This window comes from Indicator indicator, chromosome 24, assembly GCF_027791375.1.
Source record: "Indicator indicator isolate 239-I01 chromosome 24, UM_Iind_1.1, whole genome shotgun sequence".
In the NCBI taxonomy this organism is placed as follows: domain Eukaryota; kingdom Metazoa; phylum Chordata; class Aves; order Piciformes; family Indicatoridae; genus Indicator; species Indicator indicator.
The window spans coordinates 10,784,085-11,072,442 of NC_072033.1; the positions used below are offsets into that span (position 1 = coordinate 10,784,085).

Consider the following 288,358-nt stretch of genomic DNA (forward strand, 5'->3'; position numbering starts at 1 on the left):
ATTTCTGAGGGACTGATGGGAGGAAGAGATGTTTATTGAAGTGTCATAGGATGACCTATCCATATAGCACTACTGAAATTCAATCAAAAGAACAGCTCAGTGTTGAGTGTTATTTTATAAAAAGGAACAGTGTTGCAGATCATTGATATTTTAAACAAGTCAAAAGCTGTGACACTGGAATTGAAAAACTTCTTAGACAAGAATCGGTATTTCCATTTATTTTGTGCTTAACAGGCACTCTCGTGGCGGGGGGATCATTCCCAAAGTCCCAGGGGCCCCGAGGTGAACTTTTTGCAGTTATTTATGCAGGAGCTTTCACAAAGTCACACCTACCTAATACCATTGTTCCTCCTACCTATTACATATTCATGGCGTATGACTCATCGAAGTGTTTGGACATCTTTGCTTGAGCAGATAATCTAGGGACCCTCTCACAAGGCCACTCACACACACTTAAGACCACAACTTACTGTCTTATCAATGTTTAACTTACTGAAGAAAAAGCTCAAAAACCAGCATGTGCAATAAACAATCTTATTCTACAGCTTGTGAGAATCTTTCTAGATATCCCAAACCAGGTAGTGAGCTCATTGGAAACAAAGCTTTGTTTTTGAAACACAAGGCTGAAGCCTTTGGGAAAGAGAGGTTGAGGAACAAGCTTAAGACCTGATTTTTAAGATGATAGCAACAGCTGGAAAACAACATAAGTAATAAAATAGGTAAAAGTACACTCTGTTCTTGTGAAGAATTGGTAATCACAACAAATAGAATATGAGGTTACTACCATAACAAACCAAAGCAAGTTCTACTAGGTTATGTTCAGCAATATTTTCACAGTTGTCCTTACATTGTTACAGAATATTGATGTTTAGTCTCTTTTGTCTAAAGAATAAAAAGCACTAGAAGGCAGCATTGGTTAGGTGGCGCCTCAAGGAAATCCTATTTGCTTTTGATACACAATTCTATCTCAGCAGTCAGGAATGCTTATTAAGTTTGTAACTTCCACTACGAAGAAAATCTGAATTAGCAGAATAATCTGCTTCAGAGACAGAACAAGACACCTCATACATTTTCAAGTCAAAAAATCCAGCATGAGAAATACAGTTTCAAAATAATCCAGATATTTTAAATAGTCGTTCATTTTTCTCCACCTAAAACTAAGACAGCCAAATGCCCTAATACAAATCAACTGCCTGTGCCAGTCCCAATCCTGAGAATACCCTCATCTTATTCTACAGAGTCCTCTTAAAGTTAAGGCAAGCACTATCATGGAGCAGAAAACACCAGCATCCCTACTTCAACCCAAAGGTGCCAGGCCTATCAAACTTATCAGTTCTTGAAACGCGTGGCAGGGAACCAGCAGGTCCCATGAGCATTCCCTTAAGATAGAGTTATTTGCACTTCCATTCCAACTCTGAGAATATACAAGTATGGAATATTTACTGTATTCTGGCCAAGAAGACACAAGTACTGAAAATTCACGATTTCTAGCACCCAGAAAGATAACCAGGCAAGATTCTGATAGATACATGACTGAGCTTTAGTGGAAGTGTGTTGAAATTAGTACATTTTTGCTTTGACAAGGCAGTATTTCTCAAATACAGCCACACCTATTTGATTAAAAAAATTCCAAGCTACCTACTCAGAATACCACAATCACAATTTTGCTGTATCACGAGCATCTTCATTGTCAACTCTTGTGTAGAAATAAATTTTGCAGTTTCATGCCAACTCTCACTTAACACGATTTCCAGTGAGAATTCAACTGGCCCAGGTATTTTCCTAACAGCACTGACACATTCAGACACTACAAATCTAAATCCCAAAGTTACTTACATGCAGGAAGCATTTTCTCCTAGCATCACAAAAGAGATGATAGCATCTGTTGATGATGGCAATTCTGCAGAGGCTTGGAGGAGTTCCCCAGTGGTCACCTTGAACCTGTTTTCCAATTTTGCTCGTTCAGAGTGTCATGCTCTGCTAGATGTTTGCTACCTCTTTCATCAGTGAGTCTTCACTTACATTTTAGAAAAAAAACCACCTTCCACCTAGAACAGAAATCATCTGAAATTCTCAGATGCCTTGCTCTCCATATTTCAGTCTGTCCTAAGAGCTCTCTCACCTTCTACTCTGCTAATCTTAACTCATCTCATGAGAGAAGATACAAATACCTGGCAAAACATATAAATTCCCTTGCCAATTCAGAAGTAATAATTTTTCAGTTTATCATGCTCTACCCAGCAGGCACTTAATTTTGAGATTTTTTTTTTCTTTGTGGATGTGTGTTTGTTTTTATTTTCCCACTCTTATGTAAATAATAATTAAAACCTTGCTTTAAAGGGTCATTCTGGAAGACTCTGTACAATGAGAATAAAATTAAATATTTGAAGAGTAGAGCTCAGTCCTTCAAATTTAGGATGACTGAGAAATTCTTAATGCGATCTCTGATATCCAATACAAATCTAAATCTTCAGGTTTCCAATATTACCTTTGCCTGTCTCCTGTATCAAAAGTTCATGCTCATAACCCAGACTTCACACACAATGTCACCATACAGATTTGTGTTGCCACAGATTGCTAGGCTTTGCTCTCTTTGGATTTTTAATCTTTTGAGTTGGTTGCCTGGCTTTCCAGGATAACTCTTTGCACGCTCACCACAAGAGGAGAATGTGTATCAAACTATTTTCATAAGACCCCTTCTTGCACAAGGGGTCCATACTATTCCTCCTCTGCAACTTCTGTGGTCTAGCTACTGCTATATAAATAAACAGTCTCTAAACGCACGAGGAAGACACCTCCCAGATTGCGGCTGAAGTATGGTGGTCATGATTCACATTTTTATCACCTTTATACACACTTGGTTGTCAAAAGGAAACATATCAGGTGATGACTAGTTATTAAAGCACAAGAAGGAGCACGTTTGGCACATAAGACTTTTCTCAGCCAGTTAAGATGCTGCTGACATTGGTCTTTTATCCCCAGTTGCCTACGGGCTCCCTAATCAGCCTCTTCCTCATCATTCACAGCACTAACTAGTCACACCAGTAACAGCATGTCTAAACTACTCTGCTGAGGTTTAATTATTGCATTTGATGACACCTGCATGATACAATTTCATGCTGTTATGAAATACTGTGTTCTGTATTACAGAATATAACATAGTGAAGCATGGAAAAAGTAAAGCTGTTACTATCCTTATAATGGCTTTTTTTTTTTTTTTTAACCAAAAGATTTTTAGATTCTTTTCCAAGCTACCATTAATCTAGTCAAAGAAAGAGCATCAGCTATTTGCCACATTTTCTACATTTTGGGGCTGAAATTTGCTATCATAACTTCTCTTTTAGGACTGAAGCTTATTTTTCTTTATTCCATGTGCCAGTTACTCTCTCTACAGTGATTACAATCTTAGGTCACTTCCTTTGAGAGCTGATACTGAAATAACAGATAATTGTAAGAGAATGTGCAATAGTTTCCATTTTATGAAAAAATGAAATAAAAAAAGAAAAAGTAAGTTCATGGCCTTACGAGAAGAATATATTCTTTATACTATTTCAGACAGCACCATTCTTGGCAAATATGTAGATGTTTAAGTATTACAAGAGATTGATTATATGTCTACAGTCCACACCTGCAAGGCTACACCTTTTAAGCTCAGCTGCCTAAATTTCCCAGCTTGCTTTAATTAGGGACAGTCAACACATCCAGGCTCAGCTACAAAGAACGAACACTGCAGAACATGTACCAGTATGTAACTTTCAAGGCATTCCCTTAAGACATGGAGAAATCCTTGCCATACTGAAATGAGGAAGAACTTCAGGTATTGAATACAGCAGGGTCAAGATTTCACTGCTCTACTTCCAGCATTTCAGTCTCTACTTCCTTCTCATTTGTGTAGAGGAGACCATGGAAGTTTGATAGATTCCAGCATCACACCAAATTATGGGAATCCCTAAATAGTTAAAAGGGAAGAAGCCTCAAGAACTTGAATATGAAATAGTCTCTCTCCCCAGTGAAAACCACTCAATACTGTCAATAAAGAGATATCTATCTCTACTTAAAGGTGAAGAGGGAACGTTCTTTTGAATTAAGTACTGACATTATGACAAAGAATACTTGTCAGTTTACTGACACATATGTGCATTTAAAGATGGATATGCATCAGTTTCCCCACAATAACGTGAGTTTATTATTCCAAGATTGAAGGAGAAACAGCAGATGCATGCAACACGTTGGGAAGCAGGTCATTAGTCAACATGAGTTACTGTGGTTACACAAGAATTATTCTGATGCATTTTTTATCTTTCAAGGCATTTATTTCTATGATAAAGCAGAGGAACTAGTGACAGCAATATCTGGGAGGAAGTATCTTGAATATTTTCCTTCAAGATTAAGATCCAAAGTATGAGGGCTTCATGGCCAGAAAAACAAACCCAAAATCAAACAAAAAAGTCTAGAAATTTTAGTTATACTGGAACACACCTAAAAAATTTTATGCTTTGAAAAACAACACAATAAAGTAGGCTTAGAACAAGCTGGAAGCAAGCGAAATAACACTGAAAGTATATAACTGGATAATAAACAGAAAAAAGGGTTAGGTAATCAGACCAAGGTTAAATAACCCCTGTGGATTAATTCTTCAGTACTTGCTGACATTTTTCTAAATTTAAAGTACTATATAAAAATATAACTGACTTTTCTCACTTCCAAGTGTAAGGAAAAAAGAATCCTACTACTTATATCAATACCAAGCAAACCCCCCCCAAACAAAACAAAAGTAACAACATAATTCTTCAATTAAAAAATACTTAAGAACATCACTGTTAATCTTGACATTGATTTTTATTTGTAGTGTTTTCCTGTAAAACTGAAAACCAACAATCTTTTCTTTCTTTCAAGACAATAATTTATATTTGGAAAGGGTGGACTCATTTTGGAACAAAATCTGTTTAAAAGACTTAAAACCTTTGTAAACCAAAATTTCTATTCTTTTCCAAACTGGATTAGTAATACCCTTGGAGACATGTAAGAACTCAGGCCAGAGGCAAGCCATGTTGGGACAGAATGAACAGACATTAAAAAGGAATGTTGCCATCCCACTTCAAATATGAAAATCTTCATAGTGATAATTTTGTTCCTAGAAGAGCAGATACAGATGAGAACTGTGAACTAGACTACCAGTCAAGTAAGGAAATCTTATGGAAAAAGCCAGAATTCATGACTGAAAGAAAATGGTAAAGAGAAGGGAAAATTCCACATGTATCAGAAGACAGAATACAATGGTTGTGGATGCCAAGGGAAGGAAGAACATTGAAAACTACTACTTCTTCAGCTTTAGATAAGGGTGGCAACCAAGTTCGTAACCTTGCCAACAACAATTTACAAAACACAATCTGACATTCCACCTTTGTTTTATCGTAAGATCAAACCAAAAAATAAAAGGATGTTCAGAAGTCTTTTTCAGACAATAAGCTAAAGAGTGCATAAAACAAACTGAAATACTGTGGCTATGTAGATCTGAACAATAATCTCTTGCTATCCTGTATCTTAATTATATTTGAGACATTTTCCAACACTTAAGAAATTAGAGTATTCTTTCAAACCTAATAATTATTTTTGATGCCTATGAACAGCATAGGCTGCAATTTAATTATCTTACAGCATACCAAAAAAGTGCTTTCTTTCCCATTCCCTTAAACAGGAAAGTTGTCCAGAAGAAAACACAAGAAATTATGTAACTGTCTCAGGATTTCTCTGAACAGTACTGAGTGAAACCTTTCCTTTGGGGAAAAAATAGATTCTGCCAAATTGTGTTTCTGCACAGGTAGTTTGTCTTCTGAGCCATCAATTTTACCATATTAACACTTCCAAATTACAAAAAAGTGCTGAGAACTTATAATACAAGAATGAGATTTCTTGAAGAAGCTGGATATATAGAAGCAAAAAGAAAACACCTCCTTTGTTGGTTTTAATCTTAACCAAGTTATTTACAAACATATTATTAATTTTCATTTGGTCTGAATAGAAAACAAAAACATAAACTGGAACAAAAAACCAACAAAGAGAGCAAACATTTAGGTGTTTAATCATACACATGATCTAAAGAGAAGAGCAGAAACATCAAACATAATGAAGTCAAAACATGTTAAAAAAAATTGCCACACCTCAAATTCTTTTCCAGGCTTTGTGTGCATTTTACTTGGTCCTTGCATAAACTCACCCCGAAGCTGAGCTGTAAGAAAGAATACTGGATGGCATGTATGGGGCCATTCCAGGAAAGCCTTACTCTATGCAGGCTCTTCTGCCAGCAGAGCCATTGCACTTCCTCAGTTAACATGCTCATCTGATGCTTCTCACAAACTCCAACATTATGTTCAAGTTCACTTTGCAGGACACTTTTCAGTTTGCTCCTCTTTTTCTCTCTTCACATGTATCACATGCCCAGGGGCACCAAATGACGACTTAATTACTGGATCCAGGTTCCATTTGAACCAAATCAGAGAGATGATCACAGGAAGAAATACAGCTGGCCACATTCACAATGGAATTAAAAAACAGTGGGATCCTCATTTAAAAGCATAACTATCAAATAATCCCAACCCTGCCTTAAATTTAAGATTCCAAAATGTTTAGCATTTGGTGAAGCGTTTAGAAAAAAGGACATTATTCACACTTCCATATTCACAAAAATCACACCAAACCCTTTATATTGTGAGAAGAGTTTCCAGTGTGGTATGGAATTAGAAATTCTTCTCTTCCTCCCCTCCTTGAGAACCAGAAGCAGCCTTGCCACGGCAGGCTCATGCAAAACCTCTCCCTGCCAACTTGTTTTTCCGCCACAGGTTTGTCAGCTGCTCACCATTCACAAGGTACACATAATCCTTGTGCCAGGAATGTCGGTCAGTATAGGAACAATGTATCCTGCCTAAAACAGGAGATTGCTGACCAAAAAAAAAAAAAAGAGATCTTGGAAGGAACTGTGTCCCACTTCACTTGTACTAGATTCCTGCAGAACCAGGACAGAACTTTTGGTCACTGAGGAAGAGGTGAGATCCTACTGGGTTTCTTTCAGCAGCACAATTTACTGGTGCTACCCAAGCAAGCCCCACCCCCCAGGGGTAATTAGTTATGCTCTTGGGCTTTGGATTGCAAAATTCACTTTTGCCTGCACAGCTGGAATTGTTTTCTTGCTACTACACTAGAATAAGCACAAACAACAACGTTGTTTGTCCATAATGATCTTGAAGGATATTACTAAATCTACATTCTACATAGGATGTGGATGAGAAAACTGGGGAATAAAAGAAAATTCAGGAACTAGGTTTTCTGTAAGATCCCTGGGTAGGCTGCATCAGTCTACACCAGTGAAAATTTACATTTCTTTAAAAGCAAGCCAGGCAGTCAAGGAAGATTTATGCTTTTAGCACTCTCCCACAGGTTTCCACTGACTGATTTTCTGCTTTGTGGCTTTTCTCTCTTGCAAAAAAAAAAAAAAACAACCAAAACCAACAACCCAAAAAACCCAAGTAAGATCAGTGAACATACTGACTAGGCTCTTCCACTGCTCTCTTCAGGAACATAAGAGTCTTCTCCCTGGAAAACATGGCGGAAAAAGGGAGAAAGCTGAAAAGGCCCAGCAGGCCAAGACACATTCTGTTCCTTTTGCTGAGCGACCAGTGGTGAGGTGTAACATGTTCCATTCAACAGGTGAACCAGGAAAAAAAGTTATTCCCACAGCTTTAGTTATAAAAAAAAAAAAAACAAACCCAAGACTAGAAAAAAGTTAGCATAGTATGCTGCTCTGATTCCCAATCCCTTGGCATATCATTTATATTTTATATGTAAAAAAGGAATTATTACACCTATTCCACTTTTATCTGGAGATCTTATACTACTCTAAGAGAACTATTATAGACATTAATTATTCTTTCTGCATAGAAATAAAGATGCAGAGGATAAGAATACACACAGAAATTTCTGCAGGGCAAGCAAGGGTATAAACCTGAAGAGCTCTGGTTATTCCATGAGAAATAGATAAATGCATATCTTTATCCTAAAAAGTAATTATTTCAAAATGGGTAAATTCATGTCTCACCTCAAGAGGTGAATGTGAAGTGGAAGGAATTGAAGAGCATTTTCCAGGAAGTGTTTAAAGGGCTTTGTGCTTGATGTACTACAGTGAGCTGTCAGAGGATATGACGGTGTCTGTAGAAACCAGATGGACAGATACAAAAGAGAGGTTATAGTGATAACTGAGAAAATAAAGCTTAAATGCAAAACTGAGCAAAAACTTTATCTATTTTCTAATATGATGTGGTTGCTGCAGTAAAAGGTGACAGACGTCATGACTAGGTCTCTTCCTCTCTGGAGTAAGATGTAAAACATGGAGGTTTAAGCAGCTTGTGAAAAAAAATTTCCAAGCAGGTAGCAGTGACTTCGGTGTTGAGTTTTGTTTCCAGTTTAGTAGTCAGGGCCTGAATTATAAGTTTTTGCCCTGTGAGGCAAAATTAAGTTCACAATTTTCTCGTGTCCTAAGACAACTTCTGGCCAAAACAGTCTGCAGTACTTAGCTGTATGAGAAGTGTTAGTATAGTCAAATACTTACTTTAAAGATTTTATTTTAAGATTTGATGATAAAGCAAGTTCATTTAAACCTACTTTTCAGAAAGCTAAATTGTTTACTTTAATAAAACTCATCACCCTTATTTTCCATATATCCTTGATCTTTTCTTCATCCAGCTGTTGAAGCTATTGGAAAAGAGATCAAATACCTCAAGAGAAGAAGGTTTTATATCTAATGTTATTTCCTCTTTTATAAGAACTCTACTTAAATATCTTTTTTCTGCCTGGAAGAAAATAATAGTGATGGGAAGCAACTGAACTGAAAGCCTACAAAAATGTTATATTCATAACAAATGTTTAAACAAAGCAGAGGCTACATTAACTACACATCTGTGCTGTGGGTCTGTTCCACAGAGGATCTTTGGCAGTTTTGGCTGCTTGACAGCATACAGTAGCCCAACTCATAGCACAAGACCCCCTTATGTTAATTTAGTCATTAGTCTCTTATTAATAAACTCTGTATGAAAGGGTATTTTCCCAAGTGCATTATGAAAATCACCTATGTTAGCTTTGAAGATGAAAAGTATTCAACACATGGATGTTACAACAGATACTAGAGCTGGGCATAGCAGCTGGACTGATCAGCAACGTTAATTGCAACATGAAATTCCCAACACCCATTAGTGTTTGGTTAAAAATTCCACATCAAAAAGAGCAGATGACTACACAGTTTTAATATTTCCCTCCTCTTTATAATATGCAGGCAGACACCTTCCTGTATCCTTTCTTATAGAGGCTTTGCTTGGCCTCTTAAATTGTTTATTTCAGAACATGTCCGAACACCTCATATCAAGTGATGAATGAGAGTTCTAGAGTCTTAATTTCCAGTCTGCTGCTATATATTGCCTGATAGCAGCAAATAAAAGAGAAATCACTAGGTGCTAAAATGGCGGGGGCGGGGGGGGGATCTAGTTTTTGTTATACTGTAACTTTCAGATCTTAGCCTACTCAAATAAGTTGCAAATGTTCAGTGACATGAAGCACCTGTTTAAAACACCTACTTCAGCAAAAATGTGCTTTCCTGGGGGGGGGGGGGGGGGGGGGGGGAAGTACTAAAAATAAGACATGGGAGTTAAGGGAAATGGATCACTTTCATGTGTCTTGTCTTAAGGTTAACACTATTTTAAGGTAATTGGACCTGGCTGGAGAAGCTGTAATTTGACCAAATGAACTACAGTTTTTATAAAAGCCAGCCAGTTTGAGTAGTATCATTGAGAAGCATTATAAAGCCAATATCATTCTTAATTTTAAATCCTTCACTTTTCTAATTGTCATAATTTCCTTAACACAACACCCATTTAATGTACCATTACAACAGGAGGCACTGAAGAGTGGATTTCTCTAACCTGGCATTCTGCTTTTGCTATTTAAGCTCTTCTCAAATGCTGCTTGCTAGCTACTAATATTATGCAATGATGGTGAAAGAAGTATTTTGTAGTTTCTAAAAGGTATGCTACACAGGCAGTTGATTCCCATAGTGCCTCAGTGATTACTTCTCATCCTACAGGGCTTCTAATATGTAACTTTATTATTGGAATTAATCAAGAATGCCTCATGCTTAATGGGGTGTATGGTAAGGCAGTTCAACACAACACTGTGAACCAAACATGCATGAGTCTTGAACTCACCACATTATGAAGCTTTAACAAGTGGCTCAGGGAGACTGTTCCCTGCACCACTTTCAAATGACAGTTCTGTTCCAAGAGTCACAAAACAACAAATGGTTCCACACCTGTTTATCTTGAGTGACAAGGCAAAGGGAGCTTTGGCTAGTCTTCTTATGTAAAACATATGTGAAAAGGAAGGAAGGAAATCGAGAAAATATAACCCTCCGATTTTCATAGAATCATAGAATTGTTAAGGGTTGGAAGGGACCTGGAAGGGACCTGGAAGGGACCTCAAGGAACATCTAGTGGGCAGGGACACCTCACACGAGATCAGGTTGCTCAGAGCCACATCCAGCCTGGCCTTAAAAACCTCCAGGGATGAGGTTTTCATCACCTCCCTGGACAACCTGTTCCAATGTCTCACCACCCTCATGGTGAAGAATTTCTTCCTAACCTGAATCTACCCATTTCTAGTTTTGTTCCATTCCCCCTAGTTCTATAATTACCTGACACCCTAAAAAGTCCCTCCCCAGCTTTCTTGTAGGCCCCCTTAAGATACCACATCTTGTAGGCCCCCTTAAGATACCACAATAAGGTCTCCTTGGAGTCTTCTCTTCTCCAGACTGAATAGTCCCAACTCTCTCAGTCTGTCCTCATAAGAGAGGTGCTCCAGCCCTCTGATTGTCCTCGTGCCCCTTCTCTGCTCCAAATGAAGAAATGAAGTGACAAAAAAATGAGTGAAAGGTGCTTTGTATTTCTAGACATCCTTATGCAGGAATCGCTAGTTCGGCAATGGAGAGGGTGACTCTGATGGAAGAGTGTGTTGCAGAAGGTTTAGTTGGGTAAATTGACAGCTTTTCCCCATCTAGTCACTCTTTTTTGAGGTTCAAAGAAGCAAAGAAGGTCTCAGAAGAATGAAATACTTTTCAGAGTACAGACTGATGTGCTGTTTATGGAGGAGAGGCAAATGCTAACAGTATGAAGGTTTAAAGGGGGAGTTCCTAGAAGGCACTTGGGGGCATTTCTAAAACATATTGGATAAATTCCCAGAAAGTTGCCCAGAAAATTCCTATAAGGTGTTTTTGCTAAACCCTAGAAAGCTAGTGGGGAAATTCATAGGAAGCCATTTAGCCATACAAACGGAATAAAAAAGTATTTCAGCCAACCATAATTTCTGCCCCTAGCCCCCTCTCCATAAACAAGGCTGAGCAAGGAAACCTGCAGAGTCCTCAGAAAATTTCGAGGGTGGGAAACTGCTTCTTTCCTGGCCTTGTGAGTGATAGAGCACCACCTACAACATCCATCAGACATCACCTGGATAGCTACTTCTTGGGAAATTAAGGTCAGATTTTATCCTTTTAAGCTTTTATATATTAATGATTTTTCACATATTTGTCTATACACTTTGAAACATTAAAATCTTCATTAATTTAATCTATGTATTTTGAAGGTCATAAAGACTCATTAATTGTAAAGTCTGAAAGATAATTTCACAATTTCAGTATTTTCACCTATTTCTGAACATAAAAATGGTTCAAAGGGCAATAATGTGAAGTGTGAAGGCACTGGCTTTTTCCTATTGATGCTAAGGCAGAAGAATGAAAAGTTAAATACAAACTTGGGATACCTTGCAAGCAGGTCAATGCAAATGTACCAAAGTATATTCTTTAATCCTCAGTGAGTACATAAAAGGTCTCTTCTGAAGATGTAACCCTCAAATCTTTGCAGATTTATTACCTTCTGTGAGAGGTCATGGATTTTAAAAAACTGTTCACACTTCTTCAGTGATTTAGACTGCAGCCTGTATGCTGTTTATTCTAAGCTGCTTAAACAAATTGAGTAATTTTGACATTTCATCACTTGATTTCCAACCAGTAACACTTTCCATATGGCCAAATGTCTTCCCAGCTAAGCAATCTATTACCATAGAAGTAAATAGAAAGGGAATCTCTCTTATAAAGTTTCTTTATACCTGATGAAGAACAACTACAAAACAGTAAACAAATATACAGGAATACCTGTGATTTTTTTTCCCCAACAGCTTGGTTCAACTCCTACAGAAGCAAAGTGGGCTTTGTCACCAAGGACCTCAAACCAAACCTGCTAGTTAAGTTTTGTCATAATCAGGCTGGCAAACTAAGTTGGGGATCTGCAACTCAAGGTAGGGTTTTTTTTTTCAGTCTGGTCTATTTAAATTCTTATGTGATGCAGATCATTGTCAGGGGTAGGGTCTTTTGCATCACCACGTGTTCCATTTACACAGCTGGTCCTAATTTTTAATCTCTTCAGAATCCAGTTCACTCTCCTACAGCTGCTCTCACTCAAGAATGCTCACAGAAGCAGTACAATTTCATTTCAGTATAATAAATGGCTCTGCCTCTCCGCACCAATTTATTAAGCGAGGAACCCTAATTCTGCAATAATCCCCTTGCTGACCACAGCTGCACTGGCCACTTGCTGTACACAGAACTGCAGACCTGATGATGAAAACTCTGGACTTCTGGGCTTCTCCTTTTTCTTCTGAGAATATGCTTTCTTCCACAATCACTGCCAAGTTTTAAGCTACAGCCTTTTCACCTCCTGCTGAAGGATACCAGTGACTTCAGTGAGAAAGTCCTCCCAAAAAAGCAGAGAAGAGCTTTAAAAAGACAATGTATAAACATATGAAGGCCTCTGAGAGCTGATTTCAGAAGGCAGTATGAAAAGAGAAGGAAAACAAAATAAAACAAACCACCACAAGACACTGGTACTTCAAAAGAAAAGAGTAATTCAATTTTCTTTTCTGGGAGAATATGGGAGATGGGCCATATGAGATCTACAAAAATATGTCATTCAGATAAGGAAAGATCAAATACTAAGATCACGAAGAGAGGAGCAGTTTTATTCATGCAGCATTTTCCCCTTAAATTACCACTTCTAAGAGCTTGTTTTTGTATCTTACATAGATCCACTCCATTCACCATCTGCTGAATCAGAATGATTTGAGGTAAAAGTTTTTCTAAGAACTAAATTAAACTGGAATTAGATTCACCAAAGGTTTTCTTACAGCATGCATCAAAGGCTCATCAGTCTTATTGTAAAAATAGCCTATACATTAACAGTAGAGTGGACCTCTCCTGTCTACATTACAGATCCCTGTAAAAATCCAGTGAACAAAATTAAATGTTGACAAAAGAAGTCCTCACCGAGAGTAATAATCATGAAACCCAAAATGCCGTAGGTGCTAAAATCTTGGCTTAATATACTGTATTTTGTGCAAAACACAAGAGGATTTTTTAGAAATGTAAAAAATCCTTTCATATTAAACTCCACAATGTAGTTCTCTTTGGCTACCACACCCTACTGTGGAAAAGCCACAATCACATAGTGCTCTCTAGTGGCTGCAAGTCAAAAAAAAAAATCTCTGCAGGCTGCAATTCCAGGTTTAAAAATATACAGTAAAAAAAACCTCAACTTGCCCCTGTAGTCAGCCACAATTCACTGAAAGAACAGCACTTCTGACGAAGGGGATCAAAGTTAGTACACAGGTAGACCTGCCTGTTTGCCACAGCTGGTAGAAATGGGATTGAAACCCCTTTAGTTTGAATTAATTAAAACTGGCATTTTGAATGTGAATCAGAAAGTTTAAAAGAAAAAAAATGTAAGTGAGAATATATTTAGTATTTTAATGTCTCCAGACTTCCTGACCTTACAACTTTCAGAACACACTGAGGAGTAGACAGTAAGGGACAGATTCAGAAAAACACATGATGCAGAGAAGGAGGTAACAATTACATTCCTTCCCTTGCAGATTATGCTCAATTTCCTGCATTTTTAACAAATTGTTTTGAAGCTGTTTCAACAACAAACTGCAGCATTTTATCCAGCTAGTCAGTGGATATGGACAGAGTTCCTAAAATTATCTGGTAAGAAATTGGGAGGGTACTTGAGTTTGCTTCTGCCTTCTGCACTGACCCAAGTCTTGATCTTTCTTAAGGACCAAAATCCATAACTCAAGTGCAAATATTTATGAGTCTGGAATTTTACAGAAAAAAAGCATAACACATGCTTTAGTGTTCTAGGGGACCTTCTGGTTCTTTAACTAACTCCATTTGTTTCAGCTTCATTCCTCATCCTACAAATGTTAGGATGAGTGGAAAGTCATTCCCTTCTGCTCCATTTAGACTGCATTGTAAAATAGGTGCCTATTTTGGTCTATTAAATTTGTTCTATCTCACAGTGCTTAAAACGTAATTTATGAAACAGGTCTAGGACCATCAGTCTTCTCCAATTTCCTGAATTCTCTACATAGGAACTTCATGTGGAGAGAGTGAAGACCTGAGGGAAAAACCTGAGTTTCATGAGGCTGAAGACAGAGATGATGCATATGGAATGTTCTACTTCATTGGGCTGACCCTCTGTAGGAAATTCAGGTCAGAATGCAGCCAGCAAATGCAGCTGTCTGGAACCCACACATACCACACCCCAGCTGAAAACAAGACAAAAACTAACTGTTAAATCTGCTTACTTAAACATGTAACTCTTTTTTTTTTTCCTTAAGTAGGGATTCCTTTAAATAATACTTTTAGGTATATTTGCAAAATTTAATGGCCAGATATTTGTCTCTAAGACTTTCCAGTATATTTCTTGAGTGCAAAAAGTACAACAGGTCAGAATACTGTAAGTGAAAGGCAAACTGTGGGGGCATCCAAGTCAACCATACTTAGTATTGAAATCTGAAGCACCCCAGACAACTAAACCACATTCCACTTCAGTGCCAAGCCAGAGAGTTCAGGGAAATGCGCTAAAAAAAAATACCTTGGATTATTTTTAGAATGGTGCAACACTAAAAACATAAACCCACAGAACTTCTGATGCTACCACTGCTGAAATTAACCTTGCAACCAAGCAGAAAATAAGATCAAGGGGGACTCCAGTGTGATTCCCTTCTAATGTAGAGAGCTTTATTTTCTTAACCTTTCAGGAAGCTTTTCTCTACATCTGTTTTTAATGAGGCTTTATTTCTACTTTTCTACCACACTGCAAGATTCTTAACATAATTTAAAGATGTGGAAAATCCCATATGAGTAGTTGTTAGATATCAGTCTTTAGAATCCTACAGAAAGTAAAAACTTGGTTAGGTCTGTCAGTGCTTCTCAGCCTCCATCATTATAATAATATAACCCCATAATTCTACCATTGATGAGCTTCTCAAGACCTCTGAAGTCCAGTCTGGCATCAGAGTATTATCCTCTGGCAACAGTAACTGACACATTTCCATAAAAACTGCAGCCTGCTAACACTGCTGTTGTAAAAATCTTACTAAAGATATATTCTGCTCTGATGTTTGTTACATCAGATGCATAAATAAAAGCTAGATGGTAAAATTACCCTCTAAAATAATTACATAATTCCTGTGGCTCACTGGTAGGCACACCAATAATTTCCTCCATACAATAATATTTCATCAGTGTATTCTCTCAGCTTCATCAGATATTTATTCAGCCAAATGAAGCACAAATCACTGAGCATAAAACCACTGTCAAGTGTTTGCAGTATCATCCATTAGCTTCATGATTTCCTTGACAGCACAAAGGATTGCAGACTGCCAATTATAATTAAACGGAGCTCCCTATGGTCTTAAGCAGAGCTGCTCATTGCACTGGATAGGAAAATGCAGGTTAAAACCCAAGAGGAATATAAAATGAACTCAAACCTGGTCCCAGTAACTGTGTTTTACAGAATTGGAAATCTCTCTGCAACAATATTTATATGACATTTGCACTGGGCAGAATACACAAGCTGTGACATTCTTATGCTGTCAGTTAGTCTTCTACTCAGGAAACGTAGTAGGAGGCCCCCATGAAAATTTCAGAAGTACATACTGTATCATTCAGATGCACATATATAACAGCTTTACAAATGGAGAAAAAGATTCATTTTGACAGCCTCAGTTCATAATGCATTAATAAACAGAGTTGTTGTAACAGCCACAGAGCCCAGGGAGAAAGAAGGCAAAAATATTAGAATAATTCATGACTTCTGAATGGTTTTTGAAGAAATAAACCTACTGGCTTTTTTCCTGACTGATCTAATTAGACATACTTGCACTTTATGGGGGGAAAAATCCCACACCACCACCAGCAAACCCCCGTTTGTTAGTTCACTAAGAAAGGGTACAGGCAGAAAATTTTAAGTACAACGGATCATACAACCTCTTAGCCATATGGCCATGTACCCCAATACACAGGCTTACAAGTGACTATCAACATTTCTAAGCAGCCATTCATGTACATAATTATTTGCATATTTAGCAAAAAAAAATATCTGTGTTCCAGGTTTATGTATTTCAAATGTGATTAGAATAAAACATTTTGAGACTTCTTGTTAATACTAAAAAAAAAAAAAAAATCTAGTCTTGCAACTGGACCTTAAAACTTGAAGGACATGGTCTTGAAGAAGTAATTTGTAGGAGAGAGGCCTAAAATACCTATATGGTTCACAGACAATACTAAATCGATCTTGGGAATTCTATTCTAATGCATTTTGGTTTTTTTTATATCTAGCCCTAGAAGTACACATTTGTATAATAAAGATGAATGGGCTTAAGATTTGCCAGGGGAAGGTTAGGTTGGAAATTAGGGGCTGTCGAGCCTTGGAATAGGCTGCCCAGGGAAGTGGTGGAGTTACCACCCCTGGAGAGATTTTAAAGATGTGTAGATGTAACATTTAATGACATAGTTTAGTGGTGGACATGGCCAGATCTGCATATTCCTTGTTGGGTAAAGATGTTAAAGGATTTGTTTCTAAGAATACATGAGATCAAAGCTGCATAATCTGAAAGCATTCACCTGATTACAGTATACTGCTGGTTGGAAGCCAGGTGAGCAAAGTGTCTTTTACAATAGAAATGCAGTACAAAAACCCGCATGATTAAATTGTTCTGACTTTGCTTGTGATGATGTCATAGTCTCCATCTTTGAAGTCATGGAACTGTCTGTCTTGGGCTAACCTTTTCAGTTTGAAGTTTATTATTAGAACTGATCCTAGAAAAAAAACCACTGTCTATGTCCATCAAAGAAATTGTCTTTAAATTGTTGAGAAGCCTGCCCTTCCAAATTTTGCAGCAAGATGGCATCTGTGTCATTAAGGAACGGCATACTAAATTGCAATACTGCATCTGAGCAGATTGGTTTAAGATTGTTTGCTGTCACAACAACATACACAACTTTTAAAGGAAAAAAAAAGAAAGAAAAAAAGAAGTCAGTTTTTGCTAAAGAAGATTCCTCAAAGACTTCATACATCTGCAAAAGAGCAGAAATGCAACCACCACAGCAATATTATTACTGTATGTCCATGTTTTACCTAAATGGGAATGCAAAAACTACATAAATTCTTACATCTCTTAGAAAGCAGTAATTGTACTATGTACTATGCAGCTCCACTGACTGTGCAATTAGACTATATAGCACCCCAATATGAGAACTGGACCTGGTGGCTATGACTTCTGGGGAGTTGTGCAATACACAACTTCCATCTCAAAACAGACACTGCTGCTAACTTGGCCCTTGCTTATTATGAGTTCTAATCAATTTGATCTCTCATTCTCTTAACTTCAGACGCTAATCAATTCTAGACTACCTATGTTCCCACCTGTGAAGATCAACTCATGTTAGCTTCCAATGATATGATTTTGTCTCCTATGAGATGCTCATAAATCCTAATTTTTCTGATCTTAGCTAATTTCAGGTCCCAAACAACTGCAAACTGTGATCCAATGAAGGAAGCTCTGCCACTAGCTTCCTATGTCTCTGGCCCTCAAACTATTTTAACTCTCAGTCAAATTTCTTGTGTATAATGGTCACTGGGCAAAATAGCAGCCACAGAAATGAAACTGCTATACAGATAACATCATAATGTCATTGAAGCAAATGTTGAAATTTATACTAAAATGAATGTAATCTGAATTCTGTCCTGCAATTCTGTCTCAAAGATTCCTCATCTCTCATCCACTTAGCACAGGACACATTTTTTCTCTTTCCTCCTTTGCTGACAACCAAATGATCTTTGCCACATGAATTAATTTGAAAAAGTTATCCCAGATTTGGTAATTGCAAGATGAGATCTGAATCAGAAGGTACTGTCTGGATACAACATATAATAAAAAGAAAGGACATCTCTGATAAGGGCACAAGTTATCCAAACTTATCCCTGACAAAATGAGCTCTATTTTTTCTAAAATACACTTCCAACAGCAAAGCAAAAGGTTTTGTCTTTTTCATAAACATTTTATTTCCTAATGGAATTGAAGCACTCAGAATAGTTATTTTAAAAGTGTCCTTATTTTCTAAGCAATTTACTACTTGCAAGGAGAAAGCAAACATCACTACCATAATTACAGTATATTTCTCTCTTGCACTGCAGAGGTGGGAATTCCTTCTTCAAAACCATGTGTAACAGTGCCATGCCACAGACATTGCAATGCAGGGGCCTGGTGCACACCTGTCTGTGATTTGGAGAGATGGTAACACCTCCTATAAACAGACCATGACTTCTGGGGGACACATTTTGCATTTACCACAGAAGATGTTGCCACTGAGGGACTTAGACTCTGAATCCAAGGAACGGTGATATCTCTCCCTTTCTCTGACTTCTTAACTCTTTCCCTCTTTTCCCCTCTCTTTTTTCTTCCTGTTTTCTCTCTGCTCTGGTCCATTACTGAGAGTTTTCTTCTGCTCTAATAAACCCAACTCATCAGCCATTTGATGTTGGTTTGGTTTAATTTACTCCGTGATTTTTTTTTTAATTTTAGCACAACTTCCCCTGCTGCCCAGGGTTGGCTTGTGACACTGGCTCATGACAGCTGCTTTTAGTGGGAAGTCCCAGAATTTTCCAAAATTCCGTCAAGACCAAAATCAAATCTTCAACTGTGGATTGTTAGCAAGCAAAGGGCTAAAGATGAAGTAAAGCAATTTTTAGCTGCTTGGAAATCATTGGGAAAGCAGCCTGCCCTCCATCCTTTACTAAATCAGGAAGGAAAAAAAGTCTTTAAACAGGTGATATGATCAAATTGTTAACGACATTTATATGGTGTTACACGCGCCTAAAACGTTTTCACAAAGTGAGGTTCCCAGTTCTAGGAATCTCAACCTCCAGGGTCAATTACCTGCCAAGTTGAGCTAAATCTTGTCACGGCTGGGATCCTCGGCGAGAGCCTTTGCTCAGCCTCCTCGCACTGGACCGGGTGGAGCCTGGAGTCGCGGGGCAGGCAGCGGTCGCGAGCTGCGGCCGTTACTGCCTGTGGCGTGCCGCGGGCGCGGCGCCACCTGCCGCTCGCGCCTGGTGCCGGGTCCTTCCCCTGGCCAAAGGGGTTTGACCCGGTCGCGGAGAAGAACCCTGCGGGGACCGCGATGCTGAGAGTCAGAATCCACTGGGCTGGAAAGGACCTTTAAAAGTCATCTAGCCCAACCGCTCTGCAGTAAGCAGGGACATGCCCAAACAGATAACGAAGACAGCGGAAAGTTTCTTTCTCAGGAGCGAGGCTTTCACCTGTGAGGAGAGCTCCAGGCTTAGCGCTCATGCCAGGTGACACTAATTAAAGTGAAGATCAGGCACGAGACGATGTTTTCTCACCCTTAAATATTTCAAAGCACAATCCAACTAACTCCAGTGGTAAACTTTTCCTGGGATCTTATATTGCGTTTTTTTATATTCACAACACCAACCTCATTAAACTATTTCTGCTACCCTTAAGCCGAAAATCTCTACCACTTATGTAAAAAATATAACAAGAAAGGCTTCAATGGGGCTTCCTATATTAACTAGCAGAGCTTGCAGGGTCTCAATTACACTGGACATGGCTTTCAGATCTCCCACATCTGCAGTTTTTCGTAGTTTTGGATAGCTGAGAATGCCCTTTGAAAATGAAGAACAATAAGGACCTTGCATCTATATGGCTTCTTAAGAACACTGTGCCAGTACAAAAGAGAAAGATCTGTATATGACAATTTGCATTCCCCAAAAGACACTGCAGAAAGGAGGGTGATCCGGACCTGGTATGGAAGTTGCATTTACACCCCTTTTCCTTAGATCCATGAAAGTCTAAGGGGAACAAAAAATGGAGAGGAAAATCTGATTCATCTCTTCAGAATTTGAACTGGCACAAATGATACTTACAAGGCACATCACTTCTATCCTTGCTGGCTTTGACAGCACCACAGGAGTCCTCCACATCTTCCACACACAGCTACCATCATGCTTCTTACTACTATAACATACAGTATTCACACCATTGTAACTCCCTGATGGCCTTGGCACATCACAGATGTGAGTTCTCTCCCCATAAACTGATACATTGCTGTTACTATTATAAGATGCATAACCTGTGATAACTGACGTAAGAGTAGATGTTCCCCTTCTCATTGTCACTGCACTGCTACCTAGAAGGACTTGTGTAAGTAGAGCTGTTTGTCAAGAAGGCAGCCAGATGAGCTGACTGTCATTCTTTATATTTTCCCTTGCCTCTTCCTTTCCTGCTCCTTCAGTTATAAAATGACAAAGCAAGTGCTAGAGCTGTGTGAGAAAGAAGACATGAAAATCAGATGGGTGATTTCCCAGAATAGTTCCTGAGTTTTGGAGCTGTTAAATGTGAATGTACACATGAAGCCACCAATAAACAAGCCCCTGATGCTTATTCATTTTTTATTTGCTTTCCATAGTAGCAACTACATCATCATGCTTTGGAGGTGACATCTTTCAAGTCTTTGTACTTACAAAGTTGTGACTGCTGGATGATACTTACATCTCTTCTCTGTGACATGCATTTATCTTCTTGACAAATAAAGGCTCAAAATAGGCCCTATGTCCTCTTTACCAAGAAAGCATTTGAGGGGAAAAAAACACAAACACAAAGTAAATAGAGACAAGAGCCTTTCAAGCATGGAATGCTCATCTTTATTGTTACTGCAAGCATACTGAACTACAAGCTGCCACAGAATATAAAAAACTGGGTTAAGACTCACAAGCAACAGAACAAATGCTTTCTGTTACTGCATCTAAGAAAATTGCTCAGAATAAAGCTATTTGTCCCTTGGTCATCAAAACAATTTTAACATGAAAGCTGATACTGCCAACCCAAATGTATCCTGAATTATTTTTTTCTAAATAACAGTGCAAAATGAAAGATCAGTTATGCTCAAAGAGCACATGTAGGCTTCAGATGAATGAGAATGAGGTTGTTTAATATTCTGCTGATTCGCAAAACCCAGCACTGACATGACTCACCTCTTTTCTTTCTCCTCAGAGAATTGTTCCATTCTAAGACAAGTCAGGATTTCTCTTTGTATAACTAGAACCTGAAACAGGAGTTCAGCTGCCTATCAAACAGAAAGCAAATTAATTAATTCATGCATATCACAAGGCCTATCAAATGGACATGTATTGGTTTGGTTGTGGCACACGCATCAAACAAAATAAACGTTATTTTCTCTTCTGTGGTCTTTGTGTGGATATTTCATTTTAAGCAGTATTTTTCTGCAACTGAACAGATGCCAACTGCAGCAGTACCTGACGCTAAGCTAGACAAATCTCATCACAACTTTTCATCATAAATATCAAAGGCTGGAAATCCTGTGAGAGAGAAATGATCAGATCATTATATTTTCTGGGAAAATGTTGCAGACTTGTTTACCACAAGACTTCTATAGTGAGAAAATAAAACAAATAAAAGGAGGATCACGTTTCTACTAAGACTCATTCTGATCTTGCAAATATTTTTGTTTGTAACTTTTTTAGACTTTTATCAAGTAATAAAAGGGAACTTAAGGATGATTTTTCAGCTGCATAGCACCCACAGCTAGAACCAGACATAGTTTCATTCCCATTTCAGAGGGATTTACAAATCAATATACTTACAACATATTGGTTAGCACAGGCTTCCATCAACTTCTATCTGTTTCCATGAAAATGCTTCATTCCTTTTGGCATCAGTCCTTTGGCATGAAGAAAATACTTTGCTTCACATTTATTTTTCCTGTCAAAAGTTTTTCCCCCAGAAGGAATGCTGAGCCAGCTTTAGGGTAAAGAAATGAAAAGTACAAATAGATTCATCATCTTTATATATGAAATGTGAAAGACATGAAGATAATAATACGTTTTACACAAGAAAGATTATTTAGCAGCATAGGCTTAAACAATTTAACACTTTTACATTTTTTTCTTGTACCTACTCCCCCAAACATGACAACAGTTCATTTGGAAATAACAAATGGCCTGGGGGCAGCTCTGACAGCTGGACATGCACAGCACCTAGGATTTATTCCCAGATCCTGGCTCTTGATGCTTGGTTTGGCAGGAATGAGAGCAAAGGAAATGTTTTAACTGAGTTACAGCAGTGAGGCAGATTCCAGTCTTGTTTGACTGATTTCTATCAAACAGCATTTTCGGATCCAAAGAAACCCTGTAAAGCGTCCTCCATAGAGGAAATCCATATGTGAGGTGGTTAAAAATACGTCAGTTACATCTTGCGTGCTTCTATAGGGTACTAAAGCTGTCTTGGAGATACTCTTTCTTGGGCTGAAACTATTTTAATATATTCATTCTGGTAGGAATGCTTCAATCTGATATGGAACATTTCAACTCTGTTTAACACAAGACATGTACCATTCTCCATTGCAGAAGGCAGGTGTATCAATTAGTGCAAATTCCCTAGAAACCACCAGCATTTTCTAGCATAACCTCCTTTGAGGACTAAACCCAGATTTGGCTTATTATTTCACTGTAAAGGGGAGAATTCTTACTTGAAAACTGGGCCAAATACCTTTGTCAGATGGTGCTCTCTGCACAGGAATAAAATATCATAGGTAATTTTTAGAGTTCATAGCTCCCTTTCAAAGTTGAGCCATGGTAACTCAAAAGCTTGTCTTGAGGGGTAAAGAAGTATAAAATACATCCATACCTCTTTAAAGCATCCCTTAAAAAAGTGATTTGGATTTATGTGTTTGTTTGCTTCCTTGGGAATGTTTTACAGCATGATAAAAATGGATCATTTAGCTGTCTTTTTGGAATTACCATGGACATGGATGAATGACCGTATTAATGGAAAATTCTATGACACAAAGTTTCATCCCTAAAATCTGGCAAATATCTGTGTTATAATAGGAACTTGGACAGCTTCACATGTAACCACTGCTCCCAAACCAGCCTATGAATCTTCTCATAGGTATGTGCAAAACTCAGTGGATAAGGAATTGGCTGGATGGTCGCACTCAGTTGTAATCAGCAGCTCAGTGTCCAAATGGAGACCAGTGACAAGCAGTACTCCCTTGGGAGTCAGTACTGGGACCAGTACTGTTTAACATCTTTGTCAGCAATATGGATAGTGGGACTGAGTGCACCCTCAGCAAGTTTGTCAATGACACCAAGCTGTGTGGTCTGGTTGACAGGCTAGAGGGAAGGGACACCACTGAGGGATTTGAATAGGCTTGAGAGGTAGGTCCTTACCAATCTCATGAACCTCAACAAGGCCAAGTGCAAGGTCCTACACCTGGTCTGGGGCAATCCCAAGTACAAATATAGGCTGGGTGAGGAGTAGTTCAAGAGTGGTCTCAAGGAGAACAACTTGGGGGTGTCAGTTGATGAAAAACTCAACATGAGCTGGCAACGTGAGCTTGCAGCACAGAAGGCAAACGTGTCCTGGGCTGTATCAAAAGAATTGTGACCATCAGGATGAGGGAAGTGATTCTGCCCCTCTACTCTGCTCTCGTGAGACCCCACCTGGACTATCACATCCAGTTCTGGTGCTCCCAGTGTAAGAGGGATATCAAACTGCTGGAGCAGGTCCAGAGGAGAGCCATGAAGATCAGAGGGGATAGGCAGAGAGAACTGGGGCTGAACAGCCTTGAGAGAAGGCTCCAGGGAGACCTTACAGCAGCCTTGCAGTACCTGAAGGGGGCCTACAAGAGAGCCAGGAAGGGACTTTTTACAGGGGCTTGTAGTGATACAATGAGAGGCAATGTCTTTAAGCTTGAGGAAGGTAGATTTAGATTAGATATTAGAAAGAAATTCTTTACAGTGAGAGTGGTGAGACACTGGAACAGGTTGCCCAGGGAAGTTGTGAACGCCCCCTCACTGGAGGTGTTCAAGGTCAGGTTGGATATCTAGTGGAAGGTGTCCCCGCCCATGGCAAGGAGGTAGGCCCTATATTATCTTTAAGGTCCCCTCCAACCTAAACCATTCTATGAATCTATGAGTCACTTTTCATTTAAAGAAAAAAATGCATAAAGCCAGTTATTCCCTTTAAACAAACTCCAAACCCGAACTATTTATTCCAAGTAAATCCCCCAGTTTCTCCAGGGTCGCTGTGGGACACCTCCCTTGCCCCAAAGCTCCCCCCAGCACATGAGGTGACAAAGGCCGCGTCCTTGCGTGTCCCAGCCGAGCTCCGCGGTACTTTCCGCCGCGCGGCTGCCCCAGCGGCGATCGGACTCCTGCGTGTCCCGCTGCGGAAGAACCGGTGCCTTTTGACGCGGGGGGACACCCCCCCACACCCAGGTCAACCTCCTTCAGCCCCGGGCGGAGACAGGCGACGGACACCGAGCTCCATACCATTAGGTCGCGTCGATTCCTCCTGCTGGGGGAAGCCCCCCGACGGACGGAGGGGGCGGAGGATGTGGGGATACACCGGCGGAGTCCTCACCTCAGAAGACGGGGCGGGCGGAAAGCGAGGTGCACACACCAATGGAGCCCTCGCCCCCACCCCGAGGGCGGAGCAGCCTCTTCCCCCCCGCCCCAGTCACGTGCGCCCGGCGGGGGCGGAGCCCCACAGCCTCGCGCACCTGCGGCGGCCACCGCCTTTGTGCGATGCAGGTGCATCGTCCGTGACGTCACAGTGCCGCTCGCGGGGCACCATGGGAGAATCCCAATGTTTTCCAACGGATGCGCTCAGCAGCGCGGCGGCTTGAGGCGATTCCAGGAGCGACGCTCGGGGGAGCGTCCCAGGAGGGGGCGTCCCGGGAGGGGGCGGCGGGGGGCCGGGCCGGAGGCCCGCGCTCCGTCTCTTCCCCACCCCGCCAGGCAGCATGACCCACCCCCGTGCGGCGCCCGAAGCTGCCCCCTGAGCGCCCGGTGCCGGCGGAGCGCCCCGCTGCAGCCTGCCGACGGCGCCGGTAAAGATGCTGCCGCGGCTGGTCCTGCCCGGCTGACGCCCCGCCGCCGCCACCGCACCCCTGTCCCCATTGTCCCCTGGTCGTCTCCGGCTCCATGAGCACCTCCTCCTCCCCCCTCCTCTGAGCTTCCCGCCCTCCACCTCATGGCTGCTTCGGAAGAAGGGACCGGCTGCTTTCTCCCGCGAGGCAGGTCGCAGAGTGACCCCAGCATCCTTACCGACCCCGCGGGCCCCGGCGTCGGGGAGCACTCAGGTAACGGCGCCGCTCTCCCGGAAGCGCTCGGGCGGGCAGGGGCGCGGGGATCATCGGCCAATTTGTAGCATAACCGCCCACCGCGGCCGGGCAGAGAATTATCGGGAACGTATTATCTGCGGTAAGTGCCGAAATGATGCGGCGGCTGAGCTCCAAAATGGGATTACGGCGGAGCCCTTCCCGCGGCTCGGCCAGCGCAGCGCTGCTCCGCAAAGTGAGCGCCCGGGGGGCGCGGCCGGCGCCGGGCGCACGGCGGGGTCTGCGGGGTTCACTGGGCCGCCCGGAGGCACGCGATGCCCTGGGCGCTGCGCTCCGGCGTGGCAGCGGTTAACGCCGCAGCGGAGGCTCACACAGAGCTAATTTATGACTTTCGCGGGGTGGGGGAAATAAGGTCTAATAAAGCAGGCTGTTTGCATGGGATCACCATGGAGACAAGGGGAAGCAGAGTCGTAATTAAACGCTTTCTCCCCACAAGAAGGTAATTTTCACTTAATAGGGAGAAGCGTAATCTTCTTACGAAGTGTAGGCACAGAAGGTGGTGCTTGGGGGACACAGCCCAATCGCTGGTATATAAATGGAATATTGTGATTGGATTTTTTGCCCTTTAACAATGGCTAATGATGTTTTCAGTTTAACTTCACTCAGAGGAATAATTCTAAATGTCTGTGGTTGGTGACTCAGTAATTTCAGATTGTCAGAATCTAAGCGATAAAGACCCCTTCAGAAAAAAAAAAAAAGAAAGAAACTAATAACTACACCACTTTGATGTGATGTGGTTGCAAGGAGGAAGGACAAGCTAGAAGGAAAGGCTAAGAGCTGGTATACTCTCAGTTTATCCGAATAGATGCTCATACAAGAACTGGAAGGTTTCTTTATGAGAAATGGAGTGATCAAAACAGTGTAAGAATGACTGGGATGTTGATCATCACTTCCCATTACACTGAATTCTAAACCTAGAAATGAGTCTGGGTTTTGGGTCAGACACTGTCAGGCTGAAAGAGAAGTCCCTGCATGCAATTTTGGATTCAGCTTTTTGTTTCTGGGTTACTGAGTAAATAAGATATTCCAGAGTCTTTGAAAACACCTGCTATTGTGCTTCCTTCTGAACCAATGAGGATATTAATATTTGCAACTATTTTAAGTTCTTCTATTTGTTTGTCTTATCAACCAATTCTAAGCACCTTGCTCTGGAGTACAATGCAAATTAAATTAAGGCAGACAGTGGGTGATTTATCTCTGATGCCCAAGTGTTCCGATACACTAAGTGAACGGAACAAAGGACTCTTCCAACATGAACTGCTCGACTCACTCCCAAAGGGGCAATCTTGACTGAGAGGAATGTATGTTTCTGCCATTTGATTTCTGGAAGCAGAAGTGACTAATGAAAGGAAGGCATATGCAGTCTGAGTTTTAATTCCTCTATATCATCATCTGCTAATTAATTATTTTGGCCTTTGTGAAATGTACAACAAAGAAACTACACAACATGTCTGACAAATAGACAAGGATGTAAATGTTATTATGCTTTTTGTAAGGTGACAGAACTACCAATACCAAGTAGTATTTTTTTCCCCTAATACTGACTTTATCAGGTAAGACAGTGTCCCATTGCATGGCAGAACCTATTCTGATATGCAAGAACTGACATCCTTTGTAGTATTGTGTTATACATACAATACCTGGAGAGAAACAAAAGGTGTTAATACATACATTTTATTCTCTAGGTAGGTATAAGGAGTTAATAGCAGAGTTAGTATGTTTTGTAAGCTTTTCAGTTTCTACATTTGTCTATCAAATAGTATTGAACATTGGTATACTTAAAAACAATACAATGAACATAAATTGCTTAAATAATATTTTACCCTACAGTGTGGTAAGCAATCACTCATAATGAGCAGTTTCATATAACCAGCTACGCAAAATACTGAAATACAATTTATGCTACTGTAAGAATTACATATCATACATGAAAAATAATTGTAATTTATTTTATTATTCTGGAAAATAACTTCATAATACCAGCATAACCACCTATGGACTGTAAGTCAACACAAAGTCTTAGGAGTGCTAAATGATACATTCCGAGTTTTTATTTACATCCCAACCCTGCTTGCAGACAAATGTAGAGAAATAAGCTTGAGCATATAGGATTCTTTCTAATTTAAAAACTAAATTAGTTTTCATTAACTTTGAAGTCATGCATTTAAATTATCCAGACAAATAAGCCAAAAACAAAACATGGAGATAACTGAAGGATCACTACAGAAACATTCCTACTTTTTTATGGCATTTGAATGATAAATTCAATATATTCCTACTGGAGATGTACTCTTGTTTTGCAGCATTTTCTTGACTGCATGATGTGGTCAAGAATTATTCTGCACCAATTCATTTGGCTGTCTCTACTGTAGGAAAGTATATTGAGGTTAATAATGTGGGTATAGACGAAGTCAGCCTTCTGGTATTCATATGGGTTTATTTAAAGATATAATTTACATTTCTCCTCTTGACCTACACAATTACGGTAGTATTCTTTTTAGCCCAGCTTTATCCAGGAAATTTCAGTGACGTAGCTGAGAATGTTAAGGGGGCAGGATATAGCTTTTCATGTGTTTACCTACTTAAGAAAGATCTCTGATGCAATGCTTCATTTTACTTTCTTGAAATGCTAGCTTAAGAGTAGTACTGACTGTGCACAGCATGGTTACAAGTCTTGCTGGCTGTCTTGCACAAGTTCAGAATCCTCTATCACCAGACCATATAATCTTTTTTTAGGTGATACTGAGTAATGTAAATGTCAGATTCAAGGAACTTGGGATGGGCAGACTGCAGATGTTAGTTCACTATAGTGCCTATTGGATCTATACAGTTCCCGTTGGCACTATAGTTTTTGTTGTTTTCATTTACAGCTTTTTTTTTCTGATGAACTGTTGCTTGAGGTCAAATCTCAAATGGAGTTTCTCATGTGGGAACACAGTTGAAGACTGGGGTTTGTGGGTTTGTTTGTTTGTGGTTTTGTTCTTTGTTTCTTTTTAAGAAGCTTCCCTCTTCTTCCAGCAAGAGCACAGAGTAACTGAGGGACTGGCTGGCTCAAACAGCCTTAGATGTTGATTTTAGAGAAGTTCTGGACACTCATAATCCTGACTGATGCCAGCAGAAGCTGCAATTACTCCAAACCATGAACAATCAGGGCTTCGTAATAAAGCTTCTTATCTAGTGTGCTTTTCTTCACAAAGCATTCACTGTAGAAATGAAAAGTTATTTTACAACCTTGATTACTAGGTGTAATCTGTGAATTTTATCACATGGAAAAACTTTAAAAATGAACATGTGCCACTATGCTCTCATTAATTGTTTCTGTAGTAAGATGAACAAGGTGTTCAGTGAAGTAGATATTAAGTGAACTTAATAGCTATTTTTTCTAGAGAAATTCACCGATATAGATCCTTCACATGCAGCTTTAATAAAAAAGCAGCTCCTCACAGTGATCAATTAAGATGTCAGAGTCATGGTCTGAGAAGAAAATACGAACTTCAGTTATCCATGCAGGCTCTTCTGACTGTGTACAGATAATTTTCTCCAGCATTTAAGTGGTGCATATCGTTCCTATTCATAGTGTAGAGGACACTGGAAATAGTATAAGAAAGATAAGAAGAAATGAATATTTTTTTGTTTTAATTGAATCAGTTACTTTCTCCTTCAAGACAGAGCAATGCCTTTCATCCTATGACTTAAGTGCACTATTTTATGGCCATTGAGCAATATTTTACAAGAACTACTATAGTGCAGTGAACACTGGACTTCATATTTCAGTCTGTATTTAAGCACACTGTCACACTGAGTGAGCTAACCTCAAAAAGGAGTATGTCCTGAATTTGAAAACATATATCAAAATACTTGTTTAACTATAGACAGTTTTTAGACTGTGCTGTTGTTAAAGTGAATTTCATTTTCCTTGTGCTGTGACTTAAGGCCAGATTCACAAGAGAAGAGTCACAACTAACACAACTTTCATCTGGAAATCCTCTCAAAAGGGAGTTCTAGAACCAGTAGCATCCTTCCCTCTGCCAGTAAGATGGCTGTTCAAAGTCCCATTGTTTTCATTGAGTTTGGGGAGGGCAAGAATATCCAATTGTATCAGATTTTGTGTTTAAAGGCACAACTCAGTTTATTGTAGGTCTGGGGTTAGCTCTGAGCTGGAAAACTGCTGTAGAAAACATGTCCTGCCATAACATCAAGGGGAATTTTTTGAGGTAGTTAAGAAAGTTTAGAAATTCTGAAGTATGTTAAGTTCCAATTCAAAAAATGAAAAGTTGATGGCAGATGCTTTAGATTGCAAAAAACAGCTATTACTTAAGAAAAGCATAATGCAAAGAGGGATTTCAGTAGTTTCAGAGATCATAGTTTTTCCCTTTCCTCTTTCTCTTTTCTGTCCTTCATCTTTTTAGGTAAGGATTGTGAGAGAAAGAAAAGTCCAAAGAGAGCAGGGGTATGAAATACAGAACAGATTTCAGTATCACCATCTATTTGAGAGACAGCTGCAGGAAGCCAAAATATTGCTCTCATTATATCCTTCCAGCAGTCGCATAGCACAGAGAAGATTGACAATCTTGTTTGATTTGTAGTCATAAAAGATAGGGCTCCACAGACTGAAGAAGAGCACACGATGTCAAAACTCTGTATTACTTGAGGAGATGCAGACAACCGTGACAATGTGTGAAAATGTCATACCACCCCTTAATTGTGGGATAATCCATTTTAATTTGTACAGGCATGCTTTGGTGCCATCATGTTTTGCTCTCTATATGGCTACTTTTCCTCCCTGGCATCATGCAGTTAAAGACTGCTTTTTCAAGATTGGCGTGAACAAGTTCTTCAGGAGACCTTGCTGGTGGTCCTCCATGTCTTCCCTTTCCTCCAGTGTAAGATCTGTACCAAGACAAGGAGCTATTGTGGTGCAAGCAATAGCGTTAGATGTCTTTAATGTGATGTCCTAGCACTCTCCATTGGAGAAGACTGATGGAGGCCTTCTCAGCTTCTGCACTGTTTACTGTGATGTGCTTCAAGACCTGACAAATTAAAGCTACTTCTGAATAGTTATTCCAGAGATGCACAACTATGTCCCTGCCTGACACAAACGCCCTTTTTATTTCTATTGATACCATGTGTAAACATTAGTACAGTGCACTGAATTAACTCAATGAGAGAACAGCTGCATAAAACTTAAAGCTTCTTCATCACTGTTTCTAGTTTTAACTCAGAAGGAAACATTCTTGTAAGTATTCTTCTAGGCTGCCAAGAAAGGAGTTGAACTATGTTCCTTTTACATTGTCCCTCTATGGGCTGAAGCATGACCTGTAACCCAGCAGAGCCCCACAGGCAATACAAGGACATCAGCTGTCTAAGTAATGCCTAGGGAAATGCAATAAAACATCAAGTATAGGAATACTCTGTACTGAAGTTTGTTTTTTTTCTTCTGTTTTAAAGCTGTAACCCACCCTGAACAGTGCACCACTCCCTTCGTATGCCTACTGTCATTTTCTCATAATGTTTTAGGGTTGATTTATGCTGCTAAAGTTTTTAATTATCGCTTGTTGCTGACATATTTGTTCTTTCAACATGTTTGCTCAGTGTGAGTGTTGGGCATAATTTTAGGGGGCTTGTCAGAAACTGGAAAGCTATGCCTTTCCCCCTTAACCACCAGGGGACTGGTAAACTGGATGATGGGAGCTATTGGCAGGGGAGGCTTGAAAACTCAAAAGCATATTAAAAGTGTGGGCCGCAGATGCTTACAGAGCAAAGGGAAAGCAAAGAGAAATGGGTACAACTGGAGTGCAGAAAGATTGGTGCCAGCTTCCTGAACCTGCTCTAGTAATTCTTGCTGTGAATCTGTTTACTTCAGGCCCATAATTCAGAAAATCTTGTAACCCTGTGCTTAACTTAAAACATGAGTATAAGATGCAAATTGATAGCAGTGTGAGCACTAGGACAGGAAAAGATGCTCTTGATGCCCTGCCTGTCAGTTGGCTGGTGCTTTCATCCTTTTGCAGTCAGGCAGATTACTGCAATTTAAACCAGGGACATGTAGGTTTATCTGTGATGTCTTTATTTTTTTTAGAAATTTTTGAATTTGATATGCTTGAGCCAGGCAGCCATTAATTTTTCATTTATGTTCTTTTTTTAACCATAGAGATTTTGATTTCCATTTCATTTTTCTGTATCAACAAGTATATTCTGTCAACAGAGTTTGTTTAGCCTGCATTGTATTTCTTCTGAAAAAAGAAGTGTACCAGATCTCCTGCGTTCTCTCCCAACACTATTAGTTGTGTCCAAAATTAAATAAGCTAGTCAGTGCCTTTGCTCCAGCTTATGACTTAGAACTGTGCTTCATATATAGGAAGCTTTATGATATTTTAAGTTCTCATCCAAAGTAAGAGTGTTTCTGCTCAAATCCAACCAAAGAGCTCTCAGCAGAAACTTACAGTTCCACACATAATAGGGACTCAGGGATACTCAGAAGAGACTAGAAACATGTAGGACATTAGTTAATATCTCATTTCCTTTACATTGAAATCCAAATTTCACTCCTATAAGATTCCCCAAAACATTTGTTATTTGTGGCAATGGAAAGATGGAGGGTTTTTTATGACACAGCACCAGAAAAACTGTCACAGTATTACTAAGTACTGCAATTCACATTGTATTTTAACAAATGGTCCATCGTGCTTTTGGAAGGGTCTTTTTCTTTCTCATTAAAGCCCTGATTCCTTAATGGTCTGATCTAACTGGACCCCAAGTCAGTGATGCTTCACTGGAAGCACAGAACTCCCCTTTTTCTCCATCCTTTAGAGAATCTCCTCCTACTTCAGCAGTATATGACTCATATACGCATAGCAGTCCTTCTCTAGCATTTTCCAGAAGGGGAGAGTAATCTGTCTGTTTCTGGAGAGGAGAATGGGCACAGTGCACTTGTTCAGGCTGCATCAGTGGGCCTTTCTAAATGTAGACTCTCTTGTTTTGAAAGTGTAATTTTGGTACTGCACATCTTTAGGTTCCTGATGGTGGTGTGGTATCATTATATTGCATGGTACTCAACAAAATGCATGCTTAACAGACTGCTTTATGCTGGTTGTCTGAGTATTTCACTTACTGAAACTGTAACTACTTTTGGGGGATTCAAGAGAGCACTTTGTGGAATTATGTTTTAATACTACTTTTGCAGCATTTAAGGAAGATCAGTTAATAATTATGCTATTCGAATGGTTTTTTTAGGCTTTTCTAGGCCTTGACTGTTCCCAGTGTTTGGATGTTTGTGTTTAGCCAAATATTAGAGTTGTGTAAATGAAATAGATACCTTTACTGGGGGAAAAAAAAAAAAGTTTTACAGTTCTCTTTTCTCCTAAATCCCACGTTGGCAAGTAGTTTGAATGTTGCTGCAAAGATACTTAAACTATTAAAACCTCTTTATCCAAGAACTGGAAATACTGATTATATACCATCATAACCTAGACTGGATTTATGAGAGTGATGTCATTATACCAGAAATAGCTGAGTTGTTTTATGAACTTTATTTGAACATGTAGTTTCTTCTGCATCCTTCAGTAATAGCTGCAGGTCCTTTCCCCCTCCTAGCTAATCTCATTGTCTTCTGAGCAGAAGGATTGGACGGAATCTCACTTTGAAGTGCAGATGCCTAAAGAATTGTCAAACAGTGCAAATGTGCCCTCTCCTTCCTACAGAGACTCAATGCACAGCTGTTCTGATATGCCAAATGCTTGGTGATTCTCTTAGACTCAGTGCTACTAGCAAAACCTTTGGGGGCATGTAAAGGATTTGGTCTAAACTTGAAATACATAAGTTAGAGTAGGCATCACATGTCAGGGAAAAGCTTTTTCAGTAGTTATCTGATCTGTTTCTATTATGTTGAATCAGAAGCAATTACTTAGTTCTAGAATGTCTTACATATTATATCTCCCTTTGTTTCTAGGAATCTTTTCTTGTGTGCCAGAAGGAGCCTAGTTATGTGCAAGCTTTCTTCACACTTATGTTTGGCTGCAGCAGCTATACTCAGACATTAAAAGCAGTAGCAGGGCTGACATTGCATGCTGTGTAAACAGTGCAGAACAGATTAAAAAAAATAAATAATGAATTTGCATCTTATTGAAGAAAATTTTTAGGTCTTAAGTATGCAACTATCAAAGCAATCTGTATGAGTGAAAAAGGGCTTCTTCAGAACTGCAGTATCTCATACATCACACAGAGAAGTATTACAGGTCTTTTGTATACTCTCTACAAAGGGCATTTCTGTTTCCCTCCTTAACTCTTCAGATGTTTTCATGCATCATAAAAGAACTAGCACAGATTACAAAACCAATTCAGGCTTGGATTCTGCGAACACAGATGTTTTGTCTGAGAAATACCTATGGGCTGTATCTGAAATAATGCACGATTGTGCCAGTTGCTGTGCGGCACATAAAGAGAAACTGTTCCCACTTCAAGTGGTTTGCAATCTAATTTGAAAAAGACAGAAAACACTGAAAAATCCCAAGTTTTTCTTATATTTTACATATGGAGAATTGAGGTGTAAGCAATTGCCTTCTCTGAGTATCTGTAGGAAGCCAGTGGCATCACTGTAAAGTTGACTCTGGATTTTGTGAGGCTCAGTCTCCAATCTTACAGAAACCATCCACAGCAGTGCTGCTGTCATGATTAATGGCTAGTTATGAATAAAGGTGTTTCAGAGTCTACTAGTCAACTCATGGAAAAAAATTGGATGGGAGAGGAAAAGGAAATCTTAAGGTTAGAGAACTTTTTTTTTTTTCTATTTAATTTTTTAAAATGTAGCTGCAGTTTCTTGTTCTGTGGTTCATATTCCAGTGTTTCATGTCACTAATAATGGAGAAAATGGTTTAGGCAAGTACATTTAGGAAATTTAGTGAATTAAGGAAAAATAATAGCTGAAATTCTCTTCTTTGCATAATGTTACACTGGAAGAGTGTATTTCAAATTGTGGTCAAGTCCGGTCTCTCACTTGGAGATTTAGGACAAGAAATTCTGTGTGTTAAAACTCCTCAGAGACTCAGGCTTTGTGCTGAATGTTGTTTCACCTAGTAGGAAAAAAGGGAAACTGTGAGCTTTTTGATGAAAGATGGACAGGGATTTCTAATTACTTCGTAGTACTTTTCCTCTTTGTAATTAATTTACCTTCTAATAATATTTTTTTTTTAATGTAAAATAGAGGTAGTTGGAAACTCAGTGGAGAAAAATTAAATCAGAAAATGTGTGTTAGTCCACAATTTCCTACTCAGCTGTGGGGAATGTGTATGTATGCCAGTTTTAGCAAGGAAAAAATTTAAAGTAAAAAAAAAAAATAGAGATTAGCAAACAAGCATCCTCTCTCCTAAATTAGGCAGAATTGTCACTTGAACAGAATGGAAATGGTTCAGTCAATGAGCTAGGCTACGGACCACTGAAACCCTGTCTCATCTTTCTCCCTTTAGTGTTACAGGCTTTATTTTAAAATAAACTCTCAATCTGATTGCCTACATTAAGTACAAGTACTCAGACTTAATTTGCACACATAATAGTTTGTGCACACCATTATTTGCTTCTCTGTGCAAATAAGATAAACTCATGTCCATCAAATAATAAAAAAACTTCACACTTTAGCTATGGATGAAGATAGTTTAGGATTAGTCAGTCAATGTTTGCACTGCATTTGGAAATGTAATAAGCTACATAATGCTTGGAGTCATGTTTATCTGGAAACCTTATTTTACTGAATAGTTAAGTAACAGTATTAACGTCTCACAATCTTTAGTTTTGGAACTCTGTTTTAAGACTGCCCAATTTGTGCTGTAATGAATGATCTACAGCATTTATTTATTTATAACATTATGGCATTTTAAAACCAAACTTGTGGCTTTGCATTTTAAAAATTTAATATGTAGAATTAATTACCTGGGCTTCTCTAAGCACATTAGATCTATAAATACCAAGGAGTAAATAAAGCTAAATAAGATACCTTCATTTTGCTTCTAAATGTAGCTACAGCTTGTATGGTAATAAAATGGTTCTTTGTGCCCTTTAAATCCCATGCTTTTGTTTGAATTTCAAGTTGATTTATGGTCCAACATATACACAATTTACACATGCCCTGGAGAGCACATCATATCACTACTTGATGTAGGTCAACAGCTTCATGCTTGAGTCTGCATGAATATTTCAATAAGATGATCTTAATCAAAGGGTATCTAATCTTGCTCTGTAGTGCAGTAATATCCTGTAATCACACTTGGTTCACTTGTGTGGACCTGTGATTATAACTAAAGTAAGACGTGTCTTTTGCATAAAGCACTTCATGATTGTTGCATATAATGAAGAGACAGTTTATGTGTTCACTTCCTTATTCTAATTTTCTTTTTTTAATTTTTTTTTTTACGCCCGCAAACTGTTCTGTTGCTGCATAACCAGCAACTGGACATAGATCACTGAATAACATCAAACCAGTGAAGCCTTCAACCTTTTCTGAGGGCTGCTGCATCCCTCAGGCCATGCAGTCTTTCCTATGCCTTGCCCGTATTGATCTGTTGTGAATGTCTGTCACGTTTCATTCAGTTGCTCACAGAAATCTGCATCTTATCTCTAAACTAAACTGCCTGCACCAAGACTTGGGGTTTTATCCTATGAGAACATAAAAAATGCTCAACTGGGTCAGAACCATGGTCTAGCCAGTCTAGGACAGTGTTTTTTGACAGTGGCAGTAGAAGATGCTGCTTACGGAGAGTGTAGTTGCCTACGCTTGGAGCCTGAGACAGGCTGGGAGTGAAGCAAAGGCTGGCTGAATGAGCACACATGAACACCAAAAGATCCAGAGTCAGGCTTTTGTGTCTGACTTCAGGTAACATACACAAGTGTTGATGCTTTGGGCGAGTTTGCTCAGCACCTAGAACCTGACCTGCTTGCTTGGGGCAAATCAGACAAAACTTTAGTAGAAATCGGTCTTGTAGAGAGCTTGGCTCCTGCAAGGATTTTTTCATCATGAATGATATGAATTTGTGTGGAATATTTAGATAGAGCAAACATCCTCAACAGAAAGGTCAGTAATTGTTCTACAGAAGAGTTACACACTCATCCTTGTTTCTAGATCTTGCTGTGTAAGAGAGATGATGAGATTGCTTTGCAAGAAGTAACTAAGCCTCAGCCTCCAGAGTTAAAATGCTTTCAGTTACGTATGATGGGCAGAGTTGGAGAGGACAAGGGATGAAAGCAGATGACAGCAAGTCTAGGACTGCAGCCAGGAGGGTTTTCCACACAGCTCTTGGTATCACGATATTATTTCAGTGGGACTTGAAGTGTGAAGGAACAGATAAAGGAAGTAGTTGAAAGATTTCTTCTCAACTGGCACATACTATGGTCAGCTGTATAATGGCCACCACTGAACATCAACTTGAGGCATAACTGAACTGCTGGAAGCATCGCAAAGACTTGTTCTCTGTTTTTTGAATCAGTATGGTGGAGTGATACAGGTGGCTTGAGAACCTTAAATCTTGACCATCACAATTTGTTTCAGCAGCAGAAAGAAAATGACAGTACAAGTGAAAAAAACACTCAGTGTGCCAGTCACCTCTAATGACAGCTCAGAGCAAGGGGGAACTTCAGGAATTACCACAGGAAAGGGGAGGAAAGTTGTATGGACTTCCACTGGCAGGTCTTGTAACTCACAGTTGTTGGATTTGTTTGACAAAACCAGTTCTGTATGCTTGCCTCTCCAGCTACCTAAATCCTCAGCCCAGTTCACAATGCACACCAGTGTATGTAAACTTGACTTTATTTGGTTCCTCTGAAGTTTGTGTTTTTCAGATGGGAATTTTATAACTTCGTAAGCTCTGTATCATGATGGAGAAAAATATCTGAATTTCTTCTCATTATAGCAGCTATGGAGCAGCTTTCTGGGATTGCAGAAGTTTCAAGGAAAAAAACACCCTACTCTGATATACAGCAGTTCAGCTAAAACGTTTACTTCAGTAACTGTTGCTCATAGGACTTTCCTCTCTGTTACAGCACCTAGAAGCAGGGAATAAGTGCTCATATTAAAATACTAGCTAGCTCTAAGAAAAAAGAAAATGGAGCCTAGTCCATCAATCAAATTCTCCACTTCTTCACCATGAGTTTTAAATGCTTAGTTTCTTCAGTAACAAGAAAATGGTAAAATCAGATTTGAGATTAACTGCATATATCACTTCAGTTTTCACGTCTAAGATACTTAGCTCTGCAGAATCCAGCAACCTGTAACACTGCTTCCTGCAAGTGAGGGACAGAAATGAACTTACTGTCATCTGGGAATCTCTTATGTTGAGGAACACAAAAGGTCCTGAAGAGCATGGTCTTTTACTGTAAAATTCTAATACTCATTCTGAATTGAATGGCATGATGCCAAAAAATTGCTTCCTCACTAAAACCTTGACTCTGCTAGATCTGTAATAGGAGCAAATATCTGCCATTGCCTGAGGCTAGTTTACTTGAACCCTTGCAGTAGTGGTTAACTTAACAGATGACATGATCAGATGCGTATTTTCTTAAGGCAAACATAGGGAATGTGAACAACAGCTGTCAAGATAGATAGCAAATAGGCTTCTTAGTGTTATGTTGTACATTTTCTGCTGTAATTCAACCAGAAGAATAAACTGAAAGGAAGCAAAGTAAGAGTACAAAAAAGCGTCCTTCAAAAATCCAGAATACCGTGCATGAATGGAAACGTTTTAAGAAAGGGCCTTAACTCACAGTAGAAATGTATTCTGTACCTCTCTTCTTTAGTCCAAGAAAGTATCTTTGAAGATGACACAGGCTGATCTGGAAAACTGGCTTTCCTTCTATCTCACTGAGCTGGTGCTTTCCTACATTCTGCTGTTCTCTTGTGAAACAGTAGAGTTTATTGCAGCATTTTTAAACCTTTCAGTCTGTTTGCTCTACATTTTTTTCACTTTTCTGCCATCTAGTCTGAGTTTATTCTGTTAGCTAGCCCTTTTCTTCTACCTTAGCAAATACAGCAGCCCTTGCTCCAGATGCCTTCCTCCCAAATTATTATTCTAGAAATAGAATGGGTGTTACTACTGTAACAAGGAGAAGCCAGCAAAGCCTGCTTCCCTACAGTTTCAGCATTTTCAGTCCTCGATTTGATCTTAAACTCTTAAAAACCTCATTTGTGACTTATGACTTAAGACTGGATCTTCTGTTGTCTAATGAAGTGTCAGTCTGACTGAAAACAGTTCCCTCAGGACACTGAGAGTGTCTCTCCTGTGTGGATGCTTTTGTGTGTAAGCAAAACTGATCTCACACTGAGGCTTTTCCTACAGGTAATACTTAATAGGGTCACCAGTGCCATTTTTTTCATGAACTATATCCTTTGTTGAAACCTCCAGAGTTACTGTGGGTGACATGAGATGAAAAGTGATTAAATAACTCTTGTTTCTGAAAGAAGAACCAGGGAGCAAGAAATAGAAGAAGTTGTTTCAGTGTCTTGCTGTTCCATTTATATTTTTCTCACTCTTTTTCTCATAATGCTTCTTCTAAGACGTGTTTAGGCTTTATTCCAACACATCAAAGGTCTCTAGTCCTACCAACCTCTTTGAAAACACATGCACCATGACCTGGGGCATTACTCATCTGTCTTGTTTGGGAGATGATATTTTATATAATCAACTGTTTTGTACCCTGCACCTGCAGAAAAATCATTCCACTTTCCATCCTGAAATTTAATATTTGTTTATGCCTCTATTTCTTTGCCTGCTGAGCATTTTAGACATATTTTGCAGTAACTTATTAAAAATAAACAACAACAAAACACAACAACAAAATAAACCAACAGCACCCCATACCCCTCCAAACCAAACAAAAAACACCCTGCCATGAGCCCATCCATTTTGAGATCATGGTTTGTTTGGCTGCTTTAATGAAGTGATTTTAGAAGACTAAAGTTTCCAAATATGCTCTTAGCAGCTTAGACATCATGAAAATGCCAGCAGAGAAATGCACCCTAAGTTTTTGGATAGGTATATATGGGATAATGTTTTCACCCTGTCCAAAAGGACGTATCTCTCAGGAGAATACCTCTTAATTTTTTTCCCTTATTCTATTAAAAGAAATGGAAGACTACTTCTGGTGGGTTTAATTAATTAGATTTTAATTCAAATTGGCCTCCCACTCTCCCTTAAGAAATTCCCCTGCACTTTGCCAGCACAGCTTTGCAGGAATCTTTTTTAGATCTTGGTAGCTAATGTAAAGTTGTCTGAGCAAAACTACTTTTGAACAGATTAATCTAAATATACACATCCAGGTAGAAAAAAACAGTAGATACTCTAGATTATTAGAAATGGACTTTCATTTAAAGTAGTTTTTTGAATAAAGAGGAGAACCTCTGGTATTGCATCCTGCCCTTTCAGAAATGCTAATTTGTAAACACCAGAAAAGTTTTTTTCTGCTTTATGTTAATGATACGGTTTTCAGCCTGATAGTGTCTGTTAACATGAAATCATGCAGACTTAGAAATATATTTTCTGACAGAGAAATACAAATCTAAGCACATCAGAGCCAAGGGGAATGCATACAGTTTAGGGATTTTGTTGTTGTTATAGGTCATAATATTCTCATAATACAAGAGAGATTATGGAAATATGACATAGTCTTATGTTGTCTGACACTGTAAAGAAAGAAAGACTTAAAGGATTAGTCTTGGTAATTTAGCTCTTCCTTTGCAATGTATTGTGATATAATAGAAAATAATGGAGTGCATATCCAGAACATGAAAGAGAGCCTCTGGTCAGAATCTCGTTAATGCCAGAAATGATTCAAAGCTGGCTAACAGTCCCAGTTTGCTGTCCCAGAAATGACAACACAAGGTGTGACGCCTCTTATTCTAATGCTACATAAGAGCATATCTTGCCTATGATTAAGATTTCATTCATCATGGCTAATTCCCCAAGATTCACTTCCCTTCATTGTTAGAAACTTGAGGACAGCACAAGAAAGCAGGCTTAGGGTTTAGATAGAAGCTTCTACTTTGAGGGAATGAACCTATCTTTACTTTCTTTTCCACTATCTGTTGAGAGGGGTGGGCTAAGGAAGCAAAGTGAACTGTTTCTCAAGTAAGCCAAGCACCTAATTTACACATTCATTGGACACAAATCTTCACTCACTGTGCTAACAAATGGCCATAATGAAGCATTTGCACACCCACACACATTTGTACACATGCTGTTGCTCAGCTTGCACCTGCAGTGATGGTGAATAGATGTGTAATTGCATATATAAGTTGCTGAAAGAACAGCTACTAGGCAAGGTCTCTATAGCTATAGTAAGTGGCTGCTCTTTTTCTCCACATTGCTGTGGTTGGCAACTTTTTGGGAGCTGTTTTACCACATAAATCCTGCTTTTCCATTATACTTTGCCAAAGAGCCTGTATCTGCTCTACAGGTGTTGGTATTGAGTCATGATCATGATGGTAGCTGATTCATGGGCTTGTCTCTCTTACGGAGTCGCAGAGCTGTGAGTCTCCCAGCTCCTGAGTCCAGTAAGCTCAGAGCATGGGCAAGTTCAAGCATGCTCAGGTCTTGCAGCTAAAGGAAATTGTGTAGAAGAGGACAATCAGAAGATTCCTCTGAGAATAACAAAAGCTACACGCTGAAATTACATATTTTGTCCTCTATGAGTGGCTAATGGCAGTGCTGTATTTCCTGGCTTTCAGCTTCCAAGTCAGATCTATGGCCACTCGATACCACAAATCAGTAATCCTGTCTGCAGAGGGGACACTAAAATGCTGAAGTGATACCACTTAATTAAACATCCAAGTCATGTTCTGAACTTTAAAATCATTATTGTGACATTTTTAGTTATACCTTCTTGAAACCGATTTTTTGTTCCCTCATTTCCCATATAACATGCATCTGTGCACAAAATAAAATAATTGATAATTTGGATGTTTCATACCCTCCAGAAATAGCACTGAGAGTGCTTTGCAGGCATTTTACTATTGCAGAAAGCCTGACTGACCCAGTGCTCCTGCTCTCATCTTGTCGTTTGGATAGCTTTCAGAAGGTACAATTTCAAAGCAGCTCCTCCAAAGTAGTATATATCTCTCGAGTGGTTTTAAGTAGCTGCTTTATTTCATTGTTTTCTGCCCATAACACACTCTGCCTTTTGAGATGTGAAGAAGGCTTCATCTATTCCACTGCCATCTAAGTCTGCTTGAGTTGACAACCTTGTTATTTAGGATTATTTCTTGTGACAGATGGGTTATTTTCAGCAATTGTTTCCCAAAGATGTAGATAGTACAATTTTAATCATTTGTCAGCACCTTTGGGATCACAAGTCTCGCAGTGTATTTGTTTGGTCTTATCCATTTATCTGCAAATCAGTGAATTCAGAATGGCTCCCACATAAGATTCCATTAACAACAATGTTGAGTAATAATAATTCTATTCTTCCTTTCCTCTGAAATGTAAGAGTTCTGACTGCATTTTTGATGGGCATTTCATGTCTGTTCAATAGAACTGTTCCATCAGTTCGCTTGACCAAGGATAGTGGAAACCACACAGTGTGATATCTAAACCAGTGTTTCACTATTTTCACTATTAAATGCATGGATACTAAACTCTGCACCTCTCAGGTCTTGTGCTGTCACATAAATCACCTACTTTGAACACTGATTTGATATGCATAATCACTGTTTAATTGTAGTATCTTCTAAGAAGGCTATTTTATGTAAGTGAAAATAAGTGTAGGATAAGTATGTGGTTCTTTCTAATAAGCAAGCTATTCTGATGACCCTGCCCTATTAGCATAATTGCGTTCTGTATGGCCTCTCCTCAGCAGTAACTGACAATTACAGTCTGCATATGGTCCAGGTCCTGATAGGAGAATTTTAAAAGTATGATGCTAGGCTTTTCTGAACTGCAGCTGTGGTCAAGCTCTAGGATAAGGGAGGGTAGACATCAGGTTTTACTAATTTTCCAGTTTTTACCACTGGTGCTGAAAAAACAATTACAGTTTTTATTGTTGGGGGGAGGTGGGAAAAGGAGAGCTAAGGAAGGAATGGGAACTGTCACCTGTTTACCTTTATTTTTTGGTGTGTTTTCCTGTTAATATATTAGGTGAAAAGCATAACCAAAGCATAAAATAAACTTAGAGCACCGACTTTGGCCCAAATATCCATTTAGAAGAGGCTGCTCAAACTTCAGCTACCATTAGGACTGAATTTCAGCTGATGAAGGACTGCTGCAAGAGCTGTTTTTCTAAAACAAGTTAGAATGCAGAGCCAAAAATGAAGCCATTTGGCCATCGTAAGAAATGAGAACAAAGCTTTTAGATTCAAGAGGATTTAACTGTGCAACAATCTTGTAGAAGTGCTTGAGCAAATCTAGTTTTATAGTCCATAAGAAATAGTACACAACCATCCTAATTTTTCATTTTTCTCCCCCACAAATTACATTTACAGTTGTAACATCCATTCTATTTCCAGAATATTCTTATTCTTCCCTTACTGAAAAAGACTCAAGGAAATCCAACCCCAACTGAAGTTTGGCCTCTCACAAAAGGAGCTAGGCAATTATGTCTGTAATTAACTAAGTTATTGCTAGTGGTTTTATACAGAGGGTGCTCAAATACTCAGATTGCATACAGTATATAAAAAAAAAAAGAAAAAAAACATATAATAGCTCTTACAGAACACCCAGGGTTTGAAGTGGCCCAAATAACCCATCCTAATAATGTGACTAAGCCCTGATGGGAAGGACTGAAAGGACAGTTTCACTGCTATTGCATGTGGAATTTTTCTTCTTTAAACAACAGAGTCTCAGTTGTTTTGGGAATACTGCAGTCACTTCAAGAAAGAAAAAAAAGGTTTGCAATTTTTTGGTTCATGCACTTTGTTTACTATGCCAAAAGAGATTTAATGGAGTGGCTTTGGGACTGGAATAGAAATTTTTAGCCATTCAAAATTTTGTAGCTGATTTAACATTCACCTAGAATTGTGATGCAGAGCAAGTAATTGCACGTTAATGGCAATTACAATAACTAACAGGCATGATGAAGTGGTTTGCATATGCACTCGTGGGGTTCTTGTGCATACAAATGATTTGTATATTCTGGCATTTGATGTTCAAATTTTCTTCATTGTATGTAAAGGAATTCTTTGGTATGTTGTTGCCATGCTTATCACATTTTGCACAATATATTATACGAAATATTCAAAGCACTTAAGCACACAATTCCTGTTGATAATATATTTCAAACAAATGATTTTAATTGGCTGACTGCTTAGGCAGACTGGATGAATAATATATATATCTTTTTTAAAGTCAAAGACTAATTCTTGCATGTTTGTCTAGTTCTCTGCTAGATCAAGGACTGTCTTACTAGGAATAAAAAAATTTAGAAACATGGTTTTGTAACTGAACTTTGAAAAAGCTCTTTGTGTCTTTGAGACCTTTCTTGAGAATCTACCTGTGGAAAAAACTATTTACTAAAGAGTTGATGGCACAGAGACAAAAATTTGCCAGACTGCTTTTCTTCCTTTGGTTTTGTTTCATTGCTGCAGTGTTCCTTTTTTTATTTTAATTTTGTTTTGAAGACTAAAGAAGTCATGCACTAAATGATTGCCCTATCCCTGCTCTATGGGTTCTTTTTTCATTTTTTAGCAGTCATTCTATTTAATCTTGTCACAATCCTTTTAAATGTGGCAAATGCCCTGATTCCAAATTAGTGTGATTAGACAGGGAGTGCCTACTCTGGAGCTGCATACTTCCAGGGTGTGGTCATGTCCTCAGAAGCAGAAAAGAACAAAATCTTCTTATTCTCAATTACAAAATGCCAAGTTTTAGTTTGAGTGACACCCAGGATGTCTGAATAAACCCACTTTAATTTCATCCTGGTTTCTCCACACCCAAGATGTGCCAGCTCTTTTCCAAAGTAAGCCAGAAAGACTTCTTCAAGAGACCATATTTGATGTGACTGTTGTGTAGGGTAAGGGGTTTCCCCTGTATATCTTCAGTTTGGAAAATTCTACTGAGATTAATCTTGAGGTGTCTGCCTAATCCATTACACCATGAAATGGAAAAAAAAGAAAAGGGAAAGAATCTCCTAAATTCAGAGAATCAGCTTACATAGAAGGACAACTGAGGAAGTTTTAGCTGTATCAGTTGTATGGTTTGGCAGTTTTAGCATGCAGCTAGACTCTTTTCGGGGAGAAGAATGATTCACTCACTGCAGGAAAGACAGAGCCAATGACGGCTGAAAAGTTCTAATGATGCCTTTTTTGTACAAGCAAAGTGCAAATCCATTATATTCAGCTTTCCTTTTATTAATTAGTCATTCATTACCCAATGCACTATCAATTAAGCCTCTCTGAAGAAATTTTTAGTATTTTCCTTTTATTCATAATATCAGTCTTGGATTGAATGCCTGAATCGTTACAACAGGTTTAGAGGATACATCATAGTCTGACTCTTTACAGGAGGACCCAAGGCTCTGACAACATCATTAAATCATGCTTTAGTGGACAGACCAGCTGCCCACATTGTGCATCCTCAGTGGTCTCGTCCAAAGTCATGATGGTTATGGTTCAACCTAAAACAAATCACCATGAATGTCTCAATATGCATGTCTCAGAACACACAGAGTCAGCCTGTGCTGGAATGAAGCATGTAGGAAAATCCCCAGATTTTCCATATTTATTAAAAACACAAATTCTTATTTCAGTGCATTTGGAAGTAGATATCAAATGGTCACATTACTCTGGGAGCACACTCAAATGTTTCAATCTATTCTAATTTGGCTAATTTCTGCTAAAGTTATTGTGGTCTCTTTCATTTAACAAAATTAGGCAACACCTGTACAAAGCAACATTGGAATATCTAAGCATATGTTTTGCACGCATGCAAATAATCTTAATTAAGAGTAGCATACAGTCACAGAGTAAACTAACATAAGGTATTGGACTAGAACTGAACCATGCTAGTTGTATTTGGCTGTTGAATTCATACAATACACATTTTGAAAACTGCAAAAATAATCTAAACATGTACAGATTAATGATAGTGTCAGAAAACCTATGACACAATCACAGGGAACATGCAGATAGAAAGTAATGTGTATATATAATTATTCATCAGGATTATTTGCCTAACTATAACAGATGTTATTACATGTAACTAAAACAGTAAGGGCTATAAAAACAAATTTAGGCACCTCTGTAACTTTAATTAGTAACTGCTGATCTTCCTAAACTTAGTGCCTTCTTAACCAGTCCAAAAATCCTAAGATTTTTGCCTCCAGTTCCCCAGGTGACCTGTAATGACTCTCAAATTGCATTTTCTTTAACTGATGCTGACTTGAAACATGAACAAATTCTGTCCTTCTCAAAAAAGTACAGAGAGAGCTAAAAATAAAAATCAGAGAGATACCTCTCCTTACTTTTTATAGTCACCGTTTGAATTTCATGCATGGCAGTAGCTCTAAAGCAATTGAAGCTATTAGATCAGGGGTCCAGGATGGTTGGACCTACTTCAAACAGGAGCTCCTAAAGGCACAGGAACTGGCAGTTCCCACATGCCATAAGACGAGCCGGCGGGGAAGACGACCGGCCTGGGTGAGCAAGCAGCTCCTGAAGGATTTAAGGGAAAAAAAGAGGGTTTATCGCCTTTGGAAATGGGGGGAGGCAACTAGTGATATGTTTAAGGATGTTGTTAGATCATGTAGAAGAAAAATTAGAGAGGCAAAAGCACAGTTAGAAATTAAACTGGCTGCTTCCGTGAAGGACAAAAAAAAGCATTTTTATAAATATATTAATGCTAAAAAGAGGGGCAAGAGGAGCCTCCACTCTTTATTGGACGTGGAGGGTAACATTGTAACTAAGGATGAGGAGAAGGCTGAGATTCTAAATACCTTCTTTGCCTCCATTTTCAACAGTAAGGCAGGAGGACTTCAGGATAACTGGCCTCCTGAGCTGGTTGATGGGGTCAAGGAGCAGTGTTGTACTCCTGAAATCCATGTGGAATTAGTTCGAGACTTGTTGAGTCACTTGGATATTCACAAGTCCATGGGACCTGATGGGATTCATCCTAGGGTGCTGAAAGAGCTGGCAGATGAGCTGGCCAAGCTTCTCTCCATCATTTTCCACCAGTCCTGGCTCACTGGAGAGGTCCCAGAAGACTGGAAACTGGCCAATGTGACACCCATCCACAAGAAGGGACGGACAGAAGAACCTGGGAACTACAGGCCTGTCAGCCTGACCTCAGTGCCAGGGAAAATCATGGAGCAGATTGTCTTGGGGGCAATCACTGCATACCTGAAGGATGGCCAAGGAATCAGGCCCAGCCAACATGGATTTAGGAAGGGCAGGTCCTGCCTCACCAACCTGATCTCCTTCTATGATCAGGTAACCAGCCTGGTGGACGTAGGAAAGGCTGTGGATGTAGTCTACCTGGACTTCAGCAAGGCCTTTGACACTGTCCCCCACAGCAAACTCCTGGCCAAGCTGTCAGCCTGTGGCTTGGACAGCAGCACTGTGCTGGGTTAGGAACTGGCTGGAGGGCCGAGCCCAGAGAGTGGTGGTGAATGGTGCCACATCCAGCTGGCAGCCAGTCACTAGTGGTGTCCCCCAGGGATCAGTGCTGGGCCCCATCCTGTTCAATATCTTTATTGATGATCTGGATGAGGGGATTGAGTCCATCATCAGTAAATTTGCAGATGACACCAAGCTGGGAGCAGGTGTTGATCTGTTAGAGGGTAGAAGGGCTCTGCAGAGGGACCTTGACAGGCTGGACAGATGGGCAGAGTCCAACAGGATGGCATTCAACAAATCCAAGTGCCGGGTGCTGCACTTTGGCCACAACAACCCCATGCAGAGCTACAGGCTGGGGTCAGAGTGGCTGGAGAGCAGCCAGGCGGAAAGGGACCTGGGGGTACTGGTTGACAGCCGCCTGAACATGAGCCAGCAGTGTGCCCAGGTGGCCAAGAGAGCCAATGGCATCCTGGCCTGCATCAGGAATAGTGTGGCCAGCAGGAGCAGGGAGGTCATTGTACCCCTGTACACAGCACTGGTTAGGCCACACCTTGAGTACTGTGTCCAGTTCTGGGCCCCTCAGTTTAGGAAAGATGTTGAATTGCTGGAGCATGTCCAGAGAAGGGCAAGGAGGCTGGGGAGAGGCCTTGAGCACAAGCCCTATGAGGAGAGGCTGAGGGAGCTGGGACTGTTTAGCCTGGAGAAGAGGAGGCTCAGGGGTGACCTCATTGCTGTCTACAACTACCTGAAGGGAGGTTGTAGCCAGGAGGGGGTTGGTCTCTTCTCCCAAGCAACCAGCACCAGAACAAGAGGACACAGTCTCAAGCTGCACCAGGGGAGGTTTAGGCTGGAGGTGAGGAGAAAGTTCTTCACAGAGAGAGTGGTTGGCCATTGGAATGGGCTGCCCAGGGAGGTGGTGGAGTCACCACCCCTGGAGGTGTTCAAGAGGGGATTGGACGTGTCACTTGGTGCCATGGTTTAGATAGTCATGAGGTTTAGGGTGACAGGTTGGACTCGATGATCTTTGAGGTCTCTTCCAGCCTTCTTGATTCTATTCTATTTTTAGTTCTACCTATTATGTGAGCTGTTTTAGAAGAGAGAAAAACCTCCTCAAATATATTTAAAGATAAAAGCAAAACACAAAACACAGCATTTTGAATGTATGGCAGCGTCTGCATCAATGACATTCACTAGCCAGCTGCATCCTAAAGCAATCCCATAGGGCCTGGACTCAGAGCCAGAACCACTGCAGAAAAACCTACCAGGTGTAACGTGCATAATTTTTTCATCTCCATTGTAGTGTCAGAAGATGGTAATGATACATCCCAACCACAGTACTGTATTTGTCATCAGTTTACACCACCTTTAAGCAGTCACAACAGCATTAGGCACCGGGTGGCTTTTTACTCCAATAGGGGAAAAACTGTTTTAAGTGGAAGCCACTCTGTTACCTGCAGTGTGGCTGGTACCAAAAGTACTTGGCCACCTGTGATTTGTAATAGGCTACGTTTTCACCTGGTGGAAAATATCTGTGTTCAGTGGGATCAGGATAGCTGAGGAACTGGTGTGTTCTTTTTTCTTATCTTTCACTTTCTCCCACATACACCCCCTTTATCTTTAAAAAGTTTCAGCTGCTTCTGTTGGGCAGAAGAGGAGGAGAAGAGAAGCAAGGTAGCTTCTTGTCAGAGTAATTGCCTTATTCTGTTTTAACTGAGATGATAGGGCTATGTGCCCTCATATTTAGGAAAGCAGTCTTGAATTGCTGTTGAAGAATCAGCCTGGAAAAGTCATCCAAATATGTATATTGAAACATTAACTGAATGGGATGCATAAAAACTTCTTGTCTATTGCCTTTGCTGAGGGCTAGTAACTCTTACAATGCAGTCACAAATATTGTGTCCACAGCTGAGTTTGCAAGTACTTCAATGCTTGCTGCACTTTCTGTGGAGGACTGGGGCAATTGGCCTTTTCCTGTGATCTGTTATAACCTCTGGGTTGACTTAGTGCACTAATGACTAAGGACTCTGGTGAAGAAGAATCCATATCTTAAATTTCATCTTTTAGTACTGCTATGCAAGTGAGAATAGAAAAATATTTTTGCCTGCCCTCTGCATCACATGATTTCAGACACAAAGACCTTCGTTCTGTAGATGTAGTAGAAAGATGGTAAAATGGATTTCTTGTTAAAACCTACCATTCACTCTGTTATTTTAATACAAGAACATCTGTGTTTTCATGAACAGAAGTCACGTGTTGCTAGAGTAAAAGCTGAAAAGATCTTTTAGTTTCCATTGAGGAAAACAGTTGAACTTCCATCTACTTCAAAGAATATATGTACTCCTGACCATTTTAATGGGTCTCTCTAGTAAATCTGAAGGCTAGAAGATCAGTTGTCATGGGAACTGGCAACAGATGACTCAAGAAAACAAAATTAAATGTTGGCTTGATGTCAACAGCTAATCTAGTGCCCTGCCAGCAGAAATCACAGTTAACACGAACCATGCCTAACAAGCTGTGATTTGAACAAAGTTGCAGCCAAAGATAGTTTCTCACCTCATGAACAGGAGAGCACTTTAAAAATTCAAACTAATAAGAGGACCCAACAAGTTTAGAAGTAAGGAAACTTAAAAAAATATTGTTTATAATTGTTGAGTTGGAGCTGTAAATCAGCCTTTCTTCTTTGATATCAAAATCGTGATATCAAATTAATTACCATTTCAAGATCTGTCTTAGCATTTTCAGAATCCATAAGATTGATTTGTGCTGGGACACAGTCCAAAGATTATTTCAAATTGTGGTTTTAGTGCATCTGTTATCTAGCAAACCCAATTTGTGTGCTATGAGCTATTTTGCAAAGGCACAACTTTAAGCATATAATTTTTAGACTTGGAATTAAATAAATACTAATTTTCTAGAGAATCTTATCTAGCTTCTTTTGTTCATCATCAGTAGACTTTAAGGCCTAAAGGGCTACATTAAGGATTGTATTTCAGAGATACATAAAAAATTGTCTTTTATATTCAGTGATGGAAAATACAGTCTGCGTTAAGAACAGTCTGCTAATACTTGGCTTCTCCTAGTGACTGTTAAACTAGCCCATATGGAGTGTAATAGAAAATAGAACAGTCTTGAAATAACATAAGAGTGTGTTTAGAGCTTGTTTACATAAACACAGGCTATGAAAATCCATGCAGTTTAATTTATGAAAGTACAGTGGATTAATTAACTATTAAAATCTATGTGGACACTCATACTGAGAATTAAAGAGAGCTCAATTTAATTTAGCTTTATTCTTTTCCAAAGTAAATGAACCTAAATTGAATTAAGATTGCTTTAATTCTAACAGAGAGCATTCATGCAAATTTGGTGTGGTTTAATTAAGCTACACCAAGCATACATAGATAACTTGGATTGGATTTTGTAAGCTTTGCCACGAAGTAAAGCCCTTAGATTCACATAAAGGATAACTTTTAGGCTGAAATATCTTTGTATGCAATTCTATGCCAGTCTGGTCACTTGTACATGTACAGTGATTAACTTTTTTGTTTGGGGATTTCCCATATGAATCCTTGCCATGCTCCCTAGTGATACTACAGATTCTAGGCTACTGCCTGGGGAACGTTTTCTAACCTTACTGCAGTTTTGTTAATTTTTTGGGGGGGCGCTGCATACCAGAATTATCTACTACCTCAGCACAATAGCCTGCACAACCACTTGGAAGTTTTAGAAGTTTTACACTGTCAGTGTGGCTTTGTTGTCACTGGTGAGTTGCCCAAGTCTTGATCAGAACCTCTGACAATTTGTTCTCCCATAAATTACAGCACTCTTCAGCTTGTAATAAATCATTAGGACCTCATTTACCTTTTTACTGGTACAAAATGTGTAGTTGCCTTTTAAGTTAGCATTTCACACTCATCTAGATCAATTTAAGGTTGGGAATAGATTAATCTCAATCTACCCAATGCATTTCCATGTTTCATGTCCACATTCAAAGGAAATGTAAGTCAGCTAAACACAAAAAGAATCTCTAGGTTTGTTGAAGACTACATGTATCTGTTTAAGAGAGTGGAAATGGCTATCTGTCTGTCTGCAGGTGAAGGGACATATAAAATCTGTTACCTGTGCATCTTCTCTGGAAGATGAAGTTGAGGAGTAGACACGTGAAAAGAGGAACAGACTTTTGTTGTGGCAATGCAATGCCCTGGTTAATGAGTGTGGCTGAGACCTTGCAGACATGCAGGACTGCTTCTGAAAACGTTAATTTGTGACTGGCCTATCATAAAGCAGAGAGGGAGTTGTGCTGTCTATGGAGATTGTGCAGTGTATAATCTTTGTTCAAGACTGTGCCTAAAGGCATGATTTAGCCCATATTTTATACATAGGCCATTCGAGAAACACAGATACAAGTGCAGTGCTCAATTCATCTGGTTTTTCTTTTACCACATGTACAGGTAGCTGCATGGTGCATTACCAACAGTAAATAATGTTACAAACTGTATCTCACATCATTATTTATAGAATGTTCTATAAAGAATATAGTTAATGAATAAACCTGAAGGTTTAGATGGTTTTTAAATAAAATCTTTCCTGTAAGGGTTGCTTATTTCCAACAACTGCTTATTCAAGGTTGCTGTGTGGTTTTGGTGGGAGGTTTGAGCTTGTAATTACTCGAAGCCCTTTTCCTTTTCAAAAAGAGAGTCTTCATCTTCATGGTAGCCACCCTCCATAGAATTATAGAATGATAGGGGTTGGAAGGGGCCTCCAGAGATTGAGTCCAGCCCCCCTGCAAAGCAGGACCACTCAGGCCAGGTCACACAGGAATGTGTCCAGGCGGGCTTTGAAAATCTTTGGCAAAGGAGACTCTGCAAGTACATAAAGGGTGGCTACCAGGAGGATAGCCTGGTACTTGTAAAAAGGATACTTCTTTTTACAAGGAGTCACATGGAAAAGAGATTCCCTTTGGACTCCAGAAGAAAATTTTTCATCATGAATACAGTTAGACCTTGGAATAATTTCCCAAGGGAAGCAGTGGCTTCCCCAATATTGGATGTTGTTAAGACTCAGCTTGACAGCATCTCGTTTAAACTACACTACCACCTAGAAAGGTTGGACCAGATGATCCTTAGGGTTGTTTCCAACTGGCATTCTGTGAGTCTAGAGGCTGTGGGACGTCCTGAGCTGACCTTGGTGCTGAACACCGTCGTGGTCTTCCCCTGGAAGGCATGAATACATCACTGGTACTCCCAGTGCTAGCGCTAGACCTGGGTTTCTGAGGATTTATACAATGTATGGCATGGCTTATGCTTATTATCTGATGAATGTAGAGCCAGTCTCAAATTCTTATAGCAGTTTTTGAAGGAGGCTGATAAAGAGGGGCCCAAATCAGCAGTCCATGAGAGCACTATTAGACCAAATCTCAACCATTCATGACATGCTGATTTGGATCTGTGTCTATGCATAAAAATATTAGCCAGTGTTTGTCCTCAGAGCAATGAAAATGTGGTTTCAAGGGTATGGCATGTGTAATGTGCACTATGCTTATATTCAGTCGTTTAATGGTTTATCCTTTACAGAGAGGGCAAAAGTCCACGTTTTCAGAACTGACTGCAAACAAAACACAGTGTACAAATTGCCTTCTCATTGATTATTCTTGTGAAAGATCACAAGGCAAGAGAGATTGTGAAGGGTCGTGTTATGGGAGAAGAGATAGGAGAAAATATTAAAGGGAATTACAGTTCAGTGTTACTGCTTTTGATATAGCTCTTTTCATTTGTTTATATGTTGGATGGTGCAAAAATGAACACCCATGTTTCAAGTGATATGCTCTATGATGATGAATGTTGGAAGTTACAAAGATCTTATTTTAACAGGTGAGAAGAGAAATATGTATTGTGTGTGTTATTAGGTAATATCTGTAAAGGTTCCTTCAAAAATTAATTTGAAGCTCAAACTAGCAAGTTCAATTGCAAAGACAAAAATTCATCCCAAGAAGTTAAACAATACCAACTGCTGGCTTATCAACAATTGTTCTACATGTGCTGGTTGCATTTTTTTTTGTACTGAACCAGAATGAACCTGAAACCTACTATTTCTTGTTTTACAAAAGTTGCTCTAGCAGTCTAGAATAGTGGATAATTTATAGGCTTCTAAGCTTTTCCAACTATGGTCAGGTGGAATTTTCTGTTGTATTTCAGTGTTTCTGCCTGAAGGTCAAAAGCATACATTTGGGACATCTGCAAAAATACAGGTAAATAATTGATGGATGTGGACATGGATTTTATTTGTAAGGGTTACATAAAAAGATCATAGGATCACAGGGTGATTCAGGTTGGAAGGCATTGCAGAAGATCATCTAATCAAATATGAAGGGTCTTGGCAAGGAAGAGTTCCTTGTTTCTCAGAGAATGCTGTGCTTGGAAAAGAAAACAAATTATGAAGCTGTATCTTGTGACTGCAGAAACAAGTGTATAGCCTGATTATGCTTCCTTATTTTGTCAAATACCTTAAGAGGAGCTCTCATTCCTGTGGAAATTATTGCCAGAGAAATAAAAAATGCAATGTTAAGTCTTTCACTTCTTTTGGAGTAGTACTTAATGTGTAATCAGTTTAAAGTCAAATTATTCGTCTTTCATTCACAGGCTGATGCTTTGCTGTGTAGATAATCACAACAACAGTCAACAGAAATATGTATGAGGTAGTGACGTGGGTGAGCAATACTGGCAGAATCTGCCCCTTGCATTAGTTATACCCTGATCCTCAGACTCAGCTGTTTATAGTCACAGTAGCTAATAAGCTAAGTCAGTGACAGCTTTACCAATTGATAATATTTTCCATCCCTGTATTCATTTACAGGGTTATAAGAAGTATTGAGAGAAAGCTCTTGAGCTCTGACATTAGTGCAGTTGGAATACTGCATTTATCTTTCCTCACCTATGCTGTTAAGACCAGGCTTAATGATTTTAATAATAGCTCAGCATTGCACTGAGTGGCTTCTGATTGAAAACTAACATGAAATGAAACAAGCAATGGTACACTATTGAAATAATAATTTCAGACCTATGCCTGGATTATGACTCTGGAGTCTTGAGGGTTGGAACTAGATGATCCTTGTGGTCCCTTCCAACCCTGACTGATTCTATGACTGCTGGGAATAGGCAGCAACTGTCTATTCCTGACCTCTCAGCACAAGCTACCTAGTCTTTTCTTCCCCTCTTACATTCAGAGGGTAACAGAGCAGCTATACAAAGTCACATATAAAAGATATAAATACAAACAGAAAACATATTTAAATTCCCAGCCTTTCACCATTTTGCTGTTTCCCCCTTAGAGTAATTTCTGGGCTTGGATAGGATTTTATACAATTCAGTTGCATAACAACCTTTCAGTGAACCATTAAATTGCTTACACATACAACAAATTTTTATGACAGATGATAAAAAAATTACAAAAGGCCTCATTGGGAAAATAAAAGGATCTTATTGCCACATTTAAGAAACAAAAATGTCCAAATTAAGGTTGGTCAAGTGACACAGGGATAGTGGTATATTAGTATATTAGTTTTGTAGCTTTTGAAAATACTTTTTAGGACATTTTAAAGATACTTCCAGGAAGATACTGAAATATCTGGTATCATTTCTCTGCTAATTATAATGTCAATTCCAAATCAGAAGTGGTTACAGATGTTATATACTGAAGTAAGTAACAAAGTGCTCCAAGCATGTTAAGTGTTTTCAAATGAAAAAGGCTTTAAAATAAGAGATTTCTTCAGGTTTGTGACAACAGGGGAACAAATACTTCATTCTATAGTCTTTCTAAGTTTAGTCTCAAAGGTTCTGGTTTAATGAGAATTTACTTCCAATTTTGATAAATACATCTTTCCTATATGTATTCGTTATATCTGATAGAAGAAAGTCTCAAAATGGAGTTCAAACACAATTTATGAGTAAGAAATACTGAATAAGTCACAGCCCTAATTTCACCTAATTTAAAACCTGTTTAAGAGAGATTCCTCAAATGCCAATCTTTCCTCAGTGTGAGTGCTTCAAAGAGTCTGCTGATTCTGTTTGAAGAGTTCTAAAATTAGCACTCAGCATTCTGATAGACAAATTTTTAAATTATGATTTTTTTTTCTTGAAAACAGGAATTGGAAGCAAAACACCTTGAATTTTCAAGAGATAATCTAGTCAGTCTGCCCCATCCTTCCTCAATGGGGAAACAAGCTTTTTGGTACCCATGTAGGGTTTTGTATGCCAAGTCTGTGCTAGATCAATTGCTCAAGTAATTATCTGGTAACTTTGACAATTTAATTTCTTTTTATTGAAAAGCTTTTAAATGAACTGCACAATAAAACAAGATGGAAAGATGGAATGTTGCCCAGTTTTAATGAAAGGGGTCATAATTTGGTACTAGCAAAGAATATCTTAGATTTTAGCTGTAATCCCAAGAAGATCTATGGTCTTATAAATAAACAAATGTCTTCTAATACAGAAATACAATGATAGCTGAAATATAGAATATTCTACCCAAAACTATTACAACATGCACAAAATTTCCGTACTTGAAGTGTGTTTGCTAAGAAAAGCTTAACAAAAACTTTTCCAGTGCCTGGACAGCACCAAATGGTGTGAAGGGATTTCAGGTTGTTAAAGATATATTTTAAAGAGGCATGAATCCACTGTAGAGATTATTTATTTATTCCTGCAGTGCAAGTTGCTACTTCATATATTGAAGGATGAAAATGACAGTTCTGAGTATTATGCAGAAAGGCAATGGAAAAATTGCCTTGAATCTGGAGTACAACCCAAAAACTCTGTCAGCATGTTCATTCATGTTAGCTCAGTCTTGTATGAACATTTTCGACTTGCCTTGGTCACTGCAGTCAGCCTCAGAAGCCCTCCAGCAACCTGCGTGGCCATGATGCAACACCTCCCATTGGTGAACAACCTGTTCTGTTGGCCTTAAGAGGAACAATTCATATAAACTCTAAACAAGAAAAGTTCTGGTTTATTTCTCAGCAAAACATTTAAGAAGCTTTTGCCAGATTTTTAAACTTGTGTGCCTAAATTCCAAGCATTTAGAAGCTTAGCAAAATGTGGTTTTAAAACTCAGAGACACACGTTTGTGCATAAGGCATCTGACAGATGAATCCTATTAACCTTGTTAAGACTGCATGCTTTAATTTATGCACACATTTAGGAACTTTGCTGGGTCTCAGCTTCCTTCTCAATGAGCTGGGACTCAACATCCTTCTTTCTCTTATGTTACAACACTGACAGATCATTAGACTTTGCAGCACATGCCTGAGAGATGGTAATAGGAAGAACTTACTGAATAACAATTAGATTAATGGCCAGATACTGATTGATGGGTCAGGATAATGTTCACTGGCAAACTTCTACTAAATATTAAAAGAAAAATCAGGAATTTTTTTCCCAATTGATTCATTAAGGATCTTTAAGATATTTAATCTGCCACATTACAGATGAAATTGCATAAAAACAATCAGGAAACCCAGATTTATCAAAAAGCAAAGTTCCCAAATTTCTGGGCTGCATCCTCCTCTAGAGAGAATTAGATACTTCTGAAATGCAAAAATTAAACCCAGGAAATGTAAGGAAGTCCTGAAATGGATCATATATATCTACATGTATACATACACACACACAAAATGTTGATGTGGGTTATGCCATTGACATTAACTATAAGGCTCCCAATGATGTTAATAGTCACTGAAGCAGTACTTCATTTAACTTCCTTTAAATTATCCCTCAGGGAATAAATAACAGGTTGTCTGTTGAAGTCTTATTTATGACTGAAAGGTTGTGTCCCTGTTTTGCATATGTTCATTGAATTGGAATAAATCAGTCTTACATTATCCATATGATTTGTGTGCTGCTTTCAGAACAAGTAATTTACCTGAGTTGCAAGGGATCGTTCAGTCACTTACTAAACTATTGTGGAAAGTAAATGTGCATGGATCTCAATAAGAGAAAAAAAAAAGACTGTGGTTTAGTTTAAATTCATGAAATCCTTTCAAAATTTTGTTTAGATTTTCTCCCCTTTTGGAGAAATCTTGGATGTTCACTAGCCATTTTAAGGGCAAGAGGTGTGCTCAGTGCTCCATAAAGGAATTGTTTGCCAGAACGCTGTTCCAAGAATTACATGATCTAATATCTGCAGAAGCAGACAGTGCTCAGTTTATTTTAAAAATATTTTCCTTTAGAACTGAAAAATTATAACTTTGGAACATGAGTTTAATGTCCAACATTAGCGTCTACTAAGAGATGTAAAATAATACTACTCAATAGTAGAGACAAGATACTTCTGAGCAATCAACAAAGAGCTGAGGCAGCTGCAGAATGAGATTTCAACAAAGAGCTGTGAATAGTGATTATATTTGAAAGTGTAAAAGAATTGCTATACCTGTGGCTTTGGCCAGTCCTGTACACAAACATGCAAGCAAAGATCTTCTCAGACAAGAACTGTTTTTCATTTTGATCTTATTTTCTGCATCATCAGCATAGAATGCTTGAACTGAACAGTCATTGTGGTTTAAAGTCTGCTTTTGCCTTCATGCAAGGAAGCCAGTGTTTTTAAATTTAGATGGTAATAATATGTTCCCAGTGACAAAATAATGTACAAAACCATTCTGAGATATGGCTTGCTTGAAGCTGAGAGCAGTGCAGCTGTTCACCGAGAGTCCTCTCCTGTTTCTTTTAAACCTAGAGCATCTGCCTTTCCAAAACACTTGAGTTTTAAGTCTCCCTAATGAAGACATTTAGTATTGCAGGAAGGAAAGACCGTTTTCCTGCATTCTGGGAAGTAAGGTTGAGACTGGGTGGGAAATAATATGAAATTTAAATATTCTAGAAAAAATAGTAGGGGAAAAGCCCAGAACAGGCTCTCACTGCTGTAATTTAAGCTGGAATCTTTTCAAACAGTGCTGAAGCAGTTTGCTGACAGTGCTGAAAGACAAAATTGCCTTGGGAGAAAGGAATCGCAGGTTTGATGTGGTAGCTGACCAAAGTTAGGGTGAGGCTAGAAGCACTTTATTGACCAAAACAACTCCAATGTGTTTCTTTTTGCTGTTAAACCAAGTGTAGAGGTCTCCAGCATTTCCAATGAAAAATCCATATTGGTTAAACAGTGAATTCCAGCTTCTTCTACAGGAGAGAGAAAAAAGAAACTTCTGCAACAGAGAGAAGTTGATTCACAGATTTTCATCTGGTTCTTCATTTAGAAAACTGAGCCCAATTCTGAGCATTACGTGGGTTTTCACAGTTGCATACAGTATACTATTAATGATCCAGGCTCCTGTCAGAGCAGACATGATTTTCATGGTTAAAATAGGAAACACATTCATCTGTTTTACATAATATCAACAGACCTGGATAGAGCCCAAAGAGTCCATCCTTGTATATCTATGCAACTTGAAAAGAAAAAAGTGAAGGAGTTTCAAGGGAGACCAGCAACAGAGGGTGAAAGGAAAAAACCATTTTCTTCCTCGTATTGAGCTGCTGCATTTTGTGTGCTCCGAGCAACAGCAGCACTCAGAGGTAAGTGGCAAGGAATAGAAGAGATAATAGAAAAATGGATGAATACTTACTGCCTGCTACTGATGCCTTATTTTGTTAACCTGATCTATTGTATTTGCTTGGAGTTTTAACTGAGGTGGGTGGATGTTATGCACTGTGAAGCTTTGGGCATTTTAAACATGTTTCTGAGATTCTATACTGAGGGTATGCAGCTAGCTTTTAACATTAAGGAATTAGGACCCCTATGATGTTTTGCTTGTGAAAAAATATGCAAGAATGTGTTATCTCTGTGGTCATTAGGAAAAAGGAAAAAGAATAGGTGGAAAGTGGGGTTGTTCTTTCATAGTTTGTGCTCTGAGAAGCATGCATTTCGTAACCATGAATGTATTCCTCCAAAACTTGGAATCAGACATGGTGCTGGCAGACTAATTGCATAACTATTACATGTGCTGCGTTTCAATATCGATACGTGCACTTTTCAGTAGGGAGAGGGATTTATGTCTACAGTTATCTTGCAGAGAAGCTGGGGGAGGGGGTGCAGGGAATGGGGAATTTCTCCAACTGCGAGTGTCACAATGCTTTTTAGTTCAGATATGTGTTGGATAGCAGGTCTCTTTCCTCCTGGCACTGATCAGAAACAGAGTTTCTCTGAAAACTCCAATCATGTAAGAAGTTTATTTCTAAGAAAGCTGTAAATCTGGTCAGGCTATCTTAACAGTTGCCCCGTATGCCTATGATTGCATTTTGCTGTATAGTTTGAAGATGCATAATGTTTTCTTGCTTCCTAGTACTTAAGACATTGATGTATGTTAATTTTCAACCTACAGCTGGAAAAATCAGTTGAACAGAAAAGTATTATTTTGTAAAACATGAACTTTTTCAGTAACATATAAAACAACTTATTGAAGCATTAAGAAGGAGATACTTCTAAATAAATTTGGATTTGCATTATGATTAAAATCAAGTGCCTGGTGAAATTAAATGCACATACTTTAAAAAAAAAAAAATCATCAATTCTCTTCCTCTTTCATTCTTCCTACACATTATTCATTTGGTATGTGAGAAGCCGTTCTGTGGCTTCCACACAAAAGCAAAATGAAGAGAAAACCAAAGATGTTTTAGTTAAATAACAATTATTCTTCAGGATCTTTATAAAGCACAACATGAAACGTTCCCCAGATACTTAGAAAACATCACATACGTCCTTTCAGATAATTATATACTGGAAAGCCACTATATTAAGAGCGTGTTATTAAGATTTTAAAGGCTAGCCCTAAAAAACTTAGGAAATGCCAGAATTATGGTTGCCTATGCAACCTTCATTCGATTCCTGGTGCATATGCATTACAATGCAGCCTTGAAGTGCATGATCACACATATTTTTCTCCAGTAATCTACGAAGGCAGAAGTATTAATATACTCAGAAGATTTTTTTGCAGTACCTATCACTACACTACCTGCTCCACAAAAGCCCTAAGCAGTGTGGGGGTGATGTGTGTCCATCTTACGTGGTGGAGGAGCCTGCAAGAGTATCAGGGAAAAATATAAAAATACTGATTTTTGACTGCCTTGCTTGAGATGTACACTATGATTTTCCATACTGATTAGATATGGCAGCATTTTATATGCTTAGAGAATGTCTATTGAATTCTGTTGTGGCTTCTTTCCTACCCGAAGACTGGCATGTCAGCTGTAGTTTCAAATCTCTGGAAATTCTACCTCCAGATCTTTCCTTTTTATTTTAATCCTATACTTCACCATTCCCGGGCACAATTTTTCTTCTCTTAAATGTAAAGCTGTGACAGAGTTTTAAGACATGTCCGTTGAAGATAAAGTCAACTAAACAGTTGCTCTACTTTTAGCTATTTTCACTCAGCTGCTTGGCCTTCATTTTTTGCCCTGTGAATGATTTCTGAGGCAATGCTGTGAGTTGTAGCACTGAAAAACACCTTAAGAGGACCCTTGAAAAAAGAAATTATACACATTAAAGCGTTAAGGAGACTTTTGGTCACTCTTGGGGTAACATCTTCTCTAAGTAAACCTAAATACAATATTTTAATCTCCTTTTAAAGGAAGAATATGGTTTATAGTGTTAGTCAATAGATTTAATCTATCACCTGTAGTTCCTGGTGTCTCAAATCCTCACACCTGTATGAATGTACAGTGGCTGTATTGTAAGCATTAAGTGTTAGACACAAAAGCTTGCTATGAGTGCTAGATTATTACTGATAATTGCAAGTTGATAAATTACACTTGGCTAACTTATGGATCTCAAATGTGTGGAAAAAGTTTTTCTACCACTAACCCCTTGTTTTTGCTGGAAATCTGGGACTATTTTGCAATTATAGAGCAACACTCATGTAACACAGTGTGATTTCTGTAGGTTTTGGAGGGCTGAGAAGGATTTATAGTAGAGTTCATATGGGTGGCATCATGATATTTACTTCAGCATGTTAGCCAACTGTCCAATACAACTTCACACTAATGTGGCTGGAACACTTTTTCTCAGTCCTCTTGTGGCATTAGAGGTGAACAAATCTTGACTGAGAGTGGGTAAAAAATTTCCAATTTTATCATAGTATTTTCTGTTCTGTGGTCTTCACCTGAACACTTAACAGGCTTTTCTGGTAAAGAGAAAGAGTGGAGTACAAAGCTGTTTGGAGAAAGATATCTACTAACCTGGGAAAATAGAAATGTTTTTTCTTAATGAATGAACATTAAGCACATAAAATATGAAAAAATCTGTGTGGTGAACTGAATCAGATTGCTGTCTGATTTGTAGCAGTCACTTTACCTTATTGTTGCAGTTTGTTTTTTCTATTTCAAATCTCCTAAAGCAATGTCTGAGAGGTAGCTTTGCAGTGCTATGACATTTTCCATCCCTTTTTTGCCCTTCAGAATAAAGACTTACTTTTCACTAAAGCAGCTGGTAAGGAACCTAATAGTGAAAATGCTTTAACTGAATTAGATGAATGATTGATCTGACTTAGACAACAGTTCCTGCTGTGACCTGAAGAATTCCAAGAATTGAAAGAAAAGGAAGGTTTAACTTTAGCATAAAAATTTTGAAAATTATGGAATTCTTCATGGAACAAGAAGTCCTGTTACTATCTATTTCTAATGTTTATGGAAGCAATTTCATTTGATGTTTATTTTTTACTTACTTAATTTTACTGGAGAGTCCTGTGGCAGACTCTCAGTCATATAATCAATAATAGATAACTGATTTCATAAGAGCTGTAGCAGTTTATAACACCAATTGGGAATATGCCTTTGGAAAATTATTTTTTGAAAGTTCTTAGTTCTCTCTGGTAGAAAAAAGTTTTGTGGTTGGAATATGGGACTAAGGAAAGGACCTGTTCTATATCCAGCTCTTCAAAACTTTGGAAAAATCATTAAAATCTGTTCCTCAGTCTGTCATGGAGAGCTTGAGTGACTTTTTTTTTTTTTTTAATAATATTATCAACTATTTTCTTGGCTTTTGCAGCTTTTATCTTGGAGTTGTTATATGGCTCAAAAAGAAATAATAAATCTGCCCTGGAACTTTTACAACAATAATTATTGACTTCTAAGAGACAAGTTAGAAGTAAAATACTCCTTATTTGGTATGATTGTAGAGCCCATCACTGTATATAAGCCTGAGTCGCATACAAATAGGGGCTGGAGTAGTGATCACACAATAATTGTGTTATGACAGAGATCTAAAACAAGAATGAAGATGTCAGAGCTACCTAGCAGCAAATGCAAATGTCATCTTGAGATAAAAGCATATCAAATGTACCCAAGTGGCTTATTGCCAGAGATGCTAATTAGAAAAAGCCGTATTATGCACACAGACATTTGTTCCAAATGGCTCTTCAGGGACTAGGTTAAGGAGGCTCTTCTCCTGTGTGGTTTGTTCCTGTTTACAGAGGTTGTTAATATTTGCATAACCATCTCAGTCAAAAAAATATGTTGAGTGAATAAAGTAGACTTAGATATTACTCTGGAAATTTCAGTATTTGATGAAAAAAGATTGCAAGACTACAAGAGCTGAAGTTTTAAAGAGAAGCTGTAAATTACAGACAATATCAGCAGTAGAACATTTCAACTCCCCTCATATAATCTGGATCACTGTCTCTTCAAGGCAAAATTTAGGAATAAATAATTTTGGACACGGTAAATGACTGCTTCATCAAACAGCTAATCTTGGAACCTACAAGAAAAGATACCATTCTGGATTTCATGTTGTGTGGTGCTCAGGACTTGTTTCAAAAGGGCTTGAGTGAATAACAACTGAAATACCATTGTGGGGGATAAGAGGCCTGCTGCATCTAGCATACAGAGACTTAATTTCCAGAAAAGGGGCTACATAAAAATAAAATCATTAGGTAAAAAAGGAAACCCTAAAACAGGTAATCCAAAAAGCAAGATGCCTGTAAAACATACTGTGTTTGAAACCAGGGTGAAATATATGGCCATGACTCAGGGAAAAGCTGTCCTAAAACACCACGAATGTCAATGGGGAGGTGATGAAGACAAAATTTTTGCATTGAAAAATTAAATTTTGTCCAAATGAGTAGAACAGAATCACCTTAGAAACTCTGCATCTTTCTTATTTTCCCGTCACCAGCACTGCAAGACTAAAGCCATCAGATTTCTCTTTGCCTAAAATGGTACTGAATAGCTCCTGTCACAGGGAAGGCATCCTCCTGCCAAAGAAACTGCGAGGAGCATCCATCCATTATCTTAAGAATCCAATGGACAATGTAAATGATAGTCATACCTTTCACAGTAAATTAAATTACTTGTATCCCATTTACTTAGAGGATAAATGAAGCCCAGAGGGAGGAAATGGGTTGCTGAAAGCCACCAGACAGGTCAGTGGCAGGACTGCACTAAAAAAATATAAATCAATACTCCCAGGTTTGGGGTACCGTGGCCCATGCGCACAGATGATCTTTCTGAAAAGTGAGGCAAGAAATGTAAATAGTGTCCAATTTATGGACAATTGTCTGAAAAAAGGTCACCCCACTATGAAGTACAAAGACCATAAAACTTGGGGTAGAATCCTGAGCTGACAATATTGGGTGTGTTAGAAGAACGCTTAATCTTTACTGGTAAGGATTTACTGAAACATAAGTGAGCGGCCCCTTAGCAACATGTTTTCCTGATATATCCACCAAAGCTAGTTCTGTATGAACCACTCAGTCACAGCAATGCCTTAATTATTTTTGCTAAGCATTTAGCAACTGTGCTGCCACATGTAATTACAAATAATGCATCTGTGAAGCAACAAGGGAAGTGTGAACGAGGAGTTGTTAAAATCATTTCACCTGGTCAGCAGTTGACCAAACTTATGTGAGGGTGCTGCTAGCTGCCATTGGGGACTATTGTAAATAGAGCAGCTTCCAGCCCAGAATGTGCTGGAAAGATGATGAACTCTGTCACAGAGCTTTTGCTTGTCAAAAGCCAAAGGAACAACACAAACCTGATAGCATAACAGTGTTCAGCAAAGAAAAAGCTGTAAATTCCCTAATAAAATCATGAGCCATAAATGTTAGTAGACAGAAAGCCCAAGGGGAGCTCTGCAGATCAGCTGAGAAGACCCTGATGCTAGGACAAGAAGGCAGTGCAGCCCAGTCTACCCATGTTCTTACCACACACTAGAGATTTCAGCAGCCTACATTACAGACTTGTGCTCCCACAAGATCCCTCTGGCTTGCAACACCACCCACTGCTTGGTGAGACTGTCACTGCCATTCCCCACCCTAACTAGCTATTTCCCCAACAGTTACTGCTAAGCCATACAGCTCATGAGAGCTACACTGCTGGCATTTTATAGGATAAGAAGTTGCTGAAAGGGGCAGTTTTACCACATCCTTTCTTCCTCATATGCAGTGCAAACCCACTAAACTCTGAGAAAGGGACCTTGTGCCACAGCAGCTCCTAGAAGCACCTCTTTGTTTTTGCCCTGGGCTCTCACTTGCATTCTCCTAGTCGTTGTCACTCAGCTCATAAAGTGGTCAGAGGAGAGGAATGGTTGCTCTCCATTCTGCAGTGTAGGTGCACATGATGCTTTATCATACCTAACAAGACTGTCTGTAATGTACTTGCTCTTACATACCCAGCTCCAAATTTACAGAGAAGCTGTGCAAGCAGATGCCTCAGTCCAGTTTATAGATACAGCAGTGAATCTACCCCATGGGCACAGTTAGGACAATTATGCATGCAAGATGGATAATGAAAAAAGCAAAAATATCTAATTAAACATCAATTTGCAGCAAGTAGAACTGTACGAGTTTATAAATAGTGTAGTAGATCTCCCTTGCTGGATGACACAGGATTACTACTGTGAAATTTTTGCAAACCTTTGATATCCCTGAAAAATGACAGAAGGAGCCTCATTGGAGACCATTGTTATAGACATACAGGACTGGCCTTGGTAACAGAAAGCTGAGTTTTAAACTGCAAATGTGGACAAATTCACCGTGAGCCAGCATTGTGCTCTTGTGGCTAAGAAGTCCAGTGGTATTCTAGGGTATATTAAGAAAAGTGTGGCCAGCAGGTCAAGGGAGGTTTTCCTCCCACTCTGCCTTAGTAAGGCCACATCTGGAGTACTGTCTCATGTTTTGGGCTTTCCAGTTCAAGAGAGACAGTTACAGGAGAGAGTTGGGTGGGGGCTACAAAGATGCTGAGGGGCTGGAGCATCTCTCTGACTAAGAAAGGCTGAGACACCTAGGACTGTTTAGCCTGGAGAAGAGAGAGATCTTTTCAATGCTTATCAATATCTAAAGAGTGGGTGTCAAGAGGATGGGGCCAGACTCTTTTCAGTAGTGCCTAGTGATAGGATGAGAGGCAGTAGACACAAACTAGAACACAGGAACTGGAACACATTTGACCATGAGTAAAAACTTCTTTGCTCTGAGGGTGACAGTACACTGGAATGAGCTTTCCACCTAGATGCAGTCCTGGGCAATCTTCTCTGGGTGATCCTGCTTTAGCAAGGGGGTTGGATTAGAGGATCCTTAGAGGACTCTTCCAGCCTCTACCATTCTGTGATTCTGTGAAAGACAGAAGAACTGCAAATATGATTTCCCGTTATTTAAATATACTGTATCACAATCCCTTCTCCAGCCACTTTACCTTCAAAGTTGTTTCAGCTTTAATAGATTGTCTGACATTTAAAAATACATGTGTGGAGAGAGTTGCTAGTATATTTAGACTGAGGAGCTTCATTTTGGTCATCTCTGCCTCCAACTTCCTCTTAAAACATTTAACAGTAGCTTAATTTCTCCTGGCTTCTGTGAAGTGGGTATTTTAATTTAGTTATGCTGATAAGGAACTTTTCAATATCCTTTTCCCCTCTTGTTGCCATTACAGAGAAGGCGGCAATGATTTCTAAAAGAAACTGTTTTTTATCTAGAACGTGCAAAATTAAAAAGATACTGGAAAATGCAGCATTATTCAGACTCAAGGAACTCTAGAGACCCAGTTAAAGAATACCTGTTAATGGAATTAATTTTTCATGCTTCACATATGCAGAGGGATGTATTTCAGGGAATATATATATAGGCCTACGGTATAAAAGAAGTTTCAGATATAATGAATATTCAAACACTGTGAATACTTGAATACGAAGGTTCAGTTCTGGGCTCCTCATTACAAGAAAGACACTGAGGTGCTGGAGTGTGTCCAGAGAAGGGCAATGAAGCTGATGAAGGGTCTAGAGAACAACTCTTATGAGGAGTGGCAGGGGGAACTGGGGTTATCCAGGCTGGAGAAGAGGAGGCTGAGGGGCGACCTCATTGCCTCTCTATAGCTACCTGAAAGGAGGTGATAGTGAGATGGGGGTTGGTCTCCTCTCCCAAGTAACAAGTGATATGACAAAAGGAAATGGCCTTAAATTGTGTCAGAGGAGTTTTAGATTGGATGTTAGCAAAATTTTCTTCAGTGAAAGAGTGGTCAGACATTGGCACAGGGTGCCCAGGGAGATTGTGGAGTCACCATCCTTCGAGGTCTTCAAAAAACAGGTGGACATGGCACTTTGGGACATTCTTTAGTGGGCATGGTCTTTTCCAACCTTATTCTATGATTCTATGAAGTAGTAGAAACTTGGTCTGGTGAAAGTACTGGTTTGTTTAAATACCCCACGAGTTGTTAATTGTACAATAAATGCTCAGCTTCACCTGTCGCTCAGTGGTTGAAGAGAAAAATGCCACATGTGAGTAATCTGACAGTTACTTGTAATATTTAGTGCAGCCAGCCCCCTCTCGACCTTCTGGTTAATGTATTTATTTATAAATTTTCTGCCAAATATTGCTTTAAAACTAAAACAAAGGACAGAATCAAAATATGAAGCATAGGTTACTGCCGTCCCATCTTCTCTTGAGGCTGCTTATGCTGGCTTTCTCCAGATTTTGTGCACCAGAACCTTTCAGATTTACTCCCACCATCCTTCCCTGTTCTTTTAATTCTATATGAACAGAAAGTTCATCTCCCCAGAAAATCATGTAACTTAAATTAAACCATGGGTTATTGAGCCTTTGTGACTCACGTTACCAAGTTCTTCTGAATAACCATGTGGGCCAGAAAATTAATTAATTTCTATTATCTATTTTCAAAACCTATTAATGTTCTTCAAGAAGAAATGAGTTCTGTCACTCACAAAAACCTGAACTGTCAGACCCTAATGTTATTTTTACAGCACTACATTTTCCTTTAAAAGTAGATCTTGGTCTACTGCAAGATCATCCGGGCATGATGATCACCAAGCACCCTACCACCTAGGCAGCACTGTGGGAGATGGACAAGTATATTCAAGTATCAGAAATGAGAATGCAAATTTCTGATTTTCACTTTTGGAGAAGGAGCCTTGAAAATTTGATCCATATGCACCCTAATGGCTCAAAAACCAGTGCGCCAAGGGGATCCCACAATTTTCTCCCTTTTCTTTGACCTTCTTCCACTGAAAATAAAAGAGGGAGGGATGCAATTTTCAAGACAACACCTAGCAATAGTAATATAGGCAAAGGACTCCTTCCTTCCCCATGTCAGCAAGCCAAAAGTCCTCTCCCTCATCTTTAGTGCCAGGGAAATATGATTTGTCCTGTTTGTATGGCACAGGCCCCTTGCAGACTCTACCTGTTGTGTTGCACCTGCACTGGTCCCTGGGAGTCAGCTATGAACAGCTGCACAAAGTAGAGAGAAACAGCAGCATCCTCTCAGCTCTCACTATGTCAGATAACAACTTCTCCTAGTTTTTCTTATTCCTCCCAGGAAGACAGATGGTAATTCCCTTTCAATACAGCATTTACCAATCATCTGAAAGGTGATAAATGCTATACTCCAGAGAGATTAGCACAGTGAAACCCAATTATACTGAATAAAATGAGACAGCAATCTGCAAATCCAGAGTTCCTTGGAGCTGTGCTGATAACTGATATTTTACTGTGCTGACAGTTCTGAAAAAAGTATTTTAAAAATTTCCATTTGAAGGAGATGTTCAGCATTTCATGTTTCAGTAAACTGAAGGAAGCTGAAACAAATAGTTTTGTAACAAAAACATTAATCCAAGTATTTTTGTTGGTAGAAGGTAAGGAAACTCTTCAACTCAGAGATGTTACTGAAGAATTTTATACAGAATATTTTCTTCAGCTCTAGCTATTGCTATCTGTAGTGAACTGATGGCAGAGGTAAAAAGCTTTTGGATCTGCAGAGCTGTCAACTAATGTAATTTTATAGTAAGTATCACATTTGGAATTTGAGATTATAAAATTTTGGTATCAGGAAGTTGCAAAGAATCTTCAGTTTTTATGTAACCAGCTGACCATTTTTTAAGTCTTCCTGGCTGCAGACAAAAAATGAGGAGGCAGCCATTAGGCTAGAGAATTCTCGAAGGCAAAATAAAATCCAAAGTCAATTCGTTAATCAGTCAATCTTGTGATCCTAGATCTCTGACTCATGATTTTAAATGGTTTAAGGGCAATGAAATGGAGTTTGGCCTTGCTTACTACAGATGTTTACTGCTTTTATGCACGTCTGTGATTATTCAGAAGGCAATTTATGCCAAAAGACATACCATATTATTTTCCTCCAAGCATACAATAGCATAACAACTTACCAGATGCTATTGTGAATGCCAGTGACTGCACATGTATTATGACGCAAATACTTAGCTGTCTGTCCATAACTACTAAAATGCAGTTTGATGCTTTTCCCACTGGGTTGCTTTTTTTTTTCAGAGTAGTTCATTATTCAGAATTCCTAATAGAAGGTAACACATCCTGAATAACATTTACATTTTAGGCACCATATATAAATGAGGGGCTAATATATACATTACCCACAATGCAAATTTATTCTGGTCAAGATAGCTCTCACTTTTCTCTCACTCAGGAGTGGAGCTGGATTCATAAGCAAACCAAGAAACAGCCCTTCCCCCTGCCCTGAGAGAGCAGAAAATTCCAGGAAATTTACATTGCTTGTCAGTATACAAATGAACATTGTTGAAGCTTCAGAATCGTGTTTGGAAGGTGCTTGTGAAGTTCTTTGAATGAAACATTGAACAGGACACTAAAAATGAGCTCTGGTTATTCGAATTGAATAGTATAGAAAGAAAATTAGTATTATTGTTTAGGAGAAATCAAGTGTTCACTTTTTTTTGTTTAGTCACTAAAAGTGTGATTAAATTGAAGAAGGCAAGATGAGACAGATCATGTGTTATATATTTCCACTGAAGACAGCCAGGCAGCATCATACTTGACTTCAAACTAAGTTCCCCTGTAGCTCTGCATCCTAGTAGGGCTGGATTTTGTAAAATGTCATAATAGAAACTGTTACTTTGCTCTGTTTATATGAAGTAGCTACTGGTGCCATCCCATCTGTGCCTCAACCCTCATTAGCCTCTGCTCTCATTTTCTACAAAGATTAATCTATTTTGAGGAAAATCATGGCAAGAAATTATGCTTGCATAGCAAGGTCTCATTCTGCAAATTGTGAGAACTGTGAAGTTGTCCTTCTGTTTGCACTAAATCTAAGGCCACAATGTCAAAGAGAGATGATTAAATGAATCTGCAAAAGGCATTGATTGGCAATCCTTGGTTTTGCTTGTGTAACTGAGTGGTTACTTGTATAGAGTCACAACTGGCCAAGAATACAGCTGTTATATGATTCATACATAGAGCTGTGGCAACTATATATCAAATTAGATGTAAATATGCACATACTTCATGTACAGTTGCACACTCCAATCATTGAAAATATTTTTCTGTGACTGTCAGTGCAGTCATTTTACACACCATTCAGCTCTGTTTAAAACAGGTACATTTGTGCACCTTCAGCTTGCACCCACTCCAGATAGTACTGACCTCACAGCTTCTGAATTCTTTCATGCTCATAGCAAGATAAGATACAGCATGCCACTGGGCACCTCTGTGGAATTTCTTTGGCCTGTGACTGCAGTCAGAATTTGCTGGGCTGCAAGATTTAGCAAAAGAAGCTAAAGGGCAGAGTGCTGGACCAATATTCAGAGGTGAATGTTCGTGTTCTAGCACTGATTCAACCTGAGGCAGGTCTCCCTGTTTTACTTGAAAAAGTATTATGTAAGACTCGGCTGTTTTATCAACAAAACAACTGGAAAATGTGATGCTAATGTGTGACACTAAGCTATTTCATGTGGGTTTTAAAAATTTTTTAATGACAACAGGTTAGTTTGTAGAACAAGGTGTTGAGGACTGCTTTACTAAAGAGTTTGTATGTCTCAAGTGGCTTTACAGCTGTCATGGTAACATTTATTTGCTGACTGTCAAAGAAGAGAGTTGTTTTCCTTCTTAAATGGTCACAACATAAGTTAAACCTGCCGTTAGGCAGGCTCAGCATACCTTGCAGCTACCATGGAACATCTGCAACAAATGAGAAAAGTTTGCCATTTGAAACAGGATTGTTTGGGTTTTTGCAGCTGGCTTTGCCAGTTTGGGCTTGGGAGATGCTCAACTGTCAAAACTTTTCAGTTTTAAAACTGACTAAATACTAAGCAGCACTGCCCTTCACTCTTTGCTCTTCTGCAGGCTCCAGGGATGGAAGAAAATAAAGGAAAAAAAAATAAAAAAGAGGAAACACAGAAATTTGAGGGAAAAAATAAAGGAAAAATATACCAGGAGAGGTGAGGGGAGCTCAGGAGCCTTTTAATGGGAACTGCAGTTCTCCTCTGTTCACAGTCTTTTTCACTGTGCATTTAGGCACTCAAGCATTATAAATATGAACATTCAAGACAGCATTGTAATAGATGCCAAAATTTAACTTATAACTTGTGCCTTATCTTATTTGAATTGAAAGTCATCATCCATGCTACTAGGATGAATTAAGTGCATTGTTGAGAATGGGTTAGAAGCTGCATGGCAGAGCAAGTCTGAGTTTGGACTGGGTTCTGCTAAGGCACATCTGCTAGGTAGCTCAGCTGGATTTGCAAGATCTCTGGTGCTGGCTATGCCACCTTAAAATCAAGCTCCCAAAACCTCTCTCACTCTGACTGACTATAGTAGTAGCTATATTATAATCACATCCATGTTGCCAGCAGACTCCTTGATTATTTTTTGATTTTAAAATATATAATTATGTAATGTAATGTACAGTATAGCATGCCTGTATAGGTACTGTATAGATGCAGGCACACTGTGGAATATGTACTGAATTTCAGGAGGGCAGGGTGAGCATGCAGGTGTTTGTAAACCAAAAGCAAAAAGCCCAAAGCCAAAAACCAAAGAAAGACAAATAGGAGGACAAGGGTGGTCTGTTTCACTCTGACAACTGGGGTTGCTGCCTTGCTGGATGCAGCTGCACAGATTAGGCTCAGGCCCTGTGAAAATCACAGAACTACACAGAATCCCAGTCTGATAGGGGTTGGAAGGGACCTCTGAAGATCTAGTTACCCCCTCCTAGTGCAGAATCACCTAGAGTAAATCATCCAGAAACATGTCAAGGCAGGTTTTGAATGCCTCTGTAGACAGAGACTCCACAACCTCTCTGGGCAGCCTGTCTCAGTGCTCTGCCAACTTCAAAGTGAAATTTTTTTTCCTTATGCTTACAAGGAACCTCCTATGTTGCAGTTTGTGTCCATTGCCCCTTGTCCTGTTGCTGGACACCACTGAGAAGAGTCTAGCTTCATCCTCCTGACCATTTAGATGTTTATAAAGGAAATGCTCTCTTTGCTGTTCATATATCAGGTAGCTGCCATTGAAAGTTGAGGTCACTGAGCAGAAATGATCTGTGCAGAGGCTAGAGCCACCATGTAATGTCTCATTTTATGTCTTGGCACCCAGTCCTCTGTGCTGGGGCAGCAGCAGAGACATTCCAGTAGTTTCACATCACCTTCTGGCCTGACAGGCCCTGCTGTCATATGAGAGGCTGATGTTAGCACCAGATCTGTGCACAATTGTTTTTAATAGCAGAACAGGTTTTGTCCAGATCAGGCATGGACAAATGATCATACTTCTGTTAAATCAGCCAGAGCTGTGATACAGTTTATGCCAGCTGTGTACTTTTATGCCAGATGGATGCCAGCTACGGGAAGACAGACAATGCTATATATGGCATAAAGTACAAGTTGTGAAGACAAATGATACCTGGATCCAGCAAAAACTTTGCAAGAACAAAGTTGACTGATCAACATTTGTTTTAACACACTTGAGAGGGCAGAATGAATTTCTACTGGATCTGCACTTAGTATCATTTGAACCATGGTAGTTTTGGTCTCATACTAAATGCCCTAAAACTAGATTTATTTGATACCAGCCCAAGAGTTCGTGTACCAAGGACTACTTGTTCATGTCTGTATCTTCTAAGGGTTTATCTAATGGGCGTGGAAGAGAAGCTGTGTTAGGGAGTCTGAGCTGCTGTGTCTAATTCAGTGCCATGCATAGGTCATGGAAATACATGACTCCTTCCATCCAGCACCCTGCTAGCTGGCAGTGCTTCTTAGCTCTCTGGTTAGAGCACATATCGCTACAAATGCTGCAGTGATATTTAGCACCCTGGCTTGTTTGGGTTACTCAGACATCTCTAGCTCAGTGCTTCAGTGGACATTTTACAAATATCTCATTTCCATTTCCTTATTAAAGAAAATCATAGATGTGTTTTATTTTCAGCTTTAACCATTCTATTCTGGTTTCGGTGCTTTTATTGTGAGTCACATGTTTTGGGTAACATACCCATGTGTTTTTGCAAATATGATCTCCAAGTGATCTCACAAGGAGCACATGAGACATGTAACTCTCATAACTGTGGAGTAAATTCCTAGTACGGCACCTGGGCCATGTGGTCAGCATGTGAACAAAATCACCGAGCGCCAGCACATGTCAAAGAAGCAAAGCCTAATGGATCAGGTGCCTGGAAGCAGGATATGAGCTGTTCGGAATAAAATGTCCTCTTTAGACTCTTGGGGAGGTATTCTCTTTGCTGATTTATTGTGACAGGAATTCTTAGTCCTGTGCCCACACAAAATGTCATCTCAGCTAGTATCAATTTCATACCTCTGCAGGAAGATCATGGGGACAGACCCACACCTGCTCTTCTAATCAGAGGCCATTTAGGTCAGGGTCAGGCTTTGCTGATCAAGAGCACGAGGAAGTTGCTGCTTCATTAGCTGTGCCTATTTCTATGCATGAAGAAAAATCTATGGGGTTTTTTCAGTGCTGTCAATCTGGTATCCTTGAAATTGCTTCCCTCAGCACTAGGGGACATGTTGGGTGGGCTTCTAGCAGGTATGCAGCCACTGCATGCAGCTGTGTGGAGAAAGGATGCCTTGTCGATCATTCTGCCTTATTTCCAACTAAATGTATTTATTTTAGAGACACTATCTAAACTCACCATCCAGAGGCTATACTGCTAGCCAGATGTCAGAATCAGAATTTTTTGCTCTTTCAAGCTTTTCCCCAGTAGCTTTAAATAGAAGAATAGATTTTCTACAGAGAAAGAATCTTCTATTAATAGCATTAGATCATTTCAGCTCTTGAAAGGAAGAAATTGAGTTTTTTATGGGGTTTATTTAATACTTTAAAAAATACTGTAAGTTCTTTTATTGTGTGGGCTAGAGTGTCTGCCTTCAGAGTTTTAATTAGTGGAGAAGAAAATCTATCTGTGTTAAAAAAAATAGTGAATGAGACTATGTGAAATAGTTTAAAATAAACATCTTCAAACAATCTGGCTGTATGTGTCAGTTCTTTCTCATGCTTTGATAATCTCATCTCAGTTGCTGAAACAGACTTACACAGATTGCATAGAATGCTTGAAGATGGTTGAAAGGACTTCTGCTTATCTGGTTCACTGAATTGCCCCTGAGAGGTGATGTTTCGAAGGGCAGTCTCAACAAATTTCCTTACTATATTTTCTCATAATGGAGAAAATTTGGCCAGTTGCACTTCTGTAATCTCACATTCTAAGGTCTCTCATTCATTTAAGAAAATGAGAGGAAAACAAGCCGTAGGCTTCTCTGCCTTTTTCAAATAAACTTTGCTATCCTCTTATGTAAAACACTAAGAAGATATTCCAAATGGCAAAGAGCTTTGTACACAGCTTCACTTAAAAGGAAAAACATAAAACATGTTTTGGTTTGCAGTCACAGAAATTTCAGTCATTTATTGTAATGAATGGGCATTGTCAAAGGAACATATGGTATTTTTAGCTCTGCTTCATTACCCAATGTGGTAAATGAATCCTGAATACTTGTAATGTCTAAAAGCTCTCTCTGTAAAGAAAGGTTTTCCTACATAGTTGTGATTAAAGTCAGACTGTTATTGTCCAGAGGATCACTAAGCTGTGCTGAGCAGGAAAAGAAAGCTGCCTGCAGGATAAGTAGTCAGAGCTGTGCTAATGGTGAAATGAGCAAAAACCAGAGTTGGGTGTAAAAGTAGAACGCATGCAGAGAAGTGGAAGGGTAGGCCAGTGAGAAAGGGAGTAGTCTCTGATGAGCAGATGTAATGACAGTCTGACAAACTCCTTGTCAAACCTTATGTATGGGAATGTAGGACTGAAGCTCAATGTTAGAGGCAGATAAACTCAAGCTAACATGACTGAATTAGGGCAATATAAGGCATAATCATGTGTGTCCATGAATGCAATAGAGCTAACAGGTACATTTGATACCAGTACCCTCTGTTAATGTTTCACAACAGTTTTTTACTGTTATGTTTGCTGTATGAATGCATTTGACCTGCCAATGAATTGGACTTGTGCTTGAGTAAGTTGACCTTTCTTTCTTTCTCCTCTTTTACTGCACAAGGTCTGTGACCTGGTTTGATATTCTCTGCTCACTCTAGACATGAGCCAAAGTATGAGGGATCTGGCTTACTCTAGGTGAAGTTATGAGATTTCAGAATAAAGAATGGTTTTCTGCCATGAGCTTCCCCTGTTGTTTCTAAGTGTAATATTACAGGTGGTTTCAAGCAGGAATTTAGTTTGGATATAGCTTACACTGTATAGGAAGGAACATGTTAGCTTGGGAGTAGTGTGGATCAGCCTAGCAAGCACTGAACACCCAGTTCTCATAAAAGCCTGTGGATTTCAGAGTTTCTTGGAACATCACAGGATCGAATCCAACTTATACTTACACCAGTGAAATTCAATACCATCATTACACAAAACAATCTACAAAGTCAACAGCAGTCTGAAATCTGCAAATGCCAAAGAGCATTGGCATCATTTTCAAGAAAGAATGATATGGAAATCTTTTAATATCTTAATTTTCATTACACGCATAAGTAATCAATTTTTGCAGCTAAGGTATTGTCACTTCCTCTGTTAGTTCTGTAGGTTTCTGGCACTAAGAACCTGTCAGGAGATTTTGGTGGCTTTTTAATGGTATAACCCCAAAACACCCATAGGCTTTGTCATGAGGAAGCAGTTATTATAATGTTGCGGGGGGGTCTTGTTTCCAGCTCTCCATGACTCATGCAGGCAGCTGAGAACACAGTTAAATTATGAAAGCTGAAAAGAAACTGAGAAGAGGGAATAGTTACTGCACTTCTCTCTCTTGAACTCAAAAATACATAAATGTAGGTCAGACAGGGTAAAAATATTCCATGCTGTTTGGGCTTTGTAAGACTTATAAAAGCAGGCCCAGGATATGGTTGAAATGAACAAGATTTGTTTAATATAATTTACTTGTTTAATAAAAACCTCATGCATTGAGGTATAATTTCAGTTCATGTTCTATTGTGTGTGTAAAATGAAAGTTTTGCCTCAGATCTGGTTATCCCTTTTGCATTAAAAATACAATTTTTTTTTCTTTAGAAAAAAAAAAAGAAAAAAAGAAAAAAGAAGAAAATTTCAAATATACTTGCTAATGAAAGGCAAATATTAGAAAAACATTCCTTAGGTGGTTTCTTCTCAAAAACATGACCCAAATGAAAATCAAGACCTGGACACCAAAGAAATGCCTGGAATAGTTAGTCTTTAAAAAAAAAAAAGTGAATTTGAAATCCATAAAATCTACAGATTTTTTCTGTACAAATCCAGAACCTCCTGACATGCTTTTAGTTTTGAAAGCAGTAGCTATTTTTTGTTCTTTTGCATAAACACTGACCAGAAGAATACAAGTGTAACTGGATACTCCCTAGACGCTTCTCAGTATCATAGAATCTAATAAATTTGGTTTTTATACCATTACATTGTAAATTAAGTTTATAGATATAGAACTGGGGCAATCATGCCTGTTCAGACAGAACACGCAGAACAGGATTTTGATCAGCAGTTTCTGTATGATGTGAAACACAGTACAGAGAAGGTTTGTTATACCAGAGCAGACATCAGTGGCTCCACATATGCCATGCTGGGCCCAACCACTAAGTTTCCTTGACAAAGGCATAGGAAAATTTATTAGTAGGAAAATCTTGTGCAACTCAGAGTTGGAACAGCCTCTCCTGTTTCATCTGTGGCTGATCTAGGGTGAGCAGGACAACGCCTGATGCATTAGCCACATAGTGACACTTATGGAAACCTTCCAGGCACTTTAAGGCAGATGCAGGGAAGCTTTACCAATGCTGCTATGAAGTTTTAAATGCAAAAGCTGCTAGCAGGCTTTTAAAAATACACAAAACAGCCATTTCTTTGCTGTTACAATTTATGTTACAGTTTAGCTTGTGGCATTCTTTAGCTTGTGGCATATACAAAGTAGGTACTACTTCGTGTCTGTGCTCCTTCCTTCCTCCTTCGTTTCAGTTTAAGGTAGTTCTTTCCAAGATGGTGTAAACATTGTAGTCATTAAGCATCACACTTGTACCTACTATTGCCTAATATTCCTAGAGATAATAAATCTCAAAAATAGGTTTGCAGATGGTTACTCTGTGGCATTTGTAGTTGTAAGCAGTACAACCTAACCAGCCCCACAAAGTTTCTCCTTGAAAAGAACGTGAATATTAAAATGTTATTTTAGACTTGTCTCCCCTTCTTTCAAAGCTAACTATTTAAAGACATTATGATGCATTTTCTGACTAAATTTTAGCAACAATTGTCTAGTTGGTGTGTAAAGAATGTTTTATGAAATAAAAAAAAGTAATACAATAGTCAGTTCTTGCACTAGAGTGTGTAAGGACTTCAGTTAATGAAATCAGTAAATTGGTTAAATGTAAAACTTTCTCCACTAAATTCAGTGCACTATAAACCTTAGAAAAGAACAAGCTACAAGAAATTCATCCCTCTGTGCATTAAGAGTAAATTTGCTTTTTCTGTCACAACTGGAGGATCCTTCTAGCAGCTTTGTCTTTATATCTATTTTGTAAATTTAGGCATTGCAGTTTCATTGATGCTAAAATGTCTTGCTGAAGGGCTCTAGGAAGATACATGCCATTCTGAACATAAGGATATAGAACAGAGAAGTGTAGTACATGGACATTTCAGATAAGCTGTAGTATGGCTGAAACACAATAGGAAGGAATTTTTATTTTACCAGGAATTTAAGAGCCAAAGCCTTGCTGAAAGTTAGTGACCAAAAACTCACAGGAATTTTTGTGTGTTTTTAAGGGGTTTTGAGTGCCATAATTTAGTAAGAGAAATAATGATCTTTATGCTTCCTCTGGAAAGAAAATACAGGAAATCTTAGTACATTTTTGGAAGGATGGATGGTTGTTTAGGTCAGGTGGCATTTTTGTTTTAAAAAAGAATCTAGTTTCCTTTGCATTTTGTAATGAAAGAGCTTGTTCTCTGGCAGGTTAGAGTCACAATATCATACTACATAATAGTTGCACACCAGAAGATGTTGACACCTCAGGACCAGCTGTTCACAGACCCTCTTTCTAATGGGCTGCATTACTTGAAAATGTGGACATTTGCAAAAGGAAAATCATTTACTTTCATAGTTGTTCTCCCTGCTTGGCTGCTGGGTGACATAGTTAATGAACACAAATTGCTGATCTCATGCCAAATTCTCATTTTGCTTGTTGCCATATGGGACATTGTCTCTTTATTCTTCTGTTTCTTACACAGGGAATGATTACAACTCAGCAGTGGGGTTTTTTGTTTGTTTGTTTGTTTTTAGTTCTGATAAAACAAGAAAAAACAACCTGGAACGGAGTAATTCTAAGAGCTTCTGAGGAGACAGCTCCATATATTTTGAATAATTTCCATGTTCATTCCTTGTCCTAAAGATCTTGCCATTCTCGTTAGGAATAGATAATGATCTTGTTTCAGACAAATATTGATAAGCACTATAGTAAATTTTATAAGCATTTATTTCTCTTGGCCCTCGACTAGTAAAGAATTTTCATTTTAGAAGGCATATTGCCCCATTAGCACTTGATTGTGGTTAACAAAGATTGTTAACCAGAATCTCAATTTTTAGAGTATGGACCTCCCAGGAACTCATTAATTTTTAAAGATACTCAAATCTCTACAATTAAGCAGTTAGATCAGTGCTGTAAAGCTCTGACTTGAGCCTTGAGGTAGTGCCATGGTAAGGAGTGGGTAATGTTAACACAAGATTTAACAGGTGAGAAGTGCCTTTGCCTTTGGGGACTTTGTACTGCCTGACCTCCTGCTCTGTGTATATGCACATGTGTGTGTCTGTTCGAGGATGCAGAGGACAACAAAAGGTTTGTGGTATCCAGCTGTCTTTTGAAGACATTTTCTTTGGAAAATAACAGCGGGCAGTGGGATAAATGAATCTTTAAAAACAATGTTCCCCTCTAAGTATTTCTTACACGTATCTCATATTTACAGAAGGTTATGTGCAGCAGACCAAGCCATCTCTAGAAAGTATTTAACCATTCATTCAGGTGATATGACCTCCTAAGAAGGGTTTCATCACAATTTGAATACCAACCAAATGCAGAAATTACTGGTGGCTTTATAACAGTCTTGCAAGGAGACAAATCAGACGTGTAACCTTTAGACAAAAGTTGAATTCAGTCTCTGTGCCTGTTTTCCATCTACCTTTCTCTGTAGATGTTCTGGTTTATGTCATATTTTTGTTGTCTAAGTATTTCTTCTTCCAAATCACTGTCCAGTACTGTATAGCAGGCCTGGACTATACACCAGAGACTGGTGTTTAATGTGTATTTGTTGCCAGTGGCTGTAAGGAAAGTGAAGGTGCAAAGCAGCAGGAGTGATAAAGATGAAATAAAATAAAATAAAAAAGGCAGATTCTCTTGCATTTCACAAAGCAGAAGGAATGTTTTCTGTCTGCAGCGGTGGCATTGAACAGTGACAGAGCACCAACAGAGAGCTCTGGTGCATTCCAGGGAAGAAGGAAATGATGCATTAAATTACAAGGGCATAAAAGTGCATAGAACATGAGGATTTGATTATTTCTCTAATGCACAAGTTTGGGATGGATATAAAGTGAGAGCTGATTGTGTGTCTGACAGACATAGAGTCCCATAAACGGAAGGAACTTTGAACAGGTTGGTTCTGGGGCATGATCCCAGGAAAAAGCAATGCATAGTTCCCTGATAGCAAGCCTGGTGGTCTTACACTGATGAGTTCCTTGGGTGTGATATGTCCCTCTAAATGTAACTACTATAAGCTGCAGCGAAATGGATTTCAAGGTGCCTCTTAAAAACAGCACAGGGTGTGTTTCAGTCAACAGACTCCCTGAGGAAGCTATAAAAAACATCCTTTCAACAGGTTTGCAGCAACGCTACAGCTAATTAAACAAGTGCAGGTGATGATCCTGCACTGCAGACAACAGCTTCACTACTATGAGGACATGGAATGTGTAATTCAAGGCATTCTGGTACTCCCTAAACTTCCCTATGTCCTGCAGAACAGTATCTCTCCAAGAGGCTTGGGGAAACTGCCCAGTCCTGGGAATGTGTAATGTGTGTGTGTGGTACAAAACCCTTTGCAGATGCAGGATGGACAGGGCTTGGTGCGCTGGCTGGGTCTCAGCCCTCTGCAGATGCTGTGCTCCTTTGATTTTATTTGAATAGATTTTTTTGTGAATCTCAGGAGAGGTTGCTCTGGCTGCTGCCTGACTAAGCTCTCACTGGGTAAGTGGCATGCAAATAGCAAGTTTCCCCTCCCAAAAGAAGATTTTTACAGGCTCAGGTAACTGAATTAACTGTGATTATACAGCAAGCCTTCATTAGTCTCATTTTCTTACTGTTATTTAGTTCTTTTTTATCCAGGTAAAGCATGTTGTGAGTTCCCTTACACAAACACTGAAAAACTTCCTTTGTTAATGAATTGCTAATGTCACACTGCACATTGTAAATCACAGTAAGTGCTATCGGAACTTGACATAATGATCCAAAAGCATGAAAGGCTCCTGATTAATTTCTTTGCACCTTGGTTCATGTGGCAGTAATGCTGCTAGGTGATATGTCAACTTCCCAAAGGAACATTTTCTGGAAGAAATCACAAATCTCAAGCGTATAAAGCACATTTTTATCTAAGAGATTTAGCTGAAGTTGCCACTTCCCTGCTCTCTTTCCTTTGATAAGTATAATCTGTTTCCCTGTTCATTTCAGCTAAAGCTGGTTTTAAAATCCAAATACTTTGAAGGGAGGCTCAGCATGACAGAATGGAAATAAACTTTCCTGGCAAACACAGCCCCCTCCTATGACACACAAATGATGTTTTGGAAGGTTTTTTCTTTCTTCAATTAAAGAAAAATGTTAAAACATAATTTAACATACTAAGGAGCAGTAGAGATTATGGAACAAGGATATATGGCAAACATTTAAGTATTAAATGAAAATGGAAACTTCGGCTCTGGAGACCACATGAAAGATAGAAAGGAAGACTTGGTAGCTTGTATTTTCATGTAGGGAAATATAAAAACCTAATCAGGATTCATATCACTCAGTGAAAGAATGCTGATGCAGCCCAAGAACAGCCTGCACTCAATGGAAGCTGAACCCTGGTCCGGTGCTCATAAAGGACTCTATTCCCCTTTGCCACCCTGCCGTTTATCTTAGTGTTTCCCCCCTGCCTTCATATATCTCCATGAGTCTGAAGAGTCTGCTTAAATCTACTGTGTCAGATTTTGCCCCCAAGGTAACTTGATGAATGACGTAGTTATCATGTGGATGGACCTGGCCCACTATCCATCTGCTTCTTATGAGATTGAACTACTGGGTGAGATGAAATCCAAGGCGGGAAATCTTGAGCATAAAGGATTACAATTCTGAGAACAGATAAGAATTCAAGCTATTTTTACCGACACTATTGACAGTACAGACCATAAAAATTTGGATAGGTAAGGACTAAATTTGCATCTCAATCCTGTAGTTTTCCCTACTTGGTTTCAGTGTTTTTCTGCTGTAACAAATACGGTGTGTCAGAGCAACATTCTATGTCATGTCAGCAGCTACGCATCCAAAATCAGCTCATGATTACATTCAATAATGTATTCCAGCCACATTACCTCTTCTAAATAAATAAGACATTAAGAACCAGGTTTTCTTTTTACAAAGGATTCCATGTAAATTTTTCCAAACCAACCCAAAACAATATTGAAACAGTCACAGCTTCAAAAACAAAGTCCTTCATAAATAAGATACATTGGAGGTTCATCAAAAGCTTTTTTTCTGAATTTCTAATTTTAATTTCTAACAGTCAAAGTGTGAAATATCAAAATACTATTTGTTAAAAAAACTGAAATGGAAACTTCAAACTAGAACACTCCACTGCAGTTTTCTTTCAAAGAGAGTCAAGAAAGAAAATGTGTCTGCAGAAATGCAGGTGACGGAAAACATTTTTAGAACAAGGAAGAGCTCCATCACAGGAAACATCTAAGTAGTGCAATAAAAAAGCTCTTCAGTTTGAATTCTACTTCTCTGGAACATAACAAAAGTTGTTCAAAGGCTTCTAGACACCAATAATTTACCCCTATCCTGCAGATGAAATCTTTGTGATTTTAGGATGCTAAACTAAGGAAAAAGAGGTTTGTTCCTGATGCTAATTCTCTTTTGCAAAGTTCAGGATAATCCTTACTCTAAAACTAAGACAAACTTTCTGTCTTCTTTCCCCTGCAGATTTCTCTTACTCGATAAAAAGTACCCTCTGACCCTTTGTAGAGAAGGGCTGATTCTTGGTTAACCTCACAAATGTCTGGCTTGCATGATTCAGGACTGACCAGTAGCAGACATGAACCCTTTAAAAGCTCAGCTCTCCCTGACATCCTCCTTAATACCCTTTTTAGAGGCAGACACTAATTCTAGGCAGCACTTAAAGTTACCAGTGGTAAAGGCACCTCTATCCCAGAGCTGAACAGGTCATTTTGATTCCACTCACTGTCTCTACCCTCTGGAGCAGACCAAAGGGAACCTTTTTTCCTTTTTTCACTCTGAGCTGCAAAGACAGATGCAATGACAGTAAAGGGGAAAACATGCAGAGCTGCATTACAAACCAATTCATCAGAAAACAGAGCACGCCTGCCTTACAAATTTGCCTGCAGCTCTTGTCTGCTGTGTTATTTTTAAACTGCCTGCAGGTTGCAGATTTTTCAGTGGTTCTTCTCCTACCAGTGCATACAGAGGATTTAAGAAGGCATAACTTCCATTACCATGATTTTAAGTTACCAAAATTCCCAGCACATTAAAATTGAGCATCCTTCATCTTCTCATAAGCTTCTTGATGCAATTTGTGTATTCATGAGAGGGCATTTCATGCCTCTTACAGCAAAGCAAGGTCAATATAACTCAGCTCTGCATTCCTGATGCTCCCAATTGCCATACATCAGCCTGCAGAGTGCAGCTTGCAGAGTGCAGCCTGCAGTTGCTATAATCAGCAACCCAGGCATCCAGTTACAGACTCTTTGGCTCATCATGAAAAACCCCAAGAAGACAGACCAAACTGACTGAACCCACCGCTCAATTTCACAACACTGTTATCATGACATGATCATCTCAGCACCAAAACCATCTGCTGTACAAATGAAGGTTATGTGCAGGCAAGAGCACTCTTCCATCACATGTCCAGGACACAGATTTCACAGCACTCCCAGCAAACATGTCCCACTCCCATGGAAGGCTGGATAGGATAGAGTCAGGACAGCCTAGAATGTTCCATGTGAATGTAAGGAAAACCTTCACTGTAAGAGTGCCAAACAGTGGAACAGGCTGCTCAGAGAGGTTGTAGAGTCTCGTTCTCTAGAGACGTTCAAAACCTATCTGGACATGTTCCTGTGTCGCCTACTCTAGGTGATCCTGCCCTGGCAGGGGGTTTGGACTGGATGATCTTTCAAGGTCCCTTCCAACCCCTAATGTTCTGTGATTCTGTGGCTGACATCTGTAAATGGGAGAACTTCTGTGTGCAGAAAAACTTCATGATCTGTGGACAAGTCCTATAGAGATGGGACTAACAGGAAGAGTAGTTTGTTTGTCACCATAGTATTTTCAAGAAGAAAGCAAGGGGGCATTTTCAGAAGCACTGATCACCTCAGCTGCTGCTGATTTAAACGGAAGTTGCGGATGCTCAGACTTGGTCAGACCCTGCAGCCAAATGTAATGAATACTATGCTTTGTTTCCTTTTCTGTTGCCTAGTTTATTATGCAGCCCAGAGCAGTACTGCAGAGCAATACCTGTCAGGTCAGAACCTCTCCCCTCATCTGATTTGGGATGTCTCAGACACTAAACCATTCATACTCTTGACCACTTAGGAGCTCTAGAAATTACCCCAGCTAGTGCTTGCCCAGCTTTATTAGCACGGGCATGGCCATGTTAATTTCCACTCCTCTGACACACAGAGCAAATGACAGCTGTGTGATACATGATGAGTTTGATTTGGATCTGGGGTTCCAGTACAGAAGACTTTGCCTTCAGTAGGGTACAGCAGGCAGTTGAAATAATTGTGATATAAACAGTCAACAAACTTCAGTTGGAGCAAACCCCTCTGGCCCCACAGGACTGATGACTGTCTCCCTGTGGGACAGTGTGGGATCACTACTGCCCCAGCAGTGATGGCCAAGAAGAGCGTGGCCAACCTGTGCTGGGTAGGTTTAGGATGCTGTGCTGTAGGTTAAGCTTGTGCTCACTTGACCCTGTATAATGGCTATCCCTCATCCCTCTACATGAAACTGCTAGTTAAGCTCTTGCTCATTTCTCTCTGCTGATTTTGGAGTCTTGCTTTGGCTCTTGGCTGTTTGTATTTTGCAGACTTCTTCTATGTAATCACAAGGCCTGGTCCCAGGCTGTCAGGCTCTGGGAGAAATAACCACGTTATTCCACAGAATAGTTAGTATAATTAAAATATTGACTGCAGATTAAAAAATGTGCAGAATATTTCACAGACTGGTTGGATGGTTGGCAAGTCTTGGCAGCTTGTTGGCTGCAGGAACTGGCTGATATTTTGGCGTGCCTTCTCCTTTAGCATTCATTGCTGTATGTGGGAACTGCTTTTTTGTGCTGTCAACTTCTTCCCTCCCAAGCAGCCAACCCACAACCAAGCAAAAATGAACTGACTGGAAATGAGGAGCTTCAAGAGCTTTTTTTGTGATTCCTATTGCCAGTGAGACCATTTCCTTGTTATTTGTGACTTCAGGACATCTGTCTTGCTGTGTCTGTATCTATTTTTATTTGTGTCCATCACTCTAAATGCACAGTGTAGGAACTACATATGGTGAGAATGTACCAGGTGATAAACCCATTTGCTTAAGAACTGTCTGTACCATATGAGAAGCATTAATAAAGTTTAAAAGCCCACAAACCCCTCCATTGGAACATTTGTTTAGCTACTATTCCTTCTTTGACATTTGATTTCTATCTGTAGTTAATCTGTAACCAAAATTTAAGGCACAAAATTCCTGCATTTCCATAACCAAGAGTTCAGAAGGGGATGGGAGAAACCCAGCTGACTGGGCTGGTAGAAACTACAGCAGCACTGATCACTACAGGGCTCTTGAGGAATTCTTAGTGCCTTTGCAATATCTTTCCATTCTTTTTCTTAGGGGAATGTCTGGGAGAGTGAACATTGCTAGAGACAACATAGATTCAGTTTGAATGACTTCCTAATTCTTTCTTGCTATCTGGCAAAAAAAAAAAAAAGTGAAATGATCTCATGGTATGAGTGTTAAACAAAACGTGTGGATGATGCCTAAACTACTTTGCAGACACCTACATCCTGAATGAAATGCTGTAGGATCAGTAACTTGCCACAGTACTGCTTTTAATCAGCTTATTTAATATTCACTTACGTGCTTGAGAAATCCTTGGTACAGTAGGAACTGCTTAAGTAGCAGTGCAGTCTCACAGGCAAGGACCAGGGAGAGCTGAGGTGACGCTGTCCTACTCCACTGTACCTTCCATGGACAGGGGTCTGATTTGCAGCCTGATGTGCAGCCTGATCTATAGCTCTTTTGAAATGAGATAATTTTGGGACCATCTCCATTGCTGCTCAAGGGATGTCACAAGAAATGGCCAAATGCTGTTTTCTGAAACTTCTGTTAGAGCTGTAAAGTAATCATAATAGCAGATTAATAGCAGATCTACTCTGCCATTTTCATTCTCATGCCATCTCTGTAATCAAGAGTAGCTCTACTTCAAAGTTTATTTCTGTGATGCCTCTCGTTTTTGGACACACAGTTAGAAAAGGATCATGGTATCTTGGCATTCTGGCTGTGGTCTATAGGCTGTTATTCTCCTCTGCTAGGCTCATTGGTAAGTTTTGGCTCCCAATTTAGTATTAACCTCCAAACTCTAAATTATAAATGTCACCTTGGCTAGACATCGTTCTTTCAAAGACAAAAATATGTATGTTTGAAGTCTGTTCTAAATTAAACTCTAAGATAAACTCTGTGTAATGAGACAAAAGATGCTCTAAATTCAGTACATAGAGAAATTTGCTGGGCAGGCATAGTGCAGGCAGGGGATTGTTACAGCCTTTTCTCTGTTCTGATAGTTCACGTGGCCAAGTGTTTAGTTTCTCTCCACTGAATGATTCATCTCTATTACCAGTATTCTCAAAATTAAATGGAAGAGGAGGAATGTGTTCATTCCCCTGCTGTGTTTAATAATCTTTCAAAAATTGGTTCCTGTTTACTTGGAGATCCCCACCTCCGTACTGTGATTTAAGCATTTTCACCCTCTTAACTAAAAACAAAGCCTGGAAGATGCTGCATGGTCTTTATCCTGCAATCATAAAGCAACTTATGATAAATGTTGTTCCAGAGAGAAATTACTTGGAAATGTACATATGTTCATAGCTCCATCTTGTTCATCTAAATGATAACTGAATACTGAAAAAACCCACAAATTGTCATTCAGTTTTTATTCATGCAATGTCTGATGGCAGCTTCTCTTTTAACAGACACTGTACTGCTGCTCAGATAAAAATCTTAGTAAAGACATCAATAGCCCCATTTATGGGACTGTGCTGCTTTCTTTCATGGTACCAGCTGGCACACAAGTGTGAATGGTCAGTATGTATTGTTCTGTGCAGGACTTGTCTACCAGCAAAACTTACAGTGTGTATTCAAGACAAAATATTTAAAATACCTAATTGCTTTTCCAGCTGAAGCATTATCTCTGAATTCCTGTGGCTTGGCTGGACAAGAATTTCCCCCTTAGCTTCCTCAAGGAATAAATTCGCACAACAGTTCTAAGGTTTTCCTTATGTTGCGCATATCGAACAAACTATTCTTATATAAAAGATTTACGTTAGCTCACACAAGTCAGTGTTCTGTGTTAGCTTATGTGGAAAGAGTTCATTTAAAAGGCAGCAATATCCTGTGGTCTGAGAAGAGAACTGGAAGCTGGGAATTCAGAAGGGACCTGAGCTTTCTCACTTCCTCTCAGCTTTTCATGAGGGTCTATGTTTTTCTAAAGGAGCGTTACATTTACGTGATTAGCTGAAGGCCGTACGGGCCTGATTTACAGATGTGTTAAATTTCTACTGCTCCTGTTAAAGCTTCTGGGAGCTCTCAGCTCTCCATGTTTCAGAAGGCTGTAATGCAGTCATACACAGCCCCAGGGAGGGAGACAAACTTTGTGTGTACCAGGCACAGACGAAGGTAGGAAAGTGATGGAATAAAGCACAGAGTGTTCTAATCCAGCACATCCCCCTCTGCATGGGTCTACTAGTCCTGATTAATCTATGTGGGATGGCAGCAGTGGAGACACTGAAATATTTGGCATCCAGATAGGTGCTGTGCAAGACCAGAGTCGAAATAGCAGCTGGTAGGAAGCATTGGGCTGGCACAGTGAGGTTGAACACCTCTCTGGTTGTGCCCCTCGGCCAGGCTGCTGACTCCATCAGCGGAGACTTTCTTTCAAAGTCTGGCACTCACCTTGGTGACTAGACTTGAATGCTTGCTCGCCAGGAAACCTCACTTTGCCTCCCCTTTTTAGGTCTGTAACCGAAACCTTTTGTCTAACAGTTGGCTTTCCTCTCTTCCTCTCTCAGATGAGATGGAGCAGTCCCCTGCAATGCGTTCTGACTACTTGGTCTCAGGGATTCGAACTCCGCCCGTGAGGAGGAACAGCAAACTGGCAACACTGGGCAGGATCTTCAAACCATGGAAGTGGCGGAAAAAGAAAAATGAGAAGTTGAAGCAGACATCTGCAGGTAGGATGAGAACAAGAGAGCAGAAAGCAAAGCGTAGCTTGGGTGAAATTTGCTTACATAGGAAATGTTAATGATGACTTGTTCTAAACCTAATTCAGAGATTTCATGATGTTACACATTAATAATGTTAGAGGCTAAAAAGAGTCCCTATAGACTGACTTCCAATATAGTATAGTATAGTATAGTATGGTATAATATAATATAATATAATATATATTGTAATATATTGTAATATAATACAATAATACATTTAGAAGAAAAGATCAAAATACAAGAGTGAAGCAGAAGCCTTAACAAAAACTGCTTTTCATGGGCTGTCCCTTCTCCAAAATAGTCTACATTTATGGCCCCAGGTATCATCACCCCTTTTATTTGGGGTGAAGATTATATAGGTCACAGTAACATTATGAAAAGTGACAGGAGGGAGCTACAGCATGTAAAATGCCTTCCCTCAAGCAGCTGTCTCTGCAGTGAAGGAGCCCAGCGCACAGCACTCTGTGCTCTTGCTAGTCTCTCTGGGATGTCCCAGGAGATCAGTATGGAGAGAAACTCTCTTGTCTTTTCCTAAGATAGGATGGTGCAATTCCTTCCACATGCCCCAATATCCTGTGGAGCATCACAGGAAAAGACACCACTTCCTGAGGCAGCTCCTCAGTGTGCCTTATTAAACAGCATGAAGGCTCTAATATCCCTGTTACTCTGCACACAGTGTGATCAGACAGTGGGTTAGATCATAAATCTAAGGTCTGCATGTGGGTGATTTTACAGCTGTTTTAACAAAGGAAAAGGCACAAACAGGCTTACTAGTCCACGATCCCCAAAACAACATCCTTGTAGTTCTTTTCATGCACACAGTAGTTAAGAGTAGAGGGAGTTTCCATACTGCATCTTTCTCACTCCATTATATGAATACCCTGTTGTTAACTGGTGCTGTGTTATGCTATTACTTTGTGCAGTGCTGGAGAAGAAGATGACAGCACGACAAGGTCGGGATGAACTCATTAAGAAAGGCCTACTGGAGATGATGGAACAAGGTAAGTCAATATTCTTCATCTTTTTTATCAGACTCTCTTTCAGGACAGTAGGAAACACATAATTGCAAAAGGAGAACTCTAACAATCAAATGAATAAAAAGGAAAACCTTCAATGCAAACAGAAAAAAATTCAGTATCTGAATTTAGCATGTCTGTCTGCAAATTCCTCCTTGTTGCAATCAATCCACATGTTTAATTTTTGATGTGTTACCATCTTGATTGCAACTCCATCTTTGCTTGACACACTGAAACTGGTATCTATGTTTTATGCAATTGCTCTATACCTACCCAAATCCTACTGCCAAGAAAGCCAGCTAAAGCCAGTATAAATATAAACTTAAACATACAGATACATTCAGCCAACATGTACAACCCATGGATCCAAATCTCATCAGATGACATTAATCTGATGTTTTCTGCTGTCTTTCCATTAAACCAGGTTTGTTACAAAACTTATTACCCTTATGCCTGTTTTTAATTCACATGAAAAAGTGAATCATTTGGTAGTGCCATTTTAAAGCTTTCTAGAGTACAAATCAGGTTTATCAGAAGTCACTGAATGAAAGATGATAGTGTCAGAAACATGCACAAAGGACTGTGGTTCTATACATCCCTGCTCCAAAGCCCTGACCAATGTTCAAGATATGGGTGACTGTTCTGTGAGATCAAGTAACCTCCCAGTGTTATGGCCAACATCCCAATTGCCATTTTCTACCTAAACAGAGATAAAAGAAAGAAATCCATCTTTACTTTGAAATCTTCATAGCAGAAAGTACTGTCATGAAGAAAGCCTGGCCTTTTGAATTGGATCAATCTGATAGATAGAAATTATGTTCTTTGAAACTAATAATTGAGTTTCTTTGTATAAAACAAATGCCATGCCTATAAATAGCCTGTGGGACAATACTCAGTGATGCTATGCTGGAGTGTAACTGAGCAACTAAAGAGTCAGAAAAAGAGAAATTGGAACAGGATTTTTTTTTTCATTGCAGTAAAGCAATTTTCATATTATTTTATTTTATGTACTTTGATATGAATTTTGTGTCCAAGTTAAAAAATTAAGCTATCAATCAGCTTATTCTAAAATGGAAGTTTCTAGAAAGCTCACTTTTAATTCCTGTCAATTGGTCTCTTTGTGGCTCTCATAATTCTAGATAATGAGTTGCCCTGTTAGCATGTTAGCACTATTGGTTAGAAAAATTTCTGTTAGGGGTATGAATGTTCCCCTTAATCCATGAATTTGAAGACACACATATCTAGCATTTTGCAAAAGAACTGTAAAATAAACCTTTTGCATACATGAATAACTGGTTGGGAGGAAAACAAGTGATGCAAACTTGCAAGATCATTTTAACAAAATGAAAATAGTTTAAATAAATACATATAGTCCAGTGGGAAGTGATGACAAGCTGTGCTTTCAAAAAGGCAGCTGCACAAAGGCTACTTACCTGTCTGTGATCAAACTGCACAGAGCTCCTATACACATCAAACAAGTTTTCAGTACCACCTGGCTGCACAGAAAGGAGGGAACAACTAACAGTCAGTTGAAGGACATTGCAGATACCTGTGAGTTATTTTTCTTTACAGAGTGTTGTGAATCTCCAGGGTTTTTTTTTATTACATTATTAGTAGAAGCAGCTTATTAACTGGAATAAAAAATTGACCCAAATAATTCTCAGTAAATTATTAGTGCCCTACTTGGACTGAGCTGTAGTAGCAGCAGTTTCAAGGCTAAGTCCTCATTTATGCAGTAAGTTGCAATTGTCAAAGCAGCAATACTATGCTAAAAGTCTACAGCAAATCCTAAAATCCCTCTATTTCATCAAACTCAACTCCACTTCAGGGACTTCCTGCTTACTTTCATAAATAGTCCAAGCTGGGATGAGGTTGTAGTCTGAGAAACCTCCAGATTTGCTTCATTCATTTACAATAGCTGTGTCCCACTCCAGTTTGGCAGCACAAGGCCTGTCAAGCAGCATTTTGAACTGGACTGTTTGGCTCAGAGCAAACCACAAAGATAGCGCAGAATCTGCATCAATCTGTGAGCAGCCCAGGGTGAAATTGCACTGTCCTTGGTTGGTGATGAGTCATCCTAACAGGTTATGTCACCCTTTCTCCTCACACAACCCCAAAACCCAGCTGCCCGGACACACTGCTCAGTTGCACAGCTTGGGCCTGTTCTGTCCCTCTCTCCAGCTGTGCTCGAACAGGGCAAATGCCAACCTGAAATGCAGCTTCTAGGGAACCAGCTTGAACTCTGGAAGAGGGTGCAGTATGGCATACTGTGGAATTCATTCCTGACAAAATTACAGCCACTCTTCTAATTACTTTACTGAAGACTCTGCTGCTTTTGTTGTCAGTGGATCTAAGTTCCTGTCCCTGGTTGATTTTTGAAATATGACGTTGAGACCCACACCCACTGCCAATCAAAGTAGCACATCCACTTTGGTCTAACCACAAGCTGATAGATTCTGACCAGAAACATCACTGTTGCGAATCTCAGATGCTCCTCACCTGAAATTCTTCAGCAGGGGTGTCTTCTGCTTGTCATTATTTCATTAGTCATTACACTTTCCATTGGCTGGGATCTGAAGGAGCTCATGTCTCTGACTGCAGTTTCACTGTGGCTCAGCTGTCAGCAGCCTGCCTTTCTGAAGGATGTGAGGAACGTGCAAAGCAGAGTTAGTTGCCTTGAAAACATTTATGTGGCTTCCCCTGATATTTCCCCCCATTGTGAGCACAAAACTGATCAGATGCAACTGTACTTAGTGCTGAGAGGTAAGGGCTGCCTGTCAAATAATGCAGGCAGCTGTTAATAGACCAATGATTACGTATAGGCTGCCTTCACAATGAGCTGAAGTGTAGGCAATGAACTTTTTCCCCCTCCCCTTCCCTGTATCATAGCAACTGTGCTACTGCAAGGGCTATTTTAAGAACAGTAACTTTTCACCAAACGTGATTATGAGGCAGACTGAGTGAGCTCAGCGTACAAAAATACTGCAGCCCTTCTGCAGCATCTCTGGGCCAAGATCTAATACCCTTGCCCAAAAGCACAATAAATTGCTCTGTAGACTGTCCACATTGTATTAGAAAGGAGTAGCTGTGAATGCTAGCTATTCAAATCAATGTTTCAGAAACTTGTCATGATATCATTGCAAGAAAACATAACTATGTCAGGCTCCAGAAAAGAGTGTCTAGGGCTGAGAAATACAAGTTAGGAGGTCAGGGGTGGACAGCAGACAATGTCCATCAGCAAGGAGCGCTGGCTAGAGTGGGAAGTAATTGCTTTCTTTGATTTGTACCAGTGATGTAGATCTCATAAATTCTGAGAGACATGAAGTAAAAGGATAGTTTGTATTCTGAGGACTCTTGCCTGAATAGGAGAATACTAGAAAAGCTTCAGTCATCAAGATGCATACAGCTGCAGGGATCACTGGCACAAAAATCTTTCAGAGTAAGCAAAGGGAGCAGTTTCTAGGTCTGCATGAAGAGGGATTTGAATTTCTGATCAGCTCAGTCATACAGGACGTGCTTTTCAAATCTGAGCAACTAAAACTATCCTCCAAACCTACAGTTTGGTAGGGAATATTAGCAGCCTTGTCATTGGTAAGGCTCTGGAATTAGTGCTGGGGCAGCTGGATGGCAGCATGTCATGCGATGAGCCTGACTTGTCGGACCAGCCTGTGACTGCACTGGACCATGAGCTCTGCTTGTGCAAGGAATTGCCTTCTCCCAGAGACCTCTGATTTCCCATGCTTGTGCTCATCTCCCACACAGCAGGTGTTTTAACCTTCCTGTACAGTGGCCATTTGCCCAGGCTGCTGGATGCCAACAGAAAAAGGTGCCCTTTTGAGAAAAATGACCGGGTATTAGTATCCAGATGGGCTGCTCACCACATGTTTTGCATTACAGATGCTTAACACTGTTAGAGAACAGGTGCTGCTCTAAGACTAATCTCAGTCCCCTGAGCACTAGCAGCTTTGAGACTCTTCTCAAGAGGATAAGAGGGAGTTTCAACTTTCATTGTTTATGGTTTAGTTAAGATGTTTGATGTTTTAGATAATGAAGGCAAAGCCTGCACCGGTGGTGATGCCACGAGAGCAACACAGAGTGAACCTCCAGCTCCCATGTGCCAGGCACTTGCCTCAGAAGAGGTGCAACAAGAGAGTAAAACAGCAACCACAACGAATGTGACCTTGATTGGTGAGGAGCTGCATTTGGATGAGCTGAAAGAAGATGCAGGTATTGGATATAAAATGTTTCCAAGAAATTATAGAATGTTTAAAAAAGCAAAAATGTGCTAAGCTGCTTTATGAGGAGTTGAATATGTCAGTGTATTAAGGAGTCAGAACACCTTGTTCAGCTCAGCCTGTGCTAGGTTAGCAATCAAGACTTAAAAACAGTGATTTTTGAGACTGCTACTGAACTGAGGGACCACACAAAGCTTGGCATAGTGGGATTATTTGGGTTATGAGACAATCCAGTCTTGGCATGGTGTTCCTTTGATATTAGCAGTGACTGCTGTGACAATGAAACAAGCTTCTCTTAAAAACATTTCTTAAACTTCTGTGCCAAGCCTGAAATGATTTGTCCTGTCTCAGGAGAACAACGTCAATACACAGCCCACGTGTCCATATCATCACCCTGCCTACAACATGCTGCAAATACAAGTGAAGTTCAATACCAGGAGCACAGATAAGCTAAACCAAGGTCCCTTCATGGAATTGTGCTCTGGCAGAGCTTATCCATGACAGCAGTTCCTTGGCACCAGAGCAGCCAGGCACAATTCAGCAGCTGGAGGGTATGCATTCACTTCCTGACAACCAAGTAATGCAAAGCTGCAGAGAAAATGCTTTACCCTAGTTTGTGAGGGGTACCATGTAGTGATCACAGATCTTCCTGCCCTCTAGTCAGTCTTTACACCTTCTCCAGCTGCCCTCCTTGCCATTTGTTCTCCATCCCATCCCCTCATTCCCTGCTTTCTCCGAGGTCCCAACCCCTGGTCTCTTTCACTGATCCCTCCCCTACCTGCTCTGGTTTGCTGAGCAATGCTGCCTGTTTATGACCTCAACCTGCTTCAGCAGCTCAGAATGGAAATCATCCTCTGTTTTCCATTTCTTTGCTTTATCCTTTCCTGCTTCCTTTTCTTCCCATCCTTTTCATCCCCATGACTCATGCAATTTTGTTCCCTTTTGCTGTTTTGCTTTTATATAATATTGCTCATCTGGCCCATGTGTAGCTCAACTCCACTCTTAATTGCTTTGACAACAGAAACTCTTCTGTCTCCCTAAAAGTATCTGCTCATCACAAGGATTTTTTGTAAGCTTACCATCACCTTTCTGTCACTCACCACATTGTTGACTTCAACTACACGTGTTACTGCATCAAGAAATATCCCAAAGCACTCTATGTGGGCTTCTGAAATTTTTGTCTCTTAAAATAGAGACATAATAGAAAATTTGACACAAGCAGCCTCTATTAATACATGCCCTTAATGCTGTTTTGCCCTTTCTTCACACTCTACTCTTTATGGCTGTGTTAGGGTTTGTGTCACCCTAAAAATTAAGAGACAAAACTCATTCATCTTCTTGTTCTTAGAGCAACCAGAGCAAGATCTTGACTAGAATCCTTCAGGTCTGGTTTTACTCTTTTCTTGAGTGCTTCACTCTATATCATTAAGAAAATTTCTCTCTGAACGTCTAATTCTTACCACAGGATGTTAGGGGTTGGAAGGGACCTCTAGAGATCTGCCAGAGCAGGACTGTATAATCTAGTGTAGGTTGCACAGGAACACATCCAGATGAGTCTTGGAAGTCTCCAGAGACTTTCTCCATAGGAAAGGTCACACCATGCTGGCTGCTCTGTGCCGAACAGCGCGTCATGCCACAGGGAGGTCTACTGATTTCACTGAAGCTACTGCCAGAAGAAAGCATAGCTCCACTCAGGGGAATGCACTCAAATATGACTAATTTTCCTATCAAGCTACTAACATCTATCTACTGGGGCTCTTGATCTTTCTGTAATGTAACCCATTAGTGACTTTATTCTTCTCTTCCTCTGTTCTACATCTTGTCTTCTAGACATAAAATGCAATGTGATATCAGCCTGGAACGAAGCATTTACCTAGAAGTATATTTAAAATAAGATTATTTACTTTTATAATTCAGGCAGCTATCACAGGCATCAGCTTTCCTATCAAGCCAAATTTCAAAAGAAGTCCTGTTAACAATGCATATTTATTCCTCTTTCCTGTCTTCTTTTTCATGATAAATACTCATTCCCCCTCTTCTAGGCATACTCATTAATCTGTTTGTCAACAAATTAAATGCTATTATCTTGCCAATGATATTGTTTCCAACTGCCTAAGTGCTCTGGTGCCTCCCCATGCACTCTGAACATGAAGATGCTGAATATTCACTAATACAGAATTTTTATTCCAAATAAGACATAAAACTGAGCCAAGAGAAGATTTGTGATGTGGAAGCTGTGGGTGCCCACTTCTGTGAGTTTTTAGTACATGCCCTAGAATGGTTTGGGGTGAAAAGTACTTTGGACAATTCCAGAATGCTAAAGGGAGTGGGATTTGCCATTTATTCAGACTAAGTAGTTTGGATCTCTCTCATGCTCTGCTCTGGTAAGGTCCCACCTGCAGTGCTGTGTCCAGCTCTGAAGTCCTCAGCACAGGAGAGAGCCTGGCTTTGGCTGGGGTCCTGGATCAGAGTCAGCCTTGAGCCTCTCTGTGGGTCCCTGTGTATGCCAAGGTAGAGATCAGGACATGTAACAGAGTGTGAAAATCAAATAGTGATGTACTGTGTGAGTTTAAGCACTGCTGGAGTCATCTGATATCTGAGCAGGATCCAAGGATGTTAATCTTGAATTTCACTGAAACTCCACCTATGTCCTGCTTCAGCTTCATGCCTTTCTGGATTTAGTCCCTAGTGCTTTCATCACAGCCAGGTCAATGAAGAGCTATGTGCTTTTGCCATCTTCCATGAGATGATTCTAAAATGTACGCTGCTTCACCATCTCAAATAAAGGCTTTGGTGACTGATTTTTTTCTTAAGTACTTCGCTGATTCTCTGTTCCATACTACCTGCTGAGATCCAATGGTGAATCTTTTTTATGGCAGCCTTTTCTTGGTTATCAATGTCAACCTCAGGAAAGATTCAACAATTCCAGAGTCAGGCACAGTAAGAGAAGACCCAGGATTCAAGTCAAAATCATGTATTGAATAAGATAAAAATTCAATTGTGAACATAAATGTGTACCACAACCAATTTGCTTTCACATAACATCTGTTTGATAGTCTTTCCCCCTGGCTGTGTGTTCCTAGCACAGGAGAGTACTTGCTGAGTTACTGTGCATCTGCAGTTACATGCTGTAAGAAAATTCATTGCAGTTCTCCAAAGGTGATTTGCCTTGCTGTCCTCATTGTTAAAAATAAACCCCAACCAACCAGCCAAAACAATAAAACAGGGAAGGGGACAAGGCTTTAGGGAAGCCCAGAAAGCTCAGAGGTTTTCTCAGGAAAATCAAAGCTAATGTTTTGTCACTGTCCTCATGCATTTTATTTTTTACCTGCCTTGACTGGTTGGCTCTTTCACACAATGATAACTTCCACTGTGGAAAAAAAGTGCTTCTAGCTGTGTGCGGTGTGTTCTGGTTTTTCTGAATGTTCCTGGCACCGTCCCCTGGCCTATCATTATTGCTAACTTCATGTTCCATTAATTTTACTCATCTTCCTACTAGCCAAGAAACCTTCAGCACCCACGGAAGAATTTGAAGATGCCAGCCTGCCAGCATCTGAAGACAGTCCACAAGCCTTACTTGTATCTGAATCCACAGATTCCCCCCAGAAAGAGACAGAAAGAAACCCAGCCCAGCTTCCTAGCCCTCCATTGCTCCCAGCTCCACCACCTAAGGCAATCTCCAAAATGGCAAAGGGCATAACAGGTCAGTAAAGACTTTCCCATCCCTTGTGTGTTATTCAGCTACACAGCACAGGATATATTTTCTTTTCTTACGTATTTTTTTTTTTTAAGCCTCTTGTTGCAAAATGCAGTGAATCAGGCTAGTTATATTAATGAAGAGAACACTAATCATTTCAATGAACCAAGTGGTTTGGTTGTCTGATAACAACACACTGATCTTTGTACTTCACATATTTATCTGCATCTCTCAAGGGATTATTTGTTGCAGGTCTGTTGCACTAAACACATGTAAAAAATTCAAATCAGCTGCAAACATCTGCTGAATCAGAGGCTCATATCAATATCCCATAAAACACATGGAAGGTTTAAGTGTTTTCATCACCTAGACTCGCTGGATAACAGGGCAACAGCCAAAATTGAGTTCAGGTTAGTGGGTTTTGAGGAGGTTTCTTTTAAAAAGATTTGCTCTCTAGGGTAGGTCTAAACTCAAGCTATGAAATCTGGTCTAGTTATACAGAACATACATCAAGTGATACACCTGTCTCTCACAAAGCAGTCCTCTGTGCCAAACTTTGTTGAATGTTTCAAGAGCAATTCCTCTGGGCCTGATTTCCTAATGTATTGCCAGTATTGTTACATTTTCTGACATTCTGGCACTGCAGAAAGGGTGTTAAAAGTGAAGATGATTTTACTTGGTTCCAGCTTTAGGGGCCCTACATATGGTAGAAGCAGTTAAAAGAGTCTTACTGCAAATTAGAATCAAGTCCTGACATCTAAATGTTACACCTGCTGGATATTTAGACTGTTAAATGACATCCATTAGCTCAGCCCTGATTGACATCCATGCTCATCTACTGGCACAATGAACAGGGTTTTCAAAGTCACCAGGAAACAAAACATCAGAGGGACATTGTGATCTGACCATTGGGGTTCACAGAATATATTGAGGTTTTCAGTCTTTCTGAGGAAAAGTAGAAGTTTCTGTTTCTCATGGGAAATATCTGTGTTTGGTGCTTGTTTAAATACTGTAGGAGTTTAAATGGGAGGTGGACTCAAAATGGTATTGCAGTGCTCCTTGGGAGCTGCTGTTCAGATTGCTTCAACATCCTGTGCTGTGGTCAGGCTCTAGCCTGCCCTGTCCACCCTGCAACATAAACAGGCACAACCAGGACACCTCTTTGACTTTGCTTGCTGGATGAGAATGCCATGCCCTGCATGAGGTGTAGGCTGCTTGGAAAACCTGACCCATAGAGGGTAACAAGATCACAGCTTTGCCAGGCTCTTCACAGATATTTTGCTGCTTAACCAAAGTATTTCCTGTAAAATCCAAGATATTTTGAGTTTTGGTATGTCATTCTCATCTACATTTTCACAAAGAACAACTCTTAATTTCCTCAATTACCCCAGTAACTCTAGACCCTGTTCCAGCAGTGATTTTATATTTGTTTATTTTTGTGTGGACCTGGAGGCAATGGTAAGTTACAAGTAAACAAATACTGTCAATGGGTGAAGGGGAATGTATGGGGAGACAGAAGGAATGATTATGAAAGAAAAGGAAGATGAAGAGACTGAAAAGGTCTTTTGTGTTTATTTTGTTCCCTTTTAACAATGTTAAAGATGCTGTTAGCAGAGGAGTGAGGAATAAGCCAAGTCCCAATTAATCACAGAGGGAACAGGGGGAACAAGGCAAGGTGCCAAGACATCACTTTGGAAGATTATTCACTGAATAGCTGTCATTAGGACAAATAAGGTGTGATCTCAGGAAACTCAGCTTTCCATACTGGCCTATGTTGCAATGAGGACAAAATCAGCCCTTGACCTGTTCCAGGAACAAACATGTATAAAGATAAAACAAAGTCCCCTCCCTTCCAGCTTTGGGGTTGAGCTAACTTGGGGTTCTTGCTTCAAGAAAACAGACAACCTCTCTCACTGTGCAGTGGTATAAAGTGACTAAAAGGGTTTTTTATTCATCCCCTCAGACCATGACTCAATGATTGACCATAAACGTTCTCTGTGCATCTCCACAGTAGCACATAATCCAATCCTGTTGAGTGCCAAAGGTCTTTGCTTAGCAGAGGTTGTCTATCTCCTGGCTGCAGCAAGCAGCCTGCTCAGTGCAGGAGGAGCTCTGGGGTGGGAAGGTGCCACATTGCCAAGACATTGCATGTTGGCCACCTAGACACTTGAAGAAGTGCCCTTGTGCTTTCAGACATTTCAGACTAGAAATACAGTAATTTTTGGATCTCCTGGATGCGTAGAGAAATTAATGAAGCTCTGGCCATTGGTTAGAATTCTAGACTGTAGGTAGAAAAATGTGCAAAAATGCCTTCAAAAATTAGAAAAATAGTGTTAGACCTTCCTTAGAATATGAAAGAATGTCTTCTTTGGATACAACTGTCCTCATTGAAGGATGCTCTCCTCATCATCCCACGAATGTGAGAGACCAGGTTTTGTCTTGTCAGTGTCAAATTTGTGATGTTTGGTTTTAGTTATGGCCACAGAAGCTCTTCTTCCTGCTTGTGCTTTTGCTGTTGTCCTCCGTAATTCTGCTGTGCTCCAACCTCCAGATGCCCAGCTCTGTTTGCAGCACTGCCCTCATGGAGCTATACCAATTTTCAGCCATGAACTTAGTAAAAGGCATGTAGTTGGTAACTGCTATGCAGGATGCTGGGTCTGAGAGGAAATATTTAAATATTGAAGCTAATATTCAAACCTACTTTTGTCCTCTCCATTTTTCTAGTAAGCTACCCTGCCAACAGGAAATAAGTTCAAGTCCCCTCAAACATCAGTATTTTAGGATAACCCTGGCCTAAGTAGAAGTTTGTTTTTCTCTGCTATGAACTGAAGGATTTATCTTGAAGTAAAAAACTTAAAAATTATTGTGGGAAAATAAGTTTAAAGAAGCTGTATAAGCTGTATCAGTAGAAATTCCTGTTTAAAACACTAGGTGGCAATAGGAGAAAAGAAATACTCCTGTATGAAGCCTTTGAATTGCCTTTTTACACCCGGACTGAACTACTGGTGTAAACACCACCATATGCCAGAGGCTTGGGATGGAGATACAAGGGAAAAGGAAAGAGAACTGCAGAACAGGAAAATCAGCATCTTTTTCAGGCCAGATGTTCAGTTATCTTAAGAGTGTGAAACTACCAAATTTACAACCAGGGATATGTGCAGTGTTTTGGACTCAGGTGCTAGACAAACACATATATCAAAGTCTAAAGTCCAACAATATCTGAATCTGGGGATTAAAAAAACTATTAGATTGTCCCACGATTCTTTTTCTTTCTTCTTAGTGCTCAATACCACATCTTTGATTTGAATTTCATTTGGCAAGTTTTGCTACGTGAATATTATCCTCATATTATAATGATTTTGGCGTTTCCTCAACTGGCACATGAAAGACAGAGGTCTAAGCTGTGCAGCAGTCACAGAGGAGCAGATAATAGACAGTGGTACATTTTGTCCTGACTGCCAACCACAGTGCATAAATTTTAATTCGGTCTGCCAGAGTTCAGCAGAGAAAGTGCTGGATTGGAAAGCCACCACTGGTGGTTAGGAGGAATGGTACTGGTAAGCAAGAATGCATTGGTGGGTGGGAAAAAGGAGAATCTGATACTGTGGGAAAGAGAGGGAACAGAGGGGGCATTTATTTTGCTAGAGTAAAGATCTGGATTTGTGCAGTGTGAGCCTTTTGAATTCAGATAGTTACTCACCTCGACCAGTAACCTCTCTTCAACACAACAAATTCATTTCAGTGCAGACTGTGTGTGCAAAACAGTAAGAAGCACTGCACAACATCTTACTCTCTTGTGTTTTGACTGCAGGAAGTGAGATAGATGACCCAGCCATGAAATCTCCTCCTTCCACCATCCTGAAGAATTATGTCATTGTTGGCTCCTCCCAAATCTCAGGACAAGCTGCCCTCTTCCATCCCTCCAGCCAGAAAAGTTCAGATCCCCATGTCAGAGGACAGGTAACAACACCAACTGGTTCCCCTCACCTGGCTGCCGTCCACCTGCCTTTACCTCCCAGCAAAGTCATTGAAGAACTCCACAGGGCCTTGGCCACCAAACACCGTCAGGACAGGTACCTACAGCCTCTTGGCTATATGGGTGCATGAGGAGACTCATTCCACCAAATTTTTCTTAGTCAGTGTTCCTACCCTGTTATTATCATTTTATTAACTCCTACAGCTGGGGCTTGTTTATGTCACTACTTTGAACATCCACCCCTGGTTAAAGTGCTAACTTTAGCAGTTACTTCAAAGTATGTTCTTCCTTTCTGAAGAGGCTACTTTGACATGGGAGCAGGTCTTCAAACAGGTAGAATAATTTGATAATCCTTGACCTATTTAAAAAAAAAGTCTCCTCACAAATACCAAGTTACAGTAGCTAAGATAAATCCTGCTCTGAATATCAGTGCTCTCCATATAAGAAATGCTGCTGTTTCAGTATATATCTGCTGGCTTATACATGAGCATATATTTCTAATATAAATACTCATGTGGAAACACTTTAGGTACTTTGTCTGGTTTTTATTATAAGCCATCCTGTGTATCCTAAGGACAGAGATAACCTTTGCCATCATAGAGCTTTGGAGCTAAGCTGGTAACATTTCTCGGTTCCTTACAGCTATCGTCACGGGGAATGGTTTCATATGGTTTTATTTCCAGACCCTGGTAAACCTTTGACATGATCATACAATAATCAGAATGGTAAAAACCTCATGCCATGCATGTTTTACATTAGAAGGACATGCTGTGTGGGAGTTGTTTAAATCAGTACAGTACAGCATGTGGCTGTATATCAAAGAAATGCATTAGTCACCACCCTTCTGTACCTTATTTTCATGACAAATAGGAAGGTCTTAAGAATGCCATCTTGTGTTGTCTCATGTTGCACTCTGCCCAGGCTTTACAAGCTACAACACGTTCTGCTCATTCTCATATAATAATAAGTTCCTGTTCTGGCAATAAAACAGTCCTTTATAAAAACTGGGTTGTATACCTTCCACCCACAGCTTCCATGGAAGAGAAAGCAAAGGCTCTCCAAAAAAGAGAGTGGATGTCCGTCCATCCAGAACATCGAGTATTGAGCACAACAAAGAGAAGGAGAACTCCCTGGGTTACAGCAGTGACTCAGAAAACAAGCGGAACTCAGTTAAAGAGTCAGATGAGAACAAGGAAAACATGATCATGAACTCAGAGCTCAAGGAAGACTCTGTTTTTTATCAGGACGAGGAAGTTTTGAATGACTCTGTCATTTCTGGTAAGGAAAGTCACTTAATATATTACAAAGAAACACTGTCACAGCATGCAACAGGTAATACTGAGTGGTGAAAATTCCTCTACTGTCACATCAACTTTTTCAAGGAATCCTGGTGAAAAGCTAGAGTTAGTTTGAGTCATGGTGACTGTGATCATGCCTGTGTTGGTAGGTACTGCATGCTGAGGTGATGTTTAGAGTTGCATGGGTAAGTCAGTGTATCTGTATGCTTTACCTTTTGAGGTACTTACTGTACCCTTTGCATTACTATATCTGAATGGCAGCACTTGCAGACACATTTCACTGTCAGCAGGCAAAGCTTTCTGTATACCTGGTGTCAATGGTGGGGATGTTTTGGAAGCACCCCATTTTAGGTCAATTATTTTAGTGCAGTGATGGTGTAGTGAAAAGTCTAAGGAGGCTTCCATGGACAGGTACTGAGCAAGGTAGGCAACCCAGATGTCTAAACCACGTAAGTCCTGGAGTGGCGTGGTGTAACTTCAGCCCCCGAGGAGACAACAGCTGTGGGGATGTGACTGCTGTCCTTTGACTCAGACCAAGCTGGGACATAAGCAAGGCATTTCTGGTCCTGACACTGGGTGGCACTGCTTGTGCCAGCATTCATCCAAATGCACCTGTTGGAATTTGAGAGGAAAGAGAGACACAGTAATGACAGGGGTGGCAGCTTCACAATTCCCTGAAAAGATCCACATTCTTTCTGATTTAAAAAACTGGTTTGCAAGTTGGGAAAGAAAACTATACATTAATTCAAAGATGCTTTACAATTAGTGTACTGCCTTAGTACATCACCAGCTTTGTCATTGTCACTGCAGTGCAGAACCATGCAATAGCCTCGTGGTTACAGGGAGATTAGTACAGGTCAGAGATAACTGCAAAAAGTGAAGAAGCCTACCTTGGCTTTCCCCCTACTCAATAAATAATTCTCTGAAGCCTCTAAAAACACAAAGCAGGACACTAATCTTGTGTATGAACTTAAAAAATAATGTAAGTAGTGTGTAGCCTGCAACTGATAACTAGTGCAAGTGAGGTCTTTCCACCAGCATGTGCTATTTAGGTTACCTTTTGCTTGATAGAAGGAACAGCAAACATACAAGAAATTAAATGTTATGATTCGGATGAACTAAACCAGGAACTTTTTTCAGGAACCTGCAGACCAAGCATAAAAAGGGTGCAAATTTTCAAACTGTTTCTTGTTGACTTAGGTGAGCTGCCATAAGTTGTGAAACAAGACACAGCCTGCCTGAGTTAGCTTGGTCATGGGGCAGACTGACACTGAACATGCCTTATTGACCAACAAAAATAACCCTTAGTAAGAAAATACTTAAAACAGGATTTTTCTGAGATAGTGATCAGGAAGGAAAATTTGCCTCAGGGTGCTGGAAATGGATGTGTTCTCTGTTTTTGTTTATTTGTTATTAATTCTGAAAGATAAGATATGGGTTTCTGCAGCAAGTGGAATAACAGGACTGACCATCAGTGGGCGGGTCAACGTGCAAATAGATGAATTACAGAGTGTTTCCCAGATTGTCTTCCTGAAGTGGGGAACATCATCTGCCTCTTTTCACTTCTCAGGCAGGTATTATTTTTCAGGCATTAACACAATTGATCAGGCATGAGGAATAGCTTCTCAGACTAGATCAGCTTAATCCAGATCTCTTGCATTTTTGTTTGGTGAAATACCCTAAAGATTAATTGGTGCCCAGTGCATATGGACCATAGGAGTGTCTATAGCATAAGCCTTTTAGAAATCCAAGCATCTGGATGCACAGCTTGTCCTGAGTGGGTTATATGCTCTCCACTCTTCTAATACAACAGCAGGATATGGATTAAAGTTGAGATTTTTCAGATATGATTTGTGGTTTTAATTTCACAAAGTAGTAGACTCCTAAGTGTGCAGCAGAGCAGCCTGGGAGCAGTCGAGGCCCTGAAGAGCAGCTTCATTTTACTTTGTTTCAAGTAAAATATTGCATTGTTTGTCTCACTTAAATACAAGCCTCTAGGGCAGACACCAAGCTAGCTTAAGCCAATGTCTCCACATCAGCTTCAAAATCTGACTTCTTGCCAGAAGGTCCTGTCTTTTTACCTGCAGAGCATCAGTTTCAGCTGGCCTTCAATGAGATGACAGACAGCAGAAAATGAACAGTGACCTCATCTGAGCAAATAATCACTCTGATTCTAGCCCTTGTCCGCCTACGATTCAAAAATCATGTATAAAATGGTTTGACAAGTAGTTTTATGACAGCCTGAAGAGAGTAGGGATAGTCCTACGTGCTCATTCCTTAACTGACACCAGTGAATGGGAGAATAGCCATTTAGGCTGCATCTCCACAAAAAAAAGTATTTGCTACACAAGTAGAGCTCTCTTATTTCTTTCTAAGCACCTCTGGACAGTGATATATGCATGTGCTGAATAATACATACATATAGTGCTTTCAGTGCACACAAGTTGCACTGAACTGCCTGCAAATGCACCCCAGAGATGGCCAGCACATGGGCACTATGTCTATCATGTTCTGGAGACACTCAGTTTAATGTGCATGTGCAATCTCTCCACACCAATCTCCTGATATTCCCAAGTTCCTCTTCCTGCCTGTTTAAAATTACCAGGTGAAAATGAGGACATGCTCAGGGATACCTGGGTGTTTGCTAGTCTCAAATGTGCTTCAGATCATTTCCAGATGGAATTCTGTTGGTTCCTGTGCTGTATAGATCAAGCACTGCAAACGCCCACTCTGCACCCACTCCCAGTGTGGTGGAGCCTTAAAAAACCTTGACAGTCCCAAGTCTTTGTCTTCATGAGCCAAATGTTTCTGATGAAGTCATATATTCAGTTAGGAGAAGGCTCTGTGTGGCATCAGCCAAATCATTTAGCTTCTTTACCCATCTGTTAAATGTATATCTACTACTTCACAGAGGGTTGTGTGGTTTAGTTTAATTAAATGTTTGCAACAGACTTTGAAAGCATTAGGAGGAAGGTGCTAAAAAAGGGCACAGCTTTGAGACTCTAACTGGGGTTTTGAACTGATTATGTTTTTTTAGAACTTTAAGTTTAGACAATTGCAACTATCAAGAGACTTGTCCCTGTTCACACAGGGAGCCTGTAACTACTCTCTCCCCATCTTCCCAAAATGTATGTGTGGATGTGATATATATAGACTCTTCTCCTCTGCATAAAGAAATTCAAGATCAATGTCATAATAATAATGTAGATAGCAAACATAAACCCCATTATTCAGGAACGAGAATCTATTTAAAATTTAGAGTCTTGGCAACCTCCAGAGCATCCTTTAAAAAACAGACTTTAATCCTATCTCAAATGCTGAATAAAAATACCAATTAAATGTCATTTTCTTTAAAAATGAGGTGACCTTTTCTAGAAAAGGCCAAGTATTAAATAATAATTTTTAAAAATCCTGTAAAGTAAAAAGGAACCAAACCAAAATAACCTCCACTTACACACCACATTCCCAAGATGGAGCAAATACAGAGATTTAACTGTATTTCCTGCCTACCTGACAAAGCTAACAACCATCTGACTGGTGCTACTCGTCAATGGTAATTTTCAGACTCTACTGAAGCCCTGGACTGGTCACTGGAAAAGCCAGTATGGGAAACAGAGGTGTGCAGGGATCTGGTGAAAATTACTTGTTTACACCCCACCTGTTCCATGATTGCTAGAAGACCGCAGTCCTACCACTACGACTCAGCAGCTCACTGGTTTTTGTACTTCATTCTTCTCCCCATCATAAGCAAGCTACCCCTCATCTAATACAGACATCAGCTCAGACTTTCAGTCTGCATTTGGAAAGAAAGATGTCTTTTCAGCCATTTTATTGTGTACCTTTCCAAACATATGACAAAATGGTTTTATAAGCTCAGCAGTCACATTTTCCTTTGTTTAGCCTTGCTGACATCTAAAGGGTTACACCAGAGATACAGAAACGCCTAAACTCAAATGCATTTCCCTCCAGTAAGAATGAAGGTGTTTCTAATGTTCATCAGAAGGGCAGCATTAAGGACTCAACATCCATAACACTGAAGTAGACTCCTACTCAGAATTGTTCTCCTATAAACAGTTCTTTTACAATGGCAATGGTTTAGGTTCCATGGCTTGATGGGAAACAAGTGTTACTATGTTTTTACAATGAGCACAATAGGGCATGCAGTCATAATAAGTATTTGTGTCTCTTATTGCCTGCACCCCCAATTAAGTTGCCATAAAATCTGACCTTTTAGTTCATTCCTTGGAATATTTGCCCCTGCTCTGTGCTGAGGGAGAGGCCCAACATCAATAGTATAGTACCGATTGCTAAATGAAATTCTCGTATGACACTGTCACTCTGGACAGGATGCAGACATACAGAATACATTTAGTGTTAGGATTACACACAGTGTCTGATCACAACTCTGATTTCTAATTTTTAATGCCAGAAAACCAGAATGACAATATGTATGTGATTTTATATCTACATGTGTATGTGTGTGCACATATATACACGCCTGCCAAGCAACGTCTTTGTTTCAGTTACCACTATCTATTCCTGGTCATACCTGCTGACCTAGAAAGGAGGGTGTACTCCTGCTGCTGAGCAACTGAGTCGTGCAAGGGAATCACTAAATAGTCAGGAAATGGGGATTGCTCTGGGCTCTGGGGATGCTCAGAGGACTAAGGCAATGCTCATAGCCTTTGACTTCTAAACTAGTGATGTGAGTTGTGTCTCTGCTGCACCTGAGAGCACTGCTTGGATAACAAAGATAACAGAGGAATATGATCCTTCTGCATTTGTAAACAGTTTTCCCTTCACAACTGTAGTGCTTACTTTTATTAATGTGTACATTATATATATATAGAAAAAAATATATTAAAGTATACTTATATTAATGTGTGCTCATTTCACACTAACGTAACAGATCACTGTCACTGTAGGTTTTCTGCTCTTCCAACGTTCATGTTTTATCTCCAGAGCTGTCTTTCTCATAGCTTTCTTTTCAATGTATGTCCCAGGTACTTTGCCAAGAAAATGCAAGAAAGAACTGCTGGCAGTAAAGCTACGAAACAGACCAAGTAAGCAGGAGCTGGAAGACAGGAATATTTTTCCAAGGAGAACAGATGAGGAAAGACAGGAAATCCGGCAGCAAATTGAAATGAAACTCTCAAAGTAAGTTTATCTGAGAGGGAGTAACCTCCCTTTACAATGAAGCAGCCTTTGGGTGCTGTCAGATGAGACACTGTCACCCACCCCCAACCCCATTTCCTCCAGTGATTCATATGCAAACTAATATAACATGTTTTCAGCTGTCAGTCAGCCACATAAAAAATTAAAAATCTTAACTCCCTCTTCAGTCAGGGAGGAGTCCCTTGATTTCAATAGAAAACAAGACAGAAATCGGTCAAAATTTTGCCAAATCTACCTGCAGCCCCAATATCCTGAGGTCCCCCAGAAAGGCTCGTGCTTTGACAAAAATAAGAATATAATTATTTATTGAATGTAAGGATAAAGACAATGGTTATAGCTTCATATTTACTTGAAAGGGGGAAAGGTGCTGTGTACATTGGTGGTTGTATTTTTGCTTTAAGGAAGAAGCAACTTCAGCAGCATTGCCCTCAGATGGGTAAGGTGTTTGTGTAAGTCCAGCTGCAGGGACAGCAGGGATGGTCTGCTTTTAATCAGTAACCAGGGCAACAGGGTAGAGCTCTGAGAGAAACTGCATTACTGTGGTGTGTAGCCTAAAGCAAAGATTTAAGGTTACTGTGAGGCTCAGACTGCAGCATTTGGTTTTTGTGTGCGTTTTTTTAAAAGCTACATTTGGATATCTGCAAACATGAATATTTCAGATGAGACAAAGTGGATTGTTAAATAATCTGTGCTGTGCCTGCCCACATTGGGACAGTGAGCACTGCTCACCGCCAAAATGCTTGGAACCAAATTGAGAAACATGGCTACAAGTTCATTTTCAAAGCTTATTAAATATTAAATATCTCAAGCCTCTCCTGAAAGAAACATTTATTGATATTTAGACTAGCTCATTCATGTGTGTGCATTTGATTAAGCTTAACCTCAGGGGACAGGGAGTGAGAAGCATGCATTTGGATCAGAGCACCAGTCCTAATGGAACAGAGTTTATGCAGGAAAAATCACTGCCATCACCACACTTGCCCTCAGCTAAGAAATGAGCTACTGATTGAATGTAGATGAGATTTTGGGTGTACTTCATGATGTTCCTGCAACTTTGGAGATGGGACATCTTCCTGCAGTCCCAGTGATTGCTGGTTTTCCTCTTGGTGCATTCTGCCAGTGACTGCACAATACAGAGCAGATGCCAGTCCCCATCACAAAACACACATGTATCCCTTAGCAGTAAAAAATATAACTTTACAATTTATGTTAAATTCCAGGAGCTACAGACAGAGCAAATCATAGATGGGCCACATTAATATCCATTGTCTTAGAAAGGAAAGTATCATGGACTTTGATCATGGCCTCGATCATCTTGACCTTGCATGCTTTATGTATTCATTTCAGTGAAATATTTCAAGCTGCACTCCAGTACTGCTAATTTCAGCATTTTGATCAGTCAATTGCTTGTGAAATGTCTTCATAGGTTAGGAGCCTGATGTCTAACACACAGAAAATGGTCTCTACCCCACTGCAGCCCTAAACCCAAGTTTAACCATCACAGAGGATTCACTGAGAAGCTTATCTCATATCCAGCCACACCCCACATTGCTGAAATGAGTAGAAGGTCACAGCACTTTTCAATACAGCCTCACTTCTTGTTATGGGAAAAGTCTAAGAGAATTGCAGCTTCGGGTTGTACAACTATAGACTTGATTCCTTTCTTTTCATTTACTGTTTAGCTTGCTTAATAGTGAACCTATAGAACTCTTTTAAAGGCAGCATACCTGAAGTCAGGTGTCAGTACAGGACTTAAAAAGGAAACTTCTCTACTGGTGAGGAAAAGGGCTGGTCGTGACGCCTGTGCACTGTCTGCTCTGGTCTTATGGAGCAATCTGTGGTGCAGGCCATTAGTCTCATTGGTGGTGTCTCAAGGATGGCTAAAAGCCACTTTTGTTCCAAGTGCTGGAAGACAGGCTTTCATTTAGCTCTTTCTTCCTGGAATGTGGAAGATTCAGCACATCTCAGGAACAGACGGCGCAGAGATTGTTGGAATAGCCAGGAATGGCAAAACAGATTGGAAGCAATCTCCCACACAACTTCCAGCACATATGTGCACTGGCACAGCTTAGCTCAGCTCTTAACTCACCCACCAAAATAGAACATGACCGTGCAAACAAGCTCATTCAGGTGGTGGATGCATGCAGGAAAATATTTACAGAAGCACAGAATATATCCAGTTGGAAGAGACCTCAAAGATCATTCAGTCCAACCCTTGACCCAGCACTGAAGGTCAACACTAAACCATGTCCTAAGTGCCAGCTCCACACATCACTTGAACACCGCCAGGGATGGTGACTCCACTGCCCTGGGCAGACAATTCCAATGTTTGGTAATCCTTTCAGTGAGGAAGCGTTTTTTAACATCCAGCCTACACCTCCCCTATTGCAGCTTGTAACCATTTCTTTTAATCCTGTTGCTACACCAGAAAAAGCAAGTATGTGTCAAAAAGGAAAAAAATAATAAAAGCAAAAATGGGTATTGTTAAAGGCTAAAGAGTCAAAGCCTTTGGAGATTCTAACTAGGACCACCTAGGTCTAGTCACAAAACCCAGGCCATCCCAGAGCCCCCACTCAGAGCAAAACCTGACAGTAATGTGGAAATATAACCATGCTGGGAAGAGTGAAATTCTTGGATGAGATTTTGAGGTCTTCATTCATTTTACTGGAACTTGTGCAGCATAATCTCTTTGTGACAACTTGGAATTTTATAGCTAAGGAACGTATGGGATCCAACAGAAATGTCTATTCACTGTATGATTTTGCCACTACATATGCAGAGAAGAGCATATTGCTGCTGCTGCAGAAGGAGTAACACTTTGATCACAGCAAAGGGGCTTGCCAGCTCAGTTATGAATCCACATGTACCCACCATCAGGCTACAGGTCTGTACTTTAGCACCAAACAATAATCTGTGTGCAGAGCAGCAAGTAGTTATTCAATGGCTGTCTGCATAAGAATGGCAAGTAAGCAGGCAGTTGTTTTCAACACCAATATTTTTCAGCACTTTTGCAGTGATTTGAAAGTCTACAGCTGTCTAGCAAATTGCCTCAGTCCCACAGCTAACACAGCCTAGCTCTGTACTCTGGAGAGAAAGCTGTGCTGATGTACATAATGTGAAAAATATACCAAATAATGGTGCCTATGGAACTTCAAAAATGGGGAAACAAAGGAATTAACGTTCTCTTAAAAGCACTTAGTTTTTAAATGGTTCTGATTGTAATTTCAAAGGCAGTTATGAATCTGCTGAGAAAACCAACTCTCTGCTATCATGCTGATGAGTGTTTATGCAGTCAAAGCAATCCCTATTTTTCTTCACTTTGCCACTCATTCCATCTCAAAAGACAGACCAAGAAATTCTAGTTTATCTTTTGGGCCAGGCTCTACTTTTGCAGCAGTGCAAGTCCACTGACTTCAGACAGCAGTACAAGCAGTACAAATTCAAGTCTTCACTTATTTGCATTGCTGCTTTTCAAAAGTGTATTTCCCATACTTCCTGCTCTCAGCCGATTCAGTCTACCACTTGTTGCCGTGGAAACATGCACGTCTCCCTCATCCTCCATCCAAAATGGCAGTGTTCCACTTTCCCCAGATTCCTTTTCCAGGAGTTTTTCTCTTAACTAATTCACACATCCCCAGTGCCCCAGGCCGTGATGTGTACTTGCAATATTCTACTGTGAATTATGCAAGAGGGCTCCCAACAGGTCTTGGTTCCCATTATTATGTGTTTGGAGTGCAGATAATAAGTCCTCAATGGAATTCAGTGAATTGAGAGCTGTTTGTGTCTAGAGGCAGCAGAGACATTTTGCAAGTATGATCATTTGCAATACCTGCTTTCTGCCTTACAGACTCACTGTGTTCTAGAAGGGGCTTAAGATGAAAACTGAGGGAGTAAAATAGTTGCTAGACCAAAGAGTGACACAGGGAAATGTTATTTAATTAACTTGGGTTTCTGACTGTTCAGATAGTTAATGTTTGAATTGCCTGGGTTCCTGGTACTTCTCAAGTATGCCTTGTACAACCCCAGTTAAAGACATTCCATTATTACTTAGTGTTTCAATGAATTCCCAGAAAAGATGATACTTGCAATTTTCACTTCATGTCCTCTTTTGCCTCCCTAGATATTTGCATAAGTAGACATGATGCATTAAGTGACACTTAAAAGACTATGGAGACAGGAATTCAGATACAGAAATGTGAGCATCAAAGGAGTTAGCTAGGAAGAATGATGGTTTTGTGGGCACAGAGTGGAACCAAAACTCGAGCACCTGAACTTGATCTTTACCACACTGAAAATCTTGGCATGGGTAAGTGAATCATGCTGGGGCAAGGCTTCTTGACAATGTCAAGTGAAAAGGAAAACAAAGATTCAGTACTTTACCACATCGGGGCTTCTGTAGTTCTCAGCCTGCCCTGAGGTTCTTGGGTAGTTATTTTTGAGTTGACTTGCCCAGAAACTGCAGACATAGCTAAATGCACCCCCAGTTTAGAGCCTGGTTTGTACCTCAGCCTTATGTAACAGAGCGTGAAGTTCGCAGTGCTGCTGGAGACGGAACAATACCAAGGAAACAGCACTTCAGATTTGCAGCCTAAAAGCATAAAGTGTGATGACAAGAGTTCAGCACAGAGCAAGCATAAAGGAAAATTTTACCTACTGACATAACAAAAGCTGTGCCTGGTTTTCCCAGAACAGCATGTCCATTGGAGCTTCCCCCCTGAAATGTCTCAGTGCAGCTTTGCTCATTGAAAAGGCATCTGCCCTCCAGAGAAAGGACCTTGAGAGATTCAGTGTGAAAATGGACTGAATGCACAGAACTTTGGGGACTATTTCATTTTGACCAAAAGGCAGGGGGGTACATTAGTAGCCTCAACATAGAAATTAAGTAGAGACTGAACTGAGCCCAGTTTGAAGACTAGCCTAAGTTCACCTAGAAGTTATAAAGGTTTTTTAATGAAGCTCTGACTGTTTTCAAACTCCCACTGCGTGAACTAGAATCAGGGAGCTGCCCTGATTTCAGAAGGCTGCGAAGACTTGACACAGATTTATTCCAGAGAGAAAGGAGGGGCAGGCATGAAGAGAAGAGCTGTCACCACTAATTAGCTGTGTACATTTAATGCATTTCATTCCTGCTTGGCTGGAATCATGCAGGTAACCTCACCACAGGTGCTAAAAATAACCCCAGTGAGCACAGCGTGGGCGTCTGTGGAAGCCTCAGCTCCTCACAGGAGACAGGAGCTATATATAGAGCTCCAATTTAATTCTGTGGGCGTGTGTGTAAGCCGAGGGAGTCTCCCGTTCTCCTTGCTCTGCACTAGGCAGCAAGATGAGCTGCTGGCAGCAGAGACCAGCTTGGGGGCGTGGGGGTACTGCATGTGGCTGTAGTATTTTATTAACAGCTTGCACAGTGCCCAAGCTCTTCCTAAACCTGGTGCTGTGTGAGGATTTGGGATGTTTTTTCTGTTTTGTCCCTTTTCTGTTACAGGCTCTGCTTTTCAGGCTGCATAAAAAGTAAAAAATATTGTGGAGGACACAGTGGAAAGGATGGGAAGAATGGGGGAGGTGCAAGTGATAGCTGGGGTTTTTTGGAGCTGCCTCCAGGATTCAGATCTGATAGATATTAATATTTCCTCTTCCCTTCCTTGGTGTCAGGCAGTGGCACACAGTTGGAAGCCCTGTGATGTACCTGGTGACAGACAGCAGCACTGGCTTTACAGACAAGGGGGCTGAGGTTTACAGTAACTCTCAGCAGACACCGAGACAGTCGTCAAGGACAAAAATCAGGAAGAAAGGAAGAAAACTCAAGTTTTGTTAACATCTCCAAGCAATGAGTCAGTTTAGGCTCTTGTTTACAGGGCTTTCCAGGGAGCTGCAGCTCAAATACATGTATTAGAAGAGGTTCAAGTACTGTACATGCCATACCGTGACTACCCTTCCCATTATCTTAAAAACTGAAGAGCTCTTGGGAAAGGCAGCCTTAGCTCCCATTCAGGTATTACACTTGCAAAAACAGAATGAACTTCACCAATGTGAATCTCTAATCAGCAAGTAACAAACCTAACCACTCTGAGCCTGTGATCATAACGGGCCCTCTGGACAGAAGCTCTTTAACCAGAGGTGCTTGCTTGCTTCAGTAATGAAGCACAGTGCACGCACAATTAATTATGGAGCACCCTTATCAGCTCTGGGCAAGAGCTGTGATCTGCAGCTGAACCAGAAAGAGCAATTTGCTGTCTCAGACCAGCCCACGACATGCTTGGCAAGAATTTTTGAACACACTAATTAATTTATAAAGGGTTGCACCAAGAGGACTTAGTCCTGTGTGTTCGGTTTTGATTGGAACAACATGCACCTGACTCAAAGCTGCTCACAGAGGGAGTTTCTATGCTCAGGATTCAACAGACATGTCTTATTAAAAATGTTGGGTATTATTTGTACAGACATGAAGAGGTGTCACTGCAGAGAGCAGTTACTTCTGCCTGGGGGCAAGAAAAAGTTTCACATGACTAGGACACAGCTGATGAGAGATAGTCTTCTGGGAAGACACAAACTCCTTGTGTTATAAGGTTCTATTTCTCTGGCTCCAGTACCAGGAATTCATAATCAGGCATGTTTTCCAGGCACAGCAAGGCAAGGGCGAGGGCAGGAGGTCAGTGCACAGCAGGGAAGGGGGAAGAGCAGAGCAGCAGGTGTAAACACAGAGAGGAATCCAGGGCCTTTTCTGGGACACTGAATCAATTCCTTGAATAGGTCTTCTGGCATAAGTGGCACACCTGAAACCAGAATAAAAAAATCAGGGTTCAGAAAGCTATAATGGATCACAAGAGAGCATAATTCTGTAAACAAACATGCAGGAAAACTGCTAAAGCCAGTGTAATTAAATAAGGAAAAAAAAAACATTTTTAAGAAATCATATAGTACACATGTTTTGCCCTGCCAAAATGCCTACAAATAGCAGCATGTGTTGAGGCTCAGATTCTCTCCCAGAAATCAGGCATCTACATGTGCCTGGAGATCTGGGCCCCAGCTCTGTACAGTGACAAGCAGTCATAAACCAAAATGGAAATCTGCAGGAAGCCAGTAATGCTCTGTAATGCCTTACCTTACACAGGATTATGATTCAGGTCCTTAAGCTAGTTTGGATCTGTGGTACAAGTAATTACAGAAAGAAATTACTTTAATTTAATTTGCAGAGGTTGGTCAATAGGGACCAAAGTAAGCTACTCTGGTTGTCACAACCCTTTGTGCTGCTTTATGACAAAAACAAGACCAGAACAAGGTGCTATAGCAGTTGTGAGCTACTGATAACCCAAGGGTTGAGCAGGGATTCAGGCATTCATGCTGGCAGCCCTCACCATTTGTGGGGATGGTGGCTGCATTACTGAGATTATTCAGGATGGGTTTTTTTCGGTTTAGATCTGTTAATGAAATTGAGAAAAAAATGTTTCATGCACTTAAAGCCAAGCACTTAATTCAAGATAGGATGGACAGTGGGTACCTGAAAGACTAGGAAGTGGTGTAAGCAAACTTTCATCCAGAAAGGGGTTTTGCTGCATGTTTTTCAGTTTTAACAGACTCAGTTTCAGACTTACCGCTTGAAAGCACTCCAGAACAAAGGAGAGAGGGGAGGAGTTTTGCTGTTGTGTTGCTTCTCCTGCTGGTACTCCTTTTAAACTTAACCAAATCTGTATGCAGACTGGATATAAATGTGTTTCACCGTAACTGTTGTTGTGAGTTGCCTGCAGAATGCCCAAGTGGACAAAATTCACTTCGCCCACAAAATCTGTAGTGTGGCTTTCATTTCAGGGAAGGGAAGAGAGAAAGCTTCCTTACTGTGCAGTGTGACATTTGCACACACCATACTGGAGGGCATATGGCTGGTACCACTGCCGTACGTTATCGCTGATTTATGGGGCAGTGCTGTCAGATGAGTCATCTGCACCTTTGCATGAGGAATTCGAGCATATTTTTGGACTCTCTTCCAAGAACTGGCTCACCACATGTGATCCAAGGAAACTGCAATTCATACAGTGCAGTTGCTGGCCCTTCAAATACTAGAATTACTAGAGTTTCCTCCTCCTGCAGCTCTAAGCACAACTTCTTTAGCTTGGCTCATTCAAGATCTTCATTCCCCTCATGAATCAGAGGCTTGGGCTTGCTGCTTTCATACACAAAAACTGGGTCAGCCTAGTGCAGTTTCTACCTTTTTGAAATAACCTTTGAGAAGGTGAATGGGGTGAAAAATGAAAGAAATAAATATTTAGAATATAGGGGGGGGGGAGCAGGGGTGGGGCACAGAAGGATAGAAACCAATCAGAACAGAAGGTCCTTGTTTTTAATTAAGCACTACTTAATAAATATTGTACAGTTGTATTATTTATTAAAATGTAGTTCTAGCTGAATCTTTTTGATTCCATTGCCTGTCCCCTGGCAAGCTGCAGGTCTGGGGAGGGAGGGTGTTCTTGTTTGCTTGTATAGCTTGGGAGCTACTTGGGTGAAACAGAGCACTGAAAGTTTCCTTCAGTATCTGTTTTTAAGGATAATTAGCTCATCCAAGTGGTCAGCATTATTTTCTTGACCTCTCCAGACTCTGGAGAGAGTTTTTTTTTCCCCAGGGGAGCACTCTCCCTTCATGTATTTTCTTTAGCTGTTGCATGTAACACACCAAAAGACAAATAAGGGCTCCCACATTTATCAATCCAAGGTGAAGTATTTATCCAGTGAAATGAAAAAGAAATAGGCAAGACCTTTGGAGCCTCAGGACCTCCTTCTGTTTTAAAGTCCACTTATGCAGAGGACTGTATCAAGGTAACTAGGAAGACACACCTGCTTGAAAACTCAGCATGTTGGTAAAATCTGGATCTTAAACTGCATTAGAAAGAAGTCACTTCTATCTAGTTAGTCCCTTGCTGTACAAAGATGTGACAGTTATTTTGTTAAAACTATACAAAATAAAACTTGCTCAAGAGACAAACACCAGAATGAAAACCTGAGTGCCTAGCTGCTGAAGAAAAGCCCTCAAAAATCATGGGTGCATGGCTCACAGATGAACAGCCATTGTCATTTGCTTGAGATGATCATATTCATTAAGCAAATTAAATTTGGAATGAATACTTCATTAGTTTTTCAGAAATCATGTTAAAAAAAATATTAAAAGCCAGGATCTCACAACAGTCTCTCCAGCTAACAGCTGGTCTATTGCAAAGAGATCAGGCTAATTGTAGGTGTCTGCAACAGCCATATTCTAGCCAGGCTCCACTGCAGCCTTATTATTGTAATTAACACAGGGAGTGGCTGCAGTACTTGCAAATGGCACCCACAGGGGGAAAAACCTCCTTCTCAAGAAAAGGTTAAACAAACCAGTACTAATGTGGTAAGGAGAGTTATATTTATAGGCATTATGCCACTGAGTTTAAAAAGTTTTTGCAGTCTGTTTACAACATAAAGGAAGAAGATAATAGAGAAAGACAGCTCTGTGAAAATACCAAAGATGATCAGAGCAGGAAGCTTGAGCTTAGCAAGGACTTCATGATGGACTAGAAACCCAGCACTTAAATGTAGCACATGAGAGACTTGCTGTGCACCAGCAGCAACACAAAAAACATGCTTCAAAAGCCTAGAAAATGACTGTATGTTGGAGGTCACTAGCCTCTAGTCAAGGCCTGTTCTAACTCTGATAAAGTCACTGTCACTTTACCTTGCTCTGCTTAGCTTAGCCCTCTTCTAGCAGTCACTCAGCAGACAGACAGCAACTCCAAGGAGACGTGGATGTGGTAAAATAGAATCCTTTCCCAAGAGCACAGAGACCTCACACAGGTTTAGTGTCACAGCCTTGCACTTTGACAGTAGAAGACAGCACATGTTGTATCACAACAAATCATAGCAGTAATGTCAAAGCTGAATGTTCAGGTCAACGAGAAATGCTAAATAATTAAATTCTTCCATGTTATTCAGCTGAGCAATCCAGATAACCAAAAGCTTAGAATGTTCTGTCCTGACTGAAATCAGCCAGCAAGCTCTTATTGGATTTATACTACCTTAGCTGAACACAGGATCCTACACAGAACTAGGTAGGGTCCCAAAAAGCTTTGGGGAATAGCAGACAATGCAGGGATGCCATTTCTCCATTCGAATCCTCTCTGCATTTTCATGTAAGTTAGCCTGTCTGTAATGCTCAGCACCATGCTTTGTGGCACCAAGTGACAAATCACACTCCTTACCTAGCTCCATTTAGAAATACAGGAAAACAGAGTCACTGAAACACCATTTGCAGTGGGAAAGTGAATCCCCTGGAGATCTCCCAGTCTGATTTTCCAGACAAAACACTTTGCCATGTTTTCCTATCCTGTACAATAGAGATAGCCATACAGACCAACTTTGCACTGTGAGATCTGCTGGTGGAGTAACTACAGAATTATTCCTGTTGTTGTGACCAGGGGACTCACACCCCTACAGAGTGTTTGGGCCATCTCTTTGCGTTGTAGAAGTCCTCATTCCTTCTGTGTGCTGATAGTAGGAACACTGTTTGCAATGACAATCAGCTGATAACTTAAAAAAAAAAAAAAATTTTTTTTTAAAAAAGCAAAATGTTATAAAATAAATGGGAATGCAGGAAAGAAGCAGGATTCAGACCACACTGTGGGCAAAGGCTGTGTGGCTCTGGCCAGCCTTGGTTAACGCTGTGCTGATGGCAAGCTGTTGGTCTAGCTCTGTGCTGAAGAACGCTGGGCTAACAATAGTGTGCACGAGAGAAACAGAAAATAGTACACCAGATGGTGATGTGCTAGCTGAAGGGAGGGATATCCCATCCTTTTGGAGATGCTGTGTGGGCAAGTGACAGGCGAGAACTAGAAAGTACTAATGTTGCCAGGGAGAGTGTTCCCAGAGAGATTCCTGTGATTTGGTGGCAGGGGTACAGTTACACATATGGTCCCAGCAGGGACTGTCTATCCCAGAAGCATTTGTAACTTTAGGAATCACTACCGCTTAGTGTTGTTTTTTTCTTTTCCTCTGGGGATTGCACAAAGCCAAGAGAGCACTGCCTTTGCCTTGATTTACTTCAGTAATTAAGAAAGCTGTCCCTTGGCGTAGAGTTTGCAAGGTACAACAGCATGCCCTCTCCTGGCAGGGTGTGAAGCTGCTGGGTTAGTAGGCTGACACAGTTTGATACCACTAAGCTCTGGGGTAAATCCTTGCTGTTGTTTTATGTAGTATCTTGCAATGGCAAATGTGGCTGCAGATATTTATTTGCCACTTCACAGAGTGTGCAGATTTCCAAAGGGCCCTTTGTATACAAACAGAGGTTAGAGGGAAGAGAGAAGTGTGTTCTCCAGAGCTCACACTGCATGGGGAAGTTTTCAGCAGCTTGTATCCATGGCAAGAACAGCCATTCTAGTAATTTTGCATTAAACTGTGGTGTGGGTGGAGGAGAATTTACAAACAGTCAGCAGAGGCAGGCTGACAAGCTATACATACCAATATCTCTTTGTCTGCTCTGCAAATCCAAAGCTGTGGTTTCTTCCAGTGACCCAAATCCCACAGTTGCACATTGTAGCGGCATCTGTTGGTAGGAACAACTGTTTGTAGGTTAAGTGGACAATATTGCAGGGTCTTAACACTAGCTGTGCAACAGTGAGCAGCCAAGATGAATTCAGGACATTCTGGGACAATTCCATACATATACAGTATCCCTGTTTGATGGAGTCTGAAACATAGCTAGTGCTACAGTCCAAACTGACATGTCTTTCTGTCCTCCTGTCCCTGTTCTCTCTGACTGTACTGGCTAAAACTGCATCCCTTAGTGCCCAGGAAGTTGAGTCATGAGCCTGCAGACACTTATTTTTATAGGGCTCATGGGTTGCTGACAAGCCAGCCTCAGTCACCCTAGATGAGATCAAGCACTATATTAGGCATATTTTATACAGTGAAGTTAAACCCCAACTTTTCTTTTCTTTTTTTTCCCCCTTTTCTCTGTTTCTTTTTGTCCATATCATTACCCAGTAAGCACCCAGGAGTATTGGGAGGTGTTGGGAGTCTCAGTGAAGTGACAGTCCCCACCATTAGGCTAAGATATGCTTCTTGTCTACTAATGACTGACTTGCAGCCTCCTACTGCTGCTTCAAGCAGTTGCTGTCAGAGTTGATTTTAATATCACTTCAGCAGTGGCAGATGTCTTTATTTAAAATAATACAATGGCAATACATACATAATGGGATAGAATTAAAACCCTGGGATTTATAGGATTGCTTGTGTTTGCTTGTCCTGAAGAATCAAACACACAATGTTCTCAATCTGCCCAAATCTGAGATGTGTAAAATTGCCCTTTTTTTTTTTTTCTGTGCTCAAATTTTACTTCTGCCTCAGAGAGAGAGAGAGAAAATTAATAAAAAATTCTATTGGTTTGCAATGAAATATTATTCACTATTTTCAGTGACCTGCACAGTGTGACCCAGATGATAACCAGCATGTGGTTTCAGTAGGAAGACCCTTCAACATACATTTATATACACAGCCTTGAGCCCTCACCAGACTTCAGCAGAGGAGCAGCACTGGAAGTCTGCACCACTTGTACTCTTATTTGGAGAGGATGTTCTTTCAGCAGTTTTTCTGACTGAGCTATTTTTAACTTGAATGTATTCCCCAAGCCAGTTCTTTGCCCAGCTGCAAGGCAAAGCAGAAGCAAGAGCAAGTGGTAGCACTGCTCATGCTGACATTGCTACCAAAAGCAACGCTGATCAAACTACAGACTTTGAGCACGTCTGACTAATCAGTTGTACTTTTGTCACCCTGATGATTAAATATTGTAATTCTATTACAAACAAAACAGATCCATTGTCTAGCAGCTCTGCTAAACTGCAGAGTGGGGGAGCAGATGGATGGGAGAGGAGAAAGCTCCTGTTCCAAAATAAGCAGTTATTACACTACACCCCAGTGTAGGTGGGTTACTTCTTGTATATTAACCATTAGCTCAGCTAAAAATGACAACGCATATGTAATGTTGGTCTTGCAATGTGCCACAACATCCTTCTAAAAGTCTTCAACTGCATGTTGAGAGAGGTCTGAAAGCAAGAGCTTCCTGAAGGTGATGGAAGAATGCTCATCACCTTCACTGAGCTTTGCATCAGGCCTTTGAACTGAGAGCCAGGCTCTGCTTTCCAGCTGTCTGGCCTTTCTTCCTCACACAGTGAGAAAACTACGAAACCAAAGGTCAAATGGAGTGGGACTTTCACAGGTGGTGAAAAGAGTGATTACTGTAAAGCCTTCTCCATTTGAATCCTCTCACATAATTAGCTCCTGGCTCTGTTGGTGTATTTCAGCCCACAGAGTGCTTATCACTTACAGGACACAATAAGAAGCCTGTCACAAGGATGGAGGTTGTTCAGGGACAGAGGGTTATCATACAGGGGTCATCCTGGGCAAGTATTTAGGGTTTTTTTCCAACTGAAATCTGAACTCCATATTGCAGGGCTTATATCACAAAAATTATAACGGTGGACAACAGTAATTGCCTGGGAGATGAGTGACAACATAATTAACTGAATGCTTTCTGATTTGCAGCCTTGAAAATCCAGACAGAACTAAAGGCCAAACAAAGGAATCAGATAGGTAATTAAGGCAATGTATTTGGCCTCTGCATTTATTCAGTGTCTTCTACTGGACATGCAAAGGCAGGTTTTGTATTGGGATGCAAAAAATAGTTTGTGAAGGAACATAGACACAAATATGGGGCCATTTTAAATCAGTAATGTTTTTGTACGCAACTCTCAGAATCTACCCTACCCTTTTCACACTGCTCTGTAGCCTCCCACTATCAGAGAATGGCAGAGAGCCTATCGCGTTATGGGAAATGCTGGCACATCACCCAGCTACCACTTTTTACACGCTCCAGAATTACCTTGGGGTAAAAACAAGCTTGTGTCTCAGTGTCTGCCTTCTAATTTTGTACAGACAGTAGAAGGCAAGTCCCTCCTACCAAAGATTTACTACTACCCATAACTGTATATTGAAAGCAGTACTGCACTGCCACAGAGCAGTGTGTGGGTGACTCAAAGCTCTGGCACACATCCTCTTCACAGCTACTTATACGAAGGATGAAAATAAACTTCTTGTTGAATTGAACATGATGTTCTGGTAACAGAGATGCCAATTTAAGTGGCAGAGCCTTTACCTCCTGATGGGTAGTAGACTCTAGCTGCTTTATGGGGAACAAGCACAAGGCACACCCATTTCTCCTCCCTTTGCCTGGATTGGAGCTCTCCTGTGAGAGGGATCCTCCCCATCACCTCCCTTCCCAACTCTATCTGCAAAGCCACCTGTCACAAGAGACAATCAATGCAATTGCTGCTGGCTACAGCACACTTACTGAAGGCTGGATTGATTGCTCACTTGTCAGCCCAGAGTCCACAGGCATATGCACGTGTCCCTGCACCCCTGCTTTTGTAGAAGCTTATTAGAATCACATGGATCTAACTTAGACCAGAACCAGGACTCAGAAGTATGTAGTATGTCTTTTGTCTTCAGCTACAAATCCAAAAGAAATCCAATTTTATGAAAATCATACATACAGTTACTATGAGACAGACTTTATGCAAAAGCATATTTGGGAAAGAAAGGAACGCATTTTGGGGACAGATAAGAAACCCCACAAACCAAGAACACAAAATTTTATGCACTGGATTCCACTGAATGCTTGCTAGGGTTTGCTAGGCAGATGAGACTGCATAATAAGAGAAGCCAGAAAGGAAGGACTGTTTGAGGTATGGGAAATCAGCACAGACCCAAGCACTTTGAGGTGGGCTGTACCTATTCCAAATCTGTCTCTCATCAGCTATTCTGTGCCCATACCTGCCAGCTTGTGGCTTTGCTGAGATGCATTTCCCACAATGGACAAAGCAGACACTGCTGAGGTTAACTCTGAGGACAGAGAACTTGGCAGCTTCTCCTGCTTGTAGGACATGTTGATGCATTGCCCATCTGATAGCATACCCTGGGATCCTAGTGACATGCAAATCCTCAGACTGCTGAAGATTCAGTCACCTGTAACAGATAATACTATCAACCCTGGTGTGATGCTGGTACCAGTACATTCATTTCCTTGAATGTGAAGAAAACAATCTGACTGTGCAAAGTAAATATTGATCTATTGATCAGCAGTGACAGGAACATGTGAGAGTCACTGGGCTCATGAACATGTGACTTTGCTCCAAAGGGGAGTAGCAATTAGAGGTTTTCCCCTTGAAGCCAAACTCCAGCATCTGTGCTTGTGCATGTGTCAAACGTTAATTAATAGGTCCTCAAACCAGACACTTGCAGTGGAGGGCTGCAGCCCACTCCAGCAGCCCAGCCATCAGAGACCTCCCCACCCATCAGGCTGGTATGGGCAGGACTCGTTATCTCCCCGGGCAGCCTGCTTGGCTACAATTAGACACTGCACAAGTACGTCAAGGGAAACAGCCAGACACATGGAGATTTACTACTCCCCTCAGAGCCAGCATGGACATCATTGCATTTCCATGTGCACATTTCATGGAAAAAACCAAGTATCTCCAGGCCATGTGCAGACTCTCTGTGCCCAGGGTACTTTGAGACCAAGAATGCACATGGCCTGCAGGATGTTCTCGGGGTGAGCCACAAGTGACTGAGCTAACCTGCAATGAGAGGAGCACTTCCCACCCTCAGCAGTAACACTGCAGAGGCAAAGTCTTTGGCTTTGAGAGATGGCAACATACATATTTATCCACTTACCTTTCTGAGGCCAAATCACTGGAGAAAACATCCTAAAGATAATCTGAAAATACTCCCAGAACTCTCCCCAAATCTCAGACAGCTGAAGAACACCAGGTGCTTGAAAATTTATTGCTTGCTTTTGCACAGAATAGCAATAACACAAAACTTTGTTATTTTTCTGAACTTAAGAAGTAGCTGTCTATGTAGTGTTGCGTGCCCCTGGCCCACCCTGGTAACTGCTTTAGCATTATTCAGATTTTGGTCTGGAACATCACTGACATGTGTACAGTGAACTGTCTGAACTGTATCTGAACATTATTTACAGGGACATGACATTGGTGCCTCCAGTTCTGCACAGTTTTCCTGAGGCAGCTGCAGTCACCTTGACTGAGGCACTGCCAGTTCAGCTCTGGCATCCCTTGATTTAAGCTAATGGGGAAGCAAATTCCAGGAGTGGATCAGTGGCGGTCTGTGTATTTATAAAAGCCAAAAGGAAAACGAGGTTTTACATATTGTACCTGCATATTTTAACTATATGTACAAAAATTTAAAAAAAAGAAGAAAACAAAGAGCCTTCATATACATAGGCACTGCTTTTATCATTTCTGTTAGGCTTTTAATCCCCCAGTTTAAAAGGGGCTTCTGTACACGTTCTGGGAGAATCTATAAATCTCTTATTGAAGGGCTGTAATTAAGAATGGCTAGAGAGAGAGGCATGTGAGCAGCAGGTGGGGTGGACCTTTCATCTGCAGATAAGCTCTCTGAGTAAGTCATTCTCCCCTGACTTATGTTATAAAACACACATTAATCTCTTTCAAACAAAACCTAGCCAGAGTTGTATAATTTCTGAGTCAATACAGGGAAATGAGGGAGGAGAGAGGAGTCCAAGGGTAACAGGAATTGAAAATACATGGTTAAAGCCTTTAGCAGGGTATTTCAGCATCATTCCTGTTTCAGTTTGGATTATTCCACTGCTGACCATTACTCCAAAGAGAAATCCAGAGACCAGGAGAAATACTTCAGGTGATATGATATTAGGTAGAAAGCATGAGAGGCTGTAGGCTGAAGAGTTTCTCATCTTAAGTTTTCTGTGGGTGTAAATCTGGTACAGTAGTTGTGATGCTTTCCTGTTGCCAGAGATGACAGCTTTCCCAGTGATCTCAGGGAAATTAGTTTAAGAAGGATAAGGAGTTGCAATCATATTTTGGGCTGCTATTCTGATAACATATGAATAGAGAACTGATTTTGAAGGTATATTTGGCAAGGCTTAAAAAGCAAGGAGAAATGAGAATCAGTTACTTTTACCAGTTCCATTGCAGCCTGTTAACAATTACTTCATTATTTTTGTCTCTTTTGTATTTGATAAGATGTAGATCTTGTTCTTGCATCACTTGATAATCATTCCTTTATTCCCTATACACAATAAAGGGATAACTACTGCAGCAGTGGTTTGCAGTGTGGTCTCTGCTCTGAGTATTTCTTTGTCTCTGTAACTTCATCTCTGGCTTGGCAACATCTGCTGGAAAGGAGACGATGAGAATCCTTAACGCTGCCAGAAGGCAAGCCAGAAATCATCGTAAACTCTTTCCGATCTGCTTGCTAGATGATTACTTGAAAGCAAGCAAATGCAGTGTGTGTGTGTGTGTGTGTGTGTGTGTGTGCCTAGGGGAGGGGTTCAGTTACCTGAGATTCTCTGCAGACGTTAGCAGTGTCTCCTGGGGAAGTCTCATTTAGTATGCAGAATAAAATCACTGTGGCACTGATCATATGATTTGAAGACTCAATCCTGAAGCAGCACTACTGAAAAGGGGAGGTGAAACTGCACAAGACACTCCGTTCAGACAGCATGAGGCTGTGAGCAGCACACGAATTTTATTCAGCAGGCAGGAGAAGAGCTGCTGGATTGGTCTGCTAGATATGTAGTCAGGAAACCACGGGAAAGCTTTTTTCCTGGCAAGTCTGCGTTTTGTCAGGGTGCACCATCAGTGTTACTAGAGAAAAGGAAGCTGGCTGCTGCGTGACATTAAAAGGTAGAGACTGATAGCTACAAAAGAAACTGATTTGATAACCACCTTAAATACCCTCTCAAGAGTGAATTTAACCATTGGAGAGCACTGGTTCCAACTGACAGTCTGGAAAGCATGGTGAAAAGGATGCACAATCTGCAGAAGTGTTTCACGGACAGCAGAGCAAACTAGAGAACTTCTACCTGCATTGCTGACTTTTGGGAAAAATAATATAAGGAAGCATCCTGGTGCCAGGATTCCTGTATATTTTTCTTCCTGAGTTTTGGAGAGGGAGTGTGTAGTCCCCTCCCTGAGGAAAACACCAACCAGAACTCAGAATACTGCAGACTTTCCAAGGAACAGGCATGGTACAAAATGTGATTTTGGTGTTTTTCCGCAGGCGACTCAGCCAAAGACCTGCTGTTGAGGAGCTAGAAAGAAGAAATATCCTTAAACGTGAGTATTTTCTGTGTGTTTGGTGAAACCAGTGATTGCATTTCTAGAACATAATATTTTTAGATAAATCAATTACTTGGGATTATTTTCTGTACCTAACACTTTCTTACATCTCATGGGTTTGAAATCCTGCAGGAAGCAGAATTTACAACTTGATAAAGGTAAGCAATTTAGTAGAGAAAAGAATGACTTGTTCAGATTTAGGCTTTCCAATAATTACCATTCTGATTACACTGGTATGGATGTCTAGGAACACAATCTTAGTGTCACACAGTGCAATGACAATTGGACTGTCATTTGTCTTGGCAAACTGGACACTGAAGACCACCAAGGCTAAAATGCATAGAGAAAGGATCTTGCAGAGGAGTGATTCTTCAAGCAAGTTCTGACAAATTAGAGTTGTTAGGGGCCTGTTATAGAGGCTGCCCCATGCAAATGTTCTCAACATCTCTCACGTAAACCAGAGGCAGAAACTTGCAAGTCTGCCCAAGTATTGGTGTTCTGACCTGGGGATCAAACAAGTGATGAACATAATCCCTTTCCCTACAATTGCTGGGAATCCTCTGAGTTAGGGTCTCAGACAGCAGAAAAAGGGAGGCCATTTGCTCAAAGTATTCTGCTGTCGGTATTTTCATTGTCTGTTTAGTGTTGAAAGACAGAAACCAGAATGATGTGAACAATAGTTTGTTTCTCATTAAACAAGCATAAAATATAAAGCCACAGAAGCTTATGTCATACAAGCAATGCTGCCTATGCTATTTAATTTATCTTTAGTTATTAATGTGGTTGCAGTTCGCTAGGGAAAAAAGTTATCTCCAGTTCATTACCTACAATTTAATGTCTCCAAGCTTTCTTATTAGTTGATAGAAAAAACCTTGTGGTCTTGCCCTTGAAATTATTGGGGATTTCATTTCAAGTTTTAACACAAAAGGATTCCACTTATATTTATCAGTCATTTTAGTCCTGTTCCAATGCATACATCACATATGGTAAAATTAGATATATCTAACACGTGCAGAGCAAAACGAGAAGCAGGATATGTTCTTTGCAAATGTGACTGTCTGAACTTGGCCTAACCTCACCAGTTGCCTAGCACAACAGACAAGGAAAAGCAGTAACCTGAGATTCTGAAATATGTGGGGCCAGATTTTCAAGAGTTAGTGCCTTAAGAGCTCTGAAAAGCTGTTCCTTTGGGTTTTTTTCTGGCTAAGGAAGCTGATCTCTACTGAAAAAAATCTGTTCCTTTATGTTTACTTTTTGAAGTGTACTGGTTACATCCTTAATCTGGGTTAAACTGACCAGCTTTAATAATAAAAAGTTTGAATACATTCATATAATGAGCTTAGAGAGAGATAAAGCAGAAAGAAGATAAAGCAGAATTAAAGATATTTCCTGAATGCCAGCTAAACATACTGGTCTAGATTTGTATCTCATTTAAAGAGCTCCCAGCATGGAGCAAATTTATTGACTTCAGCTCAGTTGCTTAGGCTTTACACAGGTTCAGCTGAGATCAGAACCACTTCTATTTTATTTACCTTTTCCATTACATGAAAAGCTATATGTCTTGTGCCAAGCTGAGGTCATCACTTAGCTGTGCCAGTTGTAAAAGGGTGGACAGATGCAACAACTCTAGTCTCAGCTGTGAGTGAATTTAGAAATTATTAAAGTCTCCTTTTATTAACAGGGCCATGAACATTTTCATTAGGGAATTTAAAAATCACCTGGATTGGGTCTGACATGCAAAGCTGTAGCTGTGCAAATGCCCTTCAGTGAAATCACTACAACCTCCCTTAGGTTGTAAGGCTTTGTACAGTTGCATCAGAAGTTTCCTGCTATCTTTGATGTTCCTCATACATACAGCTAAGGGAAGCAGTCCTACCCCCAATGCTGTGTTACGGACCAGTAAGTTGTATTTGTACAACTCTATCAAAATGAGAAGCATATTGCAAGTGCCTAAGTGCAACTACTATGTTATTTTAAAACAAATCTTGGTAAGATGAAAAAAAAAAACAAAAAAGGACAACTTCTTACCTCCCTTAGGGTGATGTTTCTGAGATATAAAACTAAGAAAATGCAAACTTAAAGCGGACATTTTCATAGAATGTTGTTGATCTAAGTCATTTAACTGTGGAAACACTGCTGGTTTACCAGGAAGGATGAACTAAAATTGTGACCCAGGCATTCACATGTCCTTCCTGTATTCAGCAGAAAGCTGCTGCTCCCATTCAAGAAAGCAGTCTTTCTTAAAGCACCCTGCTTTAAGAGTACAGTCCCTGCTTCTTTCTGAACACAGTTGTTCTAGTGTCATGCACAGTGGAGAGCTCCCTGAAGAACTCAGAGAGCAGCAAAATGAATTACAGTATTGCACATGCTACTTCATAATTGGGAGTGTCTCTCCACTGAGATTTATGAAGCCAGCCCTCACTAATGAATGGATCTAAGTGCAGACACAGGGATGTTGCTGGGAGAAATCTCTCTGGTTGGTCTGTAATAATGCCTGAGTTTTACAGCACCCTTGCTAGCATTTCCTAGCGTAGCTTGGTTCCTTTTTTCTAAAAGAAATCCTTTATTTCTTCAAGCTGGAAATAAGCACTGAAGCTGAGTAAATATCTTACAGAAATGGGTAATGATACACATTCAGTACATTTGGAAAAGTGTTTTTTATCAGAAATGTGTGTTTGGGGCTTTGCTTTAGGAATTCTCTCAGTTCATATCACAGTCATACCCTCAAAAGGCACTATGCCACAGAAAATTCTTTTATTAAAAACATGCAGATAGGAGTATCTAAAGGGGTGAATTAAAACTGAATGAAGCATTAGTAACTTCCCATAGGTATCTCCACACCTTAGAACACTGCTTTTTAAAGCCTGTTCTTTTTAAGCATTCCAGTTTTAAATAGCTGCTCATCCCTGACAGCACTAAATTTAGCTGTCCTGTTCTCTGTTGCCTTGCCACCAAACTGTAATATAGCACACTAGAGCATTTTAGATTAATTTGATTTACATTTCTACTATAACCAGTTGTAGCTACCCACAACTCTGTATTTTAAATTATGCATTTCAGTGTAATCTAATGAGCATAAAAATAAAGGAGAAGAATGCTACGTTACTAAAAATAGCATCTGGGAAACCCATCTGCAGTGCTAGTACTTTTTTTTGAGGCATATTAAAAATCAAGTGTGTGCTTCAACACTGGAAATACTTCATGCAAATGATGTAATAAAAATTCACAGTAGTACCTAGAGGAATCTCAGAATGGTTAAACATTTTTCTCTAGGTCTCAAGCTTTGTTCAGATCATAGGCTCATGCCTTAATTTAGTAACAGATAGTACTAGAAATAGCAACACCATTAACTGGTTTCCCAAGGCAAAGGCTGCATTTCACACAGTGTTACAGCACTCAGGCTATTTTTAGCCCCAGTGTGTAGGAGTTATCACGGCTTGAATGTCAATAGGCACAACACACAGGAAAGCTGCTCAGGTTAGAACAGAACACTACAAGAGAAAACCCCATGAGGATGAAGAGGTTCTAATGTCAGAAGCATAGCATGAACAGCAGAAGAAAAAAAGCCATCCAAGCCAGAGATAACTGCTGTGACTGTGTGACCATCTAAAGGTGCAGCCTGAGAATAAGGTTATGCAGGAAAGACCATAGTTTCCCTGGAGCAGCTGCAGTAAGTCTTTCCAGCAGCTAAACAGCAATAAATGGCTCCAGCAATATGCAGAAATAAAAATGGTGATTAACTATGGAATATTTTTATTTTCCTTCTAAAATTTATCAGTTGGACAGTTGGTGTGGTTGCTTGTTGCTTTATTAAATCTTTTTTGGGGGTTTAAATCGCAGCAAAAGCTGACACTGGCACCACTGTGGTACCGAGAAGTAACTATAGATTCTCATAGAGGACCAGAGAGATGTGCTGAGCTAACAAAAAACCACAACTAAGAACTAGCTACTATTTCTTTGCTCTAATTTTCATTGCCTGGAACTTTGGAAAAATACCAGTGCTCCTCATGAGTAAAGTCACCCTTTTTCTTTTTATATTCTCCACAGAACGAAATGATCAAACAGAACAGGAAGAAAGAAGGGAAATCAAACAGAGACTGACAAGAAAGGTAAAATATTGCAATACCTTCTATTAGTGTTTAGAAATGTAGTTGATGTAGATAACATCAACCAGCCAGAGACGCAGCAGTGTCTTAGCAATGTAAATTATAAAAACATCTACCTTGTCTCAGCTACATGAAACTTAGTATATTTACAACGTAAACTTAATCAGAATATGGCTTTTTGCTTGCACACTGCAGATTTTCCAACTATATTGCTAGAAAAGGACTCCTTCATTCTGTATTGCAATCAGCAGAGCTGACTCCCTGCTGAGCACCAGGTGTGCTACCACACTACATTTCTCTTTGCATTCAAGGTGCTCTCAGAATCAGAACTCCACTGTGTTACTGTTGTGTTCCAAGGAATCCCTACTGGAATTCTAAGCCAAATATGGTCATAACTTGTTAAAGCCAAATTGAAATTCTTGCAGAGGATCTAGTCCTGAAAACCTTACATAGACTATCTACTGCTGACTGCAGTAGAAAAGCCCTGCAGCATACACCACTGTACACAGGTTATAATACATTCATTACAATTCCTTTACATACTGGAAATGCATTTTATCAATGGCCAGGTTAAAATATTTTCCTTTTTTGTCCATTATAAAGCCACTCTGCTGTAGCCCACCACTCCATTTCAGCCATGATCACTCTCCTACCAGTTCTCTGATGGGGTGATTCTTTCTCTGGAATTTCCAAGGGTTGGTTTTTTTTTTTTTTTCCTAGATACATTAAGTGCACCTTGAGCTAAAGGTGGGAAACAGAAAATGTTTCACATTTTATTGGTATGTTTGTTATTAATACTGGTTTTATTTTGCAAAACTATTTAATACAGCTTAACCAGAGACCTACAGTTGATGAACTAAGAGACAGAAAGATCCTGATTCGATTCAGTGATTACGTGGAAGTGGCAAAAGCACAGGACTATGACAGACGAGCAGATAAACCATGGACAAGACTATCAGCAGCAGATAAGGTACTGACATAATTGCAGTAGCATATTGCTGCTTTCTGCCTGCTTTGTCTATACATCAGATTCTGCAAAGACACTTAACCTCTGGGGCATTTAATCTCTGTAAAAGTTACCATTATTTTTATGCTAAAAGCACACTGACCATGCAGATGGTCATTAAAAAAAATTTATAGACATGCCTGCTTTGGACTAGAAAGGCTTCTACACAGCCCATTAAAAAAAAAAAAAAAAAAAAAAGTGGTGCTTTAGGACTGCAACTCAAAAACATTTTCAGCCAATACAGTATTAACATTTATCCTCAGATTGGAAGTTTTGTGCCAAACATGCAAATATCCTCCACTAGGTTTCTAAACATGCAGATATTTCCTTCCTTCTTTCCTGTGAATGTCCAAGGAGTCACTTGATCCTACATTTTCATGAGCACAAACTCTCAGTTTTGTTCCACCCCATACCTGTTATACAGCTGGTGTATGTCCTGTTTTAACTTTCACATTTAGGTCCTTAAGTAGTAAGAAAAATAGTTCAGCATGATTCCAGGGAGAACAGTTGCTTGCATAAGCATTGAAACTTTAGGGCTGAAGCAAATAGAAAAAGCAGAGATGCTAAAATAATTACTGGGTAAAATGGCAAATACAAAATCATTACTTACTGATTTGGTCTGAGATGCAGAGAACAAACACTTCGTTCTCCATTAACAAATGGGTTTAGGGGATTACCTAGGAGAAGAACAATGTATTTCTAATACAGTATATATTCTCTTGACCTCACTAAAATAGTGAATAAGCTATTAGACACTAATCAATGGCATAATAATTTTCTTTGCACGTACTACATATTAAAATAAGGTTTTCCCTACATTTACTGGGTTTATATCATTACTTTGGCAGGTTTATAAGCTAAGCAGAAAATGTCAGAGTTCAGATGTGTATACTGGTGATGTAGTCGTGAATTCAGGGTCAGGAGTTTGACCATTTCTTTGTGGTTGAAAATCTTGCCTTTGAGTAGACAAAGACATTATTTTTCCTGATTCTTTTTTTAATAAGCTAAATCTCTAACATAAAAAATGAGGCACAAGCCTCATAATTGTAGGTGGCTAAACTACACTAAGAATCCATAAAAGCACTAATATGATCCAGTTCACTCAGTTGCCATGGAAACAAAAGAATGCTGTAATTTTTTTAATCTTGAATTTCATTGTATTAATCACCAAAAGAGGGACATTTTGCTTCATTGCAGATTGTGTAATTCTCTGGCTACAGGTCACAGCACATTTTGGAGTGGTATTTACAAGTTGTGGCAAACCTGATTTTTTAAATGTCACATCTGGAAATTCCATAGCAGTCAGTTGATCAGCTGATCCATTTCTTAGCAACTTCTATTAATCTTTAATAAAGCGGAATCTTATTAAAATAAGTGAGACAATAAGCAGAGTGGTTTTATTCTCCTGTCAGAATTGCTTCTAGACAGAAATGCCCCTGTCAGCAATCAGTACTGAATGATAGGAAGTATCCTATCACCAGTCAGTACAAACTCGAAATTCATCACCTCTACTGGCAGAGTAGCCGTTGCCATACCCAGTACCTGTTATTTCTGCTTTAGAAAACTCTTGCTCTGCTCTGCAGTCTGGTGGTTTACAATGCTTGTACATACAAAATCATCTGTTAACCTTCAGTTTTCAATTCCTAGGCAGCAATTCGGAAAGAGCTAAATGAATACAAAAGCAATGAAATGGAGGTACACGCCTCAAGCAAACACTTGACAAGGTCAGTTTTCCAGCTCTTATTTCTACTGCTTGCTAAAAACAGTCTGCTTGAGTCCCAGATCTGTGGATTTTGCTTTCCCATGGTAGATGTGGGAGAAGAATATGCCAACGAAACTTTGTTTTAAAAAAAATCATCAGCTACAACAGAATATTACATGTAGGATATAACCTAGTCAAAATATTCTTTTTAAAAAGTCAAAAACCAACTTAAGGCACTAGATGAAGATTTATGAAATTAAATGTACTTGAGTTTGCAACCTCCTTATTCCAAACATTTCAATGTCCCTACTAAAAAATACCCAGTTCTATACAGCCTGACAAGCCATCCCTATGCCTGAAGACAGACACATGTTCTCAGTGGATTTGTTCTAGCAGATTCAGCCTGTAGATGACAGTATCCCTTGAATGTTGGTCCAGCTGCTAATGGAAAGAGTGCAATCCCCCCCAATATGTTTGATGGCAGTCCAGCAGCTCAGGAGTTACTGAGCCAATGTGAGCCTAGGCAGTCTCGTGCTTGCTTGGCTCACATGCCAGCAATGCTGACAGGTACATGCATGAAAATACTCATTTCCCTTTCTTAGTGGGGAAAAAAAGGTGAGGTTGATTTCACAGTCACTGTTACTTACAAAAAGACCTTGTTAGCAAGAGGAAAATTTGAAATGGCAATCAGTTAATTCCTACAATTTGTTAGGTCTCTTGAGCACATCCAATTGCTCTTAAACACACAGTGCTGGGAGTTGCTGAGAGCACAGTGTACCCTTGCCATGGCTGCAAGCATCCTCAGGTGTGCTTGCTGCTAAGATAAGCAACCTAACACAGTATGAAGGAACTTGGTGTGCAGTCTCATGTTCTGGAACTTGGGATGAATCCCAGCTTCAGTGAGCTTTGGAGGCTCAATGAAAAGATGGTCTAGGCAAAACCTTGAGACATTAACACACTATTTATATAATTCCAGATGATTAATGAAGTTGTTAGGGCTCTTTTAACATTACAGGACTCAGATTGATGTCTATGGCAAGCCATCACTGCAGTGAATGAAATATAGGAAAAACCAAATGGGGATGGCAGTGGTTTAAGTCTGAAAGTGAGGTACATGTTCTCTAATTGAGGCTACCTGGGGAGTTTAAACAAATTACAATGATGTATTCTGAAATCTGTGTTTAGAATATTAGGGCTAAACAGGCTTACAATTTACAATTAGTGCTCAGGCATTACAAATGATCGTGTCTTTAATTACGTAACTCATCCAAAAGAACAGGCCTACAGAGCAGGAGTATATTCCAGACAGACTCTGAGGATTATTGTACATTAAAGCAACACAATATCCTCATATTTTCCAAAACATCAACCTAGTATTGCACATTGCTTAGCTCTTACAAAATCACAAGATTACTGCACAATAAAGACTATTTCTACCAATGACAAACTGTGACTTAATTCCTAAAAGGAAAAAAAAAAAACAAAACAACAAACCACCAAAAATCAACCTGTATTTTTGCTTGCACCCCCAAATTCCTGCAAACTGGTTAAACTATAAATGCACTTCAGTTATTGCATACTTGTAGAAAGGTGTAGGTGAAAAATGAAGCCACTAATGTTGCTCAGTAGCATTACCGTACTTTTAAACGGAATGAATACTGGTTAAAAAAAAACCCTACAGATTTTATCTAACATACAATTTTATAGAATTATAGTTTGTTTTTTTTTTTTAATTTCAAAGTGGTTTGAGAAATGTCTCTTATTTCTCTTAGATTTCACAGGCCATAGAAATTTTCTTCTGAGAAGAATCCGTCTTTACTTTTTGATACTGCTGCTGGACACACATCAGGGAATATCTGAGTCTTTCCCTAACGTTCAGTCCAGGACACCTTGATGTTTATGTGAAAGGACTCTGCAGATGAAGCCTCTGCAGCACTTACGTACAGAAGGAAACAGCAGAGACGTACTTTGCTTGGAAGTCAGAAGGGCGATGGCCTGTGGAGTGAGGCAATCTGCTAAAAAAGACTGAAGTAAAGCCACTTGAAAGAACCTACTGCTCTCCTTTAACACTCCTTTTAAACTGTTTTGCAGCTTATCTTGGAAAAGGAGATGTGCATGTACAGGCTTTACCATTCCAAGGCCTATGACATAATGGACATGACGCACTGTCATTCAGTATTACATTGACAAGACATTTTGAACTTACCACAATTAGTTTGTAAAACACAAGTTCATGCTCTAAAAACTAATTTAATGTATTATAATTTCATTCTTTTTTATATAATGTCTAACAGAATCACAGCTGCAAGCATTTTTGATTCCTGTTACTTTTGTTCTTTAATTAAACGACTACTTATTGCAGGAAATAAACATGTTTCCTAAAGCTTTTTTTTTCCCCAGGGACAGTTGGGAAAAAGATTACAGTTATTGTGCAACAGATCATACAGATTCTTTAATCAACCTTCAAAAGGAGGATCTTAATTAAGGTTTTCCATCTTATGGAATGTTTCAGACCAGTTCCAAACAGCATAACGCAATTGTCATTCTTCACTAGTCAAGGTTTTGGCCCTCTGAAGAATGACAAGTTCACTGTTACTCTCATTCAGAGTTACTGAACTGGACAGCTAGAGACTGAAATGTAACAATGTACTTTGCAAAACAAATTATTTTAATGCTTTCTTGACAGCAAGAAGAAAAGTGTTACTGAATATTAATAATAGAACTGGGTGAGAAAAATGTAAAGCCAGACACTCTAGTAATGCATGATGCCCAAAAGCATCAGAGAATTCTACTCAAAATACTACAAGGAAAAATGTAAGAAAAACTAATACAGTGATAGCTGGCAAGCATGCCTGATGACAGCAACAAAATGGTGCATACACACACCAGATGAAGATTCCTTTGCAAGCGTTTGAAATGCTGTCCTGTCAGGAAGTCATTCAATGCTAAAACCTTGAAAGAAGCACTCTCCATTTTGTAGCTCTATTATCTCCATGAAGTGTGAACACAATAAAGAAAACATGGTATGTAAAATTGTTTGTATAGACTACTACTAAACTGCAAGATGGTGACTCTAGTTAATACAGTGGATGGACCAACTGTCAATCCTCTCCTGCTGCTCAACGTGGGGATAAAGTAACACAGATACAGTGCTAGTCTTCATCTAAACTAACATGTAAGAATGGAAGGTAAGACAGAGTGTGCAACGCTTAGAATACATCTGCAAGGGCAATGCTAGAAGGAATGGACAAATCAGGGGTGATGTACCCAGGACCAATGAGACATGCCAGCTTCATTGTAGCTAGCTCTGATTTTGTACAACTTTTTAATGTTTGACTTAGGTGAATGGCAACTGAAGACTAGACTTACCCAATTAACTGGCCCAACGATCTTTCCTCTATTTATTGCAATTCTACAACTTGCTGGCTTTTCACAGAAATATATGACATTATAACTAGCCTTTTAATATACTGTAAATTATATCTATAGTTTTTTTTATTGTTAATAAAATATTCTTAATTCTAAACACCAATATAACAGTAGCTCAGGTATACTATACAGAAAGGAGAGAAAAGTTTCTTCAGCAGAACCATTTTTAGTTTGAGAACAGTAGATAACACAGTTAACCACAAAGCTGGCTAACAGTGAAAGTAACACTCTAGTCAGCAGTAATGCACACTTTCACTGGTAATACAAGTACTGAATAAAACATTAAAAATATCGAATAAAACATTTAAATGATGTTGAAAAATATAATAAACAGAAACATATTTTAAAGGTAGCTTAAAGTAGCTTTTCAAATTTCAGACAATGCCTGGGAACTGTATTACTAACGTGACTTAACCATCTAGTAGTGAGGCAGCAACATGTTTCACATCTTCCCCACATTCTCAGCTCTCCTTCTGTCACACACATCCCAGCCTTTTTTCTGCTTCAGTCTGGGAAGAGACAGAAAGTTGTGACTTCAGAGGCCACATGATGACTGTCGACTAACTACTGTCCGCTTAATGGTGGGCAAGTCTCTCAAGCTGTTTGGAGGCTTCAAGCATTCAAGGGACCATATATAGTTTTGGGTTACTGTTGGAACTTAGCACCCACTGAAGGCATGTTTAGCTTTGGGAAGCTCCTCTTGTGCTACTGCTTCCCAATGGAAAAAAGAAACAGGCCTGCAATGCATAATTCCTATCACTTCATTTAGGTGTTTTGCTTTGGGTGACTTCTGGGCTTTCCTACCCACAAACTGAAAAACAAATCTCCTTCTGCTGAACTTTGCCTTTCCCAATACTCCTGTGTGATATGCTTCACATCTATTAAATTTGACTGTACCTACTCAAAGTTTAGAAGTTAATGTGGTGAGAGCTGGACAGTAAAATCTTTTGCTTGTATTTTATCATGAGTCCTCGCTACAGATAGCAATTGTATTGTTTTTCCAATACCCACTAACTGTAAGAAAAGACTCTGGGCCTTGCAGTACACTTTGTAAAGCCTTGTACAGTTAAAAAAATAGAAAAATACTGTTTCATAGACAGATAAAATTTAGACCAGTAAAACAAAATTTTTACATCTCATGAGGTCCATCTAGTGGAGATGACAGTGATCACAAGCACAAAAACAATAATCTGAACAAATACCAGACACTCAGAGATATTAAAAACAGGAAGTACACCCACACAGATGGTATGGAGTGGACTAAATACTTTACTGGCAATTTCAATATAATAATTTCTAGAGTCACACTTGTGTATTTAAAATTAATTCATAAGAAATTTCTTTAATTCTCATCCAAGAACACTAGTTAGTCTGCATTCTGCTCTCAGTGCACACTAGACAGAAATCTATCACAACTATTTCTGATACAGGCTGTTTTTCATAGATGATATGTCCAATAAAGGTAAAATAAGTATTTTTCACAAAATCATAGATTAATTTAGGCTGGTAAGAGCCTAAGTCCTTCCCTAAGGTTACTGGGTCCTACTCCCTGCTCTGAGTCAGGGAAATGCTGAAATGACAATGGGCTACTCAGTGAGTGCTGAGTTCAGGCTGCAGTCTATGAGTAGGGACTTTTTTTCCTCTAATTAAAAGACTATTAATATACAGAAGGAATTTAGAGATCAACAGATTTCTAAAAGTTTTCTACTTTTACCTTAAGAGTCAATTTTAAAGCATTCAATTTTTCTCTGAAAATAAGCTTTAGGAAACAGTTACTCTTAGAAATAAGGACAAATCAAAGATACAAGAAGTACCTGTAAGACAGATTGCACAGGCAAGCCTACAGTTAATAAAAGGCAACTCTAAGTATCAACAAAGATGCAGACAGTGGTAAGGCTCAGCAGGGAACTTCTGCTGGATAAATACTTTGAAAAAAATAGTTGGTGGGTTTGAAAGAATTCAGATCAACATGAAACCTAAATACCTAAATAACAGCCAACAAGTTAAAATTAGGAAAGCAAATCTATCAGACTGATTAAATCATATTAGTCGACACTTACAGCAATGTACCCTAAAAGCTGCATTCAGAACTAACTGGAATGCAGATAAGAGTTTGAGAGATACAGACTGAATGGCTTCAGAACATGAGAAAAAAAAACATTAAAGAACATTACTGTAAGTAAAGTTCCATGTTGATAGTAAAAGCAGTGCTAGAGATTGTAGAAGCTGAGGAAAACCAGGAGTTCAGAGGGTAGAGGAATTAACGACAGAAATGACAGAAGTGTGTACGATGTTAAAGACAAACAAAGGAAAAGTAAGAGGTATAATGGGATGAAAAATAAGGACTATAATGCAATTAAGTTGTGTAGAGCTGTTACCCCCAAACTCATTAATATATTTGAGACCTCTATTGGTCATACCAGCTTCAGCATGTAACCACTTCAGCCATCCTCTGGAAGCTGTGAAGTTGTGTACATGCTGTGCTAAGTGAGCTAAGGCTCCTGAGGTACTTGGGGTGTTAATATGAAGTCAGTTCCATGGTAAAGAGGCAGCTGTGAACAGACTGGTGGAGATTTGAACAGACCTTTAAAGATCATCTAGTTCAAGCCCCCTGCTAAAGCAGGGTCACCTGGAGCAGGTTGCCCAGGATTGCAATATCCAGATGGGTTTGGAAAGTCTCCAGAGAAGGAGAACCTCTCTGGGCAGTCTGCTCCAGTGCACCAGCACCCACAGAAAGATTTTCCTTATGTTTAGTTGGAAAGGTGGAAAGATCTACATTCTCTGAGTTACTCTACAGCTGTTACCTCTTCAATTAGCTCTCAGTTTTAAATCCCCATTTTTAAAGAGAACATAAATATAAAATATGAACGGTATTGTTCTTAGCCTGAGAAGTTTGCAGTATACATATGCAGGAGTGAAATATAATATAAAAGAGATTAAAAGGTTGCTAAGAAACTATAAAATTCAAGATAGTCTTTTGTTTAATTTAAAAGCAAATTGACATAAATTACCTTAGAAATTGCTCATCATAAATATTCAGAAGAAACCTTCTAGCTGATAAGTGGCAATAAAGGAGAAAAATTATAACTCACTAGAAATCTAAGCCTATAGAATAGATTGTATTAGTACATAAGATGCATTTTGGAGCTACTAACAGCAGACCCACTTGCTACCTGTTGTCTTACACAAAATATTTCTGTAGCAGTTTTGACCGATGTGCAAATATACGTTAGTGATTTAAAGCAAAATAGTAATGACATCACTTTTGTAAAGAAAAAAGACAGACAACATATATTTTTCTGAAATATTTAATATAACTATTTGTAACAGTTCAACTACAAGTGTTGATAGAGTTTTCTCGTAGAAACTCCCATTGAAGTTTAATATTGTAGACAAACAGGACTGAGATCAAAACATGCGATTTAATTCCTAGATAATTTCTGACTGTATTCGGGATCAGACAAAAGGGGTATTCTGTACACACAGACATAAAGCTTACAATCTAAGTAAAATTCAAAGATGTTTCTCTGAAACTGAGTTAACCTATAAAAAATGTTAAAGACTTCTTAAAAAATAGAATGTGCTAAAAATCCAAAGATTTACATATTGCATTTTAACAGATTCAGTAAAATAATTCCAAATCTCTCACATGGAAGAAGTCTTATCCACAAAGATTTTAGTATTATCAAGAAAAATGTTTTCATTACAATATTTTCCTGAAGCATAGGAAAAGAAAAGTGGACAAATTTTATAGTATAAAAGTGAGTTTATAATTCACCTTGAATTTCAGGAAGAAACTTGAAAGTATTACTTCGGAATTCTGTCTTCTGACTGAAATATTGTCTGCAATGCTCTGCGAACATTACACAGTTCCTCTTCTTGCTGTGCAAAAAGGCATTAATTACATTCATCACGCACAGTCGTTAATCCTGGTGCACAGTACATGCTGCTCTTAACATATCAAATGTGGTACTTTTCCAGGGCAACACTGGACATACTAAAACTCAGAACTAAACCAATATATACATTCATATACATAGGAAGGCCACAAAGATGAACAGAGGGCTGGAACACCTCCCCTATGGGGACAGGCTGTTCAGCCTGGAGAATAAAAGGCTCTGGGGAGACCTTATAGCAGCCTTCCAGTACCTGCAGGGTGCCTACAAGAAAGCTGAGAAGGGACTTTTTACAAGGGCTTGTAGTGATAGGACAAGACGGAGTGGCTTTGAGCTTGAAGAGGGCAGATTTAGACTGGATATTAGAAAGAAATTCTTTATAGAGAGAGTGGTGAGACACTGGAACAAGTTGCAGAGGGAGGTCATCAATGTCCCCTCCCTGGAGGTGTTCAAGGCCAGGTTGGATGAGGCCTTGAATGACCATACTTACACAATAAATACAAACGAGAACAAGATAATTTCATTTACCATTTCTCGAAGAAGTTTTTCTTGGAGTCCTTTTATGTCTTCTTTCATTAGATGCATCTATAAAAACACAGCACATGCCTTTTCTCTGCTCATAACTGGTAACCCATCTTCAAGGTGATAATTACACCATAAATGATTTGTAACTGAGAGACCAATGCACATGCAGCCACCTCCCTAAGGAAAGGGCTCTGTGTATTAAATTTATTCTTTCTGGGATGATTAACACTGATAAAAAATAAGGCTTGAATAAAGCTTGCGCTTGCTTTCCAAATACTTGCACACACCTTTTAATGGGTGAAACCCAGCCCCAAAAGACTGAATATTGTTATATTGAAGGATATTTTGTGACCATTACAACTACAAAAAATACTTGTATGGCATTAATACAATGCTGAGGTTAAGATTTTCTTTGGGAAAAAAGTCAATACTGATATCTGTTGTTTAACAAATTATAAATTAATAAAACAAAAAAGAAACAACAGTTCATCATACCTCTGAAGTAAAAATATGTTCTTCATGGTCAGATGTATGGTAGATACTTTTTTCAAATGAAGTTCTAAGAATCTGGACTCTAAAGAAATAAATTGCAGTTCAAGCAGCTTTTCCATGTATGCCATGTATACATCCCATTACTTGTGGTCTATTTGTACTAAAAGCATGGATAAATATTATATCATTGTTACTACTGGAGTAGTCCAGCACAGACGTGGAGAAATTCAGATGGAGAATAATTACATTTCTCCTGTAACTTAAGGTTTTTATCTCATTTTGTCATCTCATCTACCATCTCTATTTCATGAAAGCTAAAAACTGTACAGACAACATACTAGTTGGCCTAACTTGGACCTCAAGTTAAAAGAAGACGTATCTCCACCTGGGATTCATGAAGCATACTAACCTTTGTTGCTCATTTTTCCTGTATGTACTAAAAGTCTGTGTATGTTTTTTCCAAAAGATCTGTTAAAAAAAAAAAAAATCAGTAGGAACTAATATTTTCTCAACTAAAACTGTCTGCTAATACAAATAAAATAAGCCACAACCACAGACTCAGCACAGAATGGATAGGAGTTAGTCACCACAGAAGCCTGGAGGGAATAAACAAAAAGCTTAGCTAGCAGGATGAGGCACTTGACAAGTTCTGTTTTCATGGAACCAATTTCAACAAAAGTCTGTTCTGTGTAACAGTTCAAAACAACAAGAAAACTGTATATATATATATATATACATATATATATATATATGTAGCATGGTAATCAGACTTCCCATATAAGTAAAGCCATACCTTCAGAGCAAAATTAAAAACAAACACAATAAATAAAATCTTGTGTTTATGAGTATTTGTATATTGACTTTTACATGACAGCAAGTAGCAGACCTGTAATATCAAATGGCTCACTGTAGAATGCCTACATGCTGTTCCTGAAACACAAGCCAGCTGAAAAAATGATCAAGAAGTGGGGTAAATGACTCCTTATTAGTAGTAGTTTACTCTAGGAATCAAAACATATAGTGGTGATCTTGAAATTTTAAGGGCAAATCCTAACACATCAAATTCAGGAGCTGAGATTTGACCCAACTGTTTACCGAAATGCCAAACATTTTTAAAATCAGAATGAAAGTTAAAGGTGATCTGAATAATCTATGGATTCCATAAGAATTCGTTTTTCTCCATGACCAAGCAATTAAAATACAAACCGAGAATTCTTTTTCCAAGCTTTTCAGGGACTGAGAATCTTTTTCAAAATTCTCAAGTTCCTCAAGAAGAGCAAAATGAAATTTCTCCATCTGCCTGATCCTACCAAAACAAAATGAGTTACTTTTAGAAGGTATAAATTGCATTTTAAGGGTGCTTGAAAATAAATCTTTTGTTACAGACCTGCATTCATGAAGCTGGTAACTCATTGTTGCCAAATGCTCATGGACAGCTCTTAATGATTGCTTGGTAAAATGATCCATTTTCTGTGAGCGCCTCTATGAAGGTGTTTTAACATTAAATTCAGATTAATTCACTTTAGGGAAAAAAATAAGCTGCAGTATACTTAGTACTGTAGTAACTGCTTAGGATTACACTGCACAAAAGACTTTTCTTTATCACCTCCCTATCCTTCATGGAAAAGCTTTCTGTTCATGAAATGTAAACAAACACGGGTTTATGCTTCTGATAAAATTCTACATGATTTGATTAGAAGTACTTTATTTGAACATTATTTCCTAAAAATAAAGTACATATCAAATTAATGGTATGAGTTTGCAGCTGTCTTAGATGAACAAACGCATTATTCAGGCTCATGTTTACCATTTTGGAAATAGATTTCATTCAAAGGTTTGATAAATTGACCAGAAAAAAAAAAAAAAATCAAATAGCAGTATTCTTATTACTATAGCTACATAGGTAGAATAGAGGATGAAACCCAAAACAGACCTGGGAAAGAAAATCTTTGGAGTTAGGTATACAAAGAAATTGAGGAAGGCCTAAAAGGAAACTTGAATTCTGTCTTTTCTTGAAGTTCTAAGTACATAGCTATTTTCAGGTCCTTTTAAGCACATTTTCTGGTGTAAGACAAGTGATCATTCATATGCACATGTACCCATAAAGACAACTAATATTGTATATGAAATGTCTTGCCTCAATCTTCTTAGTAAATTCTTTTTGGAGCTTCTGGCATATGCTGATAGTTAAACAATTGGGTTCCCAGCTTTCCCCATCCGAAACAGCCAGATCATTTAGAGAGACAGTAGATATGCTTTCAGACACTGAAGAGAAGTTAAAAGAGATCATGTCACAATTCGTTATGAAAGTGTTCTACCTGAAGTCACAACAGGGCCTAGAGTGGCTTTTGCTACATAGAGATCAATCAGACGGCTGAGGCTAGTTTCTATTTAGCTTTTTTTTTTAATAGGTAAGATGTTTTTGTAATGGCTAATACATTTTCTTGTTAAAACTTTAATTTGTAATGTTATTTTTAACTTTTGCACAATTGTAGTCATCTTTCATTCCAAAACTAACCTTTGTAAGTACCAGAATCAGCTGTTTTAAATAATTTTCTAGGCTGTAACTTTGGTCTTCTCTTTCCTTTCTTCTCCTCCTCCTCACTGCTTTCTTCTCCTTCATCAGAATTGCTTTCTGTACCACTGTGGTACCTTCGTTTGGAAAATTTCTGTACAGTTGGTCCTGTAATAAACATGAAAACATGCTTCATTTTCAGATTATTTAGAACAGTGACATGGAGGGAAAGAGAATTTACCCTATGGATCCAAACTCTAGGAGTAAGTCGTGGCTTTAAAGCTTGAGAATTATATAAAAATTAATCAGCATTGCACTTATGGAGGGCACTGATGGATGTAAATGAACAACAGGATTTCAGTGGAACACAGAACTGACACATGTAAGACTCGCTCACTGAAGAGATTCACAGCTTGTACCTGTCTTATGTACGGGACCATGAGGTTCTTCATTCCAAGACTGTGCTTTACTTCCACTGGAAAGAGATGGAGCTGGTGTTACACAATCCTAAAAGAAAAGTCACCAATTTATTAGCTTCCAAATTAAAGCACTTAGAAGTCCTTATCCGAAATCCCCATTTACATAGCTTTTCATTACATCGGGGACACAAACACATCTACAGTATGGAGAAAAAAAAAAAAAATCTTTGCCAGGTTGCACATGATGAAATAAATTCTTCACCACATCAATACCTAAAATGCTAGTACTAAGACAAATGACCACTCACATCTAATGTTTCTTGCAATAGAACATAAAAATATTTCTTACAGGAGTAATTAGTGTGGGGTTTTTTTCCCACTAGAAAAAACACTTAGAAGAAGTGGTCTGAAGGTTTACAGCAGTTTTTATTTATTTGACAATGCTGCAAGAGTTATTATATTGAGTAGTACCTTAATGCTAAAACTACGACAGCACTTTCTCATCTCAAGAACTTTTTCATGCAGATGTCACAATTCTTTTATTTGTGGAAAATCATTTTATTGAAAGTCAAGAAGAAAACATTTACTCATTATTTTTTAAGATACTAATAATGATCCTGTTGGGATACAATTCTTTCCTTGTACCCTTATGATAAACAATTCCCTAATTTATCTCAAATATTTAAATACTACCAAGTAGGATTTTCCAAACATGCCACAATGTAATCTATGGATAAAATTTAACATTAAGACATGCATTTTCCTTCATCATCTGTGAAGTGGATAAGACAAAAAAGCTGCATTCCTCTTCTAAAGAGCACAGGATTTAGTAACATACCTCATCTTTACTTTTGGTGATAGGTCTAGTGATATCTTGTTGCTTTCCTTTAATAGAAAGTGTGTCTGAAAAGCAATGGCTGAAACTTAAATCTTCATTATCATCATGTGGTTCAGATACAGATCCCTTTGCCTGTTTTCCATTGACAATTTTACATGTTGTTAAGTGGATCTACACATTACAAAACATATCATTATTGAAGGAAAACGTACAAAGCATAAGACAGATGAACAGAATTTCACTTAAAATAACTGCAGAGTAACTTTAGTATTCTTACCAAAGATGCTTCGGTTAAAACCGGTGAGAAATTTTTATTTCCAAATGTTAACTTTTTAACAGTTGCCTCGGGGGACTGATTTAAACATACACTTTGAATATCCTTTTTTGGGGGAAAGAGATTTTTGGGAGAGATTTTCTTCTCAAAGCTTAACGTTTCCCTTTGTTCTGGTGTTGACTCCTGCAGACTAGGTGATCTATCACTGTAAGCATGCTCTTGAGTAACATCTCCTTCTGATACTCTTTCAGCACCTAGAAAAGAGTTCTTGAACTGTCAGCATGAGGAATGGAAAGAAACAGCAAGTTAAAGCCCTGTATTGCTAACTGTTCCAACTATGGATATTTTCAAGTCTTAGATGTGTGGTATTTTTCCTTAGTTGCTGGCATATGACTTGCCCTTTTTGCAGTCTCTGCAGTATTTTAGCTGTTACCAGATTAATTCTAATGCTTTTGCTTTGCATTTCTGTACTATGCTGATGTCAAATATTACCAATCTATCAGTGTTAGTGATATATTAATACACTTCCTTAAATTATGTGATACACACTGAATTAGGGGTTATTTCTTCTTTTAAAAGCATAAAAGAAATGTAAAATTCAAGTACTATGATAATCCCTAATTTAATCTCCAAATTTTGGAAATGTATTGCTATAAATTAAAAAGTCAAAATACATACATCTCATTGTCTCAGGAGACGCAGGACACTCAAATGAAGGAATTTCAGTTTCCTTTAGTTCTGTAGAATTCTTTGATTTAATAAATGCCTTTTGTACATAGCAAGCTCCTGCCTTTGGCTCCAAATACAGAGTACTCTGGAGTTTCTTTTGCTGGTTATCATCCTTGTTTTTACCACTCATATGCTTCTATTAATATACAGAGTTTATATAAACATTATTTGTAAACATACAGAAGTATTCACACACACACACACACATATATATATATATGCAGGCAAAGGGCACATTACCTATACGTACTACTGAACGAGCAGTAAGTCCCCAAAGGGACATCATTAGAAACATTTCAATTCATAAGAATATCAGATGTTCTCTTATCAATAAACACTGAATATTTTTAAATTCTGCAACCAGAGTTTAAGGGCACTACTAGAAATAACGAATAAACTTCACTTCACTTGCTCATGTTGGGCACTGAAAATTCAGGAGCAGTAAGCAAAAAGTAAGCAGAAAGTAGAAAGAGTTTATTTTGAAATATATGCCAGAAGTGGATTTTTAAGAATGAACTGCAACTCTCTACCTGTATTTTTGGTTTCTCCTCCTTAGGGGTACACACTGGAGATTCATTTTCACTGTCTGACTCTGAGCTGGAAGGCTCTTTGTAATTTTTTGCTAATGCTGCTCTTCGAGGTAGTTTTTTTCTGGTGCTTTGTTCTGCCATTCCATCAGTTCTCGCATTCTGCTTTTTACATTCATTTATCTTTGGAAAAATAAAGACACTTTCAGTTTAAATCACAATAAATAAACTTATAAGAATAAACAACAGGCAACTGGATTTAATTACCTGAAAACCAAAACACCTAAAAAAAAAATTAATGTTACCAAAGCTCAGAGTTTCCCCCTATCATTCTACAAAACATTTCAGGAATACAAATTTTCACACTAAAAAAAAATAGTCTGGAGGAGACAGGGGAAGGTTTGGAGCACTTTTAGCATGGTTTTGTTGTTTGGCTTGGGTTTTCTTGCTCTTTAAACTTTGCCTTACAAACACCTACAAGTACCTTCCATTAACATGTTCATAATCACATATAATTAGTTAATACTCTCAACTTCAATATGCTTACAGTATTTTGCAATAATTACTCTTTAGTAGCTATAACGCTATCCATTTCTCACTTTCACTATGTTATATATATTAATTTAAAGAAATAATCTTTAATGTAATAAAATGCAGTTAATCACATTAGCCACATTAGCCTTGCTGAAAAGTGACATTCAATGAAGTAGATGGCTACAAATCAATAATTTTAAGTAATAAAGTTTACAAAAGCACCAATGTATAATTCCAGCTCACATCTAGTATTATATGCCTGAAAGAGTAGCTAAATATTACATTAAAAAAATTTAGTATCGGAAAAGAACTGTACTTCTCAGCTCATGTGGAAATAAGCATGGAGAAATGGCATGTATTTATAAAAACATCCTTTAAAACAGTTTCTGCATTGAGTGAAATATATTTTAAGTATTACAAATCTAGCTGCAAATTTACATTTACCTTTTTCTTATTTGCATTTTTGCCTTTAGGTTTCTCCATGTGGCAGGCAGGTTCATAGGATTTATCTGCTTTAACAATACACAGGTTAGAAAAATAAGAAAAATATTCGAATGTTTGACATTTAGAATTTTAGCTGTAAAATCATGAAATCACATTTATGTCCACAAAATTACTGATTCAGGAAATTGCTTTCAGCAAATTATTTCAAAAAGCCAAAGGTATTTTTGTTGACACCAACCACTGCCTATCCCGTCTTCAATTATTTTCCATGCTAAAACGCAGACTTTTTAGAAATTAACCTTAAAAAATTATTAGAACTAACTTGGAAATTTCTTATGCTTGGAAATAAGTAACAAAAACCTACTGTATCTGCAACACAGCATAATACAAGTTCTGCAGTAAATATCTATGGACAAAGTTATTGCAGCATTTTTAAGAAATATGAAAAATGCTTCTTACTTTTGTCTGGGCTCTTCGGTTTCCACAAATTCTTATTTTTACTGTAATCAATTATTCGGTCTTTAGATTTTCTATTTGATTCTATTAGCCAACTAACTTCTGTCTTGCTGCCATCATCTCTGTATTCTGTGTCTGTGTCACTGAAGAGATGTTTCTTGTTTTGATTGTTTCTAGTCTACAAACCCCCAAAATTTCTTAAGTTAATGATTTACTTTTAATATACTTGTATAATTGGCATTTAAAGGTAGGAAGACTGATCCACAAAAATCTGAGCCTTACTTTTTTTCTTCCTGTGACTTCGGTGGTAGTTTTACTGTCATCCGCATTCCTTAATCAGAAAAAACCCACACTTTTAAACACACATTTTAAAATACTTTTTCTAAATCTTTCTACTATTTGTGACACATGCACTAAGGATTCAAGCAAATGTACCTACTTTTGTTTTCACATCCATTTTGAAACACATTTCACCTCAAACACTAAAGGATGTGCTTATTTGCTAATGACCATTAAGAACACAGTAACAATGCATTCCTTTGCTGGCTGATCATTAACAAAACCCACTCCCTTCTAATCAGGGGTTTATAACCACATAGTATTCCACCAAGAGAACATAAGCTATTTTCTTCACGAAGACAGCTTCTTTCCTTTTTATCAAATCATGAAAACACCCTGGGACACCACAGCAGCTGTGTTTACTACCTAAAAATAACCCACAGTCAAGATATTGTCATGCATATATTCCCTGGAATGCTGGAGAATACAGACAGCACTGTAATTGATAGTCAACAGACTAGGACACAACATAACATCCCTACCCTTTTTCGGCTGGATCTGTACGAACACTCAGTTCAGTAACACTCAGTTCTTGGACCTAAAAAAGTAAATAAATAAGCAGTGCAGCTTTTCATTTGTTATACAATTTGAATAAAATTAAATAGGCCACCAGATGGCAAAGCTAAGAGCTTTCCACGATTAACTTATGATGACTAATTTATATCTTAGAAATTTAAGAACAGAGATGATAGTCAATACCAGTTGGAACTGGTTGTACCTCAAAATACACTAGTTTCTATTCATTTGCTTCACTACCTTCAACTCAGCAGGATCCTCTGAGTCATAAGAAGCAAAACTATCTTTTGTTGTCTTTTGCTTTTATCTTAGCTGGAATTTTTTACTCAAATATCTGGACAAAGATGTCTTTACAAAGGGGACTTGAAGGATGGCAGTAATGCTATCAAGATAATAGAAGGTAAAAATTATGACACTCCTAGCAAATAAATTTATTCTTCATTCAAGAAGGCATTGTAATAGCTTTAAGGGGCTAGAGCACATTTGTATCATTATACATTGGAAAGTGATGGAGTTGTTAGCAGGGCAAGCTTTCTCCCCCACCCCCATTTAGTTCAATGATACAATTTGAACTTTTAGATGTTAATGGTACTTTCAGTAGACATAATTTGATTGAGCTCCTTTACATTCTATTCCTATCAATTTCAGTTATATTCTTACGTCAAGCTTTATTGTAGGCTCATCAAACCCACAGATGTTAAAGTTGTAGACATCATCCCTGTCAAACAGACACAGAGAGTAATTTTGTGACTGAATTAATGAACATTTAACAAATTTAGGTATGGGTAACTAAGAATCATTTGAAAATATTTTAACTACTTACGTTATATGACTAGCAGTTGTATTAACAGCAGGAATGGTCCTCAGGCTCCTAGCCTGAAGTTCGTCCTGTACATAAATAAGAAGTTAACTCACATAGCAGATCTGGCATATGCATTTATACTCACTGTCATCTCAAAAAGCACTCTCTTTACCATGAACATATGAAAAATATCAAACAGCTTCTCAGACTTTCACTTGATTTGCAACAGTGCAACATGGCAAAAAGCAACAAGAGCTAGAAGAAACTAAACTTTTAGTATTTACCCTTTAAGGGTATCAACAAAACCTCAGACACCCCACCCCGAATATTATTTTCCACATACTGCTTACATCTCGTTTATGAAATCTATAATCTCATTTACTATATTTTTAATTAACATCTACAGTTATTTAACTTTTGGTGATATTTGTAAATTTTCACTTTACATGTACTAGCTACCATCTTATTTGTACTTATACCACATACGAAAAAAAAAGTCCAACAAAAGCAATGTTACCTTGAAGACACAGGATTTATTTAAATGTGGCCTAAAAAATAAGGATGTATTTTGTTAAATGCTAATTAGAACATACGCATCAGAATACTGCTTACCTAAATAAAAGCCTTACAAACAATGCATTTATCCAGGCTTTTAAATACAAACCCAAGTGGATTAAAATACATCAGTCCCTGTCATCTTTGTGCTCTAGAACAATTCTCCCCAGATCACACACCTATACTGCAGTTTCTACAAGTCTCACAAGTCCCTATCTAAAGGCTGAAAAGATGACACAGCCAAACTATTGCAGTCCTTTGCCATCCAGGTACAACCAAACATGGTGTGTCTGTAGTTTTGTGTAAAGTACATCTCCAAGCACCAGTTGCAGCAAGGTGAGACTAATTTTCTTATTTAAGAGAGTTAAAATGTAACAAATTCTAACAGTCAACTCTTTCAGGAAGAGCTAATAACTTTAGATAATCAGAATCCAACCCAAACTATGATGACAGGATGGTGACACCCAACATGCGCAGTGCCCACAACTATCCCACTATCTCTCCATCAAACATGTGACTTGTGAATGAGTGAAGACCACCAAATGTTTCTAACAGCTTTGGTAGTTATTTCAGCTACTAGAACTATAGAGACTACAAGAGAAGTGAAGAAAAGATTCAAATGGAAGCATTATGTGAAGTAACTGGAGACAGAGGATTAGATCAGAAAAAAAATAAGCACAAGAGTGGTTTACATCATACCTGTTAAAACTCAAAGAGTCTCTTGCTTTGCTTTTGTTATCAGCATTTAGTTTGTATCTGTCACTGATTTTACTTATGAGTGATTTTGTTGCATCCATCATTTCTTTAGACTTTGGTTTCTACAAAAACAGAATTTAAGACTCAACTTTGAACACATTCAACAGAAGGGCAAAGCTGCAAACAGAAATACAGGTTCCAAAAAAATCATCCAGACTTCATCAAATGTCTTCTAGATGTACTAAAGCACCTTTCTTGGAAAACCATTTTCCCTTACATTGCCTGAACAGCAAGGAATAAAACATCATTTTAGCAGACACTTTCTTTTAAATGTTGTGATTTTGTGTACTGTAGCATTTAAAATTGAATTAAGAAGTGCATGAAAAGTGCAAGTTGGTGTTTATTTCAGAATTTTTTTAAATATTATTTTTTAAAAGAAATTCAGAGTAAACTAATCTTAAATAGGCCCCAATGAAAAAGTAAGCAGTGAAGCTATTTAATTCACTTGGTTTCGGGGAAAAGTCAGTTAAAACAAGTTTGTGACTAAGTGAAAGTAAACCACAAATTCTGAAAGACTGAAAATCTGACATGTCTCTTAGATGCAAGTCAAAAAAATGAAGACAAAAACTCACAGTCTTTGATGGTATTGCATTTTCAGTCTCTTTTTTAAATAGAACATCAGATTCCTCATTTGTGAAATCATAATGCAAAGATGTTTCAGACATTATAGCTGAAAGAAAGGTTTTAAACAATGTTTCAGTAGTAGTTTAAATATTTTCCCCCAAACTTCTAAGTTTGTTCCAAATGACAAACACTCTGACTCCCCTTATGTTATTTTCTAGTAGGGTCACCTAATAAAGCTATTGGGCCCATACCCCGAAAATGATGGTTCAACCCCTTCCTCTACTAATGAATCCCCACGCGAAACTAGTTACATCCATCAGCCTTATTCTAGGAACCACCATTACAATCTCAAGCAACCACTGAGCAATAGTTTGAGCCAGCCTAGAAATTAAAGCCCTTGCCGTCATCCCAGTAATTTCAAAATCCCACCACCCACGAGCCATCGAAGCTATGATCAAATACTTTCTAGTCCAAGCAGCTGCTTCTGCCACCATCCTATTCTCAAGCTTAATCAATGCTTGAACTACAGGATAATAAGATATTTCTCAGCTAACCAACACAACATCCTGCCTACTTCCAACAACAGCAATTGCCATAAAACTTGGCCGAGTGCCGTTCCACTTCTGATTCCCAGAGGTCCTCCAAGGCTCGCCACTAATCACAGCCCTTCTGCTATCAACAATAATAAAATTTCCCCCCACCATTATTCTCCTTCTCATGTCCAACTCCCTCAACCCCCACCTTTTAACCTCAATGGCTATTGCCGCAGCCGCCCTGGGCGGTTGAATAGGCCTCAATCAAACACAAGTCTGGAAAATCCTAGCTTTCTCCTCCATTTCCCACCACGGATGAATAACCATCATCGCCATTTACGCCCCCAAACTAACGCTTCAAACCTTCCTCCTTTATACCCTCCTAACCGCCACCAAGTGTTCTGTGGTTTTCTTCCCTCACTGTATCAATTTAATTTTCTTAGTTTCTCTTTTTCACTGTGTTCATCTGAAGAGATACTTAAACTAAATTAAAAAACGCTAACAAAAACCTAACGCAGAAAAAAACCCAGCCCAGTTGTAGGTTAAAAATTCATCTGAAACATTTTTAATGCCAAAAGTTAAAATGCAAACATCACCTAGTTGGGATGTATGTGCCAGCGATGGATTTAGCTTTTTCGTATCACCAGCTGTTATGTTCTTCTCAGGAACAGAGCATGCTCTTTTTTTCCATGTTTTGATTTTATCCAAAGAACTCTCCAGAAGATCAGATGGCCTAACAAAGGCAATACCATCTTACCATCAGTGAATTGCACAAAGTAAATCTTAATTTTTATAAACATGCACCAGAAAATAGGAAAATAGTGGTAATCTTGAAACGATCAATGCACTTGAGATTGGTACCTAACCTGCTACCATTGTCCAATTAACCAGCACATTGAAAAATGGCACTTTCAGAAACAACGTATTCTTGTAAGTCATCTTCAAAAAGGCTTATGGCCATCATTACATCTTGAATTTAGAAAATTTATGGTGTGTGAAATCTGCTACTTGTCCTGGCACAGATCACTTAAACCCATGTGCCATTTCCATTCTAGCTTTTGATATCATCTCTAAGAATTACTCTCCTCGTTGCTGCTAAGCTTACTTAAATTCTTGCTAGTGAGCACTATTTTCATAAACAGATTCATCAATTTAAAGTCTGATTAAGACAATAAAATAACATTGTTGATGAAATAGCCATTGCATACACAAGAGAGCTGGTTTGGTAGTAGGAATCTCAGCATTAAAAAAAAAAAAAAAATGGCCTGACAGACAGACAAAGGTTCTCTTAGGGAAGACAAGACAATTCTGGCATTTTCTAAGACTATGCAACAAAATTTTGATTCTAGCAACACTTGAAAAATGCTCCCTTCAATGCGAGTGACAACAGTGACTGGATGTTTTTTTTCCAATACTTACAAAGATTTGTTGCTTCTCCCCAGTGGCTGAGAATCAGGAACAAAATCTAACGCTTCACCTAAATGAGACATGAATTGGTATTGATTACTATTATGAAAGAAATGGATACAATTGAAATTATCAAAGGACTATCAAGTTGTAAAATCAACTTGCCTGAAGTTTGCTTTTGTACAGCCTCAATTTGTGCCTCTTGCATAATTTCTACAGCTTTTTCAGCACATGACTGCAACAGTGGGAAAACACCCAAAAAACCACATCAGCAAACAAGTACAAACAGTATAACCTCATAAATTTGGATTTTCCCTAATAAAATACAAAAATCACTGATTCCACTACCTCAGGTAGTTTTGCCCCATTTCTGCTATTTGACTTCCTGATCTTCTGTTTTGTTTCACCAAATCCATTGTCTAGTGTACATCTTTGCCCAGACTGAAAAGCACAAGTAACACTGATAATTGCAATCCATAAAGGCAAAACAAATAAAATCCTCCTAGAGTGCAAGACTAGAAATATTCTAAACTACATACTCTAGATGCTAAAGCATTTTTCTAAAGCGTAGCTACACCAAAAAAAAATTCAGATTCCCATAGCCCCAGATTTGGCCTGAATCTGACTTGGAATAACACTGAGAACCAAATATTAAAAAGAAGTTATAATGATGTCTTTGTTCAGTTGGAACAGAAGCAAAAATACATAGACTGCAGTTCAGTCTGAGTTTTGTTTGATTTTAGTGAATGTCCATTCAAAAATCCACCAAACCCAATGTTATAAATGCTGTAAGCTTAAAACATGAACATGTCACAACTACAGCTGGATGTATTTTATTTAAGAGTATTTCAACACTGCATAAGGAATTTGGGACAGCATACACTGTTCTCAGACTACACAAATAAAGAACTGTGGCTCTCGTAAAAGCAAAGTAACTCTGGGGTCAGTACTGACTAGAGAATGCAAATTTTAGCTTGTAAGACCTCAGTCTAACTTTAGACATTATTAAACCTGAAACCCACAGCACAAGAAAAAGTAAAACATGCTCTTTTCTAAATGTGAGTTGCTGATTCCAGCTTTTTAAAATGTGAATTAGGAACAAATTGGAATAGAAATTAAAGGGTATTCTAAGTAAAAGACTTAGCTACAGATGATATGCATACTCCAGTAGATTCCCGATAAAAGTTATTTGTTCTGGTCTCATTTATTGCAATATCATTCGACCTTTCAGCAGAGCTCATCATTTCCAGAGGCAACTTAAATCGTCCTTTACAAGGAGTGGCTGAAAACAAAGCAGAGACATGTCAGAATTCTACTATTACTATTACAATTACACTGCCTGTGAGACCAATATGAAGAGTTTTGCCCATGATCACAACTATTCCAAAAACTAGCCAACATTTAAAAATCAACTCATTATGTACTTTCTATGATTTGGTTTGTTTCAACTGAGTTACATGGAGGTTATTGAGTATATACTGTGGATATCTGGAGACAAACAATGAGTTTTACAGCCTGGCTCTGGTAGAAAACAGCTGGTCACCTATTTAAAGTTTTTAATGGAGTGTATTTTTGCTGGAACAGACTGTGTGGTTAAATTCTAAATAAAAAAGTTACAGAAGTTCTCTCTTGTTCCATCCTAATCTGAAAACTCTTTTCTAACATGTTACACTGTGTGACACATGGATTTACATAACCAAGAATACTGATGCACCTGAGACAGTTAAAGCAAGAAAATCAGGTTTGTTAGTCCTGCAAGTGCTGCCACTAGTTCCACCTTCAGCTTCTACTGGTCTTTGTCTTACAAATCTCCCCCTTGCGTAAAGTATTAAGTATCTGTTACAGTAAGATTGTTAACAGGAAAGTGATTGACTGCTATTTGTGATAGTCTCATCCTATTCTCTGAAAGAAGCAGTTTTGATGTAAGCATCAGTAGCAGTAGATTTGTGCCTCAACTTTGCAGTGGATCCTACCTTGCCCACTAGCCATATAGTCAACTGCCCCTTAAGAAACACACACAGTTTCTAAAGAAAAAATGCAAGTGATAGTTGTCAGTGATAGACACTGGAAAATTCTGATTTTCCACTGCAATTCCTGACAAGTCTTTAAACCAAGATCATATGAGGACTGAGATGAAAGTATTTTTTAGCTTTTATAATTGACTGCTGTCTTCTCAACTTGCTCCAGCACAAACGGCAGCACTAAAAAGGAAAGGTGACCTTCAGCTGTTGGGAATGCACGTGCAGCTACTGTCCAGCATCATGTCTATGGACTAGTAGCAAGTGGCCTAATTTAACAATTTCAATTTTAAAGCACCTGCTAGGGAGATTTTACAAGTTCTGCTTTTCATTTTGCAGCTCTGCAGAGGATCACAATTCATGCTTGTATTTCAAAGAGGATTTATAGCATATATTTTTACCTTGGAAGCATTTGTAAACTTACATGTGCTACCAAATACTAGTGGACTCCTTGTAGGAAATCTTGCAATTCCAGGAACAAGCACAGATGCTTCTGACACCTTCCTTTTACAAGATGCAGTTATCTGGAAGAATGGGAAAAACTTGACCATAACAACGTATTTAGGACTGAAACAGAGATTTTAGAAAATCGATTTCCAAGAGTCTTTTAACACTTTCTGTTACTGGAATGTCAGCTGCGGCTGCAGTACACACCAATGCAAACTACACCAAACTACTTGAATTATGTATTCTTAAAAATAAGTATTTTTAGACTGAGACTGGTGATTGTTGCTTTCTAAACTAATTCAATGAAGCATGGACAAATCCTGTCCATTAACAGTCAAGGTAGCAAGTGTAATTCCCAGGAGTTTCTGCTTAGCTATCATACCAGCAGGACCTCTGGAACAGGTTTACTAGATTACTGCTATCAAGACACACACTGTAGCACTGCTTTATGTTTTCCCCCTGTCCACAGCATAGCTGTATTCAGTCCTGGTATAACCATAAAGAACCAAAATAAACACCACGCCTAATGAACTAGACTTTTCTGAGTTTAAACCACAGAATCAGAGGACCAGTCCCATGACGCTGTGGTTTGACTAACCAGGATAGAGGATTCTCCTTGACAAGCATATGCTTTTTGTAGCCATCAGTCTTTGTGAATACCAAGCCTACAGGACTTTTCTTTAATTACAGCTATTATAATTGCTGAATATTAGTCAGTCTCCAGAGGCTATTCCTGACTTTCACATAAGAGATGTAAACATGTCTTGAAAACATTTATCTTTAAAGAGAATTCTCAGATAAAATGGGTTATAGAATAGTAACACTTGTTTTTCATTTTTGTGACATTGCTCTAGTTTCAAGAAAATGAGAAATTGTTATGCAAAGGGGATTTATGCAGCTTCATCAGAAAAACAATCAAAGTTGTATTAATTATATTGCAACAGTTTTATATCACACAGCACAATATTTAAACTTACTAGTATTTCTGATGCACTCTTTTCTGTTTTGATGATCCTGCTTACCTTGGAGCAATCATCCTTGCTTTTTTCTCGACCGTTACTTTTATTCCGAGTCCTTGAAGTTACAGGAAGTTGCTGGGTTTTGCACTTACTGAGTTTCTCCCCTTCAGATTTTTCTTCCAAACATGGTGACAACTGGCTTTCTGGTACCAGAAGCTATATAGTATTTTGGATTTAATTTTTTTTTTTATTCAGTATTAGGATTTTACTATGTTTTATATTTACACGGACACAAACAATTTCTTTACCCTAAGCAGCATGCCCCTCACTGTAGATTTTTTATAAACTTCAGAGCTTATATATAAAATTTCTTTATATATATAAACTTTTGGTTTGAAAAGCATCCAACCTAACTGTTATTTTTGCTGGAAAGGATGGGTTGTCAAATCACAACTCACATAAAAAAACTACCCTTGTGTATATCTAAAGCTTTGGATGTTAATGGTATCTCCTCAAATATACAATACATACCAGAAATCACTTCACTGGTTTGAGAGTTATCTTTCCTTACTGGCATTTTAGAAGCCCTTGTTGTTATGGTGAATGATCACAAATTAGCTAATAATAAGACTAAATATAAAACCCAAGAAAACAACCATCTCAGTGTGCTGAAGCAAAATACCTGTGATCCACTTTCATCAAAGATGACATGCACAGTTGTTTTGGCAACAGATGCAGAGTGCTTCTTACTAAAGCCCTACAAAGTGAGTAACCATCTATGTATAACACTTCACTCACTTTTTTATACAAGAAACAGAAAGAAAATATTGAAGTCAGAAAACTTAAGTAGCTGAAATCAGGTTACAGGAGAAAATAGATTCTGCAACTTACAGAAGTTCTACTCCTCATTGAGTTTCTAGTCTCAAAGAGTCAGGGCAAAGTAGTTTAACACAGGCAGGAAGGAATGAGCTACAGCTTCCTAATTTTTTTTTTACTGATTAAGTAAATTCCTATGAGTGATAAGCATAATGAAAAAAGGGACAGATAATGGATCATTTCTGAAAAACTTCTGTATTTGCAAATATCCAGTTTTTCTGTTTCTGAAAAATTATAAATGCAAATGCTGACGTTGATCACATATGGTGATCCCTTTCTGAACAGTTAGATTTTCATACAATTATTTTTACATTTTAAATTCATGGATTTGTTTAGGTTGGAAAAGATCCTTAAGATCATCAAGACCAACCGTTAACCCAGCTCTGCCAGGTCACCACTGAACCATGTCCTTCAGCACCACATCTCCATGGCTTTCCAATCCATCCAGGGGTGGGGATTCCACCACTTCCCCAGGCAGCCTGTTTTTTGGCTTGACAACTCTTTTCCTAACGTACAACCTAAACCTCCCCTGGCACAGTCTGAGGTCATTTCCTCTCATCCTTATTAGGTACCTTTACCAAAGCTTAAGATACAACAGGAGAAATGCTGTTCTGTGTTGGCAGTGTTAAGCAGAAACTCTTGATATAAACAGACACCAATCATCACAGCTCTAAAAGCATTTATATGGCAATGAGATACTTATTTTGAATCAAAAACTATTTGAAAAGGTGTTAAAATCTTACCTTACATTTACTAAATCCATATGTCTTTCTGGTTACATCTTTGATTTCCAAGATAGAATCAAAATACAAAAAAAATTTCAGTCCTTCTTGATTACCCACATTCATTGGGTTTTTTAGATCTATTGTTAATAACTTCCTTGAATCTTTTTCTGGAGGAAACCAAAATTTGAAAAGTAGTTTCAGCATGATTTAACATTTCATATCCTGCTTGTCAATACATAAAGCTTACTTGTCTTCATCAGTTCAGCTATTAAGATGTACACTTAATTCACTATAACCTATAATAAATTTTCTAAGTGAAGTACTTCAAGATTCAATCTTTAGAAATACCTATCCTGTATATTATAGCTCCAGACAAATTATTACTTATAAAACTAACTAATTTAAAAACTTATGCCATTATCTTATGCCTTACCCTGTATTGCAATGAGACATTATTTTAAAACTATTTTAATAAAATAAGACCTGCATGCCCAAACTGCACATGTGACTGCAGTGCAATCTTACTCCTGAGAAAAGCAGTACCTGCAACATTTTAAGTGGAAACTTCTGCTTTGCTGAGAACTATGTCAGTATTTTAGAATCAGTCAGTTTGAATCTCCCAGGTAGCATGTATTAAAAGGTTATATTTTTGAGTGCAAATACCTTCAAGGGTATAGAGGTCTACCTCTTCTTCTGGTATAATGACTGTTTCCCACTGATGTTCCTTATATGAAAAAAACATATTTTTAAAGCTAGAAAAGCATTATTTTACAGTTAAGAGCAGTGGTCAGAAAGTTAATTAGAGGACAAATTTTCAATTTATCAAATCCTCTGTTACAAGCACCTCAATGAACACAGCCTTCAATGATAGCAAAAGAAAAGCTTTGGTAGAGACATTTTTCCAAACATTTTAAATCTCATCTACAAAAACTGTATGTGCAATTAAGTAAATGGCTTCTTAAAGCCATTAACATTTTTTGCCAATAGTATTAGAAAGTCATCACTTTTAAGTTGTTTGATCCAAATATGTACACCAAATCTAGCTGTGTTTTTCTGCTTCACTCTACAGATGCACACACAACTTCCATGGGGAAACAAGTTTGGTGGCCTCGAAAGAATGTTTATCTACTGCCTCAAATCAGCCCAGTACAACAAACAAAATCTGGCTTACTGCATCATCTGCTGCCACATAGAAAGATATACTTCTGCTACCAACATTGAAATCAACCCAAAATTCTTCAAGATTATCATCCATTGGTATCTGTAGCTAAATGGGAAAAAATTAAAGGTAAAAGAGATGAGAGCAACAATGTATACCACATAACAGGCTTTGTGCTACAGTCTGACAAATTTTAAATCCATGCACATTTGTAAACTGAAAAAAAAATAGTTTCTTACTATTTCTTGATTCTTACCTCTTAACTCTTCAGCTGCACACATCAAAATCTGTCTGTATGACTAATCCTGTAACTTACCTCATAGTTATCAAGAGCTGCTGATAGACAAGGATATGTGTAAACCCTGTAAGAAAAGGATATTTTGTCAAGAATCCTAAAATGCTGTAAACACATTTTGCTCTAGCACGGGGTTAGACTAGATGATCTTTCAAGGCAAAACACTCAATTCCTGAACTTCTTTGCTACTTATTTTTTTTTAATATCTTAACTCTGTGATTCTTTGACTTTACACCACAGCAATACTAGCCTTGAATGCTCATATCAGAGTTCCCGAAAACCATTTTTTTTGTGATATAAAGGTTACTCCTGATGAATGAACACAAAATCCAAAAAAGAAAACGTATTTACTTTCAAAACACTATTACCTTCTTTTGTCTCCAAGCATGCCATTCACTTGGTTAAGGAATTTCCTGCAATCCTATTAAAACACAGAAATTTCTTAAAGAATTTGAAAATACAAGTTTTCTTCCCCAGAAATATTTTTGATATGACTTACTGTTTCAAACTCAGAATCTTTAATCCCTTTAAATGCATTGGACACGAATTCCATGGAAAACCACTGGCATGCCAGTTGTTCTCTCTGTTTCTGCGATACCATTCTGCATAAAGCTTCTGTAATGGCTACCTGCAGGTCATAGTCTACAGCACAATACATTTTACAGGAGAGCAGATTTAAAGATACTACTGATGTGAAAAACAACGTTTTTATATAGGGAATTGATATAAGCAGTGATGAACATTTCATCTATCACATTGAATCCAGATACATAACCCATAAGGTATATATAGATAAAGAACCAAGAGAAAAAAGATAATCAAAGGACTTATGTTTCAAAATGAAATTTCAACCAAACTTCCAAGGACTGTTAAGAATAACACTGGACACATAAGAAAGAGATATGAGATTTTCAGCTTTCACTTGTCTGAACTGGAAAACTGTTGGATTACTGTTGGAGAGAAGTTACAGTAGTACTAAACATTCCTAGCAGCTCACTGTCAAAAAAGACTGACTTGCTTATGAGCTTGTGCTATTTTAAAACTTCTGTTGTAGAGAAGAAAAACTTCAAAAAAACCCACACTGCATCCATCTGAAATATTCCAGTTTGCAGACTGTTTTCATGCAGTATTTGTATTTTTCAGAGGACTGTAGCTGTAACATTCTGTGGCTTCTAACTGTCTCTGGATTTGTAACATCTGCATGTGATTTTTAAGAAGTTCAATACTAAATCGCTTATTCAGACCCATGCTCACCTCCAGCATCCAAAATTCTTTCTCCCATGTCACTCCTGCCAAAAAAGTAGCATTTCATCAAAATACAACAGCCACACAAAGCATAAAAGAGAAGTTTTACTTACAAGCTTTCAATGTATAAGCAAAAAACCCTGATTCCCCTAACGTATCAAAGGGCTGTCTGTTATGTGAAGGATGTACTACTGGGGAAGTGAATCACCTCACATATACAATTTTTATTCTATTTATTTTTGTAAATGCCATAAAAAAATTTCCAGTATGAATAGCTTGCTCTTCCAGTGACTTATTGATTCACTGTGCTTTATATATATGTTCTTAGAAACAAGAGTTTAATTATTTTAAGACAACAGGGATAAGAACAAGCCTCACTCAGACTGAGAAACAGGTAAATTTTGGTTTTCAGTGAATAACCCATAAGACTTGCCCACAGCTACTACCACTGCAACACAACAGCAAACACAGAAATTAGTTAAATGGGGATGAATTAGCACGCATTACAAACAGCCTAGAAAGAACTGCCTTCCCAGTGAGGCAAGTTACATAATGATATAAAAATTATACTGAAGATTATTTACATGGCAAGCAACATTTCCTTTGTAGAAAATATCTTTTTCCTGGCATCTCGAGGTGTGTTGTCAAGCATTAAATTAAGTTTTCTTACTACCTAAGAGTGGAAAAAGTGGGTAAGATTAAATATAAAATAACTTGTTAAAGTTCAAGTTATTCTTATACTGGACCCTTGTAATATATTTCAAATCACTTTGAAAATACTATACTTAACTGCAAAGCAATATGAGACAATGAGTTCATCTGACCTTAAGTGGTGTTCTCTTGATTTAACCACCTCAATTTCAATAAATAACATTTACAACTGATGTTCACATTAAAGCTAATGTGTTATGCTGCTTCTTTAAAGGTTTAAATATAGAAAAAAAAAAGCCTTTCAGAGCTAGAGTTCACGCCACAGTTGATTGCTCGGCTAAAGTGTACCTTACATTTACCTTAAAAAGCCTTTCTTTTGGGGATGCAGCTATACAAAAAGATTTTTTTTGTTAAGTTTCTCTTTCTTTAGAGAGGAGGAAAAACCCAGAGATCTGAAGTTACTAATAAAAATAGAAACTTGCAGTATGCTAAAAGGTACACAAACTTCCTGTAACTATCTGAAGAATTCACAATGAACAATCCTAACGTTATTTATGTCAACTGTAATAAAGCATATTATTTTGCACACTTTTATAGAGATTTCTCATCAGAATCTTTATACCATTATTTGGTAATTTACTGACCAAAACAGGCCTGGGGAAAAAAAAAACCAAAACAAACAAACAAACCTAACACAAAACCCCACAACCAACCAAAAGAACAACCCTGCCCAAGACATCAACAACCATAAATAGTCCCAAAGAAATGTTAAATCATTCATCTGATACTGAATCACTACCATATTCTGGTTTTGGTAGCAGCTATACAGTTAAATAATTATCTTCACAAAGTCTGTTAAAACACTAACCAGAAAAAGTGTTGCTTAGAAAGAATAATATTTACCTCCTGCTGAACATAAACACTAACTCTCACATCAGCGATAAGGATACATGTTCTCAGAACAAAGTTTTCTAGTATTTGCATTCTACCTAATAAGGGGCAGCGGGAAGACACAGGGGAGAGAACCAAGAAAAGTTATTCAGAGTGTATTATGGTGCTCCTCCATCATCATTTTGAAAAAGATTAATTTACATTCAGAAATAATATGTGTTCCTTTCCATATAAGGTTGCTATTTCGAAACAATTATGACAGAATACTTATTTCAATTTACAGTAAATATAAGTTTACAATGTCTCTGTTCCTGTGTACGTCGTAAGTCCCTTGGCCATGAGATTATTTTCAAAGTATAACTGGATCAATTCTATAACTTTGCTCTACGAGATATAATTCAGGTCCTGGATTTTATCTTCCCAGGAACAAGGAAATCAATCTTTTATTTTGATTGTGACAGCATAATAGCCTGCAGTCACTTTCTACCTACTGCTACACTGAAAGGTAAAAGCAGTGTGATACCCAGGATAACAAGGGAAAGGACACTGTGCTATGCTAAGCTAGGCCAGTAGCTAAGAAACAAAGTTCTTTTTAGGAAAAACTCAGTTCAGTTGCCATCCCTGAAGAGACCAAACAATCCTACTTTTTCATTACTAACGTCATCAACTTTAAAAGGAAATCTGTCAGCAAAGAAACCTCAAATTAATCAAAGCTGCAGCTGACATTCAAGCATTTTTCAAAGAAATGACAAGAGTAGTCCTTTGGGCAGAGTACAGGCTACTTGAGGACAAGCCTTTTTATGTTAATTAGATGAAGCATACAGATTTGGTTGCATATTTAGATTAAGAATCTTTGTACCACCCTCATTATACATGTTCTTCTCAGAACTACCTTTCTCCTCAAGGAGCCTCCACAAGTACTAAGTTATTTTAACACTAATAACATTAAAATGTCTCTTTCAGAATACTTAATCTATCATATCTAGTGTACACTGTTTTTAAGCTCACCTTCAAGTCCGCTATCACATATAGCCTACAATAAAACCAAAACAAAGCACATGATTTTGATACTGTAAATATTACAGCACAAAGATCAGCTAACGTGTACCTAAAGCAAGTATTCAAAAAGCAATCAAGGATTTCAAATAAGTTCATCCTCAATGAAGAACATAAAAGACTGCTTCTAATACCAGTTGTGGCTTCCCAAAATTATACTTTAGCTAAATTTGCGGAAATTATTTCCCTAAAGAAAATTTTCTTTATTAACAGGAAACTCACAGATCTTATAAACTTGGAGTCCTGGGATTAGTATGCTAATAATCAAAATTAGAGCAAGATGAAATTTTTTTGTCATTGAACACTTATGTTGTTGGGGTTTAAAAATTTTCTTTCATGATGCTAAACATGGACAGAAAACCAATATGAACGCAGGCAAACTATTTATCCAAAAAGGAAATTGCAGGAAATCATTGTAATTGTAGTACATTTGAATGTCTTTTTGTTGCTAAACTTTTATGAATTCTTCTGGCAAATGCAACATATTATCAGCATATTTTTACCAGCAACACACTGAAGAAATCCTCAGCCAGATTTATAAGCGCTTCGTTCTTTTCAGTTCCACCATGGATGACAATTTCTTTTACCTTTTCAAACCAATTAGCCATGTAAAGGGAAAAAAAAATAAAATTTAATAGCACAGAGAAGGGCAACAGTTTGCATTATACTTCAGTAAAATACAAACTACACAAAGACTAAATCAGCAAAGTTACCAGTCTGCTGAGTGCACTTTAGTTCCAGACTAAAAATTTTTGCTCACACTAAAAAGATGTGATTTCAAACTAATGTAATTTCTGTAGCTGACTATCTAACAGAAAAATTAGAGATCTACTTTTAGACCTGCCATCACAGACAGAAAAAGCTGACAATGGACAATGGTTGAGTGACAAAGTTTGTTTGTAGCTGTGGTTCTAAGCATGACATTATCAGTGACACTCATCTGACATTGTTATTAATGTTCTTTAAAGAAATTCCTGGTGAAAAAGGAAGTAGTGTATATTTTCCAGTATACCCATTATGTCAAGTTCCACATGATTAACACATTTAACATGCAACCTGAAATACCACAAAGTAATCAGACTACCATTATAGTTTGTTTAAGGAACAGGTACAGTATCACTGTTGTGAGTACTCTCGAAAAAGTATAAAACTGCATCAGGAAATTCCAATTCCTGACTCAAAAGCAGAACAGCAAGCTCATATAAAAAGGTCTTATCTTGCTGTGATTGCTGTAAACATATCTAAATGATATCTTGCATAACTTGCAAATCCTTCACTGTGGCAGAGCGGTTCTCACTTGATAAGAAGCCACTTGTCAAAAAACATTTCAATCTCAAAAATGTTTGTTGCAAAGCTGTAAAAAACCCAATTTAGACACAAACAAATGGAACACTCAGCTGTTCAGCACTGAAGCATTACTTTTACATGCTTCACTAATTTTAGTTTTTCTAGAAGTTCAGGTATGCTTTATGGTTTTACTTATCCTTCCGATAAGACCAAATTTCATCATTGCTGGGAGCCCATCTTCTCCTGCTATGCTGACGTTTTTCCCATATTTTTGAATACAGTTTAGTACAGTGCAAATGCTTCTGAATTCTTGTTTGTCAAGTTCCTGAAATTGAAATTATAACATAAGCTTTAGTGAACGATTATAGAAGAACCTGTATTTAATTAACCAGATTCATTCTTCTCAAAAGTATCTTAACTGCAGGTTGCAGCAGAGATTTCATTCTTAAATTTTATTTCACCTTTTTTAAATCAGCTGCTGGTATAAACCAAGGCAAATGAAAAAATGTTTTTCAGATTATTATGACAATATAGGTGATTTGGATGTAATGATTACGTTACCCGACAGAGAAGCTTGTCCAATTTGTTGACAAACTGTTTGCTGCATTTGTAAGATACATTTTCACAGTTTTCTGTTGCCAGAAATTGTTCTAGTGACTGGAAAGCTTTTTTTCTTATAGCTTCGTCAATTAACTTTTCAAACTGTCAGCAATAAAAGAATAAAAAGCAATCTCATTATTGCATGCTTAAGATTGATACCAAGTTAACTGCTGAATTCCAAAAAAGTATTTTCATTGCAAAATCATTAAATTTAAAACCTGAACTACAGAATACCATATCTAATACATTAATCATGCAAATACTTAATCAGAGAATTTATTGGCCACTTTTCCTTAACTGAATGGTGGGGGGTTTCCCCTCATATTACAAATAAAAGCCTACAGAAGTGTTTACTGTGTTAATACCCCTTCCTTGGTACATTTAATATTTTGCATTGCTATTACTGACTTTAAAAGATACTCATGTATTTGAGTACCACTGACTGTCTCAGTTATTTCGTCACTCTGTCTTAAACAGTTATAACAAGATTTAACATTCTGATCCAAAGTACCACCCCAACTGATTCATGTATATCAAATGCATATGATATATTTTCATCAATAACCATTTCCAATTCCTCTAGCTTTTACTTAGCACTAACCTACATTGAAGTAAATTTTCTTTCTATTACATTGTTCGTCACACTGCAAATTGTAATTAAATACCAGAAGTGCTTTAAGCTAGTAATTAAAATAACGAATACTCATATTCTGGCCCATAAGCACATACCTGCATCTCTTTCCTTGATGCCATTTTTGCAGTTCACCTACTCAGCTGCAAAAGGGAACAATCATCACTCGATCAAAACACAAATCACTGACACACTCTTCCAGAAGGTTTTGCAAACATCTCAGTTATCAGTCAAAATATATTACAAATTCCAAAATTTGTCAGTCGTATGAATACTGTTTAAGAATTTAAATCAGAGATATAAAGAAACATCCTCACATAGATTGCTTAAAACAAGAGTGGAAGAAACAAATCAGCTTTGGCAATGGAGGACCAGAGGGTGCTGCAGTGAAGCCTCAGGGTTTCTCAAAAAGAATATAAGGATGGCCAGGTACTGTCAACGGCAAGTTATTCATTACAGCTAACAGCTGAACTTCAGAAGAGCCTCATTATAAAAGGGCAGATTAAAACATTTAAGAAAAATATAGTAAGTGCACACAAAGAAAACAACTACTCATACAGCAATAGGCTCCGAGGTGCCTATGATCACCAAAACCTAAAATCTTTTAAGTTATACTTTTCTGAAAACAGTCTTAATACTCAAACAGATAAATGTATTTGGAAAATTTACATGTAAAAATCCAAACTTTCTCATGCATTGGGTATATTCATCTGTGTCAACCAATCTACTATGTCACTCTCAGTTTCCCCATGCCACATAGAATTAAACAAAACAGAGGGAAGTAACAATTAAAAAACAGGGCACAACTTCTGTAGAATAAAAAACTGTGAATGCATACTAGTCATTTCCATACTGCCAAGTAATACAGAAATAATGAATACAGGGTGGGGTGTTTATTATTTTTTTCCAACACAAGAACGCAACAGGCTACATTAAAGCCTTTCGTATTCCCTCACAAGTCTCGTCTCCTCACTAGTCGGACAACCCAGAGAAGAAAATATAAACCCTTTCCAGGTGCCTCCCCGATAAAGCAGACCTCCGCCCTCAAAACACAGGCAGTCTCTGACATCTCCCCCAAGACCTTTGTTACTGAGAGTAAATGCCCCGCAGTGCCCTCTGCCTCCTCAGCAGCGAGGCCAGCCCCGCAGAGCAAGCACCAGACCTCGGAGCGGTATGGCGCCCCTTACCTCAATGCCCGAGCAGGAAAAAAGCGCCATTTCCCGCCGCCCAATCACTCCAAGCGCCGGCAGTGTCCAACCAATCACCGCCCGCCAAGGAGGTAAGAGGACCAATCGCCACCGGAGATTGCAGGACGGGGAGAGATTTTTTCTCCTTTCGGCTGCTGGTCTGGTGGTTTTTGTTCTCATGGCTCTCCGAGGAGATGAGGCGCGTGAAGCGTTTGCCGAGTGTGTACTGCGGTGAGGGCAGTGGGGCGAGGCGGCTGCAGGAGGACGGGGAAGCCTCCTCAGTGGGGTAGTTTTCCTAATGTGCGTTACAGTCAATTTATAAGAGGGCTGTGCCTGCTGACCTCCTGTTCTACTGGATTTATATTACGAATTTGTTATTGATAGCCGGTATTTAGAACACTGATTTCAGTGCATGGTGTAGAGAAGAGTTAATGGGCATGAATTCGCTAAACCACTGTAACTCATATACTTACTTCAGAAACATTTTCACTGCCACCAAGTGCCTGAAGAACAGATAATGAAACTCAGACCTGTTGTTGATGGAGGGCTGCTGCTGACATTTGTGGTCTTTACTATGTAAAGGGGACTAGTCAACATGTTAAACAGTTTCAAAGTGGGGCTTTACCAGTACTGGTATGATACTGGTATCTCTATCAACTGTATCAAATACAGGTGATAAAATGCAGCATGAATCTCATACTCCAGTGGAGTATCAGGAAGCATCTCCATTCATATGTAGAATAAGTAGCAATAGTAGAGCAGCTAGGAGAAGAATCACCTTTCTTGGGAGATAAGCCAGCAGCGATTGTGAAAAAAATTAACACGACTGACTTTCTAAAATAAGAAAGAGATGAATACTATAAAAGGCAGAAAAGCTGTCCAGCAAAGTATCTCGGATACCACCAGATGTCACTCTAATTCAGGGAGAGGGCAAGTGGTGCAAGAACTGGAGTATCTCCACTGAGAGGCTGACGCACAGTGAAGAACGCTGAGCATTTCGCAGGAGGTACGTTTCGTTAAAGGGATTAGCTGCAGCATTATCTGCTGTCACATTTGCTGTGGGGATACATCAGTAGAAAGCATTTCGTGAGCTGAGGCAGATCACTGTGCTCAGAACTTTACTGAGAAAAGTACCAGGGACAAAATTCTGCAGAAGCAACTTAGCGAATCAGAAGTTTTTTATAAAAAAATTAATCATATGAAGCAGAAGTAGTAAAAGACAACTTGCACTTGATGCTTTCTCATACCAGTCATGCTAGTATATACACAGGCTTAGACTAGCCACAGATTTTCAGTTCCTATATAGAAAACAACCTCACTCATTCTGTGGCAAAAGTGAGTGGTAAGTACAGGAGCACTGGATCATACCCTTTTGCTAGATACACTGACATGACTGGGGGTTACACTGTTCATTTCTCATTCTCTAATACCTATTTTGTTTGATTCAGCAGAAGTGAGGTCAACAGAAAACAGAAATTCTCATTAAATTATGCATTAGACTGGAACAAGTGGTGAAATTATTTGGGCCACAGATATGGAAACTAAAAAATTTCAGAGAAGATGAAAGCAAAACTGCCCTTAGGGCAGGCTATCACTATGTACAGGGACCCTTCTTCACTGCAGTAGCAAAAATGTTTACCTTCATTACAGATACTGGAACACATTGTCAGTATCACCAATCTTTGGCACAGCCCTTGTAGGTAGAACTGAGAAGGGTCAGAGGCTTCAATGCCAACAGTTTTATATCAAGTGTCAGCTTCAATAGTTGCAGATGTGAGATCACAAGGAGGAAGCCAAATCAGGAAAGAAGTCAGTACATGAGTAATCACTTAGACTTGCTGCTCTGTGTCTTTACCAGACTGTGCTGTAAAGTACATGTAACATTGTAATGAGCACTGATCATACACCAAATTGAGTACTGCAGTTAAAACTGACTGTTAGCATATTAGTGGTTTTTTTGCCTTTGTATAAAAAGAAATTGGCTCAGAAATTGATGTAAGTACAGTCTAGCACTGGAAAGTACAATTAGAGGAACACACCATTCTCTTCTCTTCCATGGAACTGTATTAGAATGACCTGGTGATGTGTCTTTTCCCAACATTAGATCCTAATCTTGCAGGTGCTGCAGGCACAGATCCCCGAGGTGAAACTAACAACAAACTCCGTGTAAGAAACAGCAGTCTGGTCATTTTTTGCAGCTATACAGACTAATCACCGCATTTTTATCAGTTCCCCTTAATTTTTTAGCAACTTAAATCCACTTTCCTGAGTACTGCTGCTATTGTTAGTGCAAACTTGGCACCAAGTTGCCTCCTGAGTTTTCTTAATGGTTCACAGGAGAAGCATTGACAAAATGCCACATAAAAGTTTTATTACAATATTTTGTATTACAACAGTTGTAGTTTTATCATTGTTAAAATGAATGAAGCACCTTGCATTGTACAACTCTCCACTAAAACAAAGTGACCTTCTGTTTAGCACACATGCTTTGTGATACACTGTGTAACATACATTGTTCTGGACATTTAACCAGGAAAGACAGCCCCTTTTCATTTACATGGACTCCGTATATGTCATTAAAAAACACACTTGAAAGAATGGTGAAACTGTGGACTACCAGACATTCGTTTATTGTATGACTACAATAAATCCAAGCTTTTTAAAGTGCATTGTATGGTAATAACCTTGTGAAGAATTCACTTTTACAAAATCCTTGTTACAAGGGAAGTGCTCAGTTTGGACACAGTGCAAGCAGTCAAGTAGTCCTGAGAAATTCTAAAGGTGGTCTTAAGTTTACCTTAACAACTAATGTGTTTTACCACTACTTAATGGCTTAATCCTGATTTTTTTTTTTTTTTTGTCAACTAGAATCCTTTTGGTGTTCACTACTGAATGTGACATATGTGCAAATTTCATCTTTCATGTGACAGGTACCAGCACTCATGTGAATGCTTAAGAGCTTGACCCAGAGATCACTCACAGTTCCATTACAAGGTCAACTGCTCAAGTCAAGTCAGCAGTGCCAGACAACTGGTTTAGTAACAGCTACCGTCAACTCTTCTCCAGCAGTGAAGAACAAGCAAAGGGAGAAAAGGCAAACTTGGCATAATACTTCAAGATTTTGCATGTAGAAATACCCTGAGAGGTTGCATAAGGAAGACAATACAAATCAAACTCGTATTGCTGAAACATTTGTTTCTTACCTCTGGCACTGACATATTACACCTTTACAGTGACAGCCTCAGCTTTACATAACCCGGCCCTGCCCGCAACAACACTCAGACCTGACACTTGTGAAGACATGAAAGAAACTCTCCCAGAGGACAGCAACAGCATTTTTCCACCAGTAAGCCAAGTATTGCATTGGGCTCCAGCAAAAGCCATGGTAAACTGGTGTCAAGTAACAGTCTCATAAGAGAGGGACTTTCTATGGTATGCTCAGAGGCAATGCAGAGGGGGAAGGGAAGATGGAACAATACTTTAAAATAGTGCATTTTTCCACAAGTGCCTCTTTGTGCATGCAAGTGTGTGTGTGTGTGTGTTCATTTTCTTACTTCACTGAGAAGCACATAAAACTTTTCTTCCATGAATTTTGACAATATTGGATACCTAAACTGAGCAAGTTTCACCAAAGTAAGGACATGCAGTTTCAATTCATGCCAAGAAAGATTCTTCTCAGTCAATGAAGGTATGCTTCAGCTCATCTAACTTGATATCTGGCATAATTTGGCACAATCTGCACAAATACTGAGAATTTCAGTATCGCCAAGTGTTTTCTCTGCACTCAGCGGAGATGATGCAGTTTGTCACACCACAGGTAGTCTGCTAACTATAATGAAAACATCTCCACTGACTATGAGGAGTGTAGGTTGAACAGCTCAGGGATATTATGTCCTGTATTGTCATATAAAGCCCATCAGAGGAGACAAAATAACCTTACAATTTAATAGTGTCATTTCTTACATAGATCTTATTTTTGTGCCATATGAGGAAGACTAGACTTCCAGTTCCCTGCACTGATTTTTCTAGGAGACAAGAGGTGCTGCCAGATTGGTTAACAGGTGCTCCTCTAACCCAGAGATAGAAAATAGTGCAGGTGGACTGCAAGCAGGCAGCACTCTTTTGTGTAGCTGACAATCGCATCTCAACCTCACCTACTCTTTCAGAACAATCACAGTGCTACCAGACAAACTTAAATCAGACAACACAGTAAGTTCTCAACAGTTTCAGATAGGATTGAGCTTTCTCAGTACTCTGCAAGAGGTGCTCAGCAGCTCATGGAATCATCATTCATAACATCAGTTTCTTTGAAAATCAAAGACTAATGGAACCAGGCAGCTTCTTCACTGCTAAATGGGTATCACAACTAAGAAGTAACATTAAGTTGCCAGACATAAATTTTCTCAATGTCTGTGCACTTCCAGAATTACTCAGTATATTTTTTTAACTAATACCAGAATTACTCAGTAGATTTTTTGAACTAAGACATACTTGGGCTATGGGTTGCTTACAACGGTAATTTTAAAAAAAGCTTGTGATTTTCATGAATAAGCAGCAATCCAAAACAAGATGCCTGAATAAATGGCCTGATTTTCATAGTATAATCTTTAAAAGCAGTTCTATTAACACAGCCAACCAGCCCGTTCTGAACATGTATGCTACACACATAAAGCTGAACTTTCCGTGTAGTCATAAAAACCTATGAAAAAAACCCAATCATTTACTTACTCGATTAAGCCTGTTGCAAGTCTTAAACCAAACAAAACCCATAGAGTCCTTCCTGCTGCCTGCTGTACACACTGGAGAGAAAATAGTAGTAAAAGGTGCCTTTTTTGAGGGAATCAGAGGGGACAATGGCACATTTTCATGTATATTCTTCTAACGTTTAATTTCCAGCCCAAATGAAAATATTTAATGTGGTTAAAGTCTATATATAAATATAAAGTGCTCCCTACACTGTCTGCCATCCAAATTATGTATAAATGGAATAGTGCCCAGGCTTAGTGAGATAATATAAACAAAATTAGAAACAAAACCAGTAAAGCCACACTGCCCGTTTAGAAAACAAACAGTACGTAGTGGTAGAATAGATCAGGTAGAAATACTCTATGCAACCTAGAATACTACTAGCAACTTGAAACGTCATTTTGCTTTTTTAGTAGTCTGGCAGCATCCCCTGGAACCATTCTGTAACAACTCATACACTAGAAGAATTCACACAGGCTTTCAGCAGATGAAAGTCAATACCCATTTTGGCCCTTTTTACTTTCTAAGAGGTTTAGAACAGTTTGCATGGGTCATTGACAGCTTCCCTTCCCTGAAGCATTTTATCAGGTTTGGCAGGTTTCAAAAAGGGAGACTGTTGCCATAGAAGCAGAGGGCCCTGCCAAGGAAGAGAGTGCCACCAGGACTACTGACAAGCTGCTCTATATCCACCTTATTCAGATGAAGTGGATCCAGCTCTCCTCACATTCTCTAGGCATCTTAAGGGGGTGAGTCTGGCAGGTAAGACTGTAGTTTTTGCCTCTGTTGTTATCCCAGTACTCCTGGCCATTGACTTGGTACCTTGCTGCAAACTGGACCACAGAGCACAGCTGGAGGAGGAAAGGAGGCACAGGGAGAAAGAAAGTGAAAACATCAACCTGATTCTGTCCGTTTTTCTCAGGAATGCTACTGTGCCACTGAGCACAAAGTTCACGGAGGCTTTTCCACTGGTTGAAGGTGTATCGCACAGACACCCTCTTCTCAAAAGCAATATTGTGAACATGAATGGTGCCACTAATGCCCAGATCTGAGCTGGTCACTCGTTCAAGACACACCTGCTGCTCTTGAAGTCGGGAGGAGAAATCCACACAGTCTGCAGGCTGCTGGAAGTCAGGGACCAAGCACTGCATAGTAAACTCCAAATACAAGCTGCTGTACCAGAGATCCGAGTTTATGGAGAGCCTGGAAAGGACATGCAAGGGGATCGATGGATCCTCCCCACTCTGGAAGACTTTAACTTCAGTGAGCTCCAAGCCCAAAGCATCGGCAAATCTTACCCGGTTCATACGACTCAGGCATCCACGAACTTGACACTGAACTTGTGCTCGCTTCCTTCTTTCAGGAGATGTAGGCAAAGATCGGGCTCGGCGGCGTATGATGGGCCGTAACGCTGGATCACAGCTGGAGGAACCGCTGCTTATCTGCTTATCCTGCTGGGCGTCGCCCTTAACCGGGGCACTGCCCCGAAGAGTAATGCTGCTGTTTGGAGGGACTGCTGGCGGCTGCTGCCGCTGTCCTTGCCCTTCAGCCGATAGCACATTCTGATATAGGTCAGAGAGGTAGCTGTGATTCCTCCGAAGGCCACGAACCTCCATTCTTAGCTGACAACAGAAAAGTCAATGTTAAAACTGCAGGTAATAACAAGTACTGCCCCTCTGAAGCATGTAATAGGAATGACAGCCAAAGAGAGTAAATATTTGAAGTTGTTGCACTGGATGAAACAATAATCAGCTGAAACGACGCAGCTTTCAGAACGAAAGGGCAGAAAGCTGGAATCTCTCACAGGAGCTGGAAACGGATCACAAGCTAGTGCATTGTATGGGCAGATGAAGGCGGTCACTGGTTGATAAACTCGAGACTGCTGTGCTGGCTGGTGGACCTGCTGCCCAGGCTGGAAAGGGATTCGAGGCTATCACCGCTGATACTGGAGGACCGGAAGCTCTCGCTCAGGCTGGAGACTGACTGCAGGCTGTCGTGCTGGGCTCCAAAGGACTCCAGGCTGTCGGAGAGGTCGCTGGATGAATGGGGGTTGCTGTGATGTGCCCTGAAGCACCCTCGGCCGTTACCCACGGCGAGAGGGGCCTGTAGGCTGTCCTCGTAGACACCGATTGACCCCACACTCCAGCAGGTGCAGGGACACTCCAGGCTGTCACATTGGATGCTGGGCGACTCGCGAGGGCTGCCGAGGCCGGGGAAGGTTTGGAGGCTGTCGGGCAGGACGGATCCGGGACTGCTGCAGAGGCTGGAGGGAGCGCGGGGGCTGTCGCGGAGAAGGCTGTCGGGCGGGGCTTTGGCGGCCGTCTCGGTACTGTGGCCAGAGAGGGAGGAACCCACGTTTGGGGACTCTACAGCCCACATCAGCTGCACAGTCCACCCTCTGCCCCGCGGCAAGGCAATGCCCGGCCCGCTCTTGAGCCGGCCGCAGACAGAGTGGCTGCGGCAGCCCCCGGCCCAGGGCGGTAACCCAGGGCACAGGGCAGCAGAGCCAAGGACAACAAGGTCCGACCTAGGACAGCAACCCTTCCCCTCCGGTACGCCCCGCGGCAGCGCTGCTGTCACCCTCCCCTGACTGAGAGCGCATGCGCGAAGTCCTCTTCCGTGCCGCTCCACTCGAGCCCAGCGGCCTCTGCGCGCCGTCGTTTTGCGTTTGCGCGCTGCGCACCTGAGGCCGGTATCCTCGACCTGCCCTGAGGTGCCGGTGGCGACTGAGGCGAAGACAGGTATCGGGCAGGGGGCTGGTGGGGCGGGAGGCGGCAGTTGCAGACAGAGCTGTAGGGGAACGAAAGGCAGGAAAGGCAGAAATTGCGTGGAGGGGATTCCTTAATTAATGAGCTGCCCTCCGGACAGGTACAGCGGCTCTTAGCAGCGGGGATCTCAGGTGCATCCCGGGAGGGAGAGAAGCGGGTCCCGCCTCGGCTCGGTGGCTGCTTACGGGCGGTATGGGTACAGCTGCCATGGCGAGCTCGGAGGCAGGAAAGCAGCCCCGCAGCGCTATGGCATTGCGTTGAGGTTTTAGCTGGAGAGCGGCCCCGGCAATGCCTGTCCTGAGACCCCGCGGTCCCGATCCGCGAGGACTCGGAGGCAGTGGGAGTGCACACGGTCCCTGGGCCAGGGACATGGCGGAGAGAGGAGGTTCTAAGAAATAGGGCAGGATCAAATGTAAGTAGATAAAGACATGAATATATAAATAGCACTGCAACAAAACCAGAGGTGGATGAGGAGTGGTGTTCTGGTACTGGACATCTGTCACCTTTTGCAGATCGCATCCGTGCACTCCTGGTACGGGGAATGCAGGCTCTGGAAAACAGAAGAATGCTACAAATTCTGCTATGTATTTTAGTAGAAATTCATCATTAGTGAGAGATTTGGCTTGGAAAAAGAAAAATTAAGTATCTGACCCAAAATTTGCATATGAGAATGTAAGAGGAGCGCGTTTTCTGACAAAAAGGACAACTCGAAGTGCACGGAACGCAGGTGGTTGTTCATCTGTGCCGGTTAAATTAAGAGCAGAAACACCCACCCCCATTCGACTGTGATATTTGGCTCCAGTCAGTACACGCGGTGCCGCGCAGGAGGACCACGGTGGGAATGAGCACATTACACAATGAGAAGTAGCGCTCCTAAAGCTGCTGTACCTGCAGATATTTGCCTCTATTTTACCAAGAGTAATGTAGGGACAGGCTCCTGCCCAGAGCTGGGTGGTTTGCGGCGCGGGCCCAGCCCCCCCGGGTGCTGCTGCGGTCCCGGGCTGGTGACTGAGCTGAGTCCGGTGGCTGCAGCAGCAGTGGGGCTCCCGCCGCAGCGCCCGGGGTGGTGACAGCGCGGCATGGACTCAGAAGAGTAAGGCAATGATGCTGGTGCCCGTTCAGCGAGCGCTGGGGGAGGGGGCGGTGTTTTCCAGTAGCGTTTGGTTGCTGATCGAGCTTATTTTACTGCTTTAAAAATGAGTCACGTTGGGAGGAACTGCATGGTGTTTGTTTACTGCATTTCTAGGCCGTGGTGATGTTTGCATTTGATACACTGTGTCTTGAGAACTCAAAAGACTGGAGTCGTTTGAAGATTATGTAAAAATAAAGGTGCAGATACTCTTTTAAAAGAGTAATAATGGGACCAGGCATTCAAGAATATCCCTTATTACTGCACAGAGAGACACAAAGAAAGGAAAGCCAAATCAATGAAAACCACAAAGGAATGGTAAAGTAAGGAAATAATTTTCTCTTTTTCTAGTTACAGGAATTTCTAAATACTGTAGATTAGTTAGTATGTGCATGGCTGTACTGTTCAGATTGTCATCCTCTCCTCTGCTCCACAGCAGCAGAAACAGTTGTGCAGTATGATTGTGCAAGTCACAAAGTGACAGAGGTGACTGCATCAATGCTGGGGGCACAAGACTCATTTTCATTCTTTAATAAACTCTTGAACTGGTGAAATCATGGTTTTTAAACCAAAATCTTGACTATACTGGCATAAAATCTATGAACAAGATGTACAGCTAGACAAATTAACTGAACTGCAGTCAGACTAGATTAGACTGGGAGAGCACAGTTTATTTGTTCCTGTTGTAAAATGACATTTTAAAGCTTTACTTTTGAAAATTAGTAATATTTCTTGCTTGTAGAAGAGTGTGTTTACGGAATGCACTGATTTAATGATTCCATGTGCTTACACAGAAACGTATCTGTTTCATTTGAGGAAATACATATTTTAATTTTAAACTGTCCAGATTTGTAATGTCATTCCTTTTACTTGCATATGAATTTTCCTCCTGTTAATATTTTCACAACCCCATTCTAACATGAAACATTTTGTTTGTGCCTTTTTTGGTGAAGTAGTTATTATTAATACTGGAATAGACTGTATGATCCCTGCCCACTTCTATTCCTTAACTGTAGGAATAATCTTGTTAAGAGTATGCAAATGAGAAAGGGAAACAAGATTTGCCTTGCAGTGGACTCAAGATTGTACTTTGTAATTTGTTAAATTGCTGTAGGACCATGCCCTAAGTACTATAGAAATTAGTAATTAAATATGGAGTCTTTAATATTTACTATTTATTATCCCCAAGGTAACTGTGGGATCCTCTGATATATGACTCTGTATAGGGGCTAAGTTAATGATTGTTATAGTGTCTGACTGAATTTCTCACTTTTGCCTTAGTGATATTAAAAACCTAGTAGGGCATTAGTAGTATAAAAAGTAACCATAGCATAGTTCTGATGAACCTTAGGGATAGTCACAATTACTCTTGCTCTTTTTTAAGCCAAATTGCACTCTAAACTTTTATTGTATTTCTATTCTGATGATTGTGTATGTTGTTATTTATTTGTGATATTCTGTTTAATCCTTGCTACTTACAGTAATGGAAAAAAACATCCAAGCACCAAAGGACTAAATAAACCAATTGCCCACGTGAAAGCTTCTCCTGGAAAACCAGGCAAGAATGTATCAAGTGCCGTTGAAAAGGTAAATCATTCCGTTTTGGTTTTGTTTACCAAAAAAGGTTACTTAGTTTATGTCATTTTCTTAATAACCTCATGCACTTTCATGTCTTTTCAGATTTCCCATGACACCCAAGATGGTAACCAACCAAGTGTTCTTAAGAAGGGAAGAAACCAGCTGGATGACAATACTCAATCAAAAAGGTAGTTGTATGTTAAGATTGTCTGTTTAATTTCTAGTTATTTCAAACTGGCATATAAAATGCTTGTGGTGAAATCATGGCACCTGTGTTTTGCCTTTGGTTGCACTGGCCTCAGGATTCAGCATTTAGTAGGACAACAAATTTATTTTATTGATATGGAAACTTGCTGTCCTGCCTTGGTGAGTTCTCAGGCAAAATCAGAAGAAGACACAAAATCAGTAGCAGGCAGTGTTATCTTTGCCAACAAATACTAATTTTACCACATTGCCAAGCTTCCATGTCAGTTGTAGCTTCATTCATGTAGATCCATGTCCTTTAATGGTGTAGCAAGGCCTTTGTAAACTGATTTTCCAAAGGTATTCATCATTCTAACAGGATATGATCTTTATTTAGAATCACGAGTGTTGGCACATCACTGCACAGAGCACAAGGACCAAAGAGGAGCCTCCCAGAAAGAAAGCAAAATGACTGTTTTCTGCACGGGATCCCTCCTAGTGTAAAGGGCAGCACACAAGGTAGCTTCTGTAAGGTTAAAGATGTTCCAGTGCAACATTTTTATAGCAGCAGAAAAGAGCAGGAAGGGAATCATGAAGAATGTGTTGCGGAAGCTGTTCCATGCTCTTCGAAATGGCAAGAAGCATCTGTAAGTCAAATGTTTCTTGATTTTGAATCAGTACAAATTATTAAAGAAGATGCTGAAGATGACAGTGCCAGTGATCTGTCTGATTCAGAGAGGATTCCCATTCCTCCATCTCCCTGTACACCACCAGAACTCATTCTCAGAGCTGAAGAAATTGATCCAGTTTGTTTGGAACACGTTCCTGATATGGGTTTTAAAGAATCAGAGTACTACTACCCAGACTTCCTCCCACCCCCTTTCAACTCATGGGACTTGAAGCAACTGGCCATCTTTGTAAATGTGGAGGGGAAAATGGAATTTCGGCCAAAGCCAACAGGATTTCTTGAGAAATTCATCGATCGCCTTCTGCAGCTAGAATGGCTGCAGATGCAGACTGTGCAGAACGAGAAAGGAAGAGCAGCCAAAGCCAGGCCACAGACTGCTCCCAGCTCCATCCGTACCCTAAAAAGCCCTGGCAAAGGCAAAGCAGTGCTCAGCCCTTTTCCTAACAAGCAAACGATTCCTCAAGAAAGCGTTACAAAGCTGCCCAGAAGCTATTCAGGTCACAGAGGAGATCCATACTGTGAAGGAAGTCACCAGTTATATTCTCATCCAGGTCACTTGAAACTTTCTGAGAGAGTGGGATGTGCAGTGTCTTCTCAAAGACAATCTGCTGAAGTAAGGAGTGAACTGAAAAAAAAGCCAATTGCAAAGCAACAGCTTCTCAGTCTGCAGCCCTCTGAGAAGAGTTCTAAAATTCAAAGTGTTGGTAATATCAGACCCCCTAAGCAAAGCCCAGTGTTTCCTGGTTCAGCTGCTCCCATCAAAGGTTTAAGAACATACACAGGTACAAATCCAAAGAAAAATGGCAATGCCAACAATTATGTTCCCTCTAAAAAGCCAGCAGTGGACAGGAAAATAAATGGCACAAAGCAAACGTCATGCAAATTTAAATGAACAAAAATTCATTACCAAACATTAATGTTTCTTGACTGCTGGAAACCATTTGGCCACGTTTTTTTCACAGGAAGATCCTGAGAAAATATGTTCTTGATGCATGGTTCTAAGTCAGCACTGTTCATTTCAATACATTTGATCTTAAGCCAGCAAGGCCGGCAGGAAATCTTTTCTCTGAAGGCAAATGTCTTCCATTGGTCTCTCCTCAAAAATATTTATGATTTGTCAATGAAGATAACAATAGCAGAGTATTAGAGAAATATAGAATTAAAACATGTCCTCCTATTTGCACTAGCTGAAATCCATTGATGTTTGTACTGGGTTTTATGCTTACCTTGGTATATTTGAGAGGATAGGATCCATGCTCTTGGACTGATGTGCTGTTCTGTGAGATGTGAATGTTGTTCTTGGTTGTGTCATTTGAAGGGCTTGTCTGTTTTTATAACATAATGGAGCATGCTTATCTATGCAAAGTTAAACTCCAGTTCTTCACAGAAGATGATGAATGGAATTTTTTGATTGAATAAGAAATTATATTTTTGTTAAGAAGAAGAATGGAGTTAATGTTTTGAAATGTTTTGATGCAGAAAGGATTCTTTTTAGGACAAAAAAGTCATTAGGGAGCAGACAGCTTCAATAGTGACAGATTAAGAAAATGGAATGTGTATTTTTCTACCCGGAAATTTTCACTGTGTTTACAGTTTTCCTTGAAGTCCATTTTGTAAGCCTTGATGCTCTTTGTCATTTAGAGGAAATGACCAAATTTCAATTTGTACATGGGTATATGGCTAATGCAAACAAAGGGTATTAACTGGAGACTCTGGCCTAACGTGCAGAATGTAATAAATAAACTCTTAGAGTATGATTTTGAAGGCTATTGCAAATTCAAGTAAAGATACATTGTAATACAAAAGAGACCTATTTTCAGTCACCCAGGATGATTGTTATTTATCCCATGGTCCAGTCAACTTCAGTTAACTTGGCTTCTTTTTCAAAGTTTAGTGAAGGGAAAATAACCTGAAACAAAGAAACTCTGCAACCAGGATTGGGTCCCATCCTTGGACCCTTTGTTTTCTCATGTCTCTAAGATACGAGAGAAAATGAAGAACAGTTCAGTGAGTATTGAAGTGTCAGTTTATCTGTTACAATTTCAAATCAATCATAGTAGCTGGAGGCACAATCTTGTTGAAGATTTAAGTTCTAGAGGATACTTGGTACTTTAATTTTAAAACAGAGTACTGAGCAGCAGTAACTTTGTCCTCAGCCAACAGTCACACTGAACTGTTCATGAGAAGTGAGGGCTGGTGGACCAAATTTTACAAGTTGATCCTTCACATTGTGATAGAAAATGAAAAAGTAGCAAATACTAAAGAGTGCATAATGTATATAGTTCAATTGCACTTCTCTTGTTTATCTCATCTTGGTTTTAAGATGCTTAGCTGTTTCTATCATGCCTACGAGATCTTCAGCTTTGTAAAATTTCAAAGCATGGATTTATAGGTAGTTCAAAATGTGAGGCTATTAATAAATGTAGTAATAAACTAGAGTATTTTACAGTACATAAAATTATTGCTCAGGAATAGTCTAAGAAATATTTTTAGTGTTTTTTTTTTTTTCCCCTAGTCTGCTGGAGACCAAATGTGAAATTTTAAATTGATAAACAAATGTAATACACAATATTTCCATATTCAATATTTGTGAAGTTACAGTTACAATGAATTGTAGTTGCATGTACATTCAGCTCTATGCAATTAAAGTGAAACTTAATCTGACATGCTCAAAGATAAGTTGGCTATGTCAGAAGTATGGTGAAACATAGAGGATGGCATTCAACACCAGCATTGTGGAGGACCAACACATTCCATTGTTGCTATTTCATCCTTTTGTTTTGTCCCAGACTTATTATGTATTTCAGCTTCTTTTTAAGATGAAATGTTCTTGCATCAAGTGCTTGAATTTTAAGCTGTGGTCAAATTCTGTAAGCCTTCATTAGCCAAGTTTTCCTGAAACTTATTAACAATAGTGGAAGTCAGCAGGACTGCTCTTGCACTGGTTTAGTGCACAACTACAAGCACCAAAAGCAGGGTGAGCAGGATCAAGCCAATAATCAGAACAGCAGATTTTTTAAAAAAACAAATTCTGTTTGATGCAGTAATTTAGCATGTTGGTATTAGTGTATGCTAAATTTTCCTCTGAAATGTTACTTTATATTGATGCATTCTTAGGTTTTAAGGAGGCCTGTAGATACAGGCACCTTTGCATGATCACCTCTTAAAGAATAAATAGTGTCTCAGTCAGCCTTGACCAGAACAAAGCTGATTGGCACTGAGAAAAGTTTTCTCAGAGACCGAGGAAAATTTTGGTTTAATATCACACTTTTGATCTGATGGACATCAATCTGTTATTGGAGACTAAAAAGTTAAGCACATGTAGTTGATGATGCCACTTACAATAAGGCTGAGTTCTTGTCTTTGTTAAGCTCTGGCTGTGATCTGGCCAAATTTGTTTCATACGATAATCACAAGTCTTAATTTTTGTTCATTGATTTGATACTTACAGAGTCTTCTCTGTTTGCCTCTACAAAGAGCTTTTGGTGTGAGCAGACCTGCAAGAGTTGGATTTTATCCTGCAGCACCTTTGCTTCCATTTTAGCTTGAGTGTGTTCTGGGCCCATAGATTAAAAGAGCTCCTTTTATGAAGAAGGCTATGGTTTATATTACCTTCAGTTTGTACTGATGGATATTGTCTTTAGAAGCACTTCTGAATATAGCAGAGAAGTTTATTCCATCAAATACATTCAGGTTAGAATTAAAATACTTCCACAGCACAGTGTTTGTGTGGCTATTTATATTTTTTTTCTCATTATGTTTAGCAATATGATCATATGTGAGTCTAAGCCTAGCACTGAAGAGTAAGTTTACTGTGATGTGAAATACTTAAACAGAGTAATTGATATTTTTTTTTTCTATTTAATGTAAAGGTTTATTGTTCTGCAGTACTGCCTACAGAACAAATATGCTCAGGTTGCATTTTAAATAAAGATCCAGATTCTATTTCAGTTATACTGATATAAGCTTTGAACAGCTTTGTTGTTTTCAATGTAATTACCCTGTTACAAAGGTGTGAAGAAACAGAATTTTCTTCCAATCTGTATACACACTGTTTTCCTTAGTGAAGCTAAGCTGTATTTTCAATGCATAACTTGCAGAAAAACAATGTTGTTTTTCTCTTGACATGTTACTTTTTTTCTCCTTTTCCTGCATCTCTGCAATGAAATACTGTGGTCAGTTGGTTTTATCTCCCCCACACACCAAGTAATAGCTTTCAGTTACGTAGAGCAGTTCTGAAGTTTCTGCAGGATACCTCCAAATCCTCATTTTCTTAGCAGGACAGATGTCAAGCCTCTGCACTCACCCAGAGGTTATATGTCAAGGAGGGGTTATCATTGTGTGAGCAATGTGTGCCATTCTGAGAAGAGGGCCTTTCTGTCTTCTTCAAGAGGAAGAGCCTTCCAAGGAAGACCCAAATCAGTCCTTACTGCTGGCCCAGTGTCCTAAATCATGGAGTGGCCCCTTCTTAAGGATACTAGGATAGATTGTAGTTTTCTTTCTGAATGAGTGATCACATTTGCTGGTATAAATTCAGAGCTGTTTGTTGATAGTTGTTCACACAGGCAAAAAAGTTGAGCAGTATTTGTGCTGAGAAAGTTGAGTTTGGAGAAAATGGGTTGCCAGAAGTACAGAGTTCTCACCTCCCACCAATGCCCTTCTCCCAGGATGTTGTGACCATGGCTCTGTGACCATCTTTGTGCTGCTAGGGCCATTCTGCTTTTTGCTGTTCACCCATGCCCAGGGTGTTGGCAGAGGGGTATAATGTTGCACAGGATGGTCCCTTGGACTAAACTTTTAGTCTTACTTGACTAGAAATTGCTTAATTATGCTGCAACCCCATTATTGCTTGTGTCCTTCCTATGTTTCATTTATTGTTGTTTAAAGCAACTTTTCTCTTGTATTTGCTATTTAAAGGGTCCTGTTAGAAGTCAGAGAGTATTTTGACATCTTTTTCAATCAATGTGATACATTTTTTTTGAGCTGATATATTTGAAATTTCTGCAATATGAAATTGCCTAGAATGTACTATTTCTTTGGCCTTATTTTAAAGGTATTGAGGTTTTGTTGCTGCCATTGGCATTATTAGGTTTTCTTCTGAAAAATAAACAGACAACTCTATGTTGAAAGACTGGAACTGTATTAACTGAGAATTTGCAGCCCAGCTTTTGATGTTGGCAATCATGTATTCTTATTTATTTGGACTTATTGTGGATATTTTTGCTAGTAATTTAATTAGAAAGTGATCTTGTAGTTCAAAGTTACTGTATATTTACTCTAATAAAGTGAGATATTGCCTGTTTCTTACTTAGTTGTACTTTTTTCATCAGCCACGAGATGGCATCTCTGACTTCTTTTAGCGAATTTCTTCATTGCAGTGTAGGGTAGAGCTTGTAGCTCAGCATCTTTTAGCTGGATTGCTGCTGGCCAAGCTAGGCAGAGCTGTGTGAGCTCCATGTGGCAATCACTTCTGTAATGGCTGTCTTAAGGCATCATAACAGGTGAAAATAACATGAAAATTTTACTTCATCATAGTTGAATCTTTTAAAATGCTCTAATCAAGTCTCATTCTTTGTTATAACCAGCAGGACACTTTGAACATGACCCAAAGAACAGCAAATACATGGGTAGATGCTTGCAGAGAAACACATCTCTGGATAAGTATGTTTAACTTCATACACAGCCTGTTCATACACTGAGCTGTGACCAGTCAAGAGGGAAATAGATTTAAAGGGGAAAAATGCTATTTCCTGTTGCTGAAAATGCCTTTGTTTTCTTTTTCTAATTTTCTATTAAGCATTACAAATCTCTGTGAGATATCACACATGAATTTTATGACCACGACATTCTTGCTATTTGAGGATTTCCTAATGTCTAAACCATCCTATCCTATGCTGCCCTGTCCTGTTAATAGTGGATCTTTGGTCCTCTGCCTGCCTTCCTCCCTACTCTCACTGTTATTTAAAACATTGTGGCCTGTTTGACATGATCTGTTCTTTTCCTTTCCCCCAGAACAGAAGATCAGGAAGGAACTTTGGTGAGTTCTTCCTTTTGTGTCCTTCATAAGAAGTTTATTATCAGTCATGTGCTCTCTAGGTATTTCACTGTCTTACCTTTATGGTTTGTTACTGATTAGTCTCAATGAGATTGCAAGGACATGGAAGAACAGCTTTACAAATACAAAGTTACTGCAGTTTGAAAAAAATCTCCATTGTTCTTCATCTCTGCTGAGTACAGGACCAGAAGCAATGTGCTTGAATTGCAGAAAAGGGGATAAGACAACTGGGGAACCACTTCTGCCTTTGATTAACTACCTAATGAATTCTAGAGGTTATCAGAGCAGCTATGTCAGAATGCAGCAAGACTGCAACAGATCTCTTTGCCCAGAAGGCTCAGCAAGGTGATAAAGTGGGATATCATTTTGTCCTATTTACTATGGTGCATTGAGGCAGGAAAAAATATTTGAAACTGGGGTGCGAATGAGTTTGCCTTTGATTAGCAACAGAGGGGACTGTAGAATACCTATGTATAAAGAGTCTTGAAATACTTCTTTGTAGGGAAGTCAGTTGAACTTTTAATGTTAAGAAGCCTCCCAGAAGGTAGCTACTATGTGCCTATCATTATTCAGGACAAGCAAGGATTTTCTACAAGGCAGAATCTGCGTAGTGAGCTTTGCTTTTGCTCAGATGGACATACGTGTAAAGATTCACCACTTCTCACAACACTGACACTTGTAGGGGGTGCAGTTGCAATAATACTGATGGCTTTCTTATTACTACTGGGTAAGTAACCTAACTTATGTGTGCAAGCCATGTGTCATTTGCCTGTCAGATCTGCAACTGGAGCTTATGAACATGTGCTAAAATCTACCAGCCTTAACTGGAAAGGCCATTTTGCCTCAATGTGTAGTCATGGTGGTGTAGTCGTGTTGGTTACTGCTGAGTAGGTGAATTACTGATTTTAACCTGAAGGAAAAATTAAAAGATTATTCTTCTGGTTACCTGTGAAGTATCTGTTATATCTGCCTGCTCAGTGCAGTGCTCTGTGAAGATATCAACTTGGCTTTCTAAAGCAGGCTGACCATGCCAGGCCAAACATTACATCTGCACTGCTACACTGGTGGAGATTTGTGAGTTGACTCATTTGCAATTGTGCTGGGTACCTCACCAACCCACTGTATTGAGCCATACAGATCTATTCAGAATGCCTGTTTCACCATCCACTTTTGTGTTCCAGCAGTTTCTGCTATTCTGCTTTGCTGGTTTTATGTGCAAGGATGTAAAAACAAAGTCATTGTTCAACCTCAAGAAGGTGAACAGACTTTAATGACCTAAAATGAAGAGAGTAGAATGTCTATATCTCAAGTAAGTGCAAAAGTGTATATTCACATAACTCCAGCAGTGTTGTGTGTCTTGATCTTGTCCTACTGGTCAACTCTTATTATATTTTGTCTGGTTTGGGTACTGAGCATAAAAAGCTACTCTAGTGGCAGACTGTTGTCAATGCTATGATTTTTTAATATCAGCAGGACCTTCCCAGGGGCCTTCCTACTTGAGGAATCCAACAGAGGAGGTGGAGGCACATAATCCCTTGTCACACTGCACACAATAGTGTTTTCAACAAGGAAGTAAATAGAATCATAGAACTGTTGAGGTTGGAAGGGAGCTTTGAGATCCAACCACTTGCCCAGAGCTCACAATCTCACTACTACTGCTAAGCAAAATAAAAGTGAAAAAGGGAGCAGTCTGCAAAAGTGTGATCCTTCACAGCCTACTTCAGTTTCCTACTAATACCATCCCTCTCCCTGTATGCAGGCTAAGCTGGATATTGCAGGTCATGCTGTTCTGCCACCTGTGTGTGTAGAGGCTGGAAAAGAAGCAATTGCTGAGGTAACTGCCTGTCTCCTTATGTAAATGTGCTTTTAATACCACAGAAACTGGTAATTCCAAGAATGAGATCTGGTGTTAATAACAGTGGGAGGAACAATGCAACAGAGCTCAATTAGAAAAGAAATGTCACTTGCTGGAGATTTCACTGGTATTTAAAATACTGTTCATAACTTCGTCTTCTTTTTTTTTTCTTCTAACACCTTTCAGTTTGAGACTGACACTTCTTTTCATTAGTTATTATTCCAATTATCTGGAAATGTAATTTCTTCCAAAATTATCACAATACCTGAACTGATATGCACAAGATCTTATTCAGTTCTCGGCATAAGAGAAATGTAACCATCATTGTTCAGATATCTATCAGAAACATGAAGGCCAACATATTCCACTTAACATACTCTGAAAGCGTGGACAGAATTTATGAGTGGTTTTTTATGACTATAAGATATACCTCTGGGGGTTTGAAGGCTTTTGAGTTTGTTCTGTTAGATTTTAATACTTTATTCTCTAACATATGTCTATTTTTATTGTAAAGAATGCCTGAAGGCAACTCTCATCTACATCAGTAGTTGACTGCCATGTGTTCTGTTAATAAGTAGGTAATGATCACCAAGAGACTCTAAGAACAATTTCTATCTTACAGCAGGCAAAGAAAATGTAAAATAGTCATTTTTATGCATGTGAGAACCCAATTCCACAATCCTTAAGACCATAGTTAGAAACTAGGATTACCTGTGTAACATTATAAAGTTCTGAGGTCATGTGTGGCACAATTAATGGAAGGGAATACAATAATTTTGGAGGAAGAAACATATTTAGTTATTAAAGATTATGAAGAATTTCTACAATTGGTAAGTCTGTTTACACGTGGAGCACACACTTATAAGAAGAAATTGTCCCTGAATAGAAAAAGCTGCAATGTAACTGGGGAAGATAGCACAAGAGGGCTGGATGTAGCAAAGAGAAAGATAATTGGACTCATTTATCCCTAAAAGAAATATTAGCAGGTGACATCATGCTGGTCAAACCTGAGATACTATGTCTGTGTTCCAGGATGGCCTGTACACGAGTCACAGGACATTCCAAGTAAGTCACTTTGATTATATCACACAGACACTGGACAAATAGAAGAACTGATACTATTTTGTATCAAAGTTTTTTGTATGCAATTTTGTGTGCAAAGTTAAATAACAGATCTGCTAAGCTAGGAATTCCAGTCAAAGTTCCGGATGGAAATAAGCTGATTTTGAATGTAGAAGCATTCACCAGGTAGGCCAGTAACACAGTCCTTTCTCCAGTAAGCAGTTTCTTTAAATCCAGGATTAACTTTAGTGCAGTGCTATGTTGATCTGAACTCATGACGAGATCTTTTATTTCTACATGACACTGAAACATCAAGGAGAAAGTGCACTCTACTCCTAGTATGACTGTAACTGCACAACGACATAATGATCTGAGAGGTCTGCACCAGCCTGGCCTTTTAGCATAAACCAGGCACTTAGTGCTTGTATGCTCATGCTGGCATCTGGTGGCTGTTAGTACCATGACACTATTGTAATACCCTAAGAGCTAAGGAATTGTTGACAGAGGACAAGGGATGATTAGTCTTTTCATTCAAATAACTACTCTCTCTAAATGAGCTACAAGTGCCTCTGATGAGGAAATTCATGGGTTTCCTCAAGTACTCAAGGTAAAGACAGGATGGTATCAAATTTTCCTGTGTGATGTGTTAGTTTTGTGATTTGCAGATGTTTGAATGCGTGCAGTGAATCTATGCTCAGTTATAGCATGATGGCTATTGGTGTTACGATGTGTGAATGAGGAAAGAATAGCTCAGAAGATAGCATTCAGTCATTAGGTAAGTTGTACATGCAACAAGAGATGGAATTAGTCACAAATCCTCTGTTCTATTACAATTCTGTGTCAAAAGAAAAATGCTTTGCCTAAGGCAAGCACTAAGCCTGGTACCTAGGGCACTGTTCTTCTGTTCCAACGTTTACTTAAACAATAAATTATGCTTTTGCTCAGATGTTATTAACTAATAATTCAAGGCTGGAAACTTTGGTCAAGTATGATAAAATAATTTGGCTGAGTGGCAGGCAGCTCAGTTTTCCTAAAAGCCAGCAGCAAGATCTGTTTACGCAATAAATCACTACTCTGATAAAGTGTTCTTAACTTATAATTCCACACTTCCAGACTTGAAGTCAAGCCAGTGATTTCACAGCACTGCTAATAACCAAGATAGCTTTTTTTATTGCAGTCTATAACCATATTAGTGAGGTTAGAATTGTGTTTTGCTGTTCCTTCTGAAAATTAAGCATAATTAAAAGTAATAAAAGGGGAGTGTGTGTGTGTGGGGGTATGGGGGTGTGTGTGGGGTGTTCATTGTTTCTGTAAATTTGTGTTGGATCTATTAGCACCCCAACACTAAAGCTGTTGATCTGATCAGACCCACAGTTGCTAATGCCAGTTGTCGTTTCTCTCTTGCATGGAAAAAAAGAATAAAAAGAACTGTTTTACTGCAAAGCTATTGTATAAAAATTGAAAACATTCACTGGAAGTTCTTACAGTGATAGACAATGAGCCCATGCAGGTAGTAACATTCATTATTTCAGTGTCTTCAAGGATTTTGAAAGCTTAAATGCGCTAAGCTAATGCAGCTTCCCAGCATCATTGTCAGGCAATGATGTAGTGTTTGCAGTTTAAAGAGCAGAATGTTTACTTGTGTCACAAAACACACTGAATATTATGACATCCCAAGCAGGCTTTGGGCGTCAAGACTGCTATTGCCCTGTCTCCACTGAGGGTGACAGTGACCCCTCAGACTCCGTTGACTGAGAGAACCTTCAGATGTTCATATGAAGGCTGATACGAAGTCCCTGCTTGACACAGCCCTTTACCAGTGCCTCACAGCAAACCTGGGCTGAGAGACAGGACCTCTAGTCACGGCAGCAGCTTGCCACTTTTCTTCTCGAGGCTCCTCTGCTTGTACCTGGTGTCTTCTCAAAGCCAAGCAGGCAGCTCATGCCTCACCCAGAGAAATAGCCATTGCTCAGCGGCTGGTGTCACAGGAGTGCTATCCGTGCACCATGCTATCAACGGCCCCAGCTTATGCCTTGCTCCTACATAATGGCAGAGAGAGTGTGTGAAGCTTCTGGTTTTGTTCAGGGTCTGCTTTAACTAAGTACCTTCATGGCTTGCTGTTTTGTAAATGCTGGTGATGGGCTATAGTGTTTCAATTACCTGTTCACAGTGAGAGGTCTAATCACGATGCTTGTGAATCCCCATTACTTCTGGCCCCTGCTGTGCCCAACTCAGTGGGAGTCCCAGCAGCACAAATGTTTATCTCTGCACAGTCTTCATCTCTGTCTTTGTTTTGCCTCATTTATAAAAATCTTACTTAAAACTAAATGACACACAATCAGTAAAAGGGAAATTAATCACATTGGAACCAAACTTCTGACACTGAGTTTTAAAGGAAACAAGAGAGTCTGATCATAGGATGGTCCTACAGAGAGTGAATGTCAGCCCATTAGCAATAAAACCTTTTCTCTCAGACAGAAAGCATTTCCCCTCTCTGCTATTTCCTCTGCTCTGCTGAGCAATGGCAGATCCCCCGGGATCTTTAGTCTGCCACAGAAAGGGTATAAGTTTTAATCAAACCTTTCTGTGCCACTGTGGGGGCATTTTCTTCCTTCTGAAGGATCCATTTGTCCTGATTAAGGTATTGCAAGAAGTCATTTAAAGGACAAATAAATGACAAGAGATTTTATAAGTGAAGGGTAAGCCACATGCTAAGCAGGCTATAATTAGTTCCTTCTATTAATGCCTTAGGTGGTGTTGTATTTCACAATCCTAATAATTAAACACTTAGTAACAGAGTGTTGGATTAGTGTTAAAAAAAAAAACAAAACACCACCACCATAAGCCAAGCTGGAGACTTTTCTCCAGCTTTTCTGAGAGCAAGAAGGGAACAGGCGTATTGCTTGTCACAGTGGCAAAGTTTCTCCACTCAGTTCAAAAGTCAGTATCACCTTCAAAACCACTGAAAATAGGCTTTTTCTTTCTTAACACGTGCTGGTGTTGAAGATAGAGAATAATGAGAGAATGGTACCATTCCAGTATGACTTTTCGTTTTAGTCTCTAATTGCATTTGGATGGGAAAGCTGGTGACTGGGGAAAAGTGAGGGAAGACACAACTAAAGCACAGGGAAGCAGAATCTATCCTACCATTTCTTGTGCCATTTCTGCTCCTCACACTCCCATTATTTCACACTTTTCAAAAGTGATGAGAAGTCCTCAAAATGGAAACATCTACTCTCCCATGCTAACCCTGTTAGTAAAACATTCGCTTGGATCTGACCAGGATACATTCTTGAGGTCTAGAATAACATAATTCACCATGCCCACCTAGTCTTATGAAAATAAGTCTCTCATTAGTAAAATATCAGTATGAAAAAGTGATTTTTTAAAAAAGTATAGCTTCACTAAAATATATCAATATTGTTGGAATCACAATTACAGATATTTTTACATTCTGCTGATTATTCCTAATATTCCTAATAATTGAATGTGATATTAATAATTCAGTAGGCTTTGGTTTGTTCTAAATTCTGTAAAATAAGAAAGAAAATCACTTCAGGGATTTAGTTAGCAAATTATTCCAAGGCACTGGTGACAACTCATGCTTCTTGAGAGAAGCTTTTCCTGTGTAAAGACAGTTCTGCAATTACCCAGAAGATGGCACAAGCAGGCCAGTTATTGACCTTCCAGTACCAAGAAGTAGAATTGAGAAAGGCTTATTAATAGCTTATTTCCAGACAAAGCTGCTTACAAAAGTGTGTATTTTGATATGGTCAGTGAAGAGGAGCTTACTTTCTTAAGCCATAGCCCTTTCTTTACCAGCATCATGCAAGGAAAGATCGACGTCTTGAAATACAGTAGTACCGTTAAAAAGAAATATGAGTAGGGTAATGGGAAAACCTTAAACAGATATTTATGATTTTTTTTTTTACTTTAGTCTATGTCCATTGTAGAGAAATCTTTCTATTGCTCCAATGTTCCAATGTTTCTTTCAGTCAAGAGACAACAACAAATGATAAAAAAGATATTTCTGTATTTCTGTATTTGTATTGCACTCTGCCTACATCATTTCAACCTATTTGCTTCCCCAAAGGGTCTTATTCAAATAATTTCTAAAAGTATAGGGTGTATAGGAGAATCTAGCAAATGAACACAAAAAAGGGATTATGTTTCCAGCTGGCCTTCAATATGTAACTTTCTACATGAGCAATTTGCATAGCCAGAAACGTATTTTCAGTATTCAAGCCTATAAGTCCCATAAACAGAAAAGATGCTCTGCACACTGTGGTAATTGATACTTCAAAGAAGAAACAAAAATTAAGGGAGATCAGTTTCTCTATTCATTCAGGGTTCTTAAATGTCTAAATCATGGCTCATGGAGACATCTGAGAATGTTAGTCTGAGTTCTTGATGGTATAACCGTACTTGGAATTAGTATGTAATTTCCTAACTTTAAATCTGCTGCCACACTAAGGTTTTAGTGTGGCTGTGCAGAAGTGAAACATGGAGAAAAGTAGCTAAACCCTTGTTGGACCTTGGGTCAAATTCTGATTACACAGATGCTGAAAGTGATCTTGATAGAGTCTGCATTCACCTCTTTTCTTTTGTTTGTTTGGTTTTTTTTTTCCTAGGCATTTGCAAAGTGTCACAAAATGTCAAGGTTGAAGCCTGCCCATATGAAGGACCAAGAACTGAGTTAGTAGAGTTGTTGCAATTCAGCTCAGAGATGCCAAAGTTCAGTTATGTACAGAGATTTGTAAACAGCTGGCAAGGCAAGAGTCACATTTCTAAATTCTGAATTAATTCCAAGGAAATTATAAAAGTAAAATGACTATGATTAGAAGAGATGAGGATATTAATATATAAGAGAAGAAAAAATACTAAATTTGCCTATTTATTTCGGAAGCACGGACCATCACTTCACCATACTTCCGACCTCCATCAAACACCAAGGAATTTTAGTCTGCATATTCTGTGGGTGTCATCTTTTATTCCTTGATAGAGTCTGAAACAAGAGATTTTAATTCCTAATTAGAGCTTCAAGATGCTTCTACAATAAAAGCACTAACAGTCAGACATGGAACTACTATTTGTGATTCTGATTTCTTTTTCCCAACATAATTTGCAGGATATTTGTGAAAGGGTATTTTTTTAATCATGTGGTATTTGCCTCCTGCCCAAAATAGACCAGAGACAGGAATTTCACATTTTAAAAAATCCATAGTTTTGTTTTCAGACATTTAACTTAAGAAACATCATCTGTGTCCAGGACTATCATAAAGCCACAAAAGCTCAGTCCAGTTCAGCTTGTCAAAATGCCAAGAGTACTGCTTAGATTAATATAAACATTATCAACCTATTTAATTGAATTGCTTTTAGAAGAGAGATGGAACAGAGCAAGAAGATGACTGTGGAAGCTCTACCAACAAATCTTCTAGAGAATGTTACAGATTTTTCTAGGAAAAAAGAGCAACAAATGTATTACAAGGCATTAGCACTCACAGTTGTTCCTAGGAAAAGTCAACATAAAGAAATGGCTTTTAGTGCAGAAATTAGAGCATACTCTGGATTCTGAAAAGTGGCTGACACAGGCTGTAACTGATGGAAAACCAAGAGAACTTGTCTTCCCCATGTTACAGTACTGACAGTATAAAAGGCATTTTCGTTTAGAAATTCATTTGAAAGCAGTAGTGACAAGTGAATTTCTATTTCCATCTACAGTGGAAAGAATTTCTCACTCCAGTGCCCGATTCTTCTTTCTGTTATGTTAGGGAAAATTGAGAATGATTTTAGCAAAGCCAGTGTGATGAAATGAAGCAAATGGAGAGATTGAGACCCAGACATTTCTTTGTCAGAGTATCCATGACTATCACCAGGACATTCTACTTACAGATGCAAGCATTATAGAGAAGGACCCACACAACTTTCCCAATGATATCAGTATTTGAGAAAACCTGAACTCTCAAGCCTGGGCAGCTTCCTATCCAGATATTCTTAGAAATCACAGTATAAAACAGTATCTCTTCAAACTCAAACTGGAATGAAGAAGAACAAAGAATTCTGGAGCATTTCAACACTAAAGCTAAAAGGGCTAAATATTGTTTGGTAACAGCACTGTACTGGGAAGAGTGCAATGCAAACCTAGACATGTACTAGTGAGGTGCTGTGTCTCCAGAGCAACTCCATACATGGAAGAGTGCTCAGGCTGCAAAATCTCTCTCCAGACACTGCAGTGTCTGTTCCTAGGAAAATCAGGAATTGAGGTGGAAGACACAATTAGTGTTTGCTGTTTTCTTGTTCCAGGGCAACACTAAAAGGTAACTAGACCATACATCCATCAGAGGGGGTGGGAGGCACTGCTGAGGCCAATTATTAAGACATAATCTGCTTTCTTGGTTGAAGATCCAGATGGGTTACCCCAAAAGAGAGCCAGAGAACAAGCTGTCATTACAGTATGATGGAAAATGGGGAAATTGTGGCTCAAGTTTGAGCTGAAAACCTAAGCTACACACCTAGTCATGGTACTCAAAATAATGTACCCTCAGCATGAGAGAAGAATTAGGAGCTAGGTGTCCCAACAGGCTGATTGCTGCTGTTAAGTCTGAAAATCAGGCTTCATGCAATTCCTCTGTGACCTTGGATAAGATGCTTGCAGACAGATTTTAACAAAGTATTAATCATCTACCTCCACTGGAATTAGTGGAAATTAAATGTCATAAATCTGTCTGCTACGTCTCTCCAGCTGTGAAATGGGAACAGTCCTGCCTGTCTCAAAGAAGTACTTCCAAAGATGAAGTGTTTTGACAGGACAGTAATAGGAAACATGTAAGTATCTTAACCAGAGATAGGAAGTTTTCCTTAACTGATGCCATGCTGATGTGTTGAATAAATATTGTCTTTAATTTTTATTTTTTTTTGCAATATTCAGGTTTATGAACCAAATGAAAGCCAGGCATAGATGGTGTTTTTGATGTGCTGAATAAATATTCATCAGCATATGCATTTTTTAGGCTAAAGATCCAATATTATTTATAGTCTGTGCTTTCATCTAGAGAAGCTAGTTATTTCAGAAATGAGGAGGAAAACTGACACCCTGCTAGGAATTTGCTGGATATTTGCTAAGAAGACCACAATAAGGGTGAAACAATCATGTGCTTGGCTTGAATGGAGAGTGTGGGAGTGTCTGAAAAGCTGAGATTTAATACAGGATCTGGTTGAACTTCACTGGATAACGTTAGGCATTCAAATAGTTCAAGATACTTGTTTGTATCACAGAGTGAGACATGGAAAGAAACAGGTAAAACCCACGAACACACACATCTACTGATTTAAAATCCCAAGATCTCTCAATGTAGGTGGTTTGAACATGGCAGAGAAGCACCATTACCAGGAATTTTGTCTAATGCTCAAAATGCAGACTACATTCTTTGCACTTTTTGGTTGACTGGGGGGAGAAGGTGTGTTTGAAAAAGGGTTTAAGTGCTTTCTGTGTTTTATCAGCTGAAGGCAATGTCTACAATCAGCAAGTGGCCATTCACAACAAAAGGGACAACACAGTTCCCATTTTTCCTTTTCAGCTGTCTTTCAGTTCATGGAAAATTTTTAGAACCTTTTTCTGGGAATTATATAGTTCCTTACTTAGATAGCAATACTTAGGAAGTTCTCAGAAAATACCCTTTCAGGTTTTGATTTCTGTTTAACAGGGAGGTTTATGTAAAGCCAGCAGCAACAGTGTCTCTTCTTCTTCCCTGACTACTCAGAGACTGCTCTCAGAGTCTGTGCTATTGTGTACATTCCAGCATTATGTGCCTCTAAAAATGAAAAATAGGTCAAGAAATTGCAAGGTGAATGAGTTAATACATAAACCATTATCATAATCAAGTGCTATACAACTGAATACCTTCTATTTAATTATGAGGCAGTGCAGTCAGTACAGTGTGGTGACATTAATCATTACAATACTGAAATTTTGTTACCATGGTGTGTTTTTTAAGATGTAAATTAACTTTGTCTTAGAATTTCCCTCCTCACACCCTCAGTCAAGCAGTAATCACTGTTTATAGGCATTATGTCAAAAGGATCTGCTGAGCTTTTAAAGCAACTCAAAGACCTTATTAAGTATTCCCATAATAGCTACCACCATCCTTGTCTTGGCCCTGTGGCAAAGGCATTCAGTTTCCTCTCTGTCTCTTCACATTTTAGCAGGCATTTTAGCAGTCAAGGAATGTTATGCAATGATCATCTAATCACTCCAGATCCAACTCCATCACCAACCTAACTCTTGGTTTTATGTCCTACCATATAATTTATTTTCTCAGAGCCAGCCAGCAGCAGTGAGATGATAGACTGGGGTGTTTGCTGGAGTCAGACCAGTTCCTGGGGAAAGGGAGCTGGGAATAAAGTCTGTGAGGCATTGGATCAGGCACAGGTCAGAGATGCTGAGGAAGCCTTTTGGGGGCAGGTTGAAGGTCTGCTGAACAGATGTGCTCAGAGAGCAGGCAAGAGGGAAAAGCTTCTTTTGGATATGAGAAGCTGGAGCAGGCAATGACATCTTTTAGGAAGGAACTTGTGATTGTAAATCACAAAAGTAAAGTAGCATTTCCACATTCCAGGTAAACTGTGCTAATTTTCCTCATGTTGACCACAAAACACACTGTGGAAGACAGAGTAGATGATTGTTATGGACACAAAATGAATATTCTGTTGTTGTAAAGGGTAACCATTTCATGCTTTCTGAACTGAAAGACTATTGTCAATAAGTTAGTGTCAGAATTTATAATAGAGCCTGAGGGAGTCAGACACTCAAGTGTCATTGAACTTCATAAACAGCCCAGTGCTTACATCCTTTAGGCTCTTCTTGTAAATCCTTTCTGTAAATTAAAAATCTGGCCTATAAACACAAAAATCTATTAGACTGGAAGGAAGGTTTGCAATAAAGTATGAATCCATCCTAAATCCTTTGTTCATGAGATGCTGTTCAATATGTATTAAATATGCATCGCTCCATTATGTTAGCTCATCACTTGTAAAATCTTTTGACCTTGAACAGTTTTTACTTCTTAATTTCACTTTTTTTTTTCATTTTTTTCCTGCCAACTATCTCAATCAAAGCTCTCTGAAATAAGAAAAACAATATTATTCATTCTGTGGTCATTGGCTCAGACTCTAAGCAAGGTAGATAAACCAATATCTTTTTGCTTACAGGCAAATCCCTCTTATAGAACAGTTGCAAAGTTTTCTATGTAGGCATTTGAAGTACATTTTCAGCTTCCAGTCTCCCACTGGGGTGAATTCAAAGACAATGGGCTGAGTAGAATTCTTTTCTTGAATTTATTTGGATTTTAGTTAAACTTCAGCATTTCTACCAAAAGGTTGGAGTCACATTGTCCCATTTGAGAAGACATGCCTATCTTTTGGCATGGAGATAAAACACTGGGCATTTCCATAACCTCACTGCTAACAGTTTGCCAAGAAACCCTCTAGGTATTATTTCCTGAGACAACAGTGCTGTTTCTAAGCATGCAGAATGATAACTCTGTCTGGCATATTGCAGAATCTTAAATACATGATTAAATCCAGCTTCTCCTAACCACTCTTCTGGTATTTGTCTTTGCACAGTCACTTAAGAGGTTGTTGGACACCTAAAAAGCACATTTTTTCTGAGAATTACTCATAAGGTTTCTCTCGATAAGGAAGTGATGGACAGCAGATGGCACTCACTGCCTTGAGCAGATGCAGTATTAATGTCTATTTCAGTAGAAAGGAGAAAGCAGCCTATCTTATCACTTGCAAGATTAGCAGCTCAGAATAGGTAATCACTAACTGTGGATCAATTTAATTAGTGTCTTGTCAACGTGTGCACTCACCCTTTTGATCTATACCCATATGCATATATTTGACATATCTATCTCATGGTTTACAAACTGGGCATTAAGAAAAGAGGAATCAGATCATCTGACTGAAGCCCTGACTGGGCTGGGAATAGCGGTCATCATTCACCTTAAACATATTAAACATATATGCTACTGAGGTTGTATTATTGCTCAAATACTAGAGTCGTTCTCTGCTATATGTCTCCCCTGTCAGAGATACTTGCAATAAATTCAGACAACACAGAATACAAAAAGATAACCCCCCTTTTTTTTTTTTTCGACATAAAGTGGGTGCTGTAACCAATTGCTACTTAACAACACACTGTTGGAATCCTGCACTGATAACATTTAGCAGTAGCTTCCCAGGTTGAACCACTTTTGATTTAAGATACAAATTCCTCTGTATCTTAGTAATCTTTTCTGACAACTCATAGAATTGTTGGAACAACGTATCAGAGACCACTAACAAACTCCAGTTGCTCACACTTAGGTTGGACTTGATGATCTGCATCCCCAGATTCCAACCCCTAACATCCTGTGACCCTGTAAAGTTTTCAGCTTAACTTTCTGGGAACTTAGTGGAAAAACTAACTCATAATTTGTTTGATAGTCTAACTGACAAACCTTGTATGGAAGTGGGGGCATCCAGTTCTTTTGTACAAAGTCATGACAGAAACTGATTTTACAACTGTTGCATGTAGGATTAGTCAGAACGAGAGCTGATACTGATATTGGAAAAATCATATCAATAAAAAAAGAGATTTGTTTAAGAGCAATGTGCTTTGAATTTTTTTCTCAGAATGGCTTAATGAAAATGTGGATTTTCAAGCAAATTCAGTTGCTCCTGTATCAAAGTTCATAACAGCTAAATTCTGCCAGCTTTCACGGCGTTTAAGAATGCCACTGGAGTAGCTGGACACACAGCATACATGTTGGGGATGAGAGTGATTTTCATGTGCTGTAAATACAAAGCCTAATAGTAGAGCAACCAGCATTCTCTAAAATACATACTAAAACCAGAAAAAAAAAATACTTGTGTATTATTTGTCCACAGAAATGATTTTAGCTTCCACCTTATACTGAGGAGTAAACCAGCAGTGCAAACAAATGAGTTCGCAGCAAACTCTTAGGTGATTTCTGCACTAGGTGGTGCTTCTGGCTCCTCATATGTGATCTATGACAGCTGAAGAGTAAGGGACACTGATTCTCTAAGCCTTCTCCATGCTTAAAGAAAAGTTTCTGTGGTGTTAGAAGACATATTCCTTGCATTATTTATCACATGGTTTTTGAAATGGAAAGGTAGACTGAAGGTAGAGTATGGAGAATGGGATGAGATGAAGGAGCTGCACCCTAGCTATCATGCAGCACATATCTTCTCTACAGTTACTTGGGAGCATCTTTTTCTGGCTGAAAATAATCCTAGTTGTATCGTTAGGTGAGAAAAGAAATACCCTTTGGAGAACATCCAAGTTCTGATGTTTTATATAAACCTGATTATACCATTTGACGTTATTGATGTTGACAGTAATTGTAAAGTGAATTTGGAGAGATTAAGTGTATAGGGGTTTTGTCTGTAATTTTTAATAATCCTCTTCTCGTAGATGCTGAAGAAAAGGGACATGATTGTTGTGGATATATTAATGGAATCTGCCTGTCAAAAAATGAAATTGAAAAAGCTTTTATTGAGTATGTATACCACAGAAATGTTAGCATTGCATATGTCCTTTGTGCCAAATGTATTACCACAGCAATAAGTGGAGAAGCATCAACAATACAGTATACAATGATACTTAAAAATCCCACATATATTGACACTAATGTGAAGCTAATCAGACCAACGAGCCACATTCCGCCAAATAAGTCGTAACAGTTTCTATTAGCATTTAATGTTTAAATTTTTCTTTGTTTCAAGTATTTTTCAAATAGGAAATTATTAAGAGCCCTGGAATGCAAATTTAAATTCTTTGATGTCAGGTGCAGCATTACAGAGCCCATTTCCTCCCCTTAACTCGATCATGTGAGGTATCATATATCATACATCTCTTCAGCTTGGGGCTGAGATTTTCCATGAATGATTGGCCAACCAGATACAAGACAAATATAAGATGAATTTCAATCTAATAATTGCTAAGTATTGTAGCCAGAAAAGTATATAACAGACATCATAATGCAGAAGGTTTGTGGGAGTTATAGTAAGGCAATCTTTTTACAGAAAACACATAAAATAAACACAATTTTGTTGAAATAGAGGTAGTAATTATTCATTTCCATCCAGCCCTAATGTATATTATCTCTGGGTATGAAATTCGTGTTCTGGGAAAGCTACTGATGAAATGAAGAGGAGCCAGAGGAGAGGGACAAACATGGAAACTGATGTGAACCAAGCACCTGGACTGGCTTGCTGAAGTTTTCTCTTTAGAAAACTGCAGAAGAGATGAGGACAACCAGCATTTCAAATATGTTGTCACTGAATTGTTTTCCGTGTCTACGGAGACTGGGATGTGAAGAATGTAATGTCACTTTCCTTGAGGGAAAATGCAAATGGTCAGCTTTCCAATGTTAGCATGAGAACAGATTGTTTAAGGATACAATAGGATCATCATCTTTGAATAATTTAAAACACATCTGATAAGAACAGTCAAAATATACTTGATCATCAGAAGAGGAGAATGGAGTAGATAAGAGGTACCCAAACTGTTAGTTGCCTGTAATCTGCAAGGCCACTGCAAATGGCTTAAAGGAAATATGGAATCCCATAGCAAAGATGTCTTTTTGATGTCCTTTAGTGCAAGTCCTTTCTTTCATTGGTAGTGGACTTCATACTGCTAGTGCTACAACACAGGCTAAATAAATGTTAGGAATGAAAAATTGTTAAGACAGGAAACTGGTGATGGGAATTTATCTTTTTTAACTTGTTGAAAAAGTTTTTGCAAGCAGCAGCTCAACCATTTTATGTGCTTTGAATGCACACATATTAACCAGATCATATGTCTGCAGGAAATTTGCCTGCCTGAAGATGAAGGATTTCATGTCAGTGTTAAAAAGCATGTAAAGTATGACACCACCACCCTCTCTTCAGAATTTATACCCTGACTAGAGAGTCTGTGATCAGGAATTCTAAACAATGCAGGAAGAAACGAATGTGTCAGCCCTTAAGCATCAAGTTAGTGAGTCAAAGTCAGTCTTGGTAAAGCAGGAGACACTTTTTTCTCATCAGGCACTTCTAAGAAGATGGAATCAAAAGTTAGTGCTGCAGCTGTAAATTGACAAGTTAAATAGTGCAGCAGAGCTGCAGAAACACAGGAATGGAGAGGTAACATCCCTGTCGTGGCATACCACACAGCACAGAGGCTGCTTGGAACAAGAACCTGTGTGGAGTACTTAGTAGTGTTTGCAGGTGGGTTTGTTCAGAGACTCATTTATTTTTCTTTCCTTCCAAGAATGATTAATTTCTGTCCCTTAAATGTAAACCAGCTGTTGCTCCTCTTTTTTAATGATCTGACAGCAGAGCTCGAGGCCAGCAGTCTCTGTGGGCCAGACTGGCAGCGAGACTCCTCCTGCTTCTCAGCCTCTTCCTGCTGAACCTGAGGAGCCGTGAAAGTCAGGGCAATGGAATTGTACTTGACTGACTCTGACTTCCGAGGACGAGAGGATGCACAGGCAAATCCTGAAGCTTTCTATTCAATTAGTGAACATCTTTGCCGCTGGCAACAGGGGGAACTACAGCTGGTACCAAAGAGCTAAACTCAGATGCCATTCATATACATCTATAGTAACATCTTCTGTATGCCAATATTTCAGAAATGCCTAAAATACTTGAAACAGTTGTTCTGCCTCAGCCTCACATCAGCTGCTGGCAACCATTAGACTGTTTGCCTCTTCTTTGTTGAACTGGCATTGCTGGGAGCATCACCACTGGCATGACAATGATTGACAGGAGATGCTGCACTGAGAGGCACTAATTGGGTGAAACAGGAACAGCAGACCACAGCTTGCTGGGCAGTCTGCTGGAAAGGTGAAGGGACTTGCTAAGCGACCTGGACTCCCTGCTGATGGGGAAAGGGCAAGGCATGAGGGCTGAACAAGAGAGGAAGGAAATGCCTGTGTGAATTTGTAACCCTGAGCAGTAGCATAAACTCATGTTATCAACCCAGGCCTTCGCCAAGGAAGGAAACCATGTGAGTGACTATTCTTTTTGGGTTAAAAGATGAGAATTACTTTGGTGCCTAAAAGCATGAGAGACTTATTTGCATGCCCTGTCATCTGGAACATGTTACCTTCCTTTCCATCCTGGGGGCTGTCACATTTTTCATACCATGGCTCAGTTCTTACAAGATAACCTTCTGACAGACCACCTATTTCTTTATTTATCTCTGCACAGACTGCATCTTCCCTTCCTCTTGGGAAGATGCCATTCAGGTGCCTCTGGCAGTTACAGCAGCTGCTTAAAAGCAACCACAAAAGGACCTTTTAAAATCCAGTTGTTTCAATTAAAAAATGAACTGTTCACTGTCCTGATGAATATGAATACAGAGAATCAAAGTAAAATAACATCATCATCATGAACAAGGCTCTGAGAACCTCTGTACCATCTCATTATAAATATAAACCTAAATGCTAGGCTGGATCCCTGTTATTCTCTCTGTTCCTTATAGAAACATGGGAGGCAGTTCACCCTCACTGTGGGAAGAGATGTGTAACACAGGAGAAACTTTGTCATTCTTCAGTACACAGCACCTGATTTTCCTTCCATGTGGACAAGATTTCCTTCCACATTACCACCATAATTTCTTTATTGACTTCATATGGTATTTTGCAGTAGATACTGCATCTTTGTATTTGCTAATAAGGTAGCAGGACAGATGGCACACCTAAAACGTATCATGAGACATATGTTTTTATGTAAGTACTCAAAGATTTTCAGTACTCAGGAATGGTTATTTATTATTGTTGGTAAATACTTTATATGAATATTGGTCAGCTGATTATCTGGCACAGTATCTCTGGCAATTCATGAGAAAAAAACATCCAAATTCCAAATGCCTACCAAACTTTTTGAAGACTTAAATTCAGCTTTGCTAGTCAGTAACAGGAGGTTGACAAGGTATTTGTGGCCTTGTGTTAATATTCAGAGCCATGCAATACGACCTGAAGAATAAAATATTCCTGTAAATAATTGGTGTATAGACAATGAAATAAGTTATTTAGCCTTGCCAGCCAGCTTTCAAATACCTCATGGTAGCTGAAAAACATGAAGGGCAGAAACTCTGTAAAATGAGTTTGAGTCTGAGCATGAGCTAGTGAGGGAGGGGAAAAAAGTAAACCAAAAGCACAACATGCTTTTGGTTGGGGAAAAGATCAAAGGTAAAGGCAGAGCAATTGCTTTTGGAAATCTCTTCAGGAGCAGCATTTCATGCAGACACCTGCTGGGTGCCGTCTGCTGCTCTCTGCAGTTGTATGGTGCATGCCAAGGAGACTTTTGGGGAATGTTTACAAAAATCTGTGAATTGCTGATATAACGTACCACAGAGTTAAAAGTTTTGTTCTTTTATTTACGCCAATGTTTTATTCGCATGGATGATATTTTCCTATACACTCACAACACCCTAGAGCATATTGGATATTAGGAAAAAATTCTTTACTGAAAGAGTGGTCAGGCATTGGAACAGGCTGCCCAGGGAGGTGGTGGAGTCACCATCCCTGAGGTGCTCAAAAATGTGTAGACATGGTACTTCAGGAGACGGTTTAATGGCCATGGTGGTGTTAGGTCAGTGGTGAGACTTGATGATCTTAGAGGTCTTTTCCAACCAAAACAATTAATGATTCTATGACATTGGGGTCTTGGCACTAGAAGCACCTTGGAGTGCTGCTGCAGTACCAGCAATGGCTGACTGCAGATTTTTCTTCACTGATTCTTAAACCGAAACCAATGCCTGTCAAAATATCCTCAGTCATCTCTAGGCTCTTGATGGTTTACAAAGTGGGAGATACTACAAACACTAGCCAGACATCACTGAGTTTTCACAAGGCATGAATCTAGGCTGGCTTTAAGTATTTGTCTTCCAAGCAGAAAACAGAAGCATCTGTAGGAATTTTTACTGACTTCTGACATAATGTGAAATATTTGACCTGGACAGCATGCAATAAAAGTGGCATAAGTAATTTATCTTATATTTTCCATATGTCTAGTTTATCCTACCAAACCCACACAATTTAAAACTAGAAATATTTAACAAGAAATAGCTTTTTAATTGTTATTTATCAATGTCCTGATTTTGATTATTACACAATGTTTTAAAGACAATGTGAGATCTGGGAGCTATACATTTTTTCAGCTCCTGGATGAAATAGAGACACTCTGTAACAGGGATGCAATACATGAATACAAAACCTCTTTTGAATTATAAAACAAAAGCTGGCCAAGCAACCAAGCCTCCTTTTCATCTTCTTGTCAGTCCAGCTCAAGATGTAAATACCCTGAGTGAGTAATACATCCTCAGAGTGACAGCACTGGGCCATCACTCACCTGTAAAAGCCACACAAACTGTAGCTCTGATGGGCTGCAAGAGGAGATTGAAGCACTGCAGTTCTGCTGAAGGCAATGCAGGAAAATGTCACCTGCAGTACAGAGGAACTGATTCTCAAAGCAGTGTTATGAGTTTCAAGCCCTCATGCAGTCTGCCAGCAGGTGGTGCAGGAAAAGATGTCTAAATTTGCCAAAAGAACCTGAAAGAATAGAGGTCTCTTTGGACACTCTAGGCCTAATGACAGAAGGACTGCACTATTGCAAGGTGGTATACAGAGAGATAAAAAAGAATCTTAATTAAACATGAGTGGTTTATAGTGATCAGTGAACCTATCCAGAGCCATAGGTTGTTGTTAGGATCTATTGGATCACACAGTATGATGCTGAGCACTCTGCCTGGTGCTGAAGGGACCTCTTATAGTAGTAATGGAAGGTTCTTGAGGCTGATCTTAGTCAGAGAGATGTGACACAGCATCTCCCCATCACAGAAATATCAAGGTGTATTGTGTAGTTTATGCTCTCTCTTTGAAAGCAGCAAACCAAACCCATTTTGCTGAGGAAGATTCCCTTTTAATGACTTACATGAACAAAAGTTAGTTGGAGCCTAAAGAAACCCTTCAAAATAGATTGGAGCTGAGACTGTTCTTCTGCAGGATTTGGCTCTAGTTGCCCAACTATCATTAAACAAACACCTCTCTTGAACCAGCTGATGCAGACATCAGAAGCTTTAATGGCACTTGCAGCTAGATAGGTTTCTTCTAGACAGTTTTGGCATCTTAGATATTTTGCTATTTTTATCTCCCTGAAAGGAGCATTATAGCTCTTCCAACAATCACAGGAGAATTATCTAAACAGCCTCACAAACTTGTGAGGCCTCTGACATCTTTCATTCCTTTTGCACAGATCCACCATAACCCCTCTCTTACCCTTTTAGGTTTATAAGACCTCCTTCCTGCTTCACTGAATGCTCTCACTATGCTCCTTTGTCAGCCTTGTGCTCCCATTTGTCTTGCATATTTTGGACATCTTACCAGAGCAGACTAAGCAGAACAGCTGCCTCTACAGAAATCAGATTGATGCACATGATTACATGGACTGTTAACTTTGGTTTAAAAAAATTATTTACCTGCCAACACTCGCAGACACCTTCACAAACCACTTGCTGATGACACTTCTGTTCACCTTGGAAAGGACATGAAATGAAGAAGGTTGTGTGACATTCTTAATAGATTGCCTAGGATTTGCTACAGCACTCATGTCATGTCCAAGAAATACCACAACTTTTCTAAGAAGCTGGAGAGATTTACTAAGGAAATAAAGTCTATTTTCTGTCTTATTAAAGAAATTATATATCTTGATTTTATAGTGCTTCTCTCAATTCCATGTACAAAATATAAACATTTAAAAGAAGGCAGCAAAATATCCACTTTGCAATGCAAGCAACTTATGACTCAATTTTTCCACACTTGTACAACAGTTTAAAAAGGAGAATATTGTATTATGATTTGTCTGTGCACAGTTTTATAAGTGGACAAAAAGCCTCTGAAAATTCAGCAAAGAGGCTATCTAAAAGCAGAAATTATGTATTTTGACTAGGAAAAGTATCCAGAAGTCTCCAAATCTGCTGAATTACTCTTAACCAAGACAATATCCACTGGTAGCTCTGGCATTGGTTGTATTTCCTGCCTGAGCCCACATATTTGATAGCTTCCCTATGCTCTCCCAACCTCTGCTTAGTCTTAGGAGATTTTTGTGGACTTTGTTAATATTGCTGATCCCAAATACTACAAATTCCACAAGGAAGCAAAAAAAAAAATAATGAGCTTTACAAAATGAACTTCAGCTTCTTAATTTTTGACCATAAGGACCATATTCTCATTCTGAAATTGCAAGAACTAGAATTATTTTTGGTGAAAGCTGACAACCACTACATTCACTTCACTCAGGGGACTGAGGATAAAAAAAAGCCCAGAAACAAAGTGATGAGTCTTGGTCATAGTGAGAATTGGTAACTCTGACTATTCTTTTGAACTGGAAGTGTAACTACTCACATGGAACTAATTTTGCATAAATAAATATATGTAAATTAATAGATGCTCTGTAAGCTAATGAAGAGGAATGCATTGTTGATGAGTACCTGAAAGGAGCCTACAAGAAATCTGGGGAGAGACTGTTTACAAGAGCTTGTAGCAATAGGACAAGAGCCAATGGTTTTCACAGAATCACAGAAAACATCTGGCTGGAAGAGACCTCAAAGATGATCCAGTCCAACCTTCCACCCAGCACTGAAAGCCAACACTAAACCGTGTCCCTAAGCACCAGGTCCACATGCTGCTTAAACACCTTCAGCGATGGTGATTCCAGACCATTCTAATGTTTGATAACACTCTCTATGAAGAAGTATTCGAACTAGTTTTAAACTAGAGCAGGGTAGATTTAGGTTGGATGTTAGGATGGAGTCCTTTACTGTGAGGGTCAAGGAACACTGAAACAGGTTGCCCAGAGATGTGGTGGAGGCTGCATCCCTGGAGACATTCAAGGTCAGGCTTGATGGGGCTCTGAGCAACCTGATCTAGTTGGGGATGTCCCTGCTGACTGCAGGGGAATTGGACTAGATGAACTTACCGGTTCCTTCCAACACAATTAATTCCTTGACTCCATTCTGCTATTCTGTGATGACCTCACAGACTTTGTTCTCAGAAGAAAATTAACAGAAGCTCAATACTATTGCACCCTAAAACAGGAGCTTCTGCATAGAAGAGTTTCTTAAACTGGAGTCTAGCACTCTGAAAAGATGGAATTGATGCTTTCCATGTGCACTCCATTTTTCAGCACTATGTTATTTTGATCTCATAAAGAGCAGTTCTATTTATAGAAACTTTGTGATCTTCTAAAAATGGGATGCATTCATTTGTTGTCTGAGATAAAATGTGCCATGTTGGAAGATAAATGTCTAGGATCTCTCTAAGAGAAAACAAACAAACAATTGTTTTGCCTTTTGAGAACACTGTTTCTTTGTCATAAAGAGATTGAGCTCTGTAGATCTTTTTAATCCCCATGAAGAATTTTGCAAATATTTGCAAGATGTCAAAAATAATTAGACAAAAGAAGTTTCACCATCTCTGGTATAAATAGAACATACATTCTAGAGATCAAAAGGCTTCATCTTCTGTCTTGTAAATCTAAAAAAAAAAAAAAAGTGTCTTTGAAGAAAAAATAGGAAACAATAGTAAAGAAAAAAAGAATGCAATGCATTTGTCTATTAGAGTAACTGATTCTATTAAAACTGTGTCAGAAATAGGCTTGGATTAAAGGCTGAGCTCCTGCAGTGTTACTATGTGCAATGAGAGCTGCTGCTGCTTCTTAGCAAATATTTAGAATCACTCAAGATTTGTCCACTGATTCATTTGTTCACAGTTAATATCACACAACATTCTTTGAAATGACACTTGCTGCTATGAAATTGTTCGGCAGAAACAGAAATGATTAAACTTGTATTCCTCCCTGGTCTATCAGTTTGCCATTGGTTTCCCTTTAAATGTGTCAAAACATGGTTTCACCACAGAGAGACATTGCTGCTACAAAACCTGACAGTAAATTTACATCCTGTTTTCCTAAATCAAGAACCTGAGAGAGACTACACAAAGAAATTATTAAATAATAATAAAAGCAAAACAAACCAAAACAAAGAAAATGAATGTGAAAGAAAAAAAAGTGCTGAGATGTGACCCATCTCTGTTAGAGGTTGTTGGCTACTTACACATGTTGCATTCAGAGCACATATCAAGGAAAAAGAAAACTCAAATTTCTTTCTCTTCCTGATCCATGATCATATTTGTGGAAATCAAATGGAAGTATTCTTCTGCTTAAAGTTAAGCTAGGTACATACCTAAAAGTTTTCAGAACTAGTCCTCAAGCCAGAAAGAATAAGCAGCTCTTCCTACATTCACGTACTCAGCCAGGCAACTCTTGTGTAACAAAATTTACTGTCAAAAATATCTTCTTGCAAAATACAGAACTGCAATGCTTTCTAGCACATCTCTCTGCCACTACCACTTGGATGCTCATGGTCAGCATTGTGTATTTTCTTTGTCTCCTATCCACAGACAATCTCTTCCTGCTTGTAATGGAACATTCTGAGTACTTTGATGATGTAAAGTGCAATTTAATTGCTAAGTATTGCCACAAAATCAAAGTTTCCAAGCGCCTACAGCACAATATGCTAATTGGGACACCACCCATTTAAGCGATGTTAATCGTACACACATCTCTCAACTCATCTTCAGTACATGGGTGGAGATATGTCAAATCTGCCAGGATGGTAATTGATTTCCACATCTGCTCTGCTTATTTTGTGTTAACTTACCTATCACAGCAACCTTCTCAAGACAGGATAGAATCAAAATATCTGCTACTTCGCTTTATATTATCAACAGCAAGTGAAGGACCCTTCAAAAGCTGTAGTTATTTGAATAGAATGGATCGAACATTTCTGCTTTTAAAAGACAAGAAGAGATAACAGAAATGAAGGGCAGAAGAACAATAGCAAATACAAATTGCATAGATCTCTAAAGCCTTAATTAAAGACGACAAGAAAGACACTTTATTTTATAGGAGAGGTAACCAAGGCACAAAATGAGCTGTTGGTGGAGCTACGACAAACTGCTAGGACCTCCAGGCTCTAACTTGTTTTCTCCTAAACGTTCACCCACTTGAAACCTTCGAATGCATTTTATGGCACTTTGATCATCACACCTGTATACAGGTATGAGATAAGAGGCTGTGTTTCAAATCTAGTTAGAAAATACCCAATTCACAATGAAGTGACTGGCAAAAAATGGATAAGTAAAAAGAGTGGATGGTAAAAACTGCTGAAAGCACTCCAAAGCTCTACAGACAACCGCTCCAAGGTCGGAGAAGTGCAATTGCAAAACGATTCTTCTGCACAAGCTCAAAGATGATTGCTGTGTATTTTGTTTCTCATGGTGAGCAATAATGGGTAACTGGGGAAGAGGGTAAAAACAAGGCAAGACAAAGATGCTTCCCCAGTGCATTATCTAAGCTTCCAACAGGTGATGTTCTCAAACTTAGTCCTCTGCTGAAATTGGACAATGGACTTAAAAGTTACTAGGGGTCATGAATTGGCATTACACAGATACAACATAGTTATATTAGCTGCATTTCCTTAGGAATGCCTTACTAACCATGGAACTTCAGTAATGGGGGGGAATAATCTCAGTGCTTCCTCTGTAGGAAAGGGGGGGAAAAAGTGATGTTTAGGCAGAAACCCTGACCAAGTACCTCCCCAGATCTGGTATAATCATATAAGTTATGTTCCACTTTTAAGTCAAAGAAAAGAAATGTCAATTTAATGCCATAACAGTATCTTAAGAACACAACAGGATTAAACCAGGCCAGACATACTTGACAACTACTTAGCAACATTTACAAACATCTCTGGAAAAGTCTCACTAGGTGCATGTATGCTCATTTCAAGTCTATTTATTTATCTGCACCAGGTTATGCCTCATGCTGTTCTACTGAATAGGAGCTTAGCTCAGGCATGACTAAGAATTAGTACAGTAACAGTAATAATTATTCCCACTACTGCCCTTAGCTCTGGCATCTTAATTTATCTCTACTTACTGAATTTGAAATAGTTATGTAGACATTGATTTCTTGTCTTGGCATACTATGAAAGGTATACAGGTTGATATTCCTTGTCCTTCATTTTCCTCTTGTTTTAACTACCAATTCCCTGCTCCTCACATCCAACTACTATTTAAGTGAAATCCCCGTTCCATTTATGAATGACATTTTGAACTGAGGATATGATCCTGCACATGTGAAGTCACTAGATAGCTCCTGTGGCATAAATGCATAACAGTCTGCAGCGTGGGTCGGCAGGTAGCTGGTACTATCCAGAAGAAAAGGGAGAAAATGGTGATTGTGCCATAGTTTGTTCCACTTTTCTTTCTCCTAAGGAAAAAGTAAACTCTCAGCTCAGCCAGTGAAGAGTCTTGGCATGTTCCACCCTTTGGATATAAAGCAAGATCAGAGGTTTATTTTAGCAGCAATCTTGCACTAATGATGAGAAAAACTTCTGAAATTCCTTTCCCCTATAATTGTCAGTTAAATAGTCCTGGTTTTGTTTCATTTGAAATTAGACATTATTTTAAAAAATGATAGGAAAATTGTTGATTTCAAAAGCTTGCTTGCCCATTCTTGTAGCGGAAAGCAGGTAAACACAACCAGTGATTGAGGGCTTTTTCTAAATGTTATTTTCCTAATTTCAATATCTGACAATTATTTTATTTTTTTTCTGCAATTTTTTTTCTTTTTGCAAACAACCACTTTTCCCTTAAAATTAATTGACCGAGTGTAATGATGCCTTTTATATTAAGGAGACACTTTTCTGGGTGCTCATGTTGCTGACACTATTTTGCATATTAGGCAGAGACAGCCTGGGACCTGTGTCTTACACAAAAAGATCTGGATCTGTTATTCTTCTTGTTTGTTCAGAGTATCCTGTGGCTGCAATGAGGGATCAACTACTAAAACAATCCAGTGGAAAATAACAAGCGTGTGCAGTCAGACATTACCATACAGAAACATGTTGGGACCTCTTAAAAACACAAGTTGTTGGTTTCAAATGATTTCTTTTGGTCAAAATCATGTGGAATTGAGTTGCTGAGCAGATGCTTTATGAAGCACTTACCAACCACCTGTAGCCTGCACCAGCATCAGAAAAAAACACTAGGGGTTTAGAAACTGCCTTTTGAAGTCATTTGAAATTAATAACAGCTTGCTTTGTTGTTGTTTTTTTTTTTCTTTTTCCTTGCTTCACTGATTTGCAATCACTTGTCACCAAGTTGTGTATGTGTCTTTGTTTTTTAATGAATAGCTGAACTCTCTATTTCAACCCAAATATTTCCGGTAAGTGTTTGAGAATTTGCTATAGCGACATAACCTGCTCTGCTCTTAGTAATAGTAATGCACAGCTGCATGCCCCAGGAGCACACGAGATAACAAAACAACCTGCTTGGAGGAGATGCAGTCACACCACAAGGAAAACTGCTTGTTACTCATATAGATCAGTCTCAGGTGACTTTCCTGTCTAAATGAATTTGCTATTGCTGGCCTTATATGCAGGTGTCCTGTCTAGAGTTTGTCTCCAGTGCCAAGTTAACTGAAATTATAACTCAGGTACTGCCTTATTTGGTTCCCATTTAAACACAACATGCCTAAGCCTAAGTGTTTTTGACTTCCATTGATTGACCTAAGATAGGTTATGAACTGAAGTCTCGTTAAGCACAACTTTTCTGCTGCTTACATCAGCATCAAGCAGATGACCTGGCCTAGCCGCATTCAAGCGCAGATAGTCTGCAATGACTGTGCCTAAGACCCATTTGAGGAAAAAGTGGCAAAGTGTATCATGTAAACAGACTAAATAGGGAAGTAAAAGAGCATAGCAGAAGCAGACCCCTTTCCTGTCCCTAACACGTGTGAATAGAAGTAGAATCTCTGAGCTTTATATTCCAGATCATATAATATTTGATCATGCGTTACATGGAAGGCATTGGCTTGAAAATTCCAAGATAGAACTTTTGAAAAGTGGCTAAAAATTTCTAACTGCTTTCCATGAAAATATCTAGGGCCTTTAATTGCATTAATTAAAAATAAAAAAAAAGTAGTCCAGAAAGTGCTTCTGAAAAGCTACAAACACCTTCCAAATAGAGAATTTCCTGGGAAGTATTGCAGAAACATGTAACTGCTGAATATGATAATTAGAACAAACTCAGGACAACATAAACATGAATAGGAAGTGGATTCTGGGTGTTTGGCCCCTGGCAGCAAGACTGTGACTACCTGTGGAGCAAAGGATATAAATCTCATAGGTGGCAGCTGTGGTAGGCTCTTTATCCTCAGTGACCATCTGCCTGAGGGATTATAACACACTTCCTCACACAAATGCTGAAGATACCCTTCCCACACCATCCATTAACTTGTAACTGGGATTTCTTTTGGCCTTGGAACTTGCTGTTTTTCTCTACAATGCATTAGTAATCTACTTCTTTTAAAATCAATTTTCTAGGTCAGCCAGTAACAGCATTCTTTACTACTCTTTTTTACTGATGTCTTCATTCTGGACCTTGTCATGCTCTGTATGGTCATAAGAGTCTTGAATCCTATACTTTTCACTGACATGCAGGGAAATTTCCAGCCAAGACTTGTAAATCCTGACTGGGTGAGGGAAGATGGTGCTCTGTTAAAAGCAGCAGTCTCTAAAACATAATGTTTCCATAGTGACTTTACTGGTGTGCTCTATTAAACCTTTTAAAGACATCTTTTCGCTACTTGGGTAATTGGAACTGTCCTGTTCACAGTCTGTTCAGGTTGGGGATATTCAGCTCTGCAGAACGCATCTATGATAGAATTTGAGAGCTTTAATCAGAACTCCTAAAGAGGTGGCTGTGTAAATATTATGCAGTGTCAAAGTAATCACAGAGTAGGATGTGAATTCACACCATGGTGTTTGAACCTCCAGGGCACACTGCCTTTCCACTATGATTTCATATCCTATAAAGGATCTTTGGTGTCAAAACAATCTCCCTGGATTCTTTCTAGTCTTCCCTGACATATTACACTTGCTGTAGAACAACTGTAATTCAGCCAAGTTCTTACAGACTTGGAATGTCTTCAGAAATCATCATGATTTTTTGCAATGAAAGAAAAAAAAATGAAATTGCTTAACCATCTACTGATTGCAGCACTTGGAGCTGGCTCTAGTTCTCAGTCTTCATTCAGTCAATATCTTAGCTGAGGCGAACATGAAATATAATTGTCCATGCTTTGTTAGAATTGCTAGCACAGGACTTGTCTGTGTGCAATGGTCTCTAGCAGCATGTGATTAACTCAGAACAGCTTTAAAGTTAACCTGTCACCGTGGCACATTTAAAGTGTACATCAAGGCAAAGTGGGGTGGTACAGAACTCACCAGCATGAGAACAAGATGGAATAAAGTTTGCACTATAATTAATACAGTTCATTTAATTGTTAGGGCTTATCACTAAAATTTCTAAAGATAGGGACAGCAATGACATAAATAACTTCAATGGTGCTATTCACAATGTCTTCTACCTAGAAGGATCATTCATTGGAGAATTAATTAATTAAACCGCACATGAACCTCAGTGAAAGAAGGGAAATGTGTTCAAGACCTTTACTGAAGCACAGGGAGCTTATATGGTTGACATGATTAGCTGAGAACTTGGTGCCAAACACGAGAGCAGAAGCATGACTCCCAGTCCAGCTTACCACTCCAATGAAAAAAAGGCCATTTTATTTTAAGGAGGGTATTTGGCTTTCAAGGGTCATCAGTATCTGAAGGGGGCCTACAAGAAAGCTGGGGAGGGACTTTTCAGGATATCAGGCAGTGATAGGACTAGGGGGAATGGAATAAAGCTGGAAGTGGGGAGATTCAGGCTGGACATTGAGGAAGAAGTTCTTCCCCATGAGAGTGGTGAGAGTCTGGAATGGGTTGTGCAGGGAGGTGGTTGAGGCCCCATCCCTGGAGGTGTTTAAGGGCAGGCTGGATGAGGCTCTGGCCAGCCTGATCTAGTGTGAGGTGTCCCTGCCCATGGCAGGGGGGTTGGAAATGGATGATCCTTGTGGTCCCTTCCAACCCTGACTGATTCTATGATTCTGTGGTAACACTGCTGAATGTTAAGAGATCAAATGCTAAGGCAGGTACCTTTGTTTCTTTGCACTGTACTTTATTACTGAGGTTGGAAGATCATTGTGTTAAATCTTGCAGCTCTTCAGGGAAGTGGAGCTTTTCTCCCATTTCTATCACAGATCATGGGAAAATAGTCTAAGTAACCCACAGGAACAGTCAAATTCCTGTCACAGTTTCACATAAACAATATCTTCTGAACATTTCTAATGTTACGTGAAGTCTCACTAGTAATTAATATATTACAAGTTTTTATTAAAAAAAATCAAACCAACAGCTTCTTACTTTAATCACTTTGAAGTAATATTTAGTGATATCTCTATTTACTGTCCTCCCATGAATAGTTACCATATGTTGAAGTTAAGAGAAACATCGCATCTTCTTTTATGAGTGCATCAACTTATCTGCAATTAAGTTTAGACTGTCTAATAAAATTCTGTGACATTTTAGCCTACAGTTTATTTCCCAGTAAAAGGCTCTTCTGAATGTTATTGCCATAGGAATTCATGTAATGACTAGAGATAAACCATTTTACTTCAGGCTGGACAGATGAATATGTCAGCAGAAAATAAAACAGGTAATAGATTAATACAGGCATTGAGTCAACTGAGACAGGGAAATGTGAGGTTCAGTCCAAATTGCATGATCCAAGAATTGTCTAACAATAAGGGAGAGAAATCTATGGAGTTAGCAGTTTTAGCTTTGTGTTACTCCCAGTCTCTGTAGAAGTGCTTCCTGTGTACAAAAGAGAAAGGCAACAAAGGACAAAGAATTTGGTGAAGAAAGACTCAGATTCTCCTGGCAATTTAATAACTGTTTTGTCCACACCTTGCAAGGCATGACAGACTAAGACACTTAATTTAGAGCTCAATCTGAATTCCTATGCATTTGGAAGTTTGTTGTCATCCAGAATCTAGTTTCTTGGGAAGTCTTACCACAACCTACCAGATCTAACCTACTTTGAGTTGCAGTCCACTGAAGACTATAATTTTTTTTTGGCTCCTGCCCAGCTCAGTAAAAAGTACACATGTAGTATTGTCTTTCCCCAAACAGAGCATTTAATGGGAATGGATAAAATCAGTGTTCCAGTCGATCCTTTCCCAAAATTGCTAATTAATGCTTGTGTGGACAAAATTGTATTTCTGGATATGGATGTCAAACATGGACTCCTAATTTCCCTAAGGATATGAAGCCTCTGAAAGCCCAGACTGCTGTAACAGACCATTCCTCAGAGCTTTTCTCTTTCCAATTTAAAAATTCTTCCCCTTTGCTTTAAAATTTACATTAGTCTACCTTTTCCTGAATGTCACACAATATTTATTTAATTTAAACCCCTTGTCTTCAAAAAGAAAAGGATAAGAGAAGGGGAAAACGGAGTTCTGGAAAGGTTGATAGACAAGGATGGATTGCAGCCAAAAACTAATCGAAGAAAATCTGTCAATTCTCCATTTAAAATGAAAAGCAACTTTCCAGCTGAGGATTCATCTTCAAACATGAGCCTAGCTCTTTAATGAAAAAGAGCAAAACACACTTAAAGAACTGTCCTGAGAGACATTCAAACACTTTGAATTTGTCACACCAACCTAAATCAACAAATGTTATGGATGAACCTCTTGTTACAAGACAGGACATGTGCAAAATCCTCCAGGATTTTGGGTTTTTTGAAAATCTCACTGAAACTGTTTAGGAAGCAAGTTCATACATGACATACCCTCCTAGTTCTCAGTGACATTTTCATTTTTACTTTAGATGCCAATGTCTTGCTTGGAGGGAAGGAAAAAAGGGGACAAAGCATGACAAGTATTTTTGCTGAGCTATGTTAATCTAGATCCCAGTTAAAGTGGAAACAAAATTTTAACACAATTATGGAGGTCTGCATTAAAAAAACAGAACAAAACCAAGAGCAGATAGTGTATGAACTTTCAAATCATGTCACTGTGTGTTCATTAGTGTTTTGGATTTAGAAATTGAAATGGCCATGATACATCTTTCTCCAAATCAGAAAAACAGACTTGAATGATCCTTTCAGTTAGAGGAAACTAAACAGCACAATAATGCCAAAGCACCTTCCAGTGGTTTTCTGCCACATCATTGATGATAATTTTGACTCCTTGACACTTTTCCAGATATGATCTTAAACTTCAAAAACATGGCTGGCATTAAATCTTCCCAATTGTCTCTCTCTGCTTTTCCATAGAATGATACGAAGAAAATTTCACTGGAGAGTGCTCATTGATGCCTTCACATGCCTTCAAGAATGAAATAACTCAAAAAAAAGATTTGAAAAAAGTTACATTTCCAAAGAGTCTTTAAATAAAAAGTGAATGTAATTTAAAAATATCTGTTACTTAAATAAAATGATGTATCATTATTTATCATTGTATGTAACTTAGTATATTTACTTTAATAAGTCATGATAGGTGTTTGAATCAGATATGTACTTTAATAATATTTGTTTACAAGGTGTAGCCATTTAGAGGGAAGATATATTAGCCATAAAATTAACAGACACTCTCTTCCCTTTGCTTTATTCAATACAAGATGACAAGGAGAGCCTTCTTTCAGTTCTTTATCTGAAATACTCTGTTATTGAACTTGGAATAATGTATCCAAATGATTTTTACACAACAATGAGCTGCATAAGCCTATCACTAATATTTAAAAGTGATGGATGCAAACAACCTGTCCATATTTCATCTTCTTGCAATATTTATTCAGCAGAAAAAAGAGATGCGGGGTGGGAAATGAACTTTACAAAGTAATTACTTTTGATCTTGACAAAATCTATTCAAAGGCCTTCAGGTAAACATCGGCTTGATGGGTGCACTGTGGTTTGCAGCAGTTATGTGTCATGCTTAATGGAATTGTGATGTACGTTAAAGCTAACAGCTGGTTCAGGGAATTGCAGAAAATATTTAGAAAACCAATGAGAACTGCTTGTAATATATCCATTGGAAAATCAGTAGGAGTTGCTTTCTCTTTGCTTTTATTTATGTGAAACTAAAGATAATGACTTAACAGGAAAAGAAATTGCATCACTTTTTCTTGTAAAGGCAACTAATAATGAGGAATATATGAATTAAGAAGACAGTCAATGGTAGGGCTAGATTCCACAACAGAGTAGTTATCACATGCTTGTGTTTATCCCCATGCTCTTCAAAGGGACTCTTTGTATGCTTGTATATAACATATTTTGACAGATGACTTGGAGAAGTCATCTATAGAGTTATAGACAGAGCAGTTTTATGAACAATAAGGAAACAATATTGCTTTTAATATCTCCTGAGCTCCTTCCCAAAACAACAAACAAAAGCTGTTGAAGTTCAGAATATGATCAGGTCTCAGTCTTTTGGCTGAGAAAAGTAATTTTCTACCACTAACCTTATTAATATTTCCATTAATTTCCATAGCTCTGCCTCCTAATGTGAATATCTGATCTTGTATTAGGAAGAGTTTCTAAAACCTGTCAGCTAGATATGGCTATTAGAAAATCATGAATTTTATATAATAGCTTCAGAAGAACTCAATTTTTACAAAAAGTAATGATAAATCTACATCAGAATGACAGTTTGCTCCCTCAAAAAGCTGTCTTCATTTAACAAAAGAAACCAAATAATGATAATAATTACTTTTTCATAAGGCCTCAAACTGTATTCCCTTTTACCCGCCACTCCCTAGCCACTGTGGTACTGGAATTCTGTACTAGCATTGCTTGGAGTGGGATATTTGGATCATTGTTATGTTATGATTAGAGAACTTTTACTCTGAAAACACATGTTGAGGGGTTCCATTGCAGCTGTGTCCCAGCATTCACTGGGCATTCACAAAAGATCACACAGCCAAAGGAGAGCAAAATCTGTCTGCTGGGGGCTCACGAGAAAAAGACAAATGTGCTGTAGGAAGCAGTTCTGGTGCTTTTCAGATGGGAATGTGACTCCGATTTCTAAAGCAGGTGCTAAAAAGGAGACCTTGCTGCAGGTACTTTTCCAGAAAAACGAGGCCAATCTAGCACTTTTCTGCTCCTGATGTGTAGAATGTGCTGCTTCTCCTGCCCTGGCTCCCAGCCACCCAATCAGGCTTCTTTTGTCCTGGCTGCAGTCCTTAAGTGACCTTCAGTGAGTTAGCTTGGTTCACTTAACCACAACAGAGAATGCCACCTTTTTTGATTGTTTTTCTTGCCCCCCCCCCCCCCCAACCTTTTGGACTGATTTGCTGCATTAACTCAGTGAACTTGATTGGCTCACCAAAGGAGTAGATCAGCAACTCAGATAATATAAAGGTAGCACTACTGAAATATGTGATTAGGCACAAAAATTTGTTTTTCTTGGTAGTGAGCTGTGGGAGTTCAGTCCTTGATGTGAAGCCACAACTTCCATGTCATCACCCCTAAAGACTTATTTGGTACTTCTGCTTGAAAGGCACCATCTCGGAAACGATGACACTGCATCCATCCTACAACCATGCAATGACTATGCTACTGGATACTCAGGTTCAGTCTAAAACCACACATGTAACACTGCTAGGTGCTATCAAATAGTACCAACAATCCACATGAAAGCTGGCTGCATTCCTTTACAGAAAAGTCTGAAAAGCACTTTTGGAATGAAGGCATTCTGGGTGATAAGTGTAAGTGATCAGAAATTTTTAGTCCTGAATATGAATATAATTTACAGCAAGTAGCAACAGAGTTTACATCTCTCTCAAACAGGCAAGCACACACATAAAGAAAACTGAGCATAACAGAGCATTCTAAGGGGAATAATTAGTGTCAGATAGGACCACAAGAAATCTAAAGCTCCATGTTACAGTAAACAAGACTGAGGAAATTAGTAGGTAACGTTTTATATGCATATTTTCCTTATTTTTCCTTCAAGCACACACAAATGTAAAGTAGCTTTTGTCACAGCAGTATACTTGGTGGAGTAGTTGTTTTACCACTCTAATGATTTGATCTTCCCATTTCTTCATAGATAAGCAGCAATAAAGAAAAATTGGCCAATAAAACATTACTCCTTTTTTTTTTTTTTTTTTCATATGCTTGCTATTTAGGTTACATTCTCAATGTTCCTAAATAAAAATCTTCTAATTTAACGATCTCCGTTATTGGTTGTTATGTGAGGAAACAGAGCTGAGAATTGGAGAATGAAGAGTCTTCCAGATGGAGCTTACACATTAACATTTAATATTTATGACAGGGAAAGGCCACCATACAAAACGTTATACCAGCTGAATCAAAAGTAAATTTAGAAATTAGGAGGAACTGATGCTCAGTTCCTGCTGTGGATGTTGCAGTCTGGGAAGTGAAAAGTAAAATTTGAGTTTCAAGGAAACTGAAAGAGATTGACAGCTGGGGTAAAAATGGCGATGAAAACATTGTTTAACGACTTGTGTTTTCCTAGGCTGGAGACAATTTCATTAGCTACAGCATTATCACACTAGCTGTTATACAAGTGTAAAAAAGCCACCTGTGTCCAAGGAGTCAGCAATCTAAATAGCAGATAATAGGAGTAAGTAGAGACCAACAGATGGTAAAGTTTATGGAAACAGTAAGACTGATCTTCAAAAAGGAAAGAAAGGTCGAAGTGAGTGAGGAAGGAAGAACATCATGTAGGGAAAGCACTGTTTTCTTATGAGGAATCTTTTAAGTGTCACTCAGGGTTAATTAAGAGCAACAATATGCAACTTTCGTGTAAGTGATCATAGTGATTTAAGTTAAGTGAATATTTCCCTTCCACACTACAGATGAGTCCTTGAGAAGGGCTTATCTACTGTTTAAACCACTGGATTTTAGATCGCATTCTGTGATTCTGTGATAACAGCCATGAGACAATTGCCTATCTTTAGGTCTGTTTTGCTCTTGCAGCTTGAGAAGTCGTCCTTCACTGCCAAAATAAATAAGTACTGGTAAGATTTTGTCAGCTCCTCTGTGTCAGAAACACAAATATGCACACAAAACTTCTCACCTTCATGCTTTCTTCCTACCACAGCAAGCCAAAAGGGGCAGTGCCAGCAAAGCACTGCAGGCAAAGCAGTGACAAGCCTCACAGGATGTACAGTGCAGAAAGGAGTGAGAATGAATGTCACAGCATGAAAACAGCCCTTTGGTAGTGGTGAGAGCAACCTGTCTTAACATGCTTTTGATATCCTGTTAAAAGGTGAAAAACACTGTGGTTGTGTTTCCCAGCAAGCAGTAAATGGGCATATTATCAAGTGCATAGGAACATGCAGACGACATATATAAATTTCTGATATGAATCATCTGCGCACTCAATAGGATGAGCTCTATGAGGTTTGAGAACAAATTGGGGATCTTCTTTTGAACAAGAGGGAGAGGGAACATCTTGGAATTTATCAGGATTACAAGAGAGCAGTGGGAGAAAAGGAAGGAGGGAAGGAGGTAGAAAGGGAAGTAAAAAGAAGGTAGAAAGGAAGGATTGTACTGCAAAATCACAATATGGGCTTGATATTAATTAATAATAAAAAACCATACAAATATTATTATGTAAACACTGAAAGACACTGAGCAATACGTCATTCTCAACTGTGATTTTAATGACTCAGATCAAACCAAGACAACTTGGTAATCTGTCTTTCTCTGCTTGCTTGCTCAGAAATTTGCCTTCTTCCATTTAGTATTCTCTTGAACCTGGTATTAAAAAGGAAGGACATGTATGTTTTGCCTTTTAGCTAGATTCAGAACTCCTCAAACAAGATGGTAGAGTTTTCCCTACAGAGTCACTTTTCAGAAGGGCAACACTTTGAAAGATAAAGAGGTTTTCTCTCTGCTGGGGACAGAAGAGCCTTGCGGGTAGGAGCTGCAATATATATGTGATCAATCAAAGCATCCCCATTCTGGCCCCCAGACCAATGCTACTTTAACCTCCCTCTGGTCGACTTTCTGTCTTGAGTGCTGCTTTGTTCCAGTATCATCAAAATGAGAATATGGCCTTGTGGACATGTAGTCCTCTGATAGAGCTGATGATGGCCACTGCCATTTTTGCAATCTACACCAAGCACCATGAATTTCTGATCATCTGGTTAAAAGAAATTGTCTGGGGGCAGATTTCATATCATGAGACAATTGCAGTAAGTGGAGATACCTCACTAATGTTATGCTTTCTGCTACTTAGGCACCCTTAGAAAACAGCTTGCCATTGTAAAGGATTATCAGTTATGATTACAGAGGAGTTTTGGGAAATCAATCACATCTGAACCTGTTTGATACTCTTGTCATAATTTGTACGTAAGATAATGAACTGAGTAAACTCTATTCAGAATTGGCTTCAAAATTATATAGCAAATCAATCAATGATTTGATTGCAGTCCTCTTTTCCACACCAATACTGCATTGACATCTCCAGGTTATAATGAAGTGCATGTAGCTGAGTACACAAAGAACATCACTTTTGGCAACTACAATAGCATAGCGGCTGGCATGTTAGAGCTCAGGTCCAGGATCAATACAGCAAAATTAGTAAGTTAATATAGAAGACAATCTGCTATTTTGTCCAAATATAAAGCAGCCTCAGTTTAAGGTAATTCACACTTTTCAAAAGATAAAAGTAATAACCAAATACAGAAAAGAATAGCAAAATATTAACTTGCAGTCCTGCTCCTATGTGCAGCTCACTCTAAATCTTTATGTAGTCTCACTCCTCCCACTTACCTGACACAGTGCTTATCCCCCTCTCTTGTCCACTCGTCACTGTATTACTACATGGTGGTCAGTCCTAGACTCAGAGCCTAAAGCATTGAAAATCTGGGCCAAAGCAGAGTTCAACAAACATCCATGGATGGAAATAAAACTTTCTTCAATATTCGGTGTGAACAGAAAAAGTTTTATGTAGGGTCAGTCCAAGCATAATTTGTTTTTCTCTCAGTTTGGTAGCTGAACCAAAAGAAAAAAAGAAATCAATTATTCACAGAGCCCTAAGAGCCTTGCTGTAGTCACCAGTGAACAGCACTTCACTAATGATTTTTTGGGTGTTATTTTGGTTTAATAGTAAAAAAGGCTGCATCTGAGCTGAGCCAAGAGCCTTTTGTGTCAGCATTACACTGCTTTTATTTTTATCTTCTCTCAAGTCAGATTGTTTGAAGGCTAATACTGTGATCATTTATTTACACATAGCCCAGAAGGAGGCAGTTCTATAATATGCAATACAGATTTCTGCAAGTGATTGTCTGTGGGTCACATTTTCCACTTCAGATATATGCTATAAGTTTATTGTGCAGAAAAGGATATTGTTTTTACCATGACATTATAATTTTGTAATGAACTAATTTTATCTTAACCTACTCATGGATTATCTATTGGTAGCGAATATAACTGTCAGGCCCTTCTGGGCCTTTCTGAAGCTATCACAAGAGCACTTTAAAAGTACTGAGGCTTGTTTTCATGCAAACCATGCCAGCAAAAGAGTGACTACTGGAAGAGGAATAATTCACATGTTGCTTCCCAGTGTAAAAAAATAAGAAAAGGAAAAGGAAAAGGAAAAGGAAAAGGAAAAGGAAAAGGAAAAGGAAAAGGAAAAGGAAAAGGAAAAGGAAAAGGAAAAGGAAAAGGAAAAGGAAAAGGAAAAGGAAAAAGAAACATTCAAAGATAAGAAACGAAAATGAAACACTCTTGAATGGTATGTAACCAATATTTGAATATTCGATCCAGTATGTTCTGAAACTGGTGGAGGTATCTTGAGAAATTTTATATGCATAATTGAAGAGCAAAGCAACTCAGTTTGGATGAATTATACACACCATGAGATGCTGGTGCCACCACCAATATCAGCATTGTACAAGCTGTTGAACCCAATTAAGTTAATCTGCAGAAGATACCCCAGTGATACCACACAACAACTCTTTGCAAGGACACATTTACCTATATTTGATGTTTACATCAGTCAGGAGAATAAAAGTCAGTGAAAAACTCAGTAGTTCTATAGCCAATAAGTGACTGACTGTTATGGAGTTGCAGGCTTTCTCTGAATTTTGTGGCTGATGAGTTCTGCTGGTTTGGTTTTTTTTTGTTTGTTTGGGTTTTTTTTGTTTGTTTGTTTTGGTTTGGTTTGGTTTTTTTCTTTCTTTTGAAAATGCAAAAATTCACTTTCTCGTTCTGGTGAGGGTCACAGTTCCAGAGCAAGAGCAGAGGGATGTGTTACCAGGCAAGAAATAAAAAGCTGAATTCTGGACATTCCCTCTTTGCCTGTAAACTGTTCTGGGCAGGAGAGAAAGAACTGGGCAACGCATGGATTAAGCATCTCTAAGGATACACCTCTTTTTCACTTTTCCAGGATAACAAAATAAATATCCAGCAAAATGAGAATTCAAACTATATGACTTTTACAGTTACCAAATAATTTTTATTTCCTTCTCTTCATTCTTTCAATATACCAGTAGGTTCTCTTTCAAGACATTGCCTGTTGAATTTCTCCTTTCATGAGTCTACAGGCATGTTTGGAGAGGCCAGTGTATTTGTAGAGAGATTTTGGTCAAAAATTACAGAATATATTTCTCTGTAGCAAGGACTTTAGGAAGGTAGTTGTGATAATTATAAGTACACCAGTTTCATGCATCGAAATCTGGAAATCAGTCTGATTTTTCTTCATTTACATTATAAATATATATATATAAACTCGAGGAAACAAGAATTTGGCCAGTAAATTAAGGATCTATCTTGAGAGTAGCTAAAAAAGTGGCTTTAATTTTTTTGTACTGCATGTAAAGTAGTAACATAATGCAGGTTTTATTGCTGTATCATTGGTAAGAGGTGCTAATTTATCTTGAATCTTTTACCCACTATACTTGTCTTGTGGTATTTCCAAATGCAAAATTGTCAGAGCTGATGCTTGCTAAATGCAAATTACATGCAAGCTGTTAAAACAGAGCCTTAAGGCACGCATCAGGGTGTTGAGGGTTGTACATGATTCGTTTGGTTTGAAAGAAGGGAGCAATTATGTATGGGATTGATTCAATTTATATACTACACTTCATACAGCATAACTGACATTTTATCAGCTATTTCAAGAGTGCATCTCACTAGTGAAAACAATGTGAATTATAATTCCAAATCTTATCTGCTTTCACTGGAGTGCTGAGTAAATCCTCTGAAGAAGACTGTAAATTCTTTTTTTTTTTCCCGGTTGAGTTCAGCAGCCTCCTGCAAACTGGCTCACGGATAATTTGTCTAAATAGCCGATTGCCATGGAGGTCACAGAGAGACTGGAATATCATACATTAAAAAGAAAAAGCTTTGTTGTTTGCAGTGGAATTAATTAGCTGTGTTAGGAACGCTGTGAAAAAGGACTAGTTGCAGTTCTTTGTAATTTTCATTGTGTGTCTCTAAGCACACTGGTCATGGACATATAAGCCTATGTAAGCATGCACAAATACTGACTTTACTTAATTATGTTGTTTCTTGGTAAAATTATAGCCCCCATAAACCACAAGAATTATGGTTTAACTCTGGAATAAGTCAACTTCTTGTTGGTATCACCAGCTAATGTGTATCCTAGAACTGATGTGCTGGATGAACGCACACAGTGTTACCGGTATAGGTCAAGGTCACAAACAGAACTTGGGTACTGGGACCATACTCTAAAATCTGCAAGCCTTTTGGAAAATGTTACAACCCTGAGATGAGGATCCAGGTTAGTCTACATCCATTCAGATGTTATGAAAGGCCACCTCCTGAATAATCTTTTACTAGTTCTGAAGCAAACCCATTATTCAGCTTCTGTTTAACGTTTCAATTTCATTTTCATTAAAAAGACTGTTTTCCTCACTTTATCATCCAAACCATGTCATCCCCTCCATCTCTTTTCCATTTATGCCAAACAATTTTGTTTTGACATATATCTGTTGAGGATCTGGTTCTTTATCTCCTGAAGAACATTTTTGTTTCAAACGTCAAAACAAAAGTTAGTGTGCTCATCTGTTCTGAAGAAATTTGCAAACTAATGGACCTTTCATTGTAGGAAAAAAAGTACTGAAATTGACAGCTTTAATGTTGTTAGAAGGATGTGGAAGTTGGATGAATGAAAGTGATATGTTTCTTACCAACAGAGTAATGTTGGAAGAACTTAGGGGGAAGTGCATAATTAGTTTGTTTTCATCATAGAAGATCCTTGTCTTCCAGAAGGTTCGAACTAAAACAAATTGGACATGTAACACTGTCAAAAGAAAAGTTTTATGCTCACTGACTGCACAAGAGTGGTGAAGGATGGTTCCCACAATATGTATTAGAAGTAAAACAAATTTGATGTATTTTTGCCAAACATTTATCTAAAATGTTTTTTTTCTTCTAAAAATATATATTTTAAGATTATATTTAAACACATCCTTATGCTAATGGATTTCAGCATCTTCCTAATTTCCCACTCTGATAAGTCTTTGTCATGGGATCTCCTGCCCATGAAATGAATCATGTTGTATGCTGCTACCAGTGGGCTTGCTGTATCATAGCAACAGCCATTAATGTGGAAAACTCAAACAGGAGTAAGACACTTGACAAGCACTGAAGCGATATTCTATAAGACCTCATAGTAAGCCTCTCCAACTGATTTCACAAACAATTTCAGTTCCTGCTTTCACAGAAATATTGTGTCTACATTTTCAGCCAGATCTCTCTGTATATATATATCAAGAATCTAAACACCAGTAACTCAGTACAGAATATGGATGTGAAGGAAAGACGCTTCCCATAGCTGGAAAGCAGACTGGGTGTTGGATCTTACATATCCTTACATTTGGCTTGGTGTGAGCCAAATACCCCAATGACCAAATTAATTTGGTGGGGTCAAAGTGGTCTTTGTCCTTTCGCTGTTCTGAAAGTTATGCTCAAACCCTTCAAAGTTCAAAGAGCTTTTTTTTGGTTTTGCATTTATATCCTGTTCTGAAGTAAATTTGAGCACAGGTGTGCTGATGTACAGCCAAAAGGATTTTTATATGCTACTTCCAATCTATGAAGCTAAAAGAATTTTCTGTAAATTAGAATGTGATTTCTGCTACATATTCCTTAAAAAATACCCCACAACTGCTTGAACCCATTAGCACTCAGACAACTTAGCTGTTGGTAAGAAATTGGCAGAAGCAGAAATGGGAATCTTGTCTCTTGTAGTACAAAATTCTACCCGTTAACCCTAATGCCTTTCTGTTGTTTTTTCTGATTCATTTTGTAGATTTTATATTCCTGATCATTTCACAATGATTCAGAATCCATCCAGCCATAAGAATGGTAGAAAAGAAGGCAATTTGTGACTGATGCTGTCAACCAAGACAGCAAATACAGAGAGAAACAGTGTCTTTATAAAAAAAAGGTCTTGCAGCTGTCTCCCATGTCATAAATGTTTCCATGACTGATTCACAGCAGCCCAGCAGTAACTAGACAGACTACAGACCACTGCTGCAAAATCCAAGGAAACGTAATGAGGGACCCTTTGCACCAGTGCACCATCTGCTCTTTCTGCACAAGGATATAAAATTGTTTTGTTATTTACATTAAAAAAAAAAAAATCCAGCAAGGATCCAAATGATGGTGATTTGTGTTTATTAAGATCTCATGTGTCATCAGGGGGATTTTCAACATAACTAAAATGCAGATGATCAAAATGTACTTTAGAAAAAGAGAGCCCTGTATAGGTCAGGAGCACACTGGTCAGAGAAGGAAGAGTCATCAATACATTTAGCTGGTTTTTCATTACAACATGCTGGTTAAATAAGCTTGTTTAGACTTCATTCCTTTTTCTTTTGGGGAGGTGGAGGTGGCTTCTTTCCCAGTCATGTAAATGCCTTTCAGCTGATCTATCATGGGTCAATACTGTCAAGTGGCCAAAAGTACATTATGGGCATGCTGGGACTCCTGTGTTCCTGACTATATTATCTAATTTTTGCTCTCCCTGAGATCATATGATCCTCAGTCCTGAAAATGTTCAGAATACTAATGAAAAGAGCTGCAGCTCCATTGCTTGGCTTAAGAATTCTGCATTAAAAAGCTGAATGGGTTTGTCCCTCATCCCACAGCACAGTTTAATTTCTCATGCTTTTGTGGAATTTGGCTTTTTATATCTGAAGTCTCAGGAAAGTTGTGGCAAATTGAAAGTGAATGCAATTTGTTCATTAACACTTAGTGTTTTGAAATAATTTATCATAGAAACATTTTCTGGAAAACAAAAGCCACTTATGTGCAGGCAACTTATAAAATGTTACTTGTTTATCTAATAAACTACCCTGGGGCCAACAAGTACATTAGCATTGCACAAACTTTCTGACTTATTCATCATCACTATTTATTATTAAACCTTTATCTGTTTCAACTTAGTGAATAGCTGCCTTGGGATACGCTGCTCAGAGCAGAAGCAACAAAATAAAGTTTACTCAATTTGCATAATACTGTACAACGGATATTAGCTTAGAACAATATGAATCCCCTGGATCATTTGCACAGCCCCTTTGGTGTTTAATGTTGGTAAATATTTAAATAACAGCAAGCCTATATAATTATGAAGATTCCTCTTCCTAATCCGCACAGGTTGTACAAAATGTTGTAAATCATGTCTATTACATGGTCTCAGCCAGAGTAAGAACAGCAAGGTGGTTTAGATATGCTTGTTGCCTTTCCTGGCAGTTTTATGACCCATCATTCAGCAACATGTTGGCTTACAAGCAGATCACACACACAACTTAGCACTGCATGGTTGTACACTGCATATGACTTCAGATGAATGATTACAGCATGCTTTGAAAGCTGGGGACTGTGTTCTTCATTGTTCTGCTGTGGTTTTTTTCATTACTACAAATGATACGTAAATCAATGCTATTCAGGTGTAAGTGAGTTTTAACTCTCGGTATTCGTCTTATACTGATCTACAAAGTGCTGGATAAAATGGAATAGGATGAGGTTTTTTCACAGAATTGGGATCACTCTTGGAACAAGACCTCAGTATGTGGTGTAGATGAAATTGCTTAGTACTGGGAAACTTCTGTTACCTTGCAGATACATGGTTAAGAGCCTGATTCTCAAAATTGCAGAGCACCTTGAGATCTATGATGTTCTGAGGAACAGCAGAACTCTCGCAAACTTTAAGATCCTTCCTGAGACTCTGATTGTGAAATTTATAAATCACTTGTTTGCACATTCATCTTTTTTTTATTTTAACCACTTCTTTGTTATATGCACTTAGAGATCTCTTCCATCCACTACTGAGCAAAATATCCACTACTCACACAAAATATTTAGTACCTGCAAGGATCAAGTACAGTTTTAAGGTTCTCTGGAAGCGTGGTCTGGTGGGTGATATAGTGGATGAGACCTGAGATCTCTTTCTGAATCTGACACCTAGCCACCTGTCATATGTAGAATGAGATTAAAAATTATAGTTTAAAATCTTCAGTGTAGCCAGGCATATGCATGTTTTAGATTCTGCAGATAGTTGAACAGAATGTTGTAACAAACAAAATAAAAATCAAATCAAGACCAAAACAAATCTGTTCATCTTATCAAATTTATGTTAGTCCAGTAGACAAACGTGGATAAGCCACTGCTTCCATCACGGTGTTCAGGAAAGGGAAAATAAAAGAAAGAGATGTTTTGATGAATCTAACACATTTGTCACCCTTTCCCCTTAAAGACAGATACTAGGATTCAAACATATATTTTTGTTGATGCTGTTTTAAATAGACTAAAATCAATATAAGTGGATTAAAGACAATATCTCACCCTTGAAGAACGATTATGTTTCTTTCACTCCCTTCATAACTCATTCATACCTGAGAGTCTTGCAAGTTATGGTTCTTCACACTTTTGAAAGAAACATAATAATTCCTTCATGGATGACCTCTGCTATATGTATTCCAATCATAAAATTAAAGTGTAGAAGTTTTGAAGGCATATTCTACATGCAAAACATGAATGCAAGCACAGAATATTTCCCTCTTCTGTTTGAAGAGTCAGAGACCTGAGGAGAACAAGATAACGTGTTCTACTTAACATTTACAATTAACTTTTAGTTAACTATCACATGACACTATTTTGATGCTTAATTGGTACACTGTCCTTCAAGCTAATTCCTGAAAGCCCTTGTAAAAGAGGAAGATAATGGAAGCATGCATTTTGAAAAGATCATGCCACAGGTGCTACACAGACACTTGCACCACCTGCCTTTCCTGAGAGTTCAAGATCATCTGGATATCAAAAGTATTTAAAAGTCATTGGTCATTGATCCGGACATTAAAACCATTTCAGGAAAAACATACAGCATCCTGTCCACCAAATACTTGTAGAGATATGTATAGCCAGTGGATGAATTCTGCTGTAGTCTTGAGTCCACGGTTTGACAGAGTTTCATACAGACAGATCTGACACTCCAGTAGAGCAAGGAGGAGTGGACTGTGCAGAGCTTGCTCCCTGAATCCCTGTTATTTCATTAGTTCCTAGTCTGCAATCTCATGCGACTTCATTACCCTGAACAGCTCCACTGATGTCAACTGACAGAACAAATAAAATTCACATGGCAATTAAGCAGGCATGTAAGTATTTGGAGAGCTGTCCAAATAACATTTACTGTCAATAATACATATAAATGTCTTCTTCAGATACAGCTTGACTGCTTGTTCCCCTGTATGCATCGCTAATCATTGTGATGCAGATGAAAATCCAGTATGTAACCAAGTGACAAATGAGCACTTAGACAGTTTGGACTAAAAGATGAAGGAGAAACAAAGGGACAGATGTTGCACAGAAACATTTAAAATAAATAGACAAAGTGTCACAGTAGAAACAGAACTGTCAACTTGGAAAGAGAGTAGATTATAGATAGAGATGCCATAGTCACACGTTGGTCAGCATCACACGGCTTGAAACATGAAGTCATAAAAGAATGGTGAGGTCTGGAAGGAATTCCAGTTCAGAAGTAAAACAATTAGAAGAACAATTAACTCATCCATTTTGTGAAGAAGTCTTGTCAGCACATAGACCAAGTAACATTAAAATGTTAATACTTAGCAGTGATTCTAATATATTAAGGCAGAATAGAATAATTCTGTTTTATTGAGCTCATTACTGCACTCCTGTGTTCCCAACACTTTAATCTGTTACTGGTAGAAAATATTAATGTAATCCTTCAGACAGAGGAAATCAGTGCTGTCCTTTCCTAATACCTTTAAGTCCTCCAAGCTCTCTATATCCATGACAAACTATAGGACTTGAATTAAGGTTTGGCTAAAAGCATAAGACAGAATGTGTCTGGGTAGTCTCCAGCTGTCAAACGTAGTTGTGGTACTAAGTCTGCATAAGAGAAACCACAACTCTAAACCAAAATACTACTAAATCAAATGGGGGTATGGGAAGGGAAGAAAAGGGAAGAGGGCAGCACAAGCTCTTTCCCCACCTCCTTAAGATCAGGCAGAAGAGAAAAGATTTAATACTGTATTTTTCTGTCTTTTCTTTCATTTATGGTGTTTCTAAAGAGGTAAGTCAATGAGGGGCTTCTCATGGTGGTGAGATAGAAGTAGAATGAAGAGAAGTGGTGTTGAAGAAATGAAATAATTCTCTAATTCAGTAATGGTTACTGGCATTGACCAGGAACAAAACGTGTTCCCTTTGTTTTGTACGGGAATAAAATTAAAAAAAAACAACAACAAAGGACTGTGACCTCAAGGCTCAACATAAAAAAGAATAAATGAGGACTTAAGTAGTCTTCTTTGGTGCACCTGATGGGAGAAAATAAAAAGTCCTAATAAAACCCTTATAAAAAGGAAGGAGGAGAAATGGAATCTTCTGAGGAGAAAACAAAATGCTGAGGTTTTCTTAGGGTAGAATAAAGTTAGATGAAGCAACCCCAAATCCTTCTTTTCTGATTTCCAAGGGCAGAAAGGCTAAGATAATATTCCATCATCAAAGCAGAGTGTTACATTTAACAGGGGGATGACTGTGGTCTATTGATGAGCTAAGATGATCAAGATCTTTTCTTTTTAAAAACAAAAAATGAAGGCAGAGAGACTATGGTAGTACTTACTTCTAAATAGGAAGGGTTTTGGTGCTCAAATTTCCCCAATTTTGTAGAAAAGCTCAAACCACGGCATATTATGTAAGAAATTTATTTAATTTTTGGATATATTTACTCCCCAAACAAATTAGCAGAGTTTTCTGTAAACATGAGAAGCAGCAAATGTTGCTTTGGCAACACTTGAAAGGAAAATGGTAGTGATCCAGAAGCATCTTTTTGTATATATTAAGACTATAGCAAGATGTCTCACACAACACTTATATTTTCCTGTTTCATAAGACATTTTGCAGCTTAAGAGAACCTGTGAAATAGTTTGGTCTCACCTTTTGACCCTTATACTATTGCTTCACTGTATACTCTTTCTAGAACATTATTGAAACAAGGGTCCTTTCATTAATCTTTCTCTCATACCCAATGTGATATACTGTATGGAGTACATATTATTATTAGAAGTAGGTTAGAACAGGTAAAAAAAGAGGAATTCCAGAAAAGGAGTTTGTCTGGTACAATATTCTGTCTGTAAAGCTGTCAGAAGCAACTCCTTCAGACACCGAGACAAGAAAGAAATTATCTTTCTCAAATGTGATTCACTCAAACTTCATTTCTTTCCAAAGACATTAAATGAGAGGTTAATTGTTTCATCCACCTTCTGTGTAGGGAAAAGTCTCCTAGATACAAATTCTCCTCCTTTTGGCCCATTTGTATCTTCAAGCAAATGAGCCTTTTTAATGTGGAATGCAGGTGATACTGTAACTGTCCTATATTCTTGTAGCTTCCACAGCAAATGTGGTTTTTAGCAGCACTACAATTGAATTTAGAGAGAATGGCTGCCTAGAATCAGAAATTTATAAATGAAGTATACGACAGAGCATTTCAAGAGTATACTTGAGGACATACAGAGATAACTAGTCTCAGAATTCTTATAAACCTGTGTCAGAAGTTCTGAAATAATGTGCACACTGTAGAAAACAGAAAATGGTGAACTTCAGAGAGAATTAGTGCAGATATTTCCATCTACTAAATGATAAATAAATACAGAGTTATAAATTTATTTTTTCTGAAATAAATTTTGTTTCATATATAAATGTCCAAATTATAGTTCTTTGTAAACACATGGAAAACATGACTGAATTAATAAATTAAAAATTAGATTTATTTGGATGACACAGTTTGTCCAACAGTGAGGAAAATTAAAAATGTACTAGAAGAAAATTAACTGAAAGATTCTGAACAGAACTGATCAAATAGTTTGGTGTTGTAATGCAGGCATTTTGCTTTTCTAACAGAACTAACAAAAATGCTGGTGTGTAAAATCTAACAAAACCATTAAAGAACAAAGTTGGGATGGGAAAGATGTATAATCATGTCAGTTCAACAGTATCTGTGGTGTTTTAGATGTATCTGGACGTGAAAAATCAGCCTGAGCTTCCCTTTTGCTGTCACCCACGGTTGCATCCTGAAACACTTGGAAGGATTTGCTCTGAAAACTGCTGGTCTGTTCTTACTGATTGAAAACACCCAGGGAATGCAAAGAGCTCACGAAGTCTAAGAGGTCTGGGAAGCTAAGCTCGGATGAAACTTTGAACACTTCCATCAAACTTCAGAACAAGAGGAAAAAAATATCACAAGTCTTTCCACACACTCCCCCCCCCCCACCCCCACCCCCCCAATCATACTTTTCTGTACAAGTCTAAGGGTGATTTCACGTGCGTCCTCTACCAGCTTTTACTGAACTTCCTTGCATATCCTAGAATGAAGGGGATGTTGAGTCTGTCCTACAGATGGCAGTGTTGCATTTCTGTGATTACTGATGGTTTGGTAATGGGCAAGTCCTAACTGGAGGAGGAAAAGGAAATTAAACTATGCATCAACTGTCATGTCACAGTATTTTTAATGTTAAGTTGCTCCTAAAGATCATTATCTCCTCACTTTTTTTTCCTGTCCCACTCAGATAACTTTGTTGATCTGCCTAAACTAAGGAAAAAGGAAAAGATTATATTTAACTCTTTAACAAATTATGGCATTTTGCTCTTCAGGGAATTTCTTGAAATAGTTATCTTAATTTTTATATGAAAAATCGACCTTTAAAAGTGTATTTTAAATATAAAGACTCTATTGATATTTGTTCTACAGCTATATTTGTTTACCTTTGTTTTGCATTATATTTGGTTTTTATGCATGCGTGGGAGCAGGCATGTAAGTTTTACATTCTGAGATCAATACTGACTGAGCATGATAAATAAGAGACACTGGGGAACACCAGGAGCTTAAGCTTCCCACCTTGGTGGTATCACTTGCTGACACAAGATGTAAAGTAATCTGACATCAAAATTTAAAACTTTGGCTCTTAAAATCCATAAATCCTAAATTTTACAGTTTGGATTCTTGTTGCATGAACCTCCCAGTCTTCCCAAGTGGAAAAATCCCTCTCCTTTTGGAAAGATCTACTTAGCTTGTTAGAAAGAAAAGCCCTCTAACTGAGGTGATATCAAGGTATTCTCAGAATGCCTTGCCCTTACACCAAGCTTGTGCTCAGAAGTCCTTTATAGGTAGGAACAGGCTGATGAATAGATAAGGCTAAAGAAACATGCCAGTGTTAGAAACCAGTAGATAACAGAAACAGTGGGGGAAGTCCCCAAACCCAAGCTGATCTCTCAGAAATAGGAAGGATCAAAACCTGACCTTTGTCTCTTGGCTTGCATGAATAAAAGTGACACAGCAAACAACCAGAGCAGATCATGTGAAATCTTGCTTTTGCCTGCTTGTCTGGAAAGCAGCATCTGACCTTGTGGCTTGCCTGTTAGTTACCTTGATAAAACAGAGTTCTTTTGCCAAGTAGAAGCGATGTATTGTGGGCATGAATTGATCAGCTCAACTGTCTCAGCTCAGCCAGGCTGTCTGCACAGATACAGTTATTTCAACAACTTTCTTTAAATAAAATGTACCATTGTAGGCTTATATTTAAAAAGGATGAGATGACCTTGTACAGCCTAGTCAAGCATATAAATCAGTTAAGAGTACTGAAATCCTTGGAGAACACACTTTTTCTTGCTCACATATGCTTACTTTTGTCCTAAACTTGATTTAATGGGGCATTTAAGGATCAAGAGCAGCTCTTTGTTACAACTCAGTGTACAAAAGTTAAACACCCAATTAACTTCTCTGCAGGACCAGATCCTCAGTTAAAGAAATAGCTCCTGTAGGGGAAGAACATGAATTCAAATTTTTATCCAAGTTATTAAAAATTTGCTTATAAAATCATTATGCTACAATACATGATTGTTTTGTGTAATTTTTAGCATATACCTAACACATTAAATGTATATAATGTTTTCAAAGCAATGGCTTTGCCAACCTAGCAATGGGGTGTTTACCCAAACAACTTCAGAAAATGATTGTACAAAAAAATCCACAAATTTTTGTGTGACAGTAGGCTACTCTCATTATAGCTGAAATGTATCATGGAGTAGGCAGGTATAGGAAAGCAATCTGTGTTTTTTGGCAGACAGAAGCAGCAGGTGATTCTTCTATGCCCCGTATCTTGTGTTAATGTTCTAAAGCAACTGCACTGCAGCAACTGGTGTGGAGTCCTGAAGCCCATGAACCAGATTATTGGGCAATATAATGCAACCCCAACATGTTATTAGATACAATTTGAATACCAAGGAGAATATATACTTCCATTAGAACAAAGTTTGGAATGATATGTTCACAAGATCTTTCTGAACAGCATCTCTACCCAGAAATACATAGAAGAACATGGTCCTGTATGAACAGCAATTTTATGTGCCTACCTGCTCTTTGCATGGATGGAACAGGGAACACTTGAAAACATACACATTAGAAAGCTTTGTGCTCCTTCATTCATATAGACAGATTAGTGGGTACAATGCTTGCATTTTAGGAAAATTTATAGCTATAGTTTTATAACAAATTGCTTAAGACACTGCAAAAACATTATTTTTGACATCAGCTGAAAGTACGTTATTTTTAAAGACAAAGGTAGATGAACAGCTTCAAGGCACTGTGTCCCCTCTAACCTGTGTGTCCCCTGTTCCTTTTAATGCTGTAGGCTATTTTGTCCATAACAGATAAATATAACTAAATTGTTAGTCCCCGGAAGCAGGCACAATTCAATATCACACCTGTAAATAGTTCTGCATTTCTATAGCAAATCATGTTTGCCGCTGTGCCAAAGAATTCCCTTTATTATAGAAATCCAAACAGAACAGTAGGGGGAAAATCCATTACTGAAGAAATACCCAGTTCCAGGTAGAAAGGTCAGAACTGCTCCTGGGTTCTCAACATTGGATGAACATACCTTTGGGCATGTCAGCAATCCACTGAAGTGCTCAAACTGTATTTTTTTTTTTTTTTATATCACCCATAGGCTGCTATTCGAAGAACAAAATTTTTCACAGTTTTCTAAAGAATGATGCTGGAATAAAATCTGATGGGCTGTAATGACCATGTAATTTTCCCTTTCTCCTTTATGTTTCAGAGACTCTTGAAAATGATAAAAGCAAAACCTTAATTAAAATGTGATAAAGTAGCCTGTGGATGCAAAGTTTTGGGAAACAACTCTCTGAGAACCCCTTCATAGCCCAAATCCCAACTGCTGCCTTGTTTGGACACAGTATAAACCACTCTGTATTTTGGTAGCGCAAGTTATTAATTACAAGCCCCAGCACTTCAGTTGTTTCCATGGAGTTTAGCACAATGCATACTTAAGTCCACAGAGAATACTAGAGGGGTTTTGTAAAAGCAGTGCAGAAGAAAAAAATAATAGGGGAGGTTTTCAAGCTGAGTTTAGAATTGGTACAGGTCCAGTAAGAAAATCATGGTGCCACAACAGGTTACTTGGTATCTCCTTGCCTCATCTATATCCAGGAAAAAATTGCAAATTACATAAACCATAAAGCACAGGTACTGCCAGCTCATGCTAATGATCTGTAATGCTACTCCTTGTAGGGTAGGAAACAGCAATTCTATTATTCATAATTATGCTTATCTATTTCCCACTTCTGTATTACTTGGAAATAGTTTTAATTAATCTGGTTTCCTTCTTGCATCATACTTCTTAGTAGAATTGCTGGGCAGAGTTAAAATCACATCACAAGTGTCTGTCTAGAGACTACTTATTTAAAAGGTATTGCATATCACAGACATGAATAATGTTCAGCAATTTTCATATTCAAGATTCAGGCTAGAATGGTATTTGCTAGGAAACAAAATCAGGACAAAACTGTCTGCACTGTCAGAGTATGGCAAAGAACTGGTGATAAATTAGATGGGGAGCACTCATCACAAGTGACTGACTCCTACAGATCTGGGTTTGGGTCATTTGGTCCCGATGATGATGGAATGATGACGGAGGCAGAGGTCGGGACTGGTCCTGTATGTCTGACTTAAAAGTAGATTAATTGCTGAACTAATAATGGTTTGTTGTAGCATGCTGTATGCAGTTAAAAACACCATCCTGTGCAAGACCCCATGGAGGCTTACCTGATTTCAATAGGAATATGAACATACCTGTGCTTTGCAGATTATTATGGTGCAGATAAAAAGATCATTACACGTAATCCAGTACGGTGCCATTAGCAGGCTAATTTCTCTTATCAAGGTTGCCATCAAGTACCATGCTCCTGGTACTCCAACTAATCTGGAGAATTATGAAGCAGAAATGCTTTGCACAGCATGTAGAACAACTCTACACTTCATGGTTCCATGTAGTTTCAGAGCTAGGAATGCAGAGAACACAAGTGTTTGCTCTAGTTTTCCTGTTACCCACTGTCATGGGGTAACAATCTAAGCAATCTAAGCAGTGTGCAGTGTGCAGGCACACACTGGGGTGACACACTGGGTGACACAATAGCCCTGCAGTCCTGGGAACTCTCAGTGAATGCAGGTATGGTGCAGAATAGGGAAGGCAAAGCTGGTAATTTCTGAGCTAACAGTTGAACAGGAATCAAACAGGAATCAAAACCCAATCTAGTCCAAGTACTGAATTCTCTTCATATCTAAAAACTGGTGCTAAAGCTACAGTTCTCCACATGGATGAAGGTGTATAAAGTATTCTCAGTTAGCTAAGGTGAAGGATGAAATGTTGCATATTACACTGGAAGTACTTTGTAAGTAGACTCTTTTTCAAATGCAAACTGCAAGAGTTTCAGCAGCAAATACTTTGGCCTAGATCTTCAAAAGTACTCAAAAGTGTAAAAATCCATTGATACTGAGTATGTGTTGGCAAAATCATTTGTGCCAATTTTAGTATGTGATATCTCCTTCACTAATAGATTATGATTCAAATCTAGAAACCTAAAATAATTCCAATCTATATGAGAACAACTTTAGGGTTCTCTGATTTTGTAAGAAACCACATACAAACATCCAGTAAACAGAAAAAAAACCCAAATCCTTCACTGAAACAATACACAAAAGCAGTACTCTTAAAAGGTGTTCCTATGAAGAACAACTTTGCCTCTAATAACTGTGCAAATACCCAGCATCTGGATCCATATAAATTGCCATGAAGATTCATCTTGCTCTCTTGAAATGTCCCTGTAAGAAACCGCACTTGTACAAGTTGTCTGCTTTGAGATACTGCTACAAATAAATCTGACAAGCAAACAGCTACAGCAAAATGGATTGCATCTGATAGAGTGTCATCTTGCTCAGTAATCTGTGGTCTTTTATGGCTGAAAAGAATGAAAGAACAATTTCTGCAGAAAAGGAAGAGAGCTGCTACAGTCAGTACTTAGGTACAACTGTTTTTAAAAAACCCCAAGTATTCAGTATACTTCTCAGTGAATCCTAATAACACTGAGGTCTAAGGTTTGAGAACAAATCTGATAGATCTGGGTATTAGTCTGTGCATCCTGAACTCTATTTTACAGAATGCTTTAGAGATACAACACCCCCACTTAATTATGCAAACTCATACCTAGTGTGGTATTTGTAATGACTTCCCAGGAATTGGAATTTGAAAATACACTCTGAAATATTTATTAAGGTGATAAATGCTCTCTGACCCTCGGATATACTCTGTTTTGGAAAGATTAACCACTATTGTGTGTATGGCTCTGTGTGTATGGAAATTGTCTTCTCTCCCTTTTTTCAGTGAAAAAGGGATTAGTATTTGATTTGTTCCTTTAATATGCCAAACTGGAAAAGAGATTCCTATACTGGATTGCGTGCATCCACTCTGCAGTGTCAAGATTTTTGTCAGTTTAATACAACTGCTGTAAAATCATAACTCACCCTCTGAAATAATCTTTCTGTATAGCCCAGGAATCTTCAGTTACTTTGTGACATCAAATCAGATCCCAAACCCCAATTAAGGCCAGCATGTTAGCTTTAGACTATAACAATAAAGATGATTTTTAGACACAATATTGTAACAGTTTCATTTTTGGTCTTGCTCCCATTTCTTATTTTGCAGGCATAATAGGGAAATCTCTCCAAGTTTGGAGCTACTGCCCTCTTCACATGAGCAATAAAATGTTGAGATGCATTTCAAAAGTCATCAGTGCTTTCCAAGAGGCTCTTGTTCCCTGTGAAACTGTGTTTCCTTGTGACTTCTCCAGGACTTTTGATTACAGCTGGGCAGAAAAGATAGTGATTGTGTGACTTCTATGCTTTCATTTTTATTTAAGAGTGACAACAGAGAAATTAAAAAAAAAAATACTGGGATGCAGCATGAAATATTGAAGAAAGCTCCAGCCTTAGACTAAGGAGAGTTTAATTTTGCTTTAGTCTTAGCTATTACTGGCCTTCACCCATGAGTGAAGGCAGCTGCCCTCTGTTTCTTTTGACTGTTTAGATTGTATGGTGCTCTGAGCATGATTTGTTTCACATTATACCTTGACCTTAGCACAGCAAGGCAATAATCTTGGATTAATGACAGCATGCTATAAATAAATAATACTTAAATATTGATTCTAATTAACAAACTTAAATTAACTAGTTTGATTGAGTTTAAAAGTCTACTCCTACATTAAAGAAATGACCAAATATTTAAAAAATATATTCAAGCAATTTAAAAATCTATCTTATTTTAAATCTAAATCCAAGGTCTAACACCAAGGAATGCAGTACATATTAAAATGCCTTGAAATACATTACATAACACAAGTTGCATGTGAAGAAAATAGCATTCCAATAATAAGAGTAAGGAACAGTCAGGGTGTTGGAATATATTGGATGTTTATGCAACAAATCTTACATCATGACTGTGTGTTCCTGTGGTTACTGTAAATATTTGAATACCTGCTAGATCAATACAAAATGTTTAAAGAAAGATCAAGGAGATTCAAGCATTAGAGCCACTCTTAAACAAAAGCTAGAAACATATGGATGCTCACAGAAGATTAAGCATTTAAAAATATAGTCTATGAAGCCAATATAAATTCATAGCATAAGATTAAAAATTTTGAGCACATGCCAATCAAATTAGATCACAATCTAAATGTTTTCTCATTGTATTCTAGTAGCCCAATATTAATTCAATGTGTGTACATCTGCTGTTTAACACTATTTAACACGAAGAAGCAGAAAAAATAAATCAAATGACAGACAGTGTGTTTTACTGGATGTTTGTGTGCATAGTATAACTGCAAAATGAGTAGCTTTTGGAGAAAATATAGGTCTGGGTTTCTAGTGACTGAAATCACTTCTAGATATACAGTAATCTGGCCTGGTGTTGCTTTGCTTCATAAATAGAAGCCCCTTGCACAGAATTCACTTTGAAAGCAAAATGAATTATTTTTAAGTATCAGGAAATAGCACAGTTATTTCAGAGGAAGAACATCAGTCAGAAACATTGGCTATTTAACAAGGGGTCTTAAACATAAGCCTGATGAGCTGCTTTGTGCCATTTTTCCAAAGAAATTGTACATTTTCCCAGTAAACTGCATAAATCAGAGTAAAGAAAAGAGATGAAAAAAAGAAAAAAATCAGACCAAATCTACAGTCCAATTTTATATCATTACATAATTTTTTATATTACAACTGCTGCATGAAAAGGCATGGTAGTGACTAATATTTGCATCTCAACTGAAAAAAAAGTCACTTGCCTTGCATTTGCCCCTCTGGAATCAGAGAAAATCTTTACAAGTTCATTGCATATAAGGCAAGATGACATATAAGTTGCAAGATGGTGCAGACCACGCTGTTAGGTATCTGAGTCTCCTGCAGCAATTCCCCATCCCTTTCCCTTTACACCACTAAAAAAAATATTTGTGTACAAGGGCTTTGTTTATACAACAAATAGTTTTGAGTTCAAAAGGAAAACATCAGCAGTCTGAAGATATCTGTGCCTGATCTTTTGGCTCCTTCCCATCATACAGACTGGCTGAAGCTGCCTAAAGGACTAAATGCAGGTTTGGACTTAGCATCCCCACTGATTTTTGGACAGCATGTGGTCTGCTTCGGTAGCAGAACTTCTGATTTATTTTTCTCAGAAAGAATCTAGTATGGACTTTCCAAAACCATTCTGAACCAACATATGGAAGTGTGGACAATAGGAGAATTCATTTGCAAACTGCACTGGTGCTCTGAATGGATGGGCCACTAGTGTGAAAAAGATGACTTTTGGGGAGGCTGGGAGAAAGCAGAATATATCTCAAATGACATGGTATATTGTCAGCAGTGATCAGTTTAATGAAGCAATATATATGTAATCCAAGAATTGAAATCAATGGGGTATATTCCAGTTTTGGAAGGTGACAATAAAGAACATGCAAGATGAAGGCAATGTCTTCATGTTAACATGCTTATTCTTCTGTCAATAAATAGGAGATACTTGATGATTGAACAGTGTCATGCTGTGAGTCCTAGACCAACATTTGGAAACGAGTGAGGAGGAACTCTTCCAAAAACAAAAAAACAGCTGAGAAAATATTATCAAAAGATACTACATATAAATATTGTAATATAATACTTGTCTGAAACAGATTCTGGTTTTATGAAATAAATTAAATCAATGAATGGTGCTGTTGGTTTCATTTTTGTTGTTGTTGGTTGGTTTTGGGTTTTGTTTGGGTTTTTTTTGGGGGGGGGGCGGTTGTTTTTGTTTTGTTTTTAAGAATTAATTTCTATTTGTTTGATTACATATGCAGGCTTCCATTTGCAAGGTTAAAATTTCCTCTGTACATCAGAGTGGGAATATAAAAGTCTCTATAAACATTAAGTTTTCACTGAGCTATGACAACTGTTCTTGCTAACTCTGCTGCTTACCAGTGCTGAGGCTTTCTACCGAGCAGAGAATTAACATCTGCTGTCACAAGATGATTCCAGAAGTGACAGTAAGTTGCAAACTGAAAAATGCTGGCAGGATTTCTCTGTATCCCTTACACTGAAGACATCTTATGGAATTCACTGTCTGTATGTAAGGGAGGCAGTGTTTTGTAATTAATGGCATATTTAAAATCTGTGGCACACATTTGCATTTGTCTCCAGAGTAAGAATAAGACGACAGTATCTAGGTAAATACTAAGCAGAATTTCACACTTAGAGGATTCTTCGGTCTCAGTAGTCTGTAAGCTTTCTGTAACCAGCTGAAGATTATGTTTGCCCCAATGGGAAACAAAAATAATCTTCATTAAATTTTTTCTGACAGTTTGTGCTATCCTTTTTTCCTTTCAATTAATCAATATTCAGTTCAGGAAAAGAATCCAACAGAAGTTTAGAACCTCAACCTCAAATTTTAAAGGGATGGCATGAGTGGAGAACTGTCTGATTCATCTTCTGTCACTTTTACTTCTTATTTTGAAATCTGCTGGTGGTGAGTTCACTGTGAAATTTTCAGGGTGTCAGAGGTCAATAAAGCCTTCACCTCTTTCCAAATGAATAACTGACACAGAATGAGAAGTGACTTAAATGATGAGTAGCCAGAAGTAAAAATCAAATTTGAAGACTGACAAGTTTGTCTTACTATGCTTGGCTCATTGATGCAACATGATTGGATCCTAGGTAACATTAATAATTAAGAGAGCCATCTGTTCAGATGTCTATTGGAAATGAAGCAGTAGTCTTGAGCCCAGCTACAACTCCTTGAAATACCTATATAAAGCTTCTGTTAAAAAAAATTAGGCAGTTGTAACCCCAAAATGCTTCATGACTGTGTCAGGAGTACACAGGTATACTATACCAATTATTCAGCTGACTTAGACCACACTGTAAGCAACATCAGTGTAAAACCTGACTAAGACTAAATCACATCTCCTCTGCCAGGGAGTATTTGTCTTTGCTGCAGCTATTTTAAGAACAATATGCAGAAATACCCTAGTCACTCACACAGAAAAAAGAGGGAAGTCCAGCTTCATCTGCTTGCTCTCAGAAGATATGGAGAAGCTGTCATTTCAAATCATATTTTAAATAAGTGTGTGGGAGTAGGTGTGAGACAGAGGAAAGATAAGAGAACTTACACTTAGATAAGACAAAGACAAGCTTTTCATATACAAAACCTATTCTTTTGTTGCTCCTAGTAGTTCTGCCTCCTTCTCTCTGAAGTTTCCACTTCTTTTCTCTCATTAACATTTCCTACAGCCTCAGGTAACCCACTCTGGCAAAACGCTGTTGCTAACCAAGATTGAAACTTTAAGACACACAGTAATTTCTCATAGCAAAAACATATTCAGGAGGCAGTCTTCAACAATAAGTTTCATTAAGTAACAGCTTCTAAAACCTTCCTGGTAGTATAAAAAAACCACTCCTGACCAACAATTTATTTCTCATAATATGGCAAGATTAATTGCCTTAGAAAGCCTGTGAAATCACATCCACAGGGATATTATTTGAAGGCTCTGTATACTGCATCGACCACTCCGTCATGCATTGTGCATGTGATGTTATATTTTGGACATACTGGGAAGTACTAGCTCTAGAATTACTTTTTATGATGCAGCCCAGATGTAAAAAAGTGCATTGCTTGGGACCGCATGATTCAGTGAGAAAATATAAATGGGAAATTACTGGAGCTGAAATTTTATTGTGAAAGTTATTTGTCTTTGTTATTACTTTCTGAATCCTTTTGTGCTTATTGTTCACGACAACAGATAGAGCAACTTACATTTTAAGCTGAGGAGTATGAAGGTGGAAGTAGTCATTGTATTAAAAAAAAAAAAGGAAAAAAAAGAGAAGAGATTAATGTGTGGTCCTAGTTGATATTCATTCTCCTAATGTCTGAAATGGAATTTTTTATATGTATGTTTATGCATGCATACATGTGTTCATTCAGACTAAACATACTAATTCAGAGTAAACAGTTCCAGAATTACACTGAACATGAATAGTGATATAGTTATTTTAAGAGAAAAAAAAGTGAAGACAATCTGATTTTAAAGAAAGCAGTCTTTCAATTATGAGAAGACATTATAGACATATATAAATACTCTCCATAGATTTCATAGCCACCAATGCATGTTTATAAGAAAAACATATTTATTCATAAACAACAACAACAGAATATATAGATAGCTTCTATTCCTGTAAAACATAAATCACGACTTCAGCTTCCATCATTGTAATGTAAGCCTGCCTTAGAACTTCGCTTAGGGTGCATCCATGTACAGATGAGTTTGTCAAGTTGATTTCATGCTCATGTATGTAATTAGAGCAGTGATGTACCAACATTTCACAAATGTGTTATTATTTGCATTCTGAATGTAATCACTGACAGTCACAACTCATAAATCAGTCATATCCTGGCACTATACAACCAAGTGTGCAACTAGATGAATGTGGATTTAGACTTTGTTTGTGTCAACTTGAGTTTCTGACCATCCAAACTTCTGAAATGTCTTTTGAAAAGAACTGTCTTTTGAAATGACAAATTACATGCAAGAAGTTTGGAGAGAACAAGTCACGAGAGAAATATGCACACAGTGTGCACTGAGAAAACAATGAAGCATCATCTGACCTGCAGCATGCTGCCATAAAACATCTTTGCATCGCTAATTCCAAAGCCATTCTTATTTCTTTCTTATAAAAGTTCCCAGCAGGTGATCCTTCCCCCTGGAAGACTATGGAAAGGAAAAAGACATACATATTTAAATATCATAATCTCCAACTGGATTTTGCTAGTGCTAAGAGTAAAGGGAATTAGGGATTTACAGTGGAAGATTCAGCACAGTGTAAGCCTCCAAAGGCTTGCCCTTTGCTCCAGCTGCTTTCCCAGTGGCAGCTGAAGCAAACTGTAACTCATGCTGCTTTTAAAGTGTCTTCAACAAATATGAGAAAATGAATTAAAAACAGGACATGGAGATTCCCATATGATGCAGACAGCAGAGGTCTTTGCATTATTTCTTATTCTCTATAGTACAAAAGGATTACAATAATGCTAATTTTTTTGAATCCTCATCATGGCAAAGTGAGAAGGAAGCATATGTAACATAGGTTTGTGTGGCTCTAAGAGCAGTTCCTATAGTTTGTGAAAAGAATCTAAAGTTTCCACAGACCTCATTCCTGTTTGTATGCAGGATAGCAGCAGAAATCCTCAAAGACATAAGGAAGCAGAGTTACTAGAAAGTGGTAAATATCCTAGGCAATGGAAGCAACTGGTAAGTATATAAAATGTGAATACAGCTGAAGAAGAAATCAGCACTGAATGTTTTGAACAAGGTACTTGCAAAGCTGTTCATCCCTAGTGTTTCAGAAACTTCCAAGCTATAGAATCAGAATCTTCCAGCTGGCAACTTTATCGTGTATTAACTTTTGCTCAACCTGATGCTTTTAACTGTGCCAATACAATAATAATATTAATCAACTGATCAATTAACTCATAGATTCATAGGATGGTTTGGAAGGTTGGAAGGGACCTTGAAAATCGTCACGCCCCCTGCCATGGGCAGACACCTTTCACTAGACTGGTCATTTACCTCACACAGGTATTCTTAAGGATCTACATACTAACAGTGGATGTGCAATTGCATTCCTAACAGTGATATCTTGGAAATAAACCTGGAAGTTGCATTAAATCCTTACAGAGGGATGGATCTCTCAACTTCAGGGAGAAAATTTTTGAGATGTTCAGAAACAGGAATTTTTTCCCCCCCCCTTCCAGTGAAAAGGTCCCTTATGCTGATTCTGACTAGATAATGAAAAACTAAAGGGATGTTGCATGCAATTAGGGAGTGTGTGTATATATATATATGTGTATATATATATATATGCAGTGAGATGTTATTTTGAAGCTAAAGGCTAAAGAAGGAGGGAATTTTTGATGTAAAGAAGGAAATATCGTTTAGTGCTTAGTATATATAAAAAAATATTATTTCTGGTTTTTCCCTTGCCTGTCATTTTCCTCTGCATGTCAAGTTGTGTGCAAGCCTACATAAATCAGCTGTAATAAAATCCAGCTCATAAAAATGGTATCAAGTTATTTAAACATGCCCAGAAAGAAGATGTAGGAATGACAAACGCTGCTTTTAACAGGGAAACATGTTCATATTGGCTATTAATTGCTGCAATTAAGTTATATTTTTATTAAAAGGACAGATTTACAACTACATTTTCATTGTCCCCAATTCAAGCAATATACAAGATGAAAGACAAATGTCTATCTTTATATAGTTTACTCAGCTCTTTAATCAAGTATTAAATCAGAATTTTTTACAATTCAGTGCCATGGTATTTTGCATTCGAAAAACACATCTCAAAAGTTTTAATCCTGCCTATGTCTGCTGTAAAAACACATTAATACACTGTTTAATAAGAGGGAACTGTTGTAATCTTTGGTAAAGTTCAACTGATTTTCCAAAGGTAGATATTTAACATGAACAAACTAAGATTTCACCGCAGTCACTGTTAGCTGAGTGTTTAAAAATCACATTTTCTGCATGAAAGGCTGATTCCAAGTGACTAGAGCCCTGGTATGCAGCTAGTTATTTAAGTAAATTCTTCCATCTGTCTTTACTGAGCAAAGAACTGAAACACGCTTACACGGAAGTCACTTTAATAACAGACTCTTCACGGTGGTGGATTGCTGAATTGGGGCTTTTCCTGCTCAGCCCAGGCTACACCTCTATGCTCTTGCTGGTTCCAGTTTTATTTGAACTGAAAGAAAATGCATCTCCAGAACAACTTAACTGTTTATTTTATTTCAGCAAATTATGCTTCAGTCTCCACAGGAAACAAAAGCTGGACCCTACATGAGATTCCCAGTACTATAAATATTCATTGCATTGTGAGATTAATTTCTTTTCTTTGCTGGTGCACACAGAGCCTTCCAATGCACATTCAAAGATCTTTCAGCTAAAACCCATTAGTTTCTCTTTACCTTTTCTTTTTTTTCACTTGTATTCATGTTTATTTTTTCCATAGAAGTACAATTTTTAGTTGGACTGTCTCAGCATGGTTTTTTCCTGTATCACTGCAGCCGTGTAAGTGGTTGCCTTGTGAAAAATTGTCCGAGATTTGTCCAACCTGAGTTTGCACTAGCTTCTTTTGTATCATGAGCTAGACTGGCACCTTAACCTGAAGAGTCATGTCCTCTAAATGTGCTCTTGCTGTTGATTTTTAAAAATACTACCCTGTATAGAGAGCTCAGTAATATACTCTTAAATCCCATCTACCTCATACAGCCAGCCTCATAAACTTTGGCAGCTTTATGAAAGAGCCCTAACTTTTCATTTTCTAACTACCTCATCTTTCTTTCATAAAAAGGAACCTCTTTATCTAGGTTTCCTATATTATATAAAATGTTTTTGGGTCCATCCTGACTAGTATAAGTATTTCAAAGTAAACAATATTTGGAAAATGCAAGTAAAATATTTATGTTAAAAAGTGCTCCTTAGCAGAATTAGAAAGTTTCTTAATTTTGTGTTTGTTTATAAGTGAAGAGCCAAGAAACTAAGCTGGAGCCTGTACTTGAATTCACAGCCCTGTTTGTGGCTCTGCCCCTGATTTACCAGCTGACCAAGAAAACCATTTTCTTTACCCATAACTCTACCTTCCCATTTCTGAAACCCTGAGCCAGCAAGAAGACCAATTAAAGCTTCAGGAAGACTATCAGTAGGCACAGACCAAGCTATGGGTGCATCTTTATGCTGTGACTCACATTTGAGATGTTTTGATTTTATGCAACAAAAAAGCAATGGTTGCTCTAATTATACGCTAATTAGTTCATTATTGACTGCAAAGGAAAGCACATATGTCTGTGCATGTGCACCCCTGACAGGTATGTGAAGCACAAAAAGAGAAGAGCAGAAGTACAATATTTTCAGGTATTCCCAGTCATACTAACCAATATTTCATTCCAATAAATTTCAGTTTTGAGATGAATACAAAAGCTGAACACTTTCTATGGAATAGCTCTAGACAAACTGTCAGAAATAAAAAGATCTTGAATTCGCAGTGTTTAATATATGATCACATCTCCAAGTACAGTAACTCAGAAGTGGGAGGGTACTGAGGGAATGTTAAATGTAGGGCATTATACATTAATATAATTTCTTTCTTTCCCCAAGATAAGGAATATTTTTGCTCACACAGCCTTAATTTAGATGGCCTGTCAAATCCTCCTTTCTGCAGTGTCATGATAAAAGACACTGCTATGGGCCAGCAGAGGCAGTACTGGGGCTTTTCAACTATTACTGTACAAATGCTAATGAATCTCCTCCAATAAAAGGTCCCAGCAAGCTACCTCATCTGGAGTTTCCATTATAACATCCACAAATCATCTGTGTGCTTGCTCCTGATGAATCTCAGAACATTTTGGAATCTGCTGAAATCAACATGAAGACTCACACTGATTTCAGAGAGTGCTGTAGCAATCCTTAACACCTAGGTCCTGACACAAATCCACATTTGTAAACTGATTCTGCATTAAGGTCCTTGGAAGCTACCCAAGTTCAGCAGTTTGCTTGTGCAGAATTTGCGTGGAGCCTAAACAATCAGAGTGGGTCTGTGGTGAAATGGACAGCATGGACAGATGTCAGGAAGAAACACAATTCCTGTGACACTGCTACTTATTCTATTTGTGTTAAAGCCCCAGAAAGCAAGACAAACCAAAAAGGCTTCTGGCATAGTTGATGTGGACTGTGTTGAGGGGCAGCCACTATCAATGGAAGGAGGTTGAGCATCATCAGTGAATTCCATCAACAATCATTTCACCTCCACACAAACAATCCAGCTTTCCATGAGTCTCTGTCTCTCTCTCCATTACCCCTATTATGTGAAAGCCCATGTCTCAAACTGCCATGTGACAGGCATTTCACAGCCATGGTAGGGCCTTAGCCATAATCCAGTTTTGCCTACATCCTTGAGAAAACTCGAGCCTGCCCTGTGCACTGAAAACTGCTTTTGTCTGCATTTGTTACACAAGTATGTTTTTAGAGTATGCTACAATCACACCTTTTTATTTCAGAGTATACACATCTTGATGTTTTTCCCATCATACTGCAGCAGACATTTTCAGTTTGACCATCCTAATTAAGTAGCTCCCTTATAGCAATGCAATGCCACAGTGCCAAGAAGTTTTAAGTTCTTTTACAAATAAAACAGTTTATCATAATTAACAGCATGATGGGATAGAGCTCCCTAAAGACAACTATAAATATTGTTTCCTTGCTACTGACAGGCTGGCAACGAGGATTTGCCACTAGGCAAGAGAAACAGCTACTTTTTACTACCTCAAGTAGTTGTGTGGGCTAACCAGAGTAGTAATTCCAGTGTTCATACTCTTTACCTATTGATTTGATTGTGCAGAGAAGGATACAGTGACATCACTTGAGAATGGTCTCTGCTGAGCGAGATCACTGTTGATTCAGCAAGGACCGGAATGTTAATAACTTGCAGTAAAATCAGCCTATTTGTGTCCTCATCAATCACTATCTCCACAGATATGAGAAATGCACTAAAGGAATTTCCATTGAAAGGTTGGCTTTAATTAACTCTTGCCCTCACTCAACACAGCGAAACCCATGCCTGATTCAAACTGTTCTAAATGTGCTCTCTTATGCCCACAAAGTGGTTTGATTTAGCAGCATGCACGTCTCAGGTGGCTCATGCAGAGCAGTGTTTCCCAGCTGAGAGAGCCACGAGAAGGAATCAGAAGGGGCAGGAAGCTTTGAAACTGTTACTGTAATCTAAATCAAAGAAAATCATGTTCATCCACTCCCTTTACATCTTTATGCTTCAAGGTCAAGTATTTTCTGTAAACTTTTCCAGATGCACAGAGGAAAATATGCAGGCTTGCCCTTGCCACTGAGCCACATTAGCTCTCCCTTGGTAAACATAAAGAGTGCAATGGAAAATGAAAGGAAGGAAATGGACAGATTGTAGGATCTGTGCTGCTCAATAAATATGTAACATAACAGCCATTACAATTTCCAACTTGATCTCTGACTGACAGCATCTTGGTTTTCAGATAAAATTTCTGATGCCTGACTCCTACAGGACCTGGATGCAATGAGTCCCTCTGAAAATAAGGTCAAGTGTGCTCAGACTTAGAGATAACTTGTCTAAGTGGTAACCTTGACAGAATAAGAAATCTTGTGATACAGAATAGTGAATTCAACCCCAGTCAATTAGGCAAATGGACTGACAGACAGCAGAAGAGGTGGTAGGCTAAGCCTGGTCATGAACTACAGCCATGCTTTACCTCAGATAAAGAAAGTACTACAACCCAAATAAAATCTTAAGAATGAGGAAGCCATCTGCCCAAGATACATCACATGTTCACTGATTCAGGTAATTTTATTATTTTCATGCCACAACCCTTAATCCTTCATGTCACGAATCTCATATAATTCTTTCATCTACATACTGATGCAGGGGTGAAGACTCATTACTTGCTACATGAATCTGCTCTATATAGTTTGTATTTGACTCCTGATTTCATAAGCCTTCAGATTAAGTCCTCTTATTGTTAGGCTCTTTTGGATCAACTTTAGCAAGATTTTTATTTCTTCCTTGAGTTATTACTTTATTAAATTTAAATCTTTAATAAAGTCTTCTTTGCCCCATGACAATAAACTGAACATGAATAAACTTTTGTCAAAACTTTTGCAATTTTCCAAGCCTTTATTTTCTCAGTCAAATCTGAAAGCTTGCTACACAAGATGTGTTCTTTCTTTAGCGTACAAAAGAAATAAAATACATATACCAAAAGGATTATTTGTGGGTGAAGTCCTTAACCTCAGCATACTGTGTTTTAGGATTTACACATAGTATCTGGTCTGTTACTGTTACGTGTGCTAGATTAGAAGCAACTATATCTATGACAATTGGATTCCAATTCTTATGGATTATGTACACTTCTATAAGCAAAAACCAGCTCCTTAGTATTATGTCTTGCTTATGGATGCTTATTGCATCGACCTTGACATGGGCTCTAATATTAGTGCTAATTAACAATGGCTTCATTTTAGATTGTGATAGAATAAAACAAAAGAGATCTTCTTTATTTTTGTTATTAAATAACAAACCAGGGCTTTGTTTTGATTGAACCCCATTCTTTAACAGCATCTAGTTGCACAAGCTTCTTGTTTGCTGTGTTGGGAGGGGTGGTTCCTGATCAATGCAAGAGAGCAGGCAAAGGCATCCTTTTTTAAACGTCAGTCTGCATTTCTTCAGGAACATAAAATCCATGTAACTTCATGCATGAACAGTTTTGGTGCGGGAGACTCCATTATTCTTTTGTTGGTTTCCCATCAGACTTGCAAGTTAACCTCTCAATATAATTAGAAATTGCCCATGAAATTATTGAGACTAGCACCTCATATCTCTGTATGACCCCTTCAAGCACTCTTGAGAGTATTTTGTCTAGATCTAGTGGTTTGTCAATTGGAACTCAAGATGTAGTGTCTTTAATTAGGGCTGTGCCAAAGCAGCTGATTTTAATAGGGTTGCCTAGCAGACAGCCCACTCTCCATTCTGCTTCTGTTTTAATGGTTTCACTCCAGATGGATGGCTGCAGTGATAGCCTGGGTACACATTACAGAACAGCTGATCCTCTGAAGTGCTGCTGGGTTTGATTTGTGTCCCTGTTGCGCTGTACCACGTTACAACACTTAAAAATCCCTATTATGCTGGGACACACAGAGAGCTGACGTGATATAATGTGGCATGACACTGCATAAGCAAATTAATAGCTTAATAACATGACACCTGGTGTCCACAATTACAGTGGCCACTGCTCAAGTTTAGCTTCTGGAAAAGGCAAGGATAATGAATTATTCATCAGCTGCTCTGATCATCAGATAATTCAGTACCTCCTTTGCCTTCAGTAAGCCTTTTTACTGTTATTTATAATCATTCTTTTGCTTTGTAAAGATAAATGTTAAGTAATTGTTAAATATCTCTGCCATTTCCTGAATAAACTGAAGATACTGGAAAATAATACTTACTAATACATTTGCAATACATTCATTTTTCAGTGTGTGACTTCTACTACAAGAAAGAAAAAGGAAAGAATATTGCTAAACGAGAAACCGAGAGGCCCTGATCAGTATAAAAGTAGTGCTTTAACAAGGAAAAATACCCATTTGTTGTCATCAATACTTCTTGTAAGTCAGTAATGGTATCATTGTGTTCTTAATCTGAATACAAAATGCAGTGGCTCTTTGTCACAAACTAGATGAAATGTTGATGCCATCTGCTTTAAACTTCTACAATTATTATTTGGTTATGCAAAGTACTACACCAGACTGAGCTAGCATCAGTAACCACTACATATCCAATTCCCACAGTGAATTCTCAGGGCCAGTTTTGCTATGCATATTAGAGCAAAATGTACAAATACAAAAAATCTGAGTGAAGGAACACTGCATGGGGAGTCCTACAAAAGTTAGAGACCATTTTATTCCAGCTCACTGTAGCTGTTTCTATGCTAATCTTTGATGCTATTGTGCCTCTTTCTGTACACTATGAGCACATGCCCATTGCAATGGAAATCTTGGGTTAACAACAGGGACTGAACCACTACCTGCTGAGCTGAAAACATGTCTTTGTGAATCATATTCCTTCTGCCTTCGGTCCACAAAGAACATGTATTAACAAGTTATGAATCACTGATAAAATGCACTTTCCCAGCTTTCTTCTGGCTTCTTTTAATTCCATGTTTAAGCTGTTACTGAAGTCTTACTCTTCACAAAGTCACTGACCATCTATAGCTTCCTCTATCTGGCTGTGAACATTTCTTTTTTCCATATTATATTTGACTCAAGAGTCTTAATTTTTGGAATCCTAGTTTCTAAATATTTGCCCAGTTCTACCTGTCATGGACTGTTCTCAGTCTAACTTGTAATATAAAACTCCATTCAAAGTCCATTGCAGCATAAAATAATATTTTCATTTTGTTCAATAAGCTTTGGATTAAGGTTATTGTGTAAAATATTTTAAGTTATTTAACTATTCATAAGTTTCAACCCATAAGAACTTTGATCAATTCAGACCAGACTGTATGAACTTCTGAGCAATTCCTGCTTGCTTCAGATTCAATAAGTGGCACAGCAGCTCTCAATCTCTGTTAATTTGATCCACAAGTAAGAGCTTATGAACCTGACCCCCATAAAACTTTTTCTGCATAATCAATATGCAAGAAAACAGCCATATCCAAGATAGCACTGCTACCATATACCCTGTTTAAAATTTGTATCAGTGTCTGTGCTGTAGATAATCTTGGACTCTGTGGAATTTCAGGAAAGCAGGTGGAATTATCAAGTATATAGAAATGGTTTTCAGAAATGATACAATGCCTTTCACAAAGAAGAACTTTCTCCAATACTGAGCTATATATTACTGCATAATAATACCTTACCAAAGACTCATTACTATACCTCTCATTACTGTGTGTTTGAGACTTGTTTATTCTGGCACCAGAATCAATAATGTCCTATCAAACCTAGAAGAAAAAGAAGGGAATTTCCAGGACCCATGGCTGAGTTCTTTTGAGGATGACAGCACTTACTCTTTTATACCACAAAGTAATAAGGTTCTCTGCACTAATGCAAATACATTCCTAAAGGTCACCTTAAGTTTAAAGAAAGTGTTGTGAGGAAAATCTGATTTCTCAGTGCTGATTCAAGAGCACAATGTGTTAGCACTTTCACAATGTGCTAGCACTTTTCGGGAGACTTTGCCACTGGCACTTGCTATTTTTATCTGCCCACCAGGCAGCTCAGCAAAACCCAAGAAACAATTTAACTTTGTTCATTCTTTCCCCTTGTGTATATAATAATATAGGGAGAGGAAATATGGAGAAAACATAAAATGATCATTAAAAATGAATGAGAAGAGTGTGGATAGAAGAATTATGGGTAAATGGACTGTATCCTCATTGGTACATGACTTTTTTTTTTTCACTTTGCTGTAGATTAAACAGAATATTAACTATTTGCTCTGATTAAAGTGCATTATGTTATTGCACTGGAGGAACAACAGAGGACTAAACTCTGAACAGGAGATCAAAACCGTGCCTTCTTCTTCTCCCTTGCTCCATGGGGAAAGAAATGATATATCTTTTGTTCTGAAACCTACTTCCATTCTGTGCTCACTCAGTTATTACCTGGCACATTAGGTGAAGCTAGGACTCTCTACTAAACTGCCTGCTCTTTCCCCACCCACATTTTAGGGACTACCAATGTCTTTTAAATGGTTTGTTGCAGTGCAAGCTAAGGTTATGTCTAATCAAAAAAGGAACATAGGTGTGGAATAACCATCTGACACTACACTTATCAACAGCCTAATGCATCTTTTTCTTGAAGAAGGAATAAGGACATCCACATCAAGCCTTAGTGTGCCATATTTGGTTCAAGTTCACACCTGAGCTCGTTTCACAACTGCTTTCTCACACGGATAAGCAGAACTCACAAAGGAATTCAGGCAATCCTCTGAAAATGTTAGGATATGTGTAAATACACCACCTTAAAAAACCTTTGTGGTAAAGAGGACATTCAGGCTGTCTTCAAGATGTTGTCACTGAAAATTCAAGTAGCTACATGTATCTTAGCATTGGATACTCTTAGCAGAACATTAGAAAGAGCAGTTTGTGCTCCAAATATCCTGAAAGAGATGGCTACCAAATAACAACTTTCTTTTCTTTATTTGTTGTTTGCTATGGGACCCTTGAATATAGCTACTACAGCTTTCTTAAATGGATGTATAGCAGGAGTTCAGGCATAAACTCTGAGGCAGGGAGTGATTCTAGTTCAATCTGTTCTACACCTGCATGATCATATTTAACGCTTAGCCAGCATTTAGTTCTACAAAGTGACCTTGCCACAACAGTTTCAGTGGTGTTCAGACAACATTTGGTATTACAAAGTAAACTTACAATTCATGGAATACACTGGTAGCTTTTGAAGGCTTTCAAGAGAGACAACAGAGCAGCACCACAGAAAAACCAAACCAAACCAAACCAAACCAAACCAAACCAAACCCAACCCAACCCAACCCAACCCAACCCAACTTTTAAAGCTATTGAACTGTAGAGCTTTAAAATTGTTTTAATTCCAGAATGATTCTGAAACAACAGATGGTTTGACATTTTCCAGAAGTGCAGTTAGCTGACAAACCACACTCCTTCCCCCTCCCCTACCCACCACAACTTTGCTGTCTTCTGATCACCAAGAAAACAACAGAGCTAATGGTAACACTCCACGCTGTGCCAATACTTTTGTAAGGTTTGTTCACTAAAAAAGCTGCCACAAACCTTCTCTTCTGCAAGTGGAGTTCACTATCTTGTACTGAAGATGACACAATATTAGGTCATCTCAAAGCAGCCCAGAGTGTACATGGACACCAGTACACATAAATTAAAAAAAAAAAAAGTTAATCATTTATGCCCAAGCAGAGATTTCAGAAAAAGTTTTCAGAAATGAGGTGGTAGGATACAGGCCATTACTGCTTTAGCTGGTAACCAGATGACAGCAATAGTATGTCTCAGAAGTAAGTGACCAGAACAGCTCAATCCTAAGCCTCTCTTTGGATTATTCTACCAAGAGGAAAGTACTCTACTCTTTACACATTTGTTATACTTATTTTTCACAGAATAACAAGAAGGCTTCTGGGAGGGAAGAATACACTGTTGCTTAGCAATGAGATGCTCAGAGTATGGTAGCTTTTTTAAAGCTTTTGCTAAATATACGTGTACAAAACAAAGATAAAACCTGCTCAAGCACAATGGAAAAATAAAATTGCATTCATAAGAAGGGAATTACTTGGATACGTCAAAATTCTATTTTTCTCTGTATCTGATATCCAACAACGTAAATATTCGTGAAAAGAGAGTAAGAAATGTGATCATTTCTAGAGAAAAGAAAAGTGGTCATTTCTAGAATATTTACCTTAATTTTGTCAGTAACTTCAGGACTTGCTGAGCCACAGTGTATTCATACCATTACTGTATCATCATGGACTTCTCCTCCATTGGTTCATAGTGCAGTTATGCAAGTGTTAAAAATACTTCTGTCTTAAGACTGCACCCTGCTGATTTCATTGTCCCCTGGCTTTTCATCTTTTTCTAACTAGTAGTTCAGTCATTGTATTCTAAAGAATTGTCTCCTCTGAACCACTTTGTGGATCAGGCTTTGGAATTCACCATGCTGCTGGGTGTGCAGAGAGAAAGGAGGTATTCAGGTGCATACCCAGTGTAGATGCCTGGCTTGGACCTCCAGCTGCAAGACACTGTGGTAGCACGACTGGCAAACAAGAACTCCAAACCTATGATCTGGCACCCAGACCTCCCAGAAAAATGAGTTTTCCCAAGTAAAGTTTCCCCAACCAGCTTTTAGCTTTAAAATATATATTCAAGCACTTAGGAAATACATTGATTAGCTGCCTGTAATTTGCTAAAAATCCAGAATATCCTACCAGAAGATCCTGCCAGTTGAAAAGTCTATAGGAATGTCAGGTTTGGAAAACAAACAATGAAAGCTTCTACATCAGAAACACCTGCAAAATGTTCTCATTTTACTTAAATGTACAAAAAATTCGTACTGAAACACCAAAGAAGAGTTTGTTTCAGTTTGTATTTGTTGTCTCAGAAAGGTTTTTTAAAAATCTAAGTTTATATCTGTAATATGTTCCATAAGACTCTTTTCTGTTATGATTCACTAATATTCATGCTGATGAAAGAAAATCTTATCTACTTTTTCTGCCTAATTAAAATGTGAAGAATGCATTTAAAAATGAAGAAATAATCAAGCATATTTTTCTGGTTCTTTTTTGCTGGAATAACATTTTAAGAAGAGGTCCTTCTTGTTTTTACGCTATTAATAATCCTCCATTTGCAAAATCATCAATGTCTGCACAATTACAAGACTGTAATTTCAATTACTGGAGTATGAACAAGTGGGATGAAAGCATGAGTTATGAGGGAGAAACACTGCTTTTTCTTCAACATTTCACTATTAAATCAGGAAACTAACAATCTGTGAGTGGTAAATGGACTTATTTCTAAACAGAACATTGGGTAAAATTAGATTACACAGGGAAGTAATTTCTGAAGCTAAGCAGATTTGAAGCACTATCAGCTGGGTGGACAAGTTGCACAGCTGGTGTTCTTATGGGAGATTCTAAGCATTGGCAAAGAAGAGACATTCAAGTGAATATACAGTACTTCAAGTATTTTGGCTGCTACCTTACTGATTTTCACCACATCTTCTGGCCTCTGTGAGAAAAGAAAGGAGGTGAACTTCTTTCTTACATAGAGTAGCAAAAGTGTTGCTACAAGTTAAGTGTAACTGAAAGCAGCCTTCCTTTAGAAAAACATCTTCTCTGTAAACAACAAATATTTGCCACTGTCTAAACCATACTTGGACACATGCCTTCACAGTTGGCTTGCCATGGAAGTTGAGGATTTTCCAAAAGCCTGAAGTAGTAAACACAAGGGTCTATGCACAGATCAGTGATGACAAAAGCATCTGTCTTTTGGGAGAAACTGGAGAAAAGCTATAGAAACAGTCAAAACAAAACAAAATACTGCACCCAGATCTGTCTTGTTTTTCTTCAGAACTGTGTGTGGACTGGAAAGAGAAGAACCATGAGAAACTGACACTAAGTCCTGAAGCGTAGAGGGAAACAGTTTTCATCGCCTTTGGAAATTACAAAGCATGTTCCACCTCTCTCACTGCAGGCAGAAATAAGTTTTTCTTTTTCTGAGGTCTGTCAAGGAAGAGAACAGCAAATCTCCACAACTATAGCAGCCCAGGATAATAGAAGAAGTGATAAAAATATTTCATTTTTTGTATGCAACCCCCTTTCATTTCATAAAGCTCTAAAATACAGTAAGGCTACAGCACACAGTTTGGTAGTACTGGTTTACCTGCATTTGCTGCAGCAGCTTCTGAAATACAGAGGACAAATTTTATTTTGTAGTGCAATGAACTATATACTCTCATAATCAAACTCTCCTCAAAGCACACATCTCCTGTGGGCAATTTAAGAACATGTAATTTGAATAGCATTTATATCTCAGAATTATGATCTGTAACCATTACAGATCTTAACCAAAATAAGAAGAAAAAAAAAAGGAAAAAAAACAAACCAAAACAAAACCATTCATGGTTGTATAAAGTCCTACCATTAGTAACTAGAAGTATTTACTGTAGCACATTTGATTTATAGCATCACATATTACAGACTGAGCTATACCTGAGTAGCTGGAGCATTCCAGAAATTGAAAAAGATTTGACTTGTTTTGGAACTGCTGCCTTCAAACAGCACAGAAGTATTAATTTTAGCAGAACAATGTTCTGAACATGATTTTCCAAAACAATCAGGTCACCAGGACAACTATATTTCAGTCAAGCACAAAATGACATTATACAGCACACAGAAACTGAATACACCAGCTTTTCTTACTGAAGAAAGAATGACAAAAGCACCCATGAAGTAATCATGCAAAAAAGTTTTATCAGGGAGTTTGAATATCTCTGAGACAAGTTTCACTGCACAGCAGTTGGATTGAATCAATGCAGCAGCACAAAAAAAATCTCTTCCAAAAAGAAACTTTCTCTTTAGAAATAGGGTAAAAAAAGGTAAGATATGTGTTGGGTATATATTTTGTATACATATAAACCATTTTGCTGACCAGAACCTTCTAGGACACTTTGCCTTGCAGATATTATTGTCACCTTATTTTCACCTCCTTACACTGCTTCCCACAAACTTATCCAAGTGTCTGATATCTAAGTACATGGGACAATTCCCTTCTAGAATACAGGTCTGAGTGTGGTGTGTGTAATTGCACTCTGTTCCCCCCACTTCAAAACAGACATGTGAGTGAAACAATAATAATTTAAAAAAATATTAATGTATTTTTAAAATATGCACACATATTACAAAGCTTTGCATCTTTTAAAATGGAAACTGCAGCTTTGCAAAACTGAGCTTATAACTTCCAGCCTTCTAAATTCTGCTTCTTCTATGTGCAGTATTAATAATCATAGAGAAGACAGATAATTAAACCATAGAAATCACTGCATTTCCACTCCCATCCCTACTTGGTTAAAAATGTAAGAAAAAACATAGCAAATGAGATTTTGTCTCAAGTGTTTTCCCCCTGCTATTAAGGATGCTTCTCTGAAAGAGCACTTGCTGGTTTTATGCTATTAATAATCCTCTATTTGTGACATCAGCCCATCCCCACAGCAACACACTGAGTTTCAGCTACTGGCTTAGTTCTTCAGGCTGGTGTTAATGGGAAGATGGACTAAAACCATGGAAAACTGGATCCTTTTTATATGCAAGGTTGGGAACTGGCTGGACTACGTTTTTCTCCTGTAGTTTAGGTTAGCGTTTCATTAATAAAAGAAGTGTTCATGTATTTAATGAAGGAAATCTGTATGAAAAGTTTATTGATCTAGTGTCTATTTGCCCTCACACAGGTAGAGATTAGTTGGATCAGCCCCGTCATTTGCTAATCAATGCTATATATACCTGGTAGTAGCTATGGGAAGAGGGCTGATGTACCTGTGTGGAAACCTGGACAGCTTGTCATGTGCAAGACTATTACATTCTGTGCAGATCTATCTCAGACAAGAAAGAAAGGATGAATAAAAAAGAACAAACCCTCACACGATATTTAGACTATTTTAGTGCTGCTACTGTTTAAATCTGTGAAATACTGCGTTCAGGAGTTCTCATTAACATGGATTTTAATGGAAGATATTTGTCTGAGCAGCTAAGTCATTTTATGCTTACATAAGGCTGCCATTTACAACAAGAAGTGTAATAGCATCTTTGAGGTTTTTAATTAAAAATTAATTAGGAGATTTAAGAACAAACTCATTGGGGGTTACTGTACAATAACATGTTTACAAAATTAGGTCTGGGCTTTTTGTTTTTGTTAAGTGTTTCAATCAATTCTGTGTCTATTAAATATAATTACGTATGATGCTTCCTCAAAATTATAATGTAGCATTTAAGGAGCAGCTGGGAAAATCTGTAATTTTAACTTCAGTACTAGGGTAACCATTAAAATGCAAATAGGTGGAAACAGCAGTTTGTTGATGAAGAGAACCCTCAGCATAAACATTTTATCCATTAATCTTGAGATTACAAAGATTCTTTCTGTTTTACTATTACTACTTTTGCCACTGAGGTTTCCTAGAAGATGTCAGATTCCCTTAAGCATAATTCACTGTTAGGAATAAAAGCCTGTTCTTACTACACAGGGTAACACAGACATAAACATTCACTTCTGTATGGATATGTATGCTAAGAATATCTTCTATGGAAACATGTACAGTGAATTAAGTAGGGGGAAAAATAAAAAAATACTTTATTCATTTTTTATAATAGACTTACCACTTTGAAAAAGAAGAGAGGTGTTTCACTCCTATCCTAGCTTAAGCAAGTAACTTAAACAGATCAGACCTTAATCTTCAGCCCTGATTTAGGAAGGCATTCAACCATTTGCTTAATTTTATTTTAAACAAGAGAAAAGGAAGAATGAGCTCAGGTTTCAGAGATGTATTTCTGGCCTGGGGATTTATTTATGCTAAATTTATTTATTCCAAAGCTTTAAATGGACTTATTCTAATTTGCTACTGCTTCTGAGAGAGAGAAATTGCTCCACTGCGTTCTTCAGTGGAACCACATGTATGAGTAAGTAAATAATTCATACCTGTTTAAAATAACAAATTTACCTAAATTCAGTTTAGCATGAGTTTATCCACTGGAACTAAATCAATATAGGAGGTTGAATAAGACTGCAAATATGAATATCACATTTTGTTGATACCTAAAGAGAGAGATTTTCTAAAAGGTGAAACATTAGAATTGTGCACAGGTAAACAACAAACCTGGCTGTGCCACAGCTCAGTTCAAGGTACAAGCAGAAAGCACCATGTAAATCAAACATGTCACTTGTGAATGACACCAACATCAGTAATGTTATCAGTCACTGTGGAACTAGTGTGGGCAAGCAGAGCTTCACCCACTCCGTGGCTTTAAAGCTTTCCCTCCAAACATACATCAGAATGTCTTATTATACGGTTCCAGCCACTCAGTTTCTACATGAAGATTCCACTGACATTGTAACAGCCAAGCAGCTCCCCACCATACATACACCCCCTTGCCATTTGATAACAGAGGATCACATACATAGCATTTTGATTGTTTTTCAAGGCTATTTGGCCAATGTTTGCATTGTCAGCATCATGGTCTTTTACCCCATTGAGCCCATTTTTAAGTACCTTTCTGTTCAAACCAAGACAAAGTATTTGACTCTCATTGTTACTGAAAATAAAAATTCCTACTCTTCCAATTGATTGAAGAAAGGAAGAAATACTCTATTTAAAAAAAAGATCATATAATTTTGCACTGCTAAATCTGCCTGTAAGGTGTACAACCATGTCTTAAACACTGGAGAAAAGAAGATCAACTCCTTTGTTCTTATATGCTCTGCCCCAAGCATATCAACTGATTCATCGTAAAGGTATCTTTTCTGCTTTCCTTCTATGTAAATGTTTTCTGTAATTATCTGTTTTCTTTTTATGTAAATTTTAGGCATGGTTCAACAAATACTCCTACTCACTGTCATATCATGCCAGGCTATTAATTCTTTGAGAGGTCATTTCCTTGAAGGCATTGCTTAGGATTCTGATATGCAAAAGCTAAGTGAGGTTTGTGCAGTGAACAAAGAACTAACTACTCCACTAACCACAAAAGGATTCACATCTTGTCTGGTAAGTTAGAGACTCAGCCAAACAACTCATTAACAGACAGATGTTGGTATTAGAGGTTTCTGGGGCATGATGAATCATTATTACACTTATAATTAATGATAACGCCTGACTAAAGGCAACCAATCTTAAAAAGTCATGATTTCTAGATTCAGAAAAATGTAACCCAAAAGGAAGATAGAAGAACACAGATTTTGCCACTAGAAATCCAAATTTAGTCTAATCCATGACAGACAAACTTGTTCAGAAAGAGAATGGAACCATAAAGACAAAACAGAACAACCCCTAACCAAAACAAGAATAATTTTACCAAAGTCAGTGAGAACTCTTCCTGACTTGGCATCAAGCCACAGAAGGCTAGCATTCTGAATTTGATTCCCCCACTCCTTTTTGCCTTTAAAGACATGAATTTTCCAGAAACTCAAAAACTATTTCAAAGCAAAGCAGCAGCTTGATTACAGTGGATGAATACCCAGAGTACAAGAAGGGCTTTTCTCTATCAGGAGAAATGATATCAAACAGAAGTTAACTACTGATCTAAAGAGAAAACACAGGGGGCTGTGGAGATCAGGGAAGATTTTTGAGGACTGGAAGAATGCAAGAAGGACAAGGAGGATCTGAGGAACTAAAGGGCACTCAGTCTCACTTTTGACAAGGACAGGATCACAAACTGAAATGCAGAGAATTTCACTTAAGCATAAGAAACAACTTTGATTTTTTTACTGTGAGGTTAGTCAAACACTGGAATAATTTGTCTAGAGAAGTTGTGAAGTCTGCATCCTTGGAAATATTCAACAAGTTGATGGACAGAGTCTTGAACAACCTGTGCCAATTTTGCTTTGATTAGGGTGGTTGGGCTCGATATTTTCTAGAGAGAGAGGTTTGAAATGTGACATGTTTTGGTAGCTACTAGAATAGTTTATTTATGAGCTCTGTAACATACTTATGAACTGAAAAGATTACTTCTTCCTCTCTGACTTTAACATGTAATATAGTTCCATGTAATCAGCATTTGCAATAAAGTAACAATTGCTGAATGACACATTATTGTCCAAGTATGAGCCTTCTGCTTGTCTTCAGCTGAAAATCAAATTACTTCAATGGCTGTATTGAAGTTTAAATGGGGCAGAAATAACAGAACCATTTTAAAAATTGTTCTCTAAACCAGAGTAATTTCTTCTTTTCTTTCTTTTTTTTTTTTTTTTTTTTTTAGGTTAAACTCCTATTGTAGTCACTTAGAGACCAAAAATAAAATGAGAGCATTTACTCAAGCCAAAAAAATCCTCGTTAAAAACTATGACAAATCTAAGCAATTATGGTTTCTTTTAAAAAAAAATCAACCCAAACCAAACACAAAACCAAGAATGAATTTTATTGATGAAGAACTAAGTCAGAGAATGCAAAGCCATGCTTGGGACCTCAAAAAAGCCCCCAGAATTAAAACACAGAATTGATTTTTTTTTTAACTGAATCTTGGTCCGGTTCTTTTCCAGGAGTGACCTGAGAGTCAAGGTTGAATCTAGTGCAAAGAATGCAATCAAACCAAAGTGATAATGCCAGCTGGCAGGAGAAGCAGTGTGGGCTCCTAGCAAATTTACTTTAGTATTCTATGGATTTTGTTTATTGGGCCTGGGACACAACATAAAAATGTTTGCCTGCAGGAAACATCTTCCATATAAAGCACGTTCTTTGTCTGATAATATTGAAGCTGTTAACTCCTTTAAAGAAATGAAGAAGCCTGCAATAGAATTCTACTGGCCTCTTAAAAGTTGACATTTAAAAAGTTGCCATTAAAAAGTATATTACTGAAAAAATGTTTGTTCTCTCTTTTGGGAAAAAACTGTTTAGGCTCTTTTGGTTACTTTGAAAACACAGCCACGCTCTCCCTAGTGTTCAGAGAAGATCAAAACTCATGAGAACAGCATAGAGACAAATCTAACTTTAAAAATTTTCTTTAAAAGCAAATAGTATTACGATTTTTACCCATTTTTGACTCTTTACACATAGAAGACCTCCCAAAATTCTCAGAAAGTTGGCAAATGTGAAAATTCAGAGTCCACATGCAAAAATGCATCTTTTGTTCCAAGTTGTTTACATGCAATAGCACTGATTTTCACCTGGTTGCCACATTCTCAGTGCACTAACCTTTGAAATTAGGATTCTTGGTTGTATCTTTAAAAGCTGTAAGAAGACATCAGTGTGAAAGGCTTACAAAATCTTGATCAAGGTACAGAAGAGCATACGTGAGAACAATGAAGAGAAGGAAGAGGTACTGTGTGAACCAAGTGTTTTTTAATCATAGTTTCACCAGGGGATGAATTTTGTTGTCAAACATTCCATTTTTGGTGCAATAGCTTTAAACCAAGGCTGCACTTCTCAAGGGTACTGAGTGACTTTGCCATATAGTCAACTTAATTTGTCACACTTAAGTAGTTACCATAATTAATAGTTTAATTATAATTTGTAGAACCACAGAAAAACAAGGAAAAAGTAAGGTTCAATGGTTTTGTTACCAAAAGGTAATGAGCTTTGGCAAGTATTCAGCTGACACAACCTGTCATGGGAAAGTAGTCTTCTAGAACAAAGCCTTGCATGCAGAAAGTCTACACTGTTCTTTGTTGCAATTCTGATAGTGTGTGGGAGTAAGGGAAATAAGTCACCAAACATTGCTACTTGGGGTAAAAGCTGATACCACAGCATTTACCAAATTAAATTAAACTACAGTGGTTAAGTCTGTGTTCATAAATAACCACAAGTGCTATCATGCCCTGGTCATGGAGCAGATGTGGTCTCCAAGCCATATCTTAGTCTGAAAGGTAAGATTCTCTCAGATGATCAGAAAATATACACAGAGATCTGGGAGATTCAGGAATTCACAGACTCACAAAATGGTGGGGGTTGGAAGAGATCTCTAAAAAACATCTGTTCCAACCCCCCTGCTAAAGCAGGATCACCTAGAGTAAATCACATAGGATTCTAAAACACAAGTTGCAATATATATATAAATATATGAAATATTAAAAGGAAAATGCTTCAGCTTTTACTCTAGCAAAAGAAAACTGTTTTAGTATCTTATTTTCTTTCCCAACTAAGTTTATGAGTTCCACCACTTCTTTAGCACAATGGCAGCTCTATTATAATGTTTAAAGCCAGCTTGTCAAAAAGATCGTTTACACCTCATCTCTAACTTGCACTTATATATTTTGAGGCCAAAGAAAGGGAGAGAGAATGAATATTAGTCACTCTAGTTAATGGTCTGATGAAAGTGTCAGTCCCAATGAAACTTAAGACTGCCACCTAATTTTCTGCAAAGACTCTGTGTAAAGGGGAGCTGTGTTCTTATCTTTTGCTTTTCAGTACTCTGCCATAATTAAAAATAGTTATATTCTCTTCATAAAAGCTCAGTTTTCAGAATTAGAACATGCATCCACACAAATGTTTGCAGCAGCCAGAATCTATTAATTTACTGTTATTCACAGAAGTCGAAGGCACACTTTTATTTTATATTGTAAAGATAGAGCTAGTCAAAAGAGAGGCATTTTCCTCTTGAAGAGTTGAAATTGTATTGAGTAAAAGGGAATAAAAGCCTGTCTAGAGCAAACTTTTGTAATTTGCTGAAAGAAAACTCCCAAGGTTTCAGCAGAAAACTCTACATTTTTTTTCTTTTTTTCTTTTTTTTTTCCCCTAGCCCTGGCACATAATTTTACCTAAAAAGGTCAGCTTTCTTTGATCAGGAGACGCTTTCTGCAAAAGACACCATTATTCCATATTCCAGTTTTTCCACAGAAACAGCTGAGATGAAGCAGCCTTCAGCAAGAGCTAGTGTTTTAGGGAGCGGAGCACTTGCAGTGTTTAGAAATGGAGATATAAATGGCAGTAGAATGTGTTGCCCACCCCTGAAAGCAGACTTACAAAAATGTTGTGCTACCAGCTGAAGTATCAATACTTCGTTCCTTTTACTTAGTTGATTCCCAAAACATGACTTGTATGTATGTCATCATTAACAATTTAAACAATGCTACAGATGCAAAGAGACATAAGTAGCAAAAATGCATTTTACTAACTATATGTACTTCATACTGTTCTGCTATGGACAGAAACATGGTGAGGTTAGAGAAAGATAAGATCAAATACTGCAGATTTATACACACAATTCATGTATTTGGCAGTGCTTAGTAAATGGTAGTGCCACTGATGTCAGTATGAGGTCAGTGCACTGGAGGCTCGTAGACCTGAACTGCTGAAATTCACCATCTGCATAATAAGTTGAGTTCTAGCAAATTGTATTTCTTTAAGATTTGGATTTGAAGTGTTCAGAAGTTGTTATTGATTATACTCCTCTGCTAAATTCCCATAGGAAGAGTTCATAGGCGTCCATCATTATAACTGTCCAACTAAATTTTAAAACCTTAATAAGCAACAAGGTCTCAACCTACATTTGGTCTATAATACCAAGTAATTCATTCAACAAATGTGCTCTTCAATTCTTTCCTCTACCATTCTGAGATTTTCACTTCCTACTTCTCATTTCATTTCTGCATATGAAGCTGGTGAAAAATTTCATCATGTGTGAATTTCTGTCATCTGTATTTCCCAGTATCTGAACTAATGGAAGCTGCTTGACCTTGTCTGCCTCTAGATACTGACACATTGGTGACCTAACATGACCTTTTAAACATTATCTTAGTAAAAGTGACCAAGACAAGGAGTTACAAGGCTAACATACCTGGTGCTGAATTTATTTGTGTTGCAGCAAAATGACGAAGGAAGAAGTTGGTCACCCAATGTTCAAAGCAAGCATCCTGCTAGTTGAAGTACAAGGACTTGCTGGGTACAGTTGTAAGGAACAATTTATTCTTGATCTGTATTCAATTTCTTGAGTCCTAGAAAGAAAAACAGTATAGATATAATCTAGCAATCAAAACATGAGTTATGGAACCTCAGCTAATTAACTAATTTTGAGCCACTAAGATTGTTAACGAGCAACTTCAAGGGAATGGCAGGTCTTGTAACAAATGGCACTCCTTGGTATGAAATTTGAAATGAAAGGACTATGTCAAAGTCACACAGAGCAACCCAGCAGATTATTCAAAAATCATGGTGGGTAATTAGAGAGAAAAACTACACAAGGCAGGCACGTTTACTTGTCTTGTTTTTACAAGATGATGTAACATAGTTCAATAGTTACTCAGGATGTGCTCATACCCATTGTTAAAGGAACAGTCTTAATAGGCTTTTAATTTTAACTCTTGAAATCACAATAATGTTCCACTTTTAGATTTGGTACAGCTTAAGTGTCTGGAAGACTTAATTTTTAGTTATGTCATTTGGGGGTTTCTTAGTTGTTTTTTTTTTTTTTCTTCCTCTTTAATAAAAAAAAGATACATGCAGCATTGAAATGCACAATTTATGGGACCACATAAAAAGAACACATTTTCCCAGCAAGTCACTGAAGTTTAATTTAGTGATGGAGGACTAGCTCAAGGAATACATTTCAAAGCCATTTTTCTCCTTTTCAAGATTTACACATTGTTTTCTTTCTGGAAGCAACCACGGTCAGCACAAAGCTGTGAGCTGTGTCTTAGCACACTCCATAGAGCTGGACAGAATTCACACAACTGCTTAGAGTGTAACCAGGATAATTTTATGTAGTGAACTTTAAAGAAGTCTGGCTCTACCTTCTTCATACCATTCCACTGGGCAACTGTAGGCAGTAGTAAGATCGAATTCTTCATATTTTACATTTTTTTTAATTTATTTTTTGTTTAGATCCACTTCATATGAATATGATGTGAATACATGCATAATACATAATCATTTATGACTCTCATTGGGGTTTGAAATAAAGACCTAAGGAGAGCTGAAAAATCAGACTGAGACTGAAACTAAACTCTGTAGAAAACACTTTTAAAAGTTAAAGCAAATGAAGAAAAAATCAGGAGCTTCACTGAAGAGCAGTAAACAGACAAAAGCTTCCAATGACTGTTCAGAGATTCATTCTACAATCAGGGCTTTGTGTACATGGAGCATTTACTCCAGCAAATGGCTGTAAGAGTGCCATGAGATAAGAGTATTTAGAAAAACGTGATGATACCTTGAAGATTTTGAGGATTTGCTCTCAAAAATATCAAGTGAGGTTTGGTAGTTTCCAACTTCACCTGTTTTCTTTTCTAAAACTTCACTGTTCGATACATTGCCTTTTCTTTCCCACTATGTTAACAGAGAAATAATTACATTTTCAGCATGGCAGAAGTGAAGTGTGCTGTCATCTGCTTTAGCAAGGTCAGAGGTTATATTAACAGCATCAAATTAAGATGTGATTTTAGCATGGCTTAAACACCTAGTCAGATTTGCTTACATAAATCTTGGATTTTTGAATAAGACTATAAAAATAGGAAGGGAATAATTCAGATGAAGTACCATTACCATATTAGTGAAGTTCGTGAGGGGTTTTAGTCTTCCTTTTCATGTTTGAACCCTCTGTATATTGTTGTGTGTGTGATTCAGGCTGGAGAAGAGCATGATAAGACCTTTTGTAAACAAAATGCATTCAAAGAAATCAAGAGTCTCCCTCTCTGTGGGCTTTCAATACCCATCTGGATGCATTTCTGTAAGACCTGTGCTAGATTCTATGGTCCTGCTTTGGCAGGATTGTTGGACCTGATGATCTCTGGAGGTCCCTTTCAACCCCTAACATTCTGTGATCCTTTTCTGACCTGAGGACAAGAGCTTTGAAGAGAAGTGTAATGAATTAAATTGGCTCGAGTAATTTACAAGAAATATAAATATTGGAAACAATTTTATGATTTTCTGGTATTTGATAGCTCTTACTAATTTCACATAACTTTTCTGACAACATGTAGGCTTCTACAAACTAAAGCAGTCTCATAACTGCTTTAGTTAAAACATGTTCAGCTGTAGAAAGCCACAGAATGTCATAGGAGGGAGATACTCCAACCAAATGGCTTTCAGCAGTCTCTCCATTTAGGCTGTTCTTATGCAGAGAACTAAGAAAGTTCTCTGAGAGAGCGGGTATGCTGTAACACCAACTTTCAGGAGATTCAGAGAAGCATATGCTGATTTATATCTCTCATGTTTATAATTGTCCAGGTAAGACATATGAAAGAATGTAGAAGTTCCTCTTTTCACCTTTTCTCTGCAAGCATTTTTCTGTCAGTTACCAGGACAGCTACTTCACTGAATTTTCCAAATAGATGCTTTACTACATCAAAGAACATCATGCCTCAGACTGCTCTGATGTAACCTTGAAATGCCACTTCACAGATTCTTGGCACAGTACATTTTGTGACTTCAGTCCACAGCATAAATAAGCTGTTAAATAGATCATCCCCAGGACACACCACGAAACCTTCCAAGTAGCCATTAGGGTATATTGTGTCAATCTGCCCTGTGGAGACATTTATAAAAGGCTCTTTGGCTGAGTACAATGTAATGGCTCCTTCAGGGAGTGTAAAAATGAATAAGATTAGTCACAGTATGGAGTCTTAATAGTATGAAAAGGTGATATATATTAATACATTATGATGAATTACTGTGAAGGAAAAGCACAGAATATCTAAACATGGTTTGGCTTATGTTACATTTTGGTAAAATAATTCTACAATCACTTGTTTTCTTACAGTGGACTTAATCCTGGGGTTTGGATTTTTGCTTGTTTATTTTATTATGGTGGGGTTTTTTTCCAAATATTTTTCTTAAACCATAATCTTGCTCATTTTTTTACCCTGGACACCAGAGATTAACTGGGGGGAAAAAAATTAAATCATTTGTTATGCCAATTACTATTAGACTGGTTTATTCAAAGCAATTGAGTCAGTAATTACAGTGAAAGTAAATAAAGAAAAATCATAATTTGTTTGCTGGAAAAGCTTCTGGCAGTGGTTGACTTGAGAACTGGGGGATTAACTGTGGGGAAAAAAAAAAACCAGAAAAAAAGATGCAAATATTGGTCTAGTGATTTTGAATTAGGGACTTTATATGCCATTTTCAGAGAAAAATATTTACTTTAGCCTAAAACTCACTGTAGTGGGATGGAACTTTTTCCTAAGGAGATTTATGTATGAAACTCAAACATGGTGAAGAATTTCCTTTTATGGTGTATGTAAGCTGTGTACAGAAACCTACATCTTCAGGTGTTAACTTATGCACAGATATTTTTAGCTTTTCTTTGGATGTAGGGGGATGTTTTCAAAGCTACAAGCAAGGTTTGTTTAAAAATCCACCCAAAAGCTCTCACTATGTACTTTTTTGGGCTTGATGCACCAAGTGACATGCCAGTATCTTTGTGTGAAAGCATTTTAGTTTGAAATGTTGCACAGAATTTCCAGAAGCCAGGAAGATTGCTCTTCGCTATAATATGTGACAAAGAGTCTACTCTTGAAAGTGTAATAAAGGGGAAAAAAACCCACCTTCCTGTAGAGTAAATGAGGTTAAAACATGTTGCTAGATGCTACCTAAAAATACTACAGACGTAAGACAGATGGTAAAGGTGAGGCATCTTCCCTTTCATCTGCAGAACCCTCCTCAAACATTAAAATTCACAGTGCACATTTTCATGAAACTAACAGATCCTACACATATTGCTAAAATAAAAGTCTCTGTGCTGGTTTGGGGCCAGACAGATCGTCTCTTGCTCCGAAAGGGACAAAAGAATGAGACTCACACAAACGGATTGGAGAGTGATGGAAAGTTTAAATGGAAAAAAGCAATTGGTGAAGCTACAGAGAACTACAAACCACAAAGCATAGTGACAAAGAGTATCCCAAAGCGTACAGAACCCCTCACAGAATTCCCAGAGGCTTCCCAATCCTTCCCTTCTTCCCACCTGAGGGTAAACCCAAACCCCCCAGGGCTCTTTGTTCCCCCTCCCGCTGCTAGGCAAGTCTCAGGCTGGCCAGGTCTGAGACAGCCCCCCCCTCCATTCTCCTCCTGGCATTAGGCCTAGACAGGCCTAAGAGGCCTTGAGGATACTCCCCCGGCATTACCCGATAAGAGAGGACATCTCCCATGGGAGCAGAGAGGGAAGAAAGAGGAAGAGAATGACTTTGCAGATGGCTTTATAGGGTGCAGGATTTATGGGTAGAAATACGTCGTTTCCTGTGTCCACCCCTGTGGGTGGGGACCCAGGACACCAGAGGTGTTATCTCATGCGGCAGTGGCAGGGGCACCCAGCCTAAACTGCCACAGTCTCTAAAAGAAGAAATGGAGAATCTCATCAGGCAGACTACGCTAGGGTAGAGTTTCTTTGAGGGTATTCCTTACCCAAAAACCAGGTCATAGACAGGAGATATCTTAAGGAGGGAGACCAGCTTGGCAGTCAGAGAACTACCTTCCCTATACCTATATTCCACATCTGAAAAAGTGAAGAAAACTGGCAAGAAAACAGGACATGAAATAACTACAAAACATTAACAGACCTTGTCCTTTCTTACAGATATGAGGAGGTATGTACAGCATTTCCAAGAGATATTTGTACTATATGTGTTTCTTAAAAAAATATGAGACAGAGCATTTGTAACCTTCCTGCTGAAGCCAATGCTTATCTATCCTTACCATTAAAAAAGTTTTTACTAATATCTGTTCCTTTAAACCTATTATTTCTTATTCTGCTGATCCAGATGTCCTTGTAACCTACATATTGTATTTTAATGTCCCCACCCATCTGCTTATTTGGACATGACTGCTATCCAGACACTTCAGACCTAACCCCATGCCCCCTCTTAAAGGGCAGCTGGAGTTCCCCCTTTACCTTGTCTTACTGCTGTGAAGCCTGGAAGAGGTGTGCCAGCAGTGGGTGTCTTGACACTCTTTGACAGGAATCAGGCAGCAGAGAGGTAGGCTGCTCCTCTGTCTGATGCAAAATCTGAATTACAACAGAGTAGGCCAAGTTTCTGTATTCTGCCTCTCCGGGGGAGTCTGGTTAATATTCCTGTTCTAGTTTCCTTGCTTTGAGTGTGCAATGCAGGCAAATGAACAAACTGTGAAAAGTAAGTCACTGTTAATTGCTGAAGCACTTTCTGTCTCTCTTTTTTTTTTTTTTTTTTTAAAGCAGCAACTAAACAGCGAAAGGCAGGCTTCATATACAGGCACCTGTAATGGCTTAATGACTGAACTAGATGCAGCAAGTAAGCATTTAGGAGGAAAAAGGACTACAGGCAACATGGTGGTCTTCTACCTAAAAAGTCCTTCATGCTAAAATGAAGTACATATATGAGCAAAGTTACGTGAATTTAGGAAAGAGTTTCGCCACTGTGCCGCATGGAAAGAGAAAAGCAAACAACGCCCCACTTTTTTTCCTCTCAGGATTAAAACCAGTTAGACAGCCTTTACATTTCCTATAGCTACAATTAAGTTGATAGCAGTCACAGTGAAAGATATCTATCCCTGTATTGCTACAAATTAAACAAAAATCACTTATAGAGAATTGTGAACAGAGCCCTGGAGAGCCAAAGAGCAGCTTAGCACATTTCAGAAAGTAATTTTCTGTGAGAATATTGCACAGCATAATAAAACTGCAGATAAGAACCCTGTTTTAGTGTGTATCTTTTGCCTCTGCTGTGTTGTTACCTCAGGATTATGTTAGTGTTTTAGGAAGATATGAGACAAAAAGAAACCCCAAAGAAGATACGTGTCCTCATTACTCAGACATCGTGATGAGGGGTGACATAAAAATGCCTCTACACAATGAGTGAGATACTCTATGGAACTCTTCCACCAGGTGTTGTCAGGTTCAATTACCTGGAGGCTCCAGCTGGAAAAATTAAACAACTCTGGCATGAGCCCCCACCCAGTAAACCTGGGAGAGCTAAATTGCCTCCCCTAGGTCCTTGACAAGTGATATTTCTGAAAGCTCTGGCTCTACTGATTTAAAACAAAGCAGGTTATAGTGAGAACAAAGGAAATTTCAGTAAACCACAGATAAAAATTAGCAATTTCCCCTAGGTAAGACCCTGGTTCCTAGACTGTTCTTCCAGCAATTTGAACCTCCTCCCCTCTTCACAGTCTGCAGTAGGTAATGAGGTAATGATTACAGAGTCAGTTGCCCTCTTTTTGCACCTCCTCATGCTGTTTGTCCTGCAGTACTGCCTACTACAGCAGATGTCTGAGTTAGATATCAGCAAGTCTGCTGATGACACCAAGCTGTGTGGTGCAGCAGAAACGCTGGAGGGAAGGGATGCCATCCAGAGGGACCTTGACAAGCTGGAGAGGTGGGCACAAGCCAACCTCATGAGGTTCAACAAGACCAAGTGCAGGGTCCTGCATCTGGGTTGAGGCAATCCCAAGCACAAATACAGGCTGGGCAGTGACTGGCTGGAAAGCAGCCCTGAGGAGAGGGACTTGGGAGTGCTAGTGGACGAGAAGCTCAACATGAGAAAGCCAACCAGATCCTGGGCTGCATCAAGAGAAGTGTGGCCAGCAAGTCAAGGGAGGTGATTCTCCCCCTCTGCTCAGCTCTGGTGAGACCCCACCTGGAGTACTGCATCCAGTTCTGGAGCCTGGATTACAAGAGGGATCTGGAGCTGCTGGAAGGTGTTCAGAGAAGGGCCACCAGGATGAGCAGAGGGCTGGAGAACCTCTCCTATGAGGAGAGACTGAAAGAGTTGGGGCTGTTCAGTGTGGAGAAGAGAAGGCTCTGAGGTGACCTTATTGTGGCTTTTCAGTATCTGAAGGGGGCCTACAAGAAAGCTGGGGAGGGACTTTTTAGGGTATTAGGTAGTGATAGGACTAGGAGGAATGAAATAAAGCTGGAAGTGAGGAGATTCAGACTGGATGTGAGGAAGAAGTTCTTCCCCATGAGAGTGGTGAGAGCCTGGAATGGGTTGTGCAGGGAGGTGGTTGAGGTCCCATCCCTGGAGGTGTTTGCAGCCAGGCTGGATGAGGCTCTGGCCAGCCTGATGTAGTGTGAGGTGTCCCTGCCCATGGCAGGGGGCTTGGAACTGGATGATCCCTGTGGTCCCTTCCAACCCTGACTGATTCTATGATGTGTCTCAGCTAGAAGTTACTTGCACTGATGGAGGTCTGTGTTGTCTGAGTGAAGCTGGTGTTCCTCTGGGCCTAGGTCAGCTCTGCAAGCCTGGCCTGGAACACAGGCAAGTCTTACCTCTAAGGCATATGCTGCTTGTGAGAGAGGGGGCAGCTTTGATCTGTTTCTGCTTACAGCTGCAGAGTTTAGTGCTTGATTCCACTTATATTGAAGCTCACAGTAAAGGCTTCAATTGTTTCAGGTGTGTAGAATCAGACTCATAATCTTTCCACTCAAGAGACACCTGCTCCAAGAATAAAGTGCACACATAAGGACATTTAGAATAGGAAGAGAAGAAAAGACATGATGTTTGTTTCAAGACCACAATATAGAAGAGATTAAGAGAAGCTTTTCCTATTCTTTTGTTCCATCTGACTTGTTATTTTTGCTCTCTCTGCTGTGCCACATACCAGTGTGGGAGATGCAGAACAGATATGAGCCTAAGTTGTACTGGAACATTGTTTGCCTCCGTGCAGAACATTTCTTCCTCATCCTTCAATATGTTTGTTTGTTTTGGTTTTTTTTCCATTGCAAGTAATCAAGGCAGCACTTTTACATAGTAGGATTTTGAATGCTGTCTCAGGGCAATGGACAATACTGCTTTGTTCTTCAAGAGGCACCCTTTTACTGTGCATTTCCATAGCAGCATAGGGCAAATTGGAAGCAGCAAAAGCTCAGTAGCAGAATGCTCTTAATCTGAAAAGCCTGTAGGAATATATCTCACAGAAAGCCCCAGCTTTCTCCTGGTGGCTTGAGTCTTGATTCTGTTACAGTCTGCAAACTGCAGTCAGCCACGCTGTGGCCACATCATGCACAATATTTAAGGTGAATAGGGGTAAGAAAACTTGCCCCTGAACAAGAACTCAGAATTTCATTTTAGGTGATGAAAATCTAACTCAATGAGCAGTAAGACAATGTAATGAATAAAGGATTATATTACAGAATACTTCTCAAAAAAAAAAAAAAGGCCTAAAAATAATACTCTTTACATTAGCAGTTATCTGCTTTATTTTTTGTTAAATTAAATACATGCTAGATTCTACTGACTTGATCTCCTGATTGCTTTGAGAGCTGCTTAAATGCTAAGAAAACCAGTAGCTTTTTGCATGTCCTACAGATTGTAGCTTAATAAACTAAGTCAGGAAATTCAAGATATAGGTAAGCTCTTTTGTGATTTAGCAAAGTCTTATCTGCCAAGCTTCTGGATATCTGAGCTAAAACAGGAATGTCATATAAAATAAGAGAGTAGGACAAAGATACAGTTTCCATAACAATGATTTGGTAAATATCCTGCAGATTGCTCGAGCAAAGTCATTATTGACTCCAGGAGTCTAGGTTAAGTCTGCCAAAATGCAGATGGAAACCTGTGTTGCTTCTGTTACTGTCCATAGCCAACTGACAGGCAGCATCAGGGACCGTGTCTGGAATTGAGGTGTAAAGATATGCAGGATGCTAGTTCATGGCATTTTCACCATTTCTATAAGCAGCAGAACAGAAAGTAAGGGAGATTTGACCAGCTGTTTCTTCCTCATTTTTCCCAAAACTGCTTAGGTATCCCTTTCCCTTACACAGCACTGAATGATGTTCCTTGAAGACCAGGAGTGCTATGGATCAGAGGTCCTTGCATGTCCATGCAGTGGGAGGCTCACATCCTGCTCAGAGAAAGCAGAAACTGTCCCAGAACTATGCCTGAGTGACAGAGTTTTGTTCTGTGACTGAGATGGAGATTCTAATGAAATTAACTATCCATAGTCCTCTTAGTGCCTGAAATATTGGCAAGCTATCCTAATAAAGAAACAGGGGGCAAGGCAAATGTATCATTCAGGCTGTTTATTTTCACTTATAGCTCTAAAGTAGGGCAGTAATAAACAATGTGTCAGCCTTAACAGAAGAAAAGTCTGAACACTGATATTGCTTCATCTCCAGGCTATGTCACTACTGCCAAATGTCTGTATGGAGAGGTGTTGGCAAGGGTACATGAGGCTTTCCTGGATCAGCATCCTTCTAATGTATAGGTCTGACTCCATTTTATCCCCTGGCTCTGGGCAGATGAATCAGGGTAACTATGAAAAAAACCCCATCAAACTACACTATAAGATGCTGAGAGAGAAAATATATCATAAACTGTAGTTGTCATTGAATGCATGCAGCTTGTTGATTTAGCAAATTGTATGTAGTCAAAATTGTGAATGACACACCTGCTCTTCCAGCACTGACCAGGAAACTGGAATTAGTATACTTAGTGCAAATGAGTCTGGGATGTTCATGCAGGAATCTGTTATAGGAGGACAGATTGCTGAAGAAACATTTTATAACTGATCCAATAAGCGTCTGTAGAACACTTATTTAAAGAAAGCTGGCACCAAAAAATTAAATCTTATATGAAAAATGTGTTTATGGTTCAAGAAAACTACACTATAGGACCTTTAGAGGAGGTTCTTTGGTGGGCTTTTAAAAAACAGCCATGACTGTTTTTCTGTTCTGCTATCAATTAGCAGAACTAATAGTACATATTTATTCTGACTATTAAAATCTTCATCATTGTATGTCAATTGATAGATATCAAAAGGAAAAACAAGCACACTGAACAATTCTCTAATAATCTGTACATTTGATTCCATATGTTTCCTAAAATTCCCTATGCTATATCTGTCTCACACCATTAAAGATAACGTAGTATTTCTGTTTCTCACAGTTTAGAGACGTTTTTTGTAAGATACATTGTCTATTTTTATTTATTAAAAGTGATATATTCTTTTTGTGACATCAGCATAGCTAAATAGATAAGTCAGCTCTAACATATATAGTAGTCTTAATGGAAAACCGTGTTTATTATGCATGAGAAAATACATGCAGAATATGCTTTAACGGCACCCTAAATAGTATTTTACTTTCAGTCTCAGAAACAGCATTGTTCTTTGTATACATTCAAATTAAGATTGGTGACCAGCATTGGCAATAAAATAAATTAATAGTTAGGGAATATTTAGATCTATCAGTGGAGTGCATGCTGTACTGAAACAGCATTATGTCCTTGCAGGTATAGAATTTTAAATCAAAGTAACATTATTATCAGTGTCTGGCTTCATGCACTTTGCTTCACAGACACTATTATGCATTGAGCAGCAATTAGTGAGTCACCAGGGATACCTTCCTAGACTCTTCAGGTCAGAAAAGCTAATTAACCTTCCCCCTGTATTCTGAGCAGACTAACAATGATCAGTGCCAAATCTTATCCTTCTTTTTTCTTAAAAAACAAAACAAAACAACCCCAAACCAAAAAACCCCAACAACCCTGTTTTGATATATTGTTAGCAAATCAGGAAAAAATGTAAAGAAGCTCTCCTGATAGGAACAGAAAATCTACTTAAGAGGTCAAACAGTTGAAACTGTGACCTGGTTTGTTTGTTTACACCAATGATTCTTTGTTTAATGGATTTTCTACGAAGCTCTATGAAGGCAATTTAATTAACTATCTATTTGCACTACAGGTAACAACAGACACACATGATAACTGACGTGAAAACAACTGGATTTGCTTTGACGTGGTGTGCACATGCAGTGACATTTACAATAGCTGCCCTCTGAAAGAGGTATCATCTAACCATCCTGGCTGGTGATACAAAGTGACACAGGTATTGCATTATGTCAATATGCATGATGTTATGACAGGTCAGGTGGGATGACACCTTTAGAGGTGATCTAACTCCATGCAATGCTGTCATGCTGTATCTATTGGTTTAAAGGAGGGATTTACCAATAGATCAAATGCAGCAGCCAGTGTTTCTAAGCAGGTGGTCAGAATGTCACTACTAAACTGATGGGAAGTACTGATTATGTGTATTGGAGTCAAGTGGAAAACAATTTTTGAGTAGTTTAATTCAATGTTTAATGTCTCATGCAAGGAAATACAGTGCAGTATGTGTTTGCACAGAAGCAACTACTCCAGAGAAGCAAACTGATTGCCTGAGCCTTCTTCCATAAAATGCCTGTGTGATTTTCTTTCTGATGATATTTCCCCCCCTTTTCTTCTATAGCTGTTTGAGCTTCCTTGCAGATTTTTCATTTAACCTATGCCCGTAATGCACAATAATCTTTCTGACATATGAAAGGAAAACCTCTCAGTGTTTCAAAAGCCACGAATAAATAAAGAGACTAGCAAATCAATTTCATTCAGACCATGATTTCTGCACCTTTTGTACAAACTGCCCCTCTATTTTAGGTATCTTTAAACAGCAGAGACAAGTCAAAGCAAATCTGGCAACACTTGTCTTGGCAAGTTGGCTGCCTATTGATGGGCTGCTAACCACATCCAGATTAATATAAGAATAAAGTAAAAGAGTTGCAGTTTCCCCTTGTTTTCTGTTTCTTAGGAATACGGAATAGGAAGCTTACATTTCACTGCAATTACGTGAACCAGATCACAGCCATGGGGTGGGTTAAGAAGGGTAAAGGACATCCCTTGAACAGGTCAGAAGAGTTGTCAAGAGTTCGAAAGAAGGAATGAAAGGAGTAATGTGTACATGGGGAATAGGTTAGAACAGTTTTTCTGCAGCATTTAAATACAAGGGAAAACCTTCAGATCCCAGGTGAACTTAAATAAGAGAATCAATTTAATGTTTTCAGTGCTTTGCTATGCATCAAATAGTGTAAATCTCAGGACTTGAATTATATTAGAACAGCCTGGCATATCTGTAAAACTAATGCTTCAAACTCCTGTATTAAAATAATTCTACTCGTCATACTGCAAACAACTAACTGTTCAGAAGCCTTTGAAAAAGCACTTTCAAGATAAAATATGTGCTTGTTTCTCTGTATTAAAAAAAAAAAAGCTGTATCTTCTTCACAGCTTCAGTAGTAGAAAAACATTTCATGCAAAATGTGTTTTTCTCTGACATTTAGATGTCTTGCAAAGTGGTTTATTATAGATCTTGTGGACATTTGGATATTTAATTAAATGTCAGAAACATATTCTCTGTTCTCATATGAATGAACATGAAGAGTCTATTTATTCATAGTCTATTTGTTATCCTTTTTCTGTTTCTCACACAAAATTATCAGTTGGAAAGCAAGTCATTGGAGACACTTAAAATTTTTAGGGTCAGAAATCTAATTAACCTCAGCAACTGTGCTTAAAATGGTGAATAATATTAGACAAGTTCTTAAAGCCATCTACAGAACCCTTCAGACTAAGAGGCACATTTGCAACTGGTTTTTCCACTGACCTTTAATGCAATTTTTGAAACATCCATGGAAGGCATGATGTAAGAAGCTGAGAATACAGAAACCAGGCTAGTATTAATTTAAGTTCTTAGCAAACACATTCTGGCCAATGCTGTAAGCCTGGCTAAGAGCAAAGAGTGTGATACACCTGAGAGCTGTCAAGTAAGCTGCAGTGAAATGAGCTGTTTGCTGTTTTTTTTATTTAAGGAATGAATGAAAAGAGAAGGAACAATAAATTGTAGAAGACTTAAAATGAATAACCTACAAACATTAAATTTTATTTAGGTTAGTAGATATGAAGTAAATCTTCTCTTTTGTCTTTAACTGTGAAAATTTTGGCCAATTCGGATAAATCCTAAATTGTCCTTCATTAGAGAATGTACAATGGGAAAGCATTTCCTTTATTTCCTCTTTTCATCACTATTGATTGCTCTGTAATGATGACATGGGAGAATAGCTGTATCTTTGACTCAGCAGCACAAAGAGTGACCTCTGGTTATTGCTGCCTGGTGCCATTCTGTAGGGAAGAACACATCTCTGAGACCAAATAAGCTCACAAACATTAAATATTGAACAAAGTGGACTGGAAGAGACCATGTGATTATAAATTTCCCAGTAGAATTGTGAAAGAATGTTTCCTATCATTCATGGGGAAAATGCGCAGATGGAAAATTGAGCAAAGCAGATAAATGGGTTTGATTCAGGAGAAAGGGATAATACTATTGATGAGAGTTGGATTTTGTTTCTAAATATCTGACAGATTGAGATAACACACATTCATGCATAGAAATTAATAACATTGCATGTGAATGTTATAGCTTGGGCTCAGAAATGTTTTTAAATCCCAATGTGCTCCAGCAAAATGCTCAGGTATTTGCTGAACTGTTGTGGCTAGTTAAGAATGTGTGGTCCAAATGCAATACTGCAGTTACAACAGGTCCAGATCAGACATGACCCCAACTTCAAAGACAATCAATTCTGGACAGCTTATGTAAGAGACATTTTCTGGTTTACAGATATTTTGCCTCATCATATGGTGTGAAATAGGATTAACTCTACAGAGAGGAAACAGATACATTTCGGACTAAAAAGTTATCTTCATGAATCTATCCATGAGTAAAGATTGACACAATTTACATCAAAAAGGGTAACAGTACCAACTGGTATCTGCAGCTTTATAAAACAGAGATGATCATTGTCTTCATTGATTGCTCTGGATTAAATAGAAAGGTGCTTGAAAAATATTGCAAATAGTATACAAAAGTCATGTCAGAGGTCCTGAAAAAAAAGACCATATTATTTCTAAAAATGTCAAAAGCCAAGAGGTTTTTCAGATTATCTGATTAACATTGCACTGTTTTCTATATTCTTGATAGGAGCTTTGCCTCAGAAAGTTTTCCATGTTAATCCTTTTTTGTACTGTCTGCAGTGAAACAAAATTCATTCTAATTTATGCCACTATACCCTGAAAAAATAATTTAAAGTCTGCTGGGAAGAGTTGACTAGTTTCTGCGTTATTTTTCACCATTGTATTCAGTCAGGTTTACAGCACAGAAGAAGACTTAATTGTATTAAACACTAAAAGTTTGTATATGTTATACTATAATCCACATTGTATTTTAAGAGAAGATAATCCTTCAAATTTGTATGTGAGGAATTTTTTGTTCTGTTTAGTACAGTAATTGTTAGGCTGGTGATTTTTGGTACTTGCTATTTTTGTTACATAAATACTGAACAAAACCCAATGGAGACAGACACTCAGGCATAATTTTATTAATTCCCCCCCTGCCCCTACAGCAGCAGATGAAACTGAGAAGTAAAATTCTAACCAAGTAACTAATTGACTAGGCAGTGGAATGTGTGTGTGAGAAAATTCAGTTGCAAAAGATGGAAATGTACTGCCTGAGTTTGTTCACTTGGGAATTACCTATCTTGTATTCTTTGAGCTTCCTTTATCTTTTCAGGGGTAGTTAAATCTAGGAAGTTTTAGGCATGTAGGACCTGTGATATGAGTATAGCCAAAGATCAAGGGCTGAATCAAAAAAGCTTTCTGCAAATTTTCCTTCCAGTCTTCCACCATTACAAGCTGTATCTGTAAGAGTTTTGCATCTATCCATGTGGACATCAGATTGATGCCACTACATTGCCTCGCCCTGCATATGTTACTAATTTTAATTATGAAACAATTAGCAAGACTATCATATTGAATGTTACTTACTAGGGACTTACTATTCCCTACTGATGTCAGATGTGGAAAAAATCCCACTACAGTTTTGTGAAATAAGGAAAATAGAATTCAATAATGTGGGTATGAGTGTTAAAAATAATATATAAAAAATCGACCCAAATGCTCAGATTTATGTCATTATGTCTGTTCTGAAAGCAGTAGCTGATCTTTGTCACTGTACTAGTACCATTACAGGTTGCTCTGGCAACAGGATGCACAGGCAACAAGATTCCACTCAAGGCAAAAGTTTAAGAGGGAAATTTTACCACTGATATTTATAGCTAAAATTTTGAGCACACACTTAACTTCAAGTATCTAAGCAGCTTCCATTGATTTTAGCTCTCCCTTCTTAGATCCCTGGTCATTTGCTTTGACTGCAACAGAATGGAAACTACACATAAGAAAATATTTATTCTGCTGACTCCAGCAGAGTTACTCATCTGCTCAGAATAAATGCCTACTTAGGGAGTGAGACTGCTGATGGAATTTTATTTGTGGATTAATATTAGGGCCTGTTTTATTTAACATTTTAATTACCAAGCTGACAAAAAATCTTGGGGCAGTGCTTGTGACATTTGGCACTGAAATGTAGTTGGAAGACATCATCAGCATGAAGGAAGAGTGGGATACCTCACAGGGCAATTTAGATGACATTTAGAACTAGACTAATGGTCAAAGGATAAAACATAATAGCAGAAAACACACAACCATTCACTTAGGGATGAATAACAAGAATTTCTGGTACAGCTGGTGAGATCATTAGCTTGAAAATGACAGAGGTGGAGAAAGACCTGGCTATGTTACCTGATCACAGAATGACTATGAGCCATCAGTACGACTGTGACCATGAAATGGCAAATGTTATGTCAAGAGATATCAGGAAAACATCCCTACTGGAGTATGAAAATGGATCTTTTTATGAGTAAGACGTTACTCACAGAGAGGAAGCATGCCAGTAGCTGCTCTTTTCTCCATGCTTTTTCTATATTTTCGTTTTATTTTTCATTGACAAAGACAATTATTGATACCTTTTTCTTTGTCATAGTCATGGGTATTTACAGAGGCAGAATAAAGCTACAATCGAAATAATGATGGAGAAAGTAAGAAGTTTAGTGATACAGATTATGGGTTACACTGTTGGATTATTGTACTTAACAAAAGAAATGCCAGTAGATGGCACTCAGAAGTACGGAACACACTTCTGTTTTGTTGTATCACAAGAGCTGCTTTTGCTGTTCATAACCCATTTTTTTTCTTTATGATTTTCTTAGCACCAATGTTATAAAACCCTTTACTTTTAAGGTTCATTACTTATACACACACACACACACACACAAAAAATCAGCATACAGTGACTATACAAGTCAATACGTTTAATAGCATCACTGTTCATATTAGAAAAAAAGTCAGGACTGTGTATAAAAATCAATTATCTATACAGATTTTTTAATCTCTGTTTTCTTGATTTTTGAAAAATCTGCTAGTGAAATCCTGACCTAGTAGCCCAAAGACTTAATGTGATTTGCCATTTCACTAGGCTTGGATGCCACCTTGATTAATGTGTTACGCTTATATCAAGTATAACATAAACCAAACACCGAAGTCTTCAGATCTGTTTCAGTGACTCAGCTTTCTACAAGAAGGCATTTTTATCCTCTTTTCACATGCCATTTTCCTTTTCATTTATAAATCACATTACCAGTTTAGCAAATGTTGACTGCAATTGCCAAATTGCATTACGTGCTCATTCCTGTGTATTAAGTGGCAATAGTCAAGATCAGAAAATATTGAAAATAATGTAAACTCACTGAACATGTGTAAGCACAGATAACTGTTTCTAACCATGAGGATTAGGGTTACAAAGGGAGATATAACCTTTCAGGTAACTTGAGTCTGTGTCATTAAAATCTTTACACGTGACTGCAATAACCTTGATACTGTATTCAGTGAGGAGACAGTGGAGAAAGTGGAACCCCAGGGTTATATGCTCATGGGTATTACTTCATTGGGAGATGAGTAAGAGATGAAATACACCCCAGGAAAAATAGACCACATAGAATACAAACTTAAATAGAGTTGGGGTTTTTAAAACCAAACAAAAACATTCCCCCCCCCCCCTTGCTGGATTTAAAGATAAAATTGGGGAAAAATCAAGATGTATGTAGCTGTCATCAAAGTAGACATAAAGACTACCAGAAACAAAGAATGCAGTTGTAAGCCTCTTCTTAAATCAGGATTTTCAGTTTCCTTTTAATCTAACTTGAGTTCTTCATATCTCTATACCTACTATGATTTATTTTAAAACTTTTTTTATGTCTGAGGTCTACTTTATAAATCACTCTAAATGAGCAGAAAATAATCAACATCTTCCAGAAGATTTTTGACAGTCAAAGCAAGATGTGTTACCAAAGGAACCTAGGCATCCAAAACCAGTCTGGTTTGGCTACCACCTCTAAAGTATTTCTCATCAAAATATCATATATTTTCCTAAGATCAACTAACTTCATCCATGATTTTTTCCCTTCTGGAAATTTTGTTTCATTTTCCTCTGTTTTGTAGAAATATTCAGAAGGACAGGCACTTCATCTGTTTTCAGTTTAGTCCTCAATATTACTTTCAAGACCATTTGTACTATATGATCGTATCATGTTGTTTCCTGGTCTTGAGCTGTGGCCTCCTGTTGATACACAGTATAAAGACATTGCAAAAAAAAAAAAAAAAAAAAAGACTGCCTTTACCACAAATCATGCCAATATAAATTAACCTTCCATAAAACCCCTTTTCCTGTAATTTTATGAGCTTCCGCATTGCTTTCTCTCTGAAGAATGATCGTCTTAGGGTGTTTGGAATAGGCAAATGACATCAATATATCAGCTAATGTTTAAGGAAAATGTTTGCCTAGAGAGACTCTGCTAGGGTGGAGCAGGTAAAAGAATGAGTATGTGTGTGAGAGAGATCTTTAATTTTTAGAAATCAGAACTGTTTATATACAAATATTGGAATAAATGTGAGTGAATGTCTTATGTACTTCATCCTAGTAATTTTAACTCAGAGAAATTGACTGGAAAATCAGCTTGTGCAGTAAATTGGGGTACCAGACAATAACAATGCAGATTTTAAATGTGTTTCACCATTCTGAACATGTCTAGATTACAGCAACTCTGGTTTCACTATAATTATAAATCTGCATTTTCTCATGCTGTATATTGTATTCTGGATTCTGCATTCAAAATGTAATTGTCCTGTGAACCATTTGAGGAAGTTACTGCAGAAATCTGTCCTTTCCTCTCTTCCTGCTTATGGCTGCTAGTGCTACCGTTGTGGGTTAAAGATCTGGCCTCTGCACAGTTGATGAGGTAATTGTATAAATACTCAGATAGCATCACATCTAGCAAGACAAAAACATCAACTGTTCCAAATGACTGGGACTATATAGTCAAAGCTTAGAAAATGAAATGTTTCTTGTTGATCCAGTTTAACCTCAATGGGTGCTGGGAGAACTTAGCACTTCTAAAATCCAAGTCAAGCTTCCTAGATACAAGTTTAGCATCTAAGTACTGGTAGCAAAGTAGTTCCAACTCATGATTAACTGAGGTCTGTTAACAATTCAACATTAGACAGTTTCAAGTCTCAGCTTGACAGAGGTCTGGGCCATCTCATTTAAACTATATTCTTACCCTGAAAGGTTGGACTAGATGATCCTTGAGGTCCCTTCCAAACTGGTATTCTATGAATTCTACAAAACCAATCACCTAGATGCTGAGAGCTAAATAAATAATTAGGTTTTTGCCTCTCATGCTGATTAACTGTATAGATTATACTCTTCTGTCAGTATCAAGAAATGATGACTTCAAGCAGTCTTTGACATGAGTCACACATTTACTGAAATTCTCTTGCCAACTGTTTTTGTGGGAGTAGTCAGTACCAAGTGTATATCTAATTTTATTTTAAAAGCAAGGCATTAACAATGCTGAATAGTACTGAGATCCCTTAACGTGTTCTAACAATTTAAATAAATGACAGTGGGGTTTTTTGTTTGTTTGTTTGTTTTTTAATTTAAACTAAATTTAATCCCAGGCACATACTTGGTATAAGTACCAAGTCAGGGACTAGGTTTTAATATGCAAATTTTAAGCCCCTGGGATTTATAATAGAAATGCAGACTAACTGCCATGAATGGAGCCACATAATATAAAAGAACTATTACTGAAGGACATATTTTTATGAGTAGATCCTTATTTCAGCAACTTTTTCTTTCAAGTATCCCTTCTATAGTGGAATAATTTTGTATTCAGCAATAATCTTCATGAATTCACTTGGTATTCATGTAGATGTCACATGTATTCCCACTGATTTTCTGCTGCTGTTTAGGATTAGTTAATGGGCACTTAAAATAGAGTGTTACCCCTGTGGGAGTAAAATAACTCCAATCTTGTGCACATGTTTCCAAGTTGAAGTATAAATGATGACATTATACTAAGCACAGCTCAGCCAGTAGCTGGGTTTTCAAATAATATATCAACAGCTTCTTTAGAAAAATAAGGGGAGAGCAAGTGGAAAGATGGCATTTTATCTCTGAGCAAAAAATGCTTCCGAATAAAATAGATGCTTCGTCTTTACAGACTAAGAGGACAAGGTGCTGCTGTAAATCAGTCTGACTACACAGAGATCAATGAGGCTATGTGAATTTACAACTATTTGTGAGGATATGTTTTGTTCAGTTACTTTCTGATTGTGATGGCTATTCTACAAGCAATTATCTTTTATAGTGAGTTCAGTCATTTCACTTGTTTTCTGTCTTTCCTGGTGTCTATTGCAGTGGTAGCAGATACACTTTACAGTCAAGAAAACACTTTCACTTGTGATGCCCTGATTAGTTCTTACAATCTGAATTCAAGTATGATGAAGAACTATTCTCAGGCAACTCAAAATAACCAAGGAACATAAATTTATCTTCCAATACATTTTCTTAAAAAATACCATATATGACCAATAGATTCTAGTTTGACTCAAGGTTTTTACTCCTTTATTAAAAGGTATAGCAGAAAATACAAGAAATGAAGAAATTCTATTATTCCTTTTGTAAAAGGTTTAAAGGCTAGTTGCTTTAAGTACTGCAGATGCAGTCTTTAAATAGATCATCATAAAGGATGAGAACATTCCAACAGCTTTGTGAAGTGCCATTTGAGACATCATTATGAATTCTGAAATAACCTTTTAGTTTACAATTCAAATTCCCTGATGAATAGTCCAGTACTCATAATATTCAGGCTTATAGAAGGGGAAACTAGGCACTGTAACTTTCCTGGATGTGGTTACATATATTTTTCCATGCTGTGGGCACAGTAGAGCTGAGCATCTTGCCAAACTCAGGGAAGGCAGATACATTACAAGGTGTTTAGAAGAGAGGAAGCACAGCTTTGTGTTCAGAGGCAATAACTTCTGAGGGCAGGAAGGTAAAGAGAGGTAGATTTCTAATTTTGTTTTTTAACATTTACTACAAGCCAGCTCCTCCTTTAGGTTCCTACATCGATGAACAGAGGTATGTGTACTTTAGCTTGAGCATGCCTACCTTAGATCTGTATGTGGCAGCTATTTGAAACATTCAGGACTGTTAGTGACCGGCATACAGATGATGGCAGCTTCCCACACTGCCAATTTGTGCTCATGAAGACCCTCCTTTATGCTCCCCTAGCTGTTCTTTAGCATACCAAGAACTACTTCAGTGCTCCAGCAAATGGGGCTCACCTTTTACTCAATTCCTACTCTGAGTAAGATAAAGTAATGATGCTTTTATTGAACTACCCAAGTTGCCATGGCCTGACAAGGCATCACAGTAACTCTACTGCACTGTGATTAAAACCAGAATCTAGCCAAAGGGAAGGTAGTTTCTGCATTAAGAGTTGTTGCTGGTGTGAATAAGGAGAACAGAAGGGAGTATAAGCATTGATTAATGCTTTGTGCTGAATTTCAAGAGATCCCAAGGAATCTGGATGCTAGAAGCCCTTTAAAATTATTAGGAATTGGCATCCACCAAGTGTCTGTAGTTTTAATAACTCAGCTCCAACTTTCTGTTTCTCTGTTGTTGCATGTTTGAAGTGTACACACCCTGAGCTACATACTGCTACTAAGATCTAACATTGTTTTCAGTAAGACATAATAACTGTTTCTGTATTTCCACTGATGTTTTCACTTTTATTACCCTGCACACCTTGGGTCAAATCCACCTCAAGAGTTCATTTCAGATCATGACTTGAAAGCTGATTCTCCTTTTCCTCTTGATAAAGCAGTCTAGGAGATGTCATTGTTACAGTGTTTTGTTATGGGGATCCTGTCATCAGTTTACACATTTGATAGATGAAGCTATGGAGAATTGTAATATTATTCATATTTACACCCCTGAGAGGTACAAACTGCAAACTGGGACAAGAAACTTTGAGAGCTCTCCCAAGAGGCAAAAATCACTTCTTTTAGCTGCTGATTATAAAGAAGATTGGCTGGCAGATGTTAATATTGGCAGTTACGCTCTGACAAATTTTCTCTAGGTATGCCTAATCAATTTTTGCTGTATGAAGTGAGAAATGGAGCTTGAATATTCAGATGTCTAGACATGTAAATACATTACCTTTGTAAACAGATTTAAATGATTAATATCTATGGAAAAAAATAAACATGAAAAATGGATAAACTAGAAGTGTTAGGTAATGATTCATGGTCTATTTAGATGATGGATAACAAAATTCATCTCTATATTAGGAGGATAAAATGACCTATGCAGTTATCACATATTTATTTATAGACATCATTGGTCTTTCTAAAGAAACCTCCCTTAACTTAAAAACTCTCTGTTTCTAGAGATGGTTTAAGGATGGTTATTTGAATCAGACTTGTCCTAGACAGAGGTATTATCAATGTAATAAGGATAATGCAATTCGACCCATTAACACTGTAGAAAGAGATGCTTTCTCTGTACAGGATCCTGCCAATACCTAAACTAATTTAATAGACTCAGACAGGGTACTCTGAAGGCTAAGGGTTTTGGGAGTGATGGAAGGGATCCCATAATTTCAACATGATTGTTTCATTCATAAACAATCTTTGTTTGTGCCTATTGAGTAAAATTCTCTGGAGGAAAAAGATGAAATTTCCTCCTTAGAGAATAGCTGTTTCATCACAGTGACCATTCCCTGATGTGTTATTAACTGCTTTGAGCTGCCCATGGGAGAAGCCTATACCACTATCATGTGTCTCCAACCAAGCTACCCGGATAGTTTTACACACCAAATCACATGAGATTCCCTTAAGTGACTCTGACAATCCCTGGCGGGCTTCCACAGAGCAATTGTATTATCTCTAGGTAACACAGAAGATACTACCTGCTTTACCAGCATATCTGCCCACTTAGCTATGGTAATATGATTAACCTTATTATTTCTGAATCAGTCCACTGTGGCAAATGATCAAGCACCATATGGCTTTCTGAGAATGAAAGCAATGTGTCTGTGTGGTGCAAGAAATTTTTCTGGTTGGGTGGGTGAATTATGTATTATGATTCATAGTTAAATACCAACCTAAAAGAAAATTCTTTCTATGGAGACTATTTAGACTCTTTCTATATTTTATAAAAGGCAATGGATCAAAGAAGAAGTCTGAAGCAGCAATGCGTACTTAATGATCTGTTCTAAGGAGTAAATTATGGCTGGAATTGTCAGGGTATTAAACTTAGTAGAGCAGAGCTTAAGCAACAGGGATGGAAGTTTTCAAAAAATAGTTTGTTCTTTTATAGTGACATAATAGTAAAATCAAGTAACCTCTGACAATATGATTTATTGAAGAAACTAAACAAAAGATGTTGGAGCTGCTGTGTACCAAAGTTATTTAGCTGTTCTATTACTTTCAATGAATAGCCAAGATCAGTGAATATATTCAGCGAGATAAGGCTCAGTGCACTTCTGATAAGGGGAGAAAGGTAAAAAAAAAAAAAAAAAGAAAACCTGCATCAATTTTTCATTCAGAGATTTATTTAGTGGAGTTTTATATATATAAAATCCCAAACAAGAAACAAAATGAAACATCCTCTTTTCTCTCTGGTCCTTTTATGCATTCAGAATCAAGGTCTGACTGGAAAAATATATGTGTGTGTTAATGTTTCAGGAAAAGGTCAGATAAAAATCAGATGAGAGTTTCAAAAATTCACAGGTGTTTGTGATATGTTTCTCTGCTTTCAATGGGACACAAGGCTAAGAAAAATCATGGCCTTTACTTGTACCAAGCAGCTAGAAAAGGTATTTTACAGCAATTCTACCTGAGCAATGACCTATGGGTTAATAAATAAAGGACTATCATCTCCACTAGGGCTAAGCCTTCAGTGACTGAACAAGCCTGAGTAAGTAGTATTGCTGTCCTCAGATTGTGTGGTGTGTGAAGACCATGACACAATTCACAATTTAGGTTTATTTTGCCAATTTAAACACTTACAGCTTTCCCATGGCTGATGAGGGTGAGACGTGACCTGACCCTTTCTCAAAACTGACAGGACTGTATAATATTTTTGTGTTCTACTTGAAAGTAGATCATCCATTCTCTTATACTGTATTTTCTTCTTCCCCTGCATCCCAGAGAAATCCTTATTGCAGGTGCCAGGGAGACTAACAGAAATGAAACATTTCCATTGCTCTCTGAGGCACAGCTGCCTAGGATGTTCCATGAACTGACTCAAAAATTATCAACAATGAAGTTTTTAGTGACAGATGAAAAGATTCATCCGTTACAATTAATTTGAGCCTCCTGGAAATAGATCTGTACATAAACATTACACTAATAGCTGTTTTAAAACTGTTAACAAGTATT

General features: G+C 38.6%; 4 protein-coding genes across 4 annotated transcripts; 2 read left to right on the forward strand and 2 right to left on the reverse strand.

Annotated features, from left to right (window-relative positions):
• The first annotated feature begins 25,512 nt into the window (after positions 1–25,512).
• Positions 25,513–133,173, forward strand: PHACTR3 (phosphatase and actin regulator 3). Its single transcript, XM_054391739.1, has 13 exons — positions 25,513–25,621; positions 87,525–87,686; positions 88,643–88,720; positions 92,780–92,962; positions 96,470–96,673; positions 100,479–100,740; positions 101,674–101,921; positions 106,945–107,098; positions 125,246–125,301; positions 129,352–129,413; positions 130,240–130,380; positions 132,064–132,140; positions 133,134–133,173. The coding sequence occupies exons 1-13, from the start codon at positions 25,513–25,515 to the stop codon at positions 133,171–133,173; spliced, it is 1,776 nt and encodes a 591-aa protein (XP_054247714.1).
• Positions 133,174–139,354: 6,181 nt separating this feature from the next.
• On the reverse strand, positions 139,355–165,630 carry SYCP2 (synaptonemal complex protein 2). Its single transcript, XM_054391740.1, has 43 exons — positions 165,607–165,630; positions 164,839–164,979; positions 164,474–164,602; positions 163,494–163,598; positions 162,943–162,967; positions 161,947–162,032; positions 160,977–161,065; positions 160,402–160,436; positions 159,647–159,789; positions 159,516–159,568; positions 159,169–159,214; positions 158,865–158,960; positions 158,357–158,417; positions 157,712–157,860; positions 156,775–156,849; positions 156,156–156,308; positions 155,111–155,210; positions 153,832–153,950; positions 152,834–152,903; positions 152,681–152,738; positions 151,858–151,994; positions 150,737–150,834; positions 150,108–150,226; positions 149,371–149,401; positions 148,875–148,939; positions 148,712–148,769; positions 148,018–148,073; positions 147,479–147,527; positions 147,200–147,374; positions 146,741–146,808; positions 145,766–145,945; positions 145,185–145,371; positions 144,510–144,760; positions 144,233–144,403; positions 143,395–143,482; positions 142,979–143,143; positions 142,598–142,725; positions 141,848–141,942; positions 141,667–141,766; positions 140,870–140,928; positions 140,464–140,542; positions 139,972–140,028; positions 139,355–139,429 (listed from the first exon to the last, which is right to left on the reverse strand). Exons 1-43 carry the CDS (start codon positions 165,628–165,630, stop codon positions 139,355–139,357), a joined length of 4,248 nt encoding a protein of 1,415 aa, XP_054247715.1.
• A 6,506-nt stretch (positions 165,631–172,136) lies between these two features.
• Positions 172,137–173,054, reverse strand: PPP1R3D (protein phosphatase 1 regulatory subunit 3D). The gene has a single exon (XM_054392071.1). It carries the CDS (start codon positions 173,052–173,054, stop codon positions 172,137–172,139), a length of 918 nt encoding a protein of 305 aa, XP_054248046.1.
• Positions 173,055–175,563: 2,509 nt separating this feature from the next.
• FAM217B (family with sequence similarity 217 member B) lies at positions 175,564–178,676 on the forward strand. The gene is made up of 4 exons (XM_054392036.1): positions 175,564–175,658; positions 176,817–176,922; positions 177,016–177,101; positions 177,494–178,676. The coding sequence occupies exons 1-4, from the start codon at positions 175,564–175,566 to the stop codon at positions 178,674–178,676; spliced, it is 1,470 nt and encodes a 489-aa protein (XP_054248011.1).
• The last annotated feature ends 109,682 nt before the right edge of the window (positions 178,677–288,358 follow it).

What these genes read in the sequence shown, in the direction of transcription:
- PPP1R3D (XM_054392071.1), bottom strand. Translation starts at nt 173,054, where the DNA reads ATGGAGGTTCGTGGCCTTCGGAGGAATCACAGCTACCTCTCTGACCTA.
- SYCP2 (XM_054391740.1), bottom strand. Translation starts at nt 165,630, where the DNA reads ATGGCATCAAGGAAAGAGATGCAG. An exon ending in TTGATGAAAGTGGATCACAG is followed by an intron (nt 156,309 to 156,774) that starts GTATTTTGCTTC and finishes AATACTATATAG; the next exon opens with CTTCTGGTACCAGAAAGCCA. An exon ending in ACAGATCCAGCCGAAAAAGG is followed by an intron (nt 147,528 to 148,017) that starts GTAGGGATGTTA and finishes TTTCTGATTAAG; the next exon opens with GAATGCGGATGACAGTAAAA.
- PHACTR3 (XM_054391739.1), top strand. Translation starts at nt 25,513, where the DNA reads ATGGCTGCTTCGGAAGAAGGGACCGGCTGCTTTCTCCCGCGAGGCAGG. An exon ending in TGAGCTGAAAGAAGATGCAG is followed by an intron (nt 92,963 to 96,469) that starts GTATTGGATATA and finishes TCTTCCTACTAG; the next exon opens with CCAAGAAACCTTCAGCACCC. An exon ending in TCAAGCAAACACTTGACAAG is followed by an intron (nt 132,141 to 133,133) that starts GTCAGTTTTCCA and finishes TTAACATTACAG; the next exon opens with GACTCAGATTGATGTCTATG.
- FAM217B (XM_054392036.1), top strand. Translation starts at nt 175,564, where the DNA reads ATGGGACCAGGCATTCAAGAATATCCCTTATTACTGCACAGAGAGACA. An exon ending in AACCACAAAGGAATGGTAAA is followed by an intron (nt 175,659 to 176,816) that starts GTAAGGAAATAA and finishes TGCTACTTACAG; the next exon opens with TAATGGAAAAAAACATCCAA. An exon ending in GACAATACTCAATCAAAAAG is followed by an intron (nt 177,102 to 177,493) that starts GTAGTTGTATGT and finishes ATCTTTATTTAG; the next exon opens with AATCACGAGTGTTGGCACAT.